The following is a 203,884-nucleotide window of genomic DNA, read 5'->3' as shown; positions in this document are numbered from 1 at the left end:
TTACCGTCGAAGCAATTATAGAAAAAAAAACATTTCCGTACGTTTCGCTGCACAAACGTATAATTATCATCCAGAATTGATGCGAAAGAGATAATTGACAATAAAAAAAATAAAATTACTCATCTGAATACTTCATAGCGCGGAGAAAAGTAATTGGATCTATAATAAGCACCTTGGGAACCGAGAAAACCTCTTTTAAAACTTACTTACCTAATGGAGTAGTGAATATCATTAACCAACCTGACCAGGGAGCTGCGTAAGGCATAACGTGAGATCATTTCCTCCGAGGGTAAGGGGTAGCAACGGTTATTTTTTACCTGTATGAAGATGTTTAAAAAAGCGGAAGGCAATTATTCCGGACTTAATCACATCCTTTATCTATAAATTATCATTATTGTTTACTGTTTTATATAGCACCACCATAATACGTAGTGCTGTACAATGTGTCAACAGGCCATAACGAGTGGAATATGACATCATCCTTGGAAATTAGAGAAACAAAAGGAGAGGAAAGTCCCAAACGAGCTTCAAATTTACACATATGACGTTCTTTTGGGTGCGGGGCCCAAATAAATGTTTTCCCGTGTTTGTATCGCTACAAATCATTTCTGAGAACTCTAAGGCTTAGACCCGGAGTCTCCGGGTGAAGCTCGATGTCTTCCCAGGTGTCCGGCTCGGTTTCTTCTTTCTCCAGGCTGAGCAGCGAGGCTCATGGGCCACTTGGGGAGATCTTCTCTTCTACACCTGACCGTCCTAGGAAGCTTCCAACGTGGCCACCTCGCCACCCTCCGAAGCTGAGCTCTGTGGGGTCTTTTTTTCAGGTTAGGTGGGCAAGTGACCATGCCTCTATGTCACCCACTTCTACATCTGACCTCACTCCTCCCCCGCCATCAGACACACGACCAACACAAGTGTCCACATTTGGACTCCCAAAATTTTGGGAGTTATGATAATTAAAAATCATATTCGTTAAAAATCATTATCCATCATTCAAATGTTAAAAAAATTAACTATATAATTGTGAGTAGAAAAAAAAAAAAACCCATGCATTTTCTGTCTTTCACTTTCTTGTCCCTGTATAATATTTTATTGCATTTGCTGCTGTCGGGATATATATTTGTTATTATTTGATGTAGTTAATATTCAAAATTGACATCTGTTAAGTAAAAAAATGAGATTTGAAAGCTTTTTGATTTCTGTATTTTTTGGGGGGTTTATTTTCCTTTTTTTTTATCGTAATAGTTTTCAAAGCAGTTGCTGCCGTTCGGCTTTTGCCGAAGTACACTTGTTGCCAGGAGACGACAATTTGAGGCGAGAAAATGCGCTCACAATCACAGTTCCAGTTAGCACAACAATTCCAAGAGTTTGGGTCGTCGGGTGAACGTCCGTCGCTGGCTTTTCAGAAGCCTGAAATGATCTAAAATGACCTACAAAATTCCATGTGAAATCGCAGCCCAAGTAGAGAAAAAAAAATATATTAAAAAATAATAAATCTCAAACAATAAGGAACGGGGGAAAATATATTAACCCCTTAAGGACAATGGGCGGTCCCTAAACCCATTGAAAACAATGCAGTTTGAGCCCGTACATGTATGGGCTTTGTCATTAAGGGGTTAAAAAAATAAATCTCAAAAAATAAATATATAATTCTGAGAAAGTTAATGTTCCGCTCTGGATCAGGATGTATTCTGTGCTCAGAAGGGCAATTTTTTTTTAAAGTTAAAAAAACAAACTTTCTTTGAAGCAGACCAATTAGAGATTTTTGAAAAGAGCATATTAAATAAAAACCTAAATACATATGTAACTTTCGAAGAAGCAACGTCAGGATCTCGGAATTCTTGAATTTTCCTTTTTAATTTTTTTCCCCCATATTTGACGCATTAACTGACATTCATATTTTTTTAAAAGCAAAATAATCTCTTCTAATGCTTCTTTGGTATCAACCTTAGGATGGCTTAACTGTTTCATGCGGTAGAAAATGCAGTTTCCCGAAAATGCACTATATGACCAAAATTTGAGGGCTGTTTTTCAGGGTTTGGGCCCCTTAGTTGCAGTGAAGGGTAAAGTTAATGCTTCCGCGTATCGACACATTTTGGACAATGCTCTGCTTCCAACTTTGTGGGAACAGTTTGGGGAAGAGCCTTTTCTATTCCGGACCTCAAACCCATCCAACTCCTTTGGGATGAACTGGAATGGAGATTGCGCGCCGGGCGTCTCGTCCAACACCAGCCCCTGACCTCACAAACGCTCTACTGGATGAACGGGCAAAAATTCCCACAGAAACTCCCCAAAAATCTTGTGGAAATCCTTCCCAGAAGAGTGGAAACTGCAAAGGGGGGGACCAACTCCATATTAATGCCCACGGCTTGGGAATGGGATGTCCAACAAGCTCATATAGGTGTGATGATCAGAAGTCCAGGTAGTTTTGGTCATATAGTTATATAGTACTGTACATATGTACATTTTCATTTAGTATGAAAGATAATCTACAAATGTGGGGGGGGGGATAAAGAAATACTTGTTTACCCATTATTGTGATAGTAATTTACTCAAGTCATAAGCCCCCCCATGCTAACACCACATCTGTCTTTGTATACTTAAGGGTACCACCTGGTGATGTCATTGCAATTACATCATGTGCTCATTGAAGATGTCAGATGTCCTTGTTTTTAGGGAACAGTCCACTTATTGAGACTTCTGCTCCTGCTTATTATTTGTCTCCGGAAGCCACCGCTGAATCAATCAGTAAAATATTAAAATAACGCGGGCTTCTCTAATGTCTTTGTCAGTTTGCTGGTAAAGACACATGGGTCTAGGTTCTAGGTAACGCGGATTGGTTGTCGCCGGATCTCCTGGGTATCTGGTGACCACAGTGATTGGCACCGTAAAGTGCCGGCTTTTTATGACGAATATACTGGTCATTCGCCATTAATAGGACAAAAACGTGTTTATACGTGTCGGGATTCCTTATTTCAGGTTAGATGAAATAAGTCAAGCACTCAAACTTTCTACATCTCCGCACTGTATGACACTATCATACATTTAAAAGTATCAAGCATAAAAAGCGAAATCTTTCATGGTAGTTTCTCTTTGAAGGTTTTTTTTTGTCTGGTTTCATATCCTGAGCTTTTAAAAAAAAAAGCCTTTTTACGGCTCGATTCACCTTTATCTCCTTAAGAGTAGAATTCTCTAGTTCTGCATTGTATTCCGCAAACAATAAAACTTAAGAAAAGACTTAAAAACCTTAACGTTCATAGTCTGGTCAACTGATGACTACTTTTCTAGAAAATATTATTTTATTAAATAAAAAGTAGATCCTCTGGCTAAAATAAGAACAAGAAAGCGATCTCCTTCATATTTATTATTTTTTATATGAAGGTAGAGCTGGCAAAGTTTAGAAATGTTCCGGCAAAGGGACACCCGCATGTTTTCCTGGAACCCAGCTAGAGGTCCATGCCCGTCCCCGGCACATATGGCCCTAGATATAGTCACGGCTGCTGGGACTTACTTTATTTTCGGTGGTTACCCGGAAATCTTTCCATTTCTCTCTGTCGCATGTTGGGTGGAAATTTGGTGGCTTTGGATTTTTTTTTTTTATCGTTATTATCTTTATTAAAATGCCACCACAAATTTTGTAGAGCGTTGGCCAAGATACACAGGAAGAGATAGGATTTTCACTTTTTTTTTTTTTTTTTTTTTTTTTTTTTTTTTTTTATCTAGCACCGGCACCTCAATTTTTACAAAAGAAACTCTGCATGAAACCCTTCAGGGCTAACGATGACTTCAATTAAATTGTGATAAAAAAAAAAATCTACAATCCAAAAACAGCAGATTACCTGAGATGTACCATGAAAAACAGATGGAATTTTTCTTGGCCATAACGTGTCTTGAATAATTTGTCAATAGAATGAGAGTTTGTTTATTAATCTGAATTAAGCATTCAGTGGCCCACAGACCAGCTGCGCACATTTTTATCGATGCTGATTTTTAGAGGAGTAGGTTTCACGGGGAGGCAGATTGTGTCTGGAAGTGTTTTGCTCCCTTCCGCTGGTGAAGAAACATAACACAATGAGATTAGCCGTGGCAACACATGAGGAAGAGAGCAGGTTAATTATTTGGATTAAGGCTCGTCGCATCGAAGGGACTTCAGCCCAAGAGAAAATAGAAAAATGTAAGTTAATATTCAACAGTTTATAAAGACCTGTAGACCTTTTTCATACCTCCCAACCTTTTTTATGAGTCTCTCTGTTAAGAGTACAGTCTCTCTTTTGGGCAAAAATCACTCTCTAGTCCCATGATGTTTCCCCAGTTTTCCAGGAGCTCAGAATATTTGTTGGGTATGAGGGTATCACAGGGTTCTACAGACCCCATGTGCATTAAAGTGCATACGATGGCTGGAGTGTCCCCTTTCTGAGAGGGACGAGTGGATGGTCCTCTATCAATGTCGACATGAACTGACTAAATGTTAATAAAAAATGCTACATAATGAAGAACTAAATGGAGTATTACACATGGTGAAGGAAACCCAAAACTTGGGAATCCTTTTATTTCCTGTAATCCAAATCTTCTGTCTGGCTAAATCACCATGTGCTATAGACCCAATACCCTGTAACAACTTTTTTTGTGACATCATACATAATAGTAGGGGACAATGCTGTTGATCTGAGTCATACTTGTAGCAATGGTCTCCTACCAGAAGGAGAAAAAAACAAAAAAAAAACCCAGGAATTGGGGCACAGATCGCCCTTAGTGGGGAGAACAGGTGGTTTCATTTGGGATGAAGGTTGTGGGTATTAAGAGGACATATTGTAAGTTTCTCTGAATAGGTGGGCTTTAATTGAGAGAGGAAACATAATGGGCACAGTGCTGTTAAGGCCTCTGTAGGTCAGGAGTTAAAGTTAAGGTTCTAGCCATGTAAGCTAGGATAGGTCAAGAAGCACAGTGTTGGCTCTGTAGACTACGGTTGAAGCTCCACTTCTCTGCGTCTCTGGGACGTAGTCTGAAGTCTTCGGGTTGGGGAAGGGTATTTAGACTAAGCCCACTCCCAGCCCATGGCCGTTTCTCCCTTCCCACCCCCATAGAAATATAAAGCGGTTGGGCTAGCTTTGCCGGTAAGCTTGTGACCCTCTACAAAGGGTGGCTATTGGCCAAGGGGGTTATTGCCCCCATACATACCGAGTCAGCCATTACCAGCATTGAAATGCTATCACGTTGTACAAATCAGGTTACTCTGTGGCAATGGGATTTCATTTCGGTCTCTCCGTCTGTTCTTGGTAGGAATTATAAACATCAACAGGTGAAATACCATGGGCTGCCTGCGCTGTTGTGTAATGTCAGAATTACTGAATGTCATTTTCCACGCCGGAAAGAGTAGAAGATTGGAAAGCCGGCGTTTGATAACATCCAGTGAATACACGCAAAGGATGTTGTGAAAGTCCAATGCCACCCTGCAGCTATCTAGCAATGTCACAGCCGCTGAGAAAAAAAGGCAAAAACAGGAATCTAGAATATATCTGGTGACCATAGAAACGCGAGCAGAAAAAGAACATAAAATTAAATCAAAATATTCATAAAAAAAACATAAAAAAACCCCAAAATTACAATAGTGAACAAAATTACTAAAATATGATGGGTTCAAATTTCTTTTTTCTTTTTCTGTTTTTCATCTATACTGTATTACCATATAATAGTGTATTAATATAGTTTACTTAGTAGGGGGCTGGCCCCTTAGTTGCCCCGGGGGCAAATACATTTTTGTGAATAATAGAAAAAAAATGTTCAAATAACTTACCCTGCTAACTTAAGACATCTCATTCACTCATTGGCTGGGCAAACCTTCTAAAGTTAATCAGTAATAAAAATATATTGGCGCTATAATCCAGCCTCATTCTATCCATCATCACGCCATGGCTCTGATTACCGTCAGGGAGTGGATTATCCGTCCTTTAGCATACCAGCAATTTTCCCTAAATCGTATTTAAATAAAGCTTTTACAGGACCCCGGTTTAAAATATTACCGTCTCTCTGGTTATGTTGAGGCCGTCACATTCTAGCGAAAGGAAAGGCAACAAAATAACAGTTTGTTCTAGACTATCCAGAAAAAAATACAAGCCCTAAAGTAGAAACTATACTGAGAAGGTGGTAGATGCGGGGAACAGCCTCCCAGCATGCATGTGGTAGTCATATGGCTATCCTGAATTTAAGACGAAACCAAGGACTTCTTGCTGTCTCAAATTTGAGAAGTTCGAGAGAAATATCAGGTTACGAGGTTACTGTTTTAATCAAGGAACTTGCAATTCTGAATACAGTGTGTAATCTATTATAAGATGGGACCTCTGCCCATGGGCCACCCCACCCCAATTGTGCGAGGGAGATCTCTGGAATGGTGCTTCATGAACAGTCTACTTGGGGGCCAAGGGAAAGCTGCCATGGACCCCTAAGGAAAGCCTAGGTCCTAGGCATCTGGCCCTTTTGCCCAGCTTTATAGATACCCCTGATATTACTATGTGTATTATTTTGGTGTTAAATGGTTTCCACGATTTTCTTGAGATCCTTCTGAAGATAGTGGAGTCCAAAACTTCTATCTACAGAGATCAGTATGTGGTTTTTTTTTGTAGCCATAAATAACCTGTATAGCTTTTATTGTCAATTGTGAGAGGCAAGCGAGACAATTGGAGATACCGTTACCTGACTGCAGGACGACAATCATTTTCAAACTGTGCGCTAACAATACTGTGGCCTTTAAATGATACAAGAATAAGAAGTCCCATTCAAGGGACAAGAGGCAGTTAGAAAATTGCTCCGAGTCCGAATCGTCCCGTGGCTTTCTGAACGCCGAGCGAAGAGTTGTTTGAGTTTATAAATGAGGACCCAAGGAGCATGGAATGTGGCAAACATTCTCTCAAAGACTTCTAACCCACAGTGTTCAGTGTGCCATTTCCAGATCTCTATTGTATTTTGAGACACGAACGTTTGGTATATAAATCGATCAATAGAAAGTTGGACAATTATTCCCATCAGACCATAATATCATTTGATTTGTTCTGATACCGCAAACCAAACAGAAGTCAAAAAAAGATATTTTCTTTGTCTCGTTTTATTCACATTTGGAAAAAGATTTCAAACTGAGTTTATCAAAAGCCAAGAATACCCATTTAGCCATTCAACGAAAGTGTCCATGCAGTTCTGAGATTGAGATGAAGGAAGAGATTCACAAACAGGGGTAAGAGGAGCGAAACTGTATGAAATGAATGTTAAATTAGGGCCGGGGGAAAAACAGTTATTGAGGAACAAAGGACACTCATATCGGTAATCTTATTGTAGCTCAGGCCCCGGTTCGGCCGCCGGGCACAGCAGGTAAAAAAAAAATCACAAGGAAAAAGTCTAAGAAAAAATCCACCCACCTTCAGCTGGAACAAAGTTGCCTTTAAGTTCCTAATCTTCTTGACACAAAGAATTTAAAGAGAACCCATCTCCTGCTCAATGGGGTGAGAAGGTTAATATGTATAATAATAACCCTATTTGAGGCACAGATACCACCTTGCACCTCCCCATCTCCCATTCTGTTCATGGTGCGATGGGAGATAAAATGAATTTTAAAAATCACTTGGTTTTTGTACCATTTGCATAAAAGAAACTTTGACAAGTTTCAGGCAAGGGCATGCGAGTTTCAGTTCATCTTGCTTGCCCTCTCTTACCCTCGCCTAAAACTCACAAAATTTAAACCACAGCCTTTCACATGTTAGAGAATGCATCCTCAGTACCCTTTACTTGATTGACCACTTGAACCAAAATAACCATACAGAGAATAAAGAGGCATCCTTGGACCCAGTGCCGTACCACAAACTCCTAGGGGGGGGCTCCCTGCCATCTGTTTGGAGGGGCCCCTCTTCATATATGTATCTTGTTATGGATCTAATTGGTTGTGTCTTGGAACACATTCTTGAACATGTGAAATTAGTGTCCACTTATATTATAGAGCAAATCAACATAATTTTGCTCAAAATATGATTCAGTGTTTTGTTAACAAATACCCTGTGTATAAATAAAATACCGTATTGGCTCGGATATAGGCCGCCCCCGTATATAGGCCGCACCCTAAAAGTTTGGTGCTTTTTTTTTTGGCTGCCACTCTGTCTCCCCCCCCCGAGATATGCTGCCACTGTCCTCTCCCCCCGAGATATGCTCCCACTGTCCTCCCCCCCGAGATATGCTGCCACTGCCCCCCCCCCGAGATATGCTGCCACTGTCCTCCTCCTCCCCCCCCGAGATATGCTGCCACTCTGCCCCCCCCCGACTTACGGGAGCAGACTCCCGGGTGTCTTGCGGGGCCAGCGGGGGGCATCTACGCAATACGCGTATACAACCGGAAGTTGTATACGCGTATTGCGTAGATGTCCCCTGCCGGCCCCGCAAGACACCCGGGAGTCTGCTCCGGTAAGTCTTGGGGGCAGAGGTAAAACGCATCGCCCGGACGGTCACCGGCTGCGGCGATGCGGGTAAACAACCCGGAGGCTGTTTACCCGCATCGCTGCAGCCGGTGACCGTCCGGACGATGCGCTTAGACAACCTCCCGTGCCGGTACTCCCCCCCGTGGGAAGTGCTGGCAGGGGAGGCTGTCTGAGCGTATCAGAGAGTAGGATGCAGGTCCCCTGCACCGCTGCGGGGGATCTGTATCCTAACCCCGCTGCCTGCCCGTCGGGCGCTAGACGCCGAATATAGGCCGCACCCCCACTTTAAAGACTTAAAGTGGGGGAAAAAAGTGCGGCCTATATTCGAGCCAATACGGTATTACAAACATCACTAGCACCAAGAAGCCTTAGAAGATCTTGGAGGCCCTAAAACGGAGAAGATGCACCAGCCCGTGTTTTACACCTTATTGGATAAATGAAAATACTATTTTTTTTGCCCTAATCAAATAAATGAGACATTTACAGTAAGTAAAGATATTAAACTCCCTACCTCGAGAAGCTGTATCTATACTTTGCTTTTATATCCCGAGTAATTCGATTTAAATACATTTCCTGGGAGGGTAATTGTGTTATTTTTTCTTTTCTATTTCCAGTCTATGAGATTAAACACATGTTTCTTTTTTTAGGGTTGTTATTGTATATCAGTAGTATATGACATCTAGTATATTATATTTATTTGTATATTTTTAGTACGTTGTAATGAAAATGAATGTGAATCTGACAATGTTGATTTTTTTATTGTTTTTTTTTTTTTTGCCTGAAACACTGCTTATACCTAATAGCCAGCCTGTGCATATCGATTTTATTTAAAGGGACTTGTTTACTGGCCCTAAGAGGCCCAATAAAAAAAGATTCCATATTAAAGTACTTTGTGAGTACGGAAATGTGCATTTTTTTTTTTAAACGAACAAACAACAACAAAAAAAGACCACGCAAGTGATTGGTCTCCGGGGCTGACCTTTGGAGGGTAATTTGCTGATATTGTACAACGCTCCCTATTTTCGATGATTTATGTATCCCAAACACTTCTGCTGTATTGCTTTGTTAAAGCAGCTTTCATGTGTACTTGACTAATGTGATGGAATGTAATCTCATTCACACACATTTTAAGTAAAACTAAACTCCTTTTTTGAAAGTGACTATTAACTTTGGTATAACGAAAGTGGATACATTATAATCTCCAATAAAGATACAGAAAAGCATTACTTTCTTTGTTAATATCTCTGCCCCTTAAAGAAGGGGTTTATTTAGCAATTGTGCTCCTTGCTACTTGCCAGCAGCGGGTATAATACTCCCCCTAGTGGCCAAATCGTCATGAATCAAAGATGCAACTCAATAGCGTGCAAGAAGATTTAAAGTTTTAAAGGTCTCGTTCTCTGTTTGTATATTTTAACATAAATGTCCAGACTGTGTTACACGGAAGGGGAGGGAGGGGGGTTTAGAAGGGCAATGGGTAATATCCATATTTTTCCCTGAGCTACGTTCTGTCATCAGAAAAGACAGAATCAGGTCAGATAGAAGACTGAAATTGCGATGAATATTGAAAGCAGAGGGAAAGCAGAGCGTGAGCCGAAATAAATCTGAAATTATTTATATAAAAGTGGGTTGTTCAGCAAAGCTTTATAATACACGAATAAAGCGGTTAAATGCTTTCAAAAGTGGTGGTTAGTAATATTTTGGGTTGGTGGAGTGGCGATTTCAGGAGTCCGGGTCCTGGGTCTAATCAGATACCCAAAAAACTGGTTTCGCTTCCAAAATTGCAACACTGTAGGAGCATTAGTTGTGTATCGTTCAATACCTTGCTGTCCAGTTAAGGTCAGTGATATACCTATTGCTTTGGACACCCAGAACTGATCATTTCTTGACATCCCCTTCTAAACAGAGTCTGCGCTTGAGCGTTGTGATGCAGTGGTGAGCTGAGGGTTAATGGCGCCTGGGTGCAGTATTTCTTCAGTGCCCCAATCCACAAAATAACACATACACTCACTATAATACCAGATGTTAATGCATGCATACATACACAGGCCATTAATTCTAGGCTCGCCTATGATACTATACGCTGACACACACTCAACACTGTACAGTAACACACACTATATATATGCTCACACATATTCACTCTAACACCGAACACTTACACATACACACTCTAACCCCCTACGCTCACACTCACTAACACCAAATGCTGAAACCATTTGCTCACACACTAACACCATAATCTCATGTGCCCACACACACCCTAATAACACATGCTTACACCATACACTGACACACACCTACTCTTTAACACCATACACTAAGGACACACACCGTTTTCCTCTAAACGTCTTGCTAACATGGGTGTCCACGGCGGGCAAAAGGGGGCATAAATCTATTTCAAGCTCTCCTGCCTCAAATGTCATTTAAAAACCGAGTCCGCTGTCATATGACCTATTGACCAATCAGGGCCGGCCGAAGACTTAACGCCGCCTGGGGCGAAGTTTAAAATGCCGCCGCTGACGTCGGGGGGGGGGTACTGCGCGGCATTTTAAACTTCGCCGACCCCATTATCTACCCCCTCCCCCCGGGTACTTACCTTTAAACAGTCCTGCGGCGAGTCTCCCTGCTCTGCCACGGTACCGGCTTGTAATGCTGAGCGCCGGAAATTCACGTCACTTCCGGCGCTCTGCATTACAAGCCGGCACCGAGACCGAACAGGGAGACTCGCCGCAGAGGAGAGAGACAGAGGGGCGCCGAGCGGGTAAGCGAAAACCACTCGGTGCCCCTCTCTCTCCTCCGCTTCAAAAAAAAAAAAAACGCTTGGAGCGGCTAAGTGCCGCCCCTTCTAAAGTGCCGCCTGGGGCAATTGCCCCAGTCGGCTCCATTGTAGGGCCGGCCCTGTGACCAATGATACTCAGCCGAGTCCTGCAATTTGGGGCTGCTGCATTCTGTAGTAAGTTGCGGATAACCTCATCCTACTGTACTGCCTATCATCAGGAGACCAATAGATCTGCAGGACATGCTAATCAAAGTCTAGAACAGTATCTGAGGTCTAATATAACTCCGTACAAGCATCTACTAAAACCTTATTCTACTGCGGATATGGTTTTCACCCAATTTCTCTTCCAATACAGATTTCTGACTCCAGGATTCCGGCACTGGGTGATCACATACGCCATCTTCAATCCTTGTGGACTTCGGTGCATACCGCTCTAGAAATGTCTCTGAAATTGTACATGGATGCACCAGGAGACACACGTCACATTCCTCTACCTGTACCGTCCCTGAAGTTGGCACCTCGATATATAGGACCATACCATATTCTAAAATGCATGAATCCAGTTACTTACGTGCTAGATCTACCTCATAAATTCATATTCCTCGTACCTTCAATGTTTCCCTGTTAAACCTTTTAATCTACAATAATTTTACCAAAGCTCCTGTTTATCCTGGACCAGTGAAGGTTAATTCCAAAGAAGAATTTGAGGTACAATCCATTGTAGTTCTAAGTTACGTATAAGGTCCCTCCAATATTTGGTCCACTTGACTTGCGCGACCACGTGACTGCATGTCTGTTGCATGTGCGAAGGGCGCATGTACATGATGTTGTTGACCTCTGGCTGACCTTCTGTAACCTAGGATTACCTTGTTTTTAATCGGGACTCACTATTTAAACACTGGACCTTCAGTGTCCCGCTACCCTTTGTTGGGGTACTATAGCTCCAAGGTAACTGAATGAACTCACACCTCTGGTCCTGAGAGGCAGGGATATAAAGCCTGTTGATTATGTCATGCGTGTTAATAACATAGGCTTCAGATGAGGGAAGCGGAATAAAGCATAACCAACGAAGCTGAACATAAAGAAAACACAGAACACGGATTCTAAACATAACCAGACAAGACATACATGGTGCAGGACGCCACAAAGGACAGGGAACAAGGCAAGGAACACGGGATGGAGTGAGGAGCCGAGATCCTCAGATGCTTCTCCTTTAAGCACAGATAGGATATCCCAACCGGGACATGGGGAGAGGAACCGAGATCCTCAGATGTATAAGGGAAAGAGGGCATGGTCGGTTACAGCACCACATCAGAGGTCTCGGGAACATCTGGATAAACAGCTAACAATAAGTCACAACGTTACATAAAAAGCCTCAGCACAGCCCTGCCCCTGGGCGCATCTCTAATCATACCCCTTAAAACAGAAGTGCCCCTCTGTGGGATCTTTGGCGTCCAAAAATATAAAAAGCCCAAATATTGTCACAAACTAACCACCTAGCATTAACGCCTGTATTCACACTGTATTCAATAAATAAATGATAATAATCGGGGATAATAATCACCTTACATTACAAAAGAAAACAATAGTGAATGTGCAGTTAGACATTTTACCTGTAGGGTGCGCCCACGCTCCACACAAAAGCAAATATCCTACAACAGGACCACTATAATGTGAAATATAAGGTGATTGATTACGGGGAGAATAGGGCAAACTGGGCTACCGCCTAGGGGCTCGAAAGAGGTTGAGGACACTCAATATATATATATGGTTATATATCGTAGGGACAGTTTACTTCCCCCTCAAACAGCTTCACCAAACATGAATGCATTTTAAAGTACTTAGTGGTCCGAAGGGTTTGAAAAGGTTCCATGTACCCTTTCAGAGCCGGGCCATTTATAGCGTAGGAAAACAGGTTCATCTAGTTGTTTTGGAGCAGATGGCGATGGCTTGGTTTCTGTTATATGCATGGGAGAGGTTCTGTACCATGCCAGCATTCACGGGGCTCCCCGTATCCTCCTGGATCACTTGGATCTGTTCCAAGTTATCGTCTTTCGTGCAGGACCCATCTTGGGCCTTGAGCTCAGATGTGTTGCTTCTTCTATTCTGCAGAAGCAGGAGCAGCGTGGCTGAGCCCCTGGCACCCCTACATGCACTGGCACCACCACTCCCATCACTCAAATAATTTTTTAGCTTTGCTTTGCTTCAGGGGCAACTGACAGCATTGGTGTCAACAACAAACCCACAACAGCCGCCCCAGCAGCCAAAGCAAAGGCTTCCTGAGGAGCGTGATTGGTTCCCGGGACAGGTAGGGCACAGACATTCACTGCACCAGCCTACCCTAGATCAGTTTGAGACTTCCCATTCATGGGGCATGCCAAAGCAGCAGGGAAATAAAGTGACACTGTCAGGCCCAGTGCCGTACTTCTACTCCTCTACCTCCTTCCTTACTCTGGGGAGATCACTTCTTGACCTGCTGCTGCTGCTGTAAGTGAAATGTGAGTCCAGAAGGTGGCAGGGACCTCCCTCTTTAAGAATACCCCTCCAAATTGTGTTTCTAAATCAAAAAAGCCCTCAAATGTTGAGGTGGCTTGGGCTGGGAGTGAGCATTGGCTAAACACGGTTCCCCTAGCTCGGAGTATGAGGAGCGTGACCTGGAGACCCAGGTATGATTCTTATCCAATCACCTTATACACCTGATATCAAATTTAGGCCATCTCCTCCAGACAACTGATTAACTAATTGGCCAATCAAATGCATTTACCAATAGCACATTCTTAATTTAACTTGTGTACTCTTAGACAATATAATTACCATACAGTAATTAACTTGAGAGCTTCATGTACGATAAAATACCGTAGTTTCTTGTATTGTAATAAAGAACATGAAGCGAATTTAATAGATTTACATTATTACCATTAATTCCCCCGATGGGAGGGTTCTAAATACTGCAAATAATTAAATAAGAGGCTGGAAAAGGAGAGTTTTGTACCTCTAGAAAAATAAATTAGATTTATTGTCTTCTGTGATACTCGAGAGTGAAATAAAAATGTTGTGAGTTAAACCGCACATGGAAACAAACTGCCGACGCAGCAAAAGAGCTGCCATGGATTTCTTCGCTTAAATGCGTTTTTGTTGCAGACGTAGCTGTATCTATGGTGATTCGATAGATAATGACCTATTCGCCGTACATTCCACTGGGGCATGCCGTATTTAAATGAGAGAATGAGAGAGAGAATGAGAATGAGAGAGAGAGAGAATGAGAGAGAGAGAATGAGAGAGTGAGAATGAGAGAGAGACAGAGAGAGAGCTGCGCATTTTATAGATTATCGTTTTGGAAGAAAAATGTATTTCTTGCAAATAACAATGTCCATTACGGAGCAATGTTCTGAAAACTTGTTGAGTTAGCGCTCCTCTAGAGTTTAGAGACTTTCTATAGGCTTAACTATATAATTACGCCATTATCTAATTGGCCAAATCGGCCCTGGCACTTTAAGGTTTGCAGGTGATAAAATGACGTACATATGGCCGCTCACTGAGTACACATGGCCAAACGCTATGCTCTTAGATTTTTGCTGCTTTTGCTGGTGTTTATCCAACTGGCGTCGCGATCACCTGCCATACTTTGGAGGTACCATCGGGGACTGGCCCACTGGGCATTTGCCTTGTTTGCCCTATGGCCTGTCTGATCTGAATGATTGTGGTTATGGGAATCTCTTGAGCGCGCCACCAAGACATAATTCATGGAGAGCTGCTTTTACTTCCACACTTGGAAACCATCGCTATCCATTTTTAAGATTTATCTCGTGCCAATAACATTTTAAAGAGGATGAAAAGTCGCATAAAATTGTATGTTTGTATAACTCTTAACGGAAGCATCCACAGCGAGTGTATAATCATGTTGTAAACAAGTAAACTGTACCATATATTTTAGGAAAATTATAACAGCACATTCAGGGCAGAAATACAAGAAATTATTTTTTTTCTGGCTCAACATTTTCTTTGAGGAGTAAGGATATGTTCTCAGAGTGAAAGATTAAAATGAGGTCAAAAAAGATAAATTCATGAATATGGGCGTCAAACGAACAAGACGGATACAGCCCAGTTTTCAACCTCAAGCGCTGTTACCATGGGTTTATTAACTGAACCTGATAAAACACTAGAGTTGCTGTGGTGTGTGGTGTTCTTCTGACATTACATGTGACCTGTTGTATATACACTAGACGTGTGCAAATGGGCCAAAAACAATTGGGCCATTCTTTTTCGGGGAAAGAATTTCGTACCCTGACAATTTGCTTTGGCAGAAGATTTTGGGTTTTCTTAATTTGTTGCCCGGTACACACATTCATTCTCACACTTTCACACTCTCATTCCCATTCATTCTCTCTCTCTCATGCTCTCAAAATGTTTTCCTACATTCTTTGCCAACCACTTCTGATTCTGCCGACCAGTTCCGTTTCCGCATCTTCTTCATCATCTTTCTTTAATCTTCTCTCTTCTCTTTTCTATCTACTATCTTTAATCTTCTATCTTCCTCCGCATCTCCCCAAACACAACCCGGCGGGAACAAAACGTCGGTGCTTGCCCTTTCCCTTATCCTCCCACCGGGGGAGATGACGTCACTGAAAGCACCGCCATATTCCACTGAATTCAAGTTAGGGCAAAATAACGGCGCTTTCAGTGAAGTCTTCTCGGGGAGAGGACATCACCCACTCCATGTAGTATGTTATGTCCGTAAAACCCCAATGCACACTGAAATCATAAAGTGGGCAATTAATACATAAAAAATATTTCTATAAAAATATTAGGAAAATATTGAAAATATGCACAGAGTGAAATCACTATTTTCTTTATTGTAATAAATAGGTTTAGCATTTCAAAGGTTTCTAAATCTTTTACATCAGGTGACTGATTATTTTTATGAACCTTATTTTAATTATAATTTTTGAAGAGTTAGAATAAGAGAAATATGTCGGCAAACAATAATATTTTCTTATCTTTTCCCAGAATGTTTTATTCACGAGGTCTTCCCAACCAGCGGAGCTGTAACGGAAATTTTCGAGATCACTCACAGATTTTTCTCGCAAATTTTTATGAAATGTCTATGATCCTTCACACTTTGCTATAGGCGGAATGTATTAACACTGCTTGGTTCCACACAGATATTGTCTTATAGCTCGTTACACGCCATTATTTATATAGCGTAAGCAAGATCCACAGCGGACAGTGAAAATATTCATCAATGACATTAAAATTGACAAAATAGAGAAAAATGTGAAAAATCACCAGTCCGGCTCGGAATCATGGTGCGGACAACATGTTATTTTTTTTGCAGCAAGCAAACCTAATGATTATTTATTCTGTGTCAGTGTATGTGGCCCCCGTGATTTACTTATTAAAATACAGTCTTGACACGGTCCACGACGGCTCTTGGATGATGCATCTTATCCTTGATGTATGCGGCGACGTTGCTGGAAGAGATGAAATATGATCTGGGGAAGACGTGCAGCATTTCAATTATTATTGGCCTCCTCTTGACTTCATTAAAAAATAGAGTATTGAAAAAGCCTCGTTTGGCTTGGTTTGGAAGATGTGGCTCTGGCATTTATAACCCATAGTCTAGCAGAACTAATGTATTTTTTAGTATAAACTTTCCCATTTAATAATAAATGGTGTTAGAGTGAGTGTTCCTTTATTGGGGTAGAGTGTGTATGTGTGTGAGTGTGGTGTTAGCATGTTTGTGTGTGTTACTGTATGGTATTAGAGTGTGTTTGTGTAAATGTAAGCTGTTTTTATGAGTCTGTGTCAACATATGGTGTTAGCGTGTGTATGTACGCTAGCGAGCAGGGCCCTCGTTACCTAATGTATCTGCTTGCTGTATAGATTTTTGGTGCTATGGAAATAAAAAATAATAAGAATAATCTTAGTATAGAAGTGTATACTCTTATCATGAGTGTGTTAGTATTTGGGGTCAGCATGTGTGTGTGCAGGGGTGTCAAGAATGGGCCAAAGGTTAGTGGTGTAAGGGAAAAGAAGGAGATAGAGTGTATACATAGATGTAACTTTATGGTGTGAGGGGGGGTTAAAGTAAGTTTGCGTGTTAGTATGTGCGGGTGTTATAGTTGTGGGGCACCAAATAAATACTGCACTCTCGGGATCAGGTATTCGCTTTCTGTAGGGGTAACTGATGACACTCACTAGAAGGTCACTGGAGAACAGGACAGACCTGTCTAGACATTGCTGGGATCACTGATTGCGCCCCCCGCTGGCTGATTCTATGCATTCTATGCAGCCTTGCTCGCTGATCACAGTGTGATATCAGTGCAGGGGAGATCGAAGTGAAGAGACTGAGAAACAATGTTCCTCCCTTTTTCAAACAAAGGAAAAAGGTTATTTTTTTTAATGACATATAGATAAAAATAAGATATAAAATAAAGAAATACAGTGAGCTCAGTGATGCCCAGGGGCGTAACTAGGAACCTCAGGGCCCCGGTGCGAGAATCTGTTAAGGGACCCCAAACCCCTCTATCCCTTTCTCACTATCTACCCTCTCCCTCCCTACCCCCCCTTCTCACGATCTCCCCTCTCCCTCCCTAACCCCCCTTCTCACGATCTACCCTCTCCCTCCCTACCTCCTTCTCACAGTCTCCCCTCTCCCTCATTATCCCCCCTTCTCACAGTCTCCCCTCTCCCTCCCTACCCCCTTCTCACAGTCTCCCCTCTCCCTCCCTAACCCCCCTTCTCACAATCTACCCTCTCCCTCCCTACCCCCTTCTCACGATCTACCCCCCCTTCTCACGATCTACCCTCTCCCTCCCTACCCCCCCTTCTCACGATCTACCCTCTCCCTCCCTACCCCCCCTTCTCACGATCTACCCACTCCCTCCCTACCCCCCCTTTGTAGGTCACTTACCGTCAACTCCTATGTTGGGAGCGTGAAGCATTTGTCTCGGGTGCCGGCGCTTCACACTGAGCGCCGGCACCTGAGACAAACGCCTTACGCTCCCAAACACTGCACTCTGGGCAGCGCTGAGGCAGGCGGCGGGGACGGCGGCAGCAGCAGCAAGGGCGACGGCAGCAGCAGCAGCAGGAGCGGCGGCGGTGGAGAGCAGAGTCATCCTGGATTTCTGTCAGTCAGGGGGGCCCAAGAGTTGCCAAGCGGTCGTTTTCAGCAACCGCTCGGCACCCCTTGGGCCCCCCTGACTGGAAGAACTCCAGGGCCCGGTCGCAGTCGCGACCCCTGCGACCCCGGTAGTTCCGCCACTGGTGATGCCGTTGTGACATCACTATACATTAGATGTATGAGAGATCCCTAAAGGGTTCTCTGTCCATATTGCCGTAACCGTACAAAAATAAAATAAATGTAAAAAAATAATAATTGCCCTAGTATTACATATAAAAAAAATATATGTATTTGGGGTTATATCTGTAATCAGGGGATATTGCCGTACATAAATTGGGTCATTTTTTTTTGTCAGCGGCAACTACTGTGTAGAATAAATTCTAAGCAAAATGGCAAATCATTTTGTTGTTGTTTTAATATAGTTTTTTTTTTTTTTTTTTTACATACTACCACTCACAATTATTGTATCTGTGTACGTTTCTATGGTTTCAAATGAACACCTTATTTTTTTTGGGAAAAAATGATGCTTTGTGTGGGTACATCAAACACCAACATTGGAAATGTTAATTAAACCCACATTTGGTAGTAATGACAAAAAAGCACCGCACGAAGGGTACTAAAGGCCTTCGGTACTGAAGAGGTTAAGAACCTTCGGGCAGGGTAGTGGCCGCAGCAATGCACTGTTCTGGTCATGAAATGGTTATCGCAACCTCTCCGGGATTTTTTTTTATAACATTATTTTATGCACCGACACGTCATGTATGTGTTTAATCTGCGTGCCGTTAGCGGTTATCACCTGTGGCTGACACGCTATCCTGTGGTATCAGCATCGATACCGCATTAATATATAACCGCCATCTCTTCGTGCTGACATAGAATGTAACGCCGATATTTCTTCTTGTATGCTGTGCATTTGTTTATGTTTCGTTAGCGTGTTGGGTGTTTCTCACGTTAGGCTGCATACGTGTTATTGTTTATTTAAAACCACGTTTGTAAATATGAAGATCAGAAATGACACGCAGCAATCGTTTTTTGACATTGATTTGATTGATTAGTATAATCTTTTTGCGACACACATTTTCATCGTTTTATAGCTGGTTTTTTTTGCCTGTTTTATTGCTGCCCGTTTTTGTTTAAAGCCTATCCCGTCCTCTTTAATTTCCTTTTGATCTAAAATTTTGATTAACCCCTTAAGGACAATGGGTGGTCCCTAAACCCATTGAAAACAATGCATTTTGAGCCCGTACATGTACGGGCTTTGTCATTAAGGGGTTAATTAAGTCTCTGGATAGCTTTGGTGATGATGGTGGATCATCGGGGCACGTCAGGGAATTCAAGGTTAGGTAAAAGAAGGATTTAATAATGAAATCCTTCAGGTCACAAGGTCGGTATCTTCTTCGCTAGGCAGAGGATCGTTGTGTGTCCACGTCCACTCCACGTCCACGTTACCCTGCTCTCCGTCCTGTTCTCTCCCACTTATGGCCCTCTGGGGTAGCCTCACCCTTACACAAAGCTGGCCCCATCCCTATGTGAAGCATACCTTGGGTGCTCCCAGGTATACATCTCACCCCATAGGGCAGGTTCTAAAATGCTTCCATGTAAGGGTTAACAGAACAACATGGACTCCACTGAGCAATTGAAACAGGGGCAGAAAAAGCGTCGCAGGGTGCTGGGTTGTATAGCAGGAAGTAGCAGGAAGAGGCTTGGCCACCGGTCAGACCTCACTACGAGTATTGTGTGCAGTTCAGGAGACCCCAACTCCAGAAGAATATAGATACATTGGACAGATATTAAAGGTAAATACTAAGGCAGGGGCGTCCAACCTGCGCCCCTCCAGCTGCTGCAGGACTACATCTCCCATAATGCTCTCTCAGCTAAGGGGCTGGCTGAGGAGGATGGAAAATGTAGTCCTGCAGCAGCTGGAGGGCCGCAGGTTGGACGCCCCTGCTGTAAGGGAACTCAATATGCATAGCTTGCAGAAAATAAAACTATTTTTTTTAAAAAAGGAAAAAATAAATAAATAAACGTAGGACCTCTGTGATGTCACCATGACATCGTTAGGGGTACGTGTTACAGGCCTCAATCCTAGGGAAAACTTGGCCCTGCGCAAGAAGCCCCAAAAATAACTATGGTACTAGCAGACGGCACGGTTAGGGCTTCACTTTGTCTTGGCCCTTTCTTGCACTTAACTCTTCATTTACAAAAAAACTGATTTGCATTAAAAAAACTTACCACATTTCCATAAAAACTATTTCTGTTGCCATATATAACGTCTGCGATATAACTACAAGAAACGTCCTTTTTTATTACAGAATACACAACTCTACTAATGAATGCACATTAAACAACTAGTTATAGGCCCTGGGGCCTGACCGTGACACAATACCTGTGACGATATCTACCCCCGGAGAGAAGACAGAAACTATAACCCGGGGTATAACCACGCTACACATCGTGATATCTACTGTGGATCTGTCCCCCATTCCCTTGAACATTAATATTGATTAATATTAATTATGTGAATAATTTATTATCTGTCGGTCAGACCAGCAAACCTAAAAGGTTTCCACCGGGGGACAAAATTATTGATACAATCAACACACACTTATACATCATCGGTAATGCTTAACACGGCTCATCTCCTTGGATATGTACTGGCATGTGAAGTAAAGCTGGACACATGTTAAGAAATATGGTACTATTATAAACAACGAGCAGGGCCGGCCCAAGACATAATGCCGCCTGGGGCGAAGTTTGAAATGCTGCCCCCCCCGCTCCATATCTACCCTTCCTCTCCCTACCTTCTCATTATCTACCCTATCCCCCCCCCCCCCGTTTTGTACTTCACTTACCTTTCAGCAGTCCTGCGGCGAGTCTCACTGCTTTACTGCTGAGCGCCGGAAATGACGTCATATTCCAGCGCTCAGCATTACAAGCCGGCACCAAGACCGAGCTAGAGGGCTCGCAGAGGAGAGAGAGAGGGGCGCTGAGCGGATACTGACAACTTGGTAAGCGAAAACCACTCGGCGCTTGGGGCGGCAAAGTGCCGCCTCTTCAAAAGTGCCGCCTGGGGCAATTGCCCCTCTCTGCTCCATGGTGGGGCCGACCCTTACAACAAGACAAAAACTGGGGGGTATAAAAGGCCCTCTATGCTATGATAACATTTTGTAACATTCTATAACGCATCATATGGCAGTTTTAAAGACATATGCATCCCTGGGAAGTTCCAACAGCATAAGCTCTCCTTTTATCCTTTTATCCTATTATCCTTCTTTTCTCCTATCCTCCTATCCTTTAGCATGGAAACCCTGCTAAAGGACAGGCGTGTTAAATATCTGGAACTAGACGGTTTGCGTGATCAGAAACGGCACAGGTTTTACTAAGGGGGGAGATCCTGTCAAACTAACTGAGAAACTAAAATAATAATCCCCTATCTAGAGTCCAGTAAGACATTCCACACGGTCCTTCAAAGAAAACATATATATACATTGCAGTCGTTGGGCTTGGATGTCAGAATAGTTGAATGGATAAGGCACTGGCTGAGTGATAGGAGGCAGAAGGTTGTAGTTAATGGTGTATACTTGGAGAAAGGACGTTGGGTACCCCGGGGATCAGTAATTATTCATATTTTTTCTTAGTAATATTACAGAAGGTCTTAATGGTAAGGTATGTGTTTTTGCAGATGATCCGAAGGTCTGCAAAAGAGTAGACCTTGCGATTGGAATAAGTCAAATCGTGAGTCTGGCAGCTGCAGTTTAATGTTGATAAATGTAAAATAATGCACTTGGGATGTAAAAATCCCCAAGGCAGAATTCAGCATTGGGGACAATCTTTTGTCAGTGAAAACGGAAGAGAAGGACTCAGGAGTAATTATTTCTGATGACACAAAGGTAAGCAGACAATGCAATAAAGAGTCAGAAAAAGTGTCGCAGGGTGCTGGGTTGTATAGCGAGAGGCATTAGTAGAAGGAAGGGGAAGAGATTCTGACACGTTACAGATCTCCGGTCAGATCTCACCTAGAGTACTGGGGACAGTTCAGAGGCTTAGATGTAACGTAAGGAAGTTCTACTTTATTGAGAGAGTTGTAGATACAGCCTCCCAGAAGAGGTGGTAGAGGCAAATGCAGCGATGTAATATAACCAAATACATACTGCATTAAAAGGGCTCGTCCAAGCAAAATGATTAAAAATGCATGCACAGGAAGGCATATGCACAAGGCAGAAGCAGTAGCAATTTGCCTTAATTATGCAGAATGAAACATTATACAATAATGGATAAGCATCAAGGACAGCAACTGGGTGAGGACCGGACACAGGGTACAGTTCAAAGCAAACAAAGGCATAATACTGTATATCTCAGAGAAAGCGGGAGAGAGACAGAGGCAGGCAAAGAGAGAGAGAGAGAGAGAGAGAGAGAGAGAGAATGAAAGAGAGACAGAGGGAGTTAAAGGGAGAAAGAGAAGGAATGAGATAGAGAGAGAGAGAGAGAGAGAGAAGGAATGAGATAGAGAGAGAGAAGGAATGAGATAGAGAGAGGGAGAGAGAATGTAAGAAAGAGAAAGTGAGGAGGAAAAACACAGAGAGAGGCAAAGATAGAGGATGAGTGAAGGCGAAACAGAGAGAGAGACAGATAGAGACAAAGAGAGAGACAGAGAGGAATTAGGCCCCATCAGTGGAGTAATATTTTAGGGCATAGTCAAAGGCTCAACAAAAGGCTCTTCCACAAATGGGAGGGGAGGTGGGAATATTCATAGGAGCTCACCTCTGGTTAATGGATTTTTGGGGACTACTACACATTTTTTAAGCAAATGTTCTTTTTATGACATTTTTTGTACTTTTTTATTATTTACTTTGTAAACGTGCTGACCCTGTGACTCATCATGAAGATCCTATGTAGTGAATGGACAGATGAGGACCTTTCCCTCCCCTCGGAAGGAATTCAAGCTCTCTCCTAAAGTTTTATTCATGTACATGAGAGCCGACAATATCATGGAGGAAATACCTACCCTGGACAAGGTGTCTGCCATCGACTTCTTTCTAAAGGGGCTGAAAGATGTGATCTCTTGCTGTTGTGGCTCCCCCTTTATTCATGATCTACCCATCAAGCTCCCATACATGATCCAATTGGAAGAAGAACTCAACAGAGAGTTCACCCATACCACAGAAGTGTCCAGGTGTAGCAATCACCTGTAGACCCATCACAAGGTCATTCTTTGTTAGTATCGGGTCCCGACAAAAATAGCTACAATATACTGACAAGCTCCAACACCTGCTGGAGATATAAGAAGAACGTAGGGACTATGGGTCATATTCGGTGGCACTGTGGGGCCATACTCCCTACTGCTCCTACGTTACACTTTTAGAAGGAGGAGTTGTCCTGGGTTGAGACAATGGAACTCCGCACATACAACATCCAGAAATGAGAGAAAACACTGTGGGTCCTCTAAGCTATCTGAGTGTAGACTTAAACACACGAAACTCAAGATGGCCCCTCTGTCCAAGGCAACCCGGCATATAAGCATCTGTCAACATCACCCGTGAGGGTCTGCCTGCCCTCCTCCACCACCCGCCGCCGAACTTCATCTCAAACTTATACCTGTTACATTATATCATGTTTTTCTTTTTTCTTCTTTCTCTTTAACCCTCTGTTTCTTGTGCGCCATATGGTGTTTAATCTTATGTGCAAAATTAAATAAACATAAGAAATAATAATTAAAAAAAAATATTGATTTCAAAGGCAGCACCCTGAGACACTAAGTTTCGGGGACTCTGAGAGTTCCCAGGTATATAATATATAATGCACAGTATTATATATATCTATATATAAAACCTGCATAGTTTAGTATGGACTGCCGGTAATGTGGACAGACAACGAACCAATTAATCCAAGTCTAAGACCTGTTGTACAAATTTCACTTTTAATTATTCTGAATAATCGGTGGCTCCAGTACAAGCGATAACGCGCGGCAGAGCGCAGCTAGGCACGGTAAAAAATCCAATTTGCACCCTGCATTTAAATCAGAGATGGGTGATTTATTGGTACCCAGTTGGCTGGCGGGGTCGCTCCGGCACAGGCGAATCCTTAGGACGTGAGTCTGGCTAATGGCAGATGCTGAGTTAATGAGGTCTGACAGAGGGAGCCAGAAGCCTGCTATTATTTATAGGCTTCCAAAATGCCTCTCTCTCTGCTGCGCTTTTAAACCTAGCGCCCGTGCCATACTGCGAGAAATAATTGTATGAGCTTATTATATCGCATGCCGGGTTATGACGCTTTAACTCCTTCTTATAATATCACGATAACAAGAATTAGATATTATTTGACGATTATTCAGGTCAATGTTACAAATGTATCCAACAACCTTGTATATGTCTTATATATCAATATATATATATAATATCAATATATATATATATTAGATCAATATATATATATATATATATATTATCTATCTCAATATATATATATATATATATATATATATATACACAAGTTTGTATATGTATTATATATATCAATATATATATATATATATATATATATATATATCTATTATATCAATATATATATTTTATATATTATATATATATATATAATATATATATTGATATAATATATATTATTTATCTATCTATATATTATAGATATATACGTATATATATATATATATATAAATATATATGTATAGATATATATATAAGCATAGATTTTCCACCCCTGTCCGTCAGTTACGCATTTATGTACGTTTTTTTAGAAACAATAAACATTGTAACGTGACAGTAACTTCCTGCCTCAATGTGTCACTTCCTGTTTTTCCTGCTAAAAACATCTTTAGTGACAAGAAGTTGTCTGGATATTTAATCCTCTCTCCTTCCCAAAAATAGGAAGACGCATTATAGGAGAAAAGGAAATGGACACCGCCGACAGTATTGTGAAAGAAAGTCCATCTGCCGTTACTTGTTTGTGTTAATAATAATAATAAAAAATTTGTAAATATTACTTAACGGTTAAAAAATTAAACATGAGGGTCCAAAGATATCTGTATTAGTTTAAAATCACTTAAAATAATGTCTATATCTGGGGACATTCTTACCCCAGTCTCAGGGTGAGGGGGCAAATTCTCGGAGGTCACACCGTCTGAAGCTGTCTCCTTATTCATTCTATTCTGACTTCATTATACCTGAGCTTCCCAACTGCTGCCTGTTTCCCTGTTATAATGCAGCCGAAGTCCCTGCTTGAATACAGGCATACCTGGGGGCTTTTTTGGGGTTTGCTCCGAGACTCCAGGTTAATTTAAAAATTACCATTTTTAGAACCGTTTGGTTTCCATCATTATTAAGCCGCTGCATTAGAATGTTTGAGTTGTACATTTAGGGGTTAATGTTTGAAGGGTCTCATATTAACCCTTGAAATGTATGCAGCACATTCCTACATGTATGTGAGTGTGTATTCATGTGTGTTAGCCTCTAATGTATTACTAACACCCATACACACTTCTATGTACACCGCAGAGAGATCCTGTTGGGGTCTTTGAAGGGTCTCTGGATCTATGATGTCACAATGACATCAGAGGGCCCTTTTAACCCTTAGGTGTGCTAACCATGAAGTATGTGGTTTTTCAAAACAGCCAAATATGTGTTACTAAAAGCAATTAAAAAAACTTTGTGTAGCGGGGTAGCCTTCATTGTAGGTTTTGTGTTTGAATTTGGATCAATACTCAAGTGAAGGAAGGGAGAGTGCTGCTGATCAGTCACTGACCGATAGGCAGCCTCTCCTAAAAACCAAACAAACCATCCAATCCCTGTCAGACGCGGGTCTACGACGCCGGAATATATGTCATTCCATAGGTGTTCCAAAGTGTTACTTGTTTATTTATAAATACCGGTGTATTATTTTTAACAGTTTTTTTTCCATTTGTTTATTGTTGGTTTGTTCATTTATTGAGACTTTGTCTTCCCTTCTTCTCGCTCTGATCTCCCCGCCTGCTGATCAGTGTTTAGGATGTCACAGTACACCGCAGGAAGGCAGAGTCCTGATCTCATTTAGATTGTAAGCTCACAAGCATAAACCCACCATTCTTGCCAGGAACGTTGTGTAAAAATACCCCAAGGCTGGATAGCAAGCTCACATACAGTGTATAATATTGTTTTGTTTTTCCGTATACCTTAAAGGGACAGTATATATATATATATATATATATATATGGTCTGACGAACCAATGGGAGCGCTTTCTGCGCATGTGCACAGGGTCTAAACAGGCTAAGTATACCACGTGCATGGAGATGCGTTCGGCTGAAAACGTCTTCTGCACAGAAAACATCTTGGGGGGGGTGAAGAATCCCGCATTGCTTTTGAAAAGGGGGGGCGCCGCAAAAACCTAAAGGGACCGCATAGCTATCATATGCCTTAAAAGTGCATTTCATGGCCGGAGCGCCCCTTTAAGTGATTCTTGGGCAATCAGAAACAGACAGCCGGGTAATGCTTAGAAAGTGATTCTGTTACGAAGTTTGAAAGCTGTTTTGTTGCCATGGAAACCAATGAAAGGTTTCCGCTCATTGGACCGTTGTATTGCCTGCTATAGCAAATAAAAAAAACACATTTTTGAAATCTTTGCACTAAAATCACTTTTTATTTATATATTCCCATTGAATACGGACTGTTTGATCCGCCTAATTTCCCCGGCAGTAAATCTCATTTAATCTTATTAAGTCGTTGGTCTCGTTTTAGATTTAAGAACCGTATGTCTATCCCCACGCATGTTTAAATACCCTTTCTGTAGCAGCGCCTGCCACATCTGCTGAAAGGCCGCTCCGTCTTTCTATGCCCCTTTAAGCGAAGAAATACTTTTACTTCAAATTCCCAAAGGGTCAAACCAAGCTCACAACCCGATTTGTTTTAGGGGTAGCCTGGCAAGGGTTGCGGTTGCCTCTCCACCAAACCCACCCAGAGTGCTTCTCACAGTCCCTACATTCGAAGGATCTGACAGAACCAGAACCGACGGACTAAGACCACCCGACGCATTAGTTTACGGGGGTCCTGCTCCCAAGAGCTTACAATCTGGATTGCATGCATACGATCGCTCGACTGTATTGAAGAATTAAAACAATGAGGATTTTCTACCGGAAAGATTAGGAATTTGGAGGCGATAAGAAGTATTTTTTTAATAGATTAAGGCACGGCTGCTGAAAGGCAGAGCGGATAGCGTGTCGGTACGGACTGTGCGGAATCAGCAGGACGTGGGTTCGATGCTCTCGAATGAGGAATGCGTGCGAAGCGTTCACATTTCCTGTTGCAGATTTCCTGAAATCCCTGCTTTCGACCCCAGGGCTTTCCAAAAAAGCAGGATCTCTCTCTCCCTCGCTCTCCCTCTCGCTCTCCCTCTCTCCGCTCACATGCTTCATTTCCCTTCCTGCTTTCTTCCCCTGTGCACACAGGACGGGACATCCAATGGATGCAATTCAAAGACGTCCATCCTCGGAATGATCTGGATTTTGCACAATTGAGGATTTTCGATTACTTTTTTTTTTTTACGGGATTACAAATTGGCAGAAACCCCTCTTCTTGATTTTGCGGATGTGGTTTTTTTCCCCTCTAATATCATGGAATAATGGGTTTAAATCAGTGGCGTCAAATTGGAAGGGGATTGTGTTCTGACCCTATTTTGGTAAGTTTCTAACAAGCCAAGGCGTGGTTGATAAAATGTCCTTTTTTTTTTACTGTAAGAAGAAGAAAAAAGTGCTAATCGGTACTGAATAGATATAGGTAGATGGGGGGGCAAGTCATTATAAAGTGAAGAAAGGGGAATTCTTTTGTTTAGATAGTTTTAAATGTTTGATGGGACTGGAATTTTCAGATACGTATTGGATACACTGTTACATGCGACGACTTGTGATATATAAAATATATATAAAATATATAAAATACTGATTGAAATGCAGAATTATATATTTTTTTTAATGTTTTAAACTGACTTTTCTATGTGCACACAGCCTGATTGAATTGGTGGGTTCTGGCATATATACAGTATATATATATATATATATAATTATTATTATTTAAATTATTTATTTATTGTATATTAATTGTATATTTATATATTATTTCTTTTTTTTTTTTTTTTTAACCCTGGAGCGTCTAGCTCAGCAAAGCCCAAAGAGTTAATGTTTTCGAGGCATAATGATGGATTATTATTGAGCTCTCTGACAGTGTATCCCGGCTTTCAAATCATCCATAGCCATTTACCATACACATCTATTAGCAGTAATTGACCATAGTGCTTAGCCAAGCTTTTCTCCTCCCTGCATTACACAGAGAGGTCCGGGGGCCGCTCATACAACAAATTCTTGAAATTATGTTATTGGTGTATTTTGCGTTGACGTCTCCTTCTCCTTTTCATTATTTCTATAAATGGTGTATAGGTCGGGTGTCAGGGTTTTTAATGGTGATGGCCATATGGGCTGGTGGCATGTGACATGTGGTTGATATACTTGGCTTTCATTTATATATATATATATATAATACTAATAAAACACATTAAAGCAGGGCAATATAATAGGGAGTTCAGTTAGCTCACCTGTGTGCAAGCAGGGATGTCTGCAATGTTTTCTACTAGGAATTCTTTGGAGACTGAGACACAGACCTTAATCAGTCGTTGGTCTCGTCTTAGATTCAAGAGCAGTATGTCTATCCCATGCTTGTTTAATACCCTCCCTGTATTACCCTCTACCACTTCAGCTGGGAGTCTGCTCCACTTATTAGTAGAGTAAGGGCATGGGGCGCTAAAATTAAAATCCATAATGAAGAGTTAGGGACTTCTCTACTAATCTCTATGAATCTCTGCTGCTACCAACCTCTCAGTAGAGTAAAATAAGTTTCATAAGTTCTATGTTGGAACTATTTCTATTATTTATCTTTCCTTGTTAAAATGAGGGTAATTTAGGTGCACTTTTTTTTTTTAACCCTTTCATATAGGGAGCGTAAAGCGCAGGGCACTGAAGGGGTTAAGGCTTCTGATGCTTAGCGTCTAATTTTAGAAAAATCATCTATGAATGGATGAAAGGAGCGTTTTGAGATAATATTAGCGCATAGAACTGTGCGGCGATGCGTCAGGGCAGGAAATGCTAGCCAGGAAAACCAAGAACAGAGGAAGTCCTTTTCTGCTCTTTTGTTTGTAACTCTTTTCTTTAACTTGCTACATGTAACTATATCCTTTCTCTCTCTCTCTCTCTCTCTCTCTCTCTCTCTCTCTCTCTCTCTCTCTCTCTCTCTCTCTCTCTCTCTCTCTCTCTCTCTCTCTCTCTCTCTCTCTCTCTCTCTCTCTCTCTCTCTCTCTCTCTCTCTCTCTCTCTCTCTCTCTCTCTCTCTCTCTCTCTCTCTCTCCTTCTCTCCCTCTCTCTCTTTAATTAATAAAACATTTCATGCGCGAGGGAGGGTGGGAAGATTTACATAGAGGAGTCCAGATGAAAGGAGGCCGGAGCAGAAGTCAGACAGCTGGAAACGTTAGATCAATGTTTGGAGCTGGGGATTTTACTGCTTTGCTGCCTTCCAGACTCTTTAAAACAACAGGAGTTTAACAGTTAAACAAAAATTGGCTGAAATTCCAGCTTTCTGCAAAAAAAAAAAAAAAAAAGATTAAAAACACATTTGCGCTCCTACCCGTTCTCCATGCGCGGGAGCGAGACTCGTATACTAGCCCCCCCCCCGATTCATGTGTAGGCAAGACTTCTCTGTAAGTTACCCCCAAGAACATTAAAGCGGCAGAAGCTGAGATTCTACCGATATTAACCCTTTCATTGCTGGGCGCGTATTTGGCAGACAAGTTGTATGGCCATTGCAGGGGCGTAACTAGAAAACACAGGGCCCTGGTGTGGAAATGGCCCCGGGGCCCCCAACTTCTGTGCCTTCTTTGCCCCTTGCCCCCCCTCCAACATACACCATATGTAAATACACTTACACACACCTACTCATACTCACTAACACACACTCCATCTCGCCCCAATTACACATACATGCTCACACACACCTACACCTGCTCACATCCATGCTTACATATATATATATACACAAACACACATACATCTATCCGACCTCCCGCTTACCTGTGGAATATTTACATTGAGGTGGAATATTTGGAATTGTGAACTGTAGGAAAGGCAGAATATTCTCGGCAAGTACTGCAGGTGGATCAAGGTGTTCGCTATTCACAGGTAAGTTTTCCTTAGATGACCCCCATTGGCCTAAAAAAAAAGCCACGGGGTGGAATTAGAACGTTAGAAATCCGCTATAATCCCTGAAATTCAACAAAAATCAAAGCAAATAGGGAGCGGCGTGTGCGTGTGATAACGCTAGAAACTGTTCTTAGAGACGAGGAAGTATGCAAATGGGTTTGTTTTAGATATTTTAAAAGAAAAAAAGGTACTTATTTTACTGAGACGTGGTAGATAAAGGGCACTGCCTCCAGGCAGAAGTGGTTAATACAATAATGTTGGTTGATGGAGAGCAGATGGCTATTGGTTACTTCTGGGTTTTCTGGAGACATTCTGTGGGATCACATGGTTATTGGCGAATTTGGTGTTTTTTTGTGATTCTGGTGATGAGATCCTTATTGGTTACGTATGAGTTTTCTGGAGAGATTCTGGGCCAGATCATCAGTTTTTTTTCGGTGATCGGATGGTTATTGGTTGCTTATGAGTTGTTTGGGGGGATTACTTTTCTGGAGAGATTCTGGGATCATATGGTTAACATCAGTGTTTTTTTTGAAGAGAGAGATTTTGGTGATCGGATGGTTATTGGTTACCTATGAGTTTTCTGGAGGGATTGGAGTTTTCTAGAGTTTTCTCAACAAAGAAAGAACCGCTATTCCAACACTGGACCATAATCATCAGCTCTTTACACGATGCTCCAGAACCCGCCGGTGCTCCTTATCTCACGTCCATTATTGTTGCCAAATTGTTCTATAAGAAAACAAAAATTAGAGGGGAATTTGTAGTATTTTGTCTTTGTTCCAAAAAAAAGATTAATAACTCGAAACAGCAAAATGTAATCCTTAAATATCACCCACACAAAAATATCATATTTACCAATGCTGGATTCTGTATAAATCTGCATATTCTTGTTATATATAATTCATTTTTCATCCAGAGTTTTTCAGCTATTGCGCATCCATTACAGGCTCGTTACCGAAAGACCCCCGACGGACCCCTGTGAATAAACAGCGCGCTCCTTTATATCGGCTCAGTAAAGCGTATTGCGTAATACCGAATAACCTGATTATACTTGGATTAAACTACTTGGTCTACTCTGCTTAGATGTCATTTTCTTAATGACGCCTGTCCTTTTTATTGGACACTCTCCTAAAGTTACTTCCCATCTCTAGCACCTTATTCGGGATCCCGCTATAATATTTATGGGGCGATCAAGCTGTATTTAAAAATTATTTTTTTGTGATTTACCAAAATATTGGAATCTGCAAAGCCTCTCTCTGTGAGAGACGCGGCTCACGCTGGCACCTTATCGGTTTGCTTCGCCAATCTCAATGATTCAAATGCTTTAAAAAAACATAGGAAGGATCCAGTCGTGGTGTAAACGAAGCGTAAAATCCTTAAGCGCACCAGTGGCTTTACATGCAATAAAGCTAAAATAATAGTATGTGGCTGGGTAGGGCTTAGATTTATTATTCTGTTTAATCAAAAATGAACCTAAGTGATGTATTTTAAGGCGATTTTCATACATGGGAATTTCTAGGCTATCCAGAGCTCTTCCCCTTCTAAGGAGTGGCTTCACAAAAGGGGCGGGGCTTAGTCAGGCATATAGGGCGGGGCTAGTCCCAGATAGGGGGAATAGGGGGAGCGGGTGTGGCCAATCACTGCATCCTTTCCTGGAGGAAGAAGAAACTGACCCGGAGACCCAAGGAAATAGGGATTCACCAAGAGATTCTGGGTTCAACTCCCAGGAATGGGCATCTACAGCGAGTGAAATAAAATACACCATGTGTACATGGGCATGTCTGAAAACAGTCCTGCTCTCAATTCATGAAAGTTTCCCAAAGAGGAATTCTGCCTCTTGAAATATTAACCCTTTAATAGCCCATCGTTAAGGTACTATGTAGCGATCCTCCAACTGTGTCTACCAAACGGCTCTAATACCGGCCCTCAAGGACATATGAGCGCAGCACAGGGTGGGAATTACCCGAGCCTCATCGTTCTGTCTACATAGAGCCGTCTCCATATCGCCCAACAGTTGAAATGATCACGAGGGACACTGGTTTTAGGGTCTGTGGTTATAGGTCAGGCCAGGGTCAGGTCTCCACCGACATTTTTTAGGTGACTTTGTGACCTGTTAATAGTTATTTACATAACAGGACAACGCATTCAGAAGAAGGATATATTTTATTCATCCAATTTCATTTCTGAACACAGTTTCTACGGTTTAAATGCACATAGAACGCTGATATCCAGAAAATATTCTGAGCTTCTAGGAAAGGCATCAGGGGAGGAAAGAGAGATAAAGTGATTTAGTTCCCAAAGGGGGACTGTGCCTCCTAATGAGGGACACTTGGGATGTATGCGTCTCAGTGCAGGATAGGAACCTCTCCTATTCATATCTAACCACAGATTCAGTGGCGTGACAAAAGCCCCCGCCGTACAGGGTGCAGGAAATTAAAAAAAAAATTGTGTTTTTGGAACGCCTTCTTTAGGCCCCATTTCTATAATGGGGGAAAAAAAGACATTTTGAAAAAAAATTGTAAAACCTTTCATATCTTGCTTGAAAGAAGCTGATGGATAAGCGTCAGTATGGGGGGGGCCATACACACGGGCGGACAGAGCTAGGTTGCTCCCCCTGCACATCCTAAGGAGTGGGCTCTCTGGGGCAGGGGACCCTTCAAAGAAGTGTATCTCATAAGCCCCCCTCTTTTGGGAGAGATAAGCTCGTTTGTACCCAAATCCCCAACATCGTACCTTCCAAGTGTCCCTCTATAGGAGGTACAGTCCCACTTTCGGACACACACCCTTCTGTCTCTCCGTCCTCCCCTGATGCCCCTTCTTTCTTAGAAGCTTGCAATGATTGTTGGGGGTGAGGGGGTTCACAGAGTTCTCCCGAAAATATATATGTGTCTTCTTACAAATTCACAGCCGTCATTGGGTCACAATGCCACGTAAAAGCGGGAATGGAGAAACTGACCTGGAGACTCTGGTCAAACCTGGAGAGTTCCCAGGTAGGCATGTGCGCCAACCATAGGTGGTCCGAGTGGCTGGCCAGGGCGTCCGGTGCCCTACGAGACACAATCTGTATAGGACACAATGGATACATTTATACTATAATATCCTTTTTTTTAGTAAGATCATACATATTGTTCGATTGGCTTGTATATAGTCACGTCCGTTACCTGTATAGGGTATAAACCCTAAAATCTAGACCTGCTCTCCGTGAGATTGGACCGAGATTTTAAACAAGATAGAGAAAAATAATTATAACCCATTTCTGTGTAATTAAGTTCCCATAATTCTGCCGCTCGGTCTATAAGGACCAGCCCTTGAAAAGCAGTTAATTGCTCTCGTTCGGTATTATTGTGAAACGAGCCTCTCTTTTAATTTCCGCAGGTGATATTTCGACGGTTTTAGCGGAGTCATGAGATCTTCCGCCTCAAGGCTCTCCAGTTTTTCGTCAAGAGACTCATTATGGACTCGGTGAGTAGCGTTTTTATGTGAGATCAATGTGGTTGTGTACATTTGATTTGTGCTCAAATCCAGCCCGGCCGCGTAAAATTTGTGACGCTTGGGGGCAATATATTCGGACCCTGCGTATGAAAAAGTCTTATGGCTGCAGAAACCAATGGAGTGTTCCGGCTGATTGGCCATTCCGATGGTTGCTATGGCGATAAGACCACTTTTCAACATTTTCACTCGATGACTATTTTTGCTCCGATTGATCCCTTTGCCGAGGACGTCCTAATCACGGGATCTCAATGACACCACGACAGACCCCGATATGCGTGACAAGCCGGCATAACCAAACATGAATTCTGCCCGTTTTTATGGAAAAAAGGGCTGGAACTGGGGAGACCTGAACGTTAATATTTTTAAGGCATAACAGCAATACTCAGACTGTTGCGGCTCGCAAGAATAGTTTGCTAATGGGCGAGTTTTAAAAATATTCCAAGATGTTAATGGGAGAAGCATAAAAAAACGTGGACCCAAAGATATCGTGGTCTGTCCGAGTGTCAGATATCTTTAGTGCAATTCTACCTTCCCTTGGGCAGTTAGGAAGTTCTGCTGCTGTTTCTGCTCCCAAACCGGACCATTTATTACCTTTATTTTTGTCTGTCAACAGCCCTGACCTTATCTTCATGTTGTCTTCTCCTGCATCTAAACCTTGGCCTGTTCTTCACTTTAAGTGTCTTCTTCTACTTCCACCTGACGGTCTCTCGCGTATTAATCATATAGCGAGTAACATTCCATTTCATCCCACCGATGGAATCATAAACATATCATACTTGGCAGATCTTCAAGTTCCATGGATAGCTCCAACCTGAGGTTTCTTCCTCTTGGTGGCAGTGGTTGAGGTGACACCACAAGAGGGACTTGGTTTCGTGAACTGTGTTATACGTTGCTCCAGACGTAACTCTCCATAAAGGCTTCAAATGGTCCAGGAACTCTCCTGTAGCAGCGAAGCCTCAACGCCGTCTGGAGATGAAGTATTACAACATCTATAGTTTTATTCAATTTAAGTAATTTGCCAAAACAAGGACGTGATGCAACAATCGATACTCCCACTTAGAGTTGACATTGTGGGTAACATGAAACATAAGCTCTGATATTAAGACGTTAAGAGCGCTCCATGCCGTGCATGTACATTGTGTATTTTACACGTACTGAGCCAAAGAGGTCTCCAGAGAAGCCGCCTCATCCTCTGCGACGTTCATTTAGATCGTGATTCAGCAGATGACTGCAGGGGAACAGGAATACTGCGGGGATTCGGGTTCTGCCAGAAAGAGCAGGTCCTTTTCTAATGAATCATTCCCTTTATGTATTCTCTTACACATAATTTATAAGCAGACTTTTGCGGCCGATGTTGTGGTACGGGGTACGTTGTGACACCGGGCAGTCATATCGAACGACGGAACAAACAAGTAGTAACAATATATCATCATCACGGGAATGATCCATCATTAATATTATTATACGATTAGCCAATTCTGAACATCCATTACGACCTTGGGTGAGGTGCATGTGACCAGAACTCACCCGAGAGATGGTTCCAGGTGGGGAGTGAATGGTATATTGACCTCCCAATCTGTGCATGAGGAACCAGGGGAGGGCGGGCAAGGAGGGCAACTGCTGATTTAAAGATTCTGGGCCACTGCCTGGAGTCTTGTGAGTCTTACTTGCAGTTCCACCTACTAGGCTAACAGAGGGTTTAGTAACAATTTACTTGATCCTTTCTGTGCTCTCTCTATGTGCGTTATGCATTCTGAATTGAATGAGACTGTTTTTTTTTACACATTGGGCATTTTGTCTTCCAAATGTGCTTTGGTTTGGCTTATTATTGGGCTGTCTGACCAGATTTACCCCCAACCCAGGATGAATGTTACCGGCCCACCCTTGTCTGTAGCAAACAGGGCAGCTACGAACTAAATTGTAAGGTCTTTTGAGCAGGGCCCTCCTTACCTTTTGTTGTCCGTTTTTCTGTGATGCATTACTCGATATGACCGCCAATATAAATCAATAAGTAACAATAACTGCTGTTTTAAGAAAATGTCTCCACGTGCTGTCGGAGTACGTCGTCATCCTAGCGAATCATACAAAAGCTGACCAAGCTGACTCTAAAATCTGAAATATCTCTGGGGAAAAATGCTGAATGTATCACTCCCCTTTATGTTTTATCATTTCGCCCTTTGGGAATGTATTATTATCTGTCCTTTGTGGCGGTTCTTATTGCTACATTTATCAGCTAAACCCATTTCAGCTTCCAACATTCTAAAGAGCTGGAGGTCTGTGGCTCACCAGTAGGTGGTGCTATTTCAATCGTAAAGCGTGGTGTTCCTGTCTGTGTCTGGCTGTTCATTTCCATGGTAGATTTGTGGTCCTCTCTGTAACAGCGAGATGTCACCCTTTGCTGATTTCATGGAAAACAAGGACATTTCTGTAACATAATTGTAAAAGGGTTTCTAACCATCCATTAGCCTTTTAAACAAATTGGATCAGCGAACACAATGTGCCATTGGAACACAGGAGTGATGGGAGTGATAAAGGGCCATTGGAACACAGGAGTGATGAGGGGCCATTGGAACACAGGAGTGATGGGAGTGATAAAGGGCCATTGGAACACAGGAGTGATGGGAGTGATAAAGGGCCATTGGAACACAGGAGTGATGGGAGTGATAAAGGGTCATTGGAACACAGGAGTGATGGGAGTGATAAAGGGCCATTGGAACACAGGAGTGATGGGAGTGATAAAGGGCCATTGGAACACAGGAGTGATGGGAGTGATAAAGGGCCTCTGTACGCCTACGAAGAGATTCCATAAAAAATCACCCGTTTCCAGCTACAATAGTCGTTTACAACATTAACCCCGTCTGCGCTGGATTTCTGATCTATTTCATGTTATTTTAATGGACAAATCTGCTTTTTTCTAAGTGACCCCAAACTTTATTAATGAGTATTAAAATGTATTTTAAAAAAGGATACAAAGTTACTTGAATGAAATGCCGGAAGAGAGGGGTATTATGAAAGATTAGCGTCCCCAGAGAGCACTGAGAGAGACTTCCGGCCTTGCTTGGGTGCCAAGGGCAGAAGATTTGAGCATCAGCGCCGGTCGCTTTGGGTGTCACGGGGTTTTTGGATTGAGGTGTTGGAGGTGCAGGAAGCAGCTGGCCTTGTGGACATTATAGGTTTCAATTTCTTACAACGCGAACAAAACGGAAATTACAGGAAATGAGTCAGAGAATTAAACATGTGACTTGTCTTTCTACTTGTTTTTTTTACTTACAAATCGCAACCGTTAAAATTTTTTTTTTATATATTAACCCCTTAATGACAAAGGCCGTACATGTACGGGCTCAAAATGCATTGTTTTCAATGGGTTTAGGGACTGCCCATTGTCCTTAAGGGGTTAAAACACTCATTATCGTGTCATATGCGCATGTGCTACTGAAGTGGAAACAGTGCCATGCACCTGTTAGTTAGGACATCCCTCCGAGCCTCCAATAGGTGACCAGATCCGATATTCCACGGTTCTTCCTTAAAAATGATCCACCCAGCGTTATCCCCGAGATAAATACCTTCACATGTTATATACATTAAAACCTGCGTTCGCTTTCAGGGATAAATCGCAGGATTTCCTGCCAAAAATGCAAAAAGAACAAGAAAGTTGTTTTTTTATGGTTTTTGGCTGAACAAAATGATGTTGAAATTTCTATTAACCCTTTTAGTACTGAGGAAAAGGAGGGTCACGACATGAGCTGATCGACCCCGTGGTTAAAGATTTCTTTCCCAAGCTGTGTTAATGCTCTTTTTGTGCTTTTTCTATTTTTTTTTGAAGGGGTAGGTGGATATTAATTAACTCTTAAATCTTTATTAATTAACTCTATCTTTATCGTTGCACCTATGGAGAAGTGTAAAAACAATCTAAAATATTAATGGAAGACCCAGACACCACCAGTGCTGTTTATAGAACGGAAGGCTTTCACGCTAGCATTAAAGAGGTTACATACATCATTCCCCAACATTTTACACGACGTGTTCGTTGGGGGTAGTGGCGGGTTGGTGGTGGGCTAGGGCTGAGGCCAGGGCAAGGCAATCAACCTACCTTACTCTTTTCAATGTAGTGACATACATATGATGTCATATCCCGACGCACAGCTTCAGTGTGTGACCAAGAGGTCACATGGGACCTGTGATTGAGATCTGAGCTGCCCCAAACATCCAATGATCCTCAATGGCAGCAAAAGTAGAAGAATGGGGACCATCTCACGTGAAGTCAGGGAGATATACATACGCCCATGATGGAGACTGTGTGGGATCACCCCGACTTGGAGATGGATAGTCTGACTTTTTATGGGACCAGGTTCTGGCATTCATCTACAGCACACGGGACATTTACACCCACAATAGCACGGCAGAAATAAAAGACAAAGATACATTGTATCTGCTCTTCATTCATTTGGAATCTTAAAGACAATGAAAAGCAGCTTCCGTTGAATTGGTTCCGATGGATGTTGCGGGTGACAAATGATTCACAACGACCACACCAAGAAACGATAGGGCGTCGGATAACCAGAACCAACATTCATTCACACTATGGATGGGGAAAAAAACGTAATTTATCCAATTTATCAAATAAAAAATGAAGGAGCTGGCTGGATGATCGTATTAAGGAGCGGGAATGAATAAATCGTCTTCCTCGTTAACTGGGACTCGCTGGTATAATTTACGCGGGATTCTGTAGCTGATTGTGGAAGACCGTCGCGACCCTCCTCTTCCTTGCGTTTATTATCCGTTGATATTAATTGGATGTTAAGCATTAAGTAAAACATATTAATAACATTTATTGCTGCAGTGCAGCAGCAGGTAGTTATTTCATTCTGCGGTAAGCGACTCCCTGCCGGTTTCGCCTTGGCGTTGGATTAATGCGAGCCGTTACCCCCGGGACGCGGTGTCGGGGGATCGGTAGGTCGTTAAATCCAGGTGCATTTCCGTTTCGCTAGCGGCAGGGAATTCATTAGCGCTAACATAATCCCGGCCGGCAGTGGAAACGACGACACGCGCTTTAGAAACGTTTCAATTTAGCTACAAATTAACCTGAAGTGCAAAAAAAATACCCTTTTGTGCCGAAAACCGAAGCCTGAATGTAAATAATGATTAGAATCCATTTCCATTTTTGAGTCAAAAAATATTTTAATCAAAGCTGTAATAATTTGTATTAAGTCCAAGTATTAAACCGGTCTATTCACTAACATTCCAGCTGAGTTGCCGATATAACTAACTGTGCTCGGTCATCTCTTTGCTTAAAGTTGCGGTGGAGTTTGAGTCTCTCATTAGCGTTCCTCCCAAGAGCGTTCCTCCCAAGAGTCCCGGTTTTCGCGGGACAGTCTTGGTTTTTCGGACATTGTCCCCAACAGCTGCCCTGCTTTTTTATCTTCTCTGATCTCCCCTGACCATTCCAAGCAGCTGTAGAGTCAGTGAAGGTCTGTGCCGTTGATATGGTGGGTGATCCTGCCCTGACCATGCCGTGTTGGGTCTGACCACAACCCTCTTGAATTTTACAGGAATCAGGAAAAAATGGGCAGACTAGATGGGGGAAATGGGTCTGATCTACCGTCAAATTCTATGTTTCTGTGCAAGTCCCTTCATCAGAACCTACTTGACTTCCAGCGATGTCACAATATTGCTTGGAGCTGGACCCCATTGGCGATGCAAGATATAAACTATTTAAAGAAAACCCAAATACGAGATACCAAATGATCAGAGGACCGATATAATATAATGCAATTGGGTCAGGGCAGGCGGCAAACAGAGAAGGTCAACAGCGGAGGTCAGCCATCCCACAACCAACACCAGGTTCTCAGGAGGAACCCAAGCTGAGCGCATAAGACTTCCTTGGCTGGGTCAAAATAGAGGAAGCATGAAGGCAACAATGGGGTCATGGCATATGCGTGTGCATCATATATGTTATATCACATATATTATTAGTTTTCTGCCTCTGTGAGTAAAGCGATATTGCACATCATGCACCAATGACATGGAGTCTTTTATGAGTGAAAGGAAGAAATACCATCGACAAGAACTTGGCTTTAATTAATAAAGTTAAAATAAATTAATAAAAATCTATACTCTTGTATGTTGCTCTAACTTCGCAGTTTTTCATGTTAGTAACAGGTTTCAACATAACTTTTGTCCAACTCATTATAAAGCACAGAAGATGTAAATCAATTCTAATATAATAAATATATATAATATATACATAATAATATATTTATAATAATATATTTATAATAATTATATACATTTAATAATAAATGTGACAATATATCAGATAATATTGTAGGAAAAATTTTAGGAGAGGGGGTGATTCATTAAAGTGTGCTGCGGGGGGCAGAAGGATGACGCAGCAAGCAGGAGGTTGGATCCGATTACTAATGTTAACACACAAGTCAATACACCATCTGTTGGAATCGAAGTCACCGAAGGACGAGACTAAGGAGACCTGGCGGATTATCGATACCTGTATAGAATTGCACCGTTAGCCGGAGAAAGAGCAAATTCGGCAAACCTGATGCCTTCATCGCCTAATAGATTGCAAGCTTTCAAGACAATCTAGGTCCCTTCTTGTATATTGTACGCCATCAAATAATATGCCTGGAGAAGAGACTCGGGTGGCCTTGAAAGCTTGCAATCTACTATCCTTCACTCAATAAAGGTATCATCTTTCACCAAATTTCTTCTTTATTGCTACATAAACAGCCGTAATAAAATGCCGTGATTATGCTATAACGGTGTTATCAGTGGATGCTCTAACGGGAATCCGGATATTGAGTATTTTCAGATCCACTTGCCCCTTCCCACTAGTGTTTGTACCCACGGAGGGTAAAAGTTATTTAAAGGGAAAGTCTTTATGAATCTAATTAGTGAGTAAAACGCCCTTTTTATTTTATTATTGATAATACTGCAGATTATGTGGCACCTTTAATATATATATATATGTACAGTATGTATATATATATATATCGCTTATTCCCTTATTGCCCCTTGAAAGGCTTTAGGACGTGGTGATTCCCGAGTCCTCGTCCGATTTCCCGGCTGATGAAGGAGAGGCGCGGTGCCGAGCGCGTTCGTTGCTTCGCGGCGGGTGAAGCGGAGAGTTTGCTGATGCGATGGCTGCGGTCTCTGGCACGAGACGGCCTTCCGGCTCTGAGAGACGGCTAATGAGAGACGTGTTCTGCATGGGTTCACTGAAAGGCATGACTGCCCCGGCTCGTAACCGGATATCGCTCGCCGGCCCCTGGCTTCGGCGCGCCCTTTGTCCTCGTGCCGATGTAACTGGATTTGTGGCGAGGCGCTTGGCACCTCCTGTCGCTGTTTAAATATTTAATTTTTACGGATAAGCTCATGATTCTGGGGGCTGTATATATATATAATATAGATTTCATACCTGCCAACAGTCCTGTTTCTAGTCCTGATAGTCAGGCACTGTCCTGCAGAGCTACCTGTCATAAGCCGTTTGGGAAGAACCTCTGATCTCCCTTGAGTGGGCAACGTGCTGTGCCCCTACTCATTGGGGTTTAGGGCCACGAGGTGGCTGGCGTACCTGGGAACGCTCCGGGTTTTGCCCATGGGAGTGGCATTTATAGATACCCCACTCCCCGCCCACTGCCATTTTCCCCTGCCACTACCAGTGGGCATATGAAGCAGTTGGGGCCAGCCCCGCCCACCAATGCCATCAGCTCTGCCCACCGATGATGGCTCCACCCACCAACACCATTGCATTAGCCGAAGAGGGAGGGGCCCCGGGGAGCTGGAGGCTCCCAGGTACGGCGGCCAGGTGCGTCACACACTGCACCTGTGGCCCTTGCTTGGCGTAATTTACTTCTGTCTGTAGGACTGGGGCACGGTATTCTAAATGACGCCTCGCCGGTGACATCTCGCCCGGCATCCTACTGGCTTTTCATTACAGCGCCTGCTCCCCTTTAAATCTTTTGAAGCGGTGACCGCCGAGTCCTCTGCTGCTGATGTAGTCGTCCGCGTTCTGCACAGTGAGGGAGGACGATAGCTGCGGGACCCCAACGGACCACCGCTTCGCGGGGCAGGTGAGGGGTATGGACCTGCCGGAGCACCGGGGCCCTGGAGTAATCCGGCTGTTCCAGTGGTTTACAGAGACAACCGCATTAAAGCTCTTTCTCAGCACATTCATGCACATTCCTTAGGTAGAAGCTGCAGCTGCCCGCCTCCTCCATGGTCTAATGATTGTGCGGCAGGAAAGTGATCCTGTTAAGATCTATGGCAGTGTTTTCTGCGCATGCACACGGGGTCTGTTGAGCACCGGAGGGAAGTATATCACGTGTAACGACGTGTGCAGCCAAGTGTATCTCCGGCACGGGAAATAGCTGGGGGTCCTGTGCAGAATCCCCCCAAATATTTTCAAAGGGGACACCCTCAGATATCATATTAAGGAGTAAAGATGGCTGACTCGCCCCTTTAGGGTGTTAATGCCTGCAGTATATATATATATATATCGGGGAGAAAAAACTCTACAGCAGAACGTGGATGGGATCAGCTGCCATACCCAGAGTATGTATCCATGCTGGTGTACTCCCCGCTGTGCCCACCGGTTCGGGCGTACTGCTGGTGTACTGCGCCCTGTGCCCACCGGTCCGGGTATACTGCTGGTGTACTGTGCCCTGTGCCCACCGGAGCGGGTATACTGCCGGTGTACTGCGCCCTGAGCCTACCATTGTGGGTATACTGCCGGTGTACTGTGCCCACCGGAGCGGGTATACTGCCGGTGTACTGCGCCCTGAGCGCACCTGTGCGGGTATACTGCCGGTGTACTGTGCCCTGAGCCCACTGGTCAGGGTATACTGCTGGTGTACTCCCCGCTGTGCCCACCGGTCTGGGTATACTGCCGGTGTACTGCGCCCTGTGCCCACCGATCCGGGTACATTTATAATACAGAAAGCTCTGGGCTTCTGACGTGTTGGCGTGGTCCTCGAGCTGGGTTCATGTATGTTGGTGTATGCCGGGCGCTGTGCCTGGCATTAGCTGGTATATGGCCTGTGCTGCCCGCCCGGTACGGTGCCTCATGCAGCGGTGGACGCGGTGTTGGTGCAGTGCTCATGTAGTGGTGGGTACATGGCTGGTGTAACCTGGATGCAGTGGTAGGTGCAGTGTTGGTGCAGGGCTGGTGCAGTGTTGGTGTATTGCCCAGTCTGCATGTGCAGTGTTGGTGCAGTGCCCGTCCGTGCAGGGCTGGTATAATCTGCGTGCAACCTAGGTGCATGTAGCGCTGCTGCAGTGCCCGTTCAGCCTGGGTACAGGGCCGGTACAGGGCCGGTACAGTGCGGGTACAGGGCCGGCGCAGGGCTTCTGCAGTGCGTATGTGAGCTGAGAGGGAATGAGCTGCTCGGGAACGCGCTTCCCCGAGCTCTCACCTCTAGCTGCGCGCGCGAGTGCGGCGCTTGCCCCCTGTGTGTCGCGGTGCGCGCGCCCGGTGCGTTGGTTCCCGCGGTGCGCGCTCCCGGTCAGGCAGGCGGCAGACCCTGAGGACGCCATCGCCGGGACTCCCAGCAGACAGCGGCGGCTCTTCGCACTCACACAGCCCGGGGCGGCCTCTCCTCTCACACGCACGGAACCCGGGGCGCCGCCTGCCTGCCTGCTCGGTTGGGGATGGTCCGGCTCCCGGAGGGCATGAGGCAGGCAGCGGGTTAAAGCGGATCATATACTCAGCACTGTACCGGCTATACGGAGCGGGAGGAGGCGGACACTGACTGCGAGGGAGCAGCAGCCACTGACATGTATGTCACCCTCTGCCTGACATGTGTGTGTGTCCTACATGTGTGTGACTGACGTGTGTGTCTCACAGTACAGATCATGCAGCATAAGGGTACCGTGCATATGATAAACATGTATGTGTCACATGTTATGTGTGCAGCATCAGTATGAATATCGTGTGTGTCGCCTTATACCCTATGTGATTACTTTACACGCATGTTACGTGTGTCCATTTGCATTTTGTCTGTCTGACATGTATACATGCTATGCGGCTATTTCCAATGTTTTTTGCATGCATGTAACATGTGTTTGATATGTACACTGTGTGTGCGTAACATGTGATATCCGCTTTCTCTGTATGTTTAATATGTTTGCCATCCAGCTGTCACAGGTCCTGTCTGCATCATGTACTTGGATGTGTTCTGCTGTGACACGGGTTCATCATGTATGTCTGTATGCGTGTTATATTTCCAGTAGCACACATACATAAGATACCCATCAGGATGTGATGTATAGGCGTGCGTTGGAACATGTGTGCTTTTGCTACTTCACTGATACATGCCATTGTCCTGTGTATGACCTCTGTATGTAGATGTACCTGTGTCTAGGCGTGTGAATAGGCGTGTGTGTGTGCGCCATAAGGGCATTCCAGTAATGCGGATACATTAGCCGTGTATATATGCCAACAGTGCAGCTACACGCGTGTTGGCACGTAGTGGTATGTGTGTATAATTACGGAGTGCTTGTAGATGTACTTATCACTGTACAGTATGATACAGGGGAGGAATAATTAGTGCTGTGTTGTGGTCTACATGTTGGGTACGGTGGGTATGAATACATTAGGAGAGGAGCACCCTGACCCGCAGAGCTTACAGTCTAAGTAGTAGTAGAGTACGGGTGGGGATACAATCAGGGGTGGCAGTAAGTGCAGAAATACCCCCTCTGGGGCAGGTTACCGGCTGGCATCGGACATACATTTATTACGTGTTCACGTTGGCAGAGAGACCAGCACATAGAGACACGCGTGTACATATGTGCGCATATTACATTACATTAAATGTTTATAGCGCCTGCAGATTCCGTGGCGCTGTTGTATGTACACATGCATGCAGGTATGTGCGTATCCATGCACATATATACATACATATCACCGTTTACACTAGCTATGCGTGTGTACGCAGTGGGGTGCCTGTCACGCGGCGTCTCGTATGTTGCATGTGCGGCAGCCTGTGTTTTTGGCGTTTCGGTTGTCCGTTACCTTCTGGCGTGTCTATCGGCACGCTGCCATGTATGCGCGTGACATGTAGATGAGGCACACATGGTTGTGCTTAGCTGGCCGGGTCTGGGATTCATTTGGATCCTCGCGTTACGCAAACTTTCATAAGCATATCGGCACGGGACTCCGGCATCATACGTGTGGGCCCCGCACACGGGAAGCGGCTCACGTCACCTTTGTCTCTTTGTACTAAAAGAGCGTCCGTCACATAAAGCATGCTCGGCAGCCGTTAACCCCACGCGTGCCGGGCTGCATACCCCTTTTCTCCCTCCCGCATCCGTGTGTCTGGATACGGAATCCCGTGTTCCGTGGATTGCTACACGTATGAGTGTGATAGATATGTTTAATACGTGAGCGTGTGACGCCGCGGTGGAATGTTCATGTGTCAGTTTGTTACACGGGGAGATGGCGGAATCTTTATATCTTTTCTTTGTCTTTTAAGCTGATTTTGTCTCCGGATCGAACAATAAAATGTAATAAAGAGATCTGATTTTTCCTCCCCGGCGGCTGATCATGTGTGGCCGGTGTGCTCGTGGCGTGTTGTTGCTCTCTCCTCCCGTGTCCGTTGTGTGCGATGCATTGTTGAGTTCTTGTTGTCCCCGTCTCTCTCTCCCTCGCTCCCCGCCCCCCCTGCTCCGGACCGCCGCTCCTCGTTTCACGTGCCCGTGTTTTTTTCTCCCCATGGCCAGGATGCCGGATCAGATCACCGTGTCGGAGTTTATTTCCGAGACCACCGAGGACTATAATTCCCCGACGACGTCCAGCTTCACCACCAGGCTGCAGAGCTGCCGGAACTCGGTCACCGTGCTGGAGGAGGTATGTGCCCCCCCCGAGGGAAGCGTGTGCGTGTGAACCCCGTGTGCTGTGACATGGATGCTAACATGAAGCCTCATTGTATTGGTAAATCTGTGGTCGGGCAGCAGCCCCTTAGGTGTTCTTCCCCTGCGAGGGTCTCTCGCTTCACGAAGGATGATGGGAATAGATGTCTGATAGCTGCTTGAAGACAGGTGTCCCGGCTTTGTTTCTTGATCTATTGTGTCGTCACGGCGTCGGCGTGTATTTATCATCTTTGTATGTTAAGGCAGTAGGGGATCGGTGCTCTGTGTGTGAATACTCTGCATGGATATGATGATAAACGCGGCGTGTAGAGCCGGCCCGTGGTTCACACGGGGGATACATTGGGAGATTTAACAGAGAACAGGAGAAACGTTACAACAGGAGTGGGTGGTAGTGGAACAGCCTCCCAGCAGAAGTGGTAGAGCGTAATACAGTGAGGGGATTTAACATGCATGGGATAGACTCATGACTCCTGAATCTGAGACGAGCCCAACGACTGATGAATCTCGATGACATGAATTGGTTTGGTGTGATAGATTTACGCTTGTGCACACGCACATGTCAGCCCTCGTGTGGTCAGCAGCCCAATACATCTCCCCCTGGTCACAAACCAGTTAAAATAAAGCCCACGATGAGAAATTTCCCGTGTGACCGGTAGCGATCCGTGTCGTGCCGGTAACCGGCGTCGGCGCAGAGACCGGCGACTCGTTACCGCATGTAACGTGTTTATCTGGAAGGTTGTGTTATAGATTGGGGGGGGACACTTTCATGTTCGCGGGGATTGCGGGGTTCGTGGCGTGTGCTGCGAGACGTTGTTCGGTTTATATTCCCGGAGAGAGCCGAGTGGAAATCCCCTCCAAAATGTCGGCGACCAGGACTTTCTAACGAGAGCCTCCGATCTGCAAGAAGACAGGCGTGTAGCTGGTTGAGCCACGCGTGTTCGGGAGGATTACATGCTATAGAGCTACAGAGACCTGGAATTAGAACGCCACGCCGCGGCCCTCTTTTCATGTTAAATGCATATCGCGTGCCCCCCGTGCATTTCACAGGAGTGATGGGAGGGCCATTGGAACACATAACACGTAATTCACATGATGGCTGCGTGTTACCCCATCATTCAAAAGTTTGGGGTCTCTTAGACATTTCGTTGTTTGTAAAAGAAATGCTGATTTTGTCCATTAAAATAACATGAAATGGATCAGAAATCCAGCGCAGACGGGGTTAATGTTGTAAATGACTATTGTAGCTGGAAACGGCTGATTTTTAATGGAATCTCTAAATGTTCCAATGGCCCTTTATCACTCCCATCACTCCTTTATCACTCCTGTGTTCCAATGGCCCTTTATCACTCCCATCACTCCTGTGTTCCAATGGCCCTTTATCACTCCCATCACCCCTGTGTTCCGATGGCCCTTTATCACTCCCATCACTCCTGTGTTCCGATGGCCCTTTATCACTCCCATCACTCCTGTGTTCCGATGGCACGTTGTGTTCGCTGATCCAGTTTTAAGTTGGAAGGGCTAATTGATGGCTAGAAACCTTTTTTTGTAATTTCCTTGGTTTCTATGAAAACAGCTGAGTGACCCCAAACTCAGTGACCCCAATCTTATAATTAGAAATGCATATTACCGTATTCCTGGGTTTTTTAAAGGATAAGTAATGATGTTATGCTGATTCGGTGCTCATCGTGGGACTGTTTGGATAAACTGTCCCTTTAATTCTGTCACTTAACCCCTTTGTGGCTCCCTGCACAGAACGTCTGCCCCCCCCCCCGTTTTCTGCACGAATGAAGAGTCGGGTAACCGCCCGGCGTTCAGAGACTGAATGGGGTCTCTCGCCCCGCGTTGATGTTATTATGAGGCGTGCGGCCGGCTCCGTAGCGCTCTGCGTAGCACAAGGTGACTCCTGCGACTTATGCGTATTAGAGCGTCGCAGGTAAGCCGGATGAAGCGCGGCAGGTGAGCGGAGGGGACAGGTGCGTGTGACTGAGCGGAGGATGATGAGGATCGCAGTCAAAGGCGATTGCTCCCTGCTTCACGCAATTTGCAGAAACGGCTTTTTAACTCTTTCTGTGCTGGAGTACGAGGCGCTAAGCTAATGGCATTTGGCCCAAACTGCTCAATGTACGCCGCGGCCTAACTTACCCCCCCCCCAAATGGGGCAGTTGCCCCATCGCCACCCGCCCCAGGGGTCCGCGGGGCATCGGTTTACCCGTCTGCCGTGTACATTTCATGGAAGCGCTTGCTTACAAAACCATCAGCGGCAGCAAAACGCTAAGAGAGTGACTCAGATGATTGCGCAAGCGGAGCGAGCCGCCTGCCAACCGCATCGAATAAAACGCGACCTTTTTGTTTTCTTCCTTCTTTTTTCCGTTACAAAAACATTCAGAAGTTTTGAGGTCGTTTCCCTAAAAGTGCAAGCTGTGGCCGGTGTTACCATGATGGCTAAAAACCCCAGAACCTTTTATTATGGCCTTCAGAGAGTTCATTGTGACCTGCAGGGGTTTGAGACATTTTTCTACAATGTTTTATTTTTTTAATCATAAATTCTGTAACTATTAATTATTTGTACGGGAGGAAGCCCTGCCGTTCCGGTGCGTGGCCCACGCCACGCTTATCATTCCTGTACACCCCGGCCAAGAAAAACAGCCGGCGGCCCTCTGACGGACGCCCCCCTCTGGCTCGGCTCCCACCAGAGACGGGCTGAATGTAGTCCGGCGAGCGGATGTGACGGGCAGAGACCGTCGGGGGATGTCCCTTCCGAGGAGCGGCTTCCGCTTATTTCGTGGCTCCCATATATTTTCTTTAATACAGTTGTTTTTGCCCGTTCAGTTAGTGGCTGCCGAAGGGTTAATACGCCGCGCTGTAGTGTGAGGTGGGGGGCAGCGTTAGTGAATGAAGAATCCTACGGCATCTCTGTCAGGCCTTTGTGATCCCGCTGGGGACGAGAAGCTTCAAATATTAACCCTAAAGTACGTCGCCGATATTCAAGCCGGGATTATTAAATAAATCAATCTCTGTGACCCGGCTTATCTGCCCGTAGACTCTGAGATTGGGGGGGAAAACCTTGAAATCAGGTGTAAACCGTGAAAATTCCCCAGTAGTGATGATCCCTAGTGAGCGTGGCTTTTGTGGATGCGCGGAATGGATGCTGCTGGTGTGTAATTCTGTAACGGCGGGCGGGGGAGGGGAGATACCCGGTAAAAGGGCAGATGAGGCTATTGATTGATGAAACATGCAGCGTGCTGGCCGTAGATCAGGGTGAGTGTCCGTGGAAGAGATGCGTCCCGTATGCCGCCCGCTGCCGGTGTCCGACCCGGTGCTGAGTTAGCATTTTCCATCCGCCTGCTCGTTGGAGCGTCACGGTAACGGAGCGGAGTCACTGATTCGCCGCCGTCTGCGGTTTTATTGATTTGCCCGTTAATAGCGCCGTGTTTACGGAACGTGGCGGTGTTTGGAATAGGATCCGGAATGTGTAAACAGAGCAGATGGAATCCGTCGCACGCTCCGGGGGCTCGAAGCGCGCGGGTCACGTTAAAATACGTTGTATGGAAGCTTTATCTTCAACACAGCAGCCAGACACTTAAAAACCAATTATTATTTTATTATTTTTTACAGCAGAAAATAACGCAAAGAGTTAAAGTTCTTTCTTATACATGTTTAAGGCGGATGCGCAGGTTCATGGCAGGTCTAGGTAGATTCCAGCGTATGGAATGTATCCAATGTATGGAATGATACATACGTGTGCATGCATATATGTGCCCGCCTTGCTACGTGTTGTCTTTTTATGACTCGTATAACTGTCACAAAGGAATGCGCACTAAAGTGCTGTGTACAGTAAAATAAATAAGAATAAACTCACCTGACGGACGATGCAGCCCTGCTGCTGCAGCTGCCCTCCTATTATAATACAATAGTCCCGGCGGCTAATGGGACGTCTCGGAGGTAACACAGAATTCTGGCCGCTTGCAAAGTCACGTCACATGCTCCGGGATTAAATGCGTCGGAACGTGGAAACTCCCCCCCCCCGTTATAATGTAACAACCGCGGCTTCAAAAAATCACAATTTTACTTTTTTATTGTTTTCAAGTCATTAAAAGAAATGTGTTTTAAAGGCCCGGCCTGCAGCCGTCCTCATCACTGTGTGTGTGTGTGTGTCCTCATCACTGTGTGCGTGTGTGTGTGTGTGTCCTCATCAGTGTGTGTGTGTGTGTGTGTCCTCATCACAGTGTGTGTGTGTGTCCTCATCACAGTGTGTGTGTGTCCTCATCACTGTGTGTGTGTGTGTGTGTCCTCATCACTGTGTGCGTGTGTGTGTGTGTGTCCTCATCAGTGTGTGTGTGTGTGTCCTCATCACAGTGTGTGTGTGTGTCCTCATCACAGTGTGTGTGTGTCCTCATCACAGTGTGTGTGTGTGTGTCCTCATCACTGTGTGTGTGTGTGTCCTCATCACTGTGTGTGTGTGTGTCCTCATCACTCTGTGTGTGTGTGTGTCCTCATCACAGTGTGTGTGTGTGTGTCCTCATCACAGTGTGTGTGTGTGTGTCCTCATCACAGTGTGTGTGTGTGTGTCCTCATCACAGTGTGTGTGTGTGTGTCCTCATCACTGTGTGTGTGTGTGTCCTCATCACTGTGTGTGTGTGTGTCCTCATCACTCTGTGTGTGTGTGTGTCCTCATCACAGTGTGTGTGTGTGTGTGTGTGTCCTCATCACAGTGTGTGTGTGTGTGTGTCTTCATCACAGTGTGTGTGTGTGTGTCCTCATCACAGTGTGTGTGTGTGTGTCCTCATCACAGTGTGTGTGTGTCCTCATCACAGTGTGTGTGTGTGTGTCCTCATCACAGTGTGTGTGTGTCCTCATCACAGTGTGTGTGTGTGTGTCCTCATCACAGTGTGTGTGTGTCCTCATCACAGTGTGTGTGTGTGTCCTCATCACTGTGTGTGTGTGTGTCCTCATCACTGTGTGTGTGTGTGTCCTCATCACTCTGTGTGTGTGTGTGTGTCCTCATCACAGTGTGTGTGTGTGTGTGTCCTCATCACAGTGTGTGTGTGTGTGTCCTCATCACAGTGTGTGTGTGTGTGTCCTCATCACAGTGTGTGTGTGTCCTCATCACAGTGTGTGTGTGTGTGTCCTCATCACAGTGTGTGTGTGTGTGTCCTCATCACAGTGTGTGTGTGTCCTCATCACAGTGTGTGTGTGTGTCCTCATCACAGTGTGTGTCCTCATCACTGTGTGTGTGTGTGTGTGTCCTCATCACAGTGTGTGTGTGTCCTCATCACAGTGTGTGTGTGTGTCCTCATCACAGTGTGTGTGTGTGTGTCCTCATCACAGTGTGTGTGTGTGTGTCCTCATCACAGTGTGTGTGTGTGTCCTCATCACTGTGTGTGTGTGTGTCCTCATCACTGTGTGTGTATATATTAATGTATCCGTATGGAGTGAATGCCGTGTTTGGCCCTTTAAAGACACTCCAGCCATCACATGCACTTTAATGCAGATGTCAGCCGAGTGGCCCCTTTAAGTGTACGGCCCCTCCTTGTAATTCCATAACGGGGTTCTGTGGGATCCCCTGAATGCCCCCTGTGCCAGCATGCGCAGAAAGCGCTCCCATTGGTTTCAATGAACACATTCCTCCCGCTGATTGGCTGCTTGGGGGGATTCTGCACGGCAGACGCACTTTAATACGCATTGTTTGTGAGGCTGTGAAGAACGCCGTACCGTCCCTTTAAATGTTTAGATTGCCCCCCCTTACAGCCCTCCGCTCATCCTCCTGCCCCAAAAGCTTACATTAGCAGGCTTATACGGGGTTAATCTCCAGTAAATGAATGTGTCGTCTCCTTTGGCGCCCCGTGGTGTATCTCGTTCCGTCACCGGGCAGAGTCGTCCGCTCGCTCCTTTCTGCCGAAGCCATTTAGTTGAGCGCCGCCTGCGATTTGTCTGCGTGATAGATGTCATGTCCGCTCCGGCGCGTGCCTTTAACTGGTGCTTTAGAGCTGGCTTCGCCTGCGTCGGCTGGCTGAGCCTGATGGGAGTTGGAGTTACTGGATGTTGCTGGGTCTTGTGACCCCGGGTCACGGGATGGAGTCATCGGAGCAGAAAGTGCTTATTAGAAGCTTTTTTACCAAGCGGAATAACAGATTATGGAATGGAAATATCTGCGCGCGGGAGCCGCTCCGTCACAGCGTGTCTTATGATTTCATTAAAACTCGGTGACTGCAGCCAAAACCTCCCTTTAAAGAGGAGCGATCGCCTAAACCAACTGTACCTTCATCAATAGGTCAGAAAAGAACCCCCCCCCGCCCCCCTGCACTCCGTAGCCGATTAGCCCTCCCATGGTTTTAAGAACTACCACTCTCACAATGCCAAGCCGGCGGCCTGACGGGAAAGGTTCACCTGTGTCTTTAGCTGCGGGTGAGTGCTGCTGTCGCTTGCCATGCCCTGCTTTGCATCCCTGGGAGCATCCGAAGTTTGTTGGCCCACCGAGGCTCTGGATTTCTTAACCCTTTAATAGCTCATTGCGAAGAGTCTGTGTAGCATCTCACCAAATGGGTTATCTAAACGGCTCTGATACCGGTCCTCATAGAATACTTTAGCTGTCATTATATAAAGACACACTTAAGTGAGTCACCTGTGTTCAAGCAGGGCCATATCAGCCGTAACATACTGATAGGAAAAGCTCCATCTGGGAGTCTTGGATATGATCACAGCGTGGGGGGATAGGAAGGAGTCCGGGAGAATCTGCCCCTTCGCCCTGAGATCGGGGCGATATTATTGAGAGAATGGATTAGCGTGTGCTGCATTAGCACAGGGATTCCAATACACGGGGGGGGGGGGGTAGACAGTGGGGCAGGCTGGTGATGTCTGTTAAAGGGGTAGAAAGATAGCGCTCCGTAGGTTGCCGGGGGCCAGCTGGGATGAGGATGATGAGATAAAGGGGCAGCCATGCCCCCCCCTGCTTTCTCCGGGTATCGGTAAAATAGCGAATGTTTTATTTCAGCGTCTGATATTTCACTAAACGCTCCGGCTTTCCCGCCATGTTCTCTCCTGCCGGGGTCACGAATTGAAGAAAGATACCATAAATAGCGCCATCATACGCTAGAGTGATGTACAATAACCACCTTGAAAGTTATCGGATGATTCCTCCCGGACCGGCGGTGTTAAACCATAGACTCCTTTTTTTTTTTTTTTTTTTTTTTTTTTTGCCTGTTCTCTTAAAAACAGGAAATCTCATCGTTTCAGAACTTGGATGAAAGTAAACATTTTCCACGCTTGGCAACCAGGACCCTACACTGCTTTTTACATTTTTTTTTTACTTTTCCACTGCTTTTTACTGTTTTTTCATTGCTTTGTGAAGATACCCAAGCGCTTGGCATTCCAGCCTCCAAACCCAGTCACGTAATTACACCCAAAAATTCCGCTATTGGTCTTGGCGTCTTCTTCCCTCCTTTGTTAGACAAGAAGTTCGCAGGCAGATTGAACAGTCGTGATGTGGCAGCTCTGCGGACTCGTTAAATAAATACGGGGGTACATTACGCAATTTATAGGGAACATTATTATCATTATTATTATTATTATTATTATTATCTTCCTACTGGGCATACAGGAATCTGCTATAAAACGAAAGAACCCTTTAAATCGATGCCCTGCATTGTCCAATCGGATATTTATCGCTTTCATCAAAATAATTATTGAATAAATAAATACTAATAATAAATTAAATGCTTTATAAAACAATCAATAATAATAAATGCTTTATAAAACAGTAAATAATAATAAATTAAACACTTTATAAAACAATCAATAATGATAATAAATGAACAGGTAGAAGATAAGCCTCAATTTCTAAACAAAAGAAGCAGAAATCTCTGTTTATGAGCCGAAGCGTTCCGTAAGAAGTCGTCGGTGGGTGTCTCGTTGGAACTGATGGGGTTTGCGGAGGAATGTCCGCGTTCCGGAGTGAGAGTTGTTTGCGTCTGGCGTTGGAGGTTATTATTGATAAGCGAGGGGATGCGCATGCATCGAGCGGCCCGGCTGTTTGAGGACGTAATCTAAAGTAAACATTTACACAGCAAAGCGATGAGGATTAGAGAGCTAATTGGGTTTATTGGCTTGTGAGGTTCATGTGATAAGAGGGGGCCGCGCGGATGCCATATAGTGACTGTAGAGCATGGCTTGGCAGGGTTATCCTCCACAAACTCCCTGCGCCACTCGGCCTTTTATCACGGAAGAGTTCGCTGCCCCAGCAATCACTGCGTGTCCTTCCCGTGTCCAGCGTGTGATCCGTGAGCCTCAAATTGACATCCAGCGGTTACTGGGAAGCTGCAGTATTGCTGGTCAGATTTTGGAACCCATCGGGGTTATCGTTCCGACGTTTTCTGGTCAGCGACCGTCATATGAGATCGGTCTTCAGCCATAAGAATTGAGATTTTTTCTTTTGTGTTTAGCACTCGCCTTTGCACCTTCTCTGAAATAAAAACACAGAATAGGCAGATCACACTCTATTCATACGAACTACAACACGCACGCTCACACAAACACACACGTGCACACGCACAACATTCTCATCCACACCAAAGGACCAGACCAAAAAAAAAATACTATTTGAAAGAATTTAAAAAATCCCACCCAGAGTAAAAGAAAAATCTATCAAAAACACAATGCATTAAAAATAATCGACAATAAGACCCCGAGGTCATAACCCCCGAAACCAAGTGCCTGCTGTGAGTGCGCTCGGAGGTCTGCACGGCTCGCCAGAACACGTCTCCTGCATGTGAAATAGCAGGGAGGTGGGGGAGGGGCAGAAGCCCCCCATGCATTTGTGAAAGGAGCACTACTAAAATGTAAAGGACCACCCGGCTATCATATGCGTTAAAGTTTATAGGATGGGGGAAGCGTCCCTTTAAACACAGTAAGGAACGCCGTCTCCATACATGCTCCCGGTGCTTATGCTTTCCAGATATTAGCATGTTGATCCTTGACGTGTATCTCTCGTGTCTTCTCTAAGCCGTGTGCCTCGCACATGATGTTGAATTACAACTCCCATTGTGCTCGGTCAGCCAGAAGCAGGGTCGCTGACAAAGCCTTTCGGCTGGAATTCCCGGCTCTCTTTATTGCCGCGGCTCTCTGGCCTGGGAACAAATTACCAGACAATGCCCCCTGTTACGGGGAGAGCGGGGGGCGGCAGGAGAACTGATTGGCCCATCCAATCTGCCAGTCACCCCCGCTGTTTTGTTACCTTTAAGGGTCATGGGAGTTGTAGGTCTTTAAAAAAACTCAAACTTTATCCCTCCGTGTTTAAATGCTCTGTATCACTCACCTACTGCTCTCTGTGAAGTAAAATGTCCTAGCGTTACACAGCCCTCTAGTAGTACACTCATAGACTATGAGCGTACAGAATACTTCCCTTCCAGGCTGTGGGGTCCGGGGCAAGAAGAGTTTAGTGGGGTCCTTTGGAATGGAACGAGTGTGGCTCCCACCCTCCCTTACGCTGGTGGTCTCTGTGAGTGACGCAGCGTGTTGGGATAAGACATGAATTCACATTATTATTAGTATTTGATTTATATAGCACCGTCATATTCTGTAGCGCTGTACCAACAATATATCAGGATGGCCGGCGGGGGGTTTTGGGGAACAGAAGGAACCCCCCCAGCTCAGAAGCACAGAATGGTTTCTATAGGGACTCTCCGGTCCGTGGCGTAGATCATGGCATTGAAGGCGACCACGTCGGAAGCAGACATCAGTCGGCTTTTATCCCTCGCTGGCGACGTTTTGGTGGGAAATAGTAAATAGCAGCGTTTTGGTGATACTGAGTAAAATAATATATGTATCTAAGCTGTAAAATGACAGATGAGCTGCGTGCCGGGCGAAGGTGTCGCATTCTGTCAGCGCCTCGGGGGGGAATGCGGCTTGCTGAATGAATGAGAATTCTTCTGCCTGTGGGAGAATGAACGGGGAAATTTCCAGAAATAGGAAACTATGAGAAGGCACTTCTACCCCGCAGTGACCTACATACATAGCAATGGCGTGTCTAACCCTTCCAGCGCCAGAGGAGCGGCCGGCTTCAATTTCTCATTACATGCATCACGTGATAGGATACATACAAAGAGACGACGTAAAAGGGACATTCCAGCCGCTATGTGCATGTGATAGCGGCGTGATCCCTTTACATTTTTGTGGTGTCCCCATTGGAAATGCATGGATCCCTCCCATATGTAGTTGTGCCCCCCGCTCCCGATATTTTCTGTGCAGGAGATGTGACATGCGCATAAAGTGCTCCCATTGATTTACACTGGAGTGCTTCCCCGCTGCTGATTGGCTGCTTCAAGCAAGACTCAAATAAATGCTGGTGGCACTTAAGGGTTAATTCTTGCAAAATAATTTGACGTTTCCATAAAGGAGCAGTCACAGAATTTTATTCCAGGGGTCAGCGTTGTGAAAGGTTGGACCCCAATGTGTCTGTATGTGTGCATGCGCGTCAGGGCTCACCCGCAGGTTCCCGTACAGCCGTGCCACGTGGACGGTCTAATCACCCACTGACCCGATATATCCCTCCACCCAGGAACAAAGGACGTCTGCGTTTCCATGTACTGGGCCTGTATTTATCCTGCAACCGAGCCTAAAAATAAAACCCTCTCCTTAGATCTCCTTCTCCCCGCGAATCATTCCGTGCGATTTCCATTCCCATCCCACTCTATCCTCTCCTAATAACTTCCATCCCTTACAGGTGAAGATTAACAAAAGAATGCATTCGTCCCTTATTCTTATATATGTGTGTAAAAGGAATACACACACACACATAGAACACACATATATATATATATATCTATATATATTATATATAGAACACGCCGGCATTCTTTTTATCTCCCGGGATTTGTGTGTTAATAATCCCCAGACTCTCCTACCTACATTATACGAGCAAGTATGTGGACCCCTGACCATCACACCTATATGAGGTTGTCGGACATACCAATCTAAATACACAGACATTAACCCCTTAATGACAAAATGCAAAAATGCATTGTTTTCAATGGGTTTTGGGACCGCCCATTTTCCTTAAGGGGTTAATATGGGGTTGGTCCTCCCTTTGCAGCTATAACGGCTTCCGCTCTTCTGGGAAGGATTTCCACAAGATTTTGGGGAGTTTGTGTGGGAATTTTTGCCCGTTCATCCAGTAGAGCGTCTGTGAGGTCAGGGGCTGATGTTGGACGAGACGCCCGGCTCGCAGTCTCCATTCCAGTCCAGTGGTGTTGGATGGGGTTGAGGTCCGGGCTCTTTGCAGCAGGTCAAGTTCTTCCACCCCAAACTCTCCCAACCATGTGGCGCTTGCTTTGTGCGCCGGGGGCAATCATGCTGGAGTAGAAAAGGATCTTCCCCAAACTGTTCCCACAAAGCTGAAAGTGTGCAATTGTCTAAAATGTCTCTGCATCCTGTAGCATTAACATTACCCTGCACAAGAATTAAGGGGCTCAAACCCTGAAAACCAGACCATTATTCCTCCCCAGCTGGCTCTATGCGTTCCGGCAGGTAACGTTCTCCTGGCATCCGCCAAACCCAGATTCATCCATCAGACAGATAGTGAAGCGGGAGTCATCCCTCCACACAAACAAACATACTTAACACACATCATAATTAACACACGCATGTTAACATGCTTACACACGCATACTTACACACATACATACTAACACACAAGGGTCAGTGAGATACTAACACACACAGTAACATGCCAGCACATTAACATACTAACATGCTTAACACCCACACACTAACACACCCACACAGACAGTAACATACTTCTTACACGCATTAAATGGGAACACGCATCCTGCTGGTGCTGAGCGTGGCGTGGTGAGGAAGGGTTTGGCGGTGCTGATGTTTGGGGAACCCAGTCATACCAGTGGTGACAGCGATCCCTATTACCCTAGGTGCTGGGAAGGTGTTGTTGGTTGTCATGGCAACCTGGGGTTTGTTGAACCCCGACTTATGGCTCCGTCCACAGGATCTGGGCGCAAGACCTCTTTGTGGGCCAACAGTTTTCCTCCCTGTTCTCTCCTCCCTCCAAGGGTAACCTTCACTTCCCTCCACAATGGATGCCCAGTTTATGCAGCTGTCTCAACCAGCGATAGCGGACTTACCCCATTACCAACACTGATACCCCGGAGAACAACCCCAGGGTTACACTCACTCTGCCCCCCCAAGTATATGAAGTCGCTGCCTGGCAGAAGCCGTCCAGAGGCCTGACTGCTTTTCAGCTCCTGTGTGTCCGGCTGCCGGAGAGGAGGGTCCGGGTCCCCTGCAGCGCTGCGGGGGATCTGCATCTTAGTCTTGTAGTCAGACCTCTATTTGAGATCTGATTAGAAGACGACCTCTAAAGACGAGGGATATTTTTCAGAGCATTTGCTCTTATATTTCAGCGAATACGGTACCTTTCTCCATTCCCTTTTAAAGCGTTAACCCTCTGACTACCGGTGCGGTGACATCGTTGCAGCATGGCCTGTAAGTGATACAGCGTTAAGTTTTTTCTTCTGCAAAAAGCAGAAGTGTCATGTCGGATGTGAAGATAAATCCTGCGGTTTCTGCCCCTCTCCCCTGGGTATACCCTGTGCTGCTCCTGTGAGTTGTGGCCAACCATTAACGGGGCGCTCCAGCCGTCATATACACCTTAATGCCTACGATAGCATGAGGCCCCATATACGTTTGCCCCTTTCCCTATTAATCTGGGAGGCCTTTGTGTGCATGCAGTTTCTCACCCTTATATACCTTAAAAATTCATCCTGCTTCAAAATATGAAGGCTTTTGTGGGATTTATTTTACATTGTGATAGGTAAGTGGAACAGCCACCCAGCAGAAGTGGTAGAGAGGCTATTACGTGGGAATATAATTAGGGCTGCAACTAACGATTATTTTAATAATCGATTAGTTGGCCGATTATTTTTTCGATTAATCGATTAATCGGATAAAAAAAAACAATATGCAAATTTTTCGTTTATTTAAAATAATTTAATGAACTGGATGTTAAAAAACAACTTAAAATTTACATTAACATTCTTATTTTGTTATGATGTAATAAAAAACAATATTTTCAAAGTACAAGAACCCAAACACAATATTTATGAAACAAAATAACCCCAAACATTCTGAAAAGAGGTGGACTATTACTGTTCAAGAAACTTTGCACCCAGCACTTTGCACCCAGCACTTTGCACCCAGCACTTTGCACCCAGCACTTTGCACCCAGCACTTTGCACTTTGCACCCAGCACTTTGCCCCAGAACTTTGCACCCAGCACTTTGCACCCAGCACTTTGCCCCAGAACTTTGCACCCAGCCCTGGCACTTTGCACCCAGCACTTTGCACCCAGCACTCAGCACTTTGCACCAGCACTTTGCACCCAGCCCTGGCACTTTGCACCCAGCACTTTGCCCCAGCCCTGGCACTTTGCACCCAGCACTTTGCAGCCAGCCCTGGCACTTTGCAGCCAGCCCTGGCACTTTGCAGCCAGCCCTGGCACTTTGCACCCAGCACTTTGCACTGTGCCCCTGCACCCAGTCTCCAACTCTGCCCTGCACCCAGCCCTGCCCCCACACTCACACTCTGCCCTGCACCCACTCTGCCCTGCACCCACACTCACACCCTGCCCTGCACCCCCACCTGCCCTGCATCCCCACCCCACTCACACTCTGCCCTGCACCCAGTCTCCCACTCTGCCCTGCACCCACACTCACACCCTGCATCCCCACCCCCACTCTGCCCTGCACCCAGTCTCCTGCCCTGCACCCCCCACCCCCACTCTGCCCTGCACCCCCACCCCCACTCTGCCCTGCACCCACACTCACACCCTGCCCAGCATCCCCTGAAACCCCACCCCCACCCCGCCGTCGACCCCCACCCCGCCGTCGACCCCCACCCCCGCGAACCGTTCTGTGCGAATGGAGCCACTCGCACAGAGCGAACCGCTCTGTGCGAATGGAGCCACTCGCACAGAGCGAACTGCTCTGTGCGAGTGGCTCCATTCGCACAGAGCGATTCGCTCTGTGCGATCTGTGCACATAGACATGAAGAATACTTACCTCCGGAACGCGTCACATCCGTCACGTTGCTAAAAGAAGGCGGAGACTGCAGAGCGTGTAGCAGAAGCGGGGAACGCTCGCGGAGGTAAGTAAAAGGAGCCGAGTGCTCCAACAACGAATCGATCACTCGATTAATCGATAACGGAAATCGTCGACAACGATTTCCGTTATCGATTATTATCGATTTTATCGATTCGTTGTTTCAGCCCTAAATATAATATATAATTCACTTTTTTCATGGTCTCCCTGGACGTTGCACATGAGACATTCTGCTGCTTTACATAATGATGATGAAACCGAGAAAGTCTCCGAGCTACGGGAAGCTGTGTGATGTCATGCGGAATGCACTTTACGCAGCGCCATAAAGCGAGGCAGAGAAGGCGTCCTCGCGTTAGGATGGAAAGCGCTTCTCTCCTAATGGAGAACAGAGTCTTAAACACTGTAACTGCCTGGGCCCATAAATCAGTCCTGGGGCATTATGGGGGCCGGTGTACCAGGTGTTGGTCCTTGAAGATTAAATGACTTTCCAAACTAGTCGTGTTTTAAATAGTTCCTAATGGGATTGAATTGGCTGCACGGGTTAACCTGTTAAATGCCTCCTCCTCCCAGCCGCCATAGCGCTGTGGCTCCATCGGCCTTCCAGGTGTAGCAGGCAGCGGATGTGTTTCATTCTTCCGCCGTGTGGCTGCCCCCATCCTGCGTACAGTTATCAGGCAGGAGGTGCAATTACTGCTTCCTCTTTGCTGATGTCATGAAGTAACTTCCTGTGTAACTTTATCGGGCAGTAGGTGCCATAAACACATAGAAAGCGTCTGCCCGTCATTCCTCATGTAAGGGATTCAAACCCCTATCAGTCCTTAGTCCGGTCCCATAGTGAGGATAGCTCCATGCCCGTTCCATGCATGATTCAATTCCCTCAGTGTAGTAGCCTCCCCCTCTGGGAGACTGTTCCATTTATCTACTACTCTCTCAGTAAACTAGAACTTCCTTATATTACATCTAAACCTCTGACTCTCTCCAATGTGTCAATATCCTTCTGAAGATGGGGGTCTCCATAACTTCCCCCAATAGGTGAGATCTGACCGGAGATCTGTAACGTGTCTGTACAACCCAGCACCCTGCGACTATGTGAGAGGTATATGTATGGATATATAACATATATGCACCTGGTGTAATATAAGTCTTACAAGATACTCCGTCGGTTATCTGTATTCATTAACAGAAGCGCTCTCATTTCTACCTCCCGTTTTGCGTTCCGGAACCGTGCGCTGACTGCAGTCTTAACCCGGAGCCTTTGATGATGTCATTAAACGCGTTGTGTAACGGCGCGAGGTGAAATGATGACCGTGGATGTCTTTAATGTGCTTGGTAAGCGTGTTCCTGCTTCCCGTAGATAGCATTAGCGGGTGTTATTTTTAGAGCGTAGATGGTGATGTTGCGGTGGGTCGGGGAGGCCGCGCTCGCAGAAGCCACCGGGCAACAACTTCTAAATTTAACCTGATGGTTTAAAGTCATATAAAAGTCTACATAAAGTCCCTCGCGGCTTTATTTAACTCCAGCTCTTATCACGGCTCTTATTTGCTTCTGTCTCTGCCGTGCTCGTGTTTTATAGCTGGTGTTACGCGCCAGACCTCCGGACGCTCTCGTAAGAGCTACACCTGCGGACCCCGAGCTCCGACCTAAACATTTAAAGAAGGTTACATTGGGCACTAGTTCTTCCCGGGCAGGTGCCATACCTCTTAACCTAGAAAATGTTTAACCGGGAAGAGATAACCACAGGTGAGATGTCTCTCGTTTTGCCCTGGAGGACGTTCGTTTCTTTTACCCAGACCTAGAAAACTGCGTAACATGATATATAACAATGTTGAACAAGTGGAATGGTGCGTACCTCCTGTATGAACATGCCGTTTTCTGACTACTTGGTTACGGAACCACTGATGGAACGGAAGAGTTACTTGGTTGGAGAGTTGGTTTCCATGCATTTTCCAGAAATGTTCTACTATAAGTCTAATGATTGATGGGACTTGATCATCTGTTCCTAAAGATTAGGTAAATACAACCTCAGATGAACAGCAACACATGACATATTACACCGTGTCCTGATTTATTCAACAAAAATAAAGCCAAAATGGAGAAGCCATGTGTGAAAAACTAAGTGCACCCTTACCGCTTCCATAGGTGCTGCTAACCAAATTCCCTTGATTCATAGCAGTTTTGGCTGCCAATCACTGTCAGGGAAGCATTCTCATCGCATTTAGTGTGAGAGTTTACTGCACGTGCCCATGGGGACCCGTAAGATGTAGAAATCTCATGCAAGGCAGCCCTGGATCCGGCCGGCGTGCAAATACCCGGCGGGTGAGGAAAGTGAACGAACACACGGAGAGGATCTTAATGCAGAAAAAAATATATATTTTAACGAGGGCTGGGTTGTCCCTTTTAATGCTTTGTGTAAATGGATCAGCATGTAGTTTAAGAGCAGCGCCGTGTTTATTGATCATTAGTTGCGTTTCTGGGCTTAAATAGAAACGCTTTATTTTTTTGTAGACGCAGTGGGAGGGTTTGCTGAAACAAAAAAATATACATTCACATTGGGTGAAAATTATGTGTTTCTACAGATCTGAAAATTGCTAGTTATGTGAAGATTGCAAAGATCCCCGCGGGGCGTGAAGCCGTAGCGGTGAAAGTAATCGGGGATATTGCCGCGCTCTGCAATAATCTCCCCCAGTAATTTATGTGCTTCATTAACAAAGATAAAGGAGAAGCCGTATATATCCGCCTGTTTTCCCTTTTATATCGGGGAGAAGTAATGCCTGCCGGCGGCTCAGCGCTGTCAGCTACTCGGGGGAATACCTCCGCAGGGACTTCTAGATGAGAATTAAAGGGACAGTTTAATGTACCGGACCGTCTCGCCAATGAAGAATGCGAATGAATGTACCTTTAAAGGGAGTTATTTGACCTGAATGAAGAAGTGCTTACCTTTAGGGGAAGCTGGAGCTTCAGAGCTTAGATTGGCCGCTGGAAGTCTTGGCCTGGCCAGCTCAGGCAGTGACCATACAGCACATGCGCGAGCAAATACGGCAATTCTAACGGCATGCAGCGCCAGGGCCGCCCTCTCTTATAATATACGCCGAGCGCTACATTTACCACAATTTCCGTGGTTTGCATGGAATGTTTCATTCTGACGGCCGCTCCAAATATCGCTCTGTTTTTTTTCTTTTTCTTGAGAACTTGTAAAATCGTTATTGTCACTGTCACCATAGCAACCAGAGGAATGTCCTTGCGGATTGGGCTGTTCCACTGGTTGCCATGGAGATAAGACCACAATTCAAGCTTTGCCCCACAATAAAGCTTTCAGGCAATAGCCCTAAAATCTGAGAAGCCCGGGGGTCAGTTGCCTCCTCTGATCCCTTGCCGGCCCTCCTGTACATGAGCCCCGCTTGGACTAATAAATGTATGAATAATATATGTCTATGCTGCAAATCGCTTTATCCCGTCGCCATGAAAACGGTTCCACTCTCGAGTTAAATAAACCTTAATGCATCTTAATGCATATTATTCCTTTCCTCTAAAAGGTTTTATCGCTGCAAATAACACTGATATTCGCTAGGTTTTTATGTCACATGACAAACATTCCCTGACAAATGATACAAAATGTTAATTGATTAATAATTTATTATTATTATTATTAAGAATTGTGCTCGGCAGCGCAAAGAATGGCGCTTCTAGTTGTGAAAGTGTTAAATTCAGCATAGAATGCAGGACAGCAGCTTTAATGAGCGGATATGGGACTGCATACAGGTCAGTCGCCCGTCATCGAGAGCTGCCGCTGGGTATACGGCAACTGTACGCACTACGTATTGTGTACGCATCCGGCAGAAAGCACATTTACTGCAAGCAATTGGTTTTGTGGTCTTGCGTAGGCAGATCCCAGCCCGGCTCTCTCGTTGCACCGATATGAGAAATGTCTCTGCACTTTTGGCACATCTGGCTTTAATTTCACCCCTTAACCCGCAGAGCATTTCTGTTTTAAGTTCCCTCGCCACGGAAACCTGCAGATTTTTTTTCTGTTTCTGTTGAAACGCCACCCAGTAAAGAGCTTCTTGAAAAAGTACAAACAATGAACCTAAAAGTGGCGAGTCTGAGAATCCGCCGGTCGCCTGCTCCGGATCCCTGCTTCTTTCCTTTTTTGTTGTTACCGGAGCGAGTTCTGTGTCGGTTTACTGCGGTAAATAAAGCTGCAGGGTTTTCAGAATAGTTTTTGTTCTCACGAAAAGCTCTTGTTGTCCCCCCTGCGGTGGCGATGAAGCGATACATCTCGCTGCGGGGCTCGTTCCAGTTCTCCTCGGGACGGTTTAGAACATGCCTGGAGAATAAACCGCGGCTGTCGCTTGTAAGCAAACAGATTCCATAGCGTGCGCTTCTTCTGAGTGCACACAATACCCGATACAAACGAGTGAGCGTGTGCCTACGAGCCACCGGCTGCGCTCCCTTCCTTCATTCTCTCGCGTCACAGCGCTCCCTTCCTTCATTCTCTTGTGTCGCAGCGCTCCCTTCGTTCATTGTCTCGTGTCGCAGCGCTCCCTTCCTTCATTCTCTTGTGTTGCAGCGCTCCCTTCGTTCATTGTCTCGTGTCGCAGCGCTCCCTTCCTTCATTCTCTTGCGCCGCAGCGCTCCCTTCATTCTCTTGCGCTGCAGCGCTCCCTTCATTCTCTTGCGCTGCAGCGCTCCCTTCATTCTCTTGCGCCGCAGCGCTCCCTTCATTCTCTTGCACCGCAGCGCTCCCTTCCTTCTCTCGCGCCGCAGCGCTCCCTTCCTTCATTCTCTTGCACCGCAACGCTCTCTTTCTGGATCTCGTGCTTTGGCCCCTGTGCGCCCGCTCCGATATTCACATTGTCTGGTTATTTTCCAGCACATGAAATCTTCTGATCCGGACGCACCGGGGGTTCATTTACTAAAAGGAGAGCTGTGTCTTCGTCCCATGACTTCACCGTTCATTAGGAATGATCCAGCCTCAGCGAACTTCTGCTGTAGGGAAGCGCTTGGCCGGCCCTGTATAATGTATAGTTAAATCAGGGAAATTCTTCCAAGTCTCCCCTCCCAAGTTATATAATATGCAGGGCCAGCTCAGCCCTTTGTTCCGGGTTGGCCCATCATATTGGAAAAATTAAGTAACTGAGTTGCAACGCCAACTCTCCATTTAGTGAATCCGCCCCGGTGATTGCGCTTTATGAATAGTGGATAATGTGGATAATGCTTCTCCGCAGAGCGCTCTCACAAGTACTTTTCAAGGTCTGCGGAAGTCGACTCTCCGCACAAAGCCGCTTCCACTTGAGTTGATGTGTTTTGGCAGCCTGTCCCCGATTTCCCTTTCTCCGTGGAGCGGGATTATCTGCGGGTCCGCGGACGCTTCCTCTAGCTGCCGGGAAGCGGGCTCGGCGTTGTCAGCTTGCCGAGCTCACGTCTGCGGCCCGCACACAAGGTCACTCCGCCTCGCCGCTGATGAGGTTACGTGTTAGGATTTGCGGTTTGGACGGAGGGTGTAATTAATACATATTGTCTAGAATTACGTTGTTATGTTAAATACACGATACCCCCGGCAAATAACGTGTATTCCGGGAGTTCTTCAGAATCTCCAGCATCGGCCTTGCCCCTCCACGGCTCGACAATTCAATGGAATCGCTTCACGCGCATGCGCACGCGGGTCTCATTATACAGCGGGCACGGCATTGCCTGGGTGAAATTATACCACGTGCAGGGCATATGGCTGGGGGGGGTGCAAAGGGGCAGAATCCCCCCCATGAGTTTGTAAGGGGACCCCACAAAAATATGGCTATCCTACACGTTAAAGGGGACGAGTGGCAGGACCGTCACTTTAATGTGATCCCTGTGTATCCACAGGGGGGTCATTTAACCTCTTCTGTGCCTTCGTCTCCAGCACACAACGTTTCAGCAAGATCAGATAAGCAATTATTATTCTGTTTTGGAAAAATCCTTAAAGAATGCGTTATAAACGGTTGATAAATCATCACTCTGTGCGCATAGAGAGCTCACCGGGCAGGCCGTACCGGTACAAAGTCTCTACCAGCTGCAGCGTCTTACATCACCAGACACTTATCACTCCCAGCCGTATCCCTCCACGCTCTGATCATTTCTCCTGCCGTAAAGATTAAAACTCTTGTCTTAGATTCAGGAGCCAAATGCCTATCCCCTCGCTGATTTAGCCTCTACCACTTCTGCTGGGAGGCTGTTCCACTTATATACCTTCCATTCCTTCTAAGCCTCTGACGTTCTGTGCGCTCGCGTTTCACTCGTGCGTAGTGTAATTTATACAAAGAACAGGTAATAAAAGGGGGGATACAATAAGTACCGTAGGTACAGACCTTTTGACTGGGGTGCAGTAGGTATGAATGCATTAGTAAAGGAGGTTTCTGCCTCATAGAGCTTACAGTCTACGTTACATGTCACATCGTTATACGGAAATGCTATGCAGCCCCTAATCCAGCGCTCATTGACTCGTTCCTTCGGCGTAGCGATGGGAAGGTATGTTTAGACATGCGGCGACGAGTGATTTCACTATTCTGCGGGAAGCAGAGATCCTAACGAGCGCTCTCTGTCTTTCTAGCAAATTGTGGGTTTAGTTTAACAAAGAGATGATTATATGCGAGCGACGTACACCTGCCAACTCTCCTGAAGGAACGGGAATAAAGAGATGTCAGGCAGCCTCTGCAGCTGAACATCACAAGATATAACCGTCTCATCTTGGCAGCCTGACGTTTCTCGCTGATGGCAGCTACATCACATCACACTTCATTCCGCGGCGCATGCATGCCACGCTTACACGCCAGGCTGCCGAACGATCTTCATTCTCCGCCGGCATCACTTCGCAATTCATTCTGTGACACATGCATGCCACACTTACACACCAGGCTGCCGAATGATCTTCGTTCTCCACCGACTTCTCTATCAAATCAAAATCTGTAATTCTTTATTTTAGACTCCGATATATATATATATATATGCAAAATTAACCAAATAACTGGGTTTAGAAATTACAGGGGACGGCGCATGGAAAAATCTTTCTCCATGACCATTAACCCCAGCATTGTGTACAGTAATTACCCCCCAGTGTTGTATACAGTAATATACCCCCCCGCGCACGTGCTGTTTCCCGGCTCAAAACACCACACTGAGCTGATGCTTTATGGTAATGCTAATGAAGTCCGTTCCTCCGTAGACTTTTATTAGTCAGAGTGTCCGGCGGGGTGATTAGGACCGAGCGATAATGTTCACGTAATGAATGTAATTTAGTCTACTGGATAAAGGATCATTTGTGTTGTAGACTGCATGCAGACTGTTTGTGAGAGCGCGTCTGCATCATCAGCGGCATTAAAATCATTCGAAAAACTACCATACGGGCACAATTATTTTTATAGAGAGTTCAGTGGCGGGTGTTTGCAGACCCAGACAGTCTTGCCTCTGATGTCATAACCCAAACAGTCTTGCCTCTGGTGTCATAACCCAGTACTCTCCCGCCTCTGATGTAATAACCTAGTACTCTCCCGCCGCTGATGTAATAACCCAGTACTCTCCCGCCTCTGATGTAATAACCCAGTACTCACCTGCCTCTGATGTAATAACCCAGTACTCTCCTGCCTCTGATGTAATAACCCAGTACTCTCCTGCCTCTGATGTAATAACCTAGTACTCTCCCGCCGCTGATGTAATAACCCAGTACTCTCCCGCCTCTGATGTAATAACCCAGTACTCACCTGCCTCTGATGTAATAACCCAGTACTCTCCTGCCTCTGATGTAATAACCCAGTACTCTCCCGCCTCTGATGTAATAACCCAGTACTCACCTGCCTCTGATGTAATAACCCAGTACTCTCCTGCCTCTGATGTAATAACCCAGTACTCTCCCGCCTCTGATGTAATAACCCAGTTCTTTCCCGCCTCTGATGTAATAACCCAGTACTCTCCCGCCTCTGATGTAATAACCCAGTACTCTCCCGCCTCTGATGTAATAACCCAGTACTCTCCCGGCTCTGATGTAATAACCCAGTACTCTCCCGCCTCTGATGTAATAACCCAGTTCTCTCCCTTAAAGCGCCCGGCAGAAGTGACTATGAATGCTGTGACGACACAACATAGTCCTCCATAGTTAATGGGTCTAAAGGGAGTCCCTCCTCCCCGGACCTGATGCCCCCCGTTCGGTGAAAGCCTCTTAGAAAGCCCCCCAAATCCTGCGCTTTGATCCCTTATAACGGTGATTATCTTTTTTCACCAGCCCTGCAAAGCTTTGTGTGACGATATGATGATCTGTCCGGATCCGTCTCTCTGTCCGCTCGTTTAGCGGCAGGCGGACTCGCTTCGTTGCATAGTGATAGCGGCAGCCGGATCTTTTTCACAGCGGCCGAGGGGTCGGTTCGTATAGATTGTTTTCGGCAGTGTGGGGGAGGGGGGTCTGGGTCAGATTCTTGCACACTTCGCAGATAGGTATTTGTATTTGATTATTTATGGTACAGCACTGCGGAATAGGATGGCGCTATATAAAGCAGTGAAACAGTTTGCTTGTGGGGGTAGTGTTGCGGTTATCCCCCCCCCCTTGGTATATAGCTCTATATCGGGGTAGATATGTGGTTTATGATGTGATTAGCGCGTCAGGCTGAATCCCCGGCCCCCTTTTCACGAGGGTCTCACCGGTGAGCTCGTTCCTCGCGCTGGCAGATTCACCGCGACGTCTGTGCGCTCAGCCCAGGGGCTTTCTAACGGACGTTTGTTTGGTGCAGGGGGCAGCCTTCAGTTACCATGGAAACCCTTAGTTCTCAGCACCACAGAATACATTAACGTGTAACTGGAGAGACGTATAGAAAAAAAACCAAGACGCTGCACCGGGTGATCTGTGCAACGCCGGCCCGGCTGCCGACACGGATAATGTTACAATTATCATCATCCTCTGTCTCTCGTTATACCTCGTTCTCTGCTTTCACTAATTCCATCAAGTGTGTTTTATATACATATATATATATATATATAATATATAGTGCGTGTGTGTGTATATATATGTATAGTGTGCGTGTTATATGTATAGTGTGCGTGTTATATGTATAGTTAGTGTGTGTTATATGTATGTGTTTGTGTATATATATATATATATATATATATATATGTATGTATGTATGTATAGATTTGACCTGGAGGAACGCGTCACATTTGCCTGTTTAACGCCGGTTCGCTGAATTAACCCTTCTGTGCAGACGTGGGCGTGTGTGTTGTGTGTTGTGTGTTGTGTGTTGTGCGTTGTGCGTTGTGCGTACAGAAAGCCGGAGTATCGCGCGGAGCGGATGCGTCGCCCGCGTTCTGGATTTGTTGTCAGACGGCCGTTTAATAAGCGCCACCAACAATATGTTTGGAATTTGGATGCGAAAAGCATCGCAATCTGTCTTAGCCTGGAAACCGAGCCAAATATAAACACAACCGCTTCCCGGGGCTCGTTACACTTAGACTCGCGCGGCCCTGATTCACATTGTCCCGTGTGCCGTCCCGTGTAATAATTTTAGTGGTTTTTGGTATAGAATGTTCTATGAACGGTCCGTATGTTATATATAATAAACCTTCATTGTCTAATAAAGGCTTTAGTTTGGTGAATCGGTTTGCGCCACCTTTGTCGTGGGAGATGTGAAGTCTCTCTGGCCACGCAAATCATATTAAAGCTTCTGTTCCACCGAACACTGTACCTTTATAACTAAAAGAAGCATGCGAAGCATCATTCCCAGAGCCTCTGAATGCCTAAAACTGCCTGAAATATCCCACAAATAATTATTTAAAGTCTGTAAAACATTTTAAAGCAACAAAAATCTCTAAATATTTGATGCTCGGCACCCTGATCCCTTGTATCTCTTTAAACAGTATTCATTTATAGTGGACGTTACCCAGCGCTACGGAATATGATGGCGCTACCCATTCCCATAACTATCCATGTCAGTGATCCGATTCATTAACACATCAGACATAGAGGTCCGCGCGCTATAGAAATAGAGGTACGCAGTCACATATTATTGACATAGAGGTAAGCATGCTATAGACATAGAGGTAAGCGTACTATAGACATAGAGGTAAGCGTGCTATAGACATAGAGGTAAGCATGCTATAGACATAGAGGTAAGCATGCTATAGACATAGAGGTAAGCATACTATAGACATAGAGGTAAGCGTACTATAGACATAGAGGTGTATATACACAGTATAATGTGTATACATGGATATAATGCAGGGCTTGACAAATTTGTTGTGAATCTAGGCGCCAGGTAAAAAAGTTAGGAGCCAGGATTTTTTTAAACTAACAGTTGGTCAGGAGTGATCTGATCATCATCAGCCCCTTACTAAACTCACAGCATCTGACCTGGAAGCACCCTGGACTTTCAGGTCAGTGCTGTTTGTTTTTTTTTTTTAAATACATTTTTTTCATTTTTTTAACTCTTTCGATGCTGATGTTCCATTGGAGCACAGCATTGACAGATATTTAGTCCCCACAAGCTTGTGGGGACAAATGTTAACCCCTGCAATGCCACGAATGTGTCATACACAATTGTGGCATTGAAAGGGGTTAACGCTGCACCGTCGCTCTCATGGAGTGATCAGGCAGCAGGGGGTGTTGGGGCTGGTCTCCACACTCATGGCGAGACCAAAGAACCCTCTCACCCTGTCCCTGAAGCTGCCTCTGGCAGCTGGGAAGCAATTGCTGGTCTATAGACCAGCCATTGCAGGGGGGAGTCTATGATGACTGCTGTAGGCTTCTATGCCTACAGGAATCATCAAAGGGCTTGTGGGGGCTCGTTTTTTTGCTGTTGCTGGTCTGCCTGGGCTTCCAGGCAGACCACCGGCAGCAGAGCCCCTTACAAAACGGGAGTTAACCCCTAAAACGCCGCGATCGCGGCATTGAAGGGGTTAACACTGCACTGTCGCTCTCAGGGAGCGATCAGGCAGCGGGGGGGGTGTTGGGGCTGGTCTCCACACTCATGTGGAGACCGAAGAACCCTCTCCCCTGTCCCTGAAGCTGCCTCTGGCAGCTGGGACTCAATTGCTGGTCTATGGACCAGCCATTGCAGAGGGAGTCTCTTTGATGACTGCTGTAGGCTTCCATACCTACAGGAGTCATCAAAGGGCTTGTGGGGGCTCGTTTTTGCTGTTGCTGGTCTGCCTGGGCTTCCAGGCAGACCACCAGCAGCAAAGCCCCCAAAACGGGAATTAACCCCTAAATGCCGCGATCGCGGCATTGAAGGGGTTAACGCTGCGCTGTCGCTCCCATGGAGCGATCAGGCAGCTGGGGGGTGTTGGGTGAGGTCCCCAGACTTGTGTGGGGACCCAATCAACAAACAAACACCTTCCCTGAGGCTGCCTGTGGCAGCTGAAAACACGAGTGCTGCTTTTCCAGCAACCGCGTTTTCAGCCTACAGGCTCACTCCGTGGGAGTGATCTCAGGCTCGGGGGCGGGCTCGGAGTGGCTGTGCTGTCTGCCTAGACTTCTGGGCAGACAGCAGCGCCCCCATGTGGTGACTCAGCCTCTTACATCCACAATTTTTTCTGGATGTAAGAGGCTGACAAAACCTAGGCGCCAGGACAAAATTCTCTGTCGCCATGGCGACCTGGCGCCTGGGATTTGTCGAGCCCTGATATAATGTATATACATATATATAATACTCATACATGTATATGTTTCAGATTACTTTGTTACTTTGGCTGTTTAACTCTTTCAGTCTCCTCTCTCTTTTCCTCCACGTGACACGGGGGATCCTTTAGTGACTGCTATGGTGCTGTAGACCCGGTATACATGTCTCCGGCAGTGTCCGTGGCGGTGCTCTCTGCCGCGTGCCGTTAGCGGCCCCCGCCTCTGTAATGTCGCTGTTATATCGGTTTGCCCCGCGCCGGTGTCTTTATCGGTGATTGTTGCTATTAACGCACTTATTACGTTAAGCGAGGCGGCCCTGTGAAAAGCGTTCATTACGAGGTGGCTTTCCTCTCGCCCCGATGGCTTTCCTCTCGCCCCGTTCGCGTGAAGCCGATGTTTTGCTTTAGCGCCGCTGTTTTTAATGATCGACTAAATGCTGCAGCCGTTTCCCGCTGTCGGCTCTTCTCTTCATTAACCTCGGCTGCCCCCTCCGACCTAAAAACTGTGTTTTTAACAAACGATGTGCGTTTTCTGTGTGGGTTCCATACATTTTTTATTAATTATACTATAAAATGATAATTTAAATTAAATATTCATTAAAGGGGCACTTCAGCCATCACATGCACTTTAATCCATACGATATCGGCGTGGGCCCTTTACATGTTCAGGTTGCCCCTTTTGAGAATGCCCAAATGCATTTAACCCTTTCCTCTCCCCCAGCGGGTCTCTCGGGGGTATGCACACACACAGGGGATTTCTGACCGACTGTCTGTGCTGTAGGAATGTGATTAGCATTATTTTCTTGTATAGTTATACCTTTTTTATTTTCTTCTCCAGGCTTTGGATCAAGATCGGACCGCGCTACAGAAAGTGAAGAAATCTGTGAAAGCAATTTATAATTCAGGGCAAGGTAAGCAGCTTGCGGGCGACTCAACTCAAGATACAAACCCATAAAAACAGTACGAAAACACCAAAAATAATCCTAACTCTAACAATCATAGCCACAAGGAGATTATTAATCTGTAGGGACGAACGGGACATTAGAAACATCTTCCATAGACCTCAGGGGTCAGAAGGAATGAAATAAAGGTCACGAAGGTTTGACAGAATGCAGGATCCGTAATGTGGAAGCTCAGTCTAGTATATACTTATTTCCATCGTGTCGTGGTTAATAAGTAAGGTACCAGTGGGGTCCGTTACTGCGTTCTGTTAAATTATCCCTCATATTGCCGGCTGCTTGACTGTGAAAGATCATTGGGCGTGTAGGAAGGCCCTTGTTCTGGATATTGTGTCAGAATGGGGTTAATAGGGATTGCAGGTTGGTTCATATTTTGCATAAACCATCAGAGATCCGCACTGAACACCAGTCCGGGTCTTGGGGTTAGATCAGCTGCTGGTTTAGTGAGAGAAGCCCTGCCCGTACGGCGTTATATACTACTTTACATATAGATAGAGGTACGCTGGTGTCCAAAATATGAAACACGCAGTCTGGACATTGTGCTGACATCTTTCTACCTAAAACAGGACCTAAACAACCATGGCCGCAACTGGGTCCAGGCCCCCATTCTAGGGGGGGCCTGGGGAGCCCTTGTGACTGCTCCTTTAAAAGCTGCGGGCAACACCTGATCATCTGATCGGTCTGATGTCTGATCCAGCATGCAGGAAGTGACCTCACATCCATTTCCAGCGTGCGGGAAGTGACATCACATCAATTTCCAGCATGCAGGAAGTGACATCACATCCATTTCCAGCATGCAAGATTAGCCTGCACGTAGGGAGGGAGACACAAGCAAGCTGTTTGGCACTGACATGCTGTTTGGGGGCTAAGATGGCACTGACAAGCTGTTTTTTCTAATTTTTTGCACCCCTTACATGAAGCCTACACTAGAATGTAAGGAACTGGCATTTTTTTGGCGTGTATTAGGACTGTTGTGCACGGGTGATTATCATCGGAGCTTATCTGAAAAGCATGCACCTGGTCCATGTCTATATTTTCAGTTATGACTGCTGTCCGGACTTCCGAGCCGGGGGCTGGGAAGTTCTGCGAACCGTTTGCGAACACTTCATCCTTCTGTCTCCGTGAAGCATTGGGCTTTATTCACTGAACGGAGAGTTGGGAGGAGAGTCGTGTTTTATCACCATGACTGCACTATACTATAATAAAACCCTATCCTAAACCCGATAAGGTTCCGCTGCAGGAAGATCACTACTGGCCGCGTCTCATTCAAATCTCCTTATCCATTGAATTATACATTATCAGGGCCAGCTCAGGTCTTCTTTATGGGGTAGACTCCATAAAACACTTTACGTTTTAGTTGGGGTTGAATAAGGTTTTAGTTGGTGGGTGGCTAGTGGGAAATGGGGACAGTATTAATTTTAATAGATTTTAGCTGATTTTGGATGTTTAGGTTTTGGGTTGGCCGCTAATTAGAGAGAATTGGGGTCGGAGTAGGCCATGGAGGCTAAGTTTGATAAAATGGCACGTTTTTAGTGCTGAGGAAGCCTATGATGTTCTGGGTCTGACGAAGCCACGCTTACGGATTCGCATAGTGAGCCGATATCTGACACTGTTTTTTTTTCTTTTTTTTTTCTCCCCAACTGCCATTTCAAACTAACATTTATGCTGCCCAGTGCCTGGCGGCTGAGTAAGGGTTAACACATCACGCCTGGCACCCCACTGACCCTTTTGAAGGGGGCTATAACCCTAATGATGGGCTTTGTAAAAGAAAAAAAGGGAAAAAAAAGGTTCAGGTACTGGAGCTCAAATATCTCCATTTTAATGACAATGCCCCCCCCCCCCAGCGGTCACCCACATTTTGATCGTTTATATAATGTCTGCATCGCCGGATCCGTTCTTTTGTTCAATGGCAGACTGCGTTTCAGACCGGACGTCCCCCCAAAGCGCTCCGGGCACGGGGTGAGATTCTATGAGCTTCCAGAAAGTGTACCGGGGACACGCCGTCTCGTTTCTATGAGGGGAAAGACTGCCCAGACTCCCAAACCACAAGATGGCGTGGGGTCTTCTCTTTCCCCATCTGTACAAAGGCTGCCCCCCTCATGACAGAAAACTCTGGAAAAGGGGGGTATTTTAAATTGGCACAGTATCAGAAAACCAAAGAAGCCTCCACACGCGGGGTATTCCCGTGATGGGGAGACGCGGCCGTTACACGTCTGACTGGATTTCTCTGCCGTAACACATCATCTGCGCAAAAAATCCGAAGCCGCGCGGGAGTGTTGGCGGAAAAAGCGCCGGGAATTATCTTGGCGGCCAAACAGCGGCATGAAGATTGTCCGGATGCTCCGTTGTGTCCGTTGTGTTGTTTCCGTTGTGTCCGTTGTGTGTTAATCTGTTCCTGTTTCCTGCTGTGCCTTCCCCTTCCCCTGATAAAGTGTAAACCGTGCCCGGTCCCAGTAAAGAGACTGCTGTGTCGTGCCGTGACTGGTGGTTCTTTGGGAGACCTTTTTCCCTAGAGAAGTGTATAACTGTGCCGGCGAGGGCCCTCTGGCCTGCCGGGCTCCCGTTACAGCGGGGAGGAATAGGGGAGCCGGTAGAATTCCCCACTAATAACAACATTAATTTAAACATTTATTGTATATATATAAACAGAAACACGTGACTTGGCGTGTTCATCCGATCAGGAAGTACTGCCGATGACCCGCTAGCCGAAGGCTTTCCGTGTCTGTTCTTCTTCCATAAACATCTTGGCGTTCGCCATCAAATCTTCCTCCTCGACTCCTGGTACGAGCGCGATGGGCATTCCCGCTATCATCATAGCTAGCGGCACGATGTCCCTCTCTGGGTGCGTTGCTGGCGGCACGATGTACCTCTCTGGGTGCGTTGCTGGCGGTCGTTCCGTAGCCCTTATTTGAGCGTATGGATGGTATCTGGCCCACACGGACTGCTTGTGCATCCGCCACTCTAATCAGAGTATGATTGGCTCTCGCCATCGCTCTCCGAAGCTCGGTTTTAGGTTTCTGACGGGGGAATTGTAGGTAATACGGGACTATTAGCTGTGAAAATGATGCGCAAACTGATCTAAAAATAATTTATCACTGAAAAGTGTGACTCTCCATAACTTCTAATCATTAATCCGAGGGACCCCCGAGACCTCTAAAGCCTCTTATATCGCCCCAATAGAAGGCATCACCCAGGACCAGAGACTCGGATTTCTTGTTACCCCCCCCCCATTTTAATTTGAAGGACAAATAGAGCTTTCTTCCGGTTCCACTTTTAGACGTATAATCCAACATTTAGTATGAATAATGTATTAAAAAATGGAAAAAAAAGTTGCACAATGTGGTTGCGGAGTATTTTTTGGGGGTGGCGAGTCGTGCCACAATGTCTGATCCCTGCACGATCCCTCATTGTAAACACAAGGTTTCCGTTCACACGGCTTCTTCACCAGATGACGTTATCGCGCAGGACCCCCGGCGTGGGGAGGGAGAACGGCCGGGAGCCGCCGGGGGGCTACGTCCTCCATGAGGTTCCACGCCGTCACGCTAGGTTCTTGGGCACGTGCATAGAGCATCATGACGGTTAATAAATAAAATGCAATAATAATAATTTTCAGGACATTTCTGCCTTTATTCATCATTTAAATCAGACCAGAGATGGAGGAGGAGGAACGGGTGCATTTACTCCACGTCTTCCCGTAGATGCCTTTACGTTACGATGCGTTTTACCGTCGGGAGCCCATACGGGCCCGCCGTTCGTTTAACGAAGCCTTTGTGCTCGCGAACACGCGCAGATCTGTCCCTTTATCGATTCATCTGACGGTTTCATCGCAAAGAAACAATGCAGAGGCAGTTAGGAAGATGTTTTCGGTTGCTATGGCAACAAACTTGGTGTCCTTTTAGTCACGTGAGGGTAAAACATTCCCTGAAAAAGTGTGGACGGGGGCAATCTGGGACACATGGGGTTGAACTTTAAGGCCCCCCCAAGAGACTTGTATATATATATAATATGTATATAATACTGGCCAAAAGTGGCCCCTTCTTGAGCAGACGCGGGGGCCAATACTTTCTTCCCGTTTCTATGTTTTCATCCATAAACGTGATTACGTTTTAAGCTGCCTTGTAATTGGCTGAAGACACACCGAAGCCAGTCACATGACCACACGCCGGTACATGTTAATTACCTTGACTACGTGTCTCTTTTGACGATTAAATGACACAAATGACCCCGTTTTAGAGACGTCCGCGTTCCCATTTAGAACGGATCTGTTTGTGGTTTCTTTGGGGTCGAATAATAACGCGCGAGGCGTTATTTTCTGTTTTCCAGATCACGTGCAGAACGAGGAGAACTACGCCCATGCGCTAGATAAATTCGGGAGCAATTTCCTCAGCCGCGACAACCCGGACCTGGGCACGGCTTTCGTGAAGTTTTCCACTCTCACCAAGGAGCTGTCGACGTTACTGAAAAACCTGGTAAGTCACCCAAAAACCCGAGATCGCAGGAATTCTCTGCCGCCCGCGCTTATTTAACACAGTACAGTAACCATAGTAATAAGCCGTCTCGCTGCGTTGTATTTGAGTGCAAGCTCCCCGGACTAGGGTCCTTCCATGGGTGGAAGAGAAAGCGTACGGATTGTAAGGGGCGGATTTAACCCACTGGGTTCTGGAGCCCCCAGGCCACGTACGTTCATGTTCTTTCTATGTTGATTTTGTTTTTCTTCCTCCCCGACAGCTTCAGGGTTTAAGCCACAATGTCATCTTTACCCTGGATTCTCTTCTGAAAGGGGATCTGAAAGGAGTGAAAGGGGTAAGTGAAAGAGCGTTTTGGGGTAGTTCCCGATAGACCCCGGGAATGGATAAATGTCTGTAAAGGATCGGCTTCCGCATTCATTCCGTGTCGCTTCTTTCTGCAGGACCTGAAGAAGCCGTTTGACAAAGCCTGGAAGGATTACGAGACCAAATTGTAAGCCTCATTAATGCCAAAACTGCTATAAATTCTAAATCGTACGCAATTTGCATCATTTCCAATCCCCAGACCCACGTTTTTAGCACAATGTATAGATCAAAAGTCTCGTGTTGCCTCATATGTTCATGTGTATGGGCATGCGCGGAGAGGGGCGCCATTGATCCCCTTTAATGATCTTAACCCTGTTAAAGGTGCCGTTCCATTATTTCTTCTAAAAGGTTTAATCAAATAAAAACATAAACTTTTAAGGAGCTTCTCGAGTTTATATGGCAACAGCCTATCCGTGCCTGGCTTCTGTTTCATATGACAGTTAAGTGTTTCTGAAAAAATAATAATAATAATAATAATGAGACAAAATTGATGTAGTGTATTTCCAAGTTAAGTTTAACCCCGTCCGGTAAGTCGTTGCTTTAGATCATTGATTGTTTTGTGTTCTTGCGGCGGGTCCCGGGAGGTGGCGTTTGTGACGATTGCGCGATGCAGCTTTTTCTCGCTTTGGATGGAAATGAGCAATTTATCTTTTTTATCCTATTCAGTACAAAAATCGAGAAAGAAAAGCGAGAGCACGCCAAGCAACATGGGATGATCCGCACGGAGATCACGGGCGCGGAGATCGCGGAGGAGATGGAGAAAGAGCGCCGGCTGTTCCAGCTGCAGATGTGTGAAGTGAGTAGCTGCGCACGTTGTGTGTAAAAATAATGACACACACTCATACGTCGACTTAACCCCTTCCATGCTGCACAATGTTCTGTGCCGCCCCCAATAATAACGGCATGGAATACCACATTTTCAGTAGCGGTGATTTTCGAGCCGGGGGGGCTGTATACAGAACATCGCTCTCTATAATCATTACACAAAGAGCCTTGTTATTATCATTATTATTATTTATACAGCGCCAACAGTTCCCGCAGCGCTTCTTACAGTCCCTGCGTTCAAAGGGTCTGACAGAACTAGAACCGACAGGCCAAGACAAACCGATACATTCGGTAACGAGGGTCTGGCTCACAGGCTTATGATCTCATAACTATGACATCATATAGCACCCCTTTTCAAATCAATTTCTTTAAAGATAAGGACACTCGAGACTCTTTTGGCTGCTTTATGGATCCATATTTTTAGCAGCTTTAATAATAAGCTTTATAAATCAGATTAGAGGCCGTCTCCCCGTAACATAAACTATTCACGGATCATCCTATTATTTCCATATCGGTGCCCCTGCCTGTCGTTAGCACAATAACTATCCGCATGGAAATTCAATTAACGCTAAACCCCGTACACTGTATAATTACCAACAAACCAACGCTTCTTCTTCTTTCCATTTCTTTTTGGCAGTATCTCATTAAAGTTAATGAAATCAAGACGAAAAAAGGCGTAGACCTCCTCCAAAATCTTATAAAGTATTATCACGCTCAGTGCAAGTAAGTGCTCTTTCCATGTTATTATTGCCGTGTGCATTTTATACCAGCTGATCGTAGCCACATAGCATTCTTGCAAGGTAATATAGGCTGCTTTATGAAGCTGAGAGGGTGGTAGACAGATGGAACAGCCTCCCAGCAGAAGTGGTAGAGGTTAATACAGCGAGGGGATTTAAACATGCATGGGACAGGCATACAGCTCCTGAACCCAAGACGAGACCGACGACTGATTAAGGTCTGAGTCTTTATAGCAGGAAAAAACGGGCGACTAGATGGATCTGTAACGGACATTCCCTCGAATACTTATAAAATCTGTCGCTGTGACAACCGTTTCAATATTCCGTGAGATTCCTGGTTATATTTCTGACTTCCACGGAAAGCATTTTTTTTTCTTCCGCTGCCAGATCGGCCGACGAAACTTTTCCGAGCCCTCGGGTAAAAAGCGTCCTCTTCCAAATACGCTTTATTAAAAATCATAATTCCTGCTGCGCGCTTCTCTTTTCAGAGCTGTTTTCATACACAGTTACCATCGATCCTGGATACTATTTATATTATGAAATAAACCGGGAAGTGTAATAACGCCACAGCGCTCCACAACGTGCCATTAGAAGTCCTTTTTTTGGTCTTTTTAATGTAACGCTTTTCCAATTAATGTATGATTTCTGTGTATATATATATATATATATATGTGTATATATATATATATATATATATATATACACACACACATGAACTGATACGATGTTCAGCACTGGGTAACCTCATATATATATAGATATAGACATATATATATATATATATATATATACACCCCATCTTCGCCTTCCCATTTTTTATTGTGTTATTGTTATATTTATTGGTTATATTAATTAACTCGTACGAGTGGGGCCCGTGCTGACCACATTGGCTTTAACAATTTTTATCCCCAAAATATGTTAAAAATACATGCTGGGTTTATCGATGGGAAACGTGGTCTTTCATATTAATATGGAACCCCTACAATGTAGCAAGTCCAGCGTCGGACGGCGTGAAGGAGAATGTCTTTGGACGCCGATCTCTTTGAGGGCGAGCGAGGACGTCAGTCGTAGATGTCGTTTTTATCCAGTCTTTAGGTTTATGTGCTGCTGGCGGTTACATATTCAGCAGCAGATGGAATATCTATGATCGCCATTTATCATCCCCAGCCCCGGGAAAACATGCCCCCCCCCCGCACGCGACGGCTGCTGCAGATTGCTGAACATGTTTTCTTTGGTGTGTTTTGTTTCTGTTGTGTATATATATATATATTTTATACACGGTCCTTTAAGGTCATTTTGCATTCCAGTTTCTTCCAGGACGGCTTGAAAACAGCTGATAAGCTCAAGCAGTACATCGAGAAGCTGGCCGCGGACCTTTACAATGTAAGCCGCCATTTTTTTTTTATTTTTTTTTTTTGGAATCTTTCTCGTCTTTTGTAGTAGCTCTACAATTCTCAACCCCCTGAAAATGTTTTTTTATTAATTTAATGAGCGAGCGATAGAAAGGGTTAATTGTCTGTTACTCCTGTGTAAACTAGTAATTGGTAATGCAGGTTGCAAAGTACCAGTGAGCTAATGGACATAAATATTATGTGTGTGTGTGTGTGTGTGCGTGTGTGTGTGTGTGCGTGTGTGTGTGTGTGTATATATATATATATATATATATATATATATATATGGCATTTGCCTGCATAGCAGTGGTTTTATTTTAACTGTTTGATTGCTGCACTGCCCACCCTAGCAGTAACACCTGTATCTAAATCTGTTTCATGCCTCCCATATTTGAAAGACTGAAAGTGAAAAGCGTCTCTGTAAAGTGAGGGCATATGATGGCACATAATATATATTTATAAAATAAACCTCTGTGAACCTCCAGATAAAGCAAACACAAGACGAAGAGAAGAAGCAGCTGACGGCTCTGCGGGATCTCATCAAGTCTTCTCTCCAGCTGGATCAGAAAGAGGTAGGTGGTATTTCAGGACGCGGCTAACAGAACATTTACTTCCGGATCTTTTTCATAGATTGGGCCCGAGCCCCCAATACTGTTGGGTCAGGATCCGCGAGCTGTCGGCTCAGATGGTCACTGAGTGATCGCCGCCTCTCGCTGTATCTGGGGGTTTAATAATGAGGGGTTCACGGGTGCCGCAGACCCAGCACGGTTCAGCTTGGTGATATTAGTGTATTATGCCGGCCGCGCACGGTTATCACCGCCAAGTATCCCGTGTGAGCGTTAGTCACGTAATTGAAATGCTTAGGGAGTCGTGGGCTGTCATGATGGTCCGATGACCCCATTGACAGACTCCTAACAATTGGATCTACGCTGTTCTTCGTATTAAGGGCAGATATATTTACAATTTCCTTTGCCACTCCCCCGAGGAACCACTAGACACTTGTATCCACACTAGGACGTCACTATATTAACGGTTAATACAGTGAGGGGATTTAAACATGCGCGGGACAGGCGAGGCCAATGACTGATTAAGGTCTGAGTCTTTACTGCAGGAAAAATGGCAGACTAGACGGGGCCGGGTGCGTCTGATCTCCCGTCAGATTCAATCTTTGATGTTTCTATGTAAGGGTTTGGGCGTTCCGCAGTACCATGCGATGCGTGTTTCTAATGCATTCCCCCTAGGAGTGTTAGTTGCGGCCAAGTAAATGGAACAGCGTCTTTAAAACAAGTAAAAGGTCTTTGTGGATGTAACATGTAATGCACAGAGTATTTGGGGGCCGTAAGCTTCCTATGGGGTAGTTTAGCGCACAATCACACCTTGGAGTTGTCAGTGCTGTACCATGCTGGTAGCCAGTGTAGTTACACGTGGTTCCTGGCAGCCAGTGTTGTGCCACCCTGGCCGCTCAGTGTGTGCCTATCATCCTATATAGCGGGGTGCTGGGGGGGGTCATTATTATTATTATTATCAAGCTTATAATATTCACCATACTGTTCAGTGTACAGAACATTTTAAGCTCGCTGTTCCACTAAGACAAAACACTCCTCAAACTAGGCATCTATGAAAAAAATGTAAAAAAAATAAAATAAAATTACTCGTAAAGCACATCAGTGTGCGGTCCTCAAAAAAATTACTAAAGGAGAATTGGGTGCATTGCTTTATACCAGCGCTGACCTCTTCACAGCTTGTGGTCATGGGGGTGATTGAAATAGAGATCCCATTAAAAATCAGCCGTTTCCAGCTAGAATAGTCATTTACAACATTAACCCCGTCTGTGCTGGGTTTCTCATCCATTTCATGGACTAAATTTGTTTTTCTTTCAAAAACAATAACATTTCTAAATGACCCCAAACTTTTGTTTTTGGGGTGTGTGTTGGCAGCGCTGGGGTGCAGGAGCCCCCCATTATTGTTCTTAAAGGGTTGGAGTCTCCCTGACCCAATCACTACCAGGTACCCGCTGACGACACCTATAGTCCATTATGTATAGGGGGCAACATGGCCTTGGGGCCTAAATGTAATGGTATGTTATGGCATTTAATAAAATCCATATGTGTCCAAATGCCCGTCGTCCTTTCCACCTCCACGCAGCCGTAAACGTAAAGATAGAAAGTTCGATTTCAGAATAAGGTCATAGTAGCATTTTTCATGAATTTGTTCAAACAAGTTGGAATTTCAGCTAAATAATTCAAAAAATGTATATATATTTTTTTTACTTTTAAGCGCGCTGCTTGTTCTTTCTTGTAAAGCTTCTGAGAATTCCTTCCGTGGAATACTGCCTGACGATGCAGCTTCTTGTCCATTAAAACCTAAAAGCTTATTTTTTTTAAAGAATTTTATTTATTTTGGTCGCTATAACAATAAGATTTCGCTTTTGTTACTATGCGAGGAGTAAGGCTCACAGAATAACGTCCCGTGTAGCTGTTAGGACGATGCGTGTGGATTAACCTCTTGCGTTTTCCCACTAAATATCAAATCCCTTTAAAGATGGAAAAAGTTAAAGAATATAATAAGTTTTCCGAGTAATTTACTGTCATTTAAAGGCGTTTCGTTACTCGCCGTGCGATTTATAGCTTTGCCGTGTTTAACCCTTTACGTGTTATCTCGCGGTTCGGATGAAAGTCACCGTTAACCGGCTGCGTAGTTAACCCTTTAGGTGCGTTGGGCGTCACTGTGTCACAGATACACGACGGCTTCTCTGCTCGCTGATCACAAGCTTTTTCTTTTTCTTTAGAATTGGTTGTTTCCGTAAAAACTGAAAAGTTTTTTTTCTATTATTTATAAAAGGATTTAAAAACGTCTGTATAAATGCCTACAATATGTGTAACGTACCCCCCCCCGCCGCCATCTAGATTGTAAGCTCCTCCTCACCTTTTGTTTCTGTAAGTCCAAGTTGCTATGTGATGCACTGCTTGTTATGTCCTGTATACCCGGTGTACAGCGCTGCGGAGTATGATGGCACTATGTAATTAAAGCGTTTTCATGGTGGCTCAGAGGAGAGCCCCCCGCCAGCCCGCTTGTGCCCGTAGTGTGCGCCGCTGTACGCTTCTATAAGAGTCTTTGCGATTGTGTTAATTTATGTTCTGCTTTTCTCTCCTTGTGTTTTTTTGCCTTCCCTGAACGAAGTCTAGGAGAGTAAGTTTACGCTATCCATGTTTCTCGCTGATGACTGTGATTCCCATTATCCGTGTCCCCTCCCCCCACACCGACCTCTCCATACACTGACACGACGGCGGTCACGCCAAACGAGACGCCATCACCACCGAGCGCTAGCTGCCGCCATACACTATTAAAATAGAAAAAGGTCGCTCACATCCAGATTCAGGGCTAGACAGTAGGGGGTGTCCCAGTGCAGCAGTCGCTTGACAACTCCCATGACTCTCAGCCGGGATTGTTACGTGTTCGCTTATGGCTTTAGGAATTAGGGAACTTTCCCGGCACTGAGAAGAGCTTCCTTTACTCTCTTACCCGGGCGTTTCTTATGTAGTTTTAGTCCCTCTTGGTTTAGTAAATACGTTATGCGGAACCCCTCGGTAAATGGCGAGGTTCCTCCTGCCGGAGTTAAAGCCGCGCACGTTCGCCGAGCTGAAGCAATCCCTGCCGCCAGCCGTTACCGCGAGCTCCTACGAGATGCTTGGCCGTGATTAACGTCTGATTCTAATGTCTCCAGGATTCCCAGAGCAAGCAAGGAGGATACAGCATGCACCAGCTGCAGGGGAACAAGGAGTACGGCAGCGAGAAGAAAGGCTACCTCCTGAAAAAGAGCGATGGGTATGTGCCGCGGGGTGTTCTAGCCCCTATACTCTAATCGCCGCCCCGGGGGAACGTCTTACGTCATACACGGTCCGGGGTTCTCCTGTGAACCGCCGCTCCAGCCGTGCAGAGTCTGTATTCTCCAAGCATTGCTGGGGTTTTCTCTAAAGGGAGTTTGCAGGAGAGTTGAACATTTCAGTTACTATACATCATGAAGGGCCAGCCCCAGTGAGCCCTGTAAACTGTATAATTACACCACTGTTCAAAGGTTTGGGCACCGGCGTAACTACAGGGGTTGCAGGTGCGACAGGGCCTGTTCCTCTAGGGGGCCCGGTGCAACCTCTTGTATCACGAAAGGGCCCTTCCGACCTGGATCGAAATTTTTTCACTAGGGCCATGCGGTTTCTAGTTATCCGGCTTTGGGGGTGACTTTTTCTGGCTGTAACATAATTGCAAGGGCCATTGGAACACAGGAGTGATGGGAGTGATAAAGGGCCATTGGAACACAGGAGTGATGGGAGTGATAAAGGGATATTGGAACACAGGAGTGATGGGAGTGTTAAAGGGCCATTGGAACACAGGAGTGATGGGAGTGATAAAGGGCCATTGGAACACAGGAGTGATGGGAGTGATGGGAGTGATATAGGGCCATTGGAACACAGGAGTGATGGAAGTGATAAAGGGCCATTGGAACACAGGAGTGATGGGGGTGATAAAGGCCTCTGTACGCCTATGAAGAGATTCGATTCTTTGAAAAACAATGACATTTCTCAGTGACCCCAAACTTCTGAACGGTCGTGTGTATCAGTAAGATTTTTATGACTGCTATAACTAAACATTTTACGGGGCTGCATCTCTTTTATATAATTATATATTCATTAAAAGAGGATGAAAAGATTTTTTTCTGTCTACCAGGTATGTGATAGATTGCCGTAATGATGAAAAAGCCACACTTTGCTGCGTATTTGGCGTTTCTCATCCTCGGTGTTGAAATAGTCATTGTCATTTTAACCCTGTCTTTTCCCGGCAATGTCCGCTGATCACACGGATGAGGATGACGGTGTTGTTCTGTTCTTTGGTTTCAGGCTGCGGAAGGTCTGGCAGAGAAGGAAATGCATGGTGAAGAACGGGATACTCACCATCTCTCACGCGACAGTAAGTCCGCGCTCCCCATTCTTCCTGCTCAATATATTTACAGCATTCCTCCTTGGATGAAAAGCCATCGCTCCGAGAGCATTTTCTGTTGGGCTCCTACGGGGCGAATGTCAGACCGGATCATTTTCTTTACGGCATAAAGGGGGGACAGTACGGGGAATCTGCTCGTTGGAACGGATGACACGCAGCCAATGAAAGCGTATTTACTCAACAAAGCACAATATTCCTGCTAGATTAGATCAGCAGCTGCCGCGAGTTGGCAGACAGGGACGCCGTTACGACTGACAGCGATCGAGCGCTCAGACGAGGGAGCGAGGTCTGTCCGAACAGCTGCTATCCCCCCGCGTGTCCTTAAGGAGATCCATCCCATGTCTCGTCCCACCAGAGATGGCAGACCCCTGGGGTCGCGTCTGCTGTGGACTCCCACTCCCGTAAACATAGCAAGCGTGCTGGGCATCGTAGTCGTCGTCGTCGCCGGCGTCAAGGCTTTTGGCAGGTGCCGGTCGCAGCAGTCGTAGCGTCCGGGTTGCTGTTATTGTTTATACACATGGGACTGGTCCAAAGTTTTATCTGTGGCCCCTGACACTGGAGGCATCTCCAATACTAGTGACCGTCTAGATGGTCAGCATGGAGCGGGATGTACGGCCGCTATGTGTCCTGAGACCGCCGACGGCACGCAGGTTCAAATCCTTATGGCTTTAATCATAGCTGAGGCTACCACCGGGGTTTGAATTAAAAAGGTCACCAAAACAGTGTGCTGCCTAGCATTTCCACTGTAAGTCCATTGGGGCACCATGTCTTTATGGGCTCGCGGGATTTCTTTCTGTTGGGGGGCTTTGGACCCTTTAAAAAAGAAATACTGAGCTGGCCCTGTCTAATGTATGGTTTCATTGGATTGAGTCTCCCTGATTGCACTATGCATTACTCAGGGCCAGCCCTTTAACCAGAACTAAATTACCAGGCTTAACCCTTCGTAATACAGAGTGAAGTTGGTGAGTTGAAGCCACGACTCGCCTGTAAACATCGGATTCAGCGGATAAACCCCTAAAAATAGGCAGGGATCGACTCTCGTATGGCGTTTTCTCCCTCGCGATAAAACTAAGGTTCCCTGCGCTTCACGTCACGGGAATCCCACGCGGCTCGGGGGGCATTTCACGCCGGCTGAGGGCCGTAGCGTAAAAAGCTACCGCCAGGTGCGCCGTATGTGTCTGTATTTAGTTAAATGGTGCCTAACGTCCTCTCATCTCTCCAGTCTAACAGGCCGCCTGCGAAACTCAACCTGCTTACCTGCCAAGTGAAACCCAACGCGGACGAAAAGAAAAGCTTCGATCTCATCTCGCGTACGTTCTCCTTTTGCGTTATTTCCTCCGTTTCCAGTTGTTTTTGTGCTTCTTTATTGTCGGTAAAGTGTCCGGGAAACTCTCGTACAGCACGGCCGCTCCAAACGTTTCGTTCGCCCCCCCCATACGTTGGATTGACTTGTATGTGAAAGTGCCCCCCCCTCGCTATAAATCACAGCAATATAACTCTTATAAACATCCCGCTTACGCCAAATATTCAGGAAGGAAAAGTCAACCTAAACAACTCTGTATAGAGGAAACGTGAAGCAGCAGCGATAGTGATTTCTGATCCGTCACGTTTGCACATCACATAACAAACGACAGGTTTAAAGGCCCGGCTCAAAGGAGCTTACTATCTAGTAGCCAGTTAGTTACCGTCGATGTCATTTTATAGCCTCATCCTCAATTATTTTTTTTTACACAATATTTATCTGTATGAACACATAATCTCCTATAGATATTTCCAGCCGTATTCCGGTATAAATGACATCACTGCGCACAAAATGAGCTTTAAATTGCAAATTAGGATGGAAGCTTTTGTAACGGCGCTCTGCTTTCTTCTCTTCTAACAGACAACCGGACGTATCACTTCCAGGCGGAGGATGAACAGGAGTATATAGCGTAAGAACTTTTCTCTATCATCCTAAACTCGGTAGAACACAAAACCTTTACACCCCCCCCCCCAAGGCAGTTTCTAAAGGTGCAGTCCTGCCACGTCGCCTTTATTTCAGGGAACAATTCGATGAAAAGGACCCAAAATTGTCACTTTAACCCTTGGAAACCTCTGCTTTTCTCAAACAGGTGGATATCTGTGTTAACAAACAGCAAAGAAGAAGCGCTCAACATGGCCTTCCGGGGAGAGCAAAGCACCGGCGAGAGTAGCCTGCAGGACCTGACCAAAGCCATCATCGACGAGGTTCAGAAAACTCCCGGAAATGATGTTTGCTGCGACTGCGGATCGCCGGGTACGTTTCCTCCCGACAAATTGCCAAGGACTTCTGACTTTTAGGGCTGTCTCGGTAAAAGCGGGACACTTTGTCGCTATCAGTGTGGGGTTGAAGTCTACCTTTAAATATTTTCAATTTATCGAAAGTATTCAGATCTAAAGACGCTAAGTGAATTCTATGACATTGTGTTCGATGTAGATATGTAGCGCCCCCTTCCTCTAAAACATTCTCCGGGTGTCTCCGGACAGTCGGGACGGCCGCAGACTCTTCGTGTCTATTTCTTTTTTTCCTGTTTGTTTCAGAGAAACGTTCTCGGGTCAGGAAAAGGCCAAAAGGAAGCCTCTGCCCCATCAGCTATTATATTGCGGATTTCCGTGTAGCGGCACGCCCCCCCCTCGCTGTATACACTACACGCGTCCCTGGTTTAATGAGAAAATGCATATAATATGTAAATATGAGGTCATCGCGAGTTCTAGGCTCCTGCAGATAGGCTAAGCGTGTAGCTCAATGCTGCCCCCTGCTGGCTGGATTCTAATTAGGGACACAATGCTTGTAAATGTCGCTGAATGTATATGATTCCTATTTCTTTCCCCCAGACCCAACATGGCTCTCGACAAACCTTGGGATATTAACCTGTATAGAGTGTTCGGGAATACATCGGGAGATGGGGGTTCACATTTCTAGGATCCAGTCTCTGGAATTGGATAAATTAGGGACGTCTGAACTCTTGGTGAGTGCATTATTCTTCCCTAACACAATGAAATGTGTGCCTTAAAGCTCAGGTGTTGCTGTAATAAGTTGGTGTTTAACGCTTCTATCCAAACAACAAAAATAATAATCACGGCGTTCTGGACTTCATGAAAACATTGCGTGTATTCAACAAACACGTCCCCACAACCAAGCTGAACCGCTAAATTATCAGAACAGAGGGTTTTTGTATTAAAAAAGCATACACATATTACGTGGAAAGGGTACTTGCCCCGTCCGGTTTCCCGCATTGTTCCACATTGCTTTTGGTCGGATCGCTTTGTGTTTTGTATTAATATATAAAGAAGTGGGGAAGAACAACCTACCCCAAAGCTGGGCGATCACACATGTAGTCTTTAGATGTGGAGAGGCTGTTGCCCCCCTATTAACCTCTCGGTATAAGGACCTGATTCAGGCCGAGCCCTGCCCGACATAAATCGCACTAATGTTGGCTCTTGCCATTAGATTATGGTTATCAGAGCACAAGGTTCTAGAGCCACATCAAGCCACAACGAAAAGATATTCCTGAACACCCCCAGAAAACAGCCGCCGCGTATCAGCCGGGAAATACTTGGAGTTCTTGGAGTCTGAGCCATACTGGCCAAATGGGGATGGTTTGGGGGAGATGCTAAACCACCAAGGAGCCCCCATCGTAAGCTTGTGACTCCACCGTCAGAAAGACCAACTGAAAGCCAACACGGAATTCATGGCAGAATATCGAGGCGGAAACCACTGCTCTAAGAACACGGACGCTCATCCAGAGTTTGCCAAAAAGCACCTGGATGCTCCTCAAGAGATGTACATTGCGTTTCATGCCTGTAATCAGACGTGGCGGTGGCCGTGTCCTGGGCCGGGGGGTTTGTGCTGCTTCAGGACCGGAAAGACCTGCCATAATTAAAGGAACCAAGGATGATCCGGTCTCATGAAGTGCAATAATCCAAAACACACAAGCAAGTCTATAGCAGAACGGAGGGGGGCAATTAACTGAATGCTCTGGAATGACCTGCACAATGACTAGAACCCATCAAGATATCGGGGCAGAACCAGAAATGAGTAATGCTCAGGTCTGCGTGGAGTTGAGGGCCACGATTCTCCGTGTTTTTGTGTCGTTTCTTCACCCAACTTCCCTTTTATCAGCTTTTGTTGGACGTTCTGATCATTTTTGGTGCCAAGACTATGCGACAATGCGCAAAATAAAAAGGGGGAAAATAAATCTTAAAACGAAATCCTTTAATAAAAAGAAGTAGAAGTTTTAGGGGTTTTTTTGAGTCCTGTGTTGGCGAAGACCTCGTAGAAATTTACATTTTCAACGAAACAAAAAACAAGCGAGCGATGTTTCTGTTTTTTTGCAGCTGGCCAAGAACGTAGGAAACAATAGCTTCAATGAAATAATGGAAGGGAATTTACCGAGTCCGTCACCAAAACCCAGCCCTTCCAGTGACATGTAAGTAACGGCGCCGTGTATATGTGATGGATAACGCTCCGTGTTTATGGAACGTTCCTTCCTCCTGTTCACACAGGAACGTGGACGTCTCGTACGTCTGGAGCACAGGTGGGTCCGACAAACAGGGCCGCGGATCCAGCTCTTTGCGTTCGAGGGGGGAAGTCGTAGTAGACCAGGGATCCCCATCCCATCATTAATAAGAGAGAAAAAAATATCTGGAGCCCCAAGAAACCGTAACAAAAGAAATGCCACTTTGGGAATTAGGGGTATATTTTATGTGTATATATATATATATATATATATATTTATATATGTTTAAATTAATTGCTTCTTTGCTTTGTATTCATTTGGGTTTGTTATAGTATAGATAGATACATACACGCCACTCCTACCACCCATCTCCTACAGGAGCAATAAGTGCAAAGAGCCAAATAAACCAAAGAAAAAAAAATAGGCAAACGAGATGGGCTGAAATGTTGTGAACGGCTGCCAGGTTCTGGTTCTGTCGCAAGTTACCTTTTGGTACCGGTAACGGATACACCGATACGCCTGGAGCACCAGGACTAACACGTGCTGCTCCATAATATTCCAGAAGCATAATACTATAGATTATAATACTATGTATTATATAAATAATACTATATATCATATAAATAATATATATTATATAAATAATACTATATATCATATGAATAATATATATTATATAAATAATACTATATATTATATAAATAATACTATATATCATATGAATAATATTATATATTATATAAATAATACTATATATCATATAAATAATATTATATAAATAATACTATATATTATATAAATAATATATATTATATAAATAATATTATATATTATATAAATAATACTATATATTATAGAAATAATACTATATATTATAGAAATAATACTATATATTAAATAAATAATACTATATATGATATAAATAATATATATTATAGAAATAATACTATATATTATAATACTATAATACTGTTCTGATCTTGTGCAGGACCGCGCGGAAGGAGTATATCACCGCTAAGTACGTGGAGCACAAGTTCTCCCGGAAGTCGTGTGCTTCGGGGGCAGAAAAACTGAGCGAGCTGCTGGAGGCGGTAAAGTCCAGAGACGTACTCTCACTAATCCGAGCCTACGCAGAAGGAGTAGAGATAAGCGAACCACTGGCGGAATCCGGACAGGTAACTCACCGAGACTCTCCTACGATGTAAAGCCCTCTCTGGAATACTATGGTCTTTAATTGCAGTCTCGTAGCTTTGTCCTGAAATATGCTGAAAAAGGACTTTAGGCAAAATAATGAAAATAATGGTGTCCGCAGTTATAATATTATTGCCATGCATCTTCCGTACTGAATGCATTCTAAAGGCCATACGTTTCGTAGAGCAGAGAGCATGGCCTTACGGTATGTGAATTTGCATGAGAAGTGACACATACATGATAATATATCAGGACTGACGCATAATATGCATGATAGTTGTTCATTTAAGTACTTAGGACCCTGAGACCCGTTGTAGAGTTTTGGGTTGATTTCTTTGTCTCTTATGTTAATAATTGCGCCAATTTTAAAATATCTAGCTTTGGGGTTTGCGCTGTTGTGATTCTGCCTCTAATTGTAGCTTTATTGTTATTTTGTGTTTTACAGGAACCCGGCGAAACGGCCCTTCACTTCGCCGTCCGCACTGCCGACCCCGCATGCCTTCCCCTTGTTGACTTCCTGGTACAAAACTGGTGGGCTGTTAGGAATTATCATTATTATTATTAGCATTTTAATTATTAGCATTATTATTACTATTAACTGAAATCAAGTCACTGACTTCAACACTTTTGTACCTATAAATGTAGCAATTTTCTTTCTGTTTGTCAGAAAACACTAAAATGTCACGTGACACAAAAGCAGGCACTATTAGGCTGTTTCCATAGAAACTGAAAAAGCTTCCTTTAATGGCTGATCGGATTAGGAATACGGCAGACGTTCTCTGTATTTGGCCAAAATAAATGTACTCTTGCTCACTTTGTGAATAATAGATTGCGTATACAGAGAATATCGGTCTGAGATGTCCCGTGAATTGCCGGCTCCCGTTCGGCGCGCCGTGTTGTTAATCGGCTTTATTTTTTTTTTTTCGTGACAGTGGAAACGTAGATAAGCAGACGGGAAAAGGCAACACGGCCCTCCACTACTGCTGCATCTATAACAAGCCCGAGGTCCTGAAGCTGCTCCTAAAGGGAAAGCCAACTATGGATATCGGTAAGGCTCGGCACCCTTCAAAAAATAATTATCCTGGCCCTACTTGCCTTGGTTTATGGGGAATCCAGTACTTTAAAATAATGTTTTTTTACTAACATATTTCGGTCAAAGAACCTAAAAGCAAGTGACGGACCCCCCAGGACACTCGCGTGCCGTGTTTTGGGAGAAGCATCGTGGTGCTTCCTTAAAATAATCATTCATTCATTCATTCATTCCTGTTTCACTTCGGCGTCATATAATGAAAGGTGTGCGTCGGTCAGACCGTGGCGGTGTCTCCAACACGTTTAATACATGAGATCTAACATCAGATTTTAACACTTGCGATGCTGGTAACTTCTGATTTAATGACTTTATTCTTTTTAAACAGTGAACCAGCTTGGCGAGACCGCGGTTGACATTGCAAAGAAATTAAAAGCTGCCCAGTGTGACGAACTGGTGAGTAAATGCTTTATTTGTACTTTAACATTTCCAGCGCAGTATTTACATTGTAGCTTCGATATGCAATAAAAAATGCTAGCATATTTTAAGTGTTCTTAAAGTGATCGTTTGGATTTAAATGTCTAGATGTAGTCCCGCTCACTCGTCTGTTATTGTATTGTGCCGGTAAAGCATCGTCACAGAGGGGTAGTTAAGGGGCCGTGGGGGCCTTGTTGCACCCCAGTGGTAACTCTTGTGTGATTGTAGCTTTCACAGGCCTTGGCCGGAAAACTGAATCCTCACGTCCACGTGGAGTACGACTGGAATCTACGGCAAGAAGAGATCGATGAGAGCGACGATGATTTAGACGATAAGGTTGGTGGGTTTCTCTTTAATTTGTGAAATAAAGGTGGTTTCGGGGAAAAAGCAATGGACGTAAAGGTCCGTTACTGGACTGTCGTTATTTTATTATTTGACATAGGAATCTTCTTGTGTAAATGTAAGTCGTCGCAGTCCTTGACCTCAGCTTTTCTGTCTTTATTTTTTCAAACAACAAAGCCGAGCCCCATTAAGAAGGAACGTTCTCCAAGACCCCAGAGCTTTTGCCACTCGTCCAGCATCTCTCCTCAAGACAAACTCTCGCTGCCCGGTTTCAGTACCCCGCGGGACAAGCAGCGGCTGTCTTACGGAGCCTTCTCCAACCAGATCTTCATGTCCACGAGCACGGACTCCCCTACGTCTCCCATAACAGATGCCCCTCCGCTGCCCCCGAGAAATGCAGGCAAAGGTGCGTGTTCCTGCTATATGTATTTATCAATTACTTCTTCATTCTGATTATTTCAAAACATTAATCCAACACTATATACAAAGAAAACAAAATGTGCTTAAATGGGTATAATGCCAATCACGTTAATTTCTAGATACATTTATTCATGCTTTAATGTTTTACTATGTTTTATGAGACCCCCATTTAGTGTTCTAAACCTGTTAGGCTTCTCCCTTTGAGATTCCGTTGTGCAGAAATCCACATAAAAGTACTAGCGAAAATACTAATTTCTGAATGTATCGTTAACCCCTTAATGACAAAGCCCGTACATGTACAGGCTCAAAAGGCATTGTTTTCAATGGGTTTAGGGACTGCCCATTGTCCCTAAGGGGTTAAAATTATTAACGTATTTTCAAACACGAATTTAGGGCGATGCTCTGCGTTGTCACAAGCTGGAAGAGATTTTATGTTTTCAAAGCAAGTCACCAAATGACAAAAAGTCTTTCTCCCCTCGCCCTAAAATAGTTAAAAGCTTTGTCGTTCTTTTCTAATGGCTTTAAGAGGAACTTGGTCCCTATCTGAACAGGGAAGCCATCTGCTCCTGAGCAAAAGAGTCTCATAAAGATTATGGCCTCCATAATCTGTGTTGAATATTTCCATGGGAAACACTCTGCGGAGGCTCCTCTCTCATTGACGAGTCGTTAACCCGCAACTCGTCACCTGTTGTCTCTGTAAGTCAAATGGTTATGTTATATACTACTTGTTATGTGCCGTCCACACATTGTACAGCGCTATGGAATTTGATGGCGCTATATAAAACAATAAATAATAATAACTCTACTAATTAACCAAAAAGAGCCCGAAGCAGTGATGTGGTTTCATCATGAATCGTTGAAGCCCGGAGCCCTTCTACGCGACCGCCTGGGTGTTACGAGCTTCCCTTTAAACTTTAGGTCTGGCGCCATTCTGTTGCCCACCCAAGACAGAAAGTGAAATGCGTTGGGAAATGTTGGTAGGCGTGATGTGCTGCTCACCCTGCATCAGTAAGATGTTTTGTATGCTTTTCTAGTTCCGAGCGGCCCTCCAACAACCCTCCCTATAAGCACCCAATCCCCTAGTGGCAACTCCACATTATCCAAGAAGAAACCACCTCCCCCTCCCCCCGGACACAAACGAACCCTCTCCGACCCACCAAGCCCGCTGCCGCACGGCCCCCACAGTAAGGGCTCGGTTTCTTGGGGTGAGTTTTTGAAACGCGGTGGATCCGCTCTCCTGCCGAGGTGTGAATCTGTGACTCTGCTCTGTGTTTTCCCCCTTCTATTCTCTACGTACCTCGCTGTCCCTTTCCGGCCACGATCTGGGGTGACTTCTCCTCTTTTACTTCATGCTGCGCGGTATTCTTTCTGTCCGAGCCGATGGATGAGGAACGGATAAAAAACATTGCGATTCGCCACGTTTGGTTACAGAGAGCCAACTTTTCTTGTTTTCGTGTTCTCGTGACTGCCCAATTTGGATATCAGATATCCGACCTCTCACATAGACAATACGCTGGGAATATTTCTATAATTTTGAGATAAACTATTCTTTTTTCTCCTAAATTTGTTAATAGAGGTTGGTAAAATGTACGTATTTTTACTATTTTTCTTCTGCGCTCCTAGAAGACACTTTCATTCAGAGTTCCCTTTAAAGATCGGATTAGGAGAGACGCCGTTCTCTGTCGCTCCTATACATGTCTGTCCTTCCGTCTCTGTGCTTGTGTCATCACCTTCGTCATGCCTGATTATCCAAAACACATGGAAACGGGGCAGTGGGTTTATTACCGGGGCAGTGGGTTTATTACCGGGGCAGTCGGTTTATTACCGAGGGCCACGGCTGCTGTAGCTTGGTACTAGGAATACCGAGCCGGCGTGAGTTGCTCATTATCTGCTAGCTAGCAGGCTTGAAGTTGGAAATATTGTTTATAGGTACACAATACTGGTCAAAAGTTTGGGGTCACTTGGAAATTTCATTGTGTTTGAAACAAAAGCAGATTTTCTCCATTAAAATAACATGAAACGTATCAGAAATCCGAAAACAGCTGATTTTTAATGGAATCTTTTCATAGGCGTACAGAGGCCCTTTATCACTCCCATCACTCCTTTATCACTCCCATCACTCCTGTGTTCCAATTAGGATACATATAGGTTGAACTTGATGGACTTTGGTCTTTTTTCAACCTTATGAACTATGTTACTATGTAATTGCCCTTTATCACTCCCATCACTCCTGTGTTCCAACGGCCCTTTATCACTCCCATCACTCCTGTGTTCCAATGGCCCTTTATCACTCCCATCACTCCTGTGTTCCAATGGCCCAATGTGTCCGTTGATGGTCAGAAAAACCTTATGTTACAGCCAGAAATGTCCTTGTTTTCCATGAAAACAGCTGAGTGACCCCAAACGGTAGTGTGTATATAATGTGTATATAATATATATGTATATAATATATGTACCGTATATATACACATATAAAGCACAGAAAGAAATTACACCCGTGCCCAATCTATTGCATTTTTTTTTTAATCTTTTTCGCATTATAGTCATCCATTTGAGAAACATGTAAAAATCAGGAACTGAGATTACCTTTTTTTCCCGCTGCTGTCTTTTTGCTTCTTTTTTTTTCTTCTTTGTACCAATGTATTCATTTTAACCCATTGGTGCCTAGATGTTCCTCCTTTCACTGTCACTAGAACGTTGGTGGTCTGCCTGGAATGGAGGGGGTTTACAGACCGCTCGTGAGCCGGCATTTCAATAATTAGCTTTCTTTTTTTTGCTTTCTGATCACCAGGCAACGACACGGGAGAAAAGAGCCTGAATAAGTTTGAACGACTGTCACATTCTTCAAGGTAAGTTGGTGCACTCTTCATATAGCGTGTAACGGGGTGTATGTTTCCAGACGATTCCTGCTTCGCTTCTACCTGTAATAATGTCATGGTGATACACGGAGTGTGGCCCTGAAGGTAAATAGGCAGCTAACCCTAAGCAGAAACTTATCTGTTGCACTTAATGATATTTGTATTTAAGGCCCAGGGCTGGCCCTTAGGGTTTCTGATACCTATGTTTACCACACCCTCTGTTCTGCATTCTCCAGGGTCCGCTAACAGGGGAAAGATTCTCATGGCGACAGCCCCTATCGGCTCAGCCCCTAGGCAGTTGCTTAGTTGATCTTTATGATACGACCAGCCCTGTTAAAAAAGTATTTTAAGGGGTCGCGTTCCCAGAAGAAGAGCGGCGGATGCGGCAGATCGTATCATATAAAGTACTTTGCTGTCCTTATTTACTCTCGTGACGGATCTACTGAAAAGATGTTTAGGGGTTTTAACCTTCTCAACGGAAATCATGATGAAAATAGACTAAGCAACTAAATGATGAAAATATTTATTTGATTATTATTATTTTTTTAGCACCGGTAGCGCAAAGACTGCTTTGGGCCCAAGAGTTCTGCCAAAACTACCTCAAAAAGGTAAGTCTTGAGTATGTAGACTTTCCACGTAATGTCATCAGGTTGAGTGTTAATAATAAATAATGCTGTTGAGTAATATATATATATATACCGTATTTACTCGATTATAAGACGACCCCCCAAAATTTGAATATTCGTTTAGAAAAAAAAGAAAAAGCCTGAATATAAGACGACCCTATAGGAAAAAAGTTTTACCAGTAAATGTTAATTCATATAAACTATTTTTTCATATTTAATAAAAACTATGATTGAGAAAAATGATTTTTTTTTAAAAAAAATTCCTTTTATTTACCAACCTGCCCCCCAGTTATGCACATCTGCCCCCCAGATATGCCTTATACCCCCGTTTTATGCCACTCTGCCTCCCTGATATTCTTTTTAACCCCCTATATGCCACACTGCCTCCAGAAAGCCCTTATACCCTCCCATATGCCACTCTTACCTTCCCCCGACTTACCAGTGCTTCCCTAAACTTCTCCCCGTGCTTCAGATTCCTTGATGCGCGCAGACAACCTCCGCTGCTGCTGCCGGCACATCCGCCGGTGCTTCTATGAATGAGCACCAAAAGGTCATCATAGAAGCCTTGGCAGAAGCGGAGGTTGTCTGCGCGCATCGCACAGACCTCCACCGGCTGCCGGAGAGGGTATCCAGGTCCCTGCAGTGCTGCGGGGGATCTGGATCTTAGTCTTGTAATCAGACAGCATTTGCTCTGAAAAAAACCTCATCTTATAATCGAGCAAATACGGTAAATGCGTTATCTGTAGAGCTTCCTAGTTATGCAGTGATGATTCTAAATGGAATGCCTCCATTATATAATGTAATCAACATATAACCTTTTTTGTACTTCCAATAACAGATCTTAGGCTTCTCTTTAATAGAATGAGATTATAGAACGAGTACAACGTCGTGTGATCTGTTGCGACTCCTTACATAGAATGTATCATCACATGGATTAGAGACAATAAATGTCTTCTTTATTTCGGGAGACAGTTTATGTGATAATGACGTTAACGTTTCTTTCTTTATTTTTTGTTGTAAAGTGGCACTTAGGAAAATAGACACCACTCATCATCTCTCGATGGACAAATACAACCAGCAAACGGACATCTTCCAGAAATCTCCACAATCTGGAGATTTGCCTCAGAAGCCACAACTTGCCGATCTTCCACCCAAACCCCAGCCTTCGGAAATCGTACAGAGACCCCAGCCTTCGGAAATCGTACAGAGACCCCAGCCTTCGGAAATCGTACAGAGACCCCAGCCTTCGGAAATCGTCCAGAAGCCCCACGCCGGAGATCTCCCACCGAAGCCGGGGGAATTGCCCCCTAAACCGCATTTAGGAGATTTGCCCCCTAAACCACAACTCGGGGATTTGCCTCCGAAGCCGCAGTTGAAAGATCTCCCACCTAAGCCCAATCTGGGTGACATATTGCCCAAGGCGCCCGTGGCAGACTTCCATCCCAAGCCTCATCCTCCAGAGATTCACCAAAACTCTCAGCCGCTGGATGGGAATCAGAACTCGCAGCCGGCCGACCACAGCCCCGTCCAGAAGCAGGTTCCGGAGCCTTCCAGCGATGGTCCGCCGCCTCTTCCAGAGACCCCCGTGCCACTGCCCAGAAAAATCAACACGGTGTGTTTCTACGATCCCTGCTCTGCTGGGTATCGGTGGATTGTCTGGAAGGTGTCATCCCACCTACTCTGCAGAATGAATTAATTATTATTATTCCTAGTACACTTCCTAGAAACAATTCTCCAATCATGTCGCATTCGTGCCACGTTAATAATTGTGGCCCTGTATAATGTGTAGTTCAATGGGAGAAGAGACCTTGACTGTCCTGTCAACTCACCCCTTAGTGAACGGACTCCTCTGCCTGATTAACCCTTTGGCGGAAATAACAGATCTGCTAATTAACATACCGGAGAGAGCAATTCATATTTAGTCTAAGTGGAGCCGCAGACCATTCCGCCCTAAAATTATAAGGGGATGATCTCCACATTACCCAGACTATACCATATTTGTTATTTTTTTGAATGGCCTTTTTGTTATGGTGTTAAAGCTGCCACTGATCACAGGAATTCTGACACCCCGCATTTTAATCCAGAAAAGCTTGTTAAATGTATTATTATGATTTTTTTTATACTTTGTAGTGTGAATAGACGTCGAATATTAGATCAGGGACTAAATATGTTAAATATATATATATATATTGTGATCTTTGCTGTTTTGGGAGAAATAATTAGTTTTCAATGAGTCAAATCTAAAAAAACTGGTGTCACAGATCATTGAAAGCCCAAACATTAAAGGGACAGTTTAATGACTCTGCCAGAATGCACATTAAGCTATTTTTGGGGTACTTACCCTTAGGGAGATGCTGCAGCTTCCTGCCTCCTCCCTGGTGCGGCGATTCTCGCCACTGATTGGCTGCTCGAAGATAAATACTCCCATGCATTTGTAACGGGCGACACCGCGTGAATTTAAAGAGACCCCTCAGCTATCGCATGCATTTAAAATGATGAGCGCGGTAACCCTTTCATGTATTTTTTAAATTCATGATATGTGACAATGAACCTTATTTATCGTTTATTTGTATTAACGTATATTTTTCTTTCTTTTTTTTCATTTCAGGGGAAAGGCAAATTGAAACGAGTGAAAACGATTTATGATTGCCAGGCGGACAACGACGACGAGCTGACGTTTGTAGAGGGAGAGGTGATTATAGTTACCGGCGAGGAGGACCAGGAGTGGTGGGTACGTAGCGCCGGATGCCGAGTACGATTCTCCCAGGTTCCTCCTCTGGTTCGCTGAGCGTCCCGTGTAACCCATTTCTCTTTTCTTCTAGATCGGCCACGTCGAAGGACATCCAGATAGAAAAGGAGTCTTCCCGGTGTCGTTCGTCCACATATTGTCAGAGTAGATAGATCCGCGTGACGTGTCGTCCTCCTTTGTTTTAGCTTCTGGCTGTGTTTCCTCGCGTTCCTGTGGTCCATGTTGTATATACGCTGCTGTTACAAAGTCCACTTTCATCCAATACCTACATAGTGTGCCGCGCTCTATACGTGTTGTAAATGTACCATGTTATATTCTGCCTTTGCCAGTATTAAAATAGATCCCAAGAAAGTCATTGATGGGGATGAGGGCATCTCCCTGAGCTCAAAAACTCCTATCATTCCTTCCTCACGTCTTCATGCTCTGCGCATACGTAATGCCAGCAATCCAAGCACCTGCTGCCTCGTTCTGCTCTCTCTCTCTCTCTCTCTCTCTCTCTCTCTCTCTCTCTCTCTCTCTTCTCTCTCTCTCTCTCTCTCTCTCTCTCTCTCTCTCTCTCTCTCTCTCTCTCTCTCTCTCTCTCTCTCTCTCTCTCTCTCTCTCTCTCTCTCTCTCTCTCTCGCTCTCTCTCTCTCTCTCTCTCTCTCTCTCTCCTCTCTCTCTCTCTCTCTCTCTCTCTTCTCTCTCTCTCTCAGTGCTGGGGAGGTAAGCAAAGCTTAACGTTGTGTTAATTGCACTTCTCTTTGGCGCCTGACAGACTGCAAGGGCTCTGTTACCTAAACAGCGTCCAAATTAAAAATCCTAACAAGCAAGTGTACGGATCAAAGGGAAAACTAAATAACGACCCGTGTCTTTTGGGTCCTCGCCCTGTGGCACCGTATACAGATCGTGCTAGATGGGATATGCCCGATATATGTGGTCTCCCAAAGCCTATAACCCCCCCAATACAGTATTCCTAATCTATATTTATATTCCAGCGGTATACAGATTACTTTATAGAGCACCTTTAACGCTCCGGTCCTTAATGGCGTCCGCGTCTGTAGTTAAAGACGTGTCTCAGAAGGACGCGTCGGGCGCTTCAAACCCGCCAGCAACAAAGTGAAGTATTTATTAAGAAAAGGCAAGTTCAGGTATAGTTTTTCGAGTATTGGTCGTATCGATGTGCCCGCGTGTTCTTGTTTGTTTTTTTGCCGGGAAGAGGTTTTTCTGCCTTTGAGCGACATCCTTATTACTTTGCTACTAGTAGTGAAAGCAAAATATATTTCTACTAATGGCTTCTTTTATCAGAAGTATATACATATAAAATATACATATAAATATATACATATATATATAAAAATGACATTTCCGGTTAGATTCATCGGACCTTAAACTAGCGATCGCTACGATATAGTCTGTTTACATTATGCATGCGTTTCTAAGGACCGTTCCGTCATACTTGAAACCAACTGCCTTTCAAGCAGGGACAGAACTAGTCGTACTCTCGTCTTGGGCCGTCAAAAGGAAATCAACCGAGGGAATTCTGTGAAATAGACAACAGTATTACTTATCTCCGGCTTGGATCCGATGGGGGAAGGTCCTCAGACTCCCCCCAAATAAATAGCTCAAGTACTATGCCTATGTACATTTATTTTTTATTTTTTTAAATTGATATTTTTTTTAGTGTATTTTTTTCTTTTTCGTGTTTTTTTTTTTTTTTTTTTTTATAAATAATTTAATCTGTACCATAAATTATTCATAGATTCGAAGTTAAGTTGAATATTTTTATGTATATTGTTAGGCAAATAGAAGCTTAGAAATACTTTTAACGCTGTATTATTAGCTCTGTGGCAGGAAGCGAGGAGTTAATAGGCCCCTAGGGCTGTTGCCGGATTCTACGGCCCTAGGCGGACTATCATTAAATGTCTTGGATCCTTGATGTGTTTGATCTGTGGTAAATTTTCTAGCTAGCAGGGGGGTGGGGGAATCCACTTAATGGAAAAACATTAATTTCCTTGTCATGTTGACAGTGTTACAATCACTAGATTTATTTTTTATTATTTTTTTATTTGAAATATTAGCCGCTGGTAATTTTCTGCTTTTTTTTTTTTAATTAATGTGCACTTTTTTTAATTTTTTTTTTTTTTTTTTTTTTTTTTTAATTCCATTTGAGGAAATATACTTACTATTGTTTTTAATGCACATAAAACTTTCTGCATGTAAAAAAATATATATTTATAGTTCCTAGTACATTTTTAACATCCGAGGCGAGGAGACATTGGATTAGTTTTCAGTTTTTATTCATTGAATGGCTCTGGTTATAAAACCCAAACATAACCCGTCTTTTAAGACTTTGCATGGAAAAAAAAAAATCCAGAATTATTTATTTGCAAGAATATCAGCAATACGCAGCGGCCGTGTCATATCAAACGTTACCCAGCGGGAAAACTGCAAATTAGGTGAACAGAGGTTTTAGGTAATTATCGCCTTGCTCGGTTTTTCATGGTACCGTACGCTGTTTTTGGTGCAAAGTCGAGAGCTGATTTTATTAATCATTCCGTATTAAAAATTAATAAAATTGTTTTAAAATTACATGAAACCAACGGAGATTGCTTTTTTGTGTGTGTGGGGGGGGTGAAGGTATCGCTTAATCTATTATGAAATGTTATGTATTGATACATATAGCGCCACCATATTCTACAGCGCTGTACAATGGATGAACAGGATATCACAAAGTGGGCAACAGAGCTTACAATTATATCTATAACAGCAATAGTTGAGGCTTTCGTTTATATGAACATTTTATTTTATGAAAAAAGCTGTTTCTATCTCATTTCATTTTCGATTAAATGAAAGGCGCAGAAGTTTTTTTTTTTTATTCATTCTGCAGCGATGGATAATGTGACATTGTACGATTTTAAAGCTTTTCGGAATGTGATGGTGCTACGTAAATACTGCAGCCCTGAGGAGCTGGTAAGCAGGATGTGATGTGTAGGAAGTTATATAAAACAAATATAATATTTAAGAGTTTTTTTTTCCTTTTACTTATATAGCGCCAGCACTTAATACAATCCATATATTCAAGGGGTCTGACAAACCGATACATTAGGTGGAGAGGCTCGGCTCGCAAGCTTACAATCTTTTGTGATAGTATGGGATGTTAGCTCTATATCACAATTTTTATTGATAAATTTGATTGACACTTTATTAATATAGTTTGTGCTTAATGCCAAAGAAATTATTCAGATTTACTTTATATCAAATTAAGCAGAATTTGATGTCTGATAACCACAAGAGGGCGACGACATCCTCTGAAGGATTTGCTTTCTGGATCACTTAAATGCTGGAAAAGCCCCTGATTGTATAATATAAATGGCTGATTGTAAGTACATTGCCTAGATATATGCCACAGTGCTGTACAAAGGGTAGACAGGTGAAGGCCCTGCTCACAGGAGCTTACAATCTAGTCTTGCGCTGGCGTAGTCTTTCAGTGGAGACAGTTTCCAGCTAAATTGAATCCTTAATTAAGGCTGGGGTTCTAAATAAAGGCATCCACCCAGACTCTGATCAAATACCCCGGCATGACTTTCATATCCTCGGCAACCGTTCTCAGGTTAAGAATGAGATTTTTTGGGTAATCAGCACCAGGTCGGAGGGGGCAGATAGCGAGTCACCTGCACGTGAAACGAGTGATTTGGCCCAAATCGATGATCTGCCCTGTAGGAGGGTTGTTCTGGCTGATGGACACTGGTGGTTTTTGCTGAGGCTGCAGGGTATGAAGGGCTGGAGCATCACATGCATGTTTCTGAATGCAGCTGTACATGCGTGTGCCTGTGACTTAAAGCTACGATAGATCGTTCGGTGAGATGCAGGAAGTGAAATCCGACATTTCGTGCCATGATAGTCATTGGCATCAATCTCAAGAAATACCATTTGTTCCTGCATGGCCAAGAATTAAACTCTCAATCCAAGACCACCAAATTCCCATAATTAACATGAAACCCACCGTGCCAATCAGAGGCTCTGTAATAAACGGGGCAGTTATCTAGTCTTAAGAGCGGCAGGAGTTTTAGTTCTAATGCCTTCCTGTCACCATTTGTTTGGAAGGGCCAACACTTAGATTCCACCAACAGGAATGACAGAGCTGACCCTCTAACGCAGAATTAGATTAGTAGAATGAGGAAATTGCATTGATTTAAGTATACATTATACAGGGCCAGCCAAGCTCATCCTGCCCCAGAAGGTCAGTATGGTTGGATCTTCATAAAGTCTATCGGTGTGGATCTGCTGAAACTACAACTGAAGAAATACAAGAAAAGGTGCCCCGAAGACTGGAAACATGATTCTTGCTATAAGTGTTTATTGAATGAAATAAATAAACATGTAGAATACCAATTTGCTGATTTCTTACATCAAATTAAATATCTGTACCCGCTTACAGAAAACAAAGATACCGGCTGTAATTCCCACCGGTCACCACATCCAGCCTTTAGAAGAATTTCTAGAAAGATCCAAAATAAAGATAGCCAGCCTGGCTTTAAACACGTTGGGCTTCTCTCGCGTGGCCCTTCGGGATATGGATTATTTCACCAGCACCGGTTTCTGCGCTTGCCTTTTTGCCGCTGCACTAGCTTTACGTTCCACAGACTTCACGACCCCAACGGCAACCGTCTGCTTCAGATCACGAGCGGCAAACCGTCCTGGGAAAGAAATAAAACCCAATGAGAGCCAAATAACCTGGGGGGCTCGGTAACTGTTACTAGTCTTAGACAGCTTTTCAGGTTTCCCTACGAGAGACACTGACCTAGGGGTGGATAGTCAAAGAAGCGTTCCACGCAGAAGGGTTTGATGGGCTTCAGTCTTATAATGGCGGCATCGCCGGATTTCAGAGCTAAAGGATTGTCCTCAAGCTTTTTACCAGACCGCCTGTCTATCTTCTCCTGGAGCTCGGCAAATTGGCACGTCGTGTGTGCCGTGTGGCAGTCTATGACCGGCGAATACCCAGCCTTGATGAACCCAGGATGGTTGAGGATGATCACCTAGAATAATCAGAAGACATGACAATCTGCAGTCAGATACACAGAAGTAAGGGTGGATGTAGTAGTCTGGCGCTACTGTTCAAGCCGTTTAATGGCCGTGGTGCCCAGTTGCCAACAATGGTGGAGAAGGCATGCCGTGGCTATCCAGGAGTTCACATGCTTCGAGCATGGAGGGTCCTTGGTGCAGTTTGCTGCTGGTGTGGCTATCATGCTCTATTTTACACCTGAGCATTTTCCAGCTAGAGCGGCACAAGGAGACTCAAGGTTAGATTTGGCCGCACTTTTTAAAGATACGTTAGACCCAAGACTATGTGGTACCTGGGCAGTAAAGCTGGAGGCATCAGTAGGTGGGTCACTCTTGGAATTCCCAGCCACATTGCCACGTTTCAGACTTTTGACAGCGATGTTCTTGACGTTGAAGCCAATGTTGTAACCCGGGAACGCCGTCTGAACCGGCTCATGATGCATCTCTATGGATTTCACTTCTGCAGTGAAGCCCGATGGAGCGAACGAGATGGTCATCCCAGGTTTGAGAATCCCAGTCTCTATCTTTCCCACCGGGACCGTGCCGATTCCTGGACAAACATGGACAGTTTTGTCAACTGGACTTTGCTTTTAAGTTCAGCTGCTGTAAGGTTTCATACTCAGATAAGCTACACATACACCTAATAGAAAGGATGCCCTCTAGTTTTGGCAACTATATTAGATCCAGCCATCAGAAGGACACATTTGCCCCCCCCCCATTGTGGATCATAGCAGTTTAGGACCCACGCTTTCTAAGCATACCTGGTATCATCCTGTCACTACCTTGGAATATATCCCACATCACGTAAAGAAATCAGGACCAACATGTTCCCAACAAAGGTTTCCTGAACCTACCAGGTCAACGTACCGTTCAATAAACCACCTTGATGGGCTTAATCCCAGTAATCACCCAACTGAACAAAGTTTATTCATGATGTTCCCCACAATTGTGATAAAAATCACCAAATATTCTTAGAACCTGATAGCATTCCATTAAATCGTCACCACATGGGAGTCAAATATATAAAAAAAATACCTGACCCAAATCATAAAGTAGACCTTTTAAGCAACTTGAGGAATTCTTACCACCTATCTTGTAGACATCTTGGAGAGGCAATCTCAGCGGCTTGTTGGCTGGGCGCACCGGTGGAACGAGAGAGTCCAGGACCTCGAGAAGGGATTGACCTTTAGTGAAGCCATCCTTTCGTTTTACTTTCCAACCTTTGAACCAGCCCATCTGGGGAGGCGAGATAGATAATTATGGTCAGAATCGTTCCTCACGCACTTAATTTAGGATCGAATCAGGAGTTTTAATTCATGCAAATGATTGAATATTCTTTAGATAAAGTTGGAACTTAGTTGCTCTACGAAAAGCAGTACCTTCTGGCTTGGCAACGCTATATTTTCTCCTGTCCACCCCGACACTGGGATAAACGGGATGGTGGCCGGATTGTAGCCGATCTTTTTGAGGTACACGGTCACGTTCTTCACCACTTCTTCAAACCTCTTCTGGCTGTACGGAGGGTCAGTCATGTCCATTTTGTTGACGCACACGACGAGCTGTTTGACCCCCATGGTGTACGCCAGAAGCGCATGTTCTCTGGTTTGGCCGTTTCGCGACACACCAGCTTCAAACTCTCCACTGGCAGCGGAGACAACGAGAAGAGCGACATCGGCCTAGAAGAAGAAGGCTACAGTTACTTAGGATTCCCAGAGTTTACTGCCATGGTTACAAACCCAAAGCGTTCCAGACACAGGCGTACTTGGGATGTTCCCGTGATCATGTTCTTGATGAAGTCCCGGTGTCCGGGGGCATCGATAATGGTTATGGTAAACCTGTTGGTCTGGAACTTGCAGAGGGAGATATCAATCGTTATTCCACGTTCTCGCTCGGCTTTCAGCTTATCCAGGATCCAGGCGAACTTGAATGAGCTTTTCCCGATCTGAAGATAACAAGAACAGGCATCACATGGTTTGTAGAGATAATACATGTTCCTCGATTCCATTATAGAACGGTAAAGGAAATAGTCCACAAGCAGCACAACTCCTGAGATATGTTGGAAGAAAGAAAACTAGGAAGGCAGAGTTAAGGAAGCTTTCTGGGACCCAGTACAGGGTATGAAGCCTCATTTATGTTACAATAGTGGCCCTTCACCCCAAAGTAGAGAAGATGCCATGTATGCAACACCCCAAAAACACGGGGCACTGAGCTACCCAAGGGTACACAACGAGTGAAGGAACCAGACACAGATAACAAGCAGTAGTGGATTATGCACAGATTACCTAGAATTATTACAGGTCAAACTAAACCCTCCAGTTCATTACCCAGCCATGGGTTTGGGCATTTATCAGCTCATGCACCAGAGGCACCCCAGGGGTATACAGATAGGGGCAATTAAGGTCTAAAGAATCTGAGCAGCCACCATAACCCAAATTCCCAGCCCATTAAGCCACAGTTCCACCAGTTTGTGTCCCCACAGACCAGTTGGTAAGAATTACAGAAAATACACATTTAACCCCTTATGCTTAGTCAACGCCTATCACACACAGGACAGCATTATCACCCCTTACATACCTCCAGATTAAATAACCCCAACCAGTAGCTCTACATGGCAAACCCAAACCCGGGGAATATAAAAGACAACAGCAACCAACTACAACGTAGCAGGACCCCCCCCCCCACACAGGTAGCAGGACCCACCTGGCTGGCGGCCACCTCCACCTTCTCCAGAGCTCTTGGGTCAAACCCCCCACACTTGTAGATGAGGTGCCCGGTGGTGGTGGACTTCCCAGAGTCCACATGCCCAATGATGACCACATTGAGGTGAGGCTTCTGATTGCACTTGTCAGTCATGATGCCCAAGTTCTCCTTCTCTCTGCAGCTTCACACGCTTCAGCTTTCTCCTACTCTCCGGCAGGGCAGCTCCCAGCCCTGGGGGTTTATAAAGCATGAGCTGCATTCATCCCAGCTGATTGTCATTGTGATCAGGGAGCGTAGTATGTTATAGATCATTATACATCATACATCGTGTGAAGCGCAGGTGAGATGAGTTAAACATGCACGGGGCAGATTTAGGGGCAAATAGGATTTGGGGGGCTTTTGTCTTCTTCTGGATCAACAGCGACGTTAAACTTTGATGGACTTATATCTTATTATGTTAACCTAAAGTAGTAGTTACAGCTACTAAAGAGCAATCCTTGGCACTCCTGTGCGGGGCAGCATGTATAATCTAAACTATATAAGTCAATCAGTTGTGTGTATGAATTATACAGGCTCAGGGCAGCCAGACTTTGCTTTATGAACGGTCGACCCCAGTAAACTTCTTTAAGGGCTGAGCTGTCCCCGTACAATGTATAGTTAATATGGGGAGAGTTTTTTTAAAATGTATTATTATTATTATTATTATTAATGGTCATCTTGCTGATTTAGCAATGCATTATACAGGGCCAGCTCAGCCCTTCTTATTGCACAATTTAGATGGGGAAGAAAATGTTTAGCCTTTCAGCGATATTCATAACTTAGAATCTTTAGATAATTTGTATCCCGCCCCTCCCCCGCAAACACCTGCAGCTAAAACACCTATTAAACCATAAGGGGGGGGCTTTAAATGTAAAAAGTTTCTAGGTGTTGAAATTCACACTAATTCAATCTTTTAACCCCGTGTGAGTTGGCTTTACTTATTAGAATGTATTTCATTAGCATTTGTTGGAAGAAAGTATATTTTAAAAGAATTTTATGGAAGGGAAGTCCATTCCAAAGGAGGAGAGAATTTAGAACAAGAAGCTGGAATGTAAGGAAGCGTTACTTTACTGAGAGGGTGGTGGATAAGTAGAGCAGCCTCCCAGCAGAAGTGGTAGAGGGTAATACAGTGAAGGGATTAAACACGCATGGGACAGACATACGGCTCCTGAAGACGAGACCAACGACTGATTAAGGTCTGAGTCTTTACAGCAGGAGAAACCAGCGACTAGACGGGGGCCGAATGGGGCCGATCTGTGTCTACATAAATCTGAATGCAGTGATGATGTGAAGCGTTTAGCTGCAGCTTCAAAAACCAACCCCGCTGAGCGTCTCCCCCAAGCAGGGCTGAGCTGGCTGACTTAATTATACATTATACAGGGCCAGCTTATACAGGACGTCTAGTTGCTTTCACTATACATTTTACAGGGCCAGTTTATTGATTTAATTATACATACATATGATACAGGGCGTCTCATTGATTTAATTATACATTACACAGGGCCAGCTCGCTGCTTTAACTACATCACACAGTATATGTCACTGATTTGCTTCTGAGGAGAGGCTGAGGACGGGTAATTCTGTGTATGGCACAGGTTTTCAGGATCTCCTCAGACGAGTTTGGAACAGGTGGAGCCGTCAGCGTAATGAGCCGTGTGCCGAGCCACCTGCTCAGCTCACCCCACCCCCGTCATCGAGGGGCTCCCCATTTCATGCATTACCCCCTATGAAGGCGGGCGGGTTAGGGGCCATGAGATGTATAATGCCTGTTACAGGGCCCAGTTATGGGGTTAGTGACGCTCACAGGTGGAAACTCCCCGGGTTTTTATAACTCAATCTGAGGCCGATGAGACCCCTGTGGTGTATTCACTAAGGTGGGCTTTGCAGGAGAGCTGCATGTCCCTTTATCATGCATTATTAAGGCAGATGGTGGTCTCCATAACGCTTAGCAGGGTCTATTCACTAAAGCCAGCAGGCGCATGATGTTTTTGGTCTCAGCGCCTTAACTTTTTATTATTCAGGTGAAACCGGCCGGTGTGAAAGAGTGAAGCGAGGGAGTTAACCCCACGACGCTCTGGTTAGTGAATACACTCCAGTAAGTGGAAACTGCATCGCTCCTGCTCTAGTGAATAGACCCCTCTGAGTTGGCGCAGGCTCTTGGGCTCCAGATAAAGCTTCTCCCAAATTCTCGTCCTGTCTTCGCCTTGAGTGACTCTGACCCCCTGATATCAGGCTTGGGTACTCCAGGCGTGGCTGAGTGTCGTGGGAGTTGGGGTGTTCTATATAATCAGGGCAGTGTAGACGGTTTAAGCCGATGGGGGTCCGGGCAGCGGGTTCTGTGACATGCTGAAAACGGGATGCCAAATGCAGAGCTTGTCTGAGGGCCAGAAACTGGGGGCCGCCGCTGTATTTATTGCCCGGTTTGTGGCCAACAACTTCCTTTAAATCCTGTTTACCTTGTAGAAGCAACACTATAGCTGCCAACAGTCCTGGATTTGTCAAACTAGTCTGGCCAGGGGCTCCGATGCACACCTAGCTGCAGCTTAGATGAAAGACTTTTAATGTTCGTTATCTGACTGCCATTAACTAGTTAACTGCCGGAGGCTCTCTGACGCTTTGGGAAACGCAGGGTTAAGGCAAATAGATGTTCTTTTTACGCGTTTATTTTCTATAAATATGGGTTTTCTTCTTTATTCTCCTTTTTCCGGTAATAAATCTGAGACCCGCACGTAATTACCCAACGCGTTTATCCGATCACAGAATGACTACCCCCCCAAAACCCCCCTAAAAAAAGATATATGCGGGGGTCATGAATAAAAACTCATTCTGGGGCAAAGTTGTAAAAGTGATGTTATCACCATAGAAACCAGCGAAAATTCCATTGATTGCTGTGATTTTGAACCCCCACCCTGCCGAGCGCAGTTAACCCCTTGTAATCCAGGTGGATATGGTCAGCCATGACGGTGCTCTACAACCCCGGCAGGACTCTGTAGAAGCAGCCGTTTCCGCCCGGTATCTGCCTCCTCCGCCTGCCGCTTCTATAATGTCAGCTCTTCCAAGCCGGACCCTCATTACTGAATGTATCAGGGGTCTTAGTCCGTCACTTCTAGTTCTGTCAGACCCTTTGAATGTAGGGACTGTAAGAAGCACTGCGGGAGTTTTTGGCGCTGTATAAATAGTAGATAATAGTGATCCCCTTCTGGTCGGCCGTTTCTCCTGCTGTAACGACTCAAACCTTAATCAGTCGTTGGTCTCGTCTTAGATTCAGGAGCCGTATGTCTATCCCATGCATGTATTACCCTCTACCACTTCTGCTGGGAAGCTGCTCCACTTATCTACTGACCTCTCAGTAATAAGGAATATATTCAGCACGCCCTTCTGTCTTATGTGGGTGAGGTTGATACCACAATTACTATATATATTTCTCTGTGATGTCACGCTGACACGGCGATGTGTAATTATAAAACCAAAGGTGCAGAGAGAAGGCATGATGGGTGATACACGGGTGATTGTGCTACACGCGGTGCAGCGGCTGTGCGACTGCATGCAATGGATGGCTTGGTCCTGGGGGAGCTTAATGGAGCTGCGTTCCAGCAGAAGTGGTAGAGGTTTGCACAATGTGGGAGATTGAACATGTTAGGGATGGGTATTAAATATAAAACATAATCAATAACCGAATACAGCTGCCAGGGCCGTGAAGAGGAGGAGAAGGGGGCAGCAGAAGGTCCGGTGGGGTTCGCAGAGCTCGGAGGGGAGAGGGGCAGATAGGGGGGCCGCTGTATTTAAAGTCATGATTTTATGTGGGGTTCTCGTTACAGACGCTGTGAGTTATGTTTTAAAAGTGGTCTTATCACCATAGCAACCAAAAGAATACTCCAGTCAGCGGGAGCGATCTAGTAGTTACCATGGTGATTAAACTTTACATACATAAGGCCTACTGCGGGTGACCGCCATAACATAACCTCCAATGCCATTTCCTTTTCTACCATGAAAAGCCAATAAAAAAGTCAACAATGTGCCCCAGAAATGGCGTCCGCTGAGATGAGAAAGGGTTAAAGACCCCATAGTACGTCATGGTATATAGAGGCAACGGTCCTAGGAGTCCAGTTCGTTGAATTAAGTTCAGTTCGTTTTGGGATTATTTTTTCCACGTTAAATCTCACCGACCAACAACGTTTGGCAGTTAAAACTGCATAAAAATGGTTTGAAAAATATTGTATAAAGAATAAAACCTCTCTCTCTCTCTCTCTATATATATATATATATATATATATATATATATATATATATATATATCGCGCTCTCTCTCACTTATATATATATATATATATGTATATATATATACATATCTCTATATAAATAAATATATGTGTGTGTGTATAGATATATACTGTGTGTGTGTGTATATAGATATATACCGTGTGTATGTATAGCTATATATGTGTGTGTGTGTGTGTATATATATATATATCTCTCTCTCCCTTCCCTTTTTTCATTAGTTTGTTTTTGAAGATCCCCTGCGGTTGGCATTAAAATAGTTAATTGTAACATTAATAACATTCTATATGTAGTTTTGGGCGTGGCGATCGGATTGGTTGGGGGGGGGGGCTTTGCGTGTAGGAAGGGATTCAGTAGTTGGCCGGGGAGAGCCGGGGGTCTAACCCCACCAGAACAGGGGTCGCTCTGCTAAGACTACGTTGGTGTCTGCAACCCCCCCCATGGTACTTGAAGAAGCTCTAATTAGTACTTCTGCTTTAGCTCTGTGTAATGTACAGTATATACCCCTGCGGGGAGGGGAGGGGGGCATCTATTTAATTCCACAAACACTGTGAATGTTGACCCAATTCTAAAAAGAAATCAATAGCGCAACAATATTGATCTGTCTCTATGACATCACGAAGTTCTACCATATGCAGATTATTCTCTGCCGTTATTTTATTTGCATATGGAGCCGCTTCGCGAGGTCATGAAGTGGGAGGAGTTTATTTTTTTCCGTTTCGGGGTGGATTGGTCATTGGAAGGGTTATTTGGTCAGAATCTCCTTGTTTGACAGACCATACACCAATACAATGCATGTTTTATATAGTATTATTTATTCTTTTATATAGCGCCATCAAATTCCGTAGCGCTGTACAATGGGTGGGCAGGACATAACAATTTGACTTACAGAGACAACAGGTGAGGAGGGCCCGGCTCAAAGGAGCTTACAATCTGTATATGAATGGTCGTGGAGGGGTTAATGCTTTAATGTCATTTCACTTGATAGGCATCGCTCGGTGTGATGTAATAACTCGCGAGGCGGCAGGGAGTCACATGCAGGAGACAAACACTTGGCAGTTAACGCGGAATATGTTGTGGCCACAAGATTAGGGCTCCGTCTGATAAGGCACGTTACTCGTTCTGCGGGGTATATACGCTTCCGGCCCCTCTGGGCATGCGCCGGACCCTTCGGGACGAAGTCTACTGATACCCAATGTTTGTTGATTCGTAGAAAAGTCTAATAAAAGTTCACCCGTCTCTCTTACGTTGCCGGCATATCTTCTGTTTGCGTAGAATTTTCCCCCAAACCTACTGCATTTACCATCGAGAAAAGAAAAAAAATCTTCAATTTCAGTTGAGACCGCCGGCTCTTTTTTTCTGCAATTTCCCCCGATTACGTAATCCCCGCGTACGCTCTGTTGTGTAAACGTTACATGTCAAACCCGCGCGTCGGCCCCATTTCCCCTCCGCCGGACATGGCTTTTTATTTTGAAATCTCTGTTCTTTTGCTCAGTAAATCTGCACAAAAAGTTTAATGAAGGATGAAGTGCTTTGTCCCGACTCGGGCCCCGGAGGGCGCGTTGCGCATGCAGCCCGTCCCCGCGCTCGGTCGAAGGGCACAGACTGGCAATAAACAGACGGAATGACGAGCTTCTGCTTTTACCCCAACCACAGATTATCAGTTGGAAAAAATGCACTAAAAAAGGGAAAATACAGTTTTCTGTAAACCCTTTTTTTTGCATATCTATAGGGCTTTTATATTTGCCCCCAACGGATCCATGATGTCATTTCTGCAATCTCTGTCTATTGGTAACTTTTCCTAACCTTTTCTTTATATAGTCAAATTATCTTGCTTTTAGAAGCCCTGTTGCCCAAGTGACCCCTGAAGCAGGGAAGGGGTTAAATCCCATGAGCGCAGAGGCATAGCATTCACTGCATTCAGGCAAAGTGGGGCCGTCTCCAACGTTTGGTTATTTGACTTGGGTGGTGAATTCAGACGAAGCCGTCCAGCGAGGCCAAAGTTACGTCACATGGTGCTTGGGTGAAATTTCAAGGTTTTGGATTATAATACGGCTCTGAGAATAGGATGTAATGTATCCCTGTATGATGGATGTCAGGAGGGACACACATGCTAATACACCCAGACACACACACTAACGCAAACAGACACTCACACAGACATCCAGACACTCACACTAACCTACCCACACATACATACATACATACATATATACATACAAACACGCATGCACCCAGACACTCATACTAACACGCACAGACATCCAGAAACTCACACTAACCTACCCACACATACATTCATACATACACACATGCACCCAGACACTCACACGAACACCCACAGACACCCAGATGCTCACACTAACCTACCTACACATACACACATACATACATACACCCAGACACTCACACTAACACCCACAGACATCCAGACGCTCACACTAACCTACCTACACATACACACATACATACATACACCCAGACACTCACACTAACACCCACAGACATCCAGACGCTCACACTAACCCACACATACATTCATACATACACACATGCACCCAGACACTCACACGAACACCCACAGACACCCAGATGCTCACACTAACCTACCTACACATACACACATACATACATACACCCAGACACTCACACTAACACCCACAGACATCCAGACGCTCACACTAACCCACCTACACATACATACACACATACATGCACCCAGACACTCACACTAACACCCACAGACATCCAGACGCTCACACTTACCTACCTACACATACATACATACATACACACATACATACACACATGCACCCAGACACTCACACGAACACCCACAGACACCCAGACGCTCACACTAACCTACCTACACATACATACATACATACATACATACACACATGCACCCAGACACTCACACTAACACCCACAGACATCCAGACGCTCACACTAACCTACCCACACATACTCTGTGGCTGGGCGGGAGCTCGGGGGTTAACCACAAGTCTAACAACTAAACTCCTAGGACAGAATATGCAGGAATCTCGCTGATTAAACGTTATTGTCCAAAATGAAACATAAAACCGATCCGATGAACGTCCATCATACGGTCGGCAGTATGCATGCATCGTCTGTACGCATTCTGTACTGCCCGACACAAGTATGCCACACGCACATTTCCAAGGGGGCAAAACGACAAGTTAAAGGGGGCAAGAGCATCGTATGCGTTAAAGACATATTGTGCATGTAGTGTGTATCATGTCCGCCCCGCATGATGGCTGCCGTGTCCCCCCTGAGACAGACGTACGGCCCGATTTCTTTTTGCATTCTTTTGATTCTTTTCACGGTTTCTGTGCTCCCGACGATTCTCTTTATTCCAGAAAGGCTGCTTGGTTTGGTTTTGGCACCAAGTGATCGCAGACTGCGGTTCTCTGTCTGTTGCTCTTGGCTTTGGATGGTGGTTTTAGTTTCGTTAAAGAAAGAGAATGTCAGCTTCTGGTTTCGGAGATGCTTAAAAGTACAACTCGGAAATAATATATATATATATCCCTGCGCCCAATAATCATACCTTCCAACTGTCCTGACTTAAGTGGGATCGCCACTTATTCAGATTCCTGGGTTTGAATAACAATGGCCAATAAATCCACAAAACAAAGCAAGAATTCAACACATGCCCAGCGAATAAATATTGGGGATCCCGTCACACTTTATGCCATATATCGCTTCACCCGCCACTACGTCAAACTACCCCAGATTTGGTGAAAAATGTGATAGGACTCGCCATATTGGGGTAGTTTGACATGGTGGCAGGCTAAGTGATTTATGGCCGTATAGTGTGAAGGGATCCCCGATATTAAACTGCAGCACCTTGTGACATTAGACGGTATTAGGAATGTTTCTGATGCTACATTTGGTTTAAGACGTGTTAAATTGGGTGGATCGCGTTCTTCCCGTCTAGTCGCCCGTTTCTCCTGCTTTAAAGACTCAGACCTTAATCAGTCGTTGGTCTCGTCTTAGATTCAGGAGCCGTATGCCTGTCCCATGCATGTTTAATACCCTCCCTGTATTACCTTCTACCACTTCTGCTGGGAGGCTGTTCCACTTATCTACCACCCTCTCAGTAAAGTAAAAGTTCCTTACATTTCATCTAAGCCTCTGACCCTCTAGTTTTAGATGATGGTCTCTTGTTCTAACATTTCTCCTCCTTTGAAATAAACGTCCCTCCTTTACTCTATTAAATCGCTTTAAGTATTTAAATGTTTCTGAGCCGAACGTATTGAGATCTTTCCTGATAAGCTAAAAGAAAAAAAAAAGTCAGATTTTAATGATGAAATCTTAAATCCTACCGTAAGACCACCTTGGCCGTCTCTGTACTTTGTCTATTAGGAATTTTGAGTTCCTGCTCATCTTTAAAGATGCTGCCCACCTCATATAATATCACCAGATACGTGACGTATCAGTATACCTGGGAACTCTCCAGGTTTGAGCTGGAGATTGCCAGGTGAGCACTGCTCCTCCGTTTCAAGACCCGAATCCTCCGGGTCACGGGAGCGGGGTCCTGACACGCCCCGCTCCCCGCCCATTTTTCCTTTACATGGGGGTGTTCCCCACCGATGTCAGCGGGACCGCCCACCGACGTCAGTGTGCAGTTCTGGCCGCGTCCGGGTAGCCGGAGCCGAGAAGTAAAATCAGCCATTTTATCTATGTCCTTAACACTCTGTTACTTTATAAAGCATTTATTGAGCTGCTTAGCAACAGAGCCCTCCTCCTATATGTATTAAATCACAGCAGTCTGGCCTCCTACCACCAGTCCCAGTCCGCTGTAAACCAGAAGACATTCAAGCAAATGTGGGATTCGGTGGACTGGGGGGTCAAAAACTGGCAGGCAGCCAGAGCAGAGCAGAACTATATGAGAGGCTTCGCGGAAAGGTTTTCAACAAGAAACTACGTGAATACATTTATTTAACATCAATACAAGAGTAGTTTAAGAGCTTGGAGAGGAACTAACAGCGTTCTACACTCTGTATTAGAGCCAAATATTAGCCTCTCATTGACAGCGTTGGGATATGAAAAATCTAAAAAAAATATGGCAACAACGGTGGTGTCTTCAATCCTAACCCCCTGAAAAAAACACCCAAAATATAAAATCTCCGTGCCGTTAGAAGGACACGATGAATCTGTCAAGCTTTCCTCTGACGTCCAAAACCCGTACGGTTCCAGGTAGATGGACAATCCCTACTCTTGATGACAGATGTTTGCAGACGCACCACGCTAGACCAAGTGTAGCTCTGAACCCAGCTGGCCCTGCTTGGCCCTGCTTGGCCCTCACATCTCAAATCTCCACCTATGTTACCGCGCATGTATCCTCCCTGTGGCCTGGCAACAAAGTTGCTGTTTTTGTTAACGTTCCGGATTAGTAGAATCCTGCAGATCTTGTGCCTTAGAATGTTTCCGTAATGAATACCCGGGATAATCTTGAGTTAACTCTTCTTATGTCTTGAATTTTCCAAACTTAACTTTAATATATATATTTTTTTTATTAAAAAGTGTTTTTTAGAACAGTTATGTTGTAGCTTGCATGGGGGTTTTGATATCTGCAATTACCCCATATGTTCCCACATTGAAGAAGGAGGTCTGCCAGAGGGGGTAAGGGCAGGGTAACCCCCCCCAAGAGACCTTAATTTAAATACTCTGGGACTTTTACTTGTTTTGCTTCAACAGGGGACACTTCTAAACATTTTTCCAACATGACTGGATCATTTTTATGGTTCTTATATGAACGTTGTCAGCATCGCCCTAAACGATATTAACTCTTGGGTATCAGGTACTCCCCTCCCTTTAGATTGTAAGCTCTGGCGTCTATAGGCCAGGATCCTCCGCTTCCTAAATAAATAATGATGATAATAGAAGTGTCTGTCTGCTGAGACAGCCGTTACGTATTGATTTTTTTCTTAGGTTTGCTGTATTTTTCCTGGGGGTTGTAAGAAAACAAAATAATGAATGAGGAGACGCAGAAAAAAAAGAGAGAATAAGTAATTATTATTTATTGATTTCTATAGCGCCTTCAGATTCCACAGCGCTGTACAACAGACAAACAGACATAACAAGTAGTGTATAACGTAACCATTTTGAGCTTAAAATCTAGAGAAATCAGCTTTTCTTTCTAATATACTATTTTATATACCATGTCTACGCTTTCCTCTGAATTGATCGATTCCGTAAGATTATTAGAAAGCAGCTAGGATCCCGTCTGCTTGCCGAAGCAGCCCTGGGTGATGAATAATTTAGGCTGGCCGGCTCTGCTTAGCGCTGAGTATACCAAAGGGGGTATTAGCCATCAGGCAGCGAGCGTATGGATCGAGTAAACACATTGATCTCGCACGTAATCAATGGCGACGCAACAGAATTATCCACACCGAAGCATTTTCCACAAACAAAACCCAGGCCCTTTATTCTATATATTTTTTCTCATTTCTTTATTTTATTTTAATTTACATTTTTATGTCTTGGTTACAATCACACCTGACATGGGACTAGCGATGATATTATGGGACGGCCAGAGCTTTTCAGGGATAAAACCAATTCTCGGACTGCTTACTTGGCACATTTTTTTTCACATTTTTGTATGAGATAATATTCTCTACATATATTAGGATTTCTAATAATAATATAAAATAGTATGTGTGTCTCATACGGTTAAATACGTGCGCTCCCATGTTTGGCGTGATATTAGTAGCTACTTTATAATGTTCTAGAGCCAGTGTTGAGAACGATGCCCCGTGCGGTAACCATAGCTAGTGGACAAAAAAAATCTATTTACCGGTGTCATACCTCACAACTGTCTCGACTCATACAGGACAGTACCATCTTTGGGGCGCCGTCCCCCAAAGCAGAGATAAGTGTCACCCCCCCCCCCAATCCTTTATAGCGGTGCATAATGGAATATTGGTCCGGTATACCCAGAAAGTTCCCAAATAAGATTATTGTTTCTTGTTGTTATTGTTTATTTTGTCGGTAGGACCCCTTCTAGGTGATAAACTTTTGGGGGGCTCCGTATGAATATGGGGCTATAGCCGTAAATGGCTAGTCAACCGTATTAATGTGCATTTCACTACACAGCGCAAAAACCTCCCCTCCATAACAAATTTATTACTATAAAATAGTGCTGCAGTTTAACGCTCTCGCAGATATGGCCGGCCCGGGCCTGCGTACATATACAGAACAGGCATTTACGCTAAAAAGCAAGCCTGGGCATGAAGGGGTTAAGGTAGCCCTAATGGCCGGCTTTCATAAGTTGCGCTTTCTCTTTTAAAGTGGAAGGCAATGCAGTCTGCCGTAAACACAAAAACCGTAATAACCGCAGGCAGCACTAAATACAGCGTCACGTGCGGCTCTGGAACAGATAGACAGGCTTATTCCGCAGTCAGCGCTTCTTTATCAAATAAACAGAGACGCTCCGGAGGCCGCGGGCTGATCGAGCAGCGCGCCTGACTGCTCACTGTGATTTTTTTTCCAGGCATTTCTAGAGCGCCGGTTTCCACAGACGGCTTAGGAGTGCTGAATGTTCGCCGTAGAAGTCCAGAAGCCTCGGCCCTTTTATCACCTGCCTGCCGCACAATTCAATCCCTTCCGCAAACTCCATCCGCGTTTCTGTAGAGTGTGAGCTCTGCTGACCAGGGAACACTTTTTTTTAAAGTGTTTTAAAGGGACGCTGCGGTTATTATAGCCACGAATGCATATGGTAGCCGAGCTGTCCCTTTAAATGTCTGTTTGGCCCCCTTTTCCTCATAATCGCGTGGTGGGCTTCTGCATTCGCCTCTTTCGGCTGAGACAGACACGAAGCCTCCTACACACAGCTGCGGTACTCTGCCTCCTTTTGCACAATTAAGCTGTCTAAAAATTAAATATGAAGCTACTTTTAAAGGCTTTACGAGGGGGTGCAGTATATTTCGCTGTCCCTATGGCACTTAACATGTTAATCCAAATTCCCGCTGGGCCAATGTAACCTAGTAAATGGATCTGATCTGTCCGGGGCAGACTTATATTACAGGGACCCTCCGGCCATCACTTTAATGCATATGACAGCTACGTGATCTCTTTAAATGTACATTCGTCTCCGTCTCTCATGCAATCTACCAAAACCTAAACGACTGTGCTTATGAAGATGATGACTTGTCAGTAAGTAGAGATCATCTGATTTACGTCCCCTATATTGAAGCCCGGAGCCCCCTCACTTCCCGGGAATGTGGCTTAGAAAATGAATTGCAACCTTTAGTAGGTTAAATAAAACTTAGTAGATCTGTCATGTTATTATTAAAGGGTTAATAATTCAAGATTCTCTGGGTCAGCTCATATAGAGAGTTCCAAGGTATGAGGATGTGTCACTGGATTTATTTATACATTATACAGGGCCAGCCAAGCTCTGCTTGCAGCAGAAGCTCACAACCCATCATAATGCATAGTGAACTCTCTTCCCTCCTTAGTGAATACATCCCAATGTAAGACAGGGGGATTTCAGGGGTGTCTGTATGCATTACAGATCATGCGCAGGCGCTGTGAGATCATGGCGGAGGTTATGAGTGATAATAATATATATGTATAATAATAGAGTGTAATAATAGTGTATAATAAAAAAAAGCCAAAGTCCTCCTCTGCTTCTGTTCTCACGCAGGGATTTCTGCTCATGGTACGGGTCAGAGAAACGCATTGGGGTCGCCCGGTCCGAGCCGGCTCCAGTTATGAGTTTTATATGATTTGGAACCAGTTGTGATTGAACTATAAATCACCGGCTCCTAGCTCCGTACCTCTCTGCTCCAGAGCGCCCGCTAATCCTGAAACCTCGCTTGCACTGCTGACGGCTTCGGGAATGAAATAGTTAAATATTTGAGAAGTTAATACATGTACCTGTTACTCATAATTATTATTAATGAATATTTGCAGATTATTTTTGTTGGTGCAAAAACTAAATGTATTCTATAAATCCTCATAGACTCCCCACCTCACTCCACGTCCATTTGTTTCAATGTAAATTGTTGGCGCTATATAAATAAAACATAATAATAATAATAATATATAATAGTCTACTGGAAGGGGTTAAATCTGTATAGAAGACTTCAGAGAAAATTGTATCTTCTAAAGGAAAAGTGAAGTTCGGCCAGTGGAAGCGTACCCGGGAACATTCTTTGGCCGGAGACTCCGGGTGAAGTGCCGCTTTTCAGGGTCTCCGGGTCACCAAGGGGAAACTGCCTGTCGTGGGAACACGCCCCTTTCCACGCCCACTGCTCCATTAACAAGGGCTTTTTTTCTCGTGACATCAGTGGCACCGCCCACCGACAGCAGCCTCCCACAAGGAGGGAGCCTAGAAAGTTTATGTATTATATCTATATAAAATACACACACTGACTCTAACACAGCAGTACTTACACACACGCTAATATACTCACACACGCATACACTAACAAACCCACACACATAGTAACATACTTACACACACACCATATTGCTGCAGTTTTCGGTGTTGCTGAATGCCTCGACCTCGATCGTTAGCTGACCGTTTTTCCGTGACGTGCCTGGCACGTCATTGGACTTTAGGAGTTAAAAACAAATAAAATATACCATCTGTCTGGTATTTATAGATATTGCAAACCATTTATTCTCCATAAAGGCCAGAAGAATGAAGACGTGTTCCTGAGCCTGACGGTTGTGCGCTTTTCCAGCGGCAGGGGCTGTGAAGAATTAGAATAATTTTATAGGGCAGGAGAATAATTACCCACACGAAGCAGTCATGTCACAAACTAAATGTCACACGTGGCTCAGGGTTACTTTATAATTCATGGTTTTTATTTGTATTTGCCTTGGGCCAGCACTGGACCCCAGGGGGTATAATGAGACTTCTGTGCGCATGCCCAGTGATTGGCACTATGAGACTGTTTGGGGCAAGGTGAAATTCTTCATTTCCTTAAAGCTCGACTACGACCCTTTAGTTTCTGGAAATTGACATCTTTGCGTACTGTACAAGTGATGGGGTTAAGAAAAGGTAATAGGCTGTACACTGCCCATTGTACAGCGCTGCGGAATATGATGGCGCTACATAAATCCATAAATAAATAATAACATTGTTATAAAACAAAATTGTCCAAAGACGGTTAGGTAACGTCTGTCACCCTAAAATCACCCTTTTCATGAAATATGTCATTTCTCTGCACACAGACAATGACTTCAAATCCATATGTTAAGGGCCCTGTCTCTAATTATTAACCGCCATCCTGCGGAGAGAAGAAATACGTGAAAATATATAAATACCGTATATAACATATTACACACATATCACATACAGTACATTGTATGTATACCAAAACACCAGAACTGTATATGGTACATGCACATATAACATAAGCAGGCTGCGGCCTCAGGGCTTGTACAGCTGAAAGATTTGATTGTAAGGTGATCAGATGGTCCAATTCAAAGCATTCTTCAATATTTATTTATATGCCCTTCACAATATGGCCGCGCCAGCTTCACTTCTTTCACTTAGCCGCTCGAGATTGGTAGTCTCCACCTTCACTGCCAATCACAAGATGTCCGCCGGAAGTCGTGCGCTAAGCCGGAGAGCCACTGCAGTTGCCGCCATCCGCCCACCTTTTCCTGTGAGCGTCGGGAAGGCGGAGTCTGACGGTGTGGGAGGGAAGTGGGATGTGTGTGCCCCGCCCCCACTTGCTGCAGTGTGTGTCAGAGCCGGGAGCTTCAATGAGGAGGAAGCAGTGAATGGAGATGCTGCAGCGGCACTAGGCCCCAGGACCCTGCCTCCCCGTCCGGGCCGCTCCATCAGGTGAGGGGACACCTCGGGGACTGTAGAGGGAGAGGGGCTTCGGAGCGCGCAGGCAAATGCCTTCTGACCACACAGACTGTGCAGTTTTGGCTTGTTGCTCAGCCATTCCCTCATACCTATGGCTGTAATCATGCCTCATGGCTGCCCAAATAATGGTGTTCTGCACCTATCCGCCCTCAGCGCTGCTAGATTCCGTGTCCTCAGCCCCCCCCTTCAGCCTCACCTCTCCCCCTCACCAGCTTCACCCCCCCACTAGCTTCACTTCTCACCCCATCAGTCCACAATCAGAGCTCCTCACCTGGGGTCCCTTCCTACCTTAATCATCACCACCCCTGGCACCATCATCTCCTCAGACACCATCCTCATCCTCCCCCCTTGCACTGTCCCACCTCTGACACCTTCCTCATCTTCACTTCTGCCATCGTCATCACCTTCCGGCAGCTTCGCCCCTGGAGTCACTTTTGAATCCACCCTTCCTAATCAACAGGTCCTTCCACCATCCTAACCTGTGTCCCCATCCGCATTTCTGCCTCTCTTAATGACCTCCGAAAAGCTTTTACCCCAAACCTTTCACGCCATCTTACATCTCTTCACCACAATGTTTCCCCTGCCCTCCCGCAGATCTGCCGTGAAATTCTATGTTTCTATGGCCCCCTGGCCCTCCTTTGTTAAAGTATAGGTATGTGCGCTCCATCATGTCAGTGCATGTCCACCACGTCTCTTCGCTATGGCCCATCACCGGCACTTAACTCTGGCAACATAGCCTGTTTCTGCCCGAGGCATGTCTCCTCTGACCACCTTTACCCCTGCTTCATACCCTCCTACTCCCCTCGCTATTCATCATTCTGCCCTTTCCTCTTCAGTGGAAATCCTAGGGGTTCTCCCCCCCCCATCTCCTCCACCGCCGGACCCAGGACCAGCTCCGTCTCGGATGGATCACTTGGGTCACCTTTTCCTCCCCATGTTCCTCATCTCACTGTTCCTTCGTTTTTCACCCTGATGTTACCCATTACTGTTTTTTGGTCTCCTCTAGCTGGTTCCCTCCCCAAAAGCCTCCACTTCCCTAATCCCTCCTGATCCAAAGCTGTCACTTCTGAATTTATTCAACCCAGCTCTCTTACACCCCCATAATAACTGCCCGTGAGCTGTCGGTGAGCCGTCGGTGTATTTCAGTTCTTCCCCTTTTGAGATTTATTGGCCTGGTGCTGATCACATCCTATCTTCTGCTGGTTCCTTCTTTGCTGTTCACTTCTCCTTTCGTGTCGCTCCTTCCCACCATCCACCTCTTGAGCTGGGAACTTGCTGCCGTAATTAGGCTTTCATTACCTCTCACCCCTCGACCCTGCATTCATTTAGATGGCGGCCCTCCTCACCTTTCACGCTCTCCGCCAGCCATTGCATTCTCCGGTTTCTGGGGGGGGGATTCATTTCTCGCTGTGACCTTGGCTTCTGCAGACGGCCCCCCCAAGAAGCTTCTTCCGTAAATCACACGACCCCCCCCCCGCAATGCTCACCCACACCTACACCATTTCTCTTTCATTTTTGCTTTCTTTTTTTTTTTTTTTTAAATGTCTTCCTCGTTAACCTGTCAATGGCCAAACTTCCGCTGTCTGTTGGGCTCGCCTCTGGGAGGGTTGTACCGAGAGGGTTAACATGACCATCTAGCCATCACCAGCCCCCCCATATATATTTAACTGTTTCAGCATTCCAGATCCCCGATGCTGCGCGTTCACATTCATACGAGTCATAAATAAGCGTCTGTGCCGTTTAACCCTTAAATCGACGGACATATCACTTTAGGATGGGGCGCGTAAAGCTCATTGGCTATCAATATCCGTTGACCTGAAAACTGTTGTCGCGTGGCAGTGAAAGGGTCGGATTAACGCGTCGCGAGCCGTTTTCTGATAGAACGGATGTGTTTATTCCTTCACCTTGGAGGAGTCGTTGACACGGATGAAGCGCAGACCAGCGGCGGTGGCTTTTGGGGCTTGCCGTGTCCTGATGCCGGCTCCCGTGTGATCTCTGCCTTATTATTACCCGATTACAGGTCGGGAAGCCTCTCTGCCTTTGAGAGCCCGCCATGCATGCTAATTGAAAGACGCTGTGTAAACACAACCTATTATTTCTGGTGGTTATTACAGCGTCGGCCGGCGGCCGTTCCTCTGCACGCTAGAGCTATTTACCTATTAAGCAACCGCAGCCGTACGTTCCTCCCTAATCCGACGATACAAGTGTGTGTGTGTGTATATATATATATCCTCCGTGTGCTTTCTTTACATGTGATGATGTGTCACGGAAGCATAAAAACAAGCTTTTTTTGGTGACCCGGCTTTATGACCGGCAGGCAGCGATCCGCCGGGTTGGCTTCTCTTGCTGGCTTTGTTTGTGATCGGTAACAGCGCTGTGTTTAATATTTAGGGTTTTTGTTTAATTTTTATTCTTTGTCTGGTCCTGGCTGCGTTTCTCTGTAAGACCGGAGTACCCGGTATAATGACTTAGCGGTTAATGCACAGTGATGGGGAGATAATATCTTGTGCGGAATGATTTTATATGAATATATTTATTTTTATATATATATATATATGGTGTTAGACCCCTCTAACAAGCATCTTTGTCCTCTGGTGGTCTCTGTCTGGAATGGAATATGATGCAGATATCTACGATTGGAATCAATGGGACCGCTTTGTGTGCCGGTCGTCTATGACCCCCTGAAACTCTTTCCAGCGGGGGGGGGATTCTGCTAAATCCCTCTGTGTTTGCAAGGGGGGAGAAGGTAATCATTTAAAGGGATTGAAGGGTATATAATGGGTGGAGGGTCCCTTTAACAGGTTCTTCCAAACCCCGTGTGCTGCCACTCGTTGGGGTTCCTCGCTGAGATCGTAGGAGTGCGGCCCGCTGTCCGCTCCCAATTCCTCGTGTTCACGTTAACATACGTGTCTGGCGTCACGTTGTGATCCGGGGAATGCGCTTGTAAATACCGAAGCTACTCGTGGGTTAATGAATAAATCTCGTATGGATTATGTATTGTGTCTGAGGAGAAATGAAGAAGCTATACTGTCCTTATATAGGATAAACCCCCCCCCGTCTCCTGAAATGGGAAGTTAATGTGTACTCTATAGCTTTAACTTTTTTCCATTTTATTTTATAATCCTTTAGAGCTCTGATTTTTTTTTTTTTTTATATATAAAAATTAGTTTTCAAGATCCTAATAATATATATTTTCTGTTTAACAAAAAAGGGGGAAAGTGGAAGAAAAAACTATACTAATTACTGTGCTATTCGAGACCTTAAAGGGGATCTCCCACCGTGTTTTTTTTATCCAAACTACTATACACACACCCCGACTCCTTATCATACTGCCCGCGGGAAACAATAGAACAGCTCAGTCTCAATTACCCAGCTGGACCCTGTGACTAATGAATGTCTATGGAGGAACGGACTTCGTAAGCATTGCCATAAAGCATCAGCTCAGTGTGGTGTTAGAGCCGGGAAAGTCACCCAAAATATCACATGACTGACAGCGATGGCCGCCTCTGGGTCTGCAGATAAAGGGAGATTATTGGGGGAAAATGAGATAAAACCGGGTTTGGTGAACTCCGTACAGCACATAATGAAACACAGACCCGAGTCCAGCGGTGAGGGAGAAAGTACTAATCCCCCGGTGTTTCTGTGTGAAAAGGACAGGAATTTGTGTTATTTTTTGTAATATCTGCACATGACGTGGATGGGGTTTTTTTTTTCTTTTTTCTTCTTCATACCTGAAATTACAGATCGTGCCGCTCTTACTCCGCGCAGGTTTCTACACGTATATCAGAGAAAGGGAAATATGTTGAGCTGTCAGAGCGCTGCTGATACGTAACCACATGTTCTGACTAACAGGACCTCTAACCACCAGCGCAGGGCGACGTACCCCCAGCACCCGGCATCATTAATCACCCCCCCCGGGCACGGAAGCCTTCGGAATATCACTACCTGCGCTACCCCTCAAAAGTTTGGGGTCACCGGCTGTTTTCATGGAAAACGAGGACATTTCTTGCTGTAACATAAATCGCAAAAGGGTTTTCTAACCATGAATTAGACTTTTAAACTTAAACTTGGATCAGCGAACACAACGTGCCATTGGAACACAGGAGTGATGGGGGTGATAAAGGGCCATTGGAACACAGGAGTGATGGGAGTGATAAAGGGCCATTGGAACACAGGAGTGATGGGAGTGATAAAGGGCCATTGGAACACAGGAGTGATGGGAGTGATAAAGGGCCATTGGAACACAGGAGTGATGGGAGTGATAAAGGGCCATTGGGACACAGGAGTGACGGGAGTGATAAAGGGCCATTGGAACACAGGAGTGATGGGAGTGATAAAGGGCCATTGGAACACAGGAGTGATGGGAGTGATAAAGGCCTCTGTGCGCCTATGAAGAGATTCCATTAAAAATCAGCCGTTTCCAGCTACAATAGTAATTTACAACATTAACCCCGTCTGCGCTGGATTTCTGATCCATTTCAAGTTATTTTAATGGACAAAATCAGCATTTCTTTCAAGAACAAGAAAATTTTTAAGCGACTCCAAACATGTATAGTATATATAATGTTTGCTTGCATTGTTTTTTACACATTGAGGGTTCCCGGGTGACTCCTGCCCTGCAGCTCCTTTTTTTTTTTTGTAGGCCAAGTTGCTTCCATTAGCATTCGTCACATGGAGGCGCCGGTAGCTCTGAGGCTGGGCTCGGACTGGCACACCGGGCATGAGCATTAAAACATAACTTTCGGCTGCGCATGTCCAGCTGGTGGGCGCGATGACGCCATCCCCAGTCCTTCCCTGCCGTCTCCGTCTGGCCCTTTCTTACCAATCCGAGCTTTTCCTCTGTTTAGGATGTTGTTGGAGCGAAGATGTTATAATAAATGCACAATCGGGGGTGAGAGCACCCCGTATATCGCTTGGCTGCGGGCTGTCGCTGCTTGCCGTTCCCCGTTGTGTTTTTATTTGCTGCTCCCCGTGGGCTCCCGCAGTGCGAAGTCCTCAGACCGCAGCAAACATGCGGGGAATTCCAGCTGGCGGTAAGAGCTCTGTTTACATGGGTGGCTGAGGGTTGTTAGCACGGACTTAGTACATTGTTAGTGCGTGCGCGGCTTATTCCTCCCCTCGGCTCCCTATCGGTAAGTAGGAGCTTGCATGTTGAGTTTTAGGGTTATTAACATACGTATACGCGCAGAAAGCCTTTCCATTGATTTCAGTAGCCAAAAATAACGAGGAGCAGCGCAGGCGATGCCGCCGATCGGGAGCTGCAACTACTCCTAAAGGTTACCTGCCCCCCCCCCATAAAGAACTTGGGTGGCTCGATTTATAAGACTAGGTCCGTCTCCAAACCGGTAGATCAGAATGATATGTGACTCGGCCCCTTTAAACTCCCATGCAGTATCCCCTCGTATGCGTCGGCCCCTCTCCTTGCCCACCGGCTGTTTCGGTGTGTCCCTTTAATTAAATCATCGTAATGTTTTCAGGCCGCCTTCATCTTTCTCCATATGCGATCCCTGATAGGCTCCATCCACCACGTATGAAGGCGTATTACAGCATAATGGGTTAAAATACAGACTGGTGATATAGAAACATTTAAATACAGAAAGGGGATTAACAAAGTATGGGGGGGGCAGTTTATTCCAAAGGAGGAGAAACGTTAGAACCAGAGATCATCATCTAAAACCAGAGGGTCGGGGCTTGGGTGTAACGGAAAGGGGGTTTACTTCACTGTGAGGGTAGTAGATACGTGGAGCTGCCTCCTTTCTTACGTTCTGTGTTTCTCCGAGCGCATTGCGCTGGAAGCCTCCTCGGTCTCTTTATGCTGCGGGGTGGTTTATAGTTGCACAGTATTGATGATCGGGGGTCCGTACATCACCCCGCTTTCTGTTCTTTGTGCCGTTTCTGTGTTTTTATTCCTGCCCCTAAAGGTCTGATCGCTTCTACGAAGCTTTTTCCAGTTTCTATGGCAACAGCCTATCCGTGAATTTCTTTGTCACATAATTGGGTTCCCAGCAGAATTCTGAATAACACGACAGCCCCCCCCCCGCAAACAGCGAATGCGTATGAAACTACTTTGTGAGTACGCGCTCATACGGATTTATTTACCCGCGCGCATGCACATGGGATTATATATATATTTATTTAAAGGGACGCCTCAGCGTGAGTCACTGGTCCTCGCTGTGTAATCAGCTGCCGGCACGGCCCCCGCTGCCGATTGTTTGATGGAGTCAGCGGCGCTCAGTGCTCAGGAGTTAATCGGGTCAGCGGCGGGACTCTCGTACGGTGGTGGGTTTGGACTTGATGGCGGGGAGAGGTCGTGTGAGGGAAGAGAGCCGACAGAATAGATGCGGATACGAGGCTTTCAGGACAAATGAACAGATATATTCTGCAGCCCCTTTTTCTTCAGCTGCTTTAGTTTTTTTTAGTGATGGATGACATAGAAATCTTGCCATTCCTGTCCGATAAACAGAAGCAAGCGATCTATGAGTTTATACACCGGACGCATCGTGTAGAGTATATCCCACCGTTCAAAAGTTTGGGGTCACTTAGTTTTCTTGTTTTGGGAAGAAATGCTGATTTTGTCCATTAAAATAACATGAATTGGCTCAGAAATTCCAGCGCAGACGGGGTTAATGTTGGAAATGACTATTGTAGCTGGAAACGGCTGCTTTTTAATGGAATCTCTTCATGGGCGTACAGAGGCCTTTATCACTCCCATCACTCCTTTATCACTCCCATCACTCCTGTGTTCCAATGGCCCTTTATCACTCCCATCACTCCTGTGTTCCAATGGCCCTTTATCACCCCCATCACTCCTGTGTTCCAATGGCCCTTTATCACTCCCATCACTCCTGTGTTCCAATGGCCCTTTATCACTCCCATCACTCCTGTGTTCCAATGGCCCTTTATCACTCCCATCACTCCTGTGTTCCAATGGCCCTTTATCACTCCCATCACTCCTGTGTTCCAATGGCCCTTTATATAATATATGTGTATCCGGGTGTAAAGTGTCTTGGAAATAACAGAAATTGAATAGTTATGATGCATTTGAGGTCGGGTGGGTTTGTAGCTCGTGTTCTGCGCATGTACTGTACACTGTTATAAGCGTTTGGTAGAGAGCCGGGTACACCTGCCAGCCGCATTTAGTATCAGGAATGCCCGACGGACTCCGGGTGTGTTTGACGTGTAAAGCTGTGGAGTGGTCTTCGCTCGGCGTGCGGTGGGATCCGTGGCGTTGAGGACTCCTCGGAATACTTTCTCTGGTGAAAAGCCCGCGCTCGTGCCCCTCGGCTACGGTCCTGCGTGTTGGGACGCGGTTCTGCGTGTAGCTGCCGTGTTACGTGTCCGTGATGTGCTGGGACAGTGATTTCTCCAGAATTCTCTAGAGACGATCGCACTGATTACTCCACGGCAGAAATGGGGAGAATCGAGAAAAACTTAACCCTTTGGTGGGCTTTCTTGTTCATTCATTGACTTGGCTATAACCCCCCCCCTGCTGGTCGCCCGTTTCTCCTGCTGTAAAGACATTAATCAGTCGTTGGTCTCGTCTTAGACTCAGGAGCCGTATATCTATCCCATGCATGTTTAATACCCTCACTGTATTACCCTCTACCACTTCTGCTGGGAGGCTGTTCCACTTATCTACTACTTTCTGTAAATTAAAGCTTCCTTCCATTCTTTAGATAAACAGTGAGAGCCGAGCTGATCCGCAGAGCCTTTCACAGCGAAACCCTCCGCAGAGCAGGCTGAGACCCGGCGGGGGGATTACAATCAATCTGAAGGAACCCGTTTCTTTAATAACTTCTAAAAAAAACAAAAAACAAAAGCAACTGAAAAAAAGGAAATGCCCTTAAATCGTGATCGGGGTTGAAATGTGACATAAAATTTGACCTTTTTTTGATAATGATGTGATATAACATCTGCGGGGAGATCCGGGTCGGCAAGCGGCTAGAAATCCCCCCGAACCAGCGAGCGGAAATATTCCGTCTCCAAACCGAAGCCCCCTTTAAATAAACATTTATCTTCTGATGCTAAATATTTTGCAATTCTCCGCAGCCCGGCGTTGAAGTGTTTGTTTCTTATGTTTCCATTAAATCTATGCCCGGGTTCAGGGCCGGATTGCAGCGAGATGAACCGGGGTGTTACGGTGACAGAGCCCCCCGCGGATATCCACACGCGAGCAAAGAAATCAGCGGAAAATGATCTTTCCTCTACACAGTCGCCCCGTTGTACAAAAACCATGAAATATGAGTGGGAATATACTTCAAATATACCTTTCTGACATGAATTTCTCGCATATATTTAACTATTTTTTATTTTTTTTGGATGAACCTGCGCTGTTTGCGGTTTGGTATCCGGGAGAGAGATCCGTTATTTTTGTTTATTTGTTTGCAGAAGATCTTTCGCAGCCTTTTTTGCTCCGATTTCCCCCGGGGGTTCCAGTATTTGCCGTGGGTGCTGTGTGTGTGTGACCTGGAGCCGCCATCGCTGGCAGTCATGTGATATTTTGGGTGATTTTCCCGGCTCAATCACCACACTGAGCTGATGCTTTATGGCGATGCTAACGAAGTCTGTTCATCCAGAGGCTTTCCAGCCAGTTGATTAAGACCGAGCCATTCTGTTGTTCCCCACAGGCAGTATGATAAGGAGTCGGGGTGTTTGGTAGATCGGGGGTCAGATAACAGAGCGAGAACAAATGGCTGATGTGCAGCTGCCTGAAAACATATTTTTTGCATCATTTTCTTGTATTTATTGTGCCTTTTACGTGTTTTTTATTTTTTTTTTTGGTTGTTTTTGGTAGCCTTTAAAAAAAAAAAAAAAAGACCCAGGTTAGTGTAATGTAGGTAAAGCCCCCTACCTGGTAACCTACATACAGTCTGCATGCGCGGATCTTCCTTTAGCTGGGATTGTCAGACGGCTGGAAGGACCCAATTAACGCGTTTGCTGATTACATTTCACGTCGCTGAGGGTCTCGAGGTGCCTTGAAGTCTCTCCTAATGAACACCCGGCTCCCCCCCCGGGCGGTAACCCCGGCTCCCCCCCCGGGCGATAACCCCGGCTCCCCCCAAAGTGGTGACCCAGCTTACACCATACCCCCCCTCGGCATCGTTGTAATTTAACCTACATAGCGTCCGCATCCTTAGAGAGCCGCTCGCTGCCGTAGAACTCTATATATTGATCAGTTATGCTTTAGATTTAATTAGGGGGGGGTGCAGCTTTCTTCCAGCCCGTTCTACATCAAAGCGTTGGCCCCCAGGGGGTGCAGAATCTGATTTTTATGCCAAATCCTGCTTAAAAAAACAGGTTTTTTTTTGCATATCCCTGATTCGCTGCGCGCTTTTAAACAGGCGCTTTCTGTATGGAGACGGAGGTTTAGGGGAAACGTACAGAAGCGGAGAATCGGCTTGGAGAAATAAAACCGATTCTCCATGTGTATGAGAACATACGTACCTGAGGTAGAAGATAGAAGATAGAAGATAGAGGTAGAAGATGCAGCCCTGCTGCTGCAGCTGCCTTACTCCTCCGTGGTTTGACCATTCTTGGAGCAGACAGTCAGTGGCAGGAAAGTGTTCCTATTGCACACGGAGCTGTGACGTTGGTTAAGATGCAGCGCTGGAGCTGGAGGCGAGTATATCATGGGCAGGGAGATCTATTCACTGGCATGGAAAGTAGCGGGGGGGGGTTGGGGCAAAATGCAAATGAGGGGATTCTGTAGAACCCCCTCCCCCATGGAATGCAAAGATGGACACCACAAAAACCTCCCGGCGATCTTTTAAGGTGCCGTTCCACTTATACAAAACGAACCAAGCCCTTGGCAGGCGCGTCATTTCATTCTTCCCTCAGACAACTTAATCGCCTAAAACAATGTTTCAGTTTCCATGGCAACAACTTATCAGTACCCGCTTTGTGTTCCCAACAAACTTTTATGACGGTTTATGAACCTGTTTCCGTGTTTATTTAGGAAAATGCATCATGGAACCCACAGAATGAACGTCCCGATCATTAAACGGGACCCCGACCGGCGCTCGCCTTCTGCTGTCGCCGGGGAGCGGTGTGATTGAGACCGGCGATCGCTTTGTTTTCTCGGCCGTAGTATTTTGTCTGTAAGGAATATAAATATATAATTTATGAGTATAAAGTGTGAGACAGACTGCGTGATAAAGGGCCGGACCTGGCCAGCTTCCGTGTGCTTGCATTTCTTCTACGATCCTTAAGGCGGTATTTAAATTTTCCCCTTTCAAGAAAATAATGAAGAAGAGCTATACTTCAGGTTTAAGAGAAATACCCCGCTTACGTATCCTTCGGGGTTCACCTCCCACCAGGTCAGCGGTGTTACCGGCTCGTCGGACGCAGCGGGCTCTGGAAAGGGAAAGGCAGGAATCGCCCCGTTAGCGGCCCGGTCTGCGTGGCCACAAAGTGCTTCCATTGGACTCAGTAGGAACGCCTTTCTCTCGTACGCGTGAGAACTCGTCAGCGGGCAAAGAGGCCAATGTGTGGAAGACGAGAACAGAGACCCATTACAGAGACCCGATGATGTCATGCTGTGATGCGTGAGCACATAGTGGCTGGAGCGCCCGTTACATTGCGTTGGAAGCTTTGCAATGCCTTTTTCTGTAAAGGTAGAAGCGGGGGTCTCCGGCCGGCCGGTAACGCACCGGCTCGCTCATCGGCAGATTTTGTTTCTTAACCCTTTGAGTACAGGGGGCTCCCGTAGCCTGCTCCTCCTGTGCAGTAAGACGTGCGTGCGGTTTGCTCGGTCTCGGTTATTAATGCGTCACAGAATGTTTGATCGCAGCAGAGCCCTTCTGGGAAGGAGTCGCTGCGATGCTTCCTCATACAGGCCTTTTGACTTCCTTTTTCTCAGCGTCTGCATGAGCGGGAATGTCTTAAAATCAGGAAGTGTCACAGGCCAGAGTCACCCAGCCCTTATCCCCCGCGCCGCTCCTCCCCCAGCCCTTATCCCCCGCGCCGATCGCCCCCCTGCCCTTATCCCCGCGCCGCTCGTCCCCTGCCCTTATCCCCGCGCCGCTCGTCCCCTGCCCTTATCCCCCGCGCCGCTCATCCCCCTGCCCTTATCCCCCGCGCCGCTCGTTCCCCCTGCCCTTATCCCCACGCCGCTCGTCCCCCAGCCCTTATCCCTCGCGCCGCTCGTCCCCTGCCCTTATCCCCGCGCCGCTCGTCCCCTGCCCTTATCCCCCGCGCCGCTCATCCCCCTGCCCTTATCCCCACGCCGCTCGTCCCCTGCCCTTATCCCCGCGCCGCTCGTCCCCTGCCCTTATCCCCGCGCCGCTCGTCCCCTGCCCTTATCCCCGCGCCGCTCGTCCCCTGCCCTTATCCCCGCGCCGCTCGTCCCCTGCCCTTATCCCCGCGCCGCTCGTCCCCTGCCCTTATCCCCGCGCCGCTCGTCCCCTGCCCTTATCCCCGCGCCGCTCGTCCCCCAGCCCTTATCCCTCGCGCCGCTCGTCCCCCAGCCCTTATCCCTCGCGCCGCTCGTCCCCCAGCCCTTATCCCTCGCGCCGCTCGTCCCCTGCCCCCATCCCCGCGCCGCTCGTCCCCTGCCCCTATCCCCACGCCGCTCGCCCCCCTGCCCTTATCCCCGTGGCGCTCGTCCCCCAGCCCTTATCCCCGCGCCGCTCGGCCCCCAGCCCTTATCCCCGCGCCGCTCGTCCCCCAGCCCTTATATCCGCGCCGCTCGCCCCCCCTGCCCTTATCCCCGCGCCGCTCGTCTTGATGGACGCATGTCTTTTTTCAGCCTATGTAACTATGTAAGGACTAGGGGTCCGGAGCACTCGGGTGAGGGTTATGGGATTGGATTTGGAGAAGTGGGATTATAGCATGAATGGTTGGGTTGAGGGGGGGCGCAGCTGAGGATCTTCGGAATTGTGGTGGCCGACAGAAAGCAGACAACAGCCACGTTTGTTGACTTAGCGTTTCGAGGCGCTGCACCGTGTACACACATTCATGGCGCTCTCAGGAACGTAGGTTTTAATAAATTAAAGGTTTTAATCTCATAAAAACAGCCCATGACCTCTTAAAAAACCTTTTCAGTTGCTATAGGAACAACCTATCAGTGCCCGCTTTTGTGTCACGTGACAATTAAGCCTTCCCAGCAATATTTCTGAATGTTGATCATTTCTGAAATGTTTGTGAGTAAAGGTTTGGTCACTCGGGGGTATTAGGAGTGATCTTATGAGCTTTTTATATATATATATATTTTATATATAGGGGCAGGTGAAATCCTTGCATAGGGTGGATACAGATTTGCTCTTTTAACCCTTTCACAGCAATAGAGAGAGTAATTTGCGGTGCTTGTGGGTCAGGGCACGGCTCAGCGCTCGGTAAAATGCTGTAATTCCCCGAGAAGTTAAACGGAAAACTGAACGGAAACTGAAACTCCTGAATCGCGACGGGGTGAGAAAACGGGCGGTTTATAGCAGAGATCCAACCACAATAAGCTTCTGCTGCAAGAAGAGCCGGCCCCGTATAATGTATAGTGAAATCAGGGAAGTTATGCTGTATATGGAGGAGCCTGCCAGCGTTGGCCCTTTCTAATGAGTAGTAAGTGATGGAGCTGAAACTCTCCATTTAGTCGATAGACGCCTTTGTGTTGAAGTTCCTCTTCGCTGTTAAATTCTTTTTGTCTACAAAGAGCGTTTAGGAAGTGACTGTTGTGGCGTCTTCTGTAGCTGATCCTTGTGTAACCGGTTCATTGCAGAACATGATGTTGTGGTGTAATGAGAAGTAACACAGGAAGAACACAACTATTTACTTTATGTCCACGGTTTGTGGCCATCGAATAGATCTGAGAAGATAACAGGATTCTGTCTGAGGCAGAGAGGCCAACGGGTCTGATTCGATTAGATAAGTGGAACAGCCTCCCAGCAGAAGTGGTAGAGGGTAATACAGGGAGGGTATTAAACATGCATGGGACAGGTATACGGCTCCTGAATCTGAGACTGATTAAGGTCTGAGTCTTTTTATAGCAGGAGGAACAGGCGACCAGACTGGGAGAACGCGTCTGATCCGCCGGCAGGTTCTGTTTCTGGAGCGTGTCGCAGAGCATCGTTTTCTCGCTTTTCTGGTATTTTATATACTTTTTGTATTATTTTTCTCCCTGTGTTACTTAAATGCGGCTGGTGGCGTTTATTTTTTGATTGATATAGCAGCAACATACGCTGCAGCGCTGTACAATCTGGTTCCCCATTCTAGTCCGTTTTGCAAGACCTTCTTACAAAATCAAACCTGTTAACCCCTCGCCTCCCCTCGCTTCCTCTAAGCGTTAGTATGCACACACGTTGCACGTGCTCAGCAGCACTCCAATAGAGGTCATTAAAGCAGCAGCCAATCACACGTATACTAGCACAACATCTGCGTCCAGAAAGCATGTATACGATTGGCTGCTGCTACTTTGTGTGTACAAAAGGAAGGAGCATACTGAGGTACACTGCCTGCTTTCAGGAGAGGCAGCGGAGGGAGGAGCTGGCGGGAGGAGAGTGCTTTACATGCAGAGAAAAGGGGCAAATGCATAGGGGGGGGATTCTGCAATGGGGGCATCATGAAAATGTAAAGGGAACATGTGACGGCCGGAGGGTCCCTTTTAGATATATGGATTTTTTGCAGATGCTTCCCTGCAGAGAATGGAATGTGTTTTTTTGGGGGGGGGATTGCCAGTTTTTACCCCGTATCTCACATGAGTTTTGGCATCGCTCGCGTTTTGGAATTTCGCTCTTTTTAATAGAATGTTACACGGTACAGACCGGGAAGAGCACCGAGCCAGCTGGGCGATGGAGTGTCCGTTGATGGGCGACAGAGTGCCCACTCATGATGTCTGTAGAAGGACGCCTGTGTCACTGATTGTAATATGCATTATACGGGGCCACCCCAGCTCTTCCCGCAGCAGAAGCTCGCTGCGGTAGGCTCTTCATATTGTATAGTGAAGCTAGCGAAATACAACTGCAACTCTCCTGCAGACTCCCTCGTTAATAAACATAATGGCGGCTCTGCTGTGACCCCGCAGGGGTTATTGATGCTTTCGGTTCGCTGCTTCAGATTCTTTATTAAAATATAAATGATGAATGATGTCATAACCGTGAAACATGTTGTATGTGCTGCTGTTTTCACCCGTCATTTAGTTCTGTGTGAATTCTAGGGCTCCAGGCTGTGCTTGCCAAAGGCTGCCTTGCGGCACCTCAAAGCATCCAGCTGGTGATTAAGACTGAGCAATACTATGGTTTCCCGCAGGCAGTATGATAAGGAGCAGGGTGGGGGGGTTTGCTTAGTAGATCGGGGCTCGGATAGCAGAGTGAGATCTCGAGAAGCAAACAGAATGCGACCGTAGGGGGACGGCAGCGATAACCTAAACGGCGCTGTCATGATCGCGCATCTCTGCCTTTAAATGCTTGGGACTAGCAGCCCGGGACGGGGTCCCTTCTTTCCTTTCCCCCAAACATGCGCGGGTTAGACGGAGTCCTCTGCCTCGATTCGTTCAGCAGCGGAAACGCGCGGGCTTTCGCTGGGTTATTGGGCAGAATGGGATTTGCCGGAGGAAGCCGCCTCGCGTTCTCTCGGAGGCTTTGATGAACGTCCCGGTTTAATGATACGCTTGCTTTGTGTTCTTTGTCTCCAGACCCTCAGGAACGAGTTGCCGCAGGCCGTCGCCTTGTGAAGTGGACCTCTTTGAAGCACTCGAAGAAGCCCTCGTCTGCTGGTAAATATTTGCTCAGCTGTCTCACTGTTAATAGTTCGGCAAATTCCGGTTTCCCGGCGTCATAAAACGGCAGCAGCGATGCGGTGACTGCGTGCGGGGGTCCGGTCCTCTCCTGGAGACCCCATGCGTGTATTCCTTACACTATGTAGAGAAGGTGGGGTTTAATCCCGATAGACACGCTTGCCGAGTTATTGATTATTAAACTTCTGAGCTCCCATCGGTGGACAAACTCCGTCCAGCTCATTGATACTCAAGTTCTGTGTCGCTGTTTTTCAGCCGTCGCGCATGTGCATGTGACAACTATCATTGTACATTCGGAATTGCGCTTGCTAGGTACTTGGATCAATGGGCACTTTTAATAAGAGGAGGACGCATTGTCTTGGAGGCCACGTCTAGGTTCCTTCTGCCCCATGCGCGTGAGCGCTCTCCTCCTCGCTGGGCCGTATGCTCGGTTTATGGGCCGATAGACGGTAGAGGAGGGTAATAGGAGGATATGAGTGGACTGCACTTTATAGAAAGGTAGGCGAGGAGTACGAGGTTACGGGGTAAGGAGAGCGCGAGGCGTTTACTGGGTGAGGTCCTGGGCCAGCCCCGCTCAGATACCCCACTTATCACCTATACAGGGTGCAGACCTCTGTCTTTAATCCACGTCTCTGGTTCTGCGCTTCGTTCTACGAGCGCCTTGTGCGCATTAAACGAATTAACCGTGTCTGGGCAGCATTACGCAGCCAAAGTCTCCCAGCGGCTGGACTTCCGAGTCCTTGTGTAGGGGGCTGCGATACGTCGAATGATGGGTTTGTGAGCGTCTCCGTGGGGGTCCCTAAAACCCACCCTCACCCTTTCCAGTCTAACGAATTAATATGAACGCCTATAGAACTCACCTATAGATTATGGCATCGAGAATATAAGGGAGATGTGAAATAGAACACGTTTTCACATAAAGGATTATTTGTTGCTGTTATTTATTACTTGATTATTATTTTATTCAGTTCCTTCCGCCGTACCGTGAGACAGAGACGGTTGCCCGCGGCTAAGTATGGATTTTAGTATGTGAATTTCACTCTAATCACAGCATGACCTTGATTTCCGAGAGGAAGGTCGTCTAGCGGGAATTCTTTTTCGTTTGAAACCAGGAATGTAGACGGGGTTCAGATTTATTTATTTGCAGGTCTCGCCTGTCTCGTTGGTACCTTTGTGTCTGTACGCTGTATATAAAGAAGCGTCAGCACATGGGGCACGCTTGTGATTTTATGTTCTTATCGAGCCGCCTAGCATGCAAAACGTGAGCCAAAAAAATAAATAAAGTACGCGGTGTCTGTAGAATTCCTAAAATGTAATTACTTTAAAGGTGCTGATCAGTTTATACAGGGGTACAGCACTTTCATATCTCCCAAGAGTCCTGGTTTTTGTGGTTCAGTCCCAGATAGCAGCCCCGCTGTCCTGCTTTTGCGAGGCAGCAAGGAAAAAGGGCTTTTGGGGAGATTCTCTGACCCCCCTGACCACCCCAGGGTGCCGCAAAATCAGTAGATGCGATGCTCTGAAGCCACCCGGGAGGTGGCTTTTCCTGTAAGGTGGGTGGCCCATGCCTACTTCTGGGGGTTAGAAGCAGCCAATCAGTGGCGCGGAATGTTGGGGCATGGATGGGGTTGGAAGCTGCAGCAATGCAGCTTCACCCTATGGTAAGAATCCCCTCCTCAATTTGAACAAAGCATATCAAAGTATTTACAAAGTACTTGTTTGCGTTGTTCAGGGGTCTCCCTGCGACACCGGAGTGTCCCTTTAAAGAATATGCGGGCTGTTAGTAATTCTTATCAGGGCGTTTCTGGTATTCTGATCGATAATAGAAGTAGAATCCATCTTTGATGTTAAATGCCAGGTCTTCTCCTGTCTTCGTGTTCTTCTGACGCTTCCGGGTTTCTGTCACAGCTTTAAGATCAGTAGCTGGATGCGGAAGAAGCCCCGGCCGCCTTAACCGGTCACCCAGTAACTTAGCACGAGGTGAGAGAAGACTTTAAACCAGGAGAAATAATCATAATATAGATCCCTTTCCCCACAGTATACACACTGGCTGGGATTTTAGAGTGTATGTGTGTATATATAGATGTGTGTGCATGTATATGTGTATATATATATATATATATATATGTGTGTGTATGTATATGTGTGTATATATATATATATATATATATATATATATATATACATACAGTAAATTGTTTATTTTAACACCGTTCCATGGGTTCATTTAGTGTATGGAGCTGTAGGATGATGTTGAAAAGGCCACACTCCCATTGTACAGCGTTGTGGAATATGATGGCGCTATATAAATCAATGAATGATAATAGATTGCCCTCTTCTGCCATCTAGTGGCGGTGCTTTTGTACTGCACAATTCCAAAGATTTTTAGTGGAAACAAAGTAGCCAATATCAGTCGTTATACTGCAAACCAAGACAATGCGTTCTGCGTGATTATTCCTCCCCATGAAGTATTTTTCTCTTTGTTCCTGTCCCTCTTGGCTGGCAGATGGTTTGTCCCGGCAACTGTTTAAATTAATGTGGTGTTAATGAATTATGTAGTGAGATGCAAAATGTAATGGTTAGGAAAAGCAGCAGATCCTCATTAGCCTATGTTGTTAATGTAGGGCGACAAAGATGTCACTGATTCCGGGGGCAGTTTACAAAAACATATTGTGCTCGAAAGAAATAAGTTATAAGACGACCCTCCCCAAAATTTGAATATAAATTTAGAAAAGAAAAAGCCTGAATACAAGACTTATATGTGCCTATACGCCACTCTGCCGCCTTGATATGCCTTTTAACCCCCATTATGCCACTCTGCCCCAGATATGCCTTTCAACCCTCTATATGCCACTCTGCCTCCATGATATACCTTTTAACCCCCATAACTCCACTCTGCTCCCCCAGAAAAAAAAAATAGCTGCGGTCACGATTTTCCATTCTTGCCTTGGGCGGAAAAGGAGTTGGCTACGGCTCTAGCTAAATACCATGATAGTGTCAGCGCTGGAGCTTACTGGTGGTTAATAGATCGCATACAGGGAAATGTTTGGCCGGACGCACCTCCGTCACATAAAATAGCTGGGGGGGGGCTTATGAGAAGGGGCAAACACATATTTGCCTGGGGGGGGACCCTGACAATTTAAAGGGAACACGCAGCCATCATATGCATTAACATGTACATGATGGATGGAGGCTTTAACGGCGTTTGGTTCCCATCTACACGGAGCTGGCCCCCAATGCTGACACAGTGTCCTTGGCACAGCCATTTGGGGGTAATAAAGACTATCTGACTGAGATGTATACGAAGAATCAAAGGAATGTTAAATATGATGTCACTGCCTTGCAGCCCATACTGGAAGTGACATCACATGTCATAAAAGCAATTGCTCTGTTTCTTTTGCTTTGATGCGCACACGTACATTTGCTTTTGTGAATAAGAATAATAGACTATAACTGCTTTTAAAATCAGAAAATTAGCAAATCTGCCTTCAGAAACCTAATTCTTTATCCAGGCAAAGGCAGATGCGGGGATCCTGGGCGACGATGGGTTAATAAAGCCATTGCGTTTCTAATACGAAGCCTTTGATGTGCGATTCGGCTCCGCGGCGCATCCGTTCCCGCTCGCTGTTCCACGCTTTGTAGCTGCACGCACGGTGCGGGAAGAAATTGCGGTTGCCATGGCGCCCGGTGGAATCTGCATGGTACCGGAGCGAGGGATGAGGGTTCCCGCCGCGTATAATCAGACCCGTGAATGAGCTTCGGCCATGGGCTGTTAACGCGAGCTGCGGGGGGGATTTCTGCGGCACATTTTAGGATAAGGCTGTGATTTATTTATTTTTTATAATAGCGTAGAAGCTCACGGAGGAAGCCCATGTAGCTGACATAAGAAGGGGTTAAATTCAAAAAAAATATACCAAATCCAGCCGTGCGTTTTGCCCCAAGCATATCGTTCTGTCGTTATTCTGCTCCGGTGTGTCTTCATTTTGTTGTCAATTTGTGTAATTTGATATTTGTTAACTTACACTGCCCCCCCCCCTATTGTAACAGCGCTATGGAATCTGCTGGCGCTATATAAATGTCATTAAAAGAATGAGACTTTAACTCCTCCCCCTGTCTCTACGGAAACCAGACTTCAGAATAAGTTCCCGGAGCAGCAGCCAATTGCATTCAAGTTAGCAAAACGTCAGTGTTGGGATAGTATGCATGCGATTGGATGCTGCTGGTCCCTTTTGGGTAGAATGGGACGGCTACTGGGCGCGTGCAGGAAGTGTACGCACGAGCACTTCCCTTTCAGCCGAGGCAGCTGGGGGCGGAGTTAAACGACGCGCGGAACATCAAAGCAGCCATTATATTCGTGGAATATTGTGACCCATCCCCTTTAATTGTTATTTATGTAACGAGCGGCGTGTTCTGTAACGATGTCTGTCTGTCTTCCAGATCAGGGAGCCGAAGTACCAGCACTGGTCGAAGGTAAGAATCATCCTCTTAACAGCATTGGGGGAGGAGTGTATTAACCCTTTGATGATTACCTTGTTTTGTAAATGCCATCATTCATTCGCCCGCTCTGCGTAAATGCAGAACGTGAAATGAATGAAAGCGACGCCCCCGTTTTCTTAGTGGATTGTATTTTTGCACGTGTTTTGAAGATTCCTGGCTGCTTCTTGTTTAGACGGAACTACCTTTCACCTTTTAATAACCTGAAATATATGTTGGGCTCTGTCAGCTAAGTGCTTCTTCAGCCTTTATCTGGTCGGTTTTTAAGTGAAGCCCCCACAGCTCTTCAGCGCTGGTTTACTTTGTCAATTATGGCGAATCTCAAGAGAACACGACGTTTTGTGCGTTATATGGACCAAAACCGGCTTATCACCCCCCCACCTTCTTTCCTCCAAAAATCCTTCAAAACCCACTTCATTAAGGATGCTTACAACATCGCACATTAACAGCCCCCATATTCCTTTAGCTCACTTCCCCAGTCCCTCTCCTGCGGTAATTATACCAGTGCGGCTGCTCCATCCCTAACAGCGACACCTAAACCTTTTACCTATTGTGTGATACACCCTAAATCCCTCTAGATTGTAAGCTCTTTGAGCAGGGCCGTTAAAAGGGACTTGTCTCTAGTTGAATGCAGCTAGTGAGGTTGGGTGTCGGCGAGCAATGTTTGTGACATCGTATACCCAACACAGATTCCAACCCCAGTAATGAAAATGCTGATAAATCCCACGGCAGAGCACGGGAGATTTATTATAATTATTAATTATTATTATCTGTACAACGTTGGGTGGTAGTAGTTGGACAACAGGTGGTCCTTCTCAGCTCATTTCATGGAAAATTGAAAACATGAACAATGTCATCAACATCCAGGAATAATAATAAAAGCTTTGAGCCCCTTGGGTCCCTCATTCCATCGCCTCCCCCCCCAGGACTAACCCCCAACGTAGTAGCGTAATGGAAATCCAGCGTATGTTTGCTAGAAAAGACCACCCGGGCCTCGGTAATTCTCATTACCCTGCGACTGGCGTTTGGAGCTGGATGTTACGGATGCTGAGCCCTCTGTGAGCGTATTGGGGGTTCTTTGGAACTCATTTGGGGATCCTTCTGGAAGAATAAGACAAAACAATGGACAGAGGAGCCGCTCGACTGCCTTTGCTCCTCCATACATACTGCCAGCCAGCACTACCTACCACTTTGGCCAAGAGGAAACACTTCTAAGTTTGTCTTTGAAGTAGAAGAACAAGGAGCCCGCGCTACATTCATTTTAACTCGGCTACTGCCCGACTCTTGAGCTTTTGTGTACATAAGGTCTGAAACTTCAGTGCGCCGTTCCAACTATTCTACACTTTTATATCAAATGCATTCATAGCAGTTCCTAAATCCCCAAACCCTTCCCAGAAACAATTCTTTAATCCATGTAACATTTTACGCCCTATATAATTATTAAGGGAACTCTTCATTGTCACGTGACACAAAAACAGGCATCGCTGCAGAAACCTAAAAAGCTTTTTTAAAAAAGGTGTCTGTGCTGTTCTTATGTGATTAAGACTTCAGAGCAAAGAATAAAGTGACAGATCTGCTGAAATGTATTTAATTGAAATACTCGAGACTGCGATTAACCATTTCAGTACCCCTAAAATGCACCGGTACCTCCTTAAAACCCGCAGCAAGAAGCCCATTGGGACGTACCAGTACAGCCTGGACTCTCCCCTGTGGGCTTCAGATCAATAAAATCATCGGGTAGTCTGGAAATAGAATCTGGGGTTATATGATAACATTCTTATTGCTGCCTTCTCGCAGGCGGCCACTAGGTGGCAGCATTCTGTCATAAACTCTTTGATGAAACCAGGTTATGATGTCAGAAGCTATTTGACTCTCCTACCAGTAGCGCATGTAACAATCATGATGTGCGTGGAATTGGACAGCATAGAAGCCTATTTACATTTTCAGCGGCTTGTTTTGAAACTCTTAACCTGATCTTTCGTTTCAGCGACTATCGGAATCCGTGCATAGCTGTAATGACGTAACCTTTTGCCGAAAGTGATTTAAATGTTTCAGCTTCAAATAAAATAGCATTAAAATATCCGTGCTCCCGAGGAATAATAATATATTATATTAATGGCTACATCGCTGGATCAGCAGACCTGAACACTTGAATGGTGATCCCATTACACCGGTCCGATTACGGATAATAAACGCGCGTCTGGCAGTATAGCGGACGTAATATTTGGGTATACCCCCCCCAATGGCGCTGGCTTTTTTTAAATGTATATCCCAGTCTGTTATGATGGTGGCGCAGACAGGTTAACCCACGGAAGGCTGGATGACTGCGATAAAGCTTCATACGAGCCTCCGGTGCTTTCTCTGTGCTTTTATCTTGGTGTTCTGTGCACAGTGAAGCCGCGGGGCGTCTCGCAGCGCTGCTTAGCACCGGGGCTTTGTGGCAGTCTAGTCGGGAATCACGTCGGGGTATTTGCTTGCTGCGAGGGCATGCGTGCCAGGCTTGTTTTGGAGCGATGTGTTTGCTTTCCGCCTGTCCGGTCCCAGCACAGAACCCGTCGTCATACGTCCCCTATAAGGCTGCGGCAGAGAAAGTGATCGTAATAGGATGCGTCGTTCCGTATGTCTCAATACAAATAAGTAGGTCACGTTTATAGGCGCGCGATTGGCTGTGGGGTCTCGTTCCCATAACCTGCCCTGCGTGACCTCTCGCTCTGCGCTCTCACCTAGATCAGTATGATAACGGCCGGCGCAATAATCCCCCCTCCCCGATGGCCATAACAACGTCAAATTTATTTAAATGTCCCGTTATTTTTGTTCCTACAAAGCAATTTGGGTCTTACGAGTAACAGATCCCCCCCCCCTTTCTAAACACAGGGGGCTTCCAGCGTTTATAAAGGAGCTCGCCAGCAAAAGCCGCCATAGCTTAGCGCCCAGCGTCAACGATGAATTCATCAAGAATTCGGGAGCTGATGTTCCAAAACTCCACGGCACGTTTTTAATTAAAAAAAATAAAATAAAATCTGTATGTGTAAATAAATTAAAATATACGTGCAAGCGATACTCTTAAAGGGGCAGCATGAGAGGTATAATATATCTGGCCATTTGTTGACCACCTCTGATTTACGGAGACCTCGATGGCTTCAGTTAGCAAGGAAGAAAGTGTGTAAAGTTTTGGCAGCCAGAGGTTATCCTCCCACCATGTGAGTTTCTATTCTTGTCTAGATAGGAGTCGCGCAGGTGCGTCTGATTCATGGGAATGCCGTATGAGGCAGGTGGCTGCTTTTGTGGTGGATTGGTTTTTGTTTATTGGTTAAAAACCACTCAGTACGGGCCTTTTTCCCATATATATATAAATTTGGATATTTTTAACACACATCTGATGTCTGTTAGTGCTATCTATACAAATAATGCTTACTTTTCATGTATATATTTAACGTTTTAGTGTTTTTAAAGGCACTGTTCCACCAATTTAACTCATAAATTCAGCATTAGAAACGTCTTTCCTATTGGTGAGAAATGCCCAAGTCCTTCCAAGAATAAATGAAGCCTTAGGCCGGGCTAGTGAACTATAGAAGTCCCGCTGCGGGGTATCCATGTTTCTATCCAGCGATTTGATAAATTTTACGGAATAAACTTGTCTCCATTGAAGATGACGTTGGGTTCTCCTGACCTGGATTACTGGCTGGTGATAGACTCATGAGAAGGCCTTATGTGGGAAATATCTTAAGCATAGTCCAAGAATTATCAACCGGCTGCTTTTTCATTAAAAACACCAACCCCCCCCCCAAAAAAAAATGATGCTCCTCGGAAGTTGGGCTCCCGAGTCATTGTTGAATTTGAGAATCTCAAGCCAGGAGAACTCTTGAAAGAAGTGGTTGAGTTTAGCTGGATGCACCCAAGATTTACTTGGATCGTACCCTACCCCGTGTACTAAAGAACGAGGTCTATGAATGAAGCCTCACATAGGCGTTGTGGTGGAACTAAGAATTCTGAGGATGAAGCCTACTGTCCACAATGTTGCTTTTGGCCTAGGAGAACCTTAAGATTGTTTTTGGCCATTTCCTCCTCTTCTCTGACCTTCTGATTCTTCTAGATCCGACGCTCTCGTAATCATTACTGCTTAGCTGTGTCCAGTGTGGCCAGTACCCTGTATTTTGATAATATAATACACACAAAGCAGACATTACAATTAAGTCAAGCAGCCGTAGACTGCGGGGTGAGAAGGGTTAGAAGTTATTCATTCATTCGCAGAGCGGGTGGTGGAAAAGTGCGTTGTCTTTCCAGAAGACCTGGTAGAGGTTAATGCCACCGGGAAATTAGGTAAGGTTTTAGGTTGATCTGGTAGAAGAAGAGGCAGACCAGGTGGGCCTAATGGCTCTTACCTCTATGAAGTTATGTTCCTCGCTCGATACGTTTTGCAAGACGACCAAGAAAGACTATTTTAATACTTATAATTATTAAGATTTAGACATTTTGCGAAGGACTTAGATGTACAAGAAATACAACATGTTTCCATTTTCATTACCAGGTCTGCTAATAGAGATCGCGATGGAGTCCACCTCATTACTTCATTCTTTTTTTTTTTTCTTTGTTATGTAATAACCCGACTTTTGTTTCCAGATGGGGGGAGGGTTTGAAAGCAAAACGTTAGGACGGGCCTGCTCGCTCACATCTGCCGGCGTTTCCTTCCACCCGTGTGCACATGTAGGAAACCACAAGAGGGGAAGCAGTAACTAACCCCCAACCCCGGCTTTCGGCTCCGATTTACTGGAAATAAATGACTGTGCCATTTTTGTTTCTAGGTTGGCTGACATGGGTAATCTCATTAAAGTGCTAACCAGAGATATAGACCACAATTCAGCACATTTTTTCTTGGATTTTGAAAGTAAGTCTCCCAGGCGCCTTCCACAGCTGGTGTGTCTCGAAACGGTAAACCCACGCGAAACCCCCCTCGCTCTCTCTATCTCCACCGCAGAGAAGACAACCCGGGGGACATCAGGTGGCAAAACCCAAAGCCACGTTTCCTGAAGGGTTGCATGATGCTTCAGCCATGAGGAGCACTTTCATTACCCCCTTTTTTTTTTCTTCCTCCAAGTACCTATTTTTGTGATTGATTTCCTTCATTTGCAAAGTCATTGGGGGTCCTTTGTGATCAGTCGGCGGGTGCCGTTGGCGTTCCGGAAGCGACCGTGCAATGTACCCGTTCTCAGAACCAGCAAGAACTTCCGAGACCAAATTTATCTCAAATTCGGGACGATATATGTCCACCTTTTGCAGAATACATCGTGAAACGTATATTATTACCATTATGTCTGTAATTATTGGAAAGTGCGATCGTTCTAAGCGGTTCCCTGAAGACAATACATTGCACGGAACCCTGGCTCAGCTCGGAACCCGCCACGAGAACATGTTTCCAAGTGAATGTTATTAATATGTCTTATTCACTACTGCAGGTTTTATTGGGAATGGAAATGATGGGGTGTCTTCTCACTCCCCCCCCCCCCCATTTAATCCTACTGTATTTCGGGGTGTCTCTTTTCCGTCTCATAAAGACATGTTCTGTCTCTTCTTGTCTCGACAGGTACCTTATCATGGGGAACCTTCTTAAAGTTTTGACTTGCACAGACCTTGAGCAGGGGCCAAATTTTTTCCTTGATTTTGAAAGTGAGAATCTGATTTTATCTGTGTCCCTCTCCGCCTGCCGTAGACTGCGCTCGTCCGTCTGCATCAGCGTTTCTCTCGCCTCTCCTTGTCGTGTGTTCTATTAACGCTCAGAACCATCAACACTTCTGAATCTTACACGCTTTTGGTGCACCCCACACCTTTTAGTGTAAAACCACTAAAAAAAAGCACATTTACAACTCGTAAACACGTAAAAGTCATTAAACGTTACACTGGAAGTGGCTCCGATCTTGCGCAGGCTCTATCTTCTGCCGCAGGCAATTATTGTAAATGCTGAAGGGTTTCTTCATTGAAGGTCATTTTCAGCAGTTACCTTATTAACTAAATGATGCATTAAGGGGGGTAGATTTCTTCTAGAATCTCATTTACCTATACATTGTTCAGGGCCGATTCCGTCATGATGTATGGTCCAGGTGCAGTCTCTACCGTATCGCCTGCAGAGCGTCTCGCTAATGAATGAACGCTAGTTTTAAGCGCCGTTAATGCGATTTCGTCTCCCACGGAAGCTGTTGATGGTTCTGCTTTGCCATAACAAGGTTTATTTCCGCCTCATCGCCCGTTTATCGGGGTAACTCTCAGTGGCCTCGTATTAACCCTTGTGTGTCTGTGAGCATGTAGTTGGAGAATATAACATGACTTGTCTGCTTGCATTCGGGGCGCTTCGCTGCTTTTGTTGCGCTTTGTGCCGACCCCAAACTTTCCGTGACTTCCTTCTGCATAGAATTTGATGTCGGTAACCCTTAAAAACGGTAAAGCCTCGCAGGGTTTTGACATAGAAGGTAATTCGCCTGCCTGGGAACCGCTTCTCCGGGTCACGGGAGTGGCATTTAGACACGCCCCTTTCTCCCCCCATTTCCCCATACAATCTGAATGTCAGGGGCTAGCCCCGCCCTCAATGTTATTGCCCCATCAGTAACGCCCACTGGCATTAACAGAACCGCCCTCCCACATCTTAAAGAGGTATATAAAAATACCCCATCTATTCATCTGGTTTTATTACACTTTGCAGCCAAGGGGACCAGTGGAAGCCCTGTTTTGGCTTTAACAGAATTTATTTTCCATACTGTAAAGACTCTGACCTTAATCGGCCCCGTCTTAGATTCAGGAGCCGTATGCCTAGTCCGTGGATATTTAAATTCCCTTACTGCTTTGCTCTCTACCACTTTCGCTGGGAGACTGTTCCACTTATCTACTGCCCTCTCAGTGAAGTAAAGCTTCCTTACATGACATGTAACCCTCTAGTTTTAGATTAGGGCCTCTTGTTCTAATGCTTCTCCTTTTGAAATACCGGCGGGGAAGCCTTTTTATAACCGACTTACGTTGAACTTTGCATGTGGGCTGCTGCTGCCCCCCCCTGCTAAATGTGCATCTCCAGGGCCCCTCGTCATTCATACGCCGCATTCTTGTGCGTTTGCTCAGAACGTCTGCCTCTGTCCCTCTCTTCCTTTATTTGCTTTGTGGTATTCTAGAAACGTGCAGAGACTTTAGACGGCTCAAAATCAAGATTTGTCACGGAGCGCAAGCTCTTCTGGACGGTTTTACTATAACAATATCACGGCGCACAGGAGGCCCGCCCCATACAGATTCATCAGTTAAGAATTTTGTGCATTTTGAGAATTAAAAAAAAAAAATATATATTTTTTTTAAAGTTTGTTCATTTTAGAGGCTCCATTCACAGCTGTCTATTCCCAATGGAGAGTCAGCCTTTCAGTCAAAAAAACCCCTAAAACCTCTTTTTTTCCATGGAGTGCCTTAAAATGGGTTTATTTGACATTTAAAGGTCATCATTTAACAATGAACAATTAATATCCTTTTTTGCCATATAAACAATGTGGCAAATAGGGGCAGCTTACCTTTGAGGCCCCCAGCGTTTGTCCGGTAAAGGTGTCCGTTTGTTAGGTAAAGGTGTGCACAGACCTCTCATCTCGCGATTCCTCCGGATACTGTGCCGGTTATGACATCATACCCCGGAATCTGACATCAGATGGCGCACAGGCCCAAAGGAGGAGTTGCAGGCGGAGAGGTTTGTGCTGCCGCCGTCCGGACCTCCATCTTGCTACACCACCCAGGAGGGTAGTAGGGGGGCTAACCTGGGGGTGTCCAAAATTACTGGGCGATATAAGGCAAATCCTGTCCCCCCAAGCAGCCATAAATACAGCCGTCCGCACGCAACAAGTCTTGAGTTACAGCTGATCTAAAAGTTCTGCGTCGTATCGACTTCTGTTTAATGCATGGAGGTTTTAATCTGTGGTTACCCACCTATGTTTCCATCTACATAGCAGTCTTCAGCAGCTTCCAGGATTTACAGGGTTAAACTAATGAAAAATATCAACATTATATATATATATCCATGAACACAAAGGACCTACAATTCTACTCCAATAATTCCAATTCCAACCAGAGAGAGGCATCCCGTGGCACTGCAGTGGATACAGACTACAGGCACGATAAGGCAGTGCATTGTGGGAGTTGTAGTTCTCTCTAGTGCAACGGCTTGCCTGCTCCCAATCGTTCATCATTAGGCGCAAATCTCTCAAAAATCTAATAAAAAAAATCCTTATGGGAAATTAATCTTTTTTTTTTTTTGTTTGTTTTTTATGTTTTATCCACAAAGACCCCAATGAGTATATCATTGTGTGCAGACCCCCCTCCATTAACTATCAGTCCATTTCATTGCTTGTTATTGGATGTCCTGCATTCATTGGCCAGCATGTACCGAATATATATTTATTAATATTGACATGCCTTTATTATGCTCCTTGGGGTAGCAGATGCCCACTAATAAATGTGACTTATTTTATTTTATTAAATACTGGTATTTTCTGCTAATATTTTCACAGTAAGCCAGTTTAAGGTACTGGTACAGTTGCTTGCCTTATTCTTTAACGCATGTAACCGAAGCCTGGTATATTTAATATTATAATAAATCTCATGCCGTTTAGATGCTCAGCCTACAGAATCAGAGAAGGAGATCTATAACCAGGTGAATGTGGTGCTAAAGGACGCCGAAGGAATCTTAGATGACTTACAGTCCTACCGAGGAGCAGGACACGAAATCCGAGAGGTAACACCGTGCCCCCTGTAAAACTTGGGGGGACCCTAGAGTAAAGCAGATAAGCTTAATCTATTTTAAACGGGGTGTGTGTGTGTGTGGGGGGGGGGTTAGATCCTATTTGCCCAGTGTAGATGCTCCCTATTGCCCTGTGCAGTCAGGTGGCTATATGTGGCATTGCAAATAAAACACCAAAAAGCTTCAGACGGTGGCCCAAAATATCTGCCTGCTTGCTAACTACTTTTTATAGAGGAACATTTTAAGTACTGGATCAGGTAAAGCTTCCATGTAACTATTTTGTTTTTTATATTCTTCCTTTTTAAAGGCCATCCAACATGCTACTGATGAAAAGTTACAAGAGAAAGCGTGGGGGGCCGTGGTCCCTCTAGTAGGCAAACTAAAGAAGTTCTATGAATTCTCTCAAAGACTTGGTAAGTCCCAGAGCCGTTCCTTCTACTAGTACCTCTATATACCATATATATCTATATTAAAAGTAACACACCAAAATTGGACAAGAAATGCAATAACAATATATATATATATATATATGATTAACAGAAGTCACACTCCTATCATACCCAGGGATACCTAGATTACAGCATGTACTGGCTGACTTTGCATGATAGGAGTGTGATTGCTGCTAAAAATCATGCAAGTCATATTGTTATTAAAATCACGCTCCTATCATGCCCAGATATGATAGGAGTGTGATTGCTGTTAACAATTATATACCGTATTGGCTCGGATATAGGCCGCCCCCGTATATAGGCCGCACCCTAAAAGTTTGGTGCTTTTTAAAAGAAAAAGTTTTTTTAATAGATATGCTGCCACTGTCCTCCCCTCCCCGAGATATGGTGCCACTGTCCTCCTCCCCCTCCCCGAGATATGCTGCCACTGTCCTCCCCCCCCCGAGATATGCTGCCACTCTGCCCCCCACCCCCCGACTTACCAGAGCAGACTCCCGGGTGTCTTGCGGGGCCGGTGGGGGACATCTACGCAATACGCGTATACAACTTCCGGTGCCGGCACTCAGCGGATGTGCCGGCACTGGAAGTTGTATACACGTATTGCGTAGATGTCCCCCGCCGGCCCAGCAAGACACCCGGGAGTCTGCTCTGGTAAGTCTTGGGGGCAGAGGTAAAACGCACCGTGCGGACGTTCACCGGCTGCGGCAATGCACGTAAACAACCTCCGCTGCCGGCACCCCCGTGGGAATTCCCGGCAAGGGAGATTGTTAAAGCACATCGTGCAGACGTGCCGGCAGCGGATGCTGTTTACGAGCATCGCTGCTGCCGGTGAACATCTGCATGATGCGCTTAGACAACCTCCTGTGCCGCCCCCCCCACCCCTCCCCCCCGTGGGAAGTGCTGGCAGGGGAGGCTGTCTGAGCGTATCGGGGAGTAGGATGCAGGTCCCCTGCACCGCTGCGGGGGATCTGTATCCTAACCCTGCTGCCTGCCCGGTGCCTGGAACTTCATGTGACTTAAGTGGGGGGAAAAAGTGCGGCCTATATTCGAGCCAATTTATATATATATATATAATATATATATATATATCGTTGCATTTTTTTGTCCCATTTTAGTGTGTTACTTACTTTTATTAAAAGTGTGTTTTGTTTTGTTTTTTAATGAGGGGGGGGGTCATTTTCGGTTCAGTTTCGGCCAAGTGAATCCTGAATTTTCGGTCCAGAATTTTAATTTCGGTGCATCCCTAGTAATCTCTGTGAAATAGTCTCCCACCCCGTGTTATGCATGTGAATTCGCCCCATTCCCTGGCCCGCGAATAATAGAAGCTTCTAAATCCCGAGAATGCCGCTTCCCGTTGAAACCATGGAGTGCAGGGGTAAGAATGACGCGACATTCGCGTTTGGAGCATGTCCGTGTTGCGCAGCCGTCCCTGGGGTATAGCGTCCGCCTGTGATTGGCTGTTCCTGCACATTTTCTTTGTGGAAAGAATTGCTCGGATTCGGTTTTCAGCATCACGCGATCCCCGCGCTCGCTCCGGCCGCTCACCTTTTATCTTCTGTTTGTATTTCTGGTTGAGTTTAGTTTTTTTTTGCCACTTGAAACAGTTTGTCATTATTCACCGTGACGGCGGAGCAGCTGTGTATACACCGCGAGGGGCTCGCATTCTCCGGAAACGTACCGATCCGTAGGGGAAGAAAGGCGCTTGTTGCCGTTTATTTGCGTGCGGTGGCCATTGTCGTAGCGCACAGATAATGTCTCGCTAACGTGTTAAGCACACGGTCCCTTTAAATGACACGCCAGCCATCACATGCACTTTGGTAGCTGCGTAGTGTCTTTACGTGTTGGTGGTGTCCCCCTTCTTGGACATTATGGTGAATGCCGCATTGGGTAGCTTGAAGTCGATCGGGGCCCCCTTGTGCGCTGGGTAAATCTCCCGCAGCGTAATCGGTGTTTAGCGAGCGCCTGGCGTCAGAGCTGTACGCCTCGCCAACCCCGAAGCGATAATGACGTGAGAAATAGGCAGGATAAAGTCTCGATGGGGGTACAGACTTGTTTTTGCCGAAGCCGTGAGAGCTCCTCGTGTGTTTTCAGTACGTAACGCTCACGATCCTTTTCTCCGTTTAGAAGCGGCGCTCCGCGGGCTCCTGGGAGCTCTCACCAGCACTCCGTACTCCCCGACGCAGCACCTGGAGCGGGAGCAGGCTCTGGCCAAGCAGTTTGCCGAAATCCTCCACTTTACCCTCCGATTCGATGAGCTAAAGGTAAGGGGCTCCTCCGCGGCTTCGGAGCCACGACCTCTGTGTGTCCTTAAAAGGTACTTAATACAAATACTAAACTCCCGGGACCCATCTGTACTGCTCCGCGGTCATCCAAAGGATCCGTCGAGATCTAGTCTGCTCGAAAGGTATTGCAATAAATATAATAATAATTTAGCCATTCAGGGCGTTTCTCAGCGCTCTGGCAAGCACGGGGTTAATGAATAAAGTACCTTCCATCATCCTTTTCCCCGCCGTGACATTAAATTGACCCGTGTTTATAATCCCGCCCGAAAGTGACGCAACTCTCGATGATTTTTTCCAGATGACGAATCCGGCCATACAGAACGATTTCAGTTATTACAGAAGAACCCTGAGCCGCATGAGGATTAACAACGTCCCCGTAAGAGAACTTGTCCAGAAAATGTGTCTCTAGCTGAAACTTTTCGCCTCGGTGGTATATGCCCCAGACAGCGCGTGTTTCTGCCTACCTTTCTTAACCCCTTCACTACCGCAGTGTTTGCCATATGTCAGCCGTTATTCCCATTTCCTGTGTAAAATATATATTTTTTTTTTTTCAAGGAGAAAGAGCTTTCTTTTGATACTATAGTTAGTGTTAGCCGAAAGTTCGGTATGAGTGAAAACTAGAGAAAATAGAAGGATATATGTATACTTTCTTCTCCAAATCCGCACAAAATTAATTAAAATGGCACAAAATACAAGTCAGGTGTGCTGATCTTGGAAATACCTCATTTATACGGAATTTCCGTAATTTCCCAGCAGTTATAGGGAACATATAATAAGGTTCATTATGGTTTCAAATTTTTACATTTGGTATGCTTGCTGATTTTAAACAAACGCTCCATTTTTATTATTTTTATTAAAAAATGACCTACACTGCCTACCCAATTCCCTCTAGCCACCCACCAAATGTATAATTTTTCTATAAATTTTGTTTTTATATAAGATCGGGTGTGGAGGCAGGGGTCGAGTAAAGGGTTAAATTGGTATGGAAAGGTATCAGGGTAAAACACATGCTCACAAAGATGGAGAGAGGCAGAAGATCAGTACTGACAGGCATGCGATCGCTGTGATTGGCTGTCACGGTGGTCACATGTCTGTACTGGCTGCTCATTGGCTCTCTTGGGACTGCCTCGGATGCAAGGCAGCCCCCTGAAGCGAGAGAGGGCCAAATGCGGAGCCCACCACTGTCATTTCTAATGGTCGTACCTGTATGTCGATAGGGTAGCAAAGGGCTTAATTTCCCCAATTGATAGTTATTTTTCTACCTTAAAAAACCTATATATATATATATAGTATTATTTTGCTTATTGGTTTATATCGCACTCATTTCTTGAATCTTTGGATACATGCAATACTCTTCAAAGGTTTGAAGTCACTTAGCTGTTTTCATGGGAAACGAGGACATTTCTGGCTGTAACATAATCACAAAAGGGTTTTCTAACCATCAATTAGCATTTTAAACTTAAACTTGGATCAGCGAACACAACGTGCCATTGGAACACAGGAGTGATGGGAGTGATAAAGGGCCATTGGCACACAGGAGTGATGGGAGTGATAAAGGGCCATTGGAACACAGGAGTGATGGGAGTGATAAAGGGCCATTGGAACACAGGAGTGATGGGAGTGATAAAGGGCCATTGGAACACAGGAGTGATGAGAGTGATAAAGGGCCATTGGAACACAGGAGTGATGGGAGTGATAAAGGGCCATTGGAACACAGGAGTGATGGGAGTGATAAAGGGCCATTGGAACACAGGAGTGATGGGAGTGATAAAGGGCCATTGGAACACAGGAGTGATGGGAGTGATAAAGGGCCTCTGTTCGCCTATGAAGAGATTCCATTAAAAATCAGCTACGTTTCCAGCTACAATAGTCATTTACATTAACCCCGTCTGTGCTGGATTTCTGATCAATTTCATGTTATTTTAATGGACAAAATCTGCTTTTCTCTCACAAACAAGGTGATTTCTAAGTGACTCCAAATTTTTCAACGGCCGTGTACTTTTCAAAGCAGTTTTGTAATTAAGGAGTAATAGTTCTTTCTACCTATAGTGTCTCGTTATATCATCAGTTTAATACCTGTTAATGTCACACAGCTAATCCTCGTTTTCTTAAACAGGCAGAAGGAGAAAATGAAGTGAACAACGAGCTGGCCAATAGGATGTCTTTATTTTATGCAGAAGCCACGCCCATGCTTAAAACCTTAAGCGACGCGACCACAAAGTTTGTATCGGAGGTAAGCCGTTCGGAGGGGTAATAAACAGCGAAACGCGCAATTTAACAGCGGATGAGAACCATTCAGCCCATCTAAACTGCCCCCCCCCCGGCCATTTCTTATTCAGGATAGCCTTGAATATCTGCGCAAGTTTAAATACCCTACCTGGACTAAAGGGATGCTCCAGCAATCGCATGCACTTTAATGCGTAGGATATCTGTGTCCCCTTTAGCCCCCCCTGCAAATGCATGAAGGTGTTCGTTAAATTCCCTCCCCCGCATCGCGCGCCCCTGAACCCCACCTAATGGTTGCTGTGAAACCTTTTGTAGAGTTTTAAACACCACAACACCACATTGTTAACTAAATGTAAATGGTTACCGCTGCTATAATGTTCATCACAGATTTCCCCCCCCCACAGAACAAGAATTTACCGATAGAAAATACCACTGATTGTTTAAGTACAATGGCCAGCGTGTGCAGAGTCATGCTGGAAACACCGTAAGTAGCCTTTTTGGATCCCCCCCCCCCAAACTGTTGTAGCTAAGCATAGGGGATTATTATTACTGTTGTACAACGCTGGGGAATATGATGGCGCTATATAAATAATATTAAACTAAATATATATATATATTTTTTTTTAAATTTTCTGCCTCTTTTATCCAATCTCTACGTTTTCCAGTTTAGTACTAAAGATAATGTATGAAATTGGGTTTTTAAGTTAAAATAAGCGCAATCTGTGTATTTATGGAGTTCGGATGAATTTTATTGTTTTGTGTTATTTCAGGGAATACCGGAGCAGGTTTACGAACGAAGAGACCGTGTCGTTCTGCCTGAGGGTGATGGTGGGGGTAATCATTCTCTACGACCACGTGCATCCGGTCGGAGCTTTCGCAAAAACGTCAAAGATTGATGTAAGTTGTTTGTCTTGCGTGTAGTATTTTTTTATTTCAGAATTCTGTTTTCCAAATCCGCCGGTGATCGTTCCTCTGGATCAGGCCCTCCATGCCTCCGCTGTAGCCTTCCTTACCCCTGCTGGGCTACGATTTGCCCCTTGAAAGAAAAAGTTACCACATTTTCCACCGTTCCTACCCAAGGCAGCAAATAATTGTAAGGTTAAATATTTGGTTTTTCACAAAAGTGGTATTTTATTTTATAGCAAAAGTATAGATCAAAAGTTATTTTAACATCTAGAGAACTAAATCACAAACATGGCAGCCAGGCCGGTACACATTTGCCGTAATCCATGCAGTTTTATACAATTTTTGTATCTTTCCCAAAACCTTTATTTTACAGACAGATAATTTTTTTCCCTACTCAGACACCACACTGAGCTGATGCTTTATGGCGATGCTAATGAAGTCCGTTCCTCCATAGACTTTCATTAGTAAAATGGTCTGGCTGTGTAATTTAAGACAGAGCCCTTCTATTGTTTCTCACATACAGTATGATAAGGAGTCGGGGTGTTTGTTTTGTAGATCGGGGCTTAGATAAGAGAGCGAGAACTACAAGAAAACAGCACTATTTTTTGAAAACCTTATTTTTAAGTTTTTCAGTCACTTTTGTTGATGCTTGTGGTGGAATATGATTTCATTCTGTTGTTCTTCTCAGATGAAAGGATGTATCAAGGTCCTTAAAGAACAGCCTCCCAACAGTGTAGAAGGACTTCTAAACGCTCTCAGGTACGGCAGACTTTTTGCACGGGGCTAATGGTCGTGTGTTTTTGGCCAGCCGCGCTCGCTCTCTCGGTCAGTGAATCGTGTAAGTCAGACGCGCGCTTCGGTTCGTCTTCATGCTCCGGTGCGTGCGCAGTGATGATAGCCGTGGTATATAGACGGCCGGGTAATAGGAAGCAGCGGCCCGTGAGGTTTCATTTCCTAATGGTAAGCGGTGGGAGCGAGGCTGGCAGGCATAGAGTTCCAGTATCCATTTCCCAAGGCCGCCCGGGGGCGAGATATAAATAACCAGTACACAGAATCATTGTGAAAGACGCCACACTCATCACGCTCAGCCAAAAAAGAATGCCATAAATTATTTGCAAATGTACTTGTTTCATAACCACGTCATACAGCGCTGGTCCCCCTGTAGATAATGGATTACAACTTTCTGTAAAACACAATTAAAATAAAGTCCTTGGGTTATCGATGAGTGTTTTAAAAATGTAAGCGTTCCAGCCCCCTCCGCCTTCTGTCTTTCACCAATCAATCCATTCTAAACTCCCTCCAGATTCATTCTTGTGCCCCCTGTATCTCTTCTCTCCAAATGCTCTCCCAAACGCTCCCTTCGCTCTTCTCACGTCTTCTCCTACCCCGTGCTGCACGGGGTTAAAAAGGATAGCAAAGCATAGAGTTTACTGGACATCAGATAATATGCTGCCGTCAACATCCCTTTAACCCCCGATTCTCCTCGCTGCCGTAGAATATATATATAAATATAAATATATATATAATCTGATATTAGACTCGCGTTATCAAATGGCAAAAAGCGCACCTCCTATTGGGTTCATTTTTGGGGATTATTCGGTACAAAGTTTTATTAATAAGGGCAGCTAAACTAAGATTATTTATCATGTTTGGTCCTATGCCTGCCGTGTTGGGCACGTATGTTCCCGTAAGTTCCCGTAACGTGTAGACTCCGCAGGTTGGCCGAGGAGATGGTGGAGGAGAGCAGCGAGTGGGGACCTCAGGGTGACTTTGGCGTCCTTTATAGTAGGGCTGCAACTAACGATTATTTTAATAATCGATTAATCGGCCGATTATTTTTTCGATTAATCGATTAATCGGATAAAAAAAACAATATGCAAATTTTTCGTTTATTTAAAAGAATTTAATGAACTGGATGTTAAAAAACAACTTAAAATTTACATTAACATTCTTATTTTGTTATGATGTAATAAAAAACAATATTTTCAAAGTACAAGAACCCAAACACAATATTTATGAAACAAAATAACCCCAAACATTCTGAAAAGAGGTGGACTATTACTGTTCAAGAAACTTTGCCCCAGCACTTTGCACTTTGCACCCAGCACTTTGCACCCAGCCCTGGCACTTTGCACCCAGCACTTTGCACCCAGCACTTTGCCCCAGCCCTGGCACTTTGCATCCAGCACTTTGCACCCAGCATTCAGCACTTTGCACCAGCACTTTGCACTTTGCACCCAGCCCTGGCACTTTGCACCCAGCACTTTGCACCCAGCCCTGGCACTTTGCACCCAGCACTGGCACTTTGCACCCAGCACTTTGCACTGTGCCCCTGCACCCAGTCTCTAACTCTGCCCTGCACCCAGCCCTGCCCCCACATTCTGCCCTGCCCCCACACTCACACTCTGCCCTGCACCCACTCTGCCCTGCACCCACACTCACACCCTGCCCTGCATCCCCACCCCCACTCTGCCCTGCACCCAGTCTCCCACTCTGCTCTGCACCCACACTCACACCCTGCATCCCCACCCCCACTCTGCCTTGCACCCAGTCTCCTGCCCTGCACCCCCCACCCCCACTCTGCCCTGCACCCCCACCCCCACTCTGCCCTGCACCCCCACCCCCACTCTGCCCTGCACCCACACTCACGAACCGCTCTGTGCGAATGGAGCCACTCGCACAGAGCGAATCGCTCTGTGCGAATGGAGCCACTCGCACAGAGCGAACCGCTCTGTGCGAATGGAGCCACTCGCACAGAGCGAACCGCTCTGTGCGAATGGAGCCACTCGCACAGAGCGAACCGCTCTGTGCGAATGGAGCCACTCGCACAGAGCGAACCGCTCTGTGCGAATGGAGCCACTCGCACAGAGCGAACCGCTCTGTGCGAATGGAGCCACTCGCACAGAGCGAACCGCTCTGTGCGAATGGAGCCACTCGCACAGAGCGAACCGCTCTGTGCGAGTGGAGCCACTCGCACAGAGCGAACCGCTCTGTGCGAGTGGAGCCACTCGCACAGAGCGATTCGCTCTGTGCGAGTGGCTCTGTGCGATCCGTGCACATAGACATGAAGAATACTTACCTCCGGAACGCGTCACATCCGTCACGTAGCTGAAAGAAGGCGGAGACTGCAGAGCGTGTAGCAGAAGCGGGGAACGCTCGCGGAGGTAAGTAAAAGGAGCCGAGTGCTCCAACAACGAATTGATCACTCGATTAATCGATAACGGAAATCGTTATCGATGATTTCCGTTATCGATTATTATCGATTTTATCGATTCGTTGTTTCAGCTCTACTTTATAGATAACGATTCCACAGTCATTTGTTCGTTTCGTTTTGTGGGCTGTCAACGGACCTGGCGAACGTAGCGCTTGTCCTCCGTCATGCCTTATCAGTGACGTTCGCATGTTCGACCTTAACGTGTTGGTCCTTCCGTCCATCTCAGGTACACGACAAAGCATTTGAATGACGAGACTACCTCCAAGCAGATCAAGACGATGCTGCAATAACCCAGCCGATGGATTCGCCCCCGCTGCGGACAGTATTCTGCGATGACTGAGAGACACGGCGGATTTTAGTGATTGCACCTACTATCTCTCCCACCGCTCTCATTATCTGCCCCCTCATACCCTCCGCTCTCATTATCTGCCCCCCCCATACCCTCCGCTCTCATTATCTGCCCCCCCATACCCTCCGCTCTCCTGCCCTCCTTTTTAAACCGTGTTCTTGTTCTTAACTAAGCTCAGTCTTTTTTTTTTTTTTGTGCCAAAATCGATGGAAAATGAAATGATAAATCCTGGGGGGTGGGGGCAGTTGTAAGTTTCCAAACGGACATTTCCGTGGCAGCTATTTATGCATTAGGTTACCTCTGTACGGAGGGTATTCTGTGACTTGAACTTAATATTTTTAAACCCCCCCCATCCCCCTGAAAGAAAAACAAACTAATATTTAATATAGCTTCAACTGCATGGCGGAACTGCCTATTTCTGCTGTTTAAAAAAAAAAAATGAAAAGAAAAAAAAATGTAAATTCTTTATTTCTATTGCAGTTTTCGGTTTTGTTTTCTCTCCATGTGCAGCCAAAAGAAAAAAAAATAATGAGCAGAGATGTTTAAATTAACCGTGTTGTAAAAATAATTAAAAGCAAAAAAAATGGTACCCAGCACAATGATTTTTCTGAAAACGTTAAAAAAAGAGAAAAAAATGTTTTTAGGTTGCATTTTGACTCATTTTTTTGTAAGGATGTATGTTGTGCGTTTAAACCTTTCGATGACTAACATTAAATAATGTGATGTGTGCGTAAATAAATTACGGATGCATGTTTATGTCAAATGGATGGCTGTTAAAAATAATAAAAATCAGCTTTCATTTTTCTAAGCGTTGCCTGGCCGTTGCTTCGTGCCGCTGTGTGTGACGTGCCGTAAATTCATGTATTTAAAATTATATACAATTCATATCATTAATTCAGACTCATTTCCGAAATCCCCAAATGGGGAGGAAAATAACAAACAAAACAAATACAAAAAAATTGGGGGGGGGGTATTTTTTTTGTAAATGATGGTTGTGTTTAAATGTTTTGACATTAAAAATGTGAAATATTAGAATATAGCTTTTATGCGGAAAGAAGACTTTTTAATGCAAGAGGAACTTCTCTGCGGAGGATAAAGACCTTTCCCCTCAAGAAGTATTCGCTTTTCACAATTTTTTACAATGAAATATCTCAAATCCATGTTTTTTGATTCTTTAGAATCAAACTGGGAAAAAACCACTAATGAAATATGGCTTCATGCAGATTTGGTTGAGAAGGCCGAAAAGATACGCTATACGAGTAAAAGTATGTGGACACCTGACCCTCACACCTGTATGAGCTTGTCGGACATCCCATTCAAAAACCGTGGGTATGACTATGGAGTTGGTCCCCCCCTTTGCAGCTATAACGATTTCTGCTCATTCATCCAGTAGAGCGTTTGTGAGGTCAGGGGCTGATGTTGGACGAGACACCCGGCTCACAATCTCCATTCCAGTTCATCCCAAAGGAGTTTGATGGGATTGAGGTCAGTGCTCTGTGCGGCCGGCCAAGTTCTTCCACCCCAAACTCTCCCAACCATGTCTTTATGGAGCTTGCTTTGCATGCTGGGATGGAAAAGGACCTTCCCCAAACTGTTCCCACAACGTTGGAATCGCGCAATTGTCTAAAAGGGGCCCAAACGCTAAAGAATAGCCCCAGATCATTCTCCCTCCTCGAATTTAATAATACACCCTATGTATTTCAGTAGGTAGCTTTCTCCAAGCATCTGCCAAATCCAGATTCTTCCATCAGACTTCTACGGAGACCCGTTTCATGAAGCTCCCGCCGCGCTCTACCTGTACCGTTGTTGCTTTCAGAGGCAGTTTGGGACTTTGCAATTTTTTTTTTACATGCTTCAGAACTCAGCAGCCCCGGTTACAGCGGACCGGGGCAAAGCTAGCAGGGCAGAAATTTCCCAATCTGACTTGTGGCATCCTATGACAGCGCCACATTTAAAGTCACCGAGCTCTTCGGTACGACCTGCTCTGCTACCGATGTCTGTGGAGATGGCTGCCTGCGTGCTTGTTTTTTTTTTTTTTTACGGACATACGAAAGCGGAAAAATCGGCAACAATCGTCATTCACACAAATGATTTGTAAGAACAAAGAAAGTGTTACCAACGGGAGGCGGGCAAGCAAAATTAGCAAATTAACCCCAAAAACTATTTAGGATGCAGAACGTATAGAAGTAATTCCGTGATTTGCACGCGATATAATCTCTAAGCAGCCTGCTGGGGTTTGGGGAGCCTGGAACGTTCTGGATTTCCACGCGTGTCGCTCGCACATGTGTTTTCCTTCTGTATCTGCTACAAACCGGACTGGACTATAAATGGGTCTTTGTGCCGTCCGGCTCGGGGACCCCTCGGTTCAGCTGTTTCTGATGCTCTTTCCTGCCCTGCAGTTCTCCCCGGCTGGGAATAAGCGATTATCGGAACACTTTTCTTCCAGAGGGGCCTCAGAGGGCCGAAAAACACACACACACCGCGTCTCCTCGGCTTAACCCACGGATGGCCAGCATTGCTGGGTTTCTTGTTAAAGGGACAGTCCTACCGCCTCGGCGAGCATAGCTATAAGCTATACCCCCAAACACTGGTGTACTGATATTGATTAGGGGGTTTTGTTACCCTAAAAGTGCTAATTATATTGTTATATAATAGTATTGCAAAAGAAGCAATGTTTGAAAGATGATCTTATCACCATAGCAACCCATAGAATGTTCCGATCAAAAGGACCGATTCATTTCCCCCCCCCCGCTACGGTAATGAGATCACTTTACAAAGTTTGTGCCAAAATCACTTTCCCCAAATTCCTTTTTTTTCTTTTTCTTTGTTGCATTAACCCTTTGACAGCTAGGACACAACGTGCTGTAGTGCGGAGGGGACCTCTCTGGCTCTCAGGGTGCGGGGGCACCAGGATGAACGGTGAACAGGCGTGGGTTCGCTCAGTAAACTTTTCACCCCTCTGGTGTTCAAAGAGTTAAAAAAAAGGATCGTTCCAAACCAGACTTTCGGATCTTTTCAGAAGAAATTCTCACGGGACGTATAGAGGCGCGTGACATAAACTTCGGGGAGGAAGGAGCCCTTTCTATATACGTACAGGCCATGTATGGTCAGAGCTCCGAGCTCATCACGCTATATACCGTCAGGAATGTACAGCTAGAACTTGGCCGGGATACAAGAGGCTCCTTTCATCCCCGAGGCAGCTGCAGAATACTATATAATCTGCGAGGCTGTCCTCTTCTTGGCCTCACGGTACCTCAATGGCCCGCCGAGGAATGCGGCCGGGAACAGCCAGAGCTGTACAGCGAGCAGGCGTTCAGCTGATATATAATGATATTCAATTACGTAAGGGAGCCGGCATTAACCTGAAGGGCTCCATGACAAGGCCCAGGTTAGGGTGAATCCTTTATATGAGGTGTTGTGGGGGTGCTAATGTGGGAAATGGTACTGTCCAGGTTGGAGGGAGCCAATAGCAGGGTCATGAAGGGGAGGCGACAACTGGAAGTATTTAAGCTGTGTCTCGTCAGGGTCAGCTCATTACGATTACTTTATTTGATTCCTCGCCCACCATTCCCTTCTCCTTTGTTGTCTTATTAAGTTTTGTTTTTTGGGGGGCAGTATGAGGTCCTCAAGATGTGTTGGCGCTAAAGCAGGAGGTAGCTGTCAAGGGCAGGGCTAGGGACAAGTGCACTGGCCATGGGGCAATAGTGCTGGTTTTCGGCTTAATAGCGCTAAGAGGATGCGGCCGGTGATTATCCCACAACCGACACACCTGGGAGTCTTAGATGTGATGACAGCAGTGAAGAATAGAAAGCCGTCGGCTCCAGACTGTGTGTCCCCGACAATCTCCCTCTTCTCCTTGAGACCTTGACATAGGGGCAAAAACCCAGAGACCCGCGGCCAGACACTGAGAGTTCCCAGTTGTGGTTATCTGGAAACTCCAGAACGTGAAGGACTGGACAGAGGACACTGGCGTGCCTGCTCCTTGTGGAATGATGCTGTCTCTTGTAGGACATTTTGTGCAGCGGGAATATATTTGGGGTAAAATATTGGCCCCCTTCCTGTAACCTGTACTAACCTTCCCCAGATAATCTATAAAATGATGACAGAAAACATTAGGTGTATATACCGTACTCCTAGAACGCATCTGGAGGACGTTTGGTGGCATCGTGGTCATTGTGGTCACTTCCAGCAGCCTACCCTTTACCCCTTCATGCTCTCTGGAGCCCGGAGTGGAGCTTTTCTCCGCGTGTTTCCGGTTCTGCGCTGGTTATTCTGGCTTTTTTACTTTATAAAGTGATTTCCAGCAGCAGCCCGACCTGCTTCTGCTTATCCGAGGCTAGCGGAGGCTTTCCAGAACCTGAATTCAACTGCTTCCCTGCGACGTTCAGGATACTAAGTCCTGATATTTATAGGCCACGTTGCAGAGTGTTTACAGAATGCTGGCGGGGGTCCCAAACTATTACAGTAATGGCAATAAAGAAGTGACGCACCGCACAATACTACTGGTGATGGAGTATACCGTACCTGCAAATACTAATTCCCTATTCATACCTCCCAACTGCCCTTTCTTATGAGAGCCAGTCCCTGGTAAAGCCCCAAATCCCTCTGCCCCACTTCCCTCCCCCGATGTCGTTCAGATTCATGATATTATAGATGTTTTCGATGTCATACTTTGTTTTTCAGAGGCATCGGACCTTGTTGTAGAGATCAGAGGGTATAATTATACTTTATGGATTCTTACAGCTCCAGGAGAAGCTGCTTTAAAGTTCTAAGGACCTGGAGTCGCTAAAACTCCACCATCTGCGTGCTTAACCGTTGGTAGAAAGCTGAGCGTAAAAATATTTCCATCTATTTAAAAATCGTCAAAAACCCCGAAACCTCATTGAGATTAAGAAGCCGCCGAGTGAAATAAGAAGTTATCGTCCTGAAGATCACACAATCGTGACTCTTGATGAGCCCTGGACTTTCTGAATGAGTGGACCCTCAGACTCGTGTAATATTAACCCTTTAATAGCCTATTGTGAAGATTCTATGTGGTGACTCGCTTTAAGTGTTAACCAAATGGCTCTGATACCGGTCCTCATGGAAAACTTTACTTGTCTTTATTTAAAGGTACACTGAATTGGGTCACCTGCATTCAAGCAGGGATATCAGCCATGACATATAGGTAGCAAAAGCACCGATTGGGAGTCGTAGATATGATCACAGCGGTGTACAATAGGAAATAATCAGCTCCAGACTGTGTAACCCCGAGAATCTGCCCCTTCACCCTGAGATTGGGGCAAAAACCCTGAGACTCTAGGACAAACCATGCCAGTTCACAGGTATGGCTGTGAACACCTTTAATTAATGATAAGGGTAGGTCACTCAACGTGATTACAGCCCGGATGGCCCAAGGGATTGGGGACCAGTGGCACTGGGGCCTGGTGGTCACTTTTTAGATACATGGTGTGCAGTTTGTGAGAGGAGCATTAGGTGTTTCACCTAGAGGCTCAGGGTAAAGTGCTTTCCCTGGGTCTCCGGGTCACTATGGGGAAACTCCGGGTCCCTTCCAACAACCAGGGCCGGCCCTACAATGGAGCCGAGTGGGGCAATTGCTCCAGGCGGCACTTTTGAAGGGTAAGATAATGGGGGGGCGGCATTTTAAACTTCGCCCCGGGCGGCATTATGTTTTGGGCTGGCCCTGCCAACAATGGCGTGTGTGGCTAGCCCTCTGTATATATTTACTTGCAATCTTAGACCAATACTGTCGTTTTTCTAGAACCTCGGCTCCCAAGGGCCCCTGTTATTATCGGCTTCCAAGATATATCCCCATATTTCCAGGGGGCTGTTGACGTTGAGATGCTGGCCTACCTGAGATGATGCCAGGGAGATATTGAAAACCCGGACTCCATCATCCTTGATGGCTTGAGATGCTTACCATCGTTTTACAAACCTGTGATGTGGTCCAGAATGGGAAGCCAGGAGCCGTCAATTATTTATTCCTACTCTTCAAATTAGAAAGGCTTTGCCGATGAATTCACCAAGTGCTATAATTTAATCAGAAGCGCTCATGGGAACGCACCAAGATCTGTACAACGCAGCCGCCCCTTTTGCGCCATTGAAGTTATGGTCCTGATGTGGGATACAGGGTATAAATGACTTCTTGCCACCGCGTGCCAAGTAGGCAGAATATGAATATAAATCAATAAATAATGATTTCATATCGTGAGATATTTCTATTGGTTTAAAGTGAAATGTAATCTCAATTCACCGCCTGGAATCCAGCCCGTAATATTTTTATTGCCACTAGATGGCAGTGCAGCGCCACCCGTGCAGCCAACAGACACTATTACAGCCTGTTTCATCATCGAGGGTTTTATTGCAGCAAATGTTTATTATGAGGTCATCGGGAAAGTGAGAGCATAAAAATAAATATGTTTGTTTTACAAATCATTCAGCTTCCAATTCTAAAATCAACGACCAATACAACAGCATTACGGAATAAGTTGGTGCTTTATAATAATTTAATTATAATAGATCTTTTATTATTATTATTATTATTATTTTTATTTAAAATATTTGAATTTTCTATACCAGCAGCATCTTACTGTTTGTTGAAACAATTCTATATATTTTTATTTACAGGGATTAAGCAAAGTCTGGAACTCCAGCTACTATGGGCTACAAGTCCCCTCTTTGGACTTCAAATCCCTCCATCTGTCTTTCCTCCCCTGATGCCCCTCTTTTCTAGGCACTCAGAATGTTTGCTGGGTTTGAGGGTATCGCAGGGTTCTACTGCCCTAAAACCTTGCAAACAAGTAATGAGATTCTGCAGAATGCCCCCGATATGAATTTGTCACTTTTCCTGCCCCCCAGCTACTTTGCTTGCAAAAGTGGTCTTTGAAAGATAACCCCCCACCCCCAAGGTTTGCCCTTCATTGTGCAAAAAGATGAATGGACAGGGTACCAAGTAACCCCTAACATCCTGCGCTGTAAAGGAAAATGTTGCAAGTATTTCAAATGCAACCCTTGCCAGGATGCCCTTTAACTAGATTGTAAGCTCTTTTGACCAGGGCCCTCCTCACCTTTTGTTTCTGTAAGTCCAAATTGCTATGTGATGCACTGCTTATCATGTCCTGTTAACCCATTGTACAGCGCTGTGGAATATGATGGCGCTATATAACTAAATGAATAAATAATAATAATAGACAGGCATTATCCATACTTTTTTCATAGCGGTTTGTAACGCACTTATTTTTTGAACGACCCCTTTTTTTTTTCTAAACCCGTCAATATTCTGCTTGCAAGATCCGCAAGAACAATATTTAACTCTTACAGTGCCAGCTACAAACGCTCGGGGGGGGGGACGCGTGAAAAGAATACGTTTCCTCGTGTGATGAAGTCCAGTAATAATGGGTTACAGTTTATTTGGGAACATTACATAAATCTTTGCACACAGATGGAAGCAGAAAGCCACACGAGGCCATAAATCTTGCGGCGAAGTCTCACCTCCTCTGTGGGAAAGTCGTTTGCCGGCTCCAGATCGCTGTTTTAATGATATAATACGGCGATGTTGAAAGTGCCGGAAAATACACGTGTTTGCGTAATGCGTACAGCCTGAATACGGCGAGTAAGCGAGGCGGAAACGAGCTGCCGTGCCGCCACAGCGTCAATCAGCTCCAAGTGACTCCATAGAATGCAAAGGAACACTGAATCCGCCGGCACATCAGACCCGTTCTGGGTTGCAGGGTATTAAGAGGATAGATTATACATATCTCTGGGTGGAGGGTGGTGGTGGGGGGATGTAGCGAACAGTTAAAACCAGAATAAGACGGAGAGAGCGCCAACAATCCCCGCAGCGCTTCTTACAGTCCCTACTTTAAAAGGGTCTGACAAAAATAGAACAGACAGACAAAGCGATATGCTAGGTAAAGACGACTCGGCTCGGGCGAGGGGGGGTTATCTCAAATAAATGTATTGCTAACCTTTGTAGCAGAGATTAAAACTATCTCTATTCACCTGCGGCCAGAGTTAGCACCAAACATACGAACTGGGCCTCCCCGCTCCCGGTCCTCAAACAGACCTTTCTCCTTCCGCCCAGGCCTCAGGAGAGCCTGCGGTGGGCTTAACGTCTTTATAATACAGGCCGTTCTCCATTAGAAGTCAGGAGGACTGTAGTGAAGACGGTGAAATGAAAGTGTGACAGATTATATTCTTATCTATAGGGCACCCTGGAGTTGAGAAACCCCTATAGAAGGGTTCTGTGCCCAATACGTAGCCCTCAACACCTGCCATAGGCTACAAATCCCATTATGTCAACAGGGAAACAGCCAGGGTCACGTCCCCTGGACACTTCACCATACACTTGGCTATGGGTTCTCCCAAATTAAGGAGGCCCAAGACAGCCTTTGATGCTTCCCATCATCATCTCCAAGAACACAACCCATAGTGGAATGAAGACGGCCAAAGAAGGTCAGGAATGGTGGTCCAGAAACGTTCCTTCACGGCACGATTCCCCTATCTTTATTTTTTCATTAGCCGGGTTCGTCTTGGGAAAAGCCGAGGCAAATTTGAAAAGTATTGCCCTGTAGTCAAACCACTTGAGCTCTTGTCACAGGAAAAAAAAATGCCACTGGGATGGTAATTACTAAGATATTCAGGCGAAGTCCACCTCCGGCATCTTCAATGAGCATCTCATTAGTAAGCTAATAGAACTTGGCAGAGAAATTCCACGTTTCCATAGAATTCAGCCTCAAACCCCAAGGCAGTGAACTTGTCAACTTGACAACATTTTCATTCCGAACAGCAAACTCTTGTTGCCGTGTTCTGTCCGATCGCGCAGGGTCCTCGCTATCTAGCTCTGTGGTCTACTAAGAGAGCAAACTCCGAACTTAGTTAGCAGAGCCCAGAATGTGTTAATAATACAAAAGCCACGTCGCTAGGTTTCTAAACAAAAATCCATGGAAGGGACTGTCTAGTATCTCAAATTATTTTTCGTATATACGTATGGGGTTAATTTTGTCTGGCGTGCCTAAGGCAAAAAATGATATTTTTTGGTCCAATAAAACTTTAATATAAAAATAATTAATAAATTATATACATATATATATTTATATATATATATATAGCACAGATAGCTATTCCCTGTACACCCCTCTGGCGCCCAACATGTTAAATACCGTATATTTTTGAAAATGATACTAGTAACAGCGGCCCTGCCGCATCATATTTCCCTGTTTCTTTAATTTATCTTTGAAAACAACATGATTTTTTCTTCTCGAATGATATACTACAGCGCAGTAATTTAGAACGCCGTATCCTGATGATAAATGGCCTCCGTTCGCCGATGTGTTCCATCATCACGATAACGATCTCCCTGCCGCCATTTTTCTCATTGGCCCAGGATTTTTTGTATTATTTATTTATTTATTTCTTGGTCACGAAGCGTGGGACACCGTTAGTCATCCGTTGACCTTAAATCGAAAGGGGTGACAATAAAAATTCAATTTCCGCTCCGGTCCTCGTGCCGTTTGGCGCTTGGCAGCTTCGGGATAGATGGATTCCGTAAGCGCGTTGTCAGGTCTGACCCTTTTTGGCCTGAGAAGATCCAAAGTTCCCAACGTCCCACTTCTTCATCGCTTAATATATAAAGAATATAGAGAATAAACCACGGGGGGGGGGTTCCTGTTTTCGCCGCTGACCCTTTAATCTTTATCTTTCTACGGATTAAGCGCTCCGCGGGGTGTAAAATGCGGTGAAAACCTAAGCGGTTCTGCGATGAAACAGCAGATATCACAAAGGGTTTGAATCGACTCTTTTAAAGACTGCAAAAGATGGTGCGAGCAAAAGAAATAAAATCTAATCAGGTAAGAAAATCCAGCGATATTTAAAGCATTAGTGGCCGGATAATGCAATATAATAGCGATATATATTTTTATTTCCTTTAGAATAAGCGCTTATTCAGTTTTTATTATTTTTTTGTTTGTTTGTTGATTTATGTGTAATAAAATATTTATTTTTTATCAAAATATTGAGTGTCCGCATATTTTTTTTTATTATTTTATATTTATGTAATTTTTTTTTTTATATATATGTAAAAGCTATTTTCCTATTCTGGTTTTATAAAGGCTGCCCTTTGTAAGTTATATTCTTAATTGATTTCTCTTGATAAAAGAAATATTTTAAAAAATAGATCTGGAAGCTCCACAGATCGAGGACTGGTTAACGTCTGAGTTTTTACATCGGGAAAATGGGAAGACTAGATGGGGGGAATGGATCTTATCGGCCAAATTCTGTGTTTCTGAGTAAAGCTGCTTCTTCAGCAAACTTTTGATTTTTCAGACAATGGACTATCAACTAAATGCCAGGTTCTGGGGTCATAACCTATGATTCAGAGAACTCCACGCAACATCCAGAGCAGCTACCCACCAACGTAAGCTCAGATCTCCTGCTGCTTCATTAGACCACCAGGGTCTCCAGTACCTGGGACACTCTGGCTCTCCCCATTAATGTGTGCATATGAGGAATGACCACCTGATGGGCCCATTTCTTGGCTCTGGTACCATAATTAGGTATCTGTATCTATCCCTATAACTTTTCAGTCTCAATTCACCTTAAAGTAGAAGCTAACGCATTGACATAAGTTAAACATGCATGGCATCACTGTTGGATTAAGACCCTCCGCGGCATGTAGGCACATGGAATAAGACATGGGCATGCGTGGATATGGATCCCTTACTCTCGAAGCCCATAGAGATACCTGCACGCGGATAACGCTTATCTGCCGTCATATTCTACACGATAAGCACTTGTTAAAATGTTGCCACTTTGTAAATAAAAGATATTAATAATAACCTCACACATATGTCCATCTTACTTCTAATTTTTATTATATTACATATTATAATATATATTATATTTTTTATTATATTATATTTTTTAATATACATTTTATTTTTTATTATATTATATATTATAATATACATTATTTTTTTGATCATAATATATATTATGATATATATTATATTTCTATTATATAACGGTATATATTATAACATATATTATATTTCTATTATATTAAATATTCTAATATATATTATATTTTTTATTATATTATATATTCCAATATATATTATATTTCTATTATATTAAATATTATAATATATATTATATTTTTATTATATCCATATAATGATATATTATAGTGTATATTTATGTGTGAATAACTGTTCAGCGCTTTAACTTATTTTTGTGGTTTTCATTTGAGATAAACTTAAATGACCCTCTGCATGCTTCACCTCGTAAATGAGAGCCTTTCAAAAATTATTAATTAAAATTTGATTGGCTTAGAAATCATAGGATTTGCCAAATCCAGTTGTGTAGTAATAGATCAAGCCATATAGAAAAAAAAGAGAGGGTCCTTCAATGCTTAGGAAGTGGACGGCCGATTACAATGCCCACCCGGGCAGGAGGGCTGACCCCAGCTTTCAAGTTTCCTTCTCTCAAAGGCTTAATCCTTTATAATGACCTGTGTTTGTGAGGTCCTTTGTAAAAAAAGGATAAAAGGAGCAATTTCTTCTTTTTTACCCCCTGTTTTCCCCCCTATCCTTTCACCCTTCGTTCCCATGCTAACGCTGAATGACTGCTCAGAAAGGATGGGACTGTGGACGCCGATTATCATAATCGTATATACATAGAGAGAAATGCCGTTCTTGCGTATTTTAGGCTAAAGTTCAGTTTTATTCCCTCTTCCAAAAAAAGGTTTTGCTTGCTGCTGGTTGGCGGAATAACCTTGATTAACCCTTTAAAGGACCGAGGTTTGAGGGGGGAACAAAATGCCATTGGGTACCCAACATTTGATGGCGATAGGGTAAATAATAATGTAAATAAAAGGAAATGTGTCAAAGGAGCCGAGGGGATTCTGTGTGATGGAAAAGCTTCCACTAAATGCCCCCCACCTCGTTTAATGCCACCGCTGGGGTAGAGATGAAGGAAGCTGCTAAAAAGTTGGTTTTGCCCATTCGGAAACCTCATAATTATTTTAAGTATTTCAGATAACGTAATGCTGTCCTATCTACTGTTTACATTCTCCATAAAGTAGGTGTTTTATTTGTTTTAACCTTAATTGGTACAATCAAAGTGCGTCACATTATTCAATTAGGGAATCAAAAAAACAAGGAAACCCTGTACAGCCCTTAGTAGGAAAAAATAACACCTGTGGTTACGCCGATCGTCAGTTATTCGTCCAAAGTGTCCAAGTCCGCAAGTTCTAGAATTCCTTGCAGGAGACGGGTCGTTATTCGCTACCACCGGTTATATTCTATGGGGCAGATTTTGTACGGATATCCGCTGGGTCTCTTAAGCCCTTTTAGAATAATAATACCCCATTATCCCAACACCGGTTGAAAAGTCTGCGATTAATAAATAGATTTCTTTCCGTACTGAAATCCAACACTACCTTTTGCACTCAGGTTATCTCAAAATTCTTACCGGATTACTGGTTTCCAGTTTCCTGAAAGGACTAGCATTGGAAGTAATCTCACATTAATGCTTCAAGCGAAGGAACTTTGCCTTTAAGTAGATTTTTTTTTCATATTGACGCCTTTTCATTATTTAGAAGGTCCTAAAAAACCAGAAATTAACGGATGGCTTATAATCGGTGTAAACATATCCATGCCTGCCAACTGACCTGCTTTGCACGGGGGCAGTCCCGATTTTCGGGTCAGAGCTAGAGCTCAGAGGGACATTGAGATTCGAGGCCAGTCCCAATTTCATTCTTCTGTATGGCAGATGGTCCTTAGGACATCCTTCTGGCTCAGTTTGGCTAGTGCCATAATTTTAGTGGCCAACAATCAGTGCCACTGGGCACGAGGAGCAGAGAAAGAGAGATCACTGCCATTGGAGTATTTAGTGAAATGCCTTAGCAGATCTCTTATTTTATTCTTTCCGCTATAGGTTTAATCAACAAAAACAACAACAGGGAAGCCTGAACCCCTTAATGGCCAACGATGGACCAGGCATGTCACGCAACAACGATCAGTTAACAACCAATGACGTGCCTGGCACGTCATGGCATTAAACAAGCTTAGAAAGTGATCTACTTTCTTCACTTAAATGGTGTTGCTGTAATGCCGCGAAGCTTTTTCAGTTTCTACGGCAGCAACTATTCAGTGACTGCTTTTGTCTCGAATTAGATTTATGTGTTAATGGCAACAAATCACACAATTAGCCATACTTTAAATGAAAAAGGAATGATTAGGACATTCAGAATTAATAGGAATTATGTTTCTAATGTGGCATTTAGTTACAAAAGTGGTAAATTCAGCAGAGTAGGTGGGACTGCACCGTAAAATATTGCAGATCGCCCATTCCTAAAGAACACGCCACTGCCATACATTTCAAAGTACAAAACACGCACTTAAGACGTTTTGGATGTTGTCTAAGGTTGGGAGGCCGTGCGGCTTCTTGACCCGAGTAACGTTATTAAATCTTTGACAATCGCAGCTGAACGGTAACGTCTCGCGCATGCTTTTTACTCTGCCACGCTCATTCGATAGCATCTAAGAGTCTTTCTCAGAGAGCCTTTAATGTCTTAGACCCGTAGCAAATTCGTTTTTAATTTTGAAGTTATCACAATGGCGCATTGGGGCATTTAGAACCCTGTGATATTCTTATGATGTCCTAAGGGGCCAAATTAAATTATCCTTTTTTCTGCTCATCCGCTTTTTTGTTCTTTCTGCCCCCCCTAGGCATTAAAACTTTGAGACGACTCTCATTCATTCACACTTATTGAATAGCTAGGCATACATATATCTCTCTCTCTCTCTCTCTATATATATATATATATATATATTTATCTATATATTTATATATCATATAGGTGCCGGTGTACACTTCCAAATATTTTTCTTTAATAGAGCATATAATAGTAATAATCGTAGAGCTGCTAATTGATCCCTGATGTAATGACGGATGACGGGAGCGTGGCTAATTGATCATGTGTACTTCCTACAGACTGAACAGCTGGGAGATAGTCATGTGATTATACTTTAAGGACAGATTGTCTTCCCCTAAGTTGATGACAAAGAGCCATACATGTGTTAGAGGACGGCGTCCCAGCTCGGATTGAGCATGTGACCGGTGAAACGGCAGCTTTGGAGCTTCCCATCCTCCCCTGTTCGGAATTCCTGGAACAAATGGAAAATTAGGAAGATAACAAAATGATGCAAACTGAACCAAAATGGGTTTCGATCCCAGTTGCTAACAATTCTCTGCTATACAAAACAAAAGAATTGTACGAATATATCAAAAAATAGCCCGGTTCAGTACAAAGATTTTATCAAATTCAGGCTCCGTTATCTACAGCTGCTGATGATGAAAGAATCTCGTTTGCTGGGTGATTCAGCTTTTGTTTCTTCAGTTCATTTATCTGTAAAAAACCAAAACCCCCAAAAAACAAAAACAAAAACAAAAACAAACAAACCCAGGGAAACTTTTTGGAATAAAGTCTTAGACCGAGTTACCTATTGATTAGGTCGGTCACCATTTGCAACCGTAGATCTATGGCCAGTGGTTTCTTTATTTATTTGCTTATTATATATATTTTATTGTTTCTTTTTATCTTTCTTGTACGTTTTATTATGCAATTTATTGAGATTCTACTATTTTTTTCAAATATCTGGATAATGATGTTTGGGAAAAGTATGTACATTCTTCTTGTTTTAGATAAAATGAGATTCTCTGACTTTGTATTCTTTTCTGTTTCCATTCAGTTTTGTTGTAAGTCTTTCTCTGAAAGAAAAAATATAATTGGAGAAAACAAAATATCTGATTTTGCTGCAGTAACTGAAAAATGTCTTTTCATTGAAACTCCAAGCAGATATTAAAGTTCTACCCATTTCAACTATTGCTTAAAAAGTATTATATATGAATAATGAATGTTTCCAGGGGGATGTGGGGCAGAAAACCTTATCTCTCTATGAAATAGAAACCACGCTGCGACACAACATATACACACCTGAGAACTCTCTAGATTTTGATACTCCGAGTGAAGCATCACTTCTCCAGGTGAAGGAGACAGATTTACAGAGAAAGAAAGGTGTGAAAAGGCTTCTCTTATACCAGAAATCAATCTTCATTATTCTAGCCACGGGATAGCTTCCCTCCCGTCAGGGGAGAGCGTCAGCCTGGGACCTCTGTCCTTTTCTGGGTGCTCTGGGAGGGCTGGGCGAAGCAGGCGAAGAAAGAAGTCACGAGAGAAGCAGAAGAAGACAGAAGAACAAGAAGAGGCAAGAGAAGTATCTGAGCTGCAGAAAAGGAGGCAAGGACATGGAAGTGATCGGCAGAGAAGGTAGGGAGACATTTAGAGAGAAATAGAATTTCTGGGAGATGTGGAACCTGTGTGTCAGTGACTGGCACCCTGATGACTGACCCCCCCCAAGTATATCACAGGTCTTTACTGATAATTGTTATCCTGCAAACCATTTACCATTTTAGTCGCCCTTCTCCTGAACTCTCTATGGAAAGTCAATATCCTTCTGGAGATGGATTCTCCAGAACCGTCCCCAATACTCTAGGCGAGGTCTGATCAGAGGTCTGTAACGTGTCAGGACCATCTCTCTCTTCCTGCTACTAATGCCTCTCGCTACACAACTCAGCACCCTGCTTGCTTTTTCTGATGCTTTATTGCATTGTCTGCTTACTTTTATGTCATTAGAAATAATTATTCCTAAATCCCTCTCTTCTGCTGACAGGACATTGTCCCCAATGCTATATTCTGCCTTGGGGATTTTTACATCCCAAGTGCATTATATTACATTTATCAACATTAAACTGCAGATGTCACGCTTGCGATCATTCTTCTAATTTACGTAAATAATTACTCACTTGGCTTATTCTGAGAGGAATATTTACCCATAGTACCCTGCTGTATAATGGAAATAAAACATGTCTGGGTTTTATAAAATTATATTATAATAACCCTTTCAGCACTAACTGAGAGGTACATTACTCAGCTGCAGGGCCAGACTGGGGATGATGAGGCGGCCCTGGCACTTTAAGGCTGGTGGCCCCAAATGATGAAGGGCTGGACTACTCCTTACAGCTCACGCAGTGTGGGGCCGGCCATATCCAGCTGGAGTATGGAGTGATGTCGACCAACGGCCCATCAGACATTCACCCAGTATGCCAGATGGCCAGTCCGCCCCTGATCAGTAATAATGAGAATAAACATGTGGACGTTTTGAAAATCTGAATTTAGAACTTCCATGGACCTTCAAACTGCCTATTCTTGATGATACAGTTTTGTCTAATAGCCAGTAAAACTATATCAGAATTCTTTGAAACGCTGCTAACGTTCAGTTTGCCCAAGTTTTGCACAGTCATTTCCATGGTTTCTCAGAGATTCCGACACCGGTGTAGAACGATCACCTACCTGTTCAGTTAACGGATAGAGGAAGTGGTTACGGCTCCTTATGGTATAGACCACCCTCCAAACCATTGCGTTTCTGAGAAATGGGCTAGGTTTCTCTAAAGATAGGTCTTACATGAACCCCTCTTGGGAACCTTCAGCCACAATTCTCCAGGCAAAGAAACAAAAACCCCACGAGGGAAATTAAAATAACAGCTGCTCTCATTGGGACATAAATCCTCCTGATGGTTGTCAGAATCGGAGTATTTTGCCATTCGAGAAAAATGCCGGTCCTTAGCAGCTGCTAATGTTCTTGTGAAACGTATAGTGAGGTTTGGGTAGGTTATCATAGTCGGACAATGGCTCAAAGATGATATAAAGAATCGTGGGCTGTTCTAGGAGAAACGTTAGAACAAGAGTCATAATCTAAAACTAGAGGGTCAGAAGCTTAGCTGCAATGTAAGGACGTTTTGCTTTAATTAGAGGGTATTAGATAAGTGGAGCAGCGTCCCTGCAGAACTGGTAGAGCCTACCGACGGACCGACCGACCCACTGGGAAATTTCCCGGAATCCCGGTGGGCCAGTCCGGCCCTGATCAGTGGCAGGACCGTGTTCCCATTGAAATCAATAGACCCTTGCCTACTGTGTTCAGCGGCTGTGACATGCCTGGATATGTGTTCAGCTGGATCCATCACCTGCACGGCATGTAACTGGGGGTGGGGGAAGGGGGCAAATTCCCCCATACAATTGCAAGGGGACAGCCATAAAAATTTAAAGGGACCATGCATGTATCATATGTTTTAACCCCTTAATGACAGAGCCCGTACATGTATGGGCTCACAATGCATTGTTTTCAATGGGTTTAGGGACTGCCCATTGTCCTTAAGGGGTTAAAGTTCATATGACGACTGGAGTATCCCTTTAAAAAACAAATTGTTTATTCACTGAGGATGGGGCTCACTGTGCACATCCAATTGTACAGTGCTACGGAATATGCTGGCGCTACGTAAATCAAGTAACTAAACAAGTAGTAAATTATGAACGAAATGCAAGCTATGAAGCGGCCAAATATATTCTGAAATCCTACATATCAGCTCCCCAAAATGTCAGGTCTAAAATGTCACAACCACATTTTTAAATTGTAATAGATCCTCCACACATGAGCGAAGTCATGTATCTTCACGTATGAGCTATTAATAAGAACGCTACAGATAGACCCATGAAGTCATGCTAAGGGTATTCTTTTACAGCGCACGGAAGATCGGGCTTCTTTCTTTTTGGCAGGAATCCAGAGAGGATCACTGGATATACCCAAGCGGAGATGGGAAGGCACACGGCGTACATGTTCACGCTCGCACCGTCTCACGCTCGCACCTTTTGACATCTGGGAAGAAGAACATGCGATGCTAAAAGGGAACTTGGAGAATGAGACGTACCGCAGATAATATTAATAGATGGTGGAGAGCGGGTTTGAGAAATGTCTTCTCCAGCTTCCCTTTCATCCCCCTTTTGATACAATGTTACATAAGTAATATTATGATTTTAATTCATGCTTTTCAATACTGGGTACTTGATTGGTTTGTGTTTTTTTTTTAATACTTAAATGGGGAACCCAGGTCCTCTGATCTAGAACTTAATGTATACAAAAGGGATAAGTGAAAACTCACGGGTAATTTATGTGACATTAGTTGACCTCGTGCAACATCGGTGCTCAAGCCATAGAGTCAACTGCCGGCAACTCATCAACCTGTCGGTGAGTTAAAATTAGGTGCTTTTCTTGGCATCAAGATGTTTTACCAAGTGCTAAGCATTTATCAGCCGAGCGGAGGATGAGAGACACCGTTTAGGAGAAGTGTTCAGGGGCAGAGATTTTTAGGACCCTGCAGAGTCTTTACTATACAAATGGATCCTTCTTGTGGTTGTAGAATGGACCCCATGGGAAGGGAACCTCTGGATGTCTCTCGGGGTGTTAAGCCGAATTGAGGACGTAAGAGTAAACCCTACATTATTAAACAAAGGTCCATGAGGACGTACTATTACATACCGAAAAAAGATCCGTTTGCCGTGGTTTTCATCAGGTGCGTTTATGTTTACACTGCAGGGGGCGCCGGCGCGCTGCGGGGAAATCACAGACGTCTGAATCTTTCAAATGTGAAATGCATGAGGAGTAATCGTATCACTCTTATGAAAAGAAAACACAGATATGATTAAAGGCAGAGAAATGCATTTAGGCACCGTCACAATCTGATCACGTCTCACTTTGTTTCTGTTGTGTTTGGCGGAATTCATTTTTTTTTCCGTTCTTTGACCTGAAAACGGTGTCACATCCAACATAAGATTCCAAATGCGCTTGGATGCCCTTTCATAATGATTTATTCACAGAGATAGAGGATAGTGTGCGGGAATAAATAAACTCCGAACCGTTGCGCTGGTTGCCGTAGCGCCCTGTGTATACTGTTTACAGAAGCATTGCTGGGACTGTAGTCCAAAGCAGCTAAGGTAAAGCATCATGGGAATTGTAGTCTTCAGCAGCTAGGGTGCAGTAATCATGTGCCATGCGATTAAAGCATGTATGGGAAGTCACATGACGTGCGGTGTCATTAAACCATATTGTAACACTTTGACAATTTATTTTAAGGTTTACAGCCCGTAATAAAATATTTGAAGCATTTTTTCAAGGCGTTATCTTGGTAACTAATGGGGGTCTTGATGACCGGGTGGGTTCCAGGTAGGGCAGCCACATTTTATTTCTGTTCAGGGAGCGGAAGAGCTTACACCCAGGCGTATATTATATATAGTGCATATCTCACATACACATACAGGCCATTTGTGCTGCAGCACCCTATCTTATGTACCCTATATCGGCCTGATGCCTCGGAGGCTTAGATGTGATGTGCGGAGGTTTTAGTTCACGCAGAGGGTGGTGGATAAGCGGGACAACCATATCCCTGACTACAGTCATTCACGCTTTCCCCCAGTTGCTTGGCCAATGGAATTATAACAATTGTATTGGTTTGTATTGAAAAGAATCTGGTGACCAGAGGGGGCCAAGACATTGAGCCTTATCTACCAAGACTTACGCAATACTGGCGGAATACATCCATCACCATAATAAATACTGTTTTGCTATTATTTTTTAGGCTTCCATTGCTATCTCGTTGTCCACATACATTGTTCAAAGGAAGAGGACAAGGAATATTACCGTAAATGAAAGTCATTGTCAGTAAAAGCTGTATTTTGGGCGCTGAAAAAGTCACCGATGCTTGTACCGGGTCCCACGATAATTCGGCACACGAGAAACAGTCTTAATAGGTACTCCAGCCCCCCTGTCAGCATTAGTATCAGGTTAAGACCTCCTGCCCGTCTTAGTAGTTACCAGGGACAGCTTAATAATATATTTTCCATAGGTACTTCTCTGAGGTTACCGGAGAGCCCGAGCTGTGCCGTCTCCTTCTTATTTTATATATCTATTCAATTTGTACATCATGAACTATATATGTGAAAAGTCTATAGGATATAATAATAATGATAATAATAATAATAATAATAATGAATGAAGCCCCTGACGATGCATTCATTTTAGAATTTAAACAATGGATCCCGAGTTGAAATGTGCGGTTAGAATTTAAGCAATCCACTTCTCTATTCCAGAGGAAGCGTTGTTATCAATCGGACAACCACAGTCGTTCCAAATAAAAAGCAATAAATTTAAAGCGAACAGCTACCCAGCTTGCTTAATGTGGCAACCCTGCCCCGGTGCCGTCTTATGTAACAGCAACACTCACAGCCGCCGACAGTTGAACAATGGAAAGTGAAAAAAAAAAGTGTTTGTATTCTCTACTTTCTCTTCTAAGAATCGGTGTTACAACAGTCTGTGGTTTGCAACTGAAAGAAATATTTCTTTCCAATCTCTTGAAGCACCTTTTATTTTGTGGTTTGCCTAAATTACGCGAGTGACCTTATCCCGCTGGACAGAGTAGACCGTTGGCTGCGCCTAGAACTGGAAATCCAAACAGACCGTTCCCCACACTTTGTTTTTATTACTTTGTAAGATTGCGGACCAGTTAACAAAAAATGAAAATATGGAATGTTACAATTATCAGTAATTGTTTTGCAATTGATGATGATGACGCACTGGCACTTTAAGACCAGCGGCCACTGGATGATGTGAGTGCAGCCGCCCATTATGCTTTTATGGTTTGTGCCAGATGGCCAGTCCGTGCCGGTTTGCAATCACTTTTAATAAGAATAATAATGTACGGGATGAGTTTGGGGTGGAAGAACTTGGCCGGCCGCACAGAGCCCTGACCTCAACCCCATCGAACACCTTTGGGATGAACCGGAATGGCGATTGCGAGCCGGGCGTCTCGTCCGACATCAGTGCCTGACCTCACAAACGCTCTACTGGATGAATGGGCAGAAATTCACACAGAAACTCCCCAAAATCTTATGGAAAGCCTCCCCAAAAGAGTGGAAGTTAGTCTACCCATTGTACAACGCTACAGAATATGATGGCACTATAAAAAAAGGCCCACAGTTATCATTGTGTCATGGAACGTTATGAAGGCATGAATGGGTTACATGGATAAAGAGCGCCCTGTTCACAAGATTATTTCAATGCTACCACCTGCTCAAAAACCCATAGACCTCAAGTAGTCAAAAGGTACCTCTAGGTGATTAAGACTGGGGTATTCTATTAAAAAAAAAAGATAACATAACAAATAAAAGAAATACCCAGAATATTTAGTAACATTTTATTTTTTTAACACATCGAGATAGATCATCGGCGTCACTCTGGCACAGTTCCTGGGAAATGTTAAATGTGGACCAGAGGGAACAGTTTGCGGTTTCCATAGCGACAACTCCAAATTGCTCCTGTTGTTCCCATCCTGTATATTGATAAATGATCTTATTTGGGTTTAAAGTAGTTTTAACAAATAACTTAACATTTAAGACGACCTATCAGCCAAATACTGCATTTTATTGTTCAATGTGTTAATAATCCAATGTAATTGTGTTCACAGATAAGAATATGTCCCTTGGAAACCCACATCACACGGGAGCCGCCATCTTCACTTCCTGTTCTCATGATCTGCATGATAATTCCTCCCCATTAGCTAAATGGAAGCTTCTGGCAGTCTTGGGATGGCGGGGTGTAAAGAGCGGAGGGGGAATTACAAGAAGGACCCCTGATCCACCGTTCAAAGAGTTCAAGCTGCCATCAAGCCCTTTGCGCATGTTGAGGTTAATGAGCAATGCGATACGTACAATCTAGAAAGGAAGATGGGTTTTTGTTAATGTCGGTCAAATGTCTGTTTCTGCTTCTCCGTTCTGTTATGTGACACGAGACGGGAAGGAATATGAAGCCTCTGTTACACTGAGGTCACAAAATGTAGGATGTGGAACGGCGATGGGTGGGCCGGCGAAAGCGCTGTTACAATTTACTCATGGTGGGAAACACGGACTTCGCAAAGCGCCTTCCAGTGTATGTGAAAAAGATCAAAAAGACATTTTAATAGGTAGTTCCAATATAGACAGACATTATATAGCAAACTATATGGAGTTTGAGGGCAGATAAGAACCATTCTGCCCATCTAGAGACTCAGACTTCAATCAGTCGTTGGTCTCGTCTTAGATTCAGGAGCCATATGCCTATCCCATGCATGTTTAATACTCTCACTGAATTACCCTCTACCACTTCTGCTGGGAGGTTGTTCCATTTATCTGCCACCCTCTCATTAAAGTTAAACCTTACGTTACATATAAGCCTCTGACCCTCTAGTTTTAGAGTATGACCTCCTTTTCTAACACTTCCCTGAAATGAAGGACTGGGTAGGTTTAGATGATATGGTTCGGTAAAAGAACCATTGGTGCTGAGAAAGAACATTGAGCATGAGCGTCTGTCCTTTCCTAAAAAAATTCCATTCTTGTTATTCAATGTAAAAAAAACACCTAATAAAATGTTAAATGGCAACAAAATACATTGTGAGGTCTATGAAGAGACCCTCTGGCTTCATTTGTAAAAAAACGAAATCATGGTCAACCCCATGAAAGGTTCCGCCAAGCAGAGGTGGCGCGGAAGTAACGCCTAGAAATGCTTCTTGGGAGAAGAGCAAACATTTTCTACGTGACATTAAAATAAATGATTTGCATGTCTATCCCCCAGCAAAGGTTTCGGAAGTAACATTTCTAGGCGCTGTATGAGATCCTGAGGCTTAAAGACACGCGCTGTCTACACAGTCACTCTTCGATGATGATTCATTCACCCCTGATCCTGAGCGGCTCCAAAAAAGTTTATCAATGCCTGAATGGTGTCCATTCATAGACGCAAGCGGTATAGGCTTCGCTCTCTAAGGGCAATAATACGGTTAAAGCCAACAAGCCTAACTAATACGACTTTGATGACACGGTTAGGCTGAGTTGTGATGTCATGCTGTGCCCAAATTAAATGGTTGGGCTGAGTCGTGATGTCATGTTGCTCTCTGCTCATATTACGCTCTGCCCATTGTGGACTATCTCTGGCCAAGATCTCTGATGGTGGGCCTATACTGCAGTTCTACCATCAGAGATCCTGGGTCGCAGTAAAAACCTAAAGACAGGGACCACTCCGTGCTCCTCATACCCCCCCACCTTTGAATTCCTTTTTCTAAAGATCTCTGTTGTTATGACCAGGTAGTACGACAGCTGTTCTTCTCATTCATTTATGGATGAATTTACTTTGTCCTTTTCATATTATTTTTATTTTTTATTTGCTGAAGTCAGTTTTCTGAGGTTTCTTTGGACAGCACGACAGGATGTCTTTAAACAGGGAAGTAAAACATGTGAACAGAAAGTTCAGTTTAAGAATGGGAAGTTTCATTAAAAAAAAAAAAAAAAGTTTTAATTTTAAGAATGAACGGTTTATCCGGATTTCACAAACGTCAAAATCCAGAGTACGTTGCGTTTTGTTATTGATATATAGAGCGGTTTTCGGTAAATGTTGTAATTTCAGATTGTGAATAAAATGTAACATCTGGCATATTGTATAATACTTTTATGCATACATCTGCAACTCGTCCTAAAACTAGTGTTTCCGACATGACTGTAAAGACCCATGAGTAATTAAAGGGACGCTACCATAAAAAAAAGTCTTTTTTTGGGGATATATGTTATATGTAAATAGCATTATTTAGTGAGTTCTAAAGTACCTTTTGTTTTGTGTTTTTTATATTTCACTCATTTCACTTCTACTGAGTGCAGAAATAATAATAAATGATTATTTCTTGATTTATAATAATGCATTATTATTGAATGATTTATAATGACACATTATTATTTATTGATTTATAACACATAATAATTTATTGATTTATAATAATAAATTATGATTTATAACAAATTATTTTTATTGATTATAATAATTATTTATTGATTTATAACAATACATTATTTTTTCGTGATTTCTAACACTAAATTATTATTTCTAGATTTATACTAATACATTATTGTTTATTGCTTTATAGTAATACATTATTATTAATAATTAATTATACGCTGTCAATACAGAACACAACAAGTAGTGCAACTTCTTGGACTTACATAAATAAAATGGCAAGGAGGGCACCAATGAGCTTACAATCTAGGAAGAGGTGGGGGTATATTACACAAGGTAAAAGGGTAAATGTTTGAGGTGGACCAGACACGTAAGTTATATCTCATTGTAAACATTGATTAAATAAAGAATAGTATTGTGCACATACTATATAAAGACTGATATCAGGAGTAAGGCTAGGACGGGTGAGGCAGAGGCAGGTGGGTGGAGGGGAGAGAACCTGTCCGGTGATAGAATTCCTAGAAGAAGTGGGTTTTTAAGGATTTTTGAAGCCCTTCTTACAAGGGGAGAGTCGGATAACCAAGAAGCCCTTGAGAAGTCTTATATATGAGGATGAGAGGTAGAAATTAGAACAGAGCAAATGCAGAGACCATGCGATGAGTGGAGGGACCGGGTAGGCGTGTATTTCGAGATAAGTGGAGAGAAGTCTTAAGAGCTTTACAGGGGAGAGTCAGGATCCGAAATGGAATCCTTAAGTGTACATCAGCCAGCGAAGACATTAACATACACAGTAATCATGGACCCCGCGACTGCTTCCTCTCCTGCTTTATGGTGTTAATGATTTAGATGTTTTTCACAGATGTCAGCCAGTTGGCCGGGGGTTTCATTGATGACAATATGTCACTAATCAGGTATTCCAGATATCATACAGGAATGTCATGGTTTAAAAATAATATATAGTCAAATCTGAACTCCTTTTCTTAGCAGAGAGACATCTAACATAGTACAATGTGAATATTACATTTATTGATTGAATAAGTATAACAAAAATAATGAAAATATTTCATGATAGACACTATCAGGACATCTTAAAGGGGCAGGTGGCTTACATTCAAGATGCAATCTCATCTATCTCCTCCCCCAGTGGAAAGCGGGGAACATACCGTGGTATGCTTCCCGCACATGCCCAGTACAGCTCTCATTGCAGTTTATTGGAGTTGCTCTCCCATTGAACTCCAGGAGGCAGCAGCAGCCAATCAAATTCTAGACTGTAAGCGCTCCTCGCCTCTTGTTTCTTTAAGCCCAAATTGCGTGATGAACTACTTGTTTATCCGACAGCCCATCATGCGCAACATAGGATCCACAAAATAGACAAACGTGGAAAGTTTGTATTTTTTTCTAAATCTATTTTTCATTGAAAACGTGGTTGTAACGATCGGGACGGCACACCCTTACTGTTATAGACCACTCAATGTGCGCTGCTTCTGCAGCTCAATTATAAGAAGATAAAGAAAAACCACACAAGTGTTTATCCTTAATTCAATGGAAGCCCCGGCTATCTCGGCCTAGCCATAATATCACTGCCTGTCCCTGATAGGCAAACTGGGAAACTACAAAATAAATGTGTTTGTGCCAGTTTGGAAGGTCAACTAAGGCAATATATTTAACGAGTTTCCATAGAATATTAGGAAATATCTTAATAGCAGGGGTAACAATATGGTCCATGGCCACGTATGGTAAAAATATAGCTTTTTTTTAAGGGGCCACAATGCGTCTCTGTGAACGGAACGACTGTACCCCGCCAGGTGTTATATCTTACATGTAGTATACAGAAACATAGCAATACAGTGCTTTACCGTCCTGACAATGGGGCCCGAGGTCGTGCTCTTCCGTCTCTACTGACGCGCGTCATAAAGAAGGTGATACGGTGATTCCAAACTGTGGGAGCCACAGTGGAGCCGAGTCCCCAATCTTCGTCTTCTAGGGACTGCCCTCTCCTAAATGATATGCATCCCCTTCCTTACCACCCAGGCAGAAGCCTTGGGTGGGCCGGATCTCGACGAGAGGAGATCCACTGAAGTCTTCACGTCCTCCCGTGCATGAAGAAGGCACACACCGCTACCCCCCGATACTGGACTGAGTCTTCGGGGGGCTCAGCTTCACTGTAGCTTTAGGCGACCCAATGGTGCTTAACTCCCCTTGGCAGATCGAGCCCTTCGGCTGGTGTGGTAAAAAATTCTCCCGTATGCAGCATACACCTAGCCAAAAGGCTGGGACTAGTGCATACAAAATTAAAAGTGCATGGAGGGGTCTGAAGAGCAAAAGGTGCTTACCAGCATATGACACGTGAAGGGTACTCAATGTCATACTTTTACACAGTGCACAACACCCAATCCTAGACGAGACTGGGCACTTAAAACATCTATTTTCCCAGCCCTAAGGTCAGAGAAACAAGCTTTCATTCTCTCACAGGTACTCGCATGATCGTAGCCAAAAGACCAAGAAGGCTTACCCCAATAACTAGACATGGCTTGTATTGAGATAAAACTAGAACTGACTTTATTGAGGAAGCAATCACTACCAGCCTCCAAGAGCCTTTCAATAGAGTGGTGGTGAGCTACAACCAGCATGCATCACACCATATGTACAACACAATATGCAGATCATATGCAAATGAGTTATAACAGAAACCCACACCAACATACATAATCCTGCCATCAGAACCAATAAAATTGGTCAAAGAGGCAGGAGAAAGGGGGAAACTGGGATCTAGAGAGCTTTGGCGCGCTCACTGTCGCTGCCCTGTACTCCTAATGCAATCCAGGGGTCTATCTGTAATGGAAAATACAGCCTCCAGGCACCCCCCTAGTCATGGAGGTTCCGTGACCGTCTCCTATAGGAGTTTCACCAAGGAAGGTTTAAATGTTGGCCGTAATTGGGCTAGGAGTGAGGCAAGTAGATCTGTTCTTTCAAAAGCGTTCTTTCCGACCTTGGATCATCTTCTAAATCCATATTTTCCCTCTTTTGAAGAAGGCAACCCATTTTTTTTTTTTTATGGTGGACAAGATTGACCCTGTTCCCTCATTATCTCGATCGTATCTTTACATATTTCTTGCGAGCCTAACCCTTTAAAAAGAAAAAAAGAAAATTTATAACAGCTCGATCTTCACGATCAATTAGTATATTTTAAAATAAAAAAATAAAGAGCACATTAAATATCCTTTTCTATCAACAAGACAACCTTATTTGCAAATGCTCTTTGCAAAATTTACACTGTATAAAGTACATTTTTTTTAAAAGAAATTTGTAGAATGATCATAAAAGTCAGCAGATATTAGCACAAGGTGGCTCTCCCAATTAGATTAGTCCGAAAGGCAAAGATTGTGATAAATAAAAAAATTAACCCTGCTGTGATCGCTATCAATAAATGTTACTGTAACGTAGAGGTCTTTATGAAGGAGGTGAAGCTTGGGCTAAAGTCTCCGATTTTTGATGAAATGTAACTTTTTTGTAAAGCTGTTTCACAGATGTCCTCCTTGTATCCAGTCCATTACAGTACAAACCTTGGGAAGAAAATCTTTGAACTGTAGTATGAGCCGCGGAATGGAATATAATACAACACATTTGAGTAGAACAGAGTGGTTCTTCGAAACATCTGCATCAGTTTAAAGCTGAGAACTGGTTTGTGGAAATATGTCATTTTGGCAAAAAAAGATTCTTTTGATGGAACTGGAAGATCTCCATACGGTAAGGATCGGAATAGACGCTTAAGGGGGGTCAGTCAAGATTTCTTTGGCTTTGCTACTTTTTTAAAGCTGTATTGTTAATATCGACTCTGGAATCTAAATCATACCTCCCAACAGTCATGGTGTTTAGGTCAGTGGTCATGCCTCTAGCCACAACCATTCTTCCTTTGGTCCCACTTCTAGCCACACTGTCCAACTTGAAATGTTGGGTGGTATGGTACACTGAACATACTGCACTGCAGTTTTCATGGTTTCTATGGGGTTTATTCACCAGTGGGGCTTTAAAGTCGTGGCAAATCAATGATGGAGCAGATGGTACAGTTGTCCAATGGCCCCGAGTTCCAGGAACCCCTCTGCCCAAATTACAACCTGCACTCCGAAGCAGCAGGGTTGTGGCAGAAAAGGAGGAACTGAAACTGAGTTTCGGGGCCACATCTAGTCTGTGGAGTCTGTGGAGCTGACTAGGAGTGAAACAATAGGGGACCTCACTTGCGTAACGGAGGTGCATGCATTGCGAGTGGCCTCCTGTCGAGTGGAGACCCCAAAAGCTGCAAACCCCGGGCCGGGCATACCGCTAAGACTCAGAGAGGCAACCTGCAAGACTCAATAGGGAGAGCCAGGAGAGAGCCTTCAGCAAATCTCGGGGTGTGTGTAAGTATGGTAGTGTGCGTGTGTATGTTTGTGTGTGCGTGGAAGTATGTTAGTGTGTGTGTAAGTAAGTATGTTAGTGTAAGTATATTATTGTGTATATTTGTGTAAGTATGTTAGTGTGTGTGTGTTTGCCTATAAGTATGTTAGTGTGTGTGAATAAGTATGTCTGTGTATGTGCATGAATGTTATATTAGTGTGTGTGTTTGTAGACGTATGTTAGTCTGTGTGTCGAAGTATGTTAGTGTGTGTTTGTTTACATATATATATATATATACATTTCAGTGTATACACTTCAGTGAGTGAATTTGCGAGCTGCAGCTTCCATTTACCAATTTCCATGTGCATTATGGATGGCCAAACGCAGCGAGCTTCTCCTCCAAGAAAGTCTCAACTTGCCCCGCTTTGGAAAAGAATCTCACGAGGAGACCCAACCTACAGGACAGATGAATGCAAAATAATAATGAAGAAGTTTTTAATTAGAAATTACGGTACTTTCTCTTTTTTTTGCCAAATGCTGTGTTGTTTTTTTTTTTAGCTGTTTCTTCCCTTTTTCTCAGAAGAATGTATGGTACTCTGGCTCAACTTTTCTTGGCTATGGCTTGATGTTACATAATACAGCATCCTGTTCTTTGTCCCCTCTCTCTCTGTACATCGAGAACTGGAATATTTCGAATGTAATGTGTCGTATAATCTGATTCATATACCGGCCGTTCTTTCACAAAGAGAAAAGTACGGCGATGTATTTTATGAGTCAGTAGCAGGAGTATTAAGTATTAGTATTAACCCTTCGCACTATGAAAGTGACCATCCCTGTTGGTTCTCAGGTTTTTAAATGAATTAATATTTTAAGAGCCGAAGGAGAGAGCGAGCTGAATTGATTAAAAAGATAAATATATATATATTGCCAAATGCTTGGCCACTCGGAAAGTGTCTTTCGTTAAGCGTGATACATACAGGTCTATGGACAGACAGACCACCACTTGGATCTTTGTGTGCTAAACTATTCATTTTGTCCTGGTGGGCAGCAGGTCCGGGGGAGCAGACCCTATGCCTCTGTTCTGTGGGCTCTAAGATTCACCAACTCCATAGCGCTTTACCTAGGGCCGCTCAAAGGCTTCTCAGTGCATAAGCAGGCAGAGCTCGGGAGGTAGAGTGTCAGCTCACGGGCGAAATTCTGCGCATTCGCACAGCATATATTCTCCCACGCTGGAAAATAAAATTGGGACCCACCGTCCCGCTGACTTCTACTTCTGTCCTCAGAAGCAGGACAGAGATATCGCTAGGTGGGACAGGGGTGGCAAAATCAGGACTGTTCTGTACAAAGCAAGACAATTATGAGGCATTGCTTGCATGAAGACGGGGGAGGGGTTAGTAATTTGTGTTAAACCAACTTTTTAATCCTTAGTAAAAAATAATGTTTTTGATGTTTTTTATAAAATTATTATTGAGGGCCTTTACAGTGGAGATAAATTCTAATCAGTACAGTCTGTTTACTTGCAATGTATTCTAAGCCCTCTAGATGGCGCCATTGCTCTGCTCTATACTGTTTTTTGGGGGAATTTGTCTCATATTTCAGAAATTCATAACTTTGTTTCCGTATAAATAGTTAATAATATGAACACGATAAGGACAGGTTAAACTATAGGATATTGATGTTCATTTGTAATTCTTTCTAGGCTCTAATTTTAAAGCGTAGCCGTAGTTATTGGCAAACGAGTCCATGTATTAGAGTCCTGCTGTCTTTTATCGATCTGCAATTATTTTTATGGGGCTTTTTAGTAGCGGGACATCTTTGTTTTCTTGAATCAGACGTTACCGTAGTTATTACTCTCTTTCTATGGGTCGAGTGCTGATAAAGATTTCAGTCCGTCATCTTGTAACACTCTTAGCGGCCTCTCTCTGCAATCCAGTAAGGAACTGATCAAGATCCTTAGAAGTTCGAGCTACCAAGTTAGGGTTCGTCATGTGAATTGACCCGTCTGTACTCAAACCAGGAGGTCCCTACATCCTGGTATACATGGTACGCATACCTGCGAATGCTCTGGGTTTGGCGTGGAGTCTCCGGGCGAAGCACTGATTCCCGGGGTCTCGGGGTCAGTTTCTTCTTTCTCCGGGCCACGTGTGAAAAGTGCTACTTTCTGCCCCTAGTCAGAGATGGATATTTTTATATCAAATGAGTGGATAACACATTTTTTTTCAGATTAGTTATTATTTATTGATTGATTTACTCTGCTTGGTTTGTTTTTAAACGCCCTCAATGTGTTAGCCTCTACCACTTCTGATGGGAGGCTGTTCCATTTATCTACCACCGTCTCTGCAAATGTAAATATTACAGTCCATGTTAAATAAAAAAAAAGACAATCTTTTTATTTATTTAAAAACACTGTTTTTTTTTCTTCCAGCCTCGTAGTTTGTTTGAGCTGAAATGAAAGTGACATTTAATACGGCAGTTCAAGTTACGCTGTGTCCTGGCAGAACGTGAACGGGATAACAGCAATGACCTCCTACTTTTTGGAAGATCTAAAAAATAAAAAAAAAGTTTTATTTCTGCCAGGTCACCTATCACAGGTTTTAATTTCCTAGGGGATGTGGGAGAGTTTTTTTGGTCTAAATCAGTGGCTATGAAATTACACATTAATCTAAAGGGGGGGGGGGGGGGTTCCTGTTCTGCGCTTAACATTCATCACCACAAAGTCAGCTTAGCATGCAATTAACCCTTTAACGTGCCCAATAACCAATATGCATCATTTGCTCTTCGTAATGCGTTCTGTTCAGGTGGGATACTGATTATCACCTATACATTGTTCAAGCCTCATATGTACAAAGAATTATGATGGATGTATTGCAACCCTGGGGTGTTCTGCGATTACATGCAGCGCATTTTGAACCCCTCGTGCTGTGCTCCCCGACCCGATGCGCCCCTGATATTCAGTGTACCCCGTGCACCCACCTAGCCTCAGCTCTGATCACAGGTGCGGCATTATTTTTTTCCACCCCGGCACAGGCAACTGACGATTTCCATATCTGGGAACTGACCCTGAAATTAACCCTTTAATATCCCATTGTGAAGATTCTACGTAGCGACTCATCAAATTCGCTGTTCAAGCAGCTATAAACATGCCTGGGAACTTTCTAAATGAGCTGACCCTGAGACTCTTGAAATATTAACCCTTTACTAGTCCATAGTGAAGACTCCATGTAGTTGTACTCTACAGACGCTATATATAGTTATTTGCCACAGGAAATCTTGACTTGTCATTCTTTAAAGATACACTTAAGTCACCTGCGTTCAAGCAGGGATATTGACTATAACATACTGGGAGCCTTACATGTGATCACTGCGGTGTAGAATAGGATGGAGTCAGCTGAGGACTGTGTGATCCTGACCCCTTCACCCTGAGATCGGGGCAAAAACCCTGACACTGAGGGTCAAACCGCGACAGTATGTAGGTATGTTTGAGGAAGGCAAATAAAAAACAAAAACCTCAAATACATCATACGGGTGTTCTTTATTAAATATTATGGGTGTTCTTATTAAATATTATGGGTGTTCTTTAGTATATGACATACGCATTCATTTCAGTTTAATTCAGAATAAGGGTTATCTTGTTTAAAATCACCCTGAAGCAGAAAAGGCTTCCTAATTGCGATCCAAAGGCAGCGTTTTTTACCTTTTATATATATTCGTACGCCGCGTGATCAAAAGGCTCGCTGCCTGTAGCTTTTAAAGCAGCTTTCTGCGCTCACATAAATTCTGGCACGGCATTGAGACACAACTCGCTCAGTTTTCATCCAACCGTAGGCTTATTGACCTTGCGGTCAGCCCAGGATCTCTAGGCTGTATCGGAGTCGTTGCACGCTTTCAGAATTTGTGCGGTCATCCGTTTTTCATGACTTTGACGTACAAATCCGAGCGTTGTGTACTATGTTCTCGTGTGTCGACGAGGTGTCTTCCCCCAAAGACACCAACCATTGCCGATGAACCATGGTGGATGAAGCTCAGGAACTCGCCACCATACGTAGGATCTTTTTTGACCCTCTTTTCTGGGGGAGTTTCTTTGCGTAAGGTGGAGGATATCCATGGATAAGGGTGGAGGGAAACCGGATAGGAGCAGAGGAAAGTGGGTGGGGAGAAGGCAGAGTAAAGGTGGAGAGTGGGTGAGACCCTGCTTGGAGAAACTGACCCGGAGACCCAAGGATGCAGGGCTTCACCCGAAGACTCCGGGTCAAATGCAGAGAGTTCCAAGGTATGCTCACCACCCTTTACAGATATTTAATTTCATTCTGTTTGTGACCAATACAGAGCACCATTTTAATAGCGCCAAACCCTATTGTGTTTTTTTTTTTTGTCCATTTCAGGAAGCACTCGGTTCCGTCGTCCATCTTTTCTCGTAAGTGTTTGTCTGAATGATCGTTCTTTATCATGCTCGTGCGATTTCTAATGCGACTGGTTCTTCTGCCGTTGAGGTGATTAGTGATGGAGTCCATCCTAAAGCCATTGGCAGTGGTTACCACAAACTACAAGACAAATCCTAAATCACAATTGCTATTTGAGAATAATAAGCCACAGGGACACATATGCCGATACCTGGGAAGCGCTAAGGGGAAACTCCAGGTCTTGGGAGCGAGGTTGCAGCACGACCCGCTCACTTCCCCATTAAAAAAGCTTGTGTCCCGCGACGTCAGTGGGCAGCCCGGCAGACGTAGCGGGGCTGAGACGATTTTTAATGGGGAAGTGGGTGGACAGTGGGCCGTGCTGCAAGTCAGTGAGACCTCCTACTCCCATCCGACAAGAGGGGCCCTGGGTAGCTGCAGCCAGAAAGTTCCCAGTTGGGTATGAGTTGCTCGAGATCCCCCTGGACCTGTCGCCCTAAGACTAGTCGGCCTAGGCTAAGATATGTCACTGGCTCTAATGACACGTTATACAGAACCAGCTCAGTTCTTCTCGCAGGAGAAGCCCCCTGGGGTTGGCTCTTCACAATACAGAGTGACGCCAACGAGCTCCCAGTTTAGTAGATACTGTCAGGGTCAGGTGTGGTTGATCATCACTCAAGACTGGAGGAGTCGTGTCGCCCAGCCCTGTTCTAACAACTAGGAGTAATTCTGCTGCAAAGTCTGGAGCAACCATCATGAACGCTCCACAGGTTGATATGGCGATAGCTCCACATTACACAGAATCACCATGAAATACAGATTCCATGTTAATAAAATTTGCATATTTTCTCTTCATTTTCCTACAATTTATTTGCTTTCCAAGCACTCCTTGAAAATATTATAGACGTGTGACGTAGATCGATGACTGAACACAAACTCCGGGTAAATATGCAGAAAAATGCCGATTCCCACGATAATGGGGGATAAACGTTATTCGTATTTTAGGTCATTTCTGGGGAATATTGTCGTGAAAAAACCCAAATTCCTCATCTGCAAAACATTTAGGACAGAATGTACTGCGCAAACGCTACTGACTTTCAGGTTCAATAAAAGTACTTTCTGCATAATTAGCAGAAAATAGTGGGGTTGTTTTTTTTACCATATTATGCATTTTTTTTGTACATTTTTTAGAATATTTTTAGTGGCATAAAACCTTAATGGTTGGATGAAATGTCAACCGAAGGCGCTGTTCCATGTGCTAATTGTTTCCTCTAATCCAATGAAAAAAAAAAAAACCAGATACTCTTAAAAAGGTGCTTTAGTTTGAATAGGAACGAGTTATCGGTGCTTTGTGGGTCACATGACAATTAAGTGTTCCCCGAGAAAAAAAATATGAACAAGGCAAATGTTGGCCAAAGCTTGGCCAAGGTTGGCAAGGCGTCATTGTTAATATGTTTAAAAATATACACTATAAATTAAAAAAAAATGGATGAAAGTGTGAAAAGGAATGGGGAAAAAGAGCTAATTGGGGTAAATTCACTAAACTATGGATGAATCTTTTTGTATTCTATCAGTGGTGAGTTGGTGACCCATCATATAGTTATTAATTATCTTTGGACCTCATTCCTCGATCTCTTCTCTATTTTCCTAATGAGATGTATAAAAAAAAATGTCAGAAGTTGAGGATGCCCCATCGTGTAATTACTCTCGGCGTTGATCGCATTTAGCGAACTGTCCGTAGGGAGAAATTAAGAAAAGATTGGTTCTATCCGTTTTAATTTGGAGATACGGAGCAAACAGGCCCTGGAAACCAGACGGGGTATCGATTGGGACAAGGAGGCAATCAGAGCGTCTGACCGAGGAGCAGGAGGGATGGATTCACCTTTTCACGGAGATTCCGGCCTCCTGGCTTTGAGAGGACGCCTCGTCGCCGGAGAATTCTCCTAGGAGGTTCAGCGGCATTAATCATGGTTGGTGTGAATATTTCAGCACGTGAGCTTCTGGTGGGGACAACGATGTAACGGAGAACCAAACAAAGGCCACTGTGCTGTTGAAGTTCTTCTGCTCCTTTATAAATACTGCGTGATGGAATGAGACGTCTACAGAGCACCAAACGCGTCTAAGAAAATCCAAATTTAGAAGAAAAAAAAAATCCTGATTTTCTTTATATTTAATGGAACATCTTACTAATTAACTGGGAAAATTTTAATAATAACAATAATAATAATGTGTTTTTACCGGTTTTCAGGGTGAAAAAATAAGATTTTCAGGCTTATCCGGTCTACCGGGCCTCATGTTCTCCAGCGATTTAATGATATCTTGGTGCTTTTTTTTCACAGTGGAAATCCCTGCTTGAATACGGGTGATTTAAGTCACTGTATCTATACCTTCTGTCGGTTCACGCTATTTCCTTTCACGGTTCACGCTTTGATAAAGGTGAAAAGCGAGAGGTGCAGAAATCTCACCATTTCACCCCATCTGTCCTAACTACCCAAGGGAACGCGGGCACCTGCGAAAGTGAAAACGGCCGATACCCGCGAAAATTGCCGTGAAAACTGAGTGAAGACTTTTACAGCGGAGATTTTCCACCGTTTTACGAATGTGGGGGGAAAGTTTTGACCCACCGCTAGCCAACTTTTGTAAATCACTACAATAGAATTTTTGCGATGGGCTTAATGGGTTTCTGGGTCAGTTTATACAGAACGGCACGTGATAAACATTTAACATTCAACGGAACCTTTCAAAGAGACTTTAGAATGTCTTTCCCCCCACGGCTGGGGCTTCTGGAGAATCCGCGTCGTGATGGAAGGACTTTCACAGAATTTAAAGCGTTAGGAATTTATGGGAATTTGTCGAGGGTAATTTGCGGTGTTAACGTCAATTTGTTGGTGTTAAGACGTCCATAAAGTTTACACGCTTTGAATACCATTAAACCTGCGGACATTCTTATCCAAATTGTTGCCCCGATGTCCTCTTTTAGGGGGAAAGTGGGGACGGATGGCTGCTAGTTCTTAGCTGTGTCTGATTATAGGAGGAACGAAGGAACTTAAAAAGAAAGTTCTATGGAAAAGTTATTTTTTATCTCATTTTGTCCCAATAAACTCCCTTTATCTGCAGACCTGGAGGTGGCCATTACTGTCAGTCATGTGATATTTTGGGTGACTTTCTCGGCTCAAACACCACACTGAGCTCATGCTTTATGGCAATGCTAATAAAGTCTGTTCCTCCATAGACTTTCATTAGTCAGAGTGTCCGGATGGGTGATTAAGACTGAGCCATTCCATTATTTCCCACATACAGTATGATAAGAAGTCAGAGTGTTTGTTTAGTAGACTGGGCTCTCATAACAGAGCGGGAACTCATACAAATGGCTAATATGCAGCTTATCCGAAAACATTGCATCATGCAAGAAGAATGAAAAATATGATTTTTATCTGATACTAATAATATATTATTTTTTGGTGGGACTGTGTCTTTAACTTGTTCCGCAGTCATGAAAATTCAAACATCGCAAGGCTTAGCGGTTAATGCTGAGACTTAATTCTAAAATAACTATATCATTCCCATGTTTAAGTTAATTACTTTATTTAACTCCCTGCGATTATCCGAGCTTTCATTCCGACACAAAAAAAAGTTAATTGCTATTTGGTCTCGTACACACAATCCATCCGATATTGCTGTCATTCTCTTTAATCTCGACCTCTGGCACTAAAGCTTCGCTGGATTCCGCTCAGCTGTTTCTTGGCGACAGATACAGTAGCCGTCTCGGAGCTTTGGATAAGTCAGACAGTTAATTTCTACTTGACCCCTGTAGGATCCGTCTGTACCGCTAGAATGTAGGTTAAACAACGCCGCCTCGCTCCATACGCCGCAGCGCTCTGTATATATATTCTTATATATAGTATAGTTATATATAGTTATATATAGTATAGTTATCTGCAATTGGGAGGGAAATATTTTTTCACATTGGGTATTGTAAGGAGGTTATCAATATTCAGTTTAAAATATATACTTGGATGCAGATAATTGTTATTATTATTCATTGTTTTATATAGCGCCATCATATTCCGCAGCGCTGTGCGATGAATAAACAGGACATAACAAGTGGTGCATCACAAAACAATTTAGATTTACAGAAACAAAAGGTAATGGTCAAAGGAGCTTACAATCTATAAGAACATTGTATATTTAATATATATATATATATATATATATATATATATATATATATATATATATATAGCCATATTAGTGTACGGGAAAGTCACCTCTGAGGTCTTGAACTTTGATTTTTTTCTATGTTAGCCCCCAAAAAAGGTAGAACATCAAAAAAACAGATCCATATTTAACATTTTGTAACTCTTGGCTGAAATAATTAAAAACATTAAACATTAACATTAAAAAATCATAATATTTTTCCTGATTTAATGAGAGGTTTACCAGGAAATTTATATTAGTCAAGAAATCTTCAGACATATTCCGTGTCTTTGGCATCCAGGATTAACTCATTTCAGTCACGCGCGTAGAAATTGCGTTCGTTGCTAAATATCTGATGGGCCGGGATCTTGTAGAAATGTATCACGCACGCTTTGAACATGAATCTAGGATGAAACAGAAGCCCGGAGACAGCCTGCGTCCTCCCGGTGGCATTAAAGGTTCCTCGGGGCTAGGCTTGTGGTCTGGCCGGCTTGTTTTCATTTACAAGTCTGCTGAGCCCTGCGCATGAATTTATTTATCTGGTGTTTCTATTCCAAGATGCATCAGAATTCTAAGGACGCGAACAGCTGGGAATGACTTGTTTCTTATTAAGAACGTTTCTAAACTCCGAGTCTTTCTGAAACGTGTAGCTGAATCGTCGAGTCTGTCACCCGAATGTTTGGTGGATATCTCACATTTTTTGACCGCCGTGTCCCTGTACCGGGAGCCGTCCAAATGACCCTTTTAAGACTCTGTTTGGATGGGGATATTATTATTTTCTATCTGCATTATACATATAACATTAGATTTATTCATATATATTGTATCACACACACTAACCATCTGGTACAAAACGAGAAGAGGACTAGAGGACCTGCTCTTGGGAGTTTACAATCTAGTCTATTCTTTCCTATATGATGTGCTACATTTGATTGTGTGTCTTGTACCTGTGGATACTTTGTTACTTTTATTTTTAGGTATTACGTAGACTTGGGCGCCGGTCAACTCTTCGTCTTCGTGGGGAAAAAAATCTTCGTATTCTGCGAATATTCGCCCGTTCCTGTGTTCGGTTCGGGCCAATATTCATGTACCTTCTTCGTGTTTGTTTTTGACGTTTTTTTTTTGTTAGAAGGGGTTAATACGTGTTTAACGCGGTAACTGTACAAAGCAGCTTTGGCTCCAGGATTTTAATGGTCCGTATGAGCAGTTCTATTGGTCCTCCTCTGCCATCAACAATGAAGAGTCACTCGTGCTGACTTTTAAAATCCCCGCTACAGGAGTTAAAGGTCTGTATGACCGACTCTATTGGTCGATGGCAGGGAGCTCCTCTGAAATGAACCAATGAAGGAGCTTCCTGCTAGCGTCCAATAGAGTCGCTCGTACAGACCTTTAACTTCTGACGGCGGAACTAGGCCTGGGGAGGTTCCAGGAGTTAAAGGTCCATGCGAGCGACTCTATTGGTCGCCAGCAGGGAGCTCCACTGGCATCAACCAATAAAGGAGCTCCCTCCCGGCGACAAATAAAGTCGCTCGTAAGGACCTTTATCTCCTGATGCTGAAACTAGGCCTGGGGAGACCTTCTCCCCGCTCCAGGAGTTAAAGGTCTGTACGAGTGACCAATAGAGACTGGCAACCAATAGAGTCGGTCCTTTAACTCCTGACGGCGAAACTCCGTAAGAATATTTTGGTTCTCTAATACAGAGATCGATCTAAATGAACTGCTTTTAGGAAAGATGAGATTACTTTAAATTCCATTCCACATTTTTAGCAACATGATCGTATGTATTACCTCGACCCCCACATATCCTAACCTAACATAAAAGAAGTCATGATGTGTTTCATTTTTTTTTTTTTTAAAGAAATAAAGTTATTTGAAGCAGTTTTGCGGCTATAAAACATTAAAGAACAAATAATAATATCCTGGCTGCAAAACAGATGCCAAAAACCAGGCCCAATGGAATTCAGATTTATTAATTTTTCAGCAGGACCCCCATAGTTTGTAAGATTAAATTCATAAGGACATTAAATCAGGACATCTTTAGTAAAGATGTGATACAGGAAAGTTCAACTCCTGGCTTTAAAACGTTCAAAAAGGTCTCTGCACCAACCTGAATTTATAGGTTAAAACTATTCTTTGTTTTGTTATATTTTTAACAGCATCCTCAGACGCAGCATTAGATGACATGGCCATACACCCAGCTCCGCCATTTTGCTCGGTAGGGTAATTACTTTTACGACCGTATCAAAGAGGTCACCTGTGTCCTCCTCCCGAGACACTTTCTTTGTTGGGGGAAGCATCTGCTGCTGTGATATCGAAAAACTTATTGGTTTTGGGGCCAGTAACCAGCAGATTAGTAGGAAGACACAATGTCAGGTCTTCCTCTGATCTTGTGACCAATCATGGGTCCAATCCTTTAAGGTTCTACAGCTGCTAGGTTCAGCAGTCTCAGGAAGGCCATTGCCACGTTGACTGTGATTGCCTTTCCAACGCAATCTTCCAAAGAAGAAAACAAATTGTACCCCCACTGCCATACCATTATTTCACAAAATGCACAAAAAAACCCCAACATCTGCCTTAAATGTCTCAACAACACATCATCACCATCACTACTTACCATCACCATCACCATTACTAGTGCTACCTTCTACAACCACCTCTAGTGTATCATCTGGATGTTCCCCAAGATTCTTCCAACATTCTTAACTTCGACTTTGTCGTTATTCCTTCACACGTTATTCCTTCATATGTTATTCCTTCACATGTTATTCCTTCACACGTTATTCCTTCACATGTTATTCCTTCACACGTTATTCCTTCACATGTTATTCCTTAGTTTGAGGAACACTGTGGTTAATAATTTTTTTTTACAGCAAGTTCTTATATTCTGTAGATTACCCATCTTTGGTAATTTATTTTATGCGGCATGTTTTTGATCGAATGGCAATTTATGATATAGAAGGCTCTGTCAAGACATCGGAAATATGATACAATATAAGCTATGAAGTGTAGCACTGGGAAATCAGTAGCCACAGCTCAGGCCTGGGTTAGCCATCTGGCATACTGGGCAAAAGCATGGTGGGCCACTGGCCATCTGTGCCCCATACTCACCCAGTCTGCCACACCAATGGCCTTAAAATGCCAGGGCCATATCATAATCCCCAGTCCAGCCATGCCACAGATCCAATTCTGCTTATATCGCTTTGGGTTTACTTTTAACCCCCTAATGACAAAGCCCGTACATGTAGGGGCTCAAAATGCATTGTTTTCAATGGGTTTAGGGACCGCCCATTGTCCTTAAGGGGTTAAAGCACAGCTGTTTTATCTGTTAGGATACATTATGTCATCTCATTTTACAGGCATTTCTGCGACGGCATCTTGCAGAGAAATCAAAGTTCAGATTAATTATAAAGAGGAAGAACTCCAGACAAATCAGCATAAACGATAGAATAGCCAGCAGCACAAATTGGAATCGCAGAAAAACATTTGGACTGATAACAAAAAGATGTCTTCTTAGCGAGGATTCCAGGGCTGGAATTACAGATTTAGAGAAAAAGTCATATTCACAAAGACCAGTCACTTTCCAAAGGAATCAAAACCTGGTCTTTTATAAAAGATCCCTATAGATTCCTTTCGTCCCACCTTAGGACAAATTATAAGCACAAGGGACAAAAATGAATATATATTGGAATAAAGCACACGAATTCTGCATCAGCGAAGGGTTAAATACAGCATATCGGTGTTTTGTTGGATGGCCTTATGCTAATTCCCGAAACCGATAAATAGTTTACGTATTCTTGACTACTAATGCGTTGTATGTGATAGGCATCCATAATTTAAAATCGGCTAACAGTGACTCAGACTTACATCATGCCTCGATTTTACACCTAATCTGAAGTTACATCATGGAACGCTTGATATTATGTTCAAACCCCTAGAGTTTAACCCCTAGAGTGCCAGCTACGTAGAAGATGCATAGCTGGCAAATTGGACTCAGACGGCAACTTTGATTAAAAGTGAACAAAAATCTTCAGGAGGTGTTTGGGTCCATGAAGCAGGCAGCCAATGTGGCTGCTTGCTAACATTGTAACAGTTTTTTATTAAAAAAAACAAAAGGTCTCACATGATGCCAGCTGATCAATTATGTGACCAGCAGGATAGCATGCGGGAAAATAACCTTATACTGCCGACACTCATAGATTATGATGTCACAGGCGCCCCCCATTATGCAACATCCCCACCCCCAATAAAAAACATTGTAAAAATACGAGGAAAGGGAATTTTTAAGAAATTGTATTTATCATTTTTGGGACTATTGGGGAGTATGGCTATGGTCCAGGAAGATTCCATTGGTTGCACCACAATACTTTTTGCTCATATGTTACGAGATTGTTTTACCATGCACTTGACTTAAAATACTAGATGTGTGAGATTAGTGGGAGTTGTCATCCAAGTTGAATCGTAAAAGCCAAAAATATCCATTGACACCTCGTTAGATTTCATATCTTCCTAAGATGTGCCCTTGGTAGACGTCCTTTTCTGCCAGATATTAAACATAAAGAAAAGATATTATAGAAGTTACGATGGAGAAATGTTACATTACTTAAACCTTCTGTCCATATAGAATGTCAAGTGCGATATTTGATTCCAGAACCCCATTTGATTTAGAATGTTTGAAGGGAAATTATAGGCGGTTATTATTAATGAGAAAACTGTAATAATTCTTAAATCCGACTCACCTTTTCCAAAAAAAAAAGTCACAGTGTTGTGCAAACGTCTATATTTTATTCCTTAAAGCAATAAAAAATACCCTTGTAACAGATAAATTGTAAATCAATGCAAACATTGATATATATACAAGCACTGCAGCAGTTTGTAAAAATAGTCTAGCTGAAAATTCTAGTTTAAAGGGGAAAACACCCAAAAATCTACAGTAGTAGAATTAGAAAAATATTTGGTAAAAATGTGTATTTTTGGTAATTTTTTCCCCCTAATGTTTACCAGCATACACATTTAAAGGGGTAGTCATTTTTGTCCCAGAGATTTATGAAGTCATGTGACCGCAAGTGCGACTGGACCGGCGATGACATAGGCGGCCGGGTCGCCTTATGACGTAAGCGCGGCTGACAATTTTCTTGTGTAATAGATGCTGCTCCCAAGATTTATCATCCAAAAGTCTCCTTAGTGATCCAGACATACGTGGGGTTACGTGGAGATTAAGGATCGGGTGTGGGTTAGGAGCGGCCATATTGCAGAGGTATTGTTAATCGTAACGGAACAAGTATCACTAGCGGAACGTTAGGGTTGATGGAATCCCAAGGAAGGTTGTGAAGCCCCCTGTTCCTCATAGAGTTACACATTGGTTTGTGAGGACCATGCACTAGGAAATGAATGGAACCTGGTCAACAAACGAGACAGCCTGACAACAGAAGCTCATTGAAATACGTCTTTCTACACTTACTTCTCCCTGTTTTTTTTTTCTTTCTTGGAAAAGTGACGATGAACGCTCAAGAATATGTTATCGCATTACCCCCTAGAACAGTTGCTCACAAAAATCATCCAGCGGCACCAACCGAAACACTTGGAGCCATCAGAACGAGGGAGAAGCGGACTCGCTCCAGCTGAGGTTTCATCTGACAGCTGATTTAGACGTCTTTCAGACAGCTGACAGGATGTGGCTTCCAGCTGTTGGAGAGAGAGTCATGAACTCCACAAGTCTCCATAGAGAGAGAGAGAGAGAAGACCACGTTTTGGCTACTCGTAAATGAGGGTCATTGTGAAGTTAAATCAGAGGAGCGTTTTCTTTGCCGTCTAACATTCCCTGGAGAACCTCAGTAATAATTACAACATAAGTGTGAAGGAGAATGGACAATGCGTTAATGATGTCTCTGTTCCTGAAAAGACTGAGACGTTTCATGGCCTTCACAGAAACGCTAACTCATATATATGTTTAAAGAAGAACTCGGTAGCAAACTTCACGGCAAGCATCTGCTGCTGGCCAACTGGGACGCAAAAGCTCTTCTTCAAATATCACAGAATTTAAAGGGATCGGATGATGTTCCTTATGCTTTTAAGACTATAGATCCAATGTAAATGGGAAAACAAGACTTTCTCTACCTTTTCGTCCCCCCAACAATGGTGAATCCATCACCCAAGGTCAGCAACATGACAATAGAGATATCTTAGGGAGGAATAATGATGCTGCTCCTATCGTAAAAAGACAAATGGGAGGGTTTGGTTCACATTGGTAGCTTAAAAAATGTAAGGGATCCATGAGGAAGTTGAAATTAAGAGCCATGGAAACATTTTGATGTCAGAGAAAACCCCCGGCTGTGTACCACAGACCTTGGACAGCGCAAAAAGATGCCCCCATCTCTGGACAGTGCCATGTTATATGGATATATATCTCCATAGAACTATAAAACGGACAGAAACATAGAATTATGGCTTTGAAAGGTGTGAATGAGAGATTGTAAGCTTGCGAGCCGAGCCTCTCTACCTAATGTATCGGTTTGCCTTAGTCTGTCGTTTCTCGTCTTGTCAGACCCCTTTAATATATGGATTGTATTAAGCGCTGCGTAAATTGTTGGCAATATATAAATAAAAAAAATAAAAAAAAATAATAATAATAATGAGAGAATTCTCACCACGGAACACATGGGTAATGTTCGACGATAACTTGGATCAACCTGCTACGGTGAAGTTATTGATCAATATGAAAATATTGATATTTTTATGGAACCAACTAATTAATCATCGATAAAAAGTTCTTTTTAAAAGACGAACTGGATTGACCCCGTTCGCGTCTCTTCCGTGTTCCGGAGTAGATGGTAACAAAGTAAGAACATGAACAAAAGGTCATAGCGTACAGAGCTTTGTATACATGTGTAAAAAGGGAGTTTAAAAGCATTATGCACTTTGTAAAACTTGTACATTATTGTTAGAGTGATTAATGATTTACATACAGCTGCTGTACTCTGCTTTATTTCCTATGGCATTATGCAAATTCACATTCCTATAGTTTGTATTCACCTTAAAGAAGGACTGCCATGACTGTCTCAGACCAAAAAAATAGCTGGTTTCTTTTTTTTAACCCCTTAATGACAAAGCCCGTACATGTACGGGCTCAAAATGCGTTGTTTTCAATGGGTTTAGGGAGCGCCCATTGTCCTTAAGGGGTTAAAAACAGTTCTACTTTATGCATTATGTTTTTAGACCGCTGTATATTAGCCATGTGTATGTTTTCTTAGCTCTGACTCCCTATCATACTGCCTGTGGTAAACAAACAGAATGGATCGGTCTTAATCACTCAGTCCGACACTCTGA

General features: G+C 44.6%; 3 protein-coding genes across 10 annotated transcripts; 2 read left to right on the top strand and 1 right to left on the bottom strand.

The window, feature by feature from the left end:
• Positions 1-27,949: 27,949 nt before the first annotated feature.
• On the top strand, positions 27,950-99,940 carry ASAP1 (ArfGAP with SH3 domain, ankyrin repeat and PH domain 1). The gene is made up of 31 exons (XM_053466714.1): positions 27,950-28,013; positions 33,949-34,035; positions 45,799-45,925; positions 72,520-72,592; positions 76,964-77,109; positions 77,369-77,443; positions 77,550-77,599; positions 78,139-78,268; positions 78,935-79,020; positions 80,342-80,417; positions 80,911-80,997; positions 84,150-84,250; positions 85,318-85,387; positions 86,640-86,727; positions 87,300-87,348; positions 87,529-87,692; positions 88,271-88,404; positions 89,774-89,865; positions 90,884-91,070; positions 91,532-91,617; positions 92,019-92,134; positions 92,502-92,569; positions 92,819-92,926; positions 93,110-93,338; positions 94,387-94,557; positions 96,144-96,201; positions 96,760-96,818; positions 97,859-98,010; positions 98,080-98,448; positions 99,445-99,567; positions 99,659-99,940. Exons 2-31 carry the CDS (start codon positions 33,977-33,979, stop codon positions 99,731-99,733), a joined length of 3,408 nt encoding a protein of 1,135 aa, XP_053322689.1. The 5' UTR covers positions 27,950-28,013; positions 33,949-33,976; the 3' UTR covers positions 99,734-99,940.
• A 4,205-nt stretch (positions 99,941-104,145) lies between these two features.
• LOC128496559 (elongation factor 1-alpha) lies at positions 104,146-107,481 on the bottom strand. The gene is made up of 7 exons (XM_053466238.1): positions 107,329-107,481; positions 106,391-106,570; positions 106,008-106,304; positions 105,714-105,864; positions 104,922-105,178; positions 104,369-104,603; positions 104,146-104,264 (listed from the first exon to the last, which is right to left on the bottom strand). The coding sequence occupies exons 1-7, from the start codon at positions 107,479-107,481 to the stop codon at positions 104,146-104,148; spliced, it is 1,392 nt and encodes a 463-aa protein (XP_053322213.1).
• A 14,872-nt stretch (positions 107,482-122,353) lies between these two features.
• On the top strand, positions 122,354-159,940 carry CYRIB (CYFIP related Rac1 interactor B). 8 transcript variants are annotated; one of them, XM_053466242.1, is made up of 14 exons: positions 122,354-122,473; positions 137,121-137,201; positions 141,657-141,689; positions 146,516-146,598; positions 147,295-147,377; positions 150,338-150,459; positions 150,773-150,878; positions 153,039-153,175; positions 153,495-153,572; positions 155,313-155,429; positions 155,827-155,906; positions 156,193-156,319; positions 157,017-157,087; positions 159,769-159,940. In XM_053466242.1, exons 5-14 carry the CDS (start codon positions 147,305-147,307, stop codon positions 159,830-159,832), a joined length of 975 nt encoding a protein of 324 aa, XP_053322217.1. In that variant the 5' UTR covers positions 122,354-122,473; positions 137,121-137,201; positions 141,657-141,689; positions 146,516-146,598; positions 147,295-147,304; the 3' UTR covers positions 159,833-159,940. The 8 variants fall into 8 exon arrangements, with proteins under 8 accessions (XP_053322217.1, XP_053322216.1, XP_053322215.1 ...); XM_053466241.1 differs by lacking the exon at positions 146,516-146,598; XM_053466240.1 differs by lacking the exon at positions 147,295-147,377.
• The last annotated feature ends 43,944 nt before the right edge of the window (positions 159,941-203,884 follow it).

This window comes from Spea bombifrons, chromosome 5 (assembly GCF_027358695.1).
Source record: "Spea bombifrons isolate aSpeBom1 chromosome 5, aSpeBom1.2.pri, whole genome shotgun sequence".
Lineage (NCBI taxonomy): Eukaryota > Metazoa > Chordata > Amphibia > Anura > Pelobatidae > Spea > Spea bombifrons.
The sequence above is the reverse complement of the archived record's forward strand: the minus strand, read 5'-3'. Positions and strand labels throughout refer to the sequence as shown.

Excerpts from the sequence above, each read along its gene's own strand:
- ASAP1 (XM_053466714.1), top strand. The coding sequence starts at position 33,977 with ATGAGATCTTCCGCCTCAAGGCTCTCCAGTTTTTCGTCAAGAGACTCA. Across the intron at positions 92,135-92,501 it reads AAAGCCAACTATGGATATCG|TGAACCAGCTTGGCGAGACC; the intron begins GTAAGGCTCGGC and ends CTTTTTAAACAG. Across the intron at positions 96,819-97,858 it reads GCCAAAACTACCTCAAAAAG|TGGCACTTAGGAAAATAGAC; the intron begins GTAAGTCTTGAG and ends TTTGTTGTAAAG.
- LOC128496559 (XM_053466238.1), bottom strand. The coding sequence starts at position 107,481 with ATGACTGACAAGTGCAATCAGAAGCCTCACCTCAATGTGGTCATCATT. Across the intron at positions 106,305-106,390 it reads TGATCACGGGAACATCCCAA|GCCGATGTCGCTCTTCTCGT; the intron begins GTACGCCTGTGT and ends TTCTTCTTCTAG. Across the intron at positions 105,179-105,713 it reads AGATGTCTACAAGATAGGTG|GAATCGGCACGGTCCCGGTG; the intron begins GTAAGAATTCCT and ends ATGTTTGTCCAG.
- CYRIB (XM_053466239.1), top strand. The coding sequence starts at position 147,146 with ATGTCTTATTCACTACTGCAGGTTTTATTGGGAATGGAAATGATGGGG. Across the intron at positions 155,907-156,192 it reads AGAGTCATGCTGGAAACACC|GGAATACCGGAGCAGGTTTA; the intron begins GTAAGTAGCCTT and ends GTGTTATTTCAG. Across the intron at positions 157,088-159,768 it reads GGACTTCTAAACGCTCTCAG|GTACACGACAAAGCATTTGA; the intron begins GTACGGCAGACT and ends CGTCCATCTCAG.